We start from the raw sequence: 217521 nt of genomic DNA, 5'->3' as shown, positions 1-217521 counted from the left end.
TAATATCACAATTAATCAGAATTATCAAAACAAAAGTGAGAAAATTGAAGATTAATTTGATACCAAAACTGGCTAATACAATTAAGTTAATCAATGATGGTTAAGTAAAGAAAGAAAAGCAGAAAGAAGAAAAAAATTTCACCCAAAAAACGCGAAAAAAGTTGAATCCAAAATAATAGCAACATTTAACACCAACTAACAATAGCAACAGAACTGAACTGAAAGATTAACTTGAAATGATAACCTTGTACTTAAAGTTGATTATAATTATATAATTATGATTATTAACTTGATTACAAACTGTACATTGTTAATATTGAAGGTTAATTGGTTTTTGTGTTGAAAGCAAAAAGAGACAGAAAATGATAATTTTTGCTTCATTTTCTTCTGATTTTCTTTTCTATTTTAGTTCCTCTTCATTCCTCTTCAACAATAATGTTCATATTTAAATCTCAATTAATGATTAATTAATATAATCAAATATCTTAGCAACAATAAGATTATCACTGATCTAGATCACAATCAGTTTAATCAAAGATCCAACATTGTAAGTCAAGCAACATCCATTGTCTCAGCTTTCATTGCAAACTCATTGTTTGCTATTTTCAGTCTCACCTGACCGTTTCAGTTGTCAACAATTTGGAGATGCTCAATGGATCCAAATCTTATAAAACAAAGCTGAATGAAGAAAACTCAATGAAACTCGGTCAATTCCAGGAATCAATTCAAACATTGTCATCTTTTGGTTACCAAGAAAAAGAAGCTTAATCGATGGCAACAACTTTCATGGAAAATTTGGTAAAACAAAAGCATTTCTACTGATAATTGCAACTGAAAAATCTCCAAAATGTCATCTTTGAAACACCAAAATTAGAGAAACAATATTACCATTGATCTTGATTTAATTTAATTAAAGATACTAACCGGAATCAGTCATCAAGATGACTCTCTTGATATATCTTTTCATTGAGATAAAACTGGTTTTCCTGTTTATTGTGATGATTAAAGCTGATTAGCTTGAGTGAAACTGTTAATTGGATTCTTCCGGACGAATCAGATTCATGATGATAATGATTTGGGATTAGCGGAAAATTTAAACATTTGTTGGCCATTTAATATGTAAGCATAAATTTACCTTCAAAGTCAACTATTAACCCTCACCATTTCAAGGTAACAATTAAAACCTTTTTACGGTAAACAACATTAACATACTCATTATAAACATAATGATTAATCTGAATCATGTCTATATTTTCAGCATTTAATTTGACACAATTTAACGTTCCTTATCAACTTTCACTTGATCCGTTTCATACGTGCTTCCCAACCGACTAATATTGTCACTAATTGTCAACAATTTAATGACAATTAACATATTACATGTAACAGGTATTGTAAAATCATTTTAAATCTCTTTCCCGTTCATCAAAATTAATAGATGAAAAATGAAGTGAATTGAATTGATTTTACTTTCTCTTTACCTAATTCATTTCTGTTGAATTTGATTGTAAGTTAATTGTTTCCTCATCCAGAAAAAAAACAATCTTTCAATTTGGGTTAAGATGAGAAGAAGAAAAAAAACAGAAAATTCATTTTTCTGTTTAACCACATCATGCAATAATTACTGAATCATGATTGGAAATAATCAATAATTAAATAATAGCTTTATCATGATAACAGTGAAGGTTGATTATAATTGAGTAAGAAAGTAAAATCAGTATTCATTGAATATTTACAATTAACATTCAAAACTACTCACAACCTTAAAACTCTATTTCAGTATTTCAAGTGGTAACAATCAAGATTAACCTGTTGACCAAATAACCATAACCAGCAATTTGTATGGAAACCCAAAAAATTGACCAAAAGATGAATTGAAAACAACTCAATTTAAAGATGAGTTTGAGTTTGGTGTGAAACCAAATTAAATTGTAACGCTAATTGAACCAATTTTAACCAATATTATTCACTCTACTAATATTTCATTTTAATTAACATTTATCTCACATTTAATATTCACTAATTGTTCATCTGATTGTTTACTTTCACCATTTACCAGTTTTTGCCCAAAACCCAAAAGTTAATGTACACCAACAATCAATCATTTAACCAGTTCTTAAACTTGATCATCTTCTGGTGCTTTTTTTGGTTTCACATTTCACATTCTCATGTCATTTCAACAATTAACTTGATTATTTACTTCAATATATGTCAATTAATTGTCACAATCAGTTAATTTGATCCAATCGAACGATAAGAAAAGAGCTTCAACCAAGCAAACACAAAACAAGCAATTAATATTGCTGTTTAAACACACACACAAACCATCATTTTCAACACCAAAAACCATTCAATGTCTACCATCAAGACAAGGAAGAAGAAAAAATCGATTGTAAATGAAGACAAAATCATACAAATTTGATGGAATGTTGTTCATTTAAATGTAGCCATTACACAGCATCATTTAAATTCAGTTTATTGTCGAACTTGAACAATTCTTTCAATTTTTAATCGATTGCACCTTGATTATCTCACATTTTCTTGTGCTTTTTTTCTGGCTCACCGCTTTGCGCAAGTTAAATTGTAACATTTCAAGCCTCTTCTGATAATCATTATTTACTCGGGAGATTTGGTGAAAAAACTAAATAGTTGTAGCAACTTTAATTACAGTTGTGATTAACAGTTTTGAACAGTTTAATTTTGTTGCAAATTGACAAACACAGTCAACCTAAATGTAACCGTCAAATGAAAATAGAGAAAAAATTCATTCCATGAAAGAGGAAAACTTGATTGACAAGATTAACCTTCATCTTTGCGTACATTATCAGAGTAAACAATACAAATGGTTACAATTTAACTTGCATTTAATAAAATGTTCAAAAGTGTGTATCATTAAAACAATTATTTCCTTCTTTCAGGTTGAAACAATCAGCAAGAAAAAAAGCCAACTGGATCAGTGCATAATTAGTGGTCAAGTCATTGAAGAAGTGCCTCAAATTGATCAAGAAGTAGCCAAACAACAGACCAATAGACCTTCATCTTGCAAGACTAATTAATATCAAATGATATTAATAACAATTCATTAATCCATTCATCAGATGAGTCTATTGATTTTGGTTGCCCTTTAAGTCTACATTTTGACTTATTTTTCCCTCTCGTTCCAATCAATTTGTAATCAAGATTCACTTCCATTATTATTGTAATAACAATAATAATAATCTATTGATTTTCATCAAATGTAACATTAAGTTCAATAACCAATCAGCAGGTTAACAGGAAAAGGAAATGGACTTGATAAGCTAAGAGGAAAAGAGGAAAAAATATGTTCCTTTTTCCCTTTTTTTTCTTCTTCTTCATCAGGATCATCTCGACCATCATTAACTTGCTAGTTGAATTACCTTTGATCAATTAATGATAATAACTCGCACTTTCCAAGATATCAGTGAAAATCCTTTCAATTGAATATCAAATGTTACATTTTACCTTTCTTAACCAGTTTAACAAACACAATTAACCAACACTAATCAAGGTTAATCATCTTTAAAATTCAACATTTCATTGTTTCGCTCATTGCGTTTTCACACTTCAAGCTTTAAGAATGGAAGAAAATTTGACTTCTTTTCTCTTCATTTTCACTTGAATTTATTTTCCAATTTCTGGTTCATCTCTTGTTTCCGTTTTAATTATGTTTTACTAATCAAATGTCAATCAGTTATTGTCAGATTGGTTAATCAAATGATTACTTAGCCATTATCCGCAAAGCTGATCAAATGATTTCAATCTGGCTAACTGGAGACGAAAAAGCAGAACAGAAACTCATAACTGAGCAATTGAATAAAAATACCAACAAATGACATTTGATTGTCAACTGCAAAATTGCACAATTTGATAACAATATGCTAGTAATGACGATTCTGTTAAAATCAAAGTCTCAATAACGAGATATTTGATTACAAATTGGTTCTGTGAAAAAGGGCAGCAAAGAAGGGAAAAAATGTTAATTTTTGTTCTTTGCATTTAACCTTAAAAATATCAACATTTACTTTTTTTTCCTCTTCTCATAATCAACGCAAAATCTAACCCGAAAATAGTAGTTAAATGAAGACAACAATTACTAACATTTAGTCTTTTGTTTTGCTGATGAGAGTAAAAAATCTTTCCGGTTAACCTTTTCATCTTTACACCTTCTCTCGTCTTCCTGTCTTCAATGTTTTCCAAGCTTCTCACTCTCCTATCATCATCAACATGATCATCATTTTCGCCATTTTCATGTGTTATTCACAACTTATTTTTGTCTTCATACTCATCTTCATCTCTATCTTCCCTTACACACCCTCAGGGAATTGATCTTGCAAAATGCTGTCAGATGATGATGAAAAGGATGATAGAGAGAGAGAGAAACAAGTTGACCGAAGAGAGAAGATGAAAAACCATTTCAATTGTAATCATTGATGTTGACGTACCAAGAAGCAAAAAAAAGCAGCGACAATAATGTAAACCAATTGATTCCAATTAACTTTGTTTTTCCCATTTTTTGGCATTCCTCTCCCCATTCAGTTTAATCACTTTTTAGAGATGCTTTTCAAAGCCCCTCCAAAACTTGATTTAGCTTTAATCATATCATTAACTCACTCTTAGCATCATAATTTGATTTGCTATTCATGCTCAGTTTGTTAGTCTTCAATAGTACAATATAATTTTGACTTTACCATTTTGTATTCACACAAAATGCACACATTTGTTCAACCTCAATATTGAACAAAAAAGCGATTCCAAGCAAGAAAAAAGAGAGAGAGAGAGAATACAAAAAAAAGGTAAATTTAAACCCAAAAGAAGCATTTAATTTATTACATTAAATGATATCTTGATGGTTTCACATTCCTCTTTACAATATCATTGCTGATAAATTCAATTTCAAGTTATCCATAGTAACCCAATTGCCAGAAGTGTAAACCTTTGCTTACAAAAGTATGGCTTTGGACAATTGCAGTTTAAAATTAATAAATTGGCAACAATCTTGAACAATTTAAAAGCGCATGTAAAGTCAATCCATTTTCATCATCACCTGAACATTGATTTAAAGCCATTGACAGATGAACCTTTCAATCTTAGATTTTTATATTCCTCTGACTCTCGCCATTATTAAATTAACTTTCTCCAGGTAATTTTCATTCTTACCAGTTTTTTTGTTCATTCAAGGTAAATAACAATACATTTCTCATACAAAGGGGATCATTTTATTCCTCCTCTTCCCTCTTCATTTGCTCCTTCATCTTCCCAATTCATCTTGTGCTTGTTTTGCCTTCCTTTGTTTCCCCTTGTCGATCAATTTTGTCTTCTTCTCTCTTCTTTTTTTCATCTTCTTTCATCTTCTTACTGGTTCTTTTTAAACTCATTTTTTCTCCTCTTCTCTCTCTCTCTCTCTCTCTCTAGTTGTTTATGCACAAGAAAATGGCTTCCATTGATAACTGGCACGTTTAAATGTCCATTTAAGACGCATCTTAACCACGCATCGTCAACATCTCATCATTAGTCTCACTCTCTATCATCTTGAACTGGGCTTGGTCAATGAATCATTATTAACGTTAAATACTTAACCATCAAGTCAACAGGAAGCTTAATTTTAATAAATAATAACAATAATAACAGCGATCATGATAAACAATGGAATCAAGAGAAGAAGAAGAAAATCAGTTTTTCATCTTCATCCATTTTTATCTTACAGTCACTGACTCCAACTCAACCAAACCAACAAAGAAACACTCAGAAAAAAAACAAAGTCTCTTAAAACAACAAAATCATTCAACTTTCCCTTCAGCTTTACTCGTAACCAGATTAACATTATAGCTTTGTTGTTGTTATAATTGATATTACCATTAATATGATTATCATTCACAAATTAGGTCAATTCTGAGAAACAAAGTCCAACATCATTATCGTTATTGGTTTCATACAATTTGTTATTCATTAATATTTAGATTCACCAGTTGAAAACCAGTTTTTATATTTCAATTGAAACATGTTTTCGTTGCTTCTCATAATCTTTTCATTTTGTAACTTTTGTTTCCACCAATCATTGGGTTCCCTCATTGATTGCTTATTCATTGCTATTAACATGATAATCGTAATGTCAAACGATTAATAATTATCATCATTCAGCTAATAATTGATTTACTTTTTCTTCTCGTCTCTTAATTTCACAGGAATGACGGTGAAATTGAATGAAAGCCAAATTGCAGTTGATATACTTTACTGTAAATCACAATCTTTGGTGATAATCGTTAACCGAATAGATTTATTGTTCATTTTTTGATCAACTTGCACTCACATCTAATTAACCAAACTAAGATTTGGGTTGAAAAAGAGAGAGATTAAAAGCCTCAACAAATCGGATTTAATTTAATCCTTTCTCGTTGCTTTCAACAAGTTAATCCAATGTCTTATTAACATATTGTCTTGGATTGTCACGGGAAACAATATCAATCTCACTGAAAAAAAGTTTCCAATTTTGTCAGCTCACAATTAACTGATAAAACATCATTACCATGATAAAGATCATCTTAACATGTTGAAACCAGTTTTGGTTCATTTTTCCTGTCAAATTTGAAATTCCAAATGAACACAATTTTGTTCAAATGAAAGGTAAAGCTAATTATTTCAAACTCAATTTGACAAAAAACTAATTTCTGTCCCATTGAACCAACATCAATTTGACTAATTTCAACTCAACTGATTAACATTTTGTCCTGTTTGATTACAATTAATGAACAAAGGTTGAATAATACAATTAATTACAAAATGAAACGTTAATCTTGAAATTAAACATTACAATCATTTTGAGCAACATTAAGCCAAAAGTTTAGTCACTATTCAATGGAAACGTTAATTGTAAAAGCAAAATCTGCAAACAATTATGATTACAATCAATCTTTTAGTCTAATCAATTTCTTGCTCTTTCCCATCTTATTCATTTGATTGATAAAGCCTAGCAACTTGCTTTATTATTTGCTATTAATAGCAAGTTAATTTGAAGCTGTTGATTCACAATGAAACATTTTCCTTTCTTCCAATCAATTAACAGTGATTAATTATTTCTTAACTGTTAACTTAATTGTTTTCCAAATATCAAAGGGTTAATCTTAACACAAACATCAACTCTCTTGCAATCTGTTCATTGGAATGAAACTCACATAAAAAAGGGCAAACACACCTCATTGTTGTTCATTTAACATGGAAATGAAATGATGTAAAAAAAAGTTGCTCCTTTTCTGGTTTACTTTGATTGGAAAACCAGATTTTGTTGAACAATCATTTTCCCCTCATCATGATCACCAAGTGTCACATTGTTCATACTGAACACTTGAATCAAGATATACAAGTGATACTTCAACTTAAGCAACAATGAAATCATGTTGATCAATGTTGATAATTTGAAAGAGAAAATAAAGAACGGAAAAGTCCAGAAAATAACCTAAAAATTAGAGTTATTTTGGTCAACAAGTTGCGATAATTTTACAAGATTTTATGGTAAATGGTGACGATTCCAAGATGAGACAAGTGTGAAAGTTGATTAATTGTTGAGGAATTTGAAATTGGATTGAGCCATTCAAATCATCAAGTCATTAGGTTATTCAAGAGCAAGTGACGAAGTTATCAATTTTGATTTTTTGCACTTTAATCATATGTTTATTGGAGCAATTTAATGGAGGAGGAATTTTCCTCCAGCTGATGATGATGATCTCCGTGATGAACTCATTGTTACCATTGTAGCTTTTGATGACAAAAGATGAAATTCCTTTGAGCTATTCGGGTGACAAGAGTAAAAGGCCGAACCTGGGCTGGAGTCTTTATCGAAGTCATTGCTGATTCCAACCAATATTCAGCTAATTATGGATAATCTGTTATTGGACTTGCTCTTTTATCTGTTTCATCCGTTTTGATGGTATGTTTCAACTTCACTAATCCCTTAATAGTCTAATCTTAAGCTTTGGACATTTTAACCAGAAAATGAAAGGAAGACACACAACAGACGAAAATTTAATTTCTTTGAAATGTTAACCAGAAAACTATTGAAATCAATCGACAGGTATAAATATATTTTAAACTTGATCTAATGTTGAATAAGATTGAAAATCAAAATTCAATTGATTGTTGGTTTCATGAGCTTCTTACAATTTATTGAATAGATTTGCAGTTGAAAATTGCGCCAATCATTTTTTGGTTAAAATACCCAAATCTTTAGATATGGATTAGTGAGATATTGGTGAAGACCAAAATAACTTGGTTTAACCTTTTGATCTTTTCTGTTTATCTTTGACTTAAACTGTTACTCGTGTCTGTAAATCGATTTTGACCGAATTGAATTGAGTCCAACAAAGAAAACCCGATTTTATCTTTATCTTAACTAATGAGATCTCATCTTGAAACTAATCAATCTTGACTCTAAATTACTTATATCGTGTCAATACTAATTGATTTTAAAACTGAAATTAGTGTTGAGAAAAGCTTGAATGCAAAAATGAAACATTGTTGTTAATATTTCAAAAGAAAAATAACAAAATTCTTTTTTTCTTTTCAGATGAAACAATTGGTTGAAATAGCAACATGCCAATCTCTATCCAGATAAATGAAGGCAACTGAAATTGAATCTGGTTAATCACAGGATCAAAGCAACAATGAATATTGAAATTGCAAAATGAAAAGCTAAACCCAAAAACCTTTTTTTTTGTTCAAAATCTCAAATCTTTCAACCAAAAGCATTTCCATCTGAAATGATTAAACCTTTAAACCAGTTTAAAACTGATGAAATTATCACATAATTATCAAGTGCAAGTTGTGCGATGTCATCGTTAGTTGATTGATTAATAGGTGAATTGGTAAACAATTGAAGGTTTTCCTCGAAATTAATGTGAAATTAAATTTGATTGTACGACACAGAATCAAGAAGAAGAAGAGTAAAAATGATAAATGGTGAAAATGGGAAACATTAAAATGAAGATGATGATTGACGATGAAATGTCATCTAACTGTTATTCAGGAAAAATATGATGATGAGCAAGATTCAGGAAAAGATTGCAAGATAACTGGTGATCATGATCATGTATCGATCGTCTTCAATTTTAATCATTAACCAAGCAAAGGTAATAGACTTGCAGACTGAATAATTGTTTTCCTTGAACCATTTCATTAACTGATCAACTGCAAATGTAAAATAATTTCATTCCCCAATCAAAAGATATAAATATTTGATGAAAAGAAATTCAAAATTGAAAAGGTTTCCATTAATATCAGTTTTTAATTTTTCCTATTTACCTTTCAATCTCAATCTTAACTTGTTTTCTGGTCTTGCTTCTGTTAACCTTTTTTTGCCTCTTTTTTCCATGTAACCTTTTTGCTCTTTAATCATTTCAAATCAATCAAAGGTTGAAAAATTCATGGTAAAAGCTGCTCATTCTTGTGACATTCAAAAGGAGAAAGCATCATAATTCTGTGGGTTTTGAGATGAAACTTTTGCATCAACAGAGCAAAAAAACTGAGCAACTGAGAGTAACAATATTCATCCATTTTTTTCTCGTGCTTCTTGTTGCTGGCTCTTCTCTGTGCAAAAAGTTGTTCAAAAAGTTGACATTTTTAGCTTGATAAAGTTGAAGTTGAAAAGTGAAATGTAATCATAATAATAATGCTAAATATGATAATATTATTGGGGACATTTGACTCTATTGAATTGATTGATTTGAAATGGTTTGTTGATAACAGGATAAACAATCATTTGTAATAAGTAAACAGAAATCATTGAAACATGAATAATAACAATGAAATGCAACAACATGAGATGATGAAAATGATAAATGTTTCATTCAACTTTGGCGATTCACTTTTTTTTCTTCCCTCGATTTCTTTCCATTTTTATTTCCATTTTATTCAGAGTTGAACAAAAAAATGTTGCTTTTATTGTTTCACTTCATTTGTATTAATCATTCAATTCTTGTTTCATTGCAATATTAATTGACTACTGAATGATGTGAAAAGGGTAAAGTTGATTAAAATGTTGGTCAAGAGAAGAATCTTGATTGATTCATTTTCTTGACCTGCAGGGTAACAATGAGTAAAGAACTGCAAATGTTAGAGAAAAGTATCAACCATCAAAAATTGGAGTCGATTGAATACTGAAATTCTGTAAAGGTTCTAATTTCAATCATGGAATTGAGTCTGGAATTACATTGGTTTCCGAATTTCAAATGCTTTGCAATCGAGAGTCGGTCAATTCTAAAACTTGCTTTTGTCGATTTCGATTAGCATGAAATTTTGAAAATTTGACGATTGTAAGTTCTGATTGAGTGTTTATTTCAGTGTTGAACAACTTTACATTTCAATCCATAAAAGGTCGAGTTGCTAATAAAAAGAAACTTTGAACTGTTCAAACTGTAAGTGAAGACAAATCTTTAAGAATTTCAGTTACATTGCTTTTGCTCTTTCTGTCTGTTCGTCTAATCAAGTCTGGAATATCATGGAACCATTCAAATTGGAATAAATTAATCGATAAATTTGAAGATGGACTTGAAGCACGTTTCATTGCATTATCGTTTTATTCAAGTGATCGATATCTGTAAGTCCAATGCTTAGACATTTTTTGCATAAAGTTGAATTGGAAATTGAGAAAATCGAAAATGAAAATGAAAAGACGAATATTCAACTCTGACCTGGCATGTTGATATTTCACTGGACAATTAGCATGGAAAGGCCATCGACTTATCACTCAATATTACACAAAAAGATAGAGAAGATAAATGAAGTTGCTTTGATTGGAAATGTTCAATGAAAAAGACGAAATTTTTTCAGTTCTACTTTTACTTTTTCATCTCAAGTTTAGTCGACTGTTGACTGTAAACCAAATTTCATCGACTTAATGATTCAGATTGGGTTATTTATTGAGCAGAGTGGAAATATCTTTTTTCCTCGAAAAAAACCTTTCCCTGAAAATTTTGCTCAACACTTTTCAAAGAAACTCTGATTTTGCTGCAAGTTGATTCTCTCCATTCACTCGTTATTAACTTTAAAATATTGCTTTTCCCATTCAAATTCTGGTTCGCATAAAACTCAACCAATTTACAGATAAAATGAATTTCGGAAACTTTTTGTATTCTCGATTACTCTTTACTGACAACCTCAAAATTCACATGTTTTTACCTTGAAAAGTGAAACAATATCAACATTGATATCCAACTTGGTAGCCATTCAACTGACCCTTAATCACGTTTTTCAACTGATTTCAATCCATCCATTGATCGTCCCTTCCAACCTGAGTTGCCAAGTGTCACCTTAACACGAAAATTTTGGTTAATCTTGAATTTCCTTTTCAATCTTGATGCTGTTTACATGATAATAATTGTTCATCATTAGCCGTTGTTTCATTGTAACCAGTTGACAATTGCAGGATTGCAGTACAAGACAGTTAAGTGAGGAAAGGCAAAAATTGATTTCTTTATTGATTTGTTTGTGTTCATTGCAAGTCAACCTTGTCTTTCTTTTCTTTCTTTTTCCTCATTTTCTCCATCTTTTCTTGCTTTCAGTTCGCACTTTTTTGTCTTTATTGACTGAGCATTTTGTTAACATTAATCTGAATTGAACTTTTCTTTTGCTCTCTTTGCCTTCTTCCATGAAATTCAAAAGGTTCATCAACTAAGAATAGAAGTAGCGAGACATTTTTCTTTCCCTCTTCACTTGAAACTGACACATACACATTGAATCATTATCATGAAAATTATCAATAATCAGTGTTAATCTCTTTTACCTCTCATTCCAATCAATATTATCAACAGATTATTGGTGAACATTTTCATGATAAATATTTCATGGTTGGTATTTGCAAATTTTGAGCAAACTTGTTTTTTATTGCCAACAAGATGAAAATAAAGTCTAATTAATGATGTCAGTGTAAAGTTCAAAGGAAACTCATGAATAATCTTAACCTTTTCAAAATGAAATGTCATACTTTTGACATTCACTTTAATCAACTTTCCATTTCACCTTTTCCATGGTTTACTGTTGCATCGGGATAAACAATGTTTTTTGCGTTTTCATGTTTTTGGTCAACTTCAATGTTCAATTTGAACATGGAAATAGCAGTCAGAGTCATGTTTAAGTGTCGACTTTGGCACAGGATTGATTCAGCTGCGTTTTTACCTTTAATTTTGCATTTAATTTCCTTTTCTCTTTTGTATAAATTACTTACAGATAAGCGATTGTTTGTATTTAGTCAATTGTTTAAACAATTGTTCAGAAGTGATGAACATCAATTACTCGGAATAATGATTTATTGCAGATATCGATTCTGTTGACAGTCTCTCATTACATATCGATTGTCGCATCTAATCATGAAATTTTTTCTATTCAATTTGTTCAACTGGAAAACAGTCGACCATTTCAATGTAAATGTTTGAAGATCAAGGTAATCACAATATTTGTTGTTGCAAAAGACTTTTATTGATTCCAATTTTTGATCGACCATTAACTTGTTTAAGAATCACTTTGATTCATTTATCAATCATCGAAACGATTGTCTTTTGATCGAGTTAACTCAGTTTCCAATGGACAGCCAATTTCTTTCAGATCTACAGAAACATCGAACTGACCATCTTTCGATTTCTCGATAACTAAGGAACATCTTCGATTTGATTGAAATCTGTGCTTCTAATTATGTATGGTTGCAATATGGAGCAATTTGAACATTTGATTTTTCGATTGAAATCCGGATCGCACTTTAATTGTGATAAACATTGAATTTCGATGAATTTATCGACCAATTTAGTTCAAAGTTTCCTCAGATGAATATCCATGAAAATGTAAAGTTATCTGAATTATTTACAGAAAGTCATTTGCATTGTATTTACTCAAGTTCATAACAAAATACAAACTTTTATTTGTTCAATATTTGAATTTTAAGTTGAGCATTAATACAACATAATAAGTTGGTTGTTATCGAGTCAACGTTGAGACCATGAAAGAGCCAAATTGAATTTACTGGAATCAATGAAACTTGATAAAATTGATTTAAAACCAAAAGAAATGAAAATTGTTAGCAAATAAAAAAAAATCAAAAAGGTAAAGTTGAAAATGATGAGAAGAAAAATTGACGAGAAAAAAAGCAACAAAAAAAGTTTTCAATCAATGATGAGCTGAACTTTTTCATGGAAAAAAAGTGAATTAAATTTAAATCAGTTTTTGCCTAAACTCATAATAACATTGTGATTTATGATAAAAGAATCAACTTTTTAGCCCAAAAAAACACTTTCAACCAAAGCGATCATCAAGATTGAAAACAATGAAAGAAATGTTAATTTTGGTCAATCAACAATCGACTAACAATTGATGACATTGGATACTTAAAACGAGACAATTTATCGATTAAATTATCAAACCTTTTAAAATGAGTTTAATCAAATTGATTGGAACACATTGAAATGCCAATCAACTTATTTTTGGTTGTTCGAGGGAAAAGGCAAAATCTTTCTTCTCATCATCATAACCATGAAGTGTTTATTGAATAAAAATCAATAAATTTTTCATACAAATTCTAGACTTTTCTTGCACTTTTAATACATATTTATATATTTAAATATATCCAGGATAATAGCCTTTTATACATTGATATGAATCAAAATCAATGTAAACAAGTTGAACCCAAAAACCATTCATTGTTACAATTACATTGATTGACTTGAATAATTTTAACCATTTTTCCCTTTTCTGTCATTTCTAACCTTTAATGGTTAATCAACTTTAATTGTTTAATCTTATTCATATTCTGATTCTTCTGAACAGAGTTAATCAAATCTTGATTTTCTTTTTTACCAGCTTTTCTCCATTTCATTGCAACTTCAATTTTAAATTTACATTTGATTTAACCAGAAAAATTTCATTCCAACAAAATTATCGATTACTTTTCTCTCTCCTGTTTTTTCCCTTTCATTCAGTAACTTCATGTGAGTTTGTCTCATAATATGTTTTATATAACATTAGTTTTACTTTAGTTTTGTATTATCAAGGAAAATAACATTTCCAGTAAAGAAGAGGAAAAAAATAATGATTCAAGATTTGCTTTTTTTCGCTTCTTTTTTTCACTCTGAATTGTTCATTTTTTGTGATCCTTCAAAGTTCAATTTAATCCAGTTTAAAAATAGTTTGATAGTGAAACAATTTGATTGCAAAAATGAATTGATTAACTTTGCTCATTGAAATTTGCTCAATTGTTTTACTCGCAATCAATCAAGTGTCAAGTTTATTCAATAATGTGAAAGGAAAAGATTCTTAATTTAGTTTGTAAATGTTAATTGCAGCATTTACCTTACAATTGATGTTCAGAAAAATGATGTTTTACGATTTTTGGGTTGACAATTCATCAGACAATTTATCAGTTTCAATGTTGATCAAGCAAACGTTTGGTTTCGAATTTTGATTTAAATTTGAATTTCTCTTTTCAACTGGCGAAAGGTTATTCAGTTTCATGATACATGTTTGGATGAGAAGAAATTTTTTTTCAATTCTCATCGATCTCAAGACTAATCAACTTGAATTAGATAATAATCTTGAAATGCATCATTCAATCAACGATTGAGCGATGAACATGAAAAATTCATTGCAAGATAAACGTTTCTAACTTAAAGATGAATTGTCATGTTAATGAACTTTTGAAAGTTATCTCATTCAGCTATTCAACATCTGAGGGAAGCTTTCAATTTGCTAATTAAGCTGCTTCATGCTGCGGATGAATTTCTTTTTGTTTAGCATTCTTTTTGAAACTAAGTTTCCAGTTACACAAACTTCGAAATTTTCAAGTTGCTTTATTCGTCCAGATTCAACGTCTTGGAAGTTCACTGAAAAAGTCCAACAAATGAATTTTTCTGCTAATATTCAAGTTTTGTCAAAAATCAAAATCTCGGTTTTTGTCAATCCAAGTATTTGACTTTATATCCAGTTGTTCAAACTTAAGTTTTAAACTGAAATGAAAAATTTATGAAAACTTGAATTGAAGCTCCAAACCATTTTCACTTGACATTAGCTGATAACATCAAAAAACAACTAATTTAGCGTTTAATGTTTTCAATTTTAAAACAAACCTTTTTTGTCACAGTCTGTAACAAGATCGACCGCCAATTCAACAATGAACTTTGCATTTCGCTTCATCTCGACTTAAGCCTCACTTTCCAATTGTCAAGTTAATCGCGAGGTTGAACAAAAGATCTTCATCTAAGTCTATTTATCGAAATGCTCAAAATGCTTTGTCTATCACTTGGTCGAGATAAATTGAATGGCTTTACACAAGATAACTCGATAAAGCAAATCCTAATCCAAGTTGATCAAAACTTGAATCAGGTTTAAATATTTATGATCAGTCACCAAACCTGATCAAGTTTAATCTGATGAGCAAATAATCGAAATCGGTCCAACAATCCTGAATTTCAATAGAAAATAAAAAATTTCAATAAAACCCAAAATTTAAACTCAATTCAAATGATCAAGCTAAATTGTCACTCGACTTTTACCAAAAAGGCAAAAATTAAACAATTTTTATGATTATTTTTCGCAAATTTAACCAACTTCGAACATTTGACCTTTTCAGAAACAATTTCCTCGAACACAGAAAATACTGTAAAACCATTGATTTCTTGAACAATTTCCGTAAATTGTTCCATTGAATGACAATTAATTGATAATTTGATGAGCTGATATAGTTAATGTTTCAATGGGAAAATGTTTCAATGTTTGGTGAATATTATTGTCAAAGATTAACCTTGATATTGATTAGATAATGTTACCTCTTTCATTGATTGACAACAATTTGAATCAATCGATGAAACTAAACCTTATTAAACAACTTTTAGTTTCTCCTTCATTTGATTGTTGTTAAACAATCCAAATATTATTATTATTTTCAAATATAATAATTGAATTTGGGTCAATCTATTGATTGAATGAGCACAAAGTGTAGCAAGATTGCTGTTATTGAAAAGGTTACGTTAAGTAACCAGAAAAGTGAATCAAGTAAACAAAGTGATTCAAATTGCGCTTTCAATGGATTATAAGTAGATGAAGAAAGCATTTTTAATCAACTCCAGATTTTAATCACTAATCAGCTACAATTAGCATTCTCATTTCCGCAACTTTCCATTTATTTCAATACATTTAACAATTCCATCAATTGAATCACATTAAAGTGCACTTATTTGTAGGCGTTTCAATTTTTTTCAGTTCACTCAAGTTAATTGTTTCACATCGAGATACGATTGTTCAAGGTCATTTGATTAGTTAAATTATTTAAATTTTTATCAATTATTTTCACTTATTTTTAAATGTTTTCAAATGTTGGCTCATTTTGAATTTCATTCATTGCTTCAACTTTTCATCATTTTATGGATATTTTGTGATCCATTTTTTGGTTCAAAAACAATTCATGATTTGATTAATCTTGAAACTTTGAAAAATCAATCAATTTTCATTTGCCTTTTTAGGTCAACTTGAGCTTATTGACAAATTGTCAGTCATTTCATCATTTAAATCAAGTTCAAGTTTACCGCAATTATGATACTTGAAGTGAGGTCTGGTGAGGAAAATGATAACTAGTCAAGTGAGATACATTATTTGAAATGTTTTTTATTACGTTGGCTCAATATTTACAAAATGATTTGAAATGAACATTTAGTTGTTTCGAATAGATTTAAGAAAATTTGGTAAAAATTGTCGATATCAATCAATGATATTTAAAGAAGTCGGCTTTTGATGTGTTCTGAATGTTTCGTAGATGTGTAAAAATGTCAATAAATTGTTTCCTAATGTTTTTGTTGTAACCAACTGTAACCAAACCAACTTGAAAGATCACAGTTTATTATTGTTTTCAGTTCAATTGGATGGCCAACAACGAATTTTTTCATTTTTAAGTAAATATTTTACTCCTTTGACATACAAAGGATTAGTAGTGATGCAGTAAATTTTTCAGGTTATAGTTGCCGCCATAATGTAACCTGTTGCGGTGAATGATAGGAAAATATGGGCTTATTGGCAGCTGGAATTGATCGATTGAAGATCTTGGCTCAGCCCTATTTGAAAAGGCTTCCTTTCGATTTTAGTTTCGTAGTTTTTCGATCCATTCTCGCCTATTTGTTACCAAAAAATCTGCTACTACTGGATATAAAATCAGTAGGGCAACTATTTCGTACCATTTGCAAATTCCGAGAGATTGTGATTTATCTAGGTTGCGACAGAGTTTATCAGCAGCTTGATTGGGAATTAGCGATGAACTAGTAGCTTGTGGAGATAATTGTTGGTCCAAAAGCTCCAAATGAGGTAGGAATGGGTGTAGATGGGATGGAAACAGTTTGATGACATTGCCATTGACACGACTGATTACAATCCTTTTGAAACTGCCAATAATTTTACCGATAAACCAGTGTCCATTAGTTTGTGAAAGAATGTCACAAAATGTCAAGATGATGGGAAAAAACAGCAGGTTAAGTTTACCACAGTCTTCAACTAAACTGCTCCGTTGAATGCATTCATCGATATTAACAGATACAGGATTCTTTAGACAGTCTTTGATTAATGTCAGCACTTGGGTGTTGCGATATTTAGGCAGTAAGTAGGTTAATTTTTGAGTCTCAAAATCACTTAACGGCGATATTTTCCCACTGATAATATGATCTTGCAGCTGGCAGATGAAATCATTCAATGATGGACAGTCAGCTTCCTCAACGGTGTTGCTTTCTTTGGCATAAAAAATGAGCTTGATAATAATTTGTAGTCCTCTCAAAGCTTGTGGACAGGTATAGTTGGCCAAAAAGATGGATCCAATGTGACCAAAATTGGGCAATAACGAGTTACATAATGTCCTCCTTGGCAAGTGTCGTAAAGAGTCAACTTTACGCAGGTAACCTTCAAGAGAAAACTAAAGACATGGAAAATATTAAATGATTGTTGGATAATTGTAAACTGGACATTGGAAATTGTTATAATGCCATATCAACAGAGGCGAGAATAAAAAATTTACGTTATATCACATTGATAGTTACAAAAATATTCAAACATGGTGATAAAGATAAACACATGTAAAGATAGGAAAATAACATTGCTCAGGCTTACAACAGAGGGGACAGGTTTTAAAGGAAACAATGAACTCAACTTGCGCCTCATCTGGCGAGTTAACATATTACAACGAATAAGAAAAAGTAGGAATATATTAAACTTACCATGTAACGATCAAGCTCATCGTTTGACATTGTACCCGTAATAGACGCAAACAGAACCCAAATTCACTGAGGTGAATAAACAGTTTTTTCAATATCTTGGTTTGTTATCAGCTTCAACTCATAATAATAACAAATTGATGGATTGGAAAGATACTTTCATATTTTTTATCATCATACAACAAGTTAATCTAGTTTTGCTTCCTTGCAAATTTGACCTCAAGTGACTTGCTTTTAAGGTAAAGGGTCGCTAACAAGAAGGTAAATTTATCGGTGAGAAAATCAGTGAAAGTCAACTAACTGTAAGTTGTACTGGTTTAGATGAATTGAGATGAGTTTAACAAACAATTTAACACGAGGTTCATTGAAAAATATTTAGATTGTGATCAGATGAACGAAAAAGGAAAAGTGAAGGAGAAAAATGGTGGAAGTGTTCAAGTTTGGGGATAACCAGAATTTAGATAGTTCAGCATTTCACCTTAACTGAGCAAGTATGAACTAAACTCCATGAAATAAAAAGCTACTTAAAACTGTATAATAAGAAAATTTCACTAATCGAGTGAAATAATTAGATGAGCCATTAATCAATAAAGCTTGTCTCATACAGTTCGAAATGAACAAATTGCATTTCTTTTCGATATGCAATTCTAAACCTAAAGGGTTCTGAAAAAGAGTGGGAATGAATTGAACTGAATAATGGTTTTTAACAAGGATATTAAAGGAATGGAATTATAGAGTAAAATATTGAATTTTTGAATAATTTTATATTAAAAGAAGACTAAATTTCGTTGATTTCCGGCGATTCGCTGCTTTTGCTAGATTTACTAGACTTGGTTGGACGTGAGATGGCATGGTCAAGATATTTTAAGTTGTTTACTTATTTGTCTCAAGCTCGTTCTATTGAAAAGTTCATGCCCTATTGTAAAGCTGAATATGACTAATAAAAAAATATAGCTTCTTATCTGAAAGAATTGAAAAAATTCGGACAAAAATATCTGAAAAAGTTGCTAATTGCTGTGAACTTGATCTGATCGTCACCGTAGCTGTAAATTGCTATGCTTGAGGCAGACAAATGATTTTCTTCTCGATTACAGTTAATGAACATGGATCAATCTATGTGACTCAATAGATTAATCGTTTTCATCCATTATTTAAGAACAAGATTCATTCTCAAGAAATCATGGAAATTTTAGTTTTACTTTTACACCACCAGATGTAACCTCTTGACGTTAAATTCCCATAACCTTTACAATTTACAGTTGCAATGAAATGTATTTAATAGTTAAACTAATTTTAAAAGCAAAAATTAAATGAAATTGATAATCATTTTGCAACGATAAATATTTTAACCCAATCAACATCATCAAGTTTCTTATGGAACAAAATTTCCTCGACAGAACTCAAAATTTTATTGCATTTAGCAATTTACCTGCTCATCATTCCAAATCATTTTGAGAGTAATTAGCAAATTGTACAAATAACAAATTCATGAAATAAGTTTTGATTAAAATGATTGCAATTTCAATTCAGTTCATGCTCTTTGAGTATTCCTTCAAGGCAGCGCCATCTTTGTCTTGAAAATGTTTCAACATTTGAGAGGGAAAACAGTTTAGTCTTGTTGTAACTTTCAATGAGATCACATTGATTCAGAGCTGACAATATTAACTTGGATTAACTTGAATTATCTTGCATCAATTAAACTTGAAAAGTTAACTAAAAATGTTTAATCAACTTTTACTCAACTCATCAGTAAACTTGCCCTGTGAACCATTCAATGGATTTACTGTTTCCCTTCAACTTTAATCAAACTTCAATGACAATGTTTGATTAAACAATTTTTGCCTCATCAAAACAATTGAATAATTTCGTGTCTCGCAATCATCTTTCAGTGTTTGTGACCAACAACAAATTTTTCAATTTTGCTTTTCCATTTGTGTGCTTACTGAACGAGAAGAAGCAAAAAAGATATTTGTTTTGCTCTTGTTTACCCAAATCATGGATCCTAAAATTGTGATTGAAGGTGAACTCAAATTCAGAGGAACTCGAAAGGTAAATTGATTAAAATGTAAAAATTGTTTCGATTCTCAATTCTTCTTTTCTAACCCTAATCAGTGGAGACCTCGATGGGCCATTGTATCTCGACTGTCACCAGTTGCAGGTAAGTTGATTAACTGTTAAACCTTTATCAAGCGATAATTCAAATGTGAAAAAAGCAATTTTGAAATGAATGTCCAATTGAAAGGTTGAATGGATCCAGGATTAAAGTACAAACTGAATGGAGTATAAATTGCAATCTCATTTGTTTCATCCAATTGAGAATGATGATTGAAAAGATGAATCTTTTGTTGAGTAGAAATGGTTTTCATCTTTGTTTTGGCAAAAAAAAGATAAACACAATTTTGCTTGCCTCAAAAAACAAAACAAAATGTTGAGTTAACAAGAAGCAAACCCAGATGATGATGAGGATAACCTTTGTTCATCTAATAAGCTTTCAAATTTCAACTTACCTTTTAATCCTGATTGATTCAAAGCTTAAAACTAGAACATAAACAATTGTTCATCAGGAAAAACAGAGGAACAGACAATAAAAACAGAAACTCGAGTTTACTCTTCCTTTTCCTTCTTCACCCAACTTTGAATGGAAAAACAATTTTCACCTTTTCTCTTCCAATGATCATCTCAATGCGTGTTTAATCAGCCCAACCTTTCACCATTGACACGTGAAATGCTGGCGACAAGAGAAGTAAATTTTGTTGCATAAAAATCGAGTTCGACTCAATCATTGAATGTCAATCAATTGCTTGTAATAAGCAGCAACAGTTAACAAATAATCAACTTTAATCCCTATCAATGAACCTCACGGGAATTTGCATAATTTCATCTCTTCATTTTGTTCCCATCATTGTCCAAAATCGAGTAAAGTGAAAAGTTAATTTTCACTTTTTTTCGCTCCTTTTTTGTTGACAGACTTATCATGAACTTTGTCGCAATAATCAATGTAATAAAATTCATATTATTCAACATTTCTATCTAAATCATTTTCTCTTCCTTTTCGTCTTTCTATTCACATCCTTTCAATTTTACTTTTCCTCCTTTAAACCATCTTTATCATTCTCATCAACTTCATCGATTCTTTGCTCCGAAAATCATCTTTCATCCTTTGTCATCCTTTACATTTAACATACCAAAACTTACAAGATTCATTCGCCTTTCACCACTGACCTTGTTCATCTCATCATCTTCATCATCTTCATCATTCTCATCACTTGAGCAACATTTTTTACTCTCACTTTTTTGTCTCTCCTCTTCCAATGTTTTATTTTTATTAGTTTTCACTCTTTTCCCAACTCAATTCCGATTAACATACAAATTAATCTTTCATTTCATTCCAAGTCTTATTCAATTAACTATAATCTTTTCCCTCATCAATTCAACCGTTTTATTAAAAAACTTTTGATATTTAATAATGCAGCTCAAGGATCAAACTAACGATTGTTAATCAACTCATTAACTTTAAAAACCGCTCAAAACTCATTCCCTTAATGCAATCGATCAGACAGAAAATGCAAAAAAATATTTACAGCAATTCAAATTCACGATAATTCATCGCCTTATAAAAAATTTCAAATCAAAAGAAAAGTTTTTCCTCGCAATTTTAAAGCTCAAAAACTTTTCAGTTTCTCGAAAATTTCTCAAAACTTAAAATTTCCAAGATTAATGTAAACCCAAGAAATGACAAAAACCCAAATAATGTTCAAAGCTTGAAAAGTTTCCAAAGTCTCGTTATTATTGTGTGATAAAATGTTTATAACCAACTAATGAATGTAAATTGAGTGCAAATTGTCCGTCAATTAGAGCAATAAAAAGAGTGTTTCTTTGCCTGTGAAAAGATGGCCTTATAAGCAAATAAAATCAATGTTGATCAAGTTCATGTTGCGTCTCTTGTGACCAATTTGATGGTTCCTTTAAATGTAAATAGCAAATGTGAAAAGTGAATGTAAATGCAAGAGTGAAAAGCCTCTAAATGGAAAGGTGAACATTGAATACCTTATTTGCATCTATATCATGAAAAATGGCGACCGTCGAACGGAGGCAAAAAAAGAAGAAGAGAAAGCAAAAAAAAGGAAAAGAGATTTACAGTTATTTGCAAGTGATATAAATAATCGATATAATATATAATATTATGTACAAAGATTGTGATTTATTTTTTTCTCTACAAACATTTTCTTTCCTTTTTACTCTCTTTATCACAATATATATTATTATCATCATCACCAAGTATACATGTTGAGGGGAAAATATCGATGATATTTATTCATGCAAAGACCAAATAAACTCTCGTCTGACTCTGTCTTGGGAATATTTCCAGTCGCTTCGTTTTCCATCCTCGTAACATTATCATTATTACTTTTTCATTACAAATTTTCACTCCTCATCTTCAGTCTAATCGATGGATTAATTTTGAAACATTATTTACTCTTAACATTGTCGCATGTTTAAATGTTGATCAACTGTAATCACAGATACTTATGTTTATTTAATCTGAAAGGCTTTTGGTTTGGCACAAGCTTTGTCTTGCCTCACCTCATCATCATCATCATCATTTTTTCATCACTTTCAATGTTGACATCTTTAGCCTGCTATTCATTAAACTACATTTGTTTATATCAAGTTTAATGAGACAATTGAAACGCTCATTTTCATGGTCACTTGTGTTTATTGATCAACTTGATTTTGGAAAACCTCAAACTGAAGAAGCCCAAATTTTGTTTCTTTTCAACTTTTTCCTTTCTTCTTCTCCTGGCCCTTTATGGATCCCTTAAGGTCGATTGTTTATAACACGATCAAAATGGGTCACAGGGGTCAACTTTGATCATCCATCATGTAACTTACCCAACAAAACCTAGCTCATTAGCATTCACCTCGAGTCGGTAAATAACTTATAAACGTCAAAATGAAACAGAGATCATTTTTATACATTTAACAGGGAAACATTTTCTAATATCACTTTATCCAGTTAACATATTTATATTTATATCGTGGTTAATTTAGATGTTAGCGGTTGGTTAATGAACTTTAACCACAAAAGAGTCCTAAGTAGACAATTGTTTTTCAGATTCATTTTGTTACAATAATCAGGCGAAGCAACAATGATTAGAAGGTGAACATTAAAGAGCTTTAAATTGGCCAAGTTTGTCACTAATAATTCAAGGATTAAAAGTTGAACCTTGAAATGGCTAAGATTTCATGCCTTGTGTCAAGTCAGAAGGCCTAGGAAACAAGTTATGCCAGCAGTCGAGTGGCGATGCCCTTACACTTAACCTGTTAAGTCAGATTATTGTTTAGAGACAAGCCTTTTCTTGCAAGCCACTGAAACAACAAGTAACTATGAAACTTATGTGCGCTCCGAAGCCCAAAAGATAAAAGATTTAATGTTGATCTTTTGTCGAAATAAAAATTGAACTCATGATTGCATTGTTAGATCTTTGACCAGCAATTTGGGTTCTTTTGAGCTGAGCTTGGGAAATGATTAAGAAATTTAATGTTTAGGACCAAATAAACTTTAGATGATAAATTTCATCTTCAACTCGAACTTGATTTTTGCGACACCGCTCAATAGAATAATAAGAACAATTCTTTGTTTTGAATTTCAGTTTTCGTGAACAGAGAAAATCATTTTCCTTTTTCAGTTCATGATGAGATGTTGCAAAATGTTTTGATTCCGTTTCAATGTTACATTTCTCAATTAACCAGCTTGACACCAAGTTTATTGAACTTGCACTTGACATTCCCAGTTGAATGGAAAGACAATAGAGACAAAAGTCTCGTGTTGTCGTCTTTTAATGAATAGCTCAACCATTGTCAAAGATAATTTGATAATTTATTTCGATAAATATTAATACATCAATCGAATGTAATATTTATTAGAAAAGTCACGTGGCTTTCCTATTACATCTCATTTTATCACTTGAAAAGTTTATCATTCCCTGTTTGTTCGGTGAGAGCAAAAAATTGATAAATTTTCATCTGATGAAACAGAAACATTTGTATGTAAAAAAATTCCAGAAGCGTTGAGCAAAGAAAGAAAGAAAGTCTAAAAAATAAAACTTTTGGTCATCATTTTGTTTTCCTTTTGACTTGAAACTCAATTGGTCAATTTGTACAGTTTTGTCAATAGGATTAACCTGAGTGATAAAAGTACAGAAGAAAATGATGAAAATCAGAATGAGTTTACCTTTCGATTTTGCTTGTTGTCCCAGAAACAAAAAAGTGTACAAAGAAAGTATGATGAATGGAAGAGAGGAAAGAAGGAAAGAAAGAAAAGTTGGGAATAAAATTTTATTGAATAAAGAATAATGGTGAAAGATAAAGAGAAAAGCGAATTTATTTCCATCTTTTCCTACCTTTCTCAATCCCATGAAACTCAAACAGAAACAAAATCAAACAATAAAAAGGTAACTTAAAACATAAGTCCACTTGTGAAGCAAATCCCTTCCTTTGATAACAGGGAGTGATAAAGTAAACTCCCAGTTATTCCAACCTTTCATCTTTTCTCAAAGCTTTACAGCTTTTCTCGGATTCAAACTTAAACTTGACTGGAGCCACAAAGAAGAAAAGATTATCGCTATTAAAATGATTGTCCAGGGAATAGTTGGAATTAAAAGTTGAAATAATCTTGTTAAACGAATGTAAAAATAATGAAAACTGTAAATGACTTGACCAATGTGCTCAACTTTTCCATGTTATCAGTTCAACTCTATAATGTCAACTCATGTTTATGAGTTTAAATTTATGTTAATTGTGTCAAATGAACACAATTTTACAACTTTTTTTTGTTTCCTCTGCTTTGGAGTGACAAAAAGAGGAAAACCTTTGAAATTGATTCAACATTTTGAACAACTTTTAATCTGTTGATGAATCTGAAATAATCATTTATCTGAGTTGAATACAAATGATGATCAACATCAAATATGATTGTTATCATTACATTTCAACTCCCAAAGGTCAATAGTGCATGTCATGTTACATTTTTGTTCAGCTCAATGAAATTCCAAGAGAAGCAAAAAAAACAAGTTCTAAAGTCATAAACATTAACTCGCAACATGAAAAGGTTAACATTTCAAATGATTCAGTGATTATCAAAAGAACACCAAAAAAGTGATTCATATTTTCAGATAATTCATGCAACTCGGAACATTTGAAAGGCGAATTTTTCTCAATTTTAATATCGAACTTTTTTTCGAAAAAAAATCTGTTAAATTATTAAATTTCATTCCAATATTCAGATAACAATTGTTTCTCTGTTAATGATTCTCGATTCTTCATCTTTTCTGAACTTTTTAAATTTTCCATTCAATTCTTTTCCAACATTTTTCACAATCATTTTTCATTCTTTTCAAGATATCATTATTGCTTTTCCATGGCTTTAAGTTGATAATTTTTTTCATCGAAAATGAAAACTCGAGAGAATATAAATATTATTGAATTGAGCTGTTCAGCCATTCTTTTTGTGGCTCAACAAAAAGACAATAACTTTTCTCGCTTTACCATTGAAATAATAACTTTGCTTGGATCAGCAGATAATAACTGAACAATATTCCGGGAATGAACAGGGAAGAAGGTAGAAAAAAAACATTCTAATAATGATAATATTTCAAAAATTCTTTCCTCTTCTTACCTCAACTTGACATGCTTTTTTTACTCTACAAATATTGCTCTCATTTTCATATCCTTTCCAACATTCATCATCATTGCGATCGTCTTGAGAAGAGCAAAGAAAATGAAGAAGAAGAAAAAAAACTTGAAATTTATTCACTTTCATCTTTGCCAGTCAAATATCATTTTGTTTACCATTTTTAATTTAAACGCAACATTCAATAAACTAAACAAATAGTAATAAAAATGAGTTTAAAAGCAAATTAATTTCAATTTCAAGTCAAGTTTCATTGACAAAGAAAAGATTAAAAATTATTTGCAAGTTGAACAATGATCATTGAATCTAGTTTGATGGCTTTTCTGGTCACTTGTTTACTTGAGAAAAGTTAATTTATGCAGAATTGAGAATCGAAATTTTAGTTTAGATTCGAACTGGAAATAATGGTTGAATGGTGAATCCATCAACACTCAATTCATCACTTTTCATCTGTTTTTGCTTCCAACTGCAAATCTGTAAAAGCTTTGCCGTGTTTATCAAAGTGCATCCAATGAGTAAAGAGTTACAATTGGAAAATTATCATTATATTTACATTTTCTAGTTGCCAGCTTAACTTTATCCTCGTTTTTCAAATTAGTTTATCCTCTTTGCACAACTCATCATCTTCTTGAACATGAATCTCGAAGCTGTACCAAGATGATAACATTGTTTTTGGTGTCAAAGAGTTTTTTTTGTCAACTATTTTTTTCTTCTTTCATTTACTCATTCTTTCATGTTGATTCTTAACTGAATTGAGGTTTACTTAATTTGATAGAAGAAAAGATGGAAAAAAATCAGAATCAGTTTCAAAATGATTCATTAAAAGTGAATAATCTTTTCAAGCGTAACTTGTAACTTGAAGGAGATGAGACAAGTTGCACTGAATTTTGTTATCTTCATTTGACTTTTTTTTTCTTCTTGTTCAATCCAACTTTTCTCTTCTTTTTTTCATCACAGCCATCATCATCATCTTATTCTTGTTCATCTTCCTGTTCGTCTTCTTACCATTCTTAGTCGTTTCCTTTGATTCACTCAATTTGTTGTTACACAGAGATAATGGATAAGTGTTGAGAAATGTATTTTTTTGGCCTCAAAAAAGTGATCCTTTTGTGTTGATGTCAGTACAAAAGATTTACACTTTTTTCTTGCTAAGCTAAAATAAGGCAATAGAAGATGAAAGATAAAAGGGAGTTGAAGATGATGAGGAGAAGAGAAAGTTGGAAACATTGAAAAACTGTGCGTGTTGAAAAGAAAATGGCCGACATTTTGGGTTGATATTTGGTGTTCTTTGATGCGATTTAGGCTGTTATTTGTGAACAATAGTGAGTGTTATTAACCATCAGCATAATGCTTAGAAAGACTCGAAGAGGTTTGCAAGAGATGAAGAGATTAAAAGGGAAGAGCACGCGATAAAGTGCATTGTCATTAACATCAAATGCTATCAAAGGCTATCATTTGTCCCAATCATCATTAACATGGACAAGTGAGGCTGCAAGTGAGGGAACATGTTAAAAGGCAAAAGTCGCTAGCTTTTAGCTGGTCCTTTGCATGTAACAAGACGACAAAGTGCAACATGGAAAGATGGTAAAAATTAGTTGAACATGAATGTTGATTAAATGCAACTTTTCAATCAATTGCAATTCACTTTCTAGATGGATGAATCATGAATCAAAATTAGATTTAAACATTTAAGTAAATATTAATAGGAATCAAGATTTTAGGCGAATTAGTTTCATCAAAGTTGACTGATTACGCAGTTTGAGTAATCAATGACATTTAATGAGATAAAACATTTCTGTCAGTCGAAGAGGCTTGCGGCTCTTTTAACATCAAAAATGAAGAAGAAGAAGAAGATGATGATGATGAAGAGTAAGGTGGAGGCAAAGATGAAGGAGGAGATGAAACTCTGGGAGTTGAATATGTATTATAAATGAAGAATGAAAAGACTCCGAAAAAAAACATGATTCTACATTAAATGTAACCAAATTAGTTGTTACCATAGAAATTGAATGATATTGGAAATTAGGTATCGTCCCATTCCTAAGCTTTTAATCATCATCATCATTATTATCAGCATTACTGCCATTATTATCAGCATGGGTCCAATTTGATGATCAAGTTACTCATAATGATAATTGTCTGTTACCCACTATTGTTGTACTTTGTATGACCTTCGGTCGAGTTGTTGTCTGGCCAAGTCTCTCCTCATCTTCATTCAATCTTACAAGCTAATAGTCTTGCTTCACTTTAACCATTTAACCTTCAGGCTCAACTCATATTTCATTTAATTTACAGTTTTTTGCCTTTTCAATGTTTATTAACAATTTTGATTCCAATATTTTTTGCTTGCCAATTGAGTGAATCAATGTGCAACAGAAACTCGATTCATTATTTCATGTAATTTGGTCTAATTAAAAGCTTCTCTTGCAAGTTGATTTTTCTCTTTATTCTGGTTCTTCTGTTGGTTCATATTTTTCATCATGTTTCACCTAATTTTTAATTATTGCCATTAAAAAACATTGTTAACGATCATTAATATAAGAAACTTATGTTCATCTGGAAGAGTGAGGAAGGGAATAAAGGGTTGAACAAAAACTGAAATTAACTCCATATTAATGTCGCTAATAATAGTAGTAATTATTAACAGTCTATCATTGTGATATTTGTTACCAGTTACGTTTAACACAAAACTTTACCAAATGACAATTTGGCTTTGTTCAAAAGTTTACTTTTGTTTTACATGTAACTCAATCTTGAAAAGATCATCGATGCAACGGCACTGACCAAAAATCAATGTCTTTGGTTTTTCTAATGCTATCGAATTGTATGGACAATAATTTGATATTTCGCAAAGTTTTTCATGTTCTTTGACCATTGTAATGTGAACAGCTATAACAACTTGCAAAATATTCTAATATGATATTCTGAATAAAATGTAAAAGTGCTATCCAGTCTAAAATACAAGCTTCAAACTTTTATTAAAAAACCTGATTATTCCTTTCTCATTTTCCAAGCCTTTCTGATCGTATTGCATTGACTTTATCATGCAATAGCAACTCGATTTCAGTTTTCATGGATCCAAATATTTCTCCCACTAGAAATATTACTATTTCAAATTAGCTTAGATTATTGAGTTTTAATTGCAATGAGATTAACATGTAAATTGAACAGCATCTCTTTGCAAGATAATTTTTATCTTTTTCTGTTGGTTCGAGAGCTTTTCCATTAGTTGGACTTCGGTTCAACTGCAACTGAGAGTGTTTTCAGTCGACTCTGTTCAAATTGTCTTTTCTTGAAAACATCGATTCGTTTAATTGTTAACCAGCAAAAGATGGTAAAACTGAAGGAAAAAGATAATAATGAAAATAGGAAATCAAATATTCGCCAAATTTTGTTTGACCTAGATTCTTAGTGATAGATCATTCCGATCAATTAACTCGATTGGATGTGCTTCTCGATTCCTTTCGTAATGTTAATGTTGATAAATATTTCATCGGCGCAACACTTGAACATTCATGTTCTGTTGATTAGTTTGATTACTTGCTCGAACAGAACTTATATTTAGCGAGAAAAAATTTCATAATTGATAACAATTGAAATCAGAGATTAAATTACAATTGTAATCTAGTCACGTTGGCTACTCAACCATGATAAACCTGAACAGAACAAAATTCATGATAAAAATGGAAAAATGTAATTATAATAAATGTCCATGGAAAGGGAATAAACATGAAACGAAAAGTAAATTGTTATTGATATCGAATGCTGTCTCAATGAAATTTATTTGCATATCAAATATCAAAATGAAACTGAACAAAAAAAACGTTGAGTAAACAGAGAAGGTTGAACAAGAAAAAAGATGAATTTCATTACCTGAATCAATCAAAATTATTAATTTATTGGCTCATGGAAAATGGAATTCTGAAGAAAATTCAATCATTTTCTTCAATTGACTCATTTTCATGAGAACCAAGTTAATCACAATAATAATGTTAATAATTATTAATTGCATTACCTTAATGGGAATCAGGGGAGAAACAACAGGATCGAAGGAAAGAAAAAAGTTCATAATTCTGAAGTTCTACGTGAATCTTGATTTTCACCTCTTTCCTAAAGTAATAACAATGAGAATCTTGGATAAAGTGAATTTCATGAAGCATCAGATAACAATTTTCAGGCTCATCATAACCATTTACTGTTGAAGAACAGAGAATTGACTGAACAAGAAATCGTAACAATTAAGCCTTCAGTTAACAAGATTATTAGAAAAGTTGATGATGTTCAGGGTTCATCATGAAGTTGAATGAAATATTGTTTACATCTTCATGTTTCTCATCACTCCTCATCAACTTGAGCAACCTCTATACTTGATGAATTTAATCGTAAATTGATTTGCTGATGAACTTTAGAAAACTGGAAAATTGAACAACTTGGAAAAAGTTCATTTCGATGAACAATTTTCCCCTTTACTTTTTCACTTAATGCTCATCATTACAAATGCAGGGTAAATTCACTGAATAACTTGATCTTCACTTGAAACACTTTTTTTCTTGTTCCTTAACCTTCTCTGTAAATCACTTTTGTTCATTTTTTCAACACTTATTTAAATGTTTCAAATTGAATCATTTGTGAATCTCTTTCATCAAATTCTGGTTAAGTAGCCATGACAAGAATCAGTCTTTGGCCAAATGCACCAAATGTTTACTCTTTTAGCTTCTGTTTATCGTTGCTTGTTCCAACCTTTAATTAGCATTTTAATTAAGAAAAGCAAATGTTTCAGGTAAATATTTGTTGTTGAAGATAATCAGTTGTTTATCGTTTTCATGTTTTACAGGACAAATTATCATGTAATTGAAACATTTGTAAAGTTTTTTTTACAAATCATTTAACCATCAGAATCAGTCTCAACATTTGTGTAATTTTGTTTGTTATGAATAAAATTATTCATTTCATTTGACATTCAAATGAGAAAAAAGAGAATTACTTTTATTGTGCAATTTTTTGGACAGATTTTTGCATGATACAGTCTCATTGTAAACATGATACTCTACAGAGGAAAGAGTTGCATTGGGATAAAGTTTCAGTTAATCTTTTATCGAGTCATTTGTGCCTTTCAAAGAGTTTATATTTCCTGGTCAAAATTTGACTTGTGACAAGATGAATAAAGTATCAAGATAGACAATTCTCAATCGACATATCAGAAATAATATAAAATGACATTTATTTTTGCAAATCGAGGAAAGTTATTCAATCTCGATAAATGTTTAAATGCCTTCGATACATCTAGTTAATCAATTGAAAACCGACTAAAAGTTGAAAATTGACGACATAATATTGCAACAATGAACGAAAATTATTTTGCAAAATGAAATCATTAGAATGAAGTTCACTTAGAGTGACGGTATTTTCACAAGTTGAGCTGCTTCATTAGTTTCTTACAATAACAATGCAAAATTAAACTATCAAGCTCATTGCAAGGCTTATAAACAAAAATATTAGCTTCAGCTTCAGTGATTTTGCAAATATAAACAATTTTTCATCACAACAATAATGATCGAAAAATAACAAAAAAAAATTTTAATTGCAACCTTCTTATGTTAAAAATTTAAACGTAAGCTTCAAAGTATATAAAGTAGTCGGATCCGTAACTTTGGATAAGGATTGGCTCTGAAAACTGAGCTGATCGAACTGAACTTCAGTTACTGAAGTCAGAAACAAGTACTGCAAAATACCGAGACTGGTTGATGTTGGGTTTCCCTTAACTGGTGCGGACTTGTGTCTTGCTTGTGGATCACTTCAGCTAGACTAATTTGTGCAGCCTTTCGAAAGGGTAACCAGGACTGGAGTGTGTGTTGCAGGAGGCAATCCTTTAGGCCATCAAACAGCAGTTGCATCAGAACTGGCACAAACTCAGGCAATGTGACTGTCACCCAACATCTAACGTGACTTACGTCTTCGTTTCATTTCTCAAGTTTCGTCCAAGTTTCAGTTTCCAGCCAGGATTGCAAGTTCAGCAACTTTGCCTTTCAACAGTTGAATGTCCTATTTCACTCGACTTTATCTTTCCATTAACAGCTAAATGTACAAAAAGATTCATTCATTTCTTGTTAAATCCTAACAACCATTCCATCAATTTACACTCCCATTTGACTTGCAGTACACTTTACCAGTTAATCATTATTCACTTGGCTCATCATTAGCCATACTAATTATTTCACATGGAAATTAATAATTTTACTTTTTATTGATTAACCAAGTAGCAAAAGTGTTTCAATAACAATCGTATTGAAAAAGGCGCAAGGGAACAAGAATGATGATTAAAACTCAACATTGACATTTTTTTTTCTCCTTTTCCATCTTTTCCATGTTAACCATTTTTTCCCTCTGTTATTACAATCATTATCATCATTACTATGGGAACTTTTTTTTCCCTTCCTTCCATGATAACTAATAATACCATAGACAAAACCATTAACTGAAGAAACATGAAAACAGATTTTCAATGCTCTTAATCTGTCCTTTTTCCGTTCTCAGGTTTTTCTCCTCAATAAATGTACAACTTTATCTCTTCTTGTTCCTCAGATTATCTCGATTCTTGTTATCCTTTTCTGATCCCTTTCAATACATTCATCCACTTCTTCATGAAACTCCATCTTATCCGGTCAAGAATAAAGAAACTCTTAAGAGGATAACATTTTCTCATCTTCATTCCCTTAACCTTTCAATATTCATTTACTTTCTTCAATATTAATCAAGAGACTGGCAAAAGTTTATTTAGATATCAATTCTTGTCATATTAAGAAGAAATTAATTGAAACATTTTCATCCTTCTCATGTCACTTTCATGGCGAAAGAAGAAGAAGAAAAAAAATCTCTGATGGAACAAGAAAAATTTCCATTTTCTTATTCAACTTTAACTCGGCAAAGTTGAACAAAAAGTAAAACTCTTTTTTTTCCTCATCTTTTCAGTACCTTTGGGTATTAATCAATGAAAATCTTGAAGAAAAGCAGTTCATGAGTTACGACCTTGTTATGACCTGATGATGGATGAGTTGATCATCACTTGTTCACTTGAATCAATTTGAAAGTTAAATTTACTCAACATTTTCTGTAACATTCAATCTCGATTTATCTCGCACAAAAAACTCTCAACTCTTTGAACACTTTACAAGTAAAGTCACTTGATGAGCCTAATAATGAGAGTGTATCAACCTCTGAGAATCCAATAAACATTTATTCCTATTATTTTGTAAGAAAAGTAAAAGCTTTTCATGGAAACTCTTTTAACAGTTCATCATGAAAATGTGTTCAACTTGAATTTAAACTGATAACTCGTTGCATTACATTAGATCCCATGTATCATGTAACCGATTAACCTTGATATCATTTTTTCTTTTCTACATGAAATCTTTTTTTTCGATTCTTTTTTTGTTCCAAACTCGAAACTCAATCGATTAAATGAAGCATAAGATTAAAGGCAAAGTCAACATAATGTTATGCAAAAAGTTGATCACTGATGAGGCTTCAGGGAAGAAGGTTCAGGAAGTGGAATCATGTTGAAACATGGAAAATGGGGAAATTATCGAAACTCGAAAACAGAACTTTTCATGCAACTTTTTTTCCTCCAAAAATTCTCTTGCCTTTCAAATCAAAACCTATCAGAAACTAATTCAAAAGCTGATAAAAGGCGATTCCTTTGAGGGTCGACCTTTTGCTTTTCCCTTCAATTTTCAAATTTTGAATAAAATATCAAAGTCGAGAGAAATGAAAAGTTCAGAATAAAGGGAAAAAAGAGTGAATAAAGAGTTGGAAGAGTTGAGATAAAAGTTGGTGATCATTGGGAGTGAAAAGTAGAAAAAGTTGAAACTTATTTTCTTCTGAAAAACATTTCCATTAATATTTGAAAAGGTAAATATTGAATAATAAAGAGCAAATAATGAATAGGGAAAACATGGAAATCTTTCATTCTGATTCATTGATGAACAAAGATTGAAACATGAAAACTAATTCCCAATAAATTGACTCCTAGCAATTGAAGATAATGTTTTATCTCGAGAAATACAATTCCGTTGTAAATGGAAGACAAACTTTTCTCTACTTTCATGTAACTTGCATTGCTTATTAACAGTTGGTAGTTACCTCCTAACGAGAAGAGCGAAACTTCATCTCCAAAATAACAACCTCTTAGTTCAAAATCATCAACTTTTCCTTTCTTTTTCTTCATTCCATCATCATGTTCATCTTCTACTTACACAATATATACTTACTTTTCATCAGATAATTGATTCTCTCTTTCGCCAAGATTGTAAAACTTGTTCCCTTCAACATTATTCTGCTCTTCATTCCCTGAAACTTTCATCTTTTTTTACCCTTTTCTATCTCTTAACCTGATCAAAAGTTCTGATAAGTGTTCCAGATCACGTGGGTTAGGGAAGAGGAAGAAGAAGAAAAAGGAATCTAGAAAAGTGTTCCTTTTCTCTTGTTTTACATCTCTTAATGTCCATATTATCTGATACATTTTCATCATCAGATTGATTCAGTGAACATCAAAGACTCTATATTTTTTTACCATTTCATTAGTTGCAACTTGGACCAGAAGTTGAGACCAAAGTTTGGTCAACTGTAATCTTTATTTAGTTATTAGAGCGACAAAAGTTATTAGATTTAAACACTAAAAATTGCGGTTCAGGAATAGCAAGTTGATTTGATCAAACATTCAACTTGAACATTATTTTTGGGTTAAAGTTGAACGACTTGGCAATTGTTGGAATCATCTTCAGTTCATTATTAAATGAACTGATGAAACTTGCAGCTTAGCCAGTGACCGTTACTTTTATGATTAAAGTTGATTTGATTCTAATGGACATTAGTCCTGGATATGGGGAACAAGAGAGAACCGAAATTCGTTGTTGAAGAGCAAACAATTGAACCTTTAGAATTGTTAATTTTCTTATTTTCTATTATAATATTGTATTAGTTGTCAATTTAAAATGAAGTTTGAGTTTTGAAACTTTTAAGATACATTTAAAATAAAATGAATCAAAAATGCAATTCCCTGAAACATTTTGCATTCAGTCTTATTTCATATCACGAAAGTCATAATACATGCAAAGGAATATATTGTCATAAAATCCATTGCTCAGTAAAATAATCAATTTATGATTATTTAGTCTATTTTTGAGTTGATTTTAGGTGAAAATGGATATTTAAAGTTAACAAATGGTTACAATTCAACATTTAATTATTGAAGAGTAAGTAATCCGGAGTAAAATGTTTACGATTGAAGTACATTGAAAAGTCTTGCATAGGAAAAGTAACTGCATATGGAAATGCTGTACAGTGCAAATAAAGGATAAACAAAATTTGAAATTCATTGAAACACATTTACATTGAGACGAGTTGCCAAGAAAGATGTTTAAGAAGTTACAAAAGCATTTGAAGAGAAATAAGATTTGAAGGAAAGATACTGTCCATTGAACAGCCTTTGAACAAACATTGTCATTGTATCAAAGGTCCAATATTAATCGTGAACAACATCAAAGCTGATAAATTTTCCAAAATGAACTAAAACAAGAAGAAGTAAAGTTTAAAGTTTGACCAAAACAATTAGGAAGAAGCTTAAGATTTTACCCTTATGAAGAAGCTTTTGTCGAGAGTGCAAAAGTCACCGATTTTAATGCCATTGTATGGCCCAGCAACTCGATCCATCAGTTCCAAAACCTGCGCAAAAAGCAAACTCATGTTATTACTGTAGTTCAATATTTCAAAGTTGCTTTACCTTGCTTGCTGTGGGCACTGAAAGTCTACTCTTGCAGGAAAGTTGATGCAGTTTGATTGTCAACTCATTAAGCTAATGAAAGAAAAACAAATGAATGTTTAACCAAATACAATCGCTATTTACCTTTGAGATGAAATTGCCAAAAACAAATCCAAAAACGCCAATAGCCAGTAGAATCGTGAACCCTAGGATTGCAAGTAAATTGGCGAAAAATTCACTGTAAACTCTAACAATGAGGCCAAGGAAAATGTAGATATCGCCAGCAAAAGAAAAGACGAAAAAGTAACACAAAAATAGATAACGCAACTGACGAGCGGCCACCTCATAATCGTTGAGTCGACGAATGGTTATCAGACAAAATGTTCTTATATCCTTGTCTATCAATATTACGTGATGTGAACGATTGACTGCAAAGTTGACCAAGTCAAGTAAATGGTGTAACCGAAACAGATGAAATGAAAGTGAACATATAAGATACCAACTCTGGCCAATGGCAGAGTTGAAAAGAATCGAAATGGCAAAGATGGTTGAGATGGACCAAAGAATACCGAAAAAGGCCAACTCGGGAATCTTATAAGTCCAAGAGTTGGATAGTAAAAGAGTGAAAAATATAAATGCCATGAATAGAGGAACAAACATCATAAAATAATAGACAATGAAAGAGATTGAATAAACGAGGAAGCGAAACCTCTTGACATTAATCTTATCCAGTTGCAAGTCATTTGGTTTAAAACTGTTTCGGCAAACGCTCCATACGGTCAGTATGTGGAACTTCCCTTTGGCTTCAAAGGCTAAAGCCCACTCTCGGAACGTGATCATAATGATGAAAGCTGCTGTTGCCACAATCAGTAAAATTTGATGATCTTTGCTTCGAAACAGTGGATCGCCGAGATAAAAGGAAACAGAATCACTTGGATTGAAAATGAGCACAGTAAATCTTACAATGTTGATGAGTGAAAGCGACCATATTATCATGTCCATCCGATTGAATCGACGATATCCGTATGCATTGAAGTTGGCAGAGTTGCTCTTATTGAGACCGGTGCGAACAACTTGAAATAGGATTGTCAACCTTTCCGTTCGACGCACTAGTCGAGAAACGGTTGAATCAGAGTTTGGATCAAGAATTGTGAACAAATAACTGAACAATGTTTCAACCATTTTGAAAAAGTACCTTTCACGTAATGAACTCATTGTTTGCTTTATTTCCATTTTGACAGGATGAAGAAAAATTATTTATTGAGTTTCAGATATTTCCATTTATTAAATAAGTCATTCTAATGTTTAGTATTATTACTAAAAAGGATTTGCTCAAAGAGTTGAATCATTTTCAATTTGTGATTGATGAATGTGATTTAAAAATTCAACATTATTATTGATTCCATTAATGATTATTAACGTTTATCATGCAAAGTTCTCGATGCTTCTCAAGAGTTTAATTGTCGTAAGTCCTTGAATAACATTGAACAAATTGCAGTCAGTAGCCCTGGTCGTTAACTCAATGTCTTGACTTGAAACAAAACTGCAATCATTACAAAACCCTTGTAAAATATTGTTACAGAGTACAATTAAACCCAAAATTGTTTTCAATTGCTTTAATAATTTCCAAATATTTTCATGGAAAATGAATAAAATCCAAAAATAAATGCTTCCATTGAAGAGATCAATGAAAATTGTTTTCCTCATTGCATACATTTCCATGACAGAACTAAAGAGCGCTTTGATCTTGAGACATTTAATGACAGTTTGTTTACTTGACTCTGATCTCAATGACAAAACTGAATGAATCGAAGTCTATTTCTGGTAAACTTTTGTTTTGAGATTCATCAAACAATCGGTTTTGCAATGAAATTGCATTATCCAGGTAAATCTGTTTTCAGTCAAGCTGCCAATTGAAACATTAACATGCATCGAATAACATCTCCATTTCCATGGCAAGTAACTTTTGACCGAGAAAATTGTGCCCAAAGAATTCAAGGAATTTAGTTTCTGTTCCTCGTTCCCGACCCATTTACTACTCTCCGCTGTTGATTGAATTATTGCACACACGTTGTTAACTCACCATGATGAATGAGTTTCCAACCTCTGTTTCTCCTCTCCTTTCCTGACCTCAATATTCAATGTTTAGATTGTCTTCATCTCTCATCATCATAACAGTGAAACAGTAAAGCAACAAAGTTATCAATAACAAGTCACAAATTGTATAACACGAGATTTAAAGTTGGATAACTTTGGTCTTTTGTCTTTGCCACTTTTGTCCCGTTTTAATATCACTTTGAAACCATATTTTTACATTTTCACGGAGAAAAGACAGGAAAAAGGAAATGAAAATTGTTTTAAAGTAAAACTCTCATGTATTATTAGGCAAAATCATTTTCATTATTTCCATCTTTTTCAGTGTTCCAACTGTGAACAATAAAGAACAGACAATTGCAAATGGTTTTACAGGGAGAGAGAGAAAAGATAATGGTTTCAACAAAAAAGTGAAATGATAATGTTGAAAATGAAGTTTAAGTTTTGCTTCATTTTGTACTTTCCTCTCTCCTCGACTTTCATAATTCACAAATGCTGTCACAAACAGTAAAGCAAATATCATCAATTGCTGCAAGTTGTATACATATTGGATATTCACAGGGAATGTGGAAAGAATGACTTTTTCATCGATAATGGGTTAAGGGGAGAGAAAAAAGTGAAAACGGAATTTCACTTGAATAACCTTAGAATTAGTTTGAACCAGAGTTTACTCTTTGCCTATTTGAATAGCCTTTTCTTGTTAACTAGCAACTTGCTCCTCATGGTGATGCTTTCAACTGATCTTGTCTCAATCAGATTATTATTTTGATTGATGTGGCTTGGATTCAACCAAGCAAACCACACATAAAAGTCACCATAAAGATGATACCATGATAGTTAACCGATAATCATTGCAGGCAAAAAAGAGAAAAATGATGAAGAGAAAAAAAATGTTGGAATATTCCGTTTTTCTTTCTTCTTCTGTTGTTTGACTCTTTTTATCTACCATTCAGAGTAAATATGATAATAACAGTTGCATGGGAATGAAATTGATAGTAACCTTTGATGGTGAACAAAAGGAGCGAAGGAAAATCAAGTAAAACTGACAAAATGAGTTGCAATTGTGTGTTCCTTGTCATTCAAGTTGCACTTTCTTATCACAGGTATCATGTCTTTCCATGTTATTCATTTATTCTCATCTACAGTCGCATATAACTGCATCATCATAATCAATAACAACTGATTAGAACTTTTATTCTAATGGAAATGTAATGTTAAACAGAAAAGGATATTTTCCTTTCAACTTACCATTGGGATGCACTCCAAGGTACAAAGTTTACCTCACAATTCAATTTCAAATTTTGAGGTAAATTTGAAACAAAAGTGGTCAGTTCAAGATAACAAGTCTTGTATGCTTCAAACATTAGCTTTGGTATGAGAAAATATTTCAATGTTTCAAAAGAAGGAAAAAAGTTGCAGAATATTTTGTTTGAAAAACTTCAAAAACAGAAGTTTTCCTTTTCTTGTTTCTTTGGTTCTCAATTTGTAATCACATTCAACATGGCGAGTTTCATTGCTAAATGTTTTCACTGACTAAATGTTCAGATGATGGATTCATCAGATTATTTTGCATTATTATTGTGAAAACGAAGTAAATAAATTGAAACAATAAGTTTAAAAATTGAATATTTTTATTGGTTTCATTTGATTCCAATTGTTACTCAGAGATGTAATGGCAATAGAAACAGTTTAACAAAACTGTTTGATAATGATATCGACGACGAAAGAATATTTAATTGGAAAGAAAATTAATGGTTACAATTAAGGATCGATATCACATCAATTAAATAGCTCAATTCGAAATTCGAAAAGTTTAATATTCGCTAATAAAGCACGCTTAAGAAATTCAGTTTGTTTCCTTCCGTTGCTGATTCATTCCAACAATATGTTTCTCCTGTTGAGTCAACCATTGTCCTCTGAATACTCAGACTCGATGAAAAGAGTTGCAACCAATTATCCGATAAAGATAGATGTTCAAACAATAGATTTGAATGTCGACTGAAAAGTTAAAATGAAGGAAATTTCGAAGACAAAATTGAGGCTAAATGGCAACTAATATTTGACTTGTTTGATTTGTTATTTGAATGAATCGAAGCTCATCGTTTCAGCTTTTGTATCGATGATAATGTTGACAAAATAATTGATAATTCAGTTCAGAAGCATGAAAACTTTGAACCTATTTTAATCTCATTGACGGTTAAACAATTTTAATGGGAAAATGCGATGAAAGCTAATTAATCACTTTAAATTCAATAAATTTGCTAATCATTCCTGAACAATAGGAAACCCAAGGCACTTTGACTTGTAAATGAAACAGTTGATTCATAAAAATTGCATCTAAATTGATTAGCTAAATAATTTACATGAAAATACCTGAGCTTAATTAGAAGTCTCAATAAGCTTTTAAACGGGAAAAGCGAAAGATGATAATGATGATAAATGGAAAGAGAGCAAAGAATTAATTGTTGATTGATAAAATTAATTTACTTTCATTTAATCTCCAAGGATGATTTTCCCTCACTTTCCCTGGTGACTCTGAAAAGGTAAGAAATTTTCAAGTTACCTTTTCAATTTTGGAAAGGTTCGAGAAAAGTTGATCATCAAGAGACAATGAGAGTTTAATGTAAAAAAATATCCAAAGATTAGTTGATTAATTTGGTAGGAAAGTAAACAATTTCAATGAACAATCACGATTAGCATGTGTAAACAGGGAAAATGAAGGGTTAAAGAAATTGATTCATTTACTTTTACCAAGTAAACATGAGCAAACAGGATAAATCATCATCTCATTATGAGCTTAATTAAGGTGAATTTCATCTTAAAACTCATTGTCATGCCAATCTGTTTATGATTTAAAAGAGAAAAGAAAAAAATATCAAATTTTGTGTCTTTTCAGTTTCATTATTATCTTGAAACTCTTTATCATTTTGTTCACTTTATGAACATTTATAATCACTATCATCATTAACAGGCAAAAAACTTGTGTTTATGTCATTCCTTTATTAGTATCATTATTGTTATCCTTTCACTCCCAGTCAACATTATTCTGGGTTCAATGTTGAGAGAAAAGAAAATGTTGAACAATTTTAAATCGATTCTTGGATTGACCATTGAATCAATTTTGACTCAATTTTTTAGCATTTTTGTTGATTCGTTCATGAGATTTGGCATCATTTAACAATTCATTTTGAAAACTCGAATCATTTGATAAATTGCTTTTATTAACATAATAAGTCCATCATGGTTGATGTTGAGCTTCGGCCAGTGATCATCACCATCGTCATGAGATACTTTGACAAAAGTCTTTCATCCAAATCGCTTATCATCATCATCATTCTCCTTGGTAACATTTTAATAATACAAAAGAGTGAATCATTCTTTTGGTGAAAATATCTCAGAGGAAAGTTCAGTCAAGTGGTTTTATCCATTTTCTTGTGCTTCTCATGATACCGCAAGTCAAAAGCATTTCAATCAACTTTGCATACCTTTTGTTTCGAGTCAACCTTTTTTTTCTGCCTTCTTTAGCATTGCACACTTTGATGAATACATTATTCAACATTCTTGTTAGCTTGTTGAGTATTTAATTGGTTCATCGTCAGTAATCAATTAGTTTGTCAACAATTTGCAAAATATTTTCGCCATTTTTAACATTTCTTTTTCCTCTATCAAGTCATTAGCAACTTTTATTCACTGACAAAACTCGTTAAATGTAAATCTTAATTTTGCGTGATTAAATTACACTAAAGTGTCCATTTAGTTGACAATCTGGATTCATCAATTTTAATTGGTACAATTGCAATTGTAATGTCATGAATCATTGTTAAAATAAATAGAAACTGTTGGTTTACTTTTTGTTCATTTTTCATGAAAATGGTTAGTAATAGCGTGCTCAATGGTTTTGGGAATTTTGTGGTTAATTTTGATTCTATTTCATTCATTTTGCACACTTAAATTGATATTAATTATTATGGAAGAGATTGTTTCTTTACAAAGTGGATTCAAGTCGCTTTCAAACTCCAAATAGCAGACTTTTTTCATCATAGCTCAAGTTACTCATGCTTGTGGTCAGGGAGATACTGGTGATACTGGTTCTGATAAACCGAGTTTATTTGCACTAACTCCAAGAGCTAAATAGATTCCGTATATCTGAAATAACTTAAATCCTTAAAGAACACTAATGAGAAAGTCACACAGATGTTTTAATCACGGAGGTCAAATTTATTAATGAAATCGAATTAGAGATAGATATTTTTATAAAACTAAATTACTTAGATGTAAATGATTCTAATTAGTATCATTTACTGACGGAATGTCTGAATCAGTGTAATATTGAATGGGTACGGTTCTAGCAGTGAGCCCCGACACATATGCAAATCGCGTTTGAAATTTCGCCACGTTGTTCTTTAATTAAGGTCCTCTCGTTATAAGCGAGTAGTCCGCTTGTTTTCTCGCGAAAAATAAAACTTCACTTGGTATCTCTGTAAAAAATCGAACAAACAAATTAATGAAAAATCAAAAATGAAAATGCTGCATGTGCCTCCAGGATAGAGGAAAATTGAATTGAATTATCTACAAACTATGTAAATCCATTTAATTCACGTTTTATTCAATATCACAATAAACAAGTATGCAAGCTTGCTTATATCCGAAAAATATGCTTCTGAGAATCAGCGGGCCTTTTTAAAAGTTTAAAGGTCATTCCAGGTCATTCGTTTATTTAACCTAAATGACTTCTTAAGGTAATTTCGAATAGCCCAAACTTTATTCGCTATAATTTCATTCCTGCGAAATACCAAAAGCAACTGATATGAACCAAGCATTTTCCGTCAGAAGTACTGATTTGGAAGAAATTTTTGTAGCTTCTCAGAGAAGGTTGCTGATTTTTTAGGCAAACTTTTTTCAAAGTGAAAAAGTGTTGGCTATTTGAAAATGACCTTCAGTAGTCGTTTGGAGGTTAAATAAACGAACGACCTTAAATGACCTTGAAAATTGTAATTCAATTCTCAAAAGCATACCGTTCAAATTTCCGAAAGCTAACATGTTTAATTCTTTAAATATTGGATTAAACGTTGAATGAATGAGGCTGAATTGCTCTGAATAATTTCATTTCCTATCAAAATAGACAATCAATTCATGCAAAAACACGCCAACATACTTCCCTTGTAAGATCGGAATCGGCTTTCATACTATTGTTGTGAAAGGCTAGACTTTTGTTTATTAGTGCAAATCTCGATGCAGTTATTCTTAGTATAAATCAAATGAAACTTGGCTAACCAAGAAGGTTCACAGAATGAGGTTAGTCTATTCTTGGATTTAGCATGAACGTTTTCCCAAAAGTTGACTCAATCCTGAAAGTAAAACACAAAATGTTCAATTGATTGTATCAATGATTTCATCAGGAACTTATCAAAATGACAAACAATAATAAACTTATGATCTTTGTGAATCTATTTCAAAGTATAGTAACTTTGCTTTAGAAGAAATCTTTTTGACTAAAGATAAAAACTAAAACTAAAGATGTACAATCGTTTTAGGTAAGGTGTTTTTGATGATAATGATGTAACCATCATGATCAAAATCATTATAATAATCATGAAACAATTCAAATATCCTTCATCATACTTTTCCTTGATACTCTTGGAACTAAAAAAATGTTAAAAGTAAAGATTTATGTTCAACATTTGTGAATATGTTTAAAGCGATTTCATTCTTGATTTAACTTGATTCATTGTTTCTTTTCATTCCTTCTTTCAAAACCTTTCATCATGATAATGATGAGTAAACTAAAGGAACACATGAAATCTTTTTACCAACATGGAGACTCGAAAAGCTTGAACAAGAACAAAATTGCAGATTCTAGTTTCCATGATTACTACTTTACCTCTCATCAGGGTCACTTTGACAATGATCATTATCATGAAAAACTCTCAACTTTTGAACAGCCCAAAGTTACAATTGAAACAGCAAGAAAACGTTGCCTCAGAATCGATATCTTGTTAAATGAGAATGATGACAATAAGACGATGCTTCTCATGATGATAATGATTCTTGGTTCAGAGCAAAGAAAAGGAAAAAATCTTCAAATCGAAACTTGTGATTTGTCCGATTCTCAAACTTTACAACTCTTTCCACAGAAAATCATGAAATTTTTCTGAAAAGAAAACTGAAACTCGAAATGAATGAATCCACGAATCAGTTGAATAACATAAAATCTAAACAATTAAGTTTACTTTTCAAGTTTCATCTTTGAAGTCAAACATCAATAAAAGCAACTTATTTCCTAAGCAAAGAATGATAACTGCAACAATGAAAAAGTAGAGAAAAGTTCTGAAATGGAAAATGTTGAATGAGAAAATGAAAAGTGACAAAAATTGGAGTCGATATAAATACTATTTGATATCATTACTTTCAACTTTTGATGCAATAAATAGCATTACTATCGATAACATTTGGTGAAAATTTTGTAATAATTTCAATTTGTTGCCAACAAGAGAAAGGTTTCAATGAAAATCAAAACTTTAATCTTCATTTTCAGTGGTTTTTCGCCTATTTATTCATGACAACCTTTACATTTAAATTGGATAACCTTTTCTTTCCTTCGCCATCTGATTATATTAAAAAGAATTGAAAAAATTTCTTCTTCACCAACTCTTCTGCAAACCTTTCATTGAATATCCATTTTTTGTCGTGAATAACTTTCAACATCTTTTTACCTTCAAACGTACAAATATTGATTCACCAATGAAACATTGTAATCATTCCTAAACATCTCCATTTAAATATTCAAATTCTTGGTGAAAAGCTCATAACCAGAATGTGTGTCGAGCTGACAAGCCAAATGTTGAACATTTTTCTCCATTTTTTTACACTTTTCCTTGTTCTCTGTTTTGGGTTAACAAATGGCTAAACAAAGGAAATGTTGTCATCATTTTTGGCGACTCAATATGTCTTTGTTTTTACCTTCAACATTGCCAATATTGACAGGCACATGAGACTGAATATGGAATAAGAAGAAAAGAGTAAAAAAGTTTTACCATATTATTCCCTGTCAATGCATCAACAACAAGTACAACTGTCAATTATCAAGTGTTTGTTAACCAATCCCATGAATATTCAATCATTTTTTTCTCTCTTCATTTTTTGTCTTCTCTTCCAAGTTGAAATAATGACAATAAACTGATAATATCATTGCATTTGCAAAGTAAATTCAGTGTTTGTTATCAAGCCCGAGAAATGCTGACTCCAATGCGACTGGGAGTTGTAAGATAACAGATTAACGTTGAATATATGGAAAGGTATTCAGAACTATTTTCATATTTCCTTTGATATTGATATTTTTCTTTGTCTTTTCACTCAACATTTATCTCACATTTCCAATCTATTTTTTTGTCTCTTTTACCTTTTCCTTGTGTTTACCAATAAATACAACATTCAACCTGAAAACCTATCAATCAGAATGTTCAACATTTATCTCTTCAAATTTTTATTGTAAAATAATTTTCTTTTGTCTGAAAAAAATGATGTTATTAATGTGCTTGATAACTTGTTTTTTTTGTTTTTTTCACATTTCTTTCAATGGCAAAAAAAGTTGTTTACTGTCAAAGACTATTCTTTATCATGCTTTTTGTGCTTCTCAAAGGATTGAATGGGAAATTGGAATCGGAAATCCGTCTCTATTATTCAGATTTATCGCTCAATTTTCGACTCTTTTTTCCAACGTTTATTGTAATTGTGTTAAACATTTTTGTTGCATCTAAATTCAGTTCATGATCATTTAATGAGTTGAACCTTTGCTTGACTCATTAAGCGACAAATTTAAGTTAATATTTCAAGCTAAAAATTACTTTACCAAATTAGTATTCATTGAAAATCTTATAAAAAGTTATTAATATCAAATAAATTAGAGAAAAGGAAAATTTGTTTCAACACAAAAAACGCATTAAAGCCTGGAAACGAGTCGAGTGAATATAATAGTCTCTCAGCTTTTAGACTCAATCAGAGTTATCTTTAGATTGGAATCGTTAATGCTTCAATTCAGAAAGGAATGCATGGAATCGAAGAAACAAATGTTCGAGCTTTTCATCTTCGCTTTGTTATTAAAAGTTATCATAAGCTTCTTAATCAAAACCATTTCTATTTCACTGTTATGAGTTTTGTGTCTAACTCGAATCAAATTTCATGGCTAAACAAATGCAAACAAACTCAAAATGAAAAAATCTCGCGATTTTGCAAGTTCATCATTTCTCGATAAACAATTTATTGAGTTTTATGCAAATTTTCAATTTCGATGCAGGACTTGATCTCAGTTAAAAGATTGATCACGCAAGATTAGATCACTCTGGAGGAAATTATTCATCGATGAGCGGTTCTTTTGTGTGGCTCGGCTTTTCTAAGCAAATAAAAAATTTTCAGTTTCGCATGATTATGATTTGCTGAGGACGCAAAAATATTTGGATTAGTAAAAGGAAAATACGAATTGTTCCAATTAATCAAAATCTCAGACAGTCTTGGAGTCAATGAAAGTTTAATTTTCTTAAATAGATTGCCAATTTTGGGTGGAAACTCGAGTCAACAAGATGTCGTGATATTTAGCACACAAAGTTGAAAGCGATTCATTGGAAAAATGATTAGAAAAAGTAAATGAAATGAGAATGAATCTCTGAATTCAGATTCATCAAGAAACTGGACAAAAAATCATTGAATCGCTATTTATCTATTTGTGTATCCGTCTTTATCCATACAAATTGTTGATTCAAACAATCCTCTTGAGAAGGAGAAACTTTTTTATTTACATTGAAGTGAATTAATCAGAGATGAGTTACAATTGATTCAATCTGAGCCACTCGAGACTATCATTGATACAATTTCACTGAAATCCATTGAGCAAACGATACTTGACAATATTAAACAATAATTATTAGTGAATGAAATTAATATCAAACTTGAATGCATTTCAATCAACAATTATTGAATAATGAGAAATGTCAATAAGCAATGCAAAGAAAAGACACTTTTTAGATTAACATTTTACAGAAAAAATATCAACTTTAATGACATCATTTTCATTATTGATGTTCAATTATTGTAACCAATTTTGATTCAAGAAAATGTTGAAAAAATGAAATGCTCAAGGCAACTGATGGTCATTACACCTGCAAAAGTGGCAATGCTTGTTAGACAAGAAAATGTTTTTACGAGAAAAAATGAAGTGAATATCAATTTTATTTGGCAGCACATTTTTCATTAAAACTCATCATTCATTGACAATGTTCAATTTGCTGAGTTTCTGTTCAATTTGATTGAAAAATGAGCTGAAATCGCATCAGTGAAATAAAAGGAAAAACAGATTCAATTGAATGTTGAAAGTGAAAATGAGTTAACTCGATGAACAAAGTGTTCAATTTAACCTTTTTTTTCGAGCTTCTTTTATCAAATTTCATTTCCAAATTTCATCGAATTTCATCTGAAAATTTTCACTCTCACAGAATCCAATGAATCATTTAATTGTTCATCATTTTAGTTGATCAATTGAAGACTCTGAATTATCTGGAGAAAAGAAGGAAAACAATGAAACTGGAATCAAAGTTGAAACACACAATTAGAATGGAAAAGAAAATGTTTCTTGATTCAATTTTTTTCTTCTTTTTCCTTTCAATGATTTGATAGAGAAAATGCTCTGAAAGAACATGATATAAACACTGATAATAATCATGTTTATCTTGGATGATAAAAGCCCTGAAACTTGATGAATATCCAAGTTTATCTGGAAATGTAAAGTTACCTGGAAAAAAAGAATGATTTCTTTTGGTAACTTTTATCAACTCAAACTTACCTTTTTCATTTGTAAATATGTTTCTCCTTTTTTCTTACTTTTCCCTGTTATCCAGTTGATGATGAGCATTATGATAATAATGATAACCCTGAGGATATCTGTTCCAACCAATAGAACTCGTATTATCATGGAATCCCTTGAGGTTCCATCTAATATTGTCAAACTTTTCATTTCATAATACTTTTTATATGCTGATTCAATTCATTTTTACCTTTTCTTTCATCTTCTGTTCATCTCTACCATCATCTTATCATGTCTCGATCAACTTTTACTTTTTTTATCTCTCATAAATTCTGTAGCTTATTGAACAAAACATTTACTTTGGTTTTTCATCCCTTTTCATTCTGTCAATCTTGTTGCTTGTTAGTCGATGGCTTAGAAGTCTATGGTGTAATACTCGAATCAGGAAGAAAACTTTAAGGCACTTTTGATGCACAACTTGCTGTATGCAAAATACTTGCACAGAAGGGACAAACAAATGTAAAACACAAGAATTATTTTTACTTGTTTCATCGGAACTCGAGAGAGCTTCAAGAGCATTTAAAAAGCTGTGCAAATCCTAGTCGGCCATTCTAGTAGTATACAATAATCAGGACTCGCACCAACATAGAGCCACTTCAGTTTGTCGTTTTAGCGGAGTATTGCATAGTGGTGGTGATAACCCTGGTTTCAATGGAAAAATATAGATATTCAAAGATGACATTAACTGGCTGTTACCAATGATATAAACACATGATGAGGTGCATATTTTTGATTTTGCTTTTAACCTAATAAAGTTTTTCACATGAAATTGAAAGTATTAAATTACAAGGGCAATGACTTGCAAGGATGCAACAACTTAATTAGTAATATTAAACTCATGTTTACATCTTAACAATGTTATTAACGCTACTCATGATTTACCGAGATAATGGAATCTCAGTATCACGATGAATAACTTATCGTATTCCGCATTTATAATAATTTTCATAATTTCCTGGTGTCTAATCGGTAATCAGAAGTTGTTTTCCATGCTACATCCATAGTAATATAAATCAAATGCAAATTATTTCTGTCATTTTATGCTTTATAAATAACTCTGGTCAAAGATATTGATGTAATCGACTCAAGAAAGGATTATAAAGCTGAAAAGCATTGGTCTGTGATAAAATTAGAAATTTTTTAGCTTGAAAACCAATTTGTTATCCTCTCAACTGGACAGTTATAAATGTAAAATTGAAGAGAAATGTTGCTTTAAGATGATCATTTTAGTGGCCTTTACTTTTAAACGAGCAGTTAAGTCGTTCATCATTCAAGGCCAATTTGATGCAAACCATAATTGACGACTTCACACTTTTTTACGTTTCAAATAAAATCTTTAACCATTGAAAAGTAGCGCATTTACAAAGTAAACTTGTTCATTAATACAATCCATAAATCTTTTCATTGAAATAGTCTTTCCATTCCTTCAACTCTTAAACTCGTAACCAACATCAACACCAAATCTCAACCCTAAATCACTGTCTAACTTAGCAACAAGCCAATAACAAATGAACCAGAAAACGGACCAGAAACTGGGATACCTGAAATTACCTTTTTACAGATAATAAAACATTAAATTGGAATTGATCTTTTCTGTTCCCATCTCATTTGATATTCACAAATGTACCAGAGTCTAATCATCACCGAGAACCACCCAATTTTTGTAATAAAAACTTGGATCCACCTTTTTCATCTCACATAATGAATCAATTTAATGAATGAAAAAGGCAAGGACAGGAACCAAGAGCAAGAATGGATAAACAAGTTATTGATTAAGTTTCATGTTAAACTTGATTAAAACAAATGCAAACAAATTGACTGTTAATTAAATGTTACCTTTGCTTTGAAAAGGTTGAGAGGAAAATTTAATTTCTCAAAAGACTAATAGACATGATTCATTATTTGCTGTAATCAGTTGAATTAATCAAGAACACATTTCACCATGAAAAGTTGGCAATTGGTCGTCAAAGAATCTGAAACGACCAGAAGTTGCAAACAGAAAACAGGATTAAACTCATTTCTTGATTGCAACCAAATCATTACCCAAAACCTAATTTCATGGTAACTCTATTGTCCTTCCTGGCCTTCATCTGCTTCTTCCTCTGTTGGTTAACTTTCGTTCCAAGGGATTGCTTCTTAATTGCTTCAAATGATCCGTATCCTCTTATGAGATATATTACTCTATCTTTAATCAATCTGCTTCATCTTCACCATCATCTTCATCGCCATGTTTATTCTGCCTTCTAAATGGTTTCCATCAAACTCTCTGCTCATCATCTTCATCTTCATTTCTTTTCTTCTTTTCCTTCTTTTCGCAGTTTTCATCTTTTCTTGTTAACCATCTTCCTCCTGTCTTAAGATTACCCATTGATGTGGAATGTGTCAACTAGTATTTTGCCAATTTCAGTCTTTTTGCGTTCTCTTTGCTTCTTCCAAGAAAATGATTGAACATGATGATGATAACTAAAGGAATGACCAGAAAGTACAATAGTGAGAAAAGTCAAGTACTTTAATCCTCTGTAAATTGCTGTGAAATATCTTTTAATAGTCTTTTTGAGGTAAACAAGCAAAAAAAAGTCAAAAGGTAAAATGATGAAGGTGAAGATAAGAGAGTTGGGAAAAAGGGCGGAAAAAGTACAAGAAATTGGTCATTTTGGTGGAAAAGTCTAGATTCAATTGTGATTCTTGAGTAAAGATAAAAACAATTTCCAATAAACACAATCAACAATTGATTAAACTTTTGAAATAAACCAATAATCACTTTGTATCAAGTTGAGCAAAATGTCCGTTTCATATTGCAATTATTGAAGTAAATTTTCTTGTCAAAATAACCTTATGCTCCTTCAATCATTTTGTCACTTTGCGGCTGATTAATTAGTGATTATTAAACCTAAATTCATTATTTAGTATCATATATTAATTGAAAATATCATGTAATCCAGTTTCCTTAGTTTCTGTTTTTAAACTTATCTTGTGTCTGACAAGTCAACTAACTGACTCGAGGTGAAGTCAAGATCAAGTTGACTTTCAGAGTCAAACATTGAAGGCAAAAACATCTTAATCAGGTTTTGTTGCAATAATAATGAAAAACCAAAGATGGACTTGAGTTGAATCTCTGATCTTTTAACATTTTGTATCCTTGATTAAATTGATTTAACTTTTACCAATAGCAAAGTCGTATTTTGAACATTCAATTTGAACTTGAGTAAAATAAGTTAAAATTTATTCCTAATTTCAGACAATTCATTGCACTGTAAAGGACAAAAGAAGCTAGACAATGATGATGAGTAAATATTCAGAAGATGTATTTGATTGGTTCCTCCTTTTATTGTCTAAATTATCATAAATAGACGAGGGAAGATGCTTTTGTCCCAAATAAAAGAAGAACAAGAAAATGATGAAAAATTATGTCATTTTGCTTCTTACCATTGAAGGTCAATCATCCACCTACCGAACTTCCCGACTAATCATCATCATCATCATCATAATCATTTCTCCTTTTACATCGCTATCATGAGTAAAAAAAGATGTACATCATTAGCATCTAAACTTCATCTTTATCATTCCATTCAACCTCATCCTTTTTCCTTCATCTTCATCCCTTCACATCCTTTCAAGTTTAACCAGTAATGAGCATGTCGGCCTCATCATTGTTACCGTTTTCTTGAACAAGATGATCAAACTGATTGAAAATGGTAATAATGATTAGAGTTACAATGGCAAGTCCAGTAAAGATAATGAAAGAAAGGCCAGAAAAGATGATGTTCATCTTTTTGTATCAATCAAGTTGAATGAAGTTAATCTGGACAAGCAGAAGAGAAGGAAAAAAGTCAAATATGGATTGATCAAAATAATCATAATAATGATGATGATGATGATGCTCGCCATCATTCAGTTTATCTTTAAATGATATTCCTTTGGGTTCCATTATTTCTTAATAACTGTTCTAAAAGTCGACATTCTAATATCATTTCACATGATGTTCGTCATCATCCTGTGTCTACCAGAAAATGATGTCAACTATCATGAAATTAGATGAAACCTGTTTAACCAAATGAAACAATGTTGGCAATTTATTCCATTCATTCATCATTACAAATTATTAATATTTTTATTAAATTGTTCATTCCAATCAATACAACTTTGCATAGCAAAAAAAAGATTAACTTGCAAATTGGAAAAGGAAATGTTGATTGTGATACAAATGTGATGACAATTTGCATACTTGAGTATTCATTTTAACCTTGTTTCCATTTTAATCGATAACATTCACTTGTTCAATTGGAGAAAAAATTTCATTTTTTATTGTTCAATATTATAATTTTGATTGAATTTTAACTTTTCTGTTGCATTGTTTTCCAGATTGCCTTCACTTGCAGGTTTATCGAGATGAAAAGGAAAGGATTAAAAGTGGATTAACTAAGGCTTCATTGTCACTCGAAAAGTACATTGGCCTGGAAACTGGGTTTACCTTTGATAAGGAGAGCAATACTTTGGCCTTAATTTGTCAAGATATGGTTCTGTTGTTGGCATTTAATTCAAGGGAAACTTTACTCCATTGGCAGACAACAATAAGATCTCACCTTCCTCAAGGTATTTATTCAATTAATTACACCTTTCTCCTCTCTATCAACACATCTAACCAAACCAACCATTTGAGAATCCAAATAACGTTAAATCAACTTGCCCAACAGTAATAATTGCAATACAGCTTGTAATCATCATTCAATTGAAATACCCTCAAGTAATTTTCATTTAATTCTCATCCAAATAAAACTGATACCATGACAAATGAACTACAAGTCAACATGAGCTTCTGTTTAATCCCAGTATTGAATTGTCAACCTAACAATTGAATTGATCTAGTGAATATTTCGACTTCTAAAGGGTGTATTGTTTAAGAGTGAAATTATGGGAGCAAAAAGAGTAAAATTTATTTACCTGATTGTGGCGATTATGATGATAAAGACGTTGATATTCAATGGACAGTAAGAATCTGAATTTTCTGATGAATGAAATTGTTTTGGCGCTTGAACATCGAAGTTGAGAGCCGTGTTTATCATTATGACCTTTAAGAATCTGTTCAACTGTCTTTTCAAATGAAAATGCTATTTCAATTCAAGATTTAACCGGAAATTTACATCAATCATATTAAAAGTTGAGAAAAAATGTTTCAAACACAATTTCGAATTTCGAATTCTTTCTCAACGAAATTGAATGCTTTTTTTCTTCTATGCATTCGATGTGTTTGGATAATCCAATGGACGAATTGATCGGTAAGACAATTAGATAAAAGTGTAATCATTGTGAGTTTAAATTGTGATAATCTTTGTCTTTACGGTCGATTTATTAAAAAAGCTTTCTTTCTACTTCAAAGGAAAGCAAATTTAAATAAAATTCTTTTCCACTGAATACATTAGCATTTGCGAAATATCAATCTATTATTTTGATATCAATCTAATATTTTGATCACCTGCCCAAGACCTCGTCAATGTATACTCATGATAATTTCAAAGCAAATACAATAAAATTTAGCACGAGCTAACATTCAAATAACCTTTGCTTTTCCAGCTAACAAAGATGAGTAAGATGAGAAAATAAAGTAAAGAGTAGGAGCCGATTTGATGATTCGCAGATGACTTACATTGTATCATAATTTTAAAATTTTACGATGTTTATTAAGTTCCTCAAGTGAATGTCTATTGTCATCATGATATTTATTCAGATGTAATTGAATGAGTGAAATTGTATAATTAAGCAAGTAAAAGTCGAGTATAAAAACGTTTTATTCCAAAGAAATGATATCAATTCAAGTTTAAAGCTTGTCGAGTTTTTCATTGTATTTTACAGTTTCCTTAAAACTAAAATTTAAGTTCAAATGCAATAACAAAAATTGTGTCTCTCTTCCTCGTTACTCTATTTGCTTGCATTGGTCTAAACATGGTCCAAGCACTAGGTATGTAAACCGTGCAGATTTTGATTAAAAAAGATTTGCTTTGAAGTTTCAAGTTTATAAAATTCTCATTCGTTATTGCATGCAGGGAAAGACGAGATTGTAGTCATAGTCAAATCTCATAGATTTGGGGCCGGTGGTGACGAAACTACATAAGATATCGGTTAGCAAATCCAATACATGGGTCATCACAATAGGATTTTTTATCAAAATCCAAAAAATCTAAAAAACCTTTCTATGGGGATCCAATGTTAAATTAAATATTTATTAACCTAGAATAATTAAACAATGGTTATGATTAGAATTTTTATCAGTGATTATATTGAATTCAAGCTTTAGATGAATGTGGATTTTGCTTGATCAACAATTAAATTTTAAAATAAAAAAATAAAAAAATGATGATTTAAACAAATCAAAATTTAAGTATGTTAATTAATGTTTTTAAACATGTAATTTGGTGCAAATAAAAAAGCTAATATTCAATAAATATATCACAAAAATCGAAACAATCGAACGAATTTAATTGCTTAAAATCAATACATTCTAAGAGCATCAAAACATTCTTGGTTGCCTACTAACCTGTGTGGATAAATTATGGGACTTTTTTTAATGTATCTGTATGGGTTAAAGTCCCATAATTTATCCACACAGGTTAGTTGAATAAAGGAGTTGATTCATGATTTTTTGCACAAACTTACCTTTGTGGCAGTTACATAAATCATCCTATTCTTTAATTCACCAAAAATGATGAGCAAAATTTCCTCTGGCAGCGCATCGAAAAACATTGTAAAAAATAAACTTGAGAAGTAATAATTAAAAATTCACAAGCAAATCACGATCAAACTAAGACTTCGAGATTCGAACCATGAGCTGCATCAGATTGAAAAACTGAGTCAGTTATTTGACTTCTAACTGAAATTTGAAGGTCAATTGATTCAGATTGGATTCAGATTTTCAGATTTGTTATTGTACCTGCTCATAGCTCATGCCTGCCAAGGATATGAGTGTTTCCATTACCGTTCACCGTGGTACACGTCCATAACATAGTTCTTTCAAATCAGCAGCCAGTTTTATTTCAATTTTTCTGATTCCAAAGCTTTTATTTCTAATTCTGTGTTCAAGTGCGCAAATTCGTTCTTTAAATGTCTAAACGAAAAAGAACAGACAATGAACTTTACGCTATGCTCTTCAGTGGCCCAGCTTCCGGTGTTACAAAATGGCGAGTCGTTGAGCTGTCTACAATCACTGCGCAGGATTCACATACTTTTGAACTATTCACAAGAGTTACAGTTGATGGTATGAATGAAAATGTTAAATCTTCGAAGCGTTATCCTTTCTATCTCTACAATATCGATGTTGAAGAAGAGCGATTGTTTCAAAAAAAAAGCAAGAGAAATGCCTGCTGATTTGAAAGAACTATGTTACTCTGGCAAGGATATTTTGAGCGAATAATTGGTCATGAAATGGCAAGATACACATCCAATTGCACCCGAGTTGAAGATTTTGCTTCAGCAATATGAAACAAGATTGGCAGACAAAATGTCTACAGCGAACTCACCAGACCACTCAAAAACGTCATCTGTACATGAAAAAGAAAAAGGCGGTGAGCTTGACAAAACTATTGATGACGATAAGCTCAACTTCTTGTACGCAACGCCTTCAACTTATCCTGAAAAAGATGCACCTTGGCCTCTTCTTTGGCAGTTTGCAATTGATTTTATGAATGATTAGATCGAAAAACGAGAAGCTCAAGCGTTTTCTGTTGAAAAAAATTTTGATGATTTGGATCTCATCGGCGCCATGTGTCGCATGGAAACACACACAAAAAAATGAATGTGATTATTGTTCTGATTTCCAAATCATTGATCAACATGGCAAGTATAATGATCTGATTACTTTAAATAATGCTGTGGTACGAGAGATGGCAAAATGTCCAAAAGATGATGCCCGGAATTACACTTGCACTCTTTGTACTGATGCAAAAAAATGCAGCAAGGAACTGCTCGATGTCAAAATGAGAAGACACATCGCGGATGATGTCTTAAAGGTTACGTTTCACTGCGTAAAATGTAATTCAGTGTTCAAAGGAAAACAACCGACCAACGTGCACGCTGAATCATGCATTTATCGAAAGAGAATCCACAATTTGCAGATCATTGGCGCTATTATCCTGCTCTAGGTACAGCAAAAAAATCAATTTATGAACAGCCAAAACCTAAAGCTGTTCCTAACCAAATCGCAGCGAAATTTTGTGATCTTGTCACGCTTGCTTACGATCCTCTCAAACAAGAAAAACTCATCACAAAATTCGCAACATGCAATGATTTCATGCGTGCTCTCCTCGAAACTGGAAAAAATTCAGACCAGTCTTCCGCGCATCTATTTTGGAACTATTTTACTGAACAGATAATACCAACTATTTATTCAAATGAAATCTACAAGTTTAACGAATCTGGCGATTATTTCGGCATTTATTTGTGTAACACAGCCCACAAACACCCGATCGACGACAAAAAATCTATTCGATTCCGTATTTATAAGAGAAGACCAGGGACCAGCTCAAAATTTGTTTCGTACCATAAGATCGCGACTGTGCGAGCTAGAATAATTGCTGATAAAATTCTGACTTGCGATTATGATGGCTGTCCATGCAAGGGCGAGTTTGAAGTTTCAGATGCCAATAATCTCATGGGACACATTCTTGTCAATAATTACTTGATTGTTTGCCAAGGTTGCTGTTTCGGATTCGCAGATTGGAAATTGTTCATGAATCATTTTAAGAAAGATTGTTTCGTTGAACGACCACAGAGAGGTGACCTGAAGTAAGACAAAGCTCGGAGAATTATACAATTTTTAATCATACAATCATCTGCGTAAAAATCAGCAATTTGATTAAGAAAATTTAAAAAAAAACCGTAATCACGTGTACCATCACCATTTCCATCACGGTAATCAAATGGTTTTGAGAAATAAATTTTACCTTTCCAACCGTTTGATCAGATCAGACAATGTTCTTGAGCGCAGATTCTGATTGTATTCAATGTAAAGCAGCTAATAGTTTGGAGATTCTGTATATCAACCGTTCGTCCTAACTGGTTTGGCCTCAAAAGGTCTTTAAAGTTTTTTCGATCGTTTATCAATATCTCCCAATTCACATGTCTCGTCAAACATCTTTTTGGACAATATACATGCATATTCATATAAAGTTTCATGCTAATCGGTTAGGTAATCTCTAAGAGGTTCACTCTTATTTTTGATACTTTTATTTACAAATTTTCATCCCAAGATGAGTCTGTAAATATTTGTCAATGTAATAATTATATAATAATATTGTTGGTGTGTTTTGCATTTCATCAGGTCTAATGTTTACATTCATGATTCCGAGATAGTTTACTAAACATGAGAGGGGAAAAAATGTTCATCAAACATTAATCATGTAATAACATTATTTGGTTACATTTGTTGAATCATTATTTCCATTGATTGTATTGCAATGAAATGACCAAACAAACAAAAATACTATTACAAGTATTATAAATATGAAAAAAAGAGGTTGATATAAAGAGAAAAATGAAAAAAACAAAAAGTCATGAACCATGAAACCATTGAGGGTAATAAGTTAACCTTAACCATAAGGCTGACCAAGAAGGCAATTGGGTTAGCCAGAGTTAGAGTCGGATGCTTTTCTCAGCCCATCATCAGTTGACAAGGTTCAATGAGTATAAAGAAGTGGCTTCCTAACTAGACAAGAAAGAGAAAGAGAAAGAGAGGAAACATGGTTGACATGAATCTGACAGGGAACAAATAGTTTTGTTTCAAGAAGAAGAACTCTATTTTTTCCTTTTACCCTGTTTACCCTGTAATGGTCATCAGTCGAGTTGAAGCTTTATTCAACTTTTACTTTTCTTTCCCTTTGTTTACAACAATACCTAAAGTTATCCATCAATTTCCTGTTTCCTTGAATTTCATCTCTTTATCAATTTACTTTCAGAATAATTCATTCCAACTCTTTCCTTCTTCTCTCATTTATACCCTTAGAACATCAATATCCAGTTGAAATTGTTTCATTTCCAGCCAAAAGTAGACTAACTGTTGGACCAAGTCGTCTTCACATTCGCGATGGGTGCTTTGCTCTTGTCTCTGGTAATCCGCCAAGATTGGCTGGACTCTGGTCACTGCCCGATCTCAGACGATATGGAGTACTTAATGGCAAATTTTGCTTTGAAGGTGGTTCATCTTGTGGTAAAGGTAAGAATAAATAATGAAAAACGTTGATCGAGTGATTGAACTTTTTGAAAAATTCTGAGCAAAGTAGAACCGTTCGAAGCTTTCGATTAAACATTTTGTTTGTCATCTTTACTGGATGTTTAGTTGTACCGAAACAAATGAAACATTTTGTTGCATTTTTGATTGATAGTTTTACAAGTGTAAAACAGTTGATTCTTATTGATCAATATCATTATTACATGTATAATTTGTTTCACTCCTTTTCTTTATTCCAGTTCAATATTTCATGATATCATGAATTTGCTTTTGCCAAACTTTTTTGCTTTCAATACACAAAAATATTGCTCAATGAATTGATTGTTAATCAATACAATTTTTGGTGTTGCATGGCGAAAAATAAATAAATTTTTTCTTCTTTCTTATTCGTTTCCAATGATATTAATCACATTAAGTAAATAAAAACAACACAACAACATTGAAATAGATTTGATTATTGAAGTAACAAGTCAGACTACATTTAGCTGTATCAATTGTCATACTAATGGTGATAAATTAAGTTAACTTTGATTTCATTATATTCCTAATCTTTTCCCCTGTAATTTAATTACTTTCTCAATCAAAGGAGAGAAATGTTTCCACTCATGTTGATTAAGATTCATTGGCAATACAAACATGAAATGTTTTTAATATTACAATTTTGACCTTTTCTTTTCTTCCTTTTACTGACCATTCAGGTGAAGGTCTTCATGTACTTTCAACGATGAAAACTGGTGAACTAATGAAGGCATTTCAATTGGCATCAATTGGTAATCTTCAACCGAAACGCAAATTATCCATTAAACAAGATAAATGTAAGTCAACTAATACCTTAAAAGACAGTTTATTCAATGAAAAGGGCTGTTAATCCAGTTTGGGTTAATCTTCAACTCAAGACTTGTTCGGATTGACTTTCAATGAAACAATTGGATTGAACATAATGTCAACCAAACGTCTGTTGGGATCAACTTTAGTCATTGTTATAACATCACTTTGAATCTGATCAACTAATCATGTTGAATGATTGGTTAACTAACACAATTTTTGAGTCTAACCTTTGGTATTGATACCTGATTCAGTCAACTTTGACTTTCACTTGAATAGCTTCGGCTTCTGAAAATGAACCTGAATCTGGTTCTTTAGTTTTTTCTGGTTTCTACATTATTTCAGAATCTCTTGAAATCTCAGGCCATTGATTGTCAAAATCAGATTGTTTATTAGTGAGAAAAGCAATATTTTATTAAAACACAATTAAATATGAAATAAATATGAATAAGTCATTAAGTAATTTTATGAAAATGTTTTCACTTTTAAAAGTATTTTGCTTTGATCGACCGTCAGTCAATATTTTCAGATTCACTGACTTTAATACATTTGTTACAACATGACAATCAAAATTGATCAGACAGACAGTTTGATCAATACAAATCAATTTAATTTCAAGCTTTTAGCTCTTGATTTCATTTGCAAATGAGACTAGTTTTGACCGAATCTTTATTCAAATGAGTAAACAATTTAATGTAACAAATGATTTCTGATTTTAATAACCATTCCGTGAAAATAAATAATATCATCAGAGACAAGGTTTGAAAATTGATAGAAGAAAATTTTAAACTTTATTTCGTTTTGGAATCAAATTTATCCAAATTTGACTGGGATTGATAATTTTGTTTGCATAAAATTTATCATAAATGCTTGGCTTGAGCACAACCAGAATAAAATTGCCATTATTGTCAATACAAGTTTATTAGAATCAAATCAATTTCAATAAAAGTAGTGACTGTCATTGTCATTGAGATAGTAATCAGCTTTTCCTAACAAAAAACGAGACCAAATGTGACAAATGAGGAAGACTATGACTTGTTAGTAAAAAATCAATTGATTTTTTTATTCCAATGCAGCTTAGTGAAGATTCAATCAACTTGATTACCAGCCTTTTTTATTCATGAAGGTACCATAACTCAATTTCAAACAATAATTCAATTTTTTCTCACAACTTTTTTGCTTCTCAGGCAATAACCTTTCAGATAGGATATCATTTTGCTCATCAAGCTCACATTCAAGTGGAACCAGTTCAATCTCTAGTGGCAATGGAAGTTATCAAAGTTCTCTCGAGTATTCAACACCTCGAAGTGCTCATCATCTTCACCTTACCCATCACCACCATCATCATCATCATGGCAGCATAGGCAACGAAAGAGTACCAAGTGGATGTTGCAGTTCAGCTGCAGGTTCAACCGAGCTTTGGTATGACAAGTTGAAGATGTTGCGTTCAGCCAACTCGGGTCTATTGGCACTTCAGGATGGCAGCTCAATATGCTCTTGCCTCTCAGAGTGCAACCTATTGACTCCAACCAGTGATAATATTGGCTCAAAGTCAACACTCAATGGACACCTTCTGTATCCCTCCGAGTTTGACGCTGAATCAACCAGCAGCTCAACCAATACACTTAAACAGACAACCTTTAACTCGTCCCGTCAAGCAGAGTCAAACTCGGTCGATCCAAAGCTACTTCAAAAGCTAATCACTGGCCACTATCAAATACCCAAACACTTCTTAACCCAATGCCAGGTAAACATTAACCCAATCTAACCAGAAAACATTGTTTTTCTTAAAAATAAATTTTCCATCTTTAACAGGGAATCAAAAATGATGTTGATGACAAGATGATACTCAACAATCTAGAAATGTATGATGTTCCGAGAAAATTTCAACAGGTAAGAGTTATTTTTAATCAAATTTGGGTGAAATATTTCAAATTGTTGAATAGTTTTCCATTGGAAGATGTTGGTTAAGGATAAAGATTGTCAGGAAATTGGTAACTACAAAAGGACTGAATGAGGAGAAAGGCAATAAGAATAATTTCCGTTTTTTTCACAATTTTCATCCTGAAGAAGCTAATTTTGTGATCTTGAATTGAATTACAATGGCTTTTGAGCCTGATAATTTGAACCACAAAATGGGTAAATCAGTCATTGCCGATTAGACTGTAGTTCAATTATGACTCTTTCAATGTTAAACTATTGAGAAAATTTAATCAACATGATTCAATACGAGTTTACCCTGGATTGGTAAAGAAGGTTGAACAATGGGAAAAGCTTGTCGATTGTTTGCTTCAATTGAAAATTAGTTGTGTTAAGGAAGAAAAGCTTACAAAAGGAGAAAACAATTTTGATAAATTTTCATTGAACATTGAAGAGAAGAGCAAAAAATATATCATTTCCCTGAAATGTTAAAATGGAATGAAATGTAAAAGTAAAAGTGAGGATGAAAAAAAAGATGAGTTTGAGAGGAAGAAAACAAAAGATTATTGAAGATGACATTGAAAATGGCATTGAATGAAAAGATGAAAAGTGAAATGTTTGCAGGGAAATGGGAAAAGTTGGTGAAGACAAAAAATGTTCATCTTGATCATGTTTCGTGTTGTAAATTGAATGAGAAATGAAAATTTTTGTGTGAATCCAGAGATTCTTTTCTCGTATTTTCCTCATTGGGTTGATGATATTATTAAAGATGGTAAAAGAGAAACGGAAAAGATAGAATTAGTTTCCTTTCAAATGAGCCAAGATGATTGTCATCGCTAAGTGATGAGGATAAAAGGCACAAACAAGAGTAAAGTGAAGGGAAAAAATGGTTTTTAAGTGTCAGTGAAATGCACTTTGAAACACTTTGCGATTATGAAATGATACACTAAAGATGAGGATGAAGATGAAGATGATGAGCATCTTTTTGAAATGTAAAGTTTTTTTCACTGTTAGATGTTCAAGTGATTAACAGGGAAACAAAGTAAGCCTTTGCCTTTAGGCTTATTGAATGTACCATCAATGGATTGAAATTGCCATTTGTGTAAATCTAATTCTCAATGATAATTTCACCTTTTCCCTCAATGATTATCATCATGATTTTGTGTTCATTAAGGTTATTGATTAAAGATTAACTTGTGATTATGAAAAAGTTAATTTCATTTTTAATCATTTCTCAAATTGACATTAGTTTCATCTTTTCCAGCTTTTCATTGTAATCATTTTTGTGTCTCTTTTCAGATTCATTTTAATGGTTCCAGTAATACAGTTAATGATAATGGTAAATTATCTCAACCAAATTGTGACCAAAATTTAAATACTCTCAATGGATTGGAAAAGGGTTTAAAGGATAAAGGATTAAGGAAAGAAGAGATAAATTCATTGGATAAATCAACCTGTTCAGGCCGGTGTAATAATGGACTCAATTGTGATTCAACTAATCAAAAAGATTCAATAAGCTTTGGTAGTGATTTATGTAAAGAATGTAATTTTCTGGTTAACCCGATTGTCGAGTCAAATAAGGCAACTCAATTGAATGGAAGCTGCAAAGGCGTCAATGAAGAGCAAAAGGTTGAACTGAAGCAACAATTAAACGAATCACAAGTTAATTCTAATTCCAATTGTTCTCATTCAATCAATAAATCAATTTTAAATGATGATAAATTGGTAGACAAGGAAAGAGTTAACTGTTCGCACAAAAGTGACAATTTAACTGATAATCTGATCAACAATAATTATGTAAACATTGATTTTGTCCGATCATTGCAATATTACCAGAATGTTGGCCTTTTAAAGAAACAACTGGTTAATCTGGTTAATCCAAAGCCAGCCGTTTCTTTACCTGATGAACCAGATAAATCACAGAGATTGATAGACTCGGAGGATCCTTTGGTAGGTGAAGTTAATTACAATTTAATGGTTAACAAATCATCGGGTAATAATAAGGATAAAGACGATGATTATCTTGAGATGGTTCCATTGATTGGTGAAAGTGAACTTAATGAATGTGAGGAGCAAATTTATCTAGTAAACCAGAAACAATTGAATGATAATTTACTCTCCCTTTTAACCATCCTTAATTCAAGCAAGAAAATTAATGATACCAATCAAAGTATTTGTGCCTCATCATCATCACCCTCACCCTCAACCTCATCTTCATCAACCAACGGTAATCGCAATGAAGCAAATAAATTAGTTAATCCATTGTCAAGATCGTTAAGTGATTTTACACGAAAATTAAAATTGTTGCACGAAAAGTCAACCCAAGGCAAGGATAAAGGTTCACCCAAAGAGCCACCTTACAAGGATCAAACATCAACCTCATGTCCACCCTCACCAGTCAAACTATCGGTTAACCTGGACCTTTCACTACCAGTACCTCCACCTCCACCGCCTCCACCCTTGTCTTATCTGTATGCTTGTCGATTGAACCGTTCAATGGAATCTCTGATTTATCCATTTACTCATCAATCATCATTACCTTATCAGCACAACACTGGACACCAGTTTTATCCCTCTGATGGTGATCACTTTGACTCTATTGATCATCACCATTGCCAGTGTAATTATGATCATTTAACTTCATCAGATGAAGATATTTACCATGCAAGTCAAATAAGGGTAACATCTAATAGTCCATTTACCTGTAGACCGATGAGCCCTTCTGAAATTAAACGATCAATCAGTTTACCTAATGGAGGTTCATCTGTTCATCGGTCCAATAAATTAAATTGCTATCCAATTGTGATAAATAATGGTCAACCTTTACCTGACCAGTGTAACCAGGATAACTCACAATCAAATTGCCACAGTGAAAATGTGAACACTGTTAACCTTTTAAAGTTGAACCATTCCAATGGAATCAATTCAAGTTGTTTAAATGATTTAAACAAATCAACCAATGTTGATCATGTCAACAGTTTGGGTAAAAGTGTGCAAGGTAAATCATCAACAGCAATCACAGTTAAACCCAGATCATCAAATGAATATGTTACACTTGATGTTGACAGGAAAAGTTGATGTTCAATTGGATAACCCAAAATTTTTACACCTTTAATTCAATTCTATCCTCTTCTCTCTCTCTACTCAGCTCAATGTTTTCAATTTGTTTCATCACAATTGACACTTTAAATGTTTCCATGTTTCAATCAATTTCAAGATTAACTCACATATCCTATTGAATTGTAAATTGTAAATCATTTAAAAATTGTAAAACGACACAAAAATTTGTAAAAAACAACATATGCAATAAATAAAATGGTTAACCCATAAAAGACGAAAAATCTGGTTCAAATATTGAATCTCCATTTGGATTACGATTGATTGATTCCAATTCCTTTTTAGATGATAATCAAGTGTTAATAGGTGATAATTAGGGGATTGAATCAATTGTCCAACAATGAAACAATTGCTTTTATGGTTTGATACTAATGGATAAAATAGTGGCTTAAATCAGGCTAATGGGAACAACATTTACAGTGATTTAGTGATTTTTGCAGGGAATCCTTTTCTGCTTCTTGTTTCTTGCTCATCTTTCTGGTCTTTGCTTGCCATTTGGACATAGTCAGGGATGAGAGGAAAGGCTCAAGATGATAATGCTATTTAATTGAGAGACAGAAATTGCCTTTTTCTTTGTTCATCTTTCAGGGTTCAATCTTTCATCAGCATTAAATAACCATTCTTTTTTGTTCATCTTTCCTTTGCTTGATATACAGTTTAAATTGAACAATCAGCCCAATTGTTGCGATAACTTCAACTGTTTCAATGTTTTAATTAAATTCAACTATCCAATGGTGGAGAAGTTCCAACAATCAATGATTTTGTTGTCAACCAATGATCAGTAATATAATTGATTGTTCAACATGGGAAACGTTATTCCTTTTGTTTTCTTTTCTTCGCAAAATTGATTCTCTTTGTTTTTCCAAAATTGGGACGTTCTTATATCATCATTGATTCCCATAGTTAGTTGAAAATGCAGGGAAATACATCAGCATTTAACGGTTCATATTGATGATCATCTTTGATAATGTACAATCCTTGATGAGACCAAAACACCACCTTGACTTTGATAATAATAGTCCATTTGTTTGTTTCACTTTTTACACTCTTTTTTTGATAATAGCTTCTTAGCTCTTTTATTTCTGTATCAGCTTCAATCTTGTATCTTTTAGTGAAAGATTGTTGAAAGAACATCAATTTGATTTCATCTTCTTCATCTTGTACATAAAAAAAGATGACTGAGATTGGTACGTTTAAATGCTTTCAACTGGAAGATTTATTGAAGCAAACAGATGATGAAACGGAAGAGACCAAAAAATCACTGTAGACGACAGATGAAGACAGGAATAGCGGGTTAAGAGAGTAAAGAGAGGGAGACTGGGGAGAAGGAAGAAAAAGAAGAAAGCAAAGAGAGAAATCGAAGAGCTGATGATAATGATGACTTGGATAATCACAGAAGCAGAAATGAAAATAGTGCTTTGGTCAGCTTTTTCATTTTCAGTCTCCATTTCTTGTTTGCTCATCTTTCATTTGTTGGTCCTTGTTTGGGTACTTTTGTTGTATCACTTTGAACACTTTACTGGATCATCTATCAAACTTTTGTTTTTCAACTGAATTATCCAACTTGAAGAGGTAAATAAAACCTAATGATAATATTTTTCATTAACAACAGCCAAAAGTGTTATTGTGTCCATCTAATGATTCCTTGATAACCAATGATCCATGGCTTGATTCAATGTTGAACTTTAATTTGACTTGGAAATTTTGATTGTTTAATGTCGAGTATTCATGTGGCACCATCTTGTTGGCTAAAAGTAAACCATTTCTCTCCGACTCTATAAAATAAATTGTCTTGATTAAAGCATTAATTGATCAAACATTTTGATTCCTTTGAGAAAAAAAATTTAATTCCAGTTTTGGTAATTTCATCTGGTGAGTATTTTTCCTTTACATCAAAGATTTTGTTTGACAATGGACACAAAAAAGAAGGATCAGAGGATAATTAACATAATTGATTAATTGATTTTCTTTAAAATAAAAAAAATGGATTATTAAATGATTATCATGAGATGGCTTGAGAATTGTTTCTTCTTCTTGAAATTAGTAAACTAATTTTGTCCTTTGAGCTTCTTGGCTGTCTTTGGGTCAATATCACCGTAATATTTTTCACTGTAAAGAGAAAGAAATTTCAATTGTTAAAACCATCTTTTGTTAAATTTATCATGTCAATGCTTACCATCCTTGAACGTTTTCAGGTTCATCACATTGAAGTGTATCAGTATTGAAAACGGTTCCGAATGAGCAACCATAAGCACGAGCAACACCATCAATGCAAACGTAAAATTTGCGACAGTCGGTTGGATGAGGATGGCGAGTATAATGTCCAGGTTGGTCACTTTCACCGCCTTCTGCGCAAACGAAACCATCAGTTAAAGCTGAAAGTAGAAAATAAAAAATTCATGAGAAAAATGATCAAAATTACAAAATTATTGCGAAGTGTTGAAGCTTTTCATGATTTTAGTATGAAAATTGTTGATGCCACACAATTGTTTGGAAATGATTAAAATGGAAAGTTGATGAGGTTAACAAACTTCCATTAATAAGAAATTAAAACTGGTGATTTAGATGAAAGTCAATTAAGCCTTTCTAATTGTAATAAAATTTATCAGGTTTATTAAACTATCTGTAAATGCTAAATTTAGTAAATAATAGCAGCTTCAGATTACAAGTTTAAATTAAAATTACGGTCAGGTGTTGATTGATGTAAGTTGGTAATAAAAATGCAGATAATTGGACAATTTGGCTATTATATTATGATTTAATGAACTGCTACAAAATATTGAAATTAAAATGCGATAACATTTTACGAAAGTTAATAGTATATTCATTAGAAAGATGGTAATCTATAACAATTTCTAGGTAACAAACCCAATTCAAACAAACATCTCAATTTCCTGTCATCTACTTGATGAATTAATTTGAATCAAACTGCTGTTTGAAGATTCATTAGTCAGACTTCAAGGCAAATTGACTAATAATGAGCAATGACTTGTTAAGAAGTGTCGCAGCAGTAACTCAACTCTTTAAATTTAATTGCATCAATACATGAAAAACTCAATGCATTAACACGATAAAAATAATACTTGATTAGGAAATTGACTTTACTTCAAGTATGTTCACTCAGAGTAATGATCATAAAATGAGAGTAACAATAAAATTATGAAATTCAAATTATCATTAAATTGAAATGATTCAAATGAAATCAGAATAAATGAGCCAAGTGTGAGTAATTTACATGTTAATAACAATCAGAGAAACATTGAATTGGCTGTTGTAAAAGATTACTTCAAGGCTCTCGTCATCATTATCATCATCGCCTTAGTCACAATGAAAATAATCATCATCTGTTAGGGATAGTTTCATCAATTGAACTTGAGTGAGCAGATGAGAGAATAAATTAATGAATGGAATGGAAAAGGTTCTGTTGATTCAGATTAATAATAATCAAGAGGAAAAAAAGAAAAATTTATATTTATAAAAACTTGAGTTCGTACTTATTAATAGAATAGTGTATATTTTGTTACCTTTTGGTCAAAAAATTGATTGCTAAGCTAAATTTAGTGATTAAACCTCAACTTAAGATACAACACACACTTGAAGTTTCTTAACTTGATCTTTAAGATGTTCTTGTTGCTGATGTTGATGTGGTTTGGTTGTTTTCTGGTGATAAAAAGAAGATTTTTATTTATTTATTTATTTTCATTTTCTCAGCACAACTCAATTCTCTCTTAGTTCATTTGCCTCAACAAATTAACCGTTATTGAGGTCAAATTTGATTGATAGAGCTCATAATAATAGTTGGGTGGAGGTGGGAGGATGATGATAATGATTGTGAGATGTAAAGGAGAGAAAAAAATTAAGAAATGATAAAGTATAAATGAAACGAGATGTGATGAGGTGGGCAAACGATACAAGTGAAAATTGATGAAAAACAAGAAAATGAAAGCCAAGAGCACATTTTTATCTTCTTTTTTTACCATCTAATTTATCAATTAATAGAAAATGAAATTAATGAGTAAAAATGTTCAAAATTTTTAATTGTACTTACTTGCTTTATCACATCGATTAACTAAATCGGCCCAAACACAAACACGCTGTTCATCATCGTATGCCAATCCGGGTGGACAGTCATACCTATTGGCTTCACCATTCCAACATGAGTAAAATACTTTGCAGTTGGTTGAATGAGGGAAGATACCATATAATCGTGGACAATTGGGTGTACTTATGGGTGGTTCTGAATTGGATGAGATTAAAAATTAAAAATTAAATTAAATCAAACCAAATCACTAATTGAAAAACATTGTAACCTAAAGATGCCATTTCAAAAAATAAAAACAGAAAAATTAACGGTCATTTTACCGGTTCAAGGGTTACAATTGGTTACATTTTCCCTCTCTTTCACAGAAGGGGAAATCCTTTGTTTTAATTTGTAAATTTTACAAAAGATGGCGATGGCCAATAATTTTCTGGTTTCTTTGTTTACAATTTATATTCACAATTTGTATTTGAATATTTTGTGCATCAATTAACTTCACCAATTAGTCTTATTTTTCATTTCTTGTGTTGTTGAACCAGTCAAGGCAAGTGGACCTGTCAAATATTCAAACAATGCTATTCTGATATGCTTTACCAGTGAATCAAAACAATCTCCGAGAGAAACAATCAGAAATTAAAATCGCTGTAATTGGAAATCTCTGTTTCAAAATGGTCCAATCTATCAAGAATAATGATAGTCTATTATTAAATCACATGAAACTAGGAAGCTTTGGCTTAATATCCTGACTTTACCGAACCTCCAAGACTTAAGACCCGGAATTAAAAACACAACAAAATGAGAAATGATTAAATCTAAATCAATATAAAAGATGAAAGTCTTTTCCACCCATCGAATCCATTTAATATCTTGATTCAATTTTTGATTGTTTGGATTCTTTTGCTCATATAATCTTCATATTGAAAATTTCCGTTGGTATATAATACCGGCTATAAGGTGAATTAAGAAATTAAGTTAAAAGTGAAACTTGAAAATGTTTGCCAACTTAATTGTGATTAATTGCATGTTTAAGCGTAAATTGATCAATAATTTTTGTCTGTTTGTTTTTACAAACTAATTACATGTTTCAATTTTCCTAATTTAACCAGTGTTTGGGTTCAAAGCTTTCCAAATACCAGAAAATTATTCGGGTTTGTTTAGAAGCAAAAATAGGTTTTTGTTGTTACTGTTATTGTGGATGATCTAAAGACCATCCTAAACCATAAATTGAATAATAAACTAACTAAATTACATCTTAGTGTGTCTAATTGTTATCTCATTATGTATTATAGTTTGGTGAATCGAGAAATTGTTAAATTTCCACTTTTTTATTTGCATATTAGGCAACTGTTTGGGTTAAGCTGGCATCAACTCCATCAAGCTGTAAATATGTATAAGAGTAGACCGTTAAACATAATTATCATTAGCTTTGATTGTAATATATTTTTTCAAGCTTTTGTAAAATGCTTAACTCTACAAGTTATCGATATTAAAATTTTATCCATCCAATTGGAACTGAATAAATTAGCGTCTAAACTAAGCTTGTATCATCAGCATTCTCATGTTGTTACAAAATTTTACTGTTGTCACTGATTACCATCATCACATTTCAAGTCAGTTAATTGCTCTGTGACGAAGGCACAGTCCGTATAAATGGTTGATAAAATGGTAATTAAATGCCTGTTGACATTCAAATTGTAGGCATAAATAAACCGATTAGACAATTAATGTTGAATATAATTCGCACCATGAATATTTCAGTGATACTGGAGTGATTATTGTGATTAAAACTATATTAGAGTTGAAAAGTGCATCAAGTGTAAGTGTATCTGTTGGTGTTTAAAGACTCAGTTGGATGAAGATGAGCAAACCTTTGATTGCAATCAATTGCAAGTAGAGCATGATTTTGACGGTTTTCATTTTAACGATTTCATATTGTTTGATGTTTGCTGTCATCTTAATGATAAAAGGCTGGCAAAATAAAGCATGATTGAGATGAAAGCGAGATTATTTGGTAAATAATTTGTTAAACATATAATGTTAGTTTCAATTGACAGACCATCCAGAAACAACAATCAAGACTGTCTAACAAAACCATGAGCAAGACAATCTAAATGTATTAATATGCATCAGGTAAATCATTTGGTCCATCATTAAAAGTATTAATCATTTTAAGGTTAATAATTTGTATTACCTAATCTCTCAGGGTAGGCTTGGATGTAGTCTATTCGCGTTCAATTATACAAACAATCAACGGAATTTCATTTCACTTGCTTTGTATTGAGCTCAATTTAAATGTTCAAATATTACTCATGATTAAGGCGATCATCAGCTTAAACAGTTTTGCATCGCAGGTGTGGTACTAATCGTTGTCAGCGAAAGTATGAAACGTCTAAGGTGTAATGTCTATACGCCAACGTGAATCGAATTTTGTTGATTGCTGTTGATGATGATGTCAATAAAAGGAGTGAAGGAGAGGAAAAAAATCTTATCTAAAAGTCAACAACACCTTCCAATAACAAAGATTGTGATTTTTTTGAAACTTCAAGATATTAATTGTGAAACCAAAAAACCATTTAACCCTTAACCATTACTTCCAACTTTGACTGTATTGATTGATAACTGTTAAACATCATCATCATGGGGAGAAGCTTTGTTCAGCAGGCAAATTAGATAACAAAAGCACCAAATATTGACAATATTAGGTCAAAATATCAGGGCAACACCAACAAGAAATGAAAAGGATAGACACGGCTGTAAGCTAGTAACCTTACGTTAGCTGGAAATGTTTTCCTGTTAAAAGATAGCGTCTCAAGGGTTGAATGGATAACGAGAATGGCTTTAGATTGGAAACAATGGATTGGATTGAATAAAAATCAAAAAAGTAAACTAACCCATGTCTGTACGTTGACCACAGTCAACAGAGAATGGATAGGCACAGTTTTCCCTCATGTAATCAGCATCATCAAAAACTAAACCATTTCCACAGGTTTTCAAGGTAGCGGTACCATTTTCACAGGCATAATATTTATCACAGCTTTTGGAGTGTGGAAAGAATCCAGTCTTTTCAGGGCAGACAAAGTTGACCGCTGGAATGGGTCGTGGTGGAGCGGGTACATTGGCTGGAGCTGAGTTTTGTTCCCTCGGTGTTGAAGCTGGAGCAGCCGGTGGTGAGAAGGGTTGAAAATTTTGTGAACCAGGTGATCCATTATTACCGGGAAAGTTAAACTGAGGTCCTTGGCGTTGGCATTGGAAACCTAATGTTTTGGAGCAAAATTTGAATTAATAACGAGTGTTAACCATTTTCATGGAAATAATCATTCTCCTCAATCGTTACATTCAACTATTTATATATTACACCTGGAATTATTTCAACTAAAGCTAAACAATCTAATTTCACCTAAAATACTCCAATCTTACAATTTCTTTCAATTATATTTCCAATATTTCAACCAGCAGTTTGAGTAACATTTGGTAGTTGCTAAAAAGCAAACCAATGGTTAGTTTGAAATTTAATTGTCAAGGAACATAAATCTAAATTAAAAAGCTCAATCACTTTTACTATCAAACATGAATAAACAAGGACTGATTGCTTCTCAATGTTAACATCATAGCGATAAAAGCATTAAGCTAAAAGGTTCCAATGTGTGATTGAATGAACAAAAATGGTAAATTACCTGATATTGTTACTAAAAGGGTGAAAACAAATGTAAATAACATGGTGGTTGTTGTCCAGTAAAAAGGTGGAATATTTGATGAAAAAAGATACCAAAAACAGGGCTTGAGTTGAGTTTGAAGATTTCACTAAAAGAAAAAGAGAAACACAGAAAACACAAAAATTAAAAATCAACAATCAACAAACGTATGTAACGCACAAGAGAAAGAAAAAAAGATCAAAAAATGCAATCGGTAAATATAATAACATTTACCTTGACGTTAAGATGGGTTAATGTTACTAAGCTCATATCATCTAACAATGTGATTTCAATTGAAGGTATAACATATTAATATAAAGCAAAAGTCGACATTCAACCGGCAAACCAGGCGTTTTATCCGTTCTGATAAACGCTGAAACTTTGAAGACCCACCTTCATGACCTAAAACAGGCGATCCTCCAAATCGGTATAAACTCTAACAACATCATCAAACACTAAACCCATCTTGTCTCTTCCCTAAAATCAATCCTTTAATTATTATCAACATTAACATTTTCATCATCGTCTTCATCATCGTCATCATCATTTTTAATCTTCATGTTCATCTTGATCATCTTCATGTTCATCAATTTTGATTAGTCTTTTGAAGCTTCACTTATCGGGTTTGCCACTTTGAACTGAAGCTAACTTTTTTTCCAATCTTCACTCAATATCATTCTCATCCTGATCATGATCACCTTTTTTTCACTCCTCGTCATCAGATTCATCTTCTTGTTATCCAATTTCATCCTTATTATTTTGGTACCAATAAATCGATCGAGACAAACATTATTATTAGATTAGATTGGATTCTAATTGAATGGACTTGTCCGATTATCCTTTTTTTGTTGTTGCTTTCGTTGTTGCCGTGTTCAACACTTTCTTTCATTACAATTCTGTTTCCATCAACAGCAATTTGTAATTTACTTTCCAGCTATTATTAGCTATTATTGTCATTATTTATTTTCATCTATTTATCCTCTTCAAACTTGGTTAACCCAGAAAACCAGCAAAAAAAGAGACGAATTGTAATAAGTAAAATATTCATCAATTTTTTCTTCTTCTGCCCATTTGTTCAATAACCCGAAATACAACTTTAAATTGTGTTATTTAGCAATGGCAACACTTGACTTGAATATTATCAATAATTGTGTCTAATTGTGATAACATTTGAATTGCTTTCAAGCTAATTGGCATTTCAAGACGACAATGAAACAGTTTAAACTGTCTCATCAATTGTCATTGTTTCCTTATGAATGAATCAGCCAAAAGAGGTTGACTTTTTTCTTGCTTGCTTGTATTACAATTGGTTTTGTTTTACTTTCTCAATTGGTCCAATTAAAGTAATTAATTGCTGGACAAGAATAAACGAAATCATGATTAGCTTTTTTAAGAATTTACCAATAATCTTTTTCTTTTCAATTCAATTTACAAAGAGAAGAAGAAGGAGGAAGAAGGAGAGGAAAAAGTTAAAGAAATTGGTAAAATGGGATGAAAAGTAGTTGATTGCGGAAAGGGAAATGATGGTTAGGATGAATGGTGAAAGAAGAGAGATGAGAATGGCGATTGTAGAAAAAATAGAACAATGATGAGATGAATTAAGAGGTAGTTGAAATGAAATATTCAATTGGAGTTTAAGGAAAAATGTCAAGTTGTAACGGTTTCTCGGTAAAGCGTTTCATGTTTTTTCAGATTTTTGTATCTCCTACGATTTTTGCCTCTAAATAAATTATTCATTTCAGGGTTAATCTTTGGTTAAGATAAATTAATGTAAATTATGGAAACGACAAGGAGAGAGTTTTCAGGGTTGATAAGTTGATTGATGAGCACGCATAAAGATGACACATTTTTCATGTTTTCCTCCATTTCAGTCCTCGTGCTTTGAATATGGCCAATATCGGTATTCATCCTAAGCCAGATCTTTGAACCTTGATCATCATCATCACCATCATCATTATTGGTTTGATAGGTTGAGGAGGAAAAGAAGGGAGGGAAAAGGGAAGAATGCAAGGAAATGATAAGACGAATGATAAGTTAACTGCTACGCAGTGTTTACAACCAGACATGAAGGAATATATGGAAAAGGCGGAAAATAAATGGATAATAAGAAGAACGGGTTCAAGGAAAAGGATTCTTGTTTTGTGTGTTATCCGTTCATTTGGCAACGTTCACATGCACTGGTCAAAGTTGGTTATCCTAATTAATGTCTCAATCAATCTGATTATCATATTGTTTCATTACTCCGGCTTTTTTTGTTGACATCGCTTTAACTCTTCTCTCTCCTTGTCCTGGACTTGGTTGGTTGCCTTGCTTGTCTTTTGTTGAAGTCTACAAATTGAGTTGAGTTGATGTAAAAAGTGTTGCTTTGTGTTATTGGTGTTGCTTCTTTTTTCAATATTATTATTAAAAAAATTTTTGAAGGGGAAACTGGATATAGTACTGGTAATAATGGTTTAGCATATATAATAATATAATAAACAATTAGTGATCTAAATTTGTTGTTAAGTAGGAAACTTAGTTTCCTTTTTGTCTTCTCATATCAAGTCTAATCAAATTATTTATATTAATGGCATTTTGTACAATGAGCAATGCTGTGAGGATAAGGTTGGGAGAGATGTGGAGAGGAAAAAGGATGATGATTGAAGGAGGCGAAAGATTTCTTGGAAGGTTAGGGTTAACATCAAAATTGTAGAAGGAATGGAATTACAATTATAAATAAAAATAAAATTAAATATGACTAGTTTTTGGTTGATTTTTCTTTTCTTTGTAGCTGTGTTGCTTCAATTTTTCTCTTTCTTGGTAGATTTGTTTACTTGCATCTTCATCGAGCTTGTTGTTGTTTCAGTATGTGTGAGATGAGCCAAGTAGAAGATAATGGTTAATTCCATATCAAACAATAAATCATTCTTTATGGATTCATCTTTGCACTTTTGGTAATCTGCTCTTGTCTGTAAACAAACTGGAAAATTGTGTTCAACATTTTTTTGTATTCCTGCTTTGTTTTATGCTATTGTTGTCAATAACTTGTCACAATTTTCACCAGAATTCGTGTTTGCTTTAAAACTGTACAATTATTCCTTTGGATTGCATTTTTTTTCACCTTCCATTGGTTGCATCCGGAAGTACTTTATAACTGTGCTATAAATTTAATGAATAAAACCATAATACATCATTGACGGGTTGTGACCTTGGTTTGTTTCTTCAACTTCACTTTTGAAGAGAAGTTAAATTTAGTTCTTTCTTTATCCATCGATAAAAATGTTCGATGTCTTGATGTCTTCTTTTTTTCCCCGTATTCCAATCAAATTTCCAGATTAGAATTGTGATGTAACAAGTTGATAGAGCAGCTCACATATTAACAGATTCATAAAATGATCATGAAATAGGAATGATAGGCACTAGGTTTGCGTTGTACCATAGAAGAGGAAGAAATGGAGATGAAGAAGGAAATGTAGAGTTTCATTGTCAAGTAAGCAATTCGAAAGGAGAAATTTTGAAAATGATGATCTGAACATCGAATTTGCTTTCTCTTCTATCGCACAAGGACGTTCTGAGGGAGAGAAGAGTGAATCTTCTTGAAGTAGAGATGCCCGATAAGACACCAAAAAAGAGAGATATTCAAATATAAACAGGTATGTATAAATATTCTTAGTGGAACGAAACCACCCACAATAAGAAACAATGGCGAGTAGAAAGGTTTGACACCTTAAACAAAAATAAGATGAAACCCGTCAATTTTGATGTGTCCTTTGATGATGTTTAAGTGTTTTGCTTTGATGGTTTTGCTTTGGAGCTTAAATTCAGATGTGTCCATGTGCCAGTTAAAGTATCAACTTGAAAACTGGAGAAAAAAAACGACCATTTTTCTCTTTCCATTTGACACATCCTTATCAACTTGAACTGACCCAGCGATTAAATTTACACGCAAATGATAAAATTTAATTCTCTTATAACATCCTTGTGCTATAGCTTTGTCTTTACTTCTTCAGCTAATCCTCCCCATTTCAATTTGTAGGTTCCTGTCCTCCATTTAATCTCTGGATCCCATAGAGCTTTGAGGAATACAATTACGGCTGTAAACTCTCTAAAACACCATGCAATCACAAATTCTGTTTTAGCAAACGGTAATGATCCATTTTGGATGATACATAGTAGCGCATAGTCAAGTAGAAACCACAGAAGAGCATGGAAAAGGTAAACCACAAACGGGTCAAATTGGAAGAGAAAATTTAATGACCAGGAAGCCAAGATGCCCAAGAAAACACATTCGGATATTGGCTCTAAAATGATGGTACTAGGAACCATGGCAAATCTTAATTTAGCCCACCTTGAAATTCTATTTTGAAAAGATTGAACTGCTAATGGTGCTGCATTTTGCCAGGCTGGTTGTGAGCTTATCCTTAGCTTCCATCCTCTATCGACCAGAGATTTGGCAAAAAAGAAATCTTCGGCCAGGTATCGTGCAAATGCTTCCAAACCTCCAGCTTCATCGAGAAGGTGTTTTCGCATTAAGGCAGACATTCCTGTGCAACAATTTACTCCTACTAAATCAGCTGATAGATAAATTCGTGCATGGGCTGTGCCAAAGTACACTTTTTCTAGAGTTGCCGCAAAACCTTTTCTATCACATGTAAATGGCATTTGATGAACTAGAGCCACATCTTCTTTCATTGAAGTAACCATATCAAGTAAAGTATCTTCTTTCACTATGGAGAAAAAAACAAGAAAATGATGCATAAAAATGAATTTTGTTGGAAAATCAAAGTGGCAAATGATTTATCATTGCCAAGTAATAATTGATTATGGCATAGAGTTGAATAAATCTGTGCATTAGAGTTGGTGTACACAAAGACTCCTGGCATGGTTTACTATTTTAACTGAACCAAAAGTTGAAACAAATTCTGAATAACTGCTGTCTGCCAAATTCATCAGACAAATCAAGGTATTGAGGGACATATATGAGGTTGAACAAACGATGACTTATTATGACTGAAACTTTAGAGGCAAATTTAAACTGATTTATGAAAAATTCTAATTTGATTTTGAAACACAATTTATTAATGCACAGAGTTGTCCAAATTTGGGAGAAGGAGGAAGAAAACAAAGGTAAATAATGGCACATACTTCTTATTCCACTATCTGAAATGAGTATTAGATCGTATTTAGCTGCATCATATCCTGGTTTCATGTTGTTTATTTTAGGATTGATGCCGATTTTGCTTCCACCAATGAATATCTTGGCATCTACATTAGGATATTTATCAATTAAACGTTTAACGAACATAATTGAGGCATCATTGTCATCGTGAATACAAAATAGTAATTCGAACTGTTGTGAACATGAAAATAAAGAAATGTCAAATTAGATTATCATTATTGATTAGATATATTTTGATGAGCTTACCTGAGGATAGTTCATGAGAAAAAAACTTTCCAAATTAATAAATAAATTTGAGTCGATACCCACAAGAGGCTTTATAATGGATACCCCAGGCAGTGGAGTTTCTGCAGGTACATTTATTTTTTTGTGGAGCTTCATTTTTCTGCAAAGTGAAAAAAAAGGTATCAATCAGATTGATCTTGAAAAATACACAGTTCTGCTAAGATTTCCCCATAGAACTAGGTTAATATCATCAAGTATCATCAGTATCATTAGCAAATTTGATCGATAAAATTGAATAGGGAAAAAAAAGAGTCAAAGGAGAGGTAGAGGAGAATAAAAGGAGAAATAGAAGTGAAAAACAGAAGCTGAATAGATGAAAATTACATGGTCAGAAATGTGAACAAGGTCTCATTAAGTTGAATGATTAAGCAAAGAAAAGTCAGGAGTGAAAAAAAAATCAGACAATCTACTCTGAATGTAAACTGAACACTTGAAGGACCGGTTGTTTAGAGGTTATGGGTGAAAGTGAAAGTAAGCGGAAAGCATGAGGTAAAGGCAAACATTGCTATACAAGAGTATTGAAACATGTTAACCACTACAATAATATTAACAGTTGTAAATCAATAATTTTTGACACAATAATCGTAATCCTTACCCATTAAAAATAGCCAGAAAATGTACCAGCCAGATGAATATCCAACCAGAGAAGAAAAAAATAGCAAATCCATATAAAGTATATATAAGAAGACCCATTCTTTGGTGTCTATCACAGACAGCTTAATAGCCGTTGATTTGGAATGGTGACTATGTTGATCAACAACAAAACTATGATGATTATGTTGATGATTATAATGATTATGATGCTGGTATTGACACAATTAACAATTATAAAAAAATTCACATAAACAGTAAAGCTAATTTTTTTCATCTGGTGGATAAAATTGGAAACATAAAGTTAGGCGAGGCTTTAAGCATACGCAGTGTAGACAGACAGCAGATATGAGTAGAGACAGATTTTCATTTGACTTTCTATTTTGCCTTTCTTTCCTTTCCTTTAATTTGATTTGTTTTGGCCAAAAATTGAGTGACAAAATTACCTTTTAGTTGATCATATTTAATCAATTTGTCGGTCAAAAGCGAAACCAAACAACTCAAGTTACGGTCAACCAATATGGTTGCGACTAACCCAAAATAATTGCCTGACTTTAAATACATTTTCAGTGCAATTCACAGAAAACTAACAATGACTTCCATTTATATAATGATATCAATAGTGATTCTAATTGTGATTTTAATAGCGATATTAACGTAATGACAATCTAAATGTTTAAAGTTCGAAGTATCTAAACTCATTGACCATTATCTGACTAAATGTAACTCAAGTTGTGATTCAAGCTTATTGTGAGATTATTAAAATGATCATAAAGGAATAGACAAAAGTAATTAAGACTAACCAAGCATACCTTTGATAGAGTGAAAACAATTAACAATAAGAATCAAAGTGACAAAAATGGATGTTTCTTTGATCAATTTAAAGGTAAAAATTGAATGGATTAATAATATTAATGTGATAATTTTGATATTACTTTTGATTTAACTCTGAATTCATCAAAATCTTACGATTAACTTGTTTCTTTGAGTTAATACACATTTATAATGCTCATGGTTATGGATAAAAATAATCATTCAAGATAATCTAAACATCAGTTTTCAATATGATTAGTAAATTGTTTTCCGCCATTATATTCATTTGTGTCTTGATAACAAATGGAAGGTTCAACAATCGATATTAATAATCTTCTCATTTCACTGATTATCAATTATGTTGCTCATTTTGAAGCTTTTTTTTCAACCAGAATCTGGTTTCACTGCATAATCTGGTGCTTCTCTTTTTTTTGGGTTAATTCAAAGCTGAACAAACATATGATCAAAGCGTGTTCAAATTGTATGAAAATATTGCGCGCACAGGAAAAAAAAGGATCAGCCTTTAATGATGAGAAAACTGATTTATTACTGAACAAGGAGAAGAAGAATTTTCATGTTTCCAGATAACTTGAATGACCTTGCAAAGGAACCAATGGGTTAGTTGAAATAATGAATGTTAGCCAATGAAGCACCAACTTCAAGGTAAATTGGAGAAGAAGAGAAGAAGAAAACTTGATTTCTTGTTTTAAGAATCAATGTAAAGACTAACATTGGATGTAACAATTGGCGTATTTATCACTCAGTAGCAGAATGATTTCTTGATTGTGTTGTTGATCAAGTTTAACACAAAAATAAACTTCAACATTTTACCAATTATCAATATTATTTCGAGTTTACCACTTCTGGTTATTACCATTGAATCCACTAGGATTTGCTTGTTTACAATATCTGTTAATAAAGATTATTTGTAAACACCAATTTTTCCCAATTAATTATGATCAGCTAATTTTTCACTGCGTCTTCATATCAAAGCTTGGATTGCTTTTGTATCATCCATTATTTTACAATCTTTATCACAATTAGAGGTTTAAACTATTCCAAGAACCGAAATTGCTTAAGCAGGTTGACACAGTGATTTTTGTGACTAACGAATGTAATCTAGAATAATCATGATTCAGATTCTAACCAAACAGATTGTCTCAGATAAATGCGCCAGTCATAATAAAAATATTGTTTTCAATGTATTGTAGCTTTGAGTATCGAGTTAAGGGTTGACACCTTATTTTGCAGAGGCGTAGTAAAAATGAAGTCCATTAGTACAATTAAAAATATTTCAAGATCAATATTTTCAAAATCGCTTTCTGTTCAGATATAGTTACAAATTTTTTCCTGGTTTTCTGGTGCAGAAGTGGTCAGGGTAAAGTTAATAAAAGCGGAGGTTTTTCATAGTCAATGGTAAATGGAAGTACCAATAAGATCGAACTTTATTTTGTTCAGTTTTCTATTGTATTTTTTTCTTATCTCTGCAAACTAAATATGCTTGAGATGGTGACATCTAAAAATTAACTTATTAATAAGTGTGAACCTTTTTTTGATTTTTTCCTCATTTGTTTGTTGAACCAGTTTCTGGTTTATCTTTCGGCTAGTTCAGGTTTTATTGAACTTGCCGAGATTCTTTCATTTTAAACATTTGTCCACAAAATATTTACTTTCTGTTAAAATTAGCAACTCTGTCTATGTTGGATGTTCAGGGCCATTCTTTTTTCTGTTTCTTTCATTCTGAATATTGAAATAAAGGATGATTTTGAAGATTCAGAAGACTGAGAGTTGATCCGATCAATTTAATTTTGAATAAACATTTTGCTGATTTGAATCAATTATTTGCGCTCTAATTTAAAATATTTAGATTTGTAGATATGATTTAAAGATGATTATATCAGATGATTTTGAGGTATAATAATTTGTTGGTTCAGAATTTGATGAAAAATCCGAGAAAAATTCAAATTGGTTAACTCTGTTTACGCATTCGAATTAAGGAATTACATTACTTTCTTAGCCAATTCTGTAATGTGTTCACGAGCAATGACCATTCTTTGAATTTCTCCAGTTTCTTCGTAAATTTGTAATATTTTTGCATCTCTCATCAATTTTTCAACAGGATATTCAGCATTGAAACCAGCGCCACCAAAAACTTGAACCGCTTCGGTTGCTGATCGATTAGCAATGTATAAAGTCGAACTATGAAATTTTTGCGGGAAGATTGTGTCCAAACTAAACGGGTTCTAAAGAAAATTTTTACATAGAATTAAAGCCCTGATTGAACTTCAATGACGAAAAATAGTCAGAGCTTTCTCGGAATTCAGGTTGCTGAGAAATTAGCGTTTAAACAGGGTGGGGGGGAAAATGCAGAATCCGTATCTTTTACTATTGACTTTGGGGGAAAAACTTTTTTGTATTCAGATTGATGGTTTATTGTTGGGTTAGGAGTATATGTAAAACTGTCTTTCGAGCAAAGAGTAAGTTAAATATCTGGTGCTTGAACTGTAAAACTCTCAAAATGAACGAAAATTTTTAGTTTTTCTCATTGGCAATGATTTCGTATAAAGCATTCAAGTCTTTAAATGTGGATTGAATTTATTGTATTCAGTGAAAAAAAATTTACGATCAGCCATGATCGGGGGCTCAGCTTGTTACAATAATGTAACATTCAAAGAGATAAAGACTTTTTCAGTGAGTGAAAAATACTGTTGGTCGGTGCATTTACAAATAAATGGAATAAAAATCCACCGAATAAGCAGTAAAAAATTTGTCCAGTTAGATGGTAAATCTGTGGGAACGAGAAAAAAAGAAGCAAATTAGTGGATAAAACTCATCAAATTCAATTATATAATTACCAGTCCACTTTGTGTTAATATTGGATATCGTAGCGAGTTAATGCCCACAATCAATACGGGAATATGAATCCAGTAAGTTGATCGCAAAATGGTCGACAAGACGTGATAAAATTTCCCTCTTCCAGGACTAATTGAGATACTTTCAATATTTCCTATGGTATTGTTGTCCTCGTCACTCTCATCTATTTTAACTTTTTTGGCTTTTGAGCAGCACCTTTTAGCTTCCTCGCCATTGAGAAGCAAAACGATGGAATAAAATATGATAACCAAAACTCGTTGAAGTGCTGCATAAATAGCATCAGTAAATCGAGTCTGGTTAAAGTTGACCGCAAAAAAATATATCATTGGACAGATCGACAGAATACCAGCAAAAATGACAAGATTGCGAGACACAATTCTCAAAAAGTGTACCTTAAACAGAAGTAAATACGAATATAAGAAATTGGACAACTTTTCGAATCATCATGAAATTAACTCACCTTATTTATAATATCATCATAATTGTTCATAATCAGATAAACGGACAAAATTGTTGGCATGTAAATCCAAAGATGCATAAAGCCTGTCGCGTAAACGCCAAAACCGTATCTCATTGCTTCCCTATTTAATCAACAAAATAACGTTTAAATGATCATAACAATTCGAGATCAATTTATATCTCTATCTTACTCATAATCGTCTACTCGAATACCAGCGTGAATTTTGTGTTGATTTATGTAAAAATGTGAAGCGACGAAAAGTAAAGAAGCACCCAATAAAATGATGTTCAGGTATAAAGCAATTTTTGGACGACGTTTGTAGAGGTAGATGAGTGTTACAAGTAAGATCAAGTAGTAAGATTCAACATTGACTGTCCAGAAATGCACCAAACACTAGAAAATAATGATAATTGAAACGAAAATTAAAAAATTGATTTCACATATTCATCTAATATCAGGTACTTACATAGTCATCTGGGCCGTCAAGCCAATGGTTGTGTTGAAAGATGACTTTGAAGAACGACTTTTCACAAGCCTTTGCTGAGTTTTTTATTACACCAGAAGGTCCAGAAATGAATAACGGCAACACTATCTGAATGAACATTGTAATTGCCATCAAAAATGATAATCTGTAAGGGTCAAAGCGTATTATAAGCATCGCAACTGATGGAAAGCTCAAGGTAAAACATACGAAATCCATTTGAACACAATATTGATCAGTAACCGAGTGAATGATGTTCCTGGTCCAATATTTTTCCATAGATCCAAAGCTCGAGCGGTCCCTCTAATATTATAAAGATTGAATCAAATTTCAACTATGGCTTTGATCAAAATGCTGAAACTTACCCATAAACGAATATTCCTTCATTGATCCATTCAGCGTTTGTGTATTGCAGTATTTTCCTGTCTTGATGAAGTGCTACTTGGCTAGAAACCGCTGGTGGTTCAAAATGTAAATTAAAGTGAATTAGAGCTGATCATTGTCTGTATTGCTGAGTATTACACAAAGTTTTACCTATGAAAGGGAAGGTTTTTGAAAAAAATGGCCATGCTATCACATGTTCAAGCAAAACTATTGAGTGCATTAAAATAGCAAATTTAACGAGAAACAACATGCGACCCGACGACCAATTTGGCTCGGCAATTTGACGATAACTAGAGATGATTGAGAAGTGTTTAAACCATTGAAATTTTGTTGGCGATTCAGAAGCACTTAATGTTGATTGTCTATCCAAATATGTTGAGTAAAACACGGTGAGAACAAGAATAGCCAAGATGAATCTGAAAGATAAAGAAATGAATCAATAACCATAGTACAAATGCTAATTGAATCTTAACTTACAGGCAAATCTTTTGAAGTGTTGAGGCTTGGACTAACCTCTGGATGAAATGTGTTTTAACTTCACAATTTCTGATAGTAACTAGATCCCATGAATATGATTTTAAAGCTAAATTAAACGGCAATTTAGTATAAAATTATATAAAGAAATGGTTAATAAAGAAATTAATTGTAATTTCATCTTACCTTCTTTTAAAGTAATGGTTAGATCGTCATTTGAACATGTTGATGGTATACAGAAACCAATTTGGATATCAAAACCAAATTTTGAATAAAGTAATTTATCTTGAGTGTATATTTTGGTTTGTGAATTTTGTTCATTATTTGGTAGTAAAGATACGAAACAATATTTTGATGCTTCTTTCAGTCCACTTGGTCCAGTCCAATCAAGAGTTAAACACTTATCATAATTACCAGGATCAACGCTACCCAAACCAATGAAATCAGCTGGGACACGTCCTGATGCATCAGATACTGGAAATGAAATATAAAATTAGACCTAAATTAGAGCTAAAATTAATTTGTACTCACATTTAAATGCCCAATCTTGTCCTTGTTTAATCGATTCAATGACATGGTATAAACTAGATTTACATGGCGAAGAAACATTTTGCTGTTTAAAATCACTTGACCCAATGTAAGTCCACACAATGTTTGAAAATCCAGTTTGTACTAGAAAAGATTGTTTGGCAAAGAAATCAGATGATGATGTCACATTTGAATAAACTATTTTACTGTTAATCAATAATATGATAATATTAAGATAATTTATGAATAACATTTTGAATTAATGTGAATCATGAAAAGTTGAGTTTAAATGATTAGATTGACTCAGTCGACCAACACATTTCAGGAAAACAATAGCACAAATTTTTTAAGGAACATATGAAGCAATAAATGTTGACAGTCAGAATCTATTGTCATAATGAGTTTTTAACGATTCTAGTTGCGTTGGCGTTAGCTGGTGAAAGGTAAGTCCGAAAGCAAGACTTTTCAAGGTAATGCACAATTCAAAATGAACATACCGCAATATTCATTATCAGCATCATTAATCTAAAGGTGATCTTAAATATGAAAAATAAACAAGGAACCAAAAAATGAGAAATTATTACATTTAATGCATAAAATTGTCGACATGTTTGTCTTATCATAATCTCATGATCATCATGATTTATTGTCATTTTTTGCAGCTTTTACCTTACCAATAAACCTCTGGTTAATGTTTTCATCAGCGAGATATACTCTGCGGTTTTCATTGATAATGATATTGTAATTTAGCAATAGATTGCCCATAAAAACCATATTCATTAACCTGGAAATAAGAAGGACCATTTTAAATATTTTTCATTCTCTCTTCCACAATTTGATTCAACTTACAGGTTTAATTGACAGTATCTAGCAGAATCCATTCAAATTATTGATCCGAATAACCACTTATCGTGTACAAATCCTCAATTTTCATAAAGATTAAGAGCCGGCTTGTATCTGTTAATAAAGACTATTTGTAAACACCAATTTTTCTCAATTAATTATCATCAGCTAATTTTTCACTGCGTCTTCATATCAAAGCTTGCATTGTTTATGTATCATCCATTATTTTACAATCTTTATCACAATTAGAGGTTTAAACTATTCCAAGAACCGAAATTGCTAAAGCAAGTTGACTCAGTAATTTTTGTGACTAACAAGGTCATTTTGAGGTCATTTTGCAAGAGTTTAATCATTTTCATATTGGCTGATGTTGATTACGAGTTAGTATCTTACACCGTTGGAAAGATAAATGAATTTTTCTTGAAAACCGATTGATCAACATAAAAATGTGTAAACACTCATATCTTTTGACCAGCATAAGTTATGAACATACAACAAGCATGGACCAATCTCAAAATTTTGTCACTCTCAGAAAATGACCTCAAAATATCAGTTAGAGGTCGAATACGCAATGACCTTGAATGCCCTTGACCAAGGATTTAGATTCATCGGAGTTTTAAACAATTGCAGTTTTGTGATTAAAAATCATCAGTTAGATGATTTTGTGATGACAAAATATGTAAACATATATATATTTTTCAGTGTAATATCTGTTCATCACACTAATTCTTGAGCAAACAAAAAATTAGCTTGCAGCTTTGCATCAAGATTATCACTCTGTAATAGCTCCAAATCTAGATTTTCACTTTAACTCAAACTCATTTTGATTTGTTTCTTCATTTGTTTCTCATCATCTGCATTCAGTCCTACTTTTCATCAGTTATCGTCTTGCCCCATCTCTTCATCATATTAATTGTTTAATTTGTAAGTATTCATACTTTTGTTATTCAAAAGTTTTTCATTTCATCAGTTTTTTCATTATCAATTGTTCGATTTTTTAAATATATTAGTATTTTGTTTTTCCTCATTGTTTAATGTCTTTTAGTGTCTGTAATTACAATTCATATCATCCACTAATGTGTAATGATAATTGATCGAATCTTATCATTTACACTCTATCGATCTCTCTTTATTGCGTATAAAAATTGGTAAAATTAATGCTGATCAAGTTAATATTGATGGAGGGTATAATGTTATGTGATTATGCTGATGATGATGAAGTAAAATAAATTAAAAGTGTCAAAAAACGATGGTTTCTCTGCACAAATTAAACAATATACCGAAAGCTGAAAGGAACCGTATGTACAATCAGCTTAATAAAATGCTATTAAAAGAAGAAGATTTAACTGTACATAAAAGACTCAGTTTAAATCGCTCAATTTACAAACTCGCTTACTCAATTGTCATATTTCAAGGTCAAGGTCATTCAAGGTCATTGAGTTATTCGACCTCTAACTGATATTTGGAGGTCATTTTGCAAGAGTTTAATCATTATCTCCTCTCTACTTATCTCCATCAAAGGTCGCTATATTTTCTTGGAGTCTATACAAATTGTACTGAAAAATAAATAAAAAACATGTTAAAACTGAGGAAATGATAAACTAAAGATTTTAGCATTTTAGATTTTTAATATGATGATGAGTTGATGGGATAACGCGAATGTTAATTATGAAATTAATGATAACTGATGCAAAGTTGGACTGGATGTAAATGATGAAAAAAATGAAAAGTTAAAATTGAAAATGATGATAATTGAAGAAAGTTTAAAGTTAAAATGGATGTCGGAGGGTCAGAAGGCGAAAACAAACAAAGTTATCTAGCTCATTTATAGATCCAAAAAACATCAAATGATGAGCAAACAATCACATGGAAGTTTTTTTATAACATTTAAACACAAGAAACAAAAAAAATTGAACCTTACTTTCACATGATGCAAAAACCGTTGATTAATGATGAGTTTGGGTTCAAATTAAAAAGTAAACGAAGACTTTTTTCTCAGGTTCTCCTAATTAAAAAAACTAAGGAAAAAAAGAAAGAAAGAAGAACTAATAGAATAACAATTTCTGCAGAACAAGAACAAAAAAAGAGCACTACAAATCGAAACAAATAAACATCTATCGAAACGCAACACTAAAACTGAGAACAATTTTGGCGTAATTTTATAGGGTTTGACTTGCATCTCTTTGGTGTTAATGGTTTACTTTAGGCACTCATTTAAAATTTTATTGCGTCACCTTTGTTCTGTTCCTAGGTTGTTCCTATTTCAAAAAATCTGAACAGAACACAAAGAACAATTGTTCCTGGCGCTGGTGCACAAGAACAACATACAAAAATAGCATCAATAAAGTCGCTTTTTAACAATTAAAAAATTGTATTGAGAGAAGCCTCTTCTGCTTTACTTTTTGGGTCAAATTACCCTTTCTTATCATTGACCAGATTTACACTAGGCATTTAAGACACATTTTAATGCCTTATTCCATTATTAAATTATTAAATTATTATATTAAATTAGCATTACAAAAGGTCAAATTGAGCAAAAATTTGGGTTGATTTGAAAAATTTTAACCAATTAATCCAATAAATAGAAACTTTTGGCAAAAGTTTTTTTCCAGACTCAAGCAAAAACTCAGATTATTCAGCAGAAAAGGACTATTTTCATGCATCAAATGAAAAATATTAACTTTTAAACTTGTATCTAATCTAATTTTCTGAAAATTAGATTAAATAATTTAATCATATTGCAATTAAACTTCGAAAATGCGGACTCTATTAACAGGTCGCCCTTGTATCTTAGTAAAACTGTAAATGTGCAACTGATGACAAGTTCAAGACAATAGTTTTGGATGCATTCCGATTTACTAAATGATGATTCGTTACTACCATTGGCGACATCATCTAATTAATGTTGGAGGCATTCAATAAGTAACAAGTAATAGTAAAGAAGTAGAACTTTGAACAACAAAGAATAGAATCAGTCATTTACCATATCAAGACGGTATCAGGTCAATGTGAATCATCCAACAAAAGTATACAAAAAATCTTGAGTATGTTTGTTACTTTAGACGCCAATAAAATATGGAAGATTTTCGATGGGAGGTTATTACGAACTGAATGGTGAATATCTCAAAATACAAACAAATGTTCTTTTCATAATTGAAATTTGGTTAGATACAAGTTGACCGTTTTCGTCAATGAGAAGGCACTACAGATGGCTAAACCTTAATGGGTATAAACTTGCACTGTTGTTTGTTGACTAGCAATTACTCTTTTATTGATTTTTTCCTCATTTGTTTGTTGAACCAGTTTCTGGTTTTTCTTTCGGCTAGTTCAGGTTTTATTGAACTTGCCGAGATTTCTTTCATTTTAAACATTTGTCCACAAAATATTTACTTTCTGTTAAAATTAGCAACTCTGTCTATGTTAGATGTTCAGGGTCATTCTTTTTTCTGTTCCTTTCATTCTGAATTTTGAAATAAAGGATGATTTTGAAGATTCAGAAGACTGAGAGTTGGTCCGATCAGTTTAATTTAAATCAGAATAAACATTTTGCTGATTTGAATCAATTATTTGCGCTCTAATTTAAAATATTTAGATTTAGATATGATTTAAAGATGATTATATCAGATGATTTTGAGGTATAATAATTTGTTGGTTCAGAATTTGATGAAAATCAGAGAAAAATTCAAATTGGTTAACACTGTTTACACATTCGAATTAAGGAATTACATTCCTTTCTTAGCCAATTCTGTAATGTGTTCACGAGCAATGACCATTCTTTGAATTTCTCCGGTTCCTTCGTAAATTTGTAAAATTTTTGCATCTCTCATCAATTTTTCAACAGGATATTCAGCATTGAAACCAGCGCCACCAAAAACTTGAACCGCTTCAGTTGCTGATCGATTAGCAATGTCACCAGAGTAGCATTTAGCTATTGAGGCCATCAACGTGTTTCTCTTTCCATTATCATGAAGCCATGCAGCCTTAAGATAAGCCAGTTTGGCAGTTTCAACTCCAATCATCATATCAGCCAATTTAAATTGGATTGCCTGGTAATTGGCGATAGGCTAGACAAACAGTAAGAAAAGCAGGAAAATTGTTAGAATATTATGATTTGTTATTAATTTGAAAATTGTCATGACATAAATAAATTTAAATCTAGTTATTTACTTTCAATCCTAATAAACAAAACTGATTTCACCAATCTAATTTCCAGTATTCAAAAGCAATTCATCAAGATAGATCAATAGTGATAGACTATTTTTTCATTCATGTCTGAACAAGATCTAAATAAATTGGTTAAATAAGTATAACATAAGTACAAAAGATAAAATGGCCTGTAAATACATAATTTCTATGAGCTAGATAATAGACTTGCAACTTCCAAGTACAAAGTCCTTAAATAAAAGATAAAATCTCTCATTGAATAGATTTGTGTGCTTAACCTGACTTTGAACTTTGAGTGTTGCAATGCGATTCTGTTGAAACACTGTTTATCACAAAAAATTTTCTGACAAGTTTCCTTTCCATGCCCTAAAAGTCCAAACTCTTAACCCAAAAGTCAAAGTTTTTGAAATAATTCCTTCGAGCAAATAAGCATACAGAAGTAATAAATAAATTAGGAATACCCTATAGATTAATAATCTGCAAAGAACGAGATAAAAATCTGAAGAAACCAGGTATTACTACAAGTACAAAGTTCGTAAATAAAAGATAAAATCTCTCATTGAATAGATTTGTGCGCTTCCCCTGAGTAAATTATGAAAACTGAAAACTTTATAAAACTAATACCAAATAATTCTCTGTAAAAACCAATAAAAATAGTAAATAGGTTAAAAGTTTTATGACAATTTTTACGAATTTTCAATTTGACTTTTCTGAATTAACGAAAAATCTTTCATTTACCTGTCCAAACGCTTTCCTTTCCAATGCATATTTGCTTGCTTCATCAAGGCATCTTCGAGCTAACCCAACACCCATAGCAGCAACAGCTGGACGAGTAAAGTCAAAAGCTGACATGGCAACCAAGAAACCTTTACCTTCAGGTCCAACCATATTTTGTTTGGGAACTTTGACATTCTCGAAGATTATGCCTCTTGTATCTGAACAACGTTGACCCATATTCCATTCCTTACGTCCGGGTGTAACTCCTGGTGTATCTCTGTCAACAACAAAACCAGTAAAGGCCTCGCTAGTTTTAGCCTTAGGATCTGGGTTCGTTCTGGTTAGCACAAAGAACCACTTAGCAGTACCTCCGTTGGTGATCCACATCTTTTGTCCATTAATGATCCAATCTCCGTCCTCATTTTTTACAGCTTTAGTCTTCAATCCTGAAACATCAGATCCAGTTCCGGGTTCTGTTACACCATATGCACCCATAACTGGCTCTGAAGCAATCCATCCTAAGTACTTTTGCTTCAACTCTTCTGATCCATATAAAAGGATAGGTGCACCAGCAAGGGCATTGCTACCCAAAACTGTTGAAATTCCTGTACAACCATAGGAAATTTCTTCTCCAATCAATAAACTGTCAGTTAGAGAGAGACCTGGTCCACCATATTTTGTTGGCACAAAAAAGTTCATTAATCCTAAGGAATGGGCTTTTTTGATGATATCCCAAGGATATTCACCAGTTTTATCGTAGTAGGCAGCTTTAGGTATAATTTCATCACGAGTAAACTTTGATGATAATTCAATAAAACTTTTACTTTCCTCTGAAGGCTCAAAATTAAAACCTGTTGATTCATTCCTTGACGTAAACTTATTTCCGTTCAAATTTGATGTTAATAAAGGTCTAGTAGAGGACATAGACCGACCAACGGCAGCTCTTGCAAAAACAACTAGATTAACCATGTTGGAATGAAATGATATATTATGCAAAAACGGTATAAAATTAACTCTTATTAATTGATAATTTTTCTAAGTTCCTGCTTCATTAAACGCACTTATATTGGTGTCAAATGAAAAAAACTGAAATGGTAAACAAACAACAGCACCATCTATGATTATAGACTGAAACAATTGTGTTTCTCAATAAACTGTGACGATGTAATGATTAAAATGAAATAACACTAATAATAATAATAAACCATTTAACAACACGAAATAATGTATCCATTAGCGGTCCACCATTAGCTTTTACCTCGGACCTTTTCATATTAATAAACTGTCACCCGAAAAGCCCTTTGACAGAGCGTAAAGGTCTAAAAGAGTGACATTGAAATGTAAACTATTAGATCACTATCAAAGTTGTCTTCAAAGTGTTAAAGAAAGCTGTTAAAAGAACTTGAATCAATCATCATTTCTACTATAAAAGGCTAATTCTATTTCTGAGTCTTGTAAGGTTATTGGGAGATATGTATCAGTATGTCTACCTTCATCGTCTTTCATCTCAAGATTATCAGTCATGATTGTTAATTTGATCCGCGAAACATTGCTTATCATCGATCATAATGTAGTAATTTCATCTGCTGTTCCAATGTTCCATCTATTAAACTAATCTAATTTATAAAAATCATTTTTATTGTTTTTTATCCAGGATTATGACGCTTTGGTTGTGAGATCGTAAACTAAGGTGACAAAGTTATTGATGCTGGTGGAAAGTTGAAAGTCATCAGTCGTGCTTAGACTCATGTCTCAGGCTCGACCCATAGTCGCTGCCTTTTCAAAACTAAAATCTGGTGTTTGGAAAAAGAATCTTTCAAAGGAAACGAAGTCATGAACAAAACTTTAGCCAAACTTGGCTCGGGTGATCGGCCGCGAAGTCACATGCCGTATGCAAGCTTTCAACATGTGAAAAAATGGTTATAGTCCTTTCGTTTCTCCTGAAGTTGCTCGATTATTTGCTGTCAAATATATGGCACTGGAGGGATTAAATTCTGGACAAGTAGCAGGAGCAGCTCTTAACGTTTATGAAGAGGAACCATGTAAATTCACTGAGCTTCTGGAACATCCTAAGGTTGTCTGTACTCCTCATCTTGGTGAAAAACTATAGAGGCACGATTCAAAATGACAGAAGAAATTAGTCTTCGATTTTTTACTTCCATGGACGGAGGCTCACTATTGTTCCCGGTGCCGTTAATGATGATGAAGTACTTTTAAATATTCTTTCTTGTGCTCTTGAATAATCTGTATTCATGTTCATTTGCTCATACTCATTTTTGTGTCATATTAGTTAAATAGTATACACTAATGAAATAGTCGATAAATAAACGATCAATAAGAAAACGTTCATCTCTTTTTTTGAAGGACTTTCTGTCAAAGAGTTAAACTGTTTGATTGTCTGTCAAAAAAATAATAAACAGACAATCAAACAGCACCATCTATGATTTTAAACTGAAATAAAAAAAAATCTCGCAAGAGAGATTAATAAAATTAATGTTGTTTACATTTGAAAAAACTGTCATCTCTTAAATATAAATTGTTATAACTTTTTTTCATTTGTTTTGATAATCGACAATTTGCTCAATCATCAATACGATGGAGACTAAAGCTCTAGGTAAGACCATTCTTAATATGTCTTCTCTCATTTGTTATTGTTTTACACTCCCATTTAATCAATTTGTTTTCTTTTTTTCAGAAAATGTCACTAATGAAAATGAACCTTATGTCGGTTTATCGGCACGAGAAGAAGCCGATTTAGAGCGTTTGTTGTCCGATAAAGGATTAACAATTGAGAACGCTAAAGCTCTGACAGAACAGTTATCAAAAGAAGTCTCTTCTCTTGATTATGTCAATATTCAAGACGTTATGGCTTCTGAGAAGCGTGTGGAAGCAGTTATTGAAGATCTTCAGTCAGCAATCGACGAAACAAAAACGTTGGAAGAAAAATTAGACCACTATCAAAGCTACCTTCGGAATGTCAGAGATATTGTGCTTCAAGTCCAGGAAAAAGAGACTCTGTATCAGATTGAAAATGAAAATAGGAGAAAGCTGCTTGGAGAACTTGAATCACTCATTTCATCTTTACAATTTCCAGCTGATCAAGAAGTGTATTTGCAAAAAGGTGACATATCAACCGAGAAAGGTATTCGGATCGCCTTAGCAGCGGCAAATACTTTATCTGATTGCCTGAATGCCAATATACATCCAGCCTTACAGTATTTAAATGCTGTAAAAGAGCAGCAAAACAAACTTGGAGTTGTGCAATCTAAATTTGCAAATCGACTTTCATCCCATATCAATAACGTTTATCATCACGCCCTCAAAGAGTATGAAAATAACTCATTAAATGATATAAATCCAAGAGATTTATTATTACCTTCGCATCAAACAATACACAATATTTTACTTCCCTTCAGTCCTCTTTCCAAGTGGCTAAAAGTTAATTGCTACCTAATCCACAAAGATTTGGGGGAAGCCTACATGAATGCTGTCAGCAGGATATATCAGAAAGAAATACTTATGTATTTTGAAGCAGTAAGGGAAAAATTGACCGGAGGACGAAGCACATTATCAAGTAATGATTCAAATGAAGGAAAGAGGAAACATTTCAATGTTGTTGGATTTGATAATACCAGGTTAAGTTCGAGTTATGGTGCTACAAATTTACAAGACATGACAGATTCCATTTCAAGAAGTTCAGAGCTCAGTTTCACCGAATGGGAAGAATTTGATTCGTGTTTTGAGAAGATGTTGAATGCAATTGACCCTTTTTGTCTTGCCGAACAACAATTTTGTATAACATTTTTTGATATTGATTCGCATGTACCATTTACAGGACATCATCGACGCAATTCATCCTGGTCTTCTCAGAGTCATTCAATTTCTGTCAGTCCATCACCATCAAATCCTAGTCAAAGCAGTGGGGAAATTATTGAACCTAAAAAGTCAGAGACACTTAGGCTGCTTATGGCTGGAATATTTTCAATTTTAGAAAGTGAATTTTTGAAGTTTGTGTCATTTTACGACAGACAAGATGGCCTTTATTCAATGTATCTTTTAGCTCGATTAACCCAACATGTTCTTTCAACTCAAGATACGGGAAGTTTTTTGGCTAAAACTTATGGGACAATATTAATCCAGGTGAAGCGTAATTTCGATAAGTTTATGCAGGCCCAGAAATCTGCAATCGAAGATGCCAAAGTTCCGAAAAAGGCCAAATGTGGTGTTTTAACTTTTATCAGAGGCTTTGAGCAATTTGCTAAGCAAGCTGAATCAGTATTCAAAGGTGTCTCTGCTCGACGAACTGACATTGATCGCTGGTATGTTACATTGATTCGAACAATGTTTGACGCTATCGACAAACTTTCCATTGATCACCATAAAACACCAAGTGAAATAATTCGACTAGAAAATTATCATTATTTACACAACGTGCTCTGCACCTTAAAGATACAATGTTTAGAGGGCGAAAAAAAGGAAGCTAAACAAAGATACAATGAAGCTTTGAAGGACTACGTTTCTAGATATTTTGGTCGTCCCTTGGAAAAGTTGAACACGTTTTTTGAAGGTGTCCAGATGAAAGTTAATCAAGGTGTTAAAGCCGAAGAGGTTGGCTACCAATTAGCCTATAGTAAACAGGAGCTGCGAAAAGTCATCAAAGATTGTAGTTTGAAAGAAGTACGAAAAGGTTTGGAAGAAATGTATAAAAAAGTAGAAAAGCACGTTTGCGAACCAGATTCCACCTTGATTCAAGTTATTTGGCGATCTATGCAGGAAGAATTCATTTCTCAGTACAAATCTTTACAAGAAATGATTGAAAAATGTTATCCCGATGCTAACATAACACTTTCCTTCACAATTGAAGACATTTTGCAAGTTTTTTCAGATATTGCCCAGTCACACTAATGTAATAAAATAAATTAAACTGATTAAATAAAATTTTAAAATTTGATAAATTGTTTACAGATGAAAAAATTGTTGTTTTTATTTATTCATCAGCAAAAATTTGAATTGAATAGAGCGCTCTTCAGAAAGTATTGATATCAGAGTGTATCGGATCTCTTTTGATTTAAATCCCTCACTTGTTCGCCATTACAATACAGTTTTTGTTCAATATAATTTCAATTGTGTTATTCCGTTTAATTAATTGATTAAATCGTCTTTGTATTCGACAATCATGGCCTCCAATTCACAAGCTTTGACTGTTTATCGTGAACTAGTAGCTGAATTCAACCGAAAACCACCCAAACTTGATAATTGTCTTAAACTTCTTGACAAACTAAAGATCTTATTGACTCAATTGTCATTTCTACCCACCAACAATCAAGTCAACAAGCAAGATTTGATTATTAGCCGAGACTGTTTGGAGATGGGTGCACAGATCAGTGTGGCTTGTAGAGACATAGTAGCATTCGAGCGATATCTATCGCAATTGAAATACTACTATTTTGATTTCTGGTAAGTGTTATTGTTAAATTGTCATTTCTCACTATTGAGTTGATTTCTCATTTATTTTCTTATTACAGTGATGAGCTACCAGAATCTGCTTACAAATACCAACTGCTTGGATTAAATTTATTGTGTCTTTTATCTCAAAACCGGGTTGCCGAGTTCCATACAGTAAGCTGATCACTTCAAGATTGCTCAGCAATCATTGTTATAATATTTTACTAATAATTTTTTGCTTTTCTTTTTCTTTTTTAAAGGAGCTTGAACTGCTTCCAGCTCATGAAATTCAAAACAACATCTACATCAAACACCCAGTCAACTTGGAGCAATGGTTGATGGAAGGTTGTTATAACAAAGTTTTCTTATCAAAGGAGAATGTACCAGCTGAAAGTTATGGCCATTTTGTGGACATTTTACTTGACACCGTGCGTGAAGAGATAGCTAATTGCTTAGAAAAAGCTTATGGAGCAATCAGCATTCATGAAACTAATCGCATACTCTTCCTGAATAACATCAGCGATTTGAAGCAATTCGCATTTAAAAGAAACTGGAAGATAGATGACAAAATGCTCATTTTTGATGCTGCCAAGGAAAGCAAGCCTGTATTTTCATCTGAAATTCCTTGTGAACAATTAGCCTGTAAAGCACTAGAATATGCAAGGGAACTTGAAATGATCGTTTAAATTTTCTAGTGTACGAAGTTGGCGATTTAAAAAATAAAAATTGATTACAATAAGATCATGATTGTTTTAGTAATAAAAGATTATGCGCAATTTTCTTACTTTGTTTTAATTTATTTATTAATGATCGCTGATTTAATTGCTTTTAAATCTTCTAAATCGACTATTTATTTGACATAGCGCCATTCAGAAAATAAAATAGCCAGGTTGAAGTGCAATTTTAATATTCTTTGTGCTGTAACCTTTCACTGTTTGAAACCTAATAGTTTCGTAAAATCATGAACATTAGCTCTTAGATCTTCTATTGTTTCTTAATTACCATTTGTCTAAGGAATTCGAGTAAAAAATGGCCAAATCTTTCCTTTACAGCATGAGGTCGGAAGACAAAACCCGATGTGAATGGTTGCATTGTAACGCAATGAAAACCAATGTGGGTAAAGAGTTTGGTTGATTGGTAAAACTGATGCTGAGCAATAATGAGTTTCTTGAATCGTTAAGCATTGACTATAGCCTTCGAAATCCGAGTATGATGATTCAAAAAACTTTGAAGGTATTAATCGAGTCGTGATTAATATTGAAAACAAACAATAGATCAAGTTAAAGATAAAACACAAATAATTCAAGTACAGAATAGTAATATTTCGAAATGGCATAATTTGTAGCGATCGATAGTCAAAGTATGGCTGTTGAAACTGAGGCCAAGTATTTATTAAAGATCATATTGATACTATTATAATCATATTTAAGTCTCAATTTAAGTCCGATGTAATTGAAGATGAAGTCAAAATTAGGTACCGAACATTAGATCCATTGTAAAAGGTCCTAAGAAGTACTTGGAATGAACATAAAGGAAATTTTGGCATGGCGAATGGACTTTTAAGGCACTTAAGATCTTTGCTGAACTGATGCCGAAACTTTCTCAAAGGTCTTTAAGCTATTATTAATAATTTTATTTAGGTCTCAATACATTATTAAGTTAAAACATTGGGTTTTGTTACTAAAAAGACACAAATAGCAACAATTGTTGCTTTTATGCACAAATTGAAACAAGTTGACAAAACACTAATGGTGAAATGGGCAAAAACGGGCAATGATTAACTTTTTGCAAATTTGAACTCTGTTAGCTTGCAGGGAATTAAAAACTGAATCCATTAGTTCGGTTCTGAAGCTTCTCCGATCTATATTCTTCGAGAAAATCGGGTTCAAAGTTGAAATTTCGATCGCTTTTTGTACAATAATGGAAGCAGATTTTTTCATGAAACTTCATTGTGCAGATGTTATTTTTGATAATGAATCAAAAAATGAACTTATTTTGAGAAATAAAATATCTCATTTTCTTTGAAACAGATAAGTTCGATTTTCACTAAAACTGAACTTTTTTTGTGACCGTTTAAGTTAGAGATCTGAAACTTGTGATTCATTTATAAAAATCAGTTAGACACACCATGGACTGAGCGATTTTTTCAATTTATCAATAGTTCTCTCGATTTCGGCCATAAATCGGAAAACTTTGATCCTCGATATTTCGAGAATGGTGACACCTACAATCATCATCTCTTGCCCAAACGATACGTTTTATAATGGACTAAAACATATTAAACTATTGTATTATTCAAGGTCTGTCCAAAAAAGTTATAGCATTTTATTGCATATGTTGTCAAATTGAAAATTCATTCGTAAAGTTAAATGGTTACTCAAACACAAATCTAGTTTGTTGAAAGGATATTTATTATTCAAAATTTTCAGTCACATTACATTATTGTTCATTATAAAATGTATTGTTTGTGCAAGAAATGATGATTGTGGGTGCCATCATTCTCGAAATATCGAGGTCCAAATTTTTCCAGTCAATGACCAAAATCGAGAGAACTCGATCGGAGATCGGAGAAGTTTTTTCACCGTTCTAATGGATTCAGTTTTTAATTCCCTACAAGCTGACAAAGTTTAAATTCACAATAAGTCAATTATTACACATTTTTGCGGATTTTTGTTTCAGCGTTTTGTCAATTTGTGCATAAAAGCAACAATTGTTGCTATTTGTGTCTTTTTGCTGCTTTTATGCACAAACTGACAAAACGTTGAAACAAAAATGGGCAAAAACGGGTAATTATTATTAATACTAATTTCTTGCAAGTTTGCATTCTGTAAATTTGGAGAGAATTAAAAACTGAATCTATTAGAACGGTTAAACAAATTCTCAGATCTATATTCTTCGAGAAAATAGGGTTCGAAGTTGAAACTTTGATCGCTTTTTGTACAATAACGGAAGCAGATTTCTTGATGAAACGTCATTGTGCAGATGTTATTTTTAATGGTGAACCAAAAAATGAGTCTATTTTGAGAAATAAAATATCAGATTTTCTTTAAAACAGATAAGTTCGATTTTCACTTAAAACGAACTTTTTTTGTGACCGTGTAATTTAGAGATCTGAAACTTATGATTCATCCATAAAAATGAGTTGGTCAAACGATGGACTGAACAATTCTTTCAATTTATCAATAGTTCTCTCGATTTTGGTCATTGACTGGAAAACTTTGGACCTCGATATTTCGAGAATGGTGACACCCACAATCATCATTTCTTGCTCAAACAATACATTTTATCATGAACAATAATGTAATGTGACTGAAAATTTTGAATAATAAATATCCTTTCAACAAACTAGATTTGTGTTTGAGTAACCATTTAACTTTACGAATGAATTTTCAATTTGATTACACATGCAATAAAATGCTAAAACTTTTTTGGACAGATCTTGAATAATACAATAGTTTGATATGTTTTAGTCCATTATAAAATCGAATATTTTGCTGTAAGAATTGTGATTCTGAGATTATGGATCAAATGAGTTTCTGATCTCAAGGTTTATCCATGTAGTCCTTTTTAAATTGAAATTTTCTCAACGAAAAAATTCATTGCAGTATCATCTTTAGAGCTTCATTAATTATTGTTTTGAGTTTATCTTGATCGTTAGGTGATTAGTCTAGTCATTTTTGGTAGCATTTGACTCATGTTTTCGGGGGATCAATGCTTGGTGAACTTGCCTATTTATCTGCAATCGAGTTCAATCAGTACGAATTGGGTGTGTTTTCAGTGAAATCGGTGTACTACCGATTCTTTTTGTAGGAGGTGATCAAAGGAATTATCTTAGCAAATTAATGAATCATCGATTAAAAAGGTCTAAGGGTCAAAAGGCTTTTCAAATATAAATGAACATTGGAATTAGATAATTGATAATTAAAAGATTCTATATTTAACTCTAACATAAGTTGTTATATTTACAATTAGTTCAGTTGATTCAACCGTCTAATGTTCAGAATGATTGAGATAAAAATGAAGATGTTTAGGAAACAATACAAAGCAATTTATTTTCACATGACTTTGACCGTTTTCATTGTTATCAATTCTTACTCTGGGAAAGATGACTGTTTCAAATAAAATAGTCAACTGATGCACATTTCACAGCTTTTATTCAACACCCTTTAAGTTATTAAAGTCAATTTATCATGATTAAATCGCTTCGGGGTTCACCCAATTGTAATCTCACAGATCTTGTAAAATATATAAATAAATATCTCATCAATGAATTGGTTTAACTGCCATTTAAAGCTTATGTATGTTTAACACGTTAACTACAACTTTTACCTCATAAATTATCAAACTTAAAGTTCCTTAATTGCTTTTTCATTCATGATTTGTTAACCTTGACCCAAAGTTAACTTGAATTTTTATCTGCTTCCTTTTCAAGGTTCAACGCACTTGTGTTTACTTGAATTTTGTGAAATATCGACTGTAATAACTGTTTCCAGTAATAAACAACCTCGTAAAAAATAAGTCCATTAAACAACAATTAACAATAAACATCGGAAGCTTGGCGATTCAGCAGTTTTTCCCATTGAGTTTCCCTTTGAAAGCTAATTGTTTTCATCTAGGTGAGTCTAGATATTTGATTCATTTGACATTTTCAGCCTTGAATTGATTTATTTGTTGATCAACTCTTTGAAATGCCTTTGCATTATAATGAACAGAGGTTTATAATGAATTATTTATTCGACTGGAAAAATTGATCTGGAAAAACAACTATTATGAAGGAAAGATCATGAGATATCATGTGGATAGTGATGACGATGATGAAGAAGAATTAAGAAGAAAAATGGAAGAAAAAATGGGAGATGAACTTTGTTAGTAACCCACCTGTATACATTGATGTAACAGTCATTTGTGGATGTGAGTTGGTTTGACTTGTTTGGAGATTAGTGTTAACCCATCTTTCTCTTCCTGGATTTTTGTGCATTTTAATTATTTTGTTTTAATTTTTTGTGTTTTAAATCAATTTTATCATCGTATTGTGTTTTCATTTTTGTTTTAAATTAGATTTCATCTTTATAATAAGATCAAAATGTCTTCCCTTTTAACAAAATTTGCTCCTCTTCGGTCATCTGGTTTGCTTAGCCTTTCTCGCCCTTTGTTGTTTACCTCAAAGCTTCATGCTCAAGCAAGCAAATTTGATGACAAACGTGAGTCACAAGGACTTTGTTTTGAACATTCTGAAGAATCTAAGAGTTACATTGAACTTGCTTCTAAATTTGTGAGGGATGAGATTATACCCAAAGCTGGACATTATGATAAAACTGGTGAATATCCATGGGATGTTATTAAGAAAGCTCATTCACTTGGTTTGCTCAACCTATTTGTGCCAGCTCAATATGGCGGACCTGGACTTTCACTGGTGGATAATTTGCTAATAAGTGAAGAGATTGCTTATGGTTGTACAGGTATTGGAACTGCATTTATTACCAATGCTCTGGCTGGGTCACCTATTTTATTTCATGGATCTGAAATGTTGAAAAATAAATACCTTGGATGGCTTACATCTGAACCCATTATGGCTTCCTATTGTGTCACTGAACCAGGAACTGGTTCTGATGTATCTGGTTTAAAAACAAAAGCTGTCAAGGTTGATGAGAAAAATTGGGCTATTAATGGGCAAAAAATGTGGATAACTAATGCTGGAATGGCCTCTTTTTATTTTGTTTTGACCCGAACAAATCCTGACCCAAATGCTAAGCAAAGTGAAGCTTTTACTGGATTTGTTGTCGACAGGAATACACCTGGAATTACTGTTGGCCGTAAAGAGGAAAACATGGGCCAGAGGTGTTCAGATACCAGAGGGTTAACCTTTGAAAATGTTATTGTACCATCAGAAAATATGGTTGGACCTGAAGGTAAAGGTTTCATTGTAGCCATGTCAGCGTTTGACTTTACTCGACCTGCTGTTGCTGCTGCGGCTGTTGGTTTAGCAAGAAGATGTCTCGATGAAGCGTCTAAATACGCATTGGAAAGGAAAGCGTTTGGTCAGGTAAATTCATAATTACTGTTAATATTAGAGAATGTTTTGATTATATTACTAACAATTTAATCGTGGATAAAATTCAAACCAGGCTAATTTATTTTTTGTTTTTTGATTTTTTTTCTTGCAGCCTATTGCAAACTATCAAGCAATACAATTTAAATTGGCTGAAATGATGATTGGAGTTGAAACTGCTCGATTAGCTTATCTTAAAGCCGGCTGGCTTCATGATCGAGGTGAAAAAAATACACTTATGGCTTCAATTGCTAAATGTTATGCTGCTTCAATAGCCAATCGATCAGCAACTGAAGCTGTCCAAGTTTTCGGTGGAGCCGGATTTAATTGTGACTATCCCGTTGAAAAGCTTTACCGAGATGCCAAAATATTGCAAATCTATGAAGGAACTGAAGAGATCCAAAAAATTGTGATTGCCAGGGAACACATTAAACATATGAAAACATTAGCACATTAAGCATCACCTTCATGATTACCGATCAATCATTATATCAATCATCATCTGGAAAACTATTTAATACAATGTATTATATTTATGTTAATTATTTTCATGTATATTTTATGAATGAATCAATTTTACATTATTTTATCCCTATTCACATGTTAAATTTTTTCACGCAATGCTCTTGATTTGAGTCCGAACTGATCTGATTTCTTAAAAGACAAAGAAAAGAACGTTCAATTTCTAAGAATGAGTGTTCATTTTTAAAACTCAAGCTGAATTCCCATGTCAGACAATTTCATTCATCATCTCTCATCTCAAACGAATAACAAACTTAATTAACTTGAATGAGAAAGCAAGGTTACACATCATCATAATCATCAAAACAAGATATTATCATAACAGGATATTATTCAATGATAAACTGATTAAAATGAACTAAAGTTAGAAAATAATCAATGAAAGGTAATTATTTCAAATCAATGCAATTTTTTAAATTATTTTATTATTCATTGATAAAGATGAAAATTGAGTTATTTTTTTTTGTTTTGTGAGCTTTTGTGAAAATGGCGAATCACTGATCAAGAAATATACATGGTTATCAGGATACCAAATCTTAATGTGCATTGAATAATGAATTGAGTATTTTTTTCCTCTTGGCCTTCAGAGTATATTATCAAATTGAATCATCTGGAGGATGCTTTCTCCTTTCTTTCTCATCGCTTCCTCAATAACGAAATCCATTCTTATAACTTTTATTTTATTTTGACGAGATCCGAATGACATTAAGCGATCAAAAGACGATTCGAGTGGGTACCCGGAAAAAGTACGTTTATCTGGACGATGACTTGGTCCTGTAATGAAAAGAGACGCTGGAATCCATTTGAATTTGCCATTGGCATTTAATAATTTTCGGTTCGTTGGTATCAAATCATGAAGGCTTTTGCTTGCAAGAGTATCCATCTAAATTAGTTGTAAAAGGTGAGATGAGAAAGGTTGATTAGAACTTGAAGATTACAAATTATATTCAAAGATTTACCCAAATTTTAGTTGTATCACTTTCCAATACGAGTTTATGTAGAAATTCTGTTAATGAGTTGTAATCCCACAGTTCGATAATACCATCAGGATAGACACAAGTATTTAAGTATTCACGAAGCTCACGAGTTATCAAGGATGAATCCATAAATAGACTGTTAAAGTGGAAAGGTTAATATTTGACTGAAATTGTTTCTTATAGGTATTTAACAATGAACTTACTATATGGTCTTCATTGAGATAATGGCACAACCTTGGAAGGCAACGTCTTGTCCATTGACTTGAGATTGAATTTTTAACAGAAAACAAACTTCTTCTGAGTAAGGTATTACCATGTAATCAGCCTTTTCTTTCCTCATTTTGTCTCGAAATTTTTTTATCGTTATTTTAAAGCTTTCAACAGACTCGCAAGGATCAGGTGTTATTGGATTCATTGGCGGTAATGGTCTATTAGTCCAAATGAGATCAACAGGATTAGGTGAAACAGGGATCAATTTATTATCTTTAGGTTGTAAAAAATCGATGAGAAATTCCCAAATTGTATGAGAAGTTATCTTAGGATCAAATCCAACCCTAACTCCTTTTGGCAACATGGTAAAGGAACGATAATACGACTTGAGTAAGATAGGACTTACGTCGGATACAATAAAAGTCCAGTCAGGATAGAGTTGACTCATTACTTGATCATAAAAGTCAGGATCACAAATGAAGAAAGCATTTTCCATAGTTACAATGGCAAGTCCATGTGAACCAGAGAAACCAGTCAAAAATTGTATGTACCTATCTCTATCGGCAATATTTTTAGGAGTTATCCAATCATCACAATAGATCACAAATGCGTCCAATGGTCCATCATTATAAGATGACATAAAATCACGGATTTTAGTCAATTTGTCAGTCATATTTCATAAATGGATAAATCAATTTAAATCTATTTGAAATATAAAAATAAACAGTTTAAAGGTAACACTTTTCAATTGACAAACTACAATTGTATTCAAGTTGAACGCATACCGGCATGGATTGTTTCATTATTTCACTCTAGACAGTAATATGGGTATCGAATATCGGACTCGATATGAAGAGCGGCACATTCAAGCTTGAACCCAAAAAGTATGACTGACAGACTTTTTAAGGCGAAAAGGTTCGTTTACGTTTGCTATACAAACTGGTTTAATTTAATTGATTCTATTCTCTCAATTTAAGGCTCTAAAATTTGATTCCTTAAATTGTCCATTTAACCTTCCTTCACTATTGCCATTACTCCTTGGATTATTTTATCATAATTTTTGGCGGTTGTGTTTAGTGCTATTTGAATTTGCTAAAATTAAAATATTTTTTTGATTCTCCTTGCTTCTCATTTTTGCCTCAGTATTATCTGTTTTTCACCATCTTTCATCGTAATAAATAAAGTTTGGTAGTTTGATGATGATGGTGATGTCATTGAAATCAAATTCATGTTCGCATTGAAAAAATTTGTTGTCAAAATCAAAGCTTCGTCATTTCCAGTCGAGGTGAATATAAAAATAAACCAATGTTAAACCATTGTTGTTTACTATTTCTTGATTACGTCTTTTCTGTAAAATGCGAACATATTAAATGTACCAAAATATGAAAATATGATTGTCAATGGGCTATCAAAAATTTCTTCGATTGAAGTAACTCATCTGCATTGATCTAAATTTGGTAACAATGAATTCCTCATGAAAGCCAATTGCGGTAAAAATTAGTGATAACACATGGATGACTCTTAACAATGAATAAACACTAAATAAAATGACTCTTTTACTGTTTCTGTCTTTTCACACAGATTTTGGTGATTTGAAAAGGTTTTGTTTTTTCTGACGTTACTTCTATTCTTCCAGGAAAAACTGTAATAATATTAACCAGAACAATTGATGGACAAAATGTAAATCAATTGATTATCGTTAGACAAAACTAATTCAAGAAATCGAAAAAAATTACTTTACTGGCGCCATCTATGGTTCTGACTATGAACGATTTATTTCAGAAAATCAGAAAAAAGTGTTTAAATATTCTCTAATGAATGGAATTGGAATTATTTTAAATTGTTTTTGTCTAATATTTTGGGCACAATATATCTGACCAAAAATGATCTGAAATTGAGTGAAGTTTACAGAAAAATCTGAAATGTTCGAGACTGATAAGAGGGTTGAATTAGCAACATTGAATTGAAAAATAAACATTGTTTGGTGGGAATGATATAACAATTTGTTAAACACCAGAAAAGATAGGAAATAAATGGAGTAAATTTATGAAAATCAAGAGTTTTTTGGTGAACGAATAAAAAAAGAGAAAAAGAAAGAGAAGAAATTGATGTAAAAAATGTGCGCAAAATCGGGCAACAAAAATGGACCAAAAAAGCTAGAAAAACATGAAGACGATGATGATGATAATGATGATTTTGGGTGAAGATGAAATTGGGAGTTAAAAAGTAACTTGGAGTTAAAAGAAAGACAGAGTCAAAGTGAGTAAAGGATTGAAAAGAGAAGGATGATAAGTGAGTCTTGTTTCACTCTCTTTCTGTTTGAGAAAAGGTTCAGGCTTTTGTTCATTTCATTCACATTTTGGAAATGTCATGGATGCAGAGAATGGTGATGAAATTATCTAGAAATAAGAAGATTGGAGAGAGAGAGAGAAAAGAAAGAGATGATGAGAGGAAGAAAGAGAGAGAGAGAGAGAGAGTTGAAATAACGAGTAAAAAAAGATGAAGACTATTTATTATCTGTTGAAGTGAAACATCAAATTCAAGTGAAAAGACAATGAATGTTTCTTGGTTCACCTAAACATCAAAAGGTTTACAATGGATGCAAAATTAAATTTGATTATTTAACGTTATTATTCAATAGTTATTATACCAATGTTACCATGATGATGAACCTCAACAAATTATTGCCAATTGTTCAATTTAATAACATGTAAAGTGAGCTTGGAGATAAGCTAAAACAAGTTGATCAGTTTACAAAACTGTTGTTACTTTTTTCTTGTTGTGTCTTCTGTTTTACATTCTCGTTACTTGGTTCCTTGTTCATGCTAACAGTTAACATGTTTTTGTTGGGTTAAAAATATTGATTATCATTATTATGACAACATTGTTTCCATCAGTGTCACTGTTTAATTGTGAATTTGTGCAACTGTTAACAGCCTTTGGTCGCTTTGTTGATTATTGTGTTTATCCTTTTGTTTCACTTTCAACGGTTTTTTTCCAATTTACTATGTAACATTGTTACTCATCTGTTAACTGTTTTGTGCCAAACGCCATACTTTCCATTGTTTCTCTCCTTCTTTCTTTTGTTTCTACTTTTATTAACCAACTAATTCTTGATCTTAAAAATTTAACAATTTGTGATTCTATCGATAGTTTTAATTAAAATAGTATCAATAATTTAATAATTGAAATAATATTGTTTCTGTGCCAACAACAATGCTTAATCTAATTTGTTTCTTGTTACCAAGCAGAAGATGACTTATATTGGCAAAATGGATCAAGTGTTGATTAAAATGTCTCGTATAAAGTCACTTCTAATGAAGCCCCCAGCCATTTTTACTGAAAATAGCAATCATCAACGCCATCATCATCATCGCCCAGCTCGTCGACCAACATTCAGCTATTGGTTGCTTTTATTAATCACAAAGTATCTTGTAACCTTTGCTTTTGCATCAACTTCATTCTCGTGGTCAATGGAAGAGGATCGTCGGTTTTACATTCCAAACAATTACCATCCGTACCGAAATATTAGATCACATGGACCATCACCATCAAACTATCAAACTCAATTTGTTTCGGTGAAAGATGATGAAGAAGAAGATAGTGTCGATGCAAGGATGAGAAGCAAAGAAGCTCAAAAGACCAATTTTATCAATCCAAATAGTATGAGAACTCGAGGTCCACCAAAGCAACCAATGACACCCGAAGATATGATTCAATACATAGATCGAGTTACACGTGGTGAATTTTGCCTTCAATCACCTAACCATGGATCTGATGAATTAATCAGACGATCAAATTCACCCTCACTATCAATCTCCACACTAATGAGCCAAGACGATCGACACCAGTTGACCAATAATAACTTTAACAATCCATCATCATCACTGCTTTATAATAATTTACTAATGTCCAGTCAACAAGCTTCATCGCCCTCTTCCTCTGGAACCCTGGCAACACCTCATCATCATCACCCTTTCTATGCTTCCTCACCCTCTCGTGATATACCACCTCAATCGTTACGCTTAAAGTACAACCAGACTGCGGCTCGAGTTGACCTTTTAAATGCAATACTCATTGACTACAAGCCCAATGAAGATGGTTATCGATTTTTAAAGAAATCTTTTCATGAAATGATTAACCTTGATAAAGATATTATCCATGCTCGTATCATTTGGCTAAGTGAGAGTAACACCACCGCCACCAATAACAATAATCCAAGAAGTAATAACAATAGTGAAGGACGGTTGAATGGGCAGTTTCAGGAATCCAATTTTAGACCCTTAAATACAGAGAATACAATCAATTACATTAAACCAGTTTATTATTATACGGCTAAACGTAAACGAACCTTTTTCACCTTAAATATTAATCGAACCATTTCACCGTATGAACCCTGGTTTGATTTTGAATTTAAATCAGCCAACCAAGAACGTCTCTTTGACCATCTACTGGTCCAGCAATACATTCCTCGATCTCAATTATCATCATTTTTATCCTTGGATTCACCAACAAGTGTCCAACAAAATCCAACACCAACAGCAAACAACAACATGAACCAAACCGGCGCCCTGGTCAACCCTAATAACAAAAATAGCAATAAAAAGGAACATATTACCAACAATAATGAACTTAATAATGATAATAAAAATACCAACAATAATGAAAATAGTAATAAGGAGAGAAACAATAACAACAATAACAATAATAATAAATTTAACAATAAGTGTCCTAAATTTACAAGCTGGACAAATGCATATTATTCCTGTGATTACCAGATTTGGCTATTTTCATATACATCGTTAATCATCTTTGAGTCAATTGATTCTTGTATCCTTCGAGGTATCATCTCGGTTGATATTGATATTGGTAAAATTGATATCAATCAATGTGACCATGCATCGATTGAGACCACAATTCCGCTTCTTGGAACTCACAAATGTCATCGACCAAGCAGCAAGGTGAGCCTTTCCCATAGACACCTTGCAATACAATAAAATAACAATTTCATCAACTTCAATCCCAAGCCAATCAACAATCAAACCAATTCCATTTTCAGTCGATATTTTACTCAACTCATGACAAGTAAACTGGTTATAGTTGATTGTTATTAAGCTCTTTATATTATCAAATTTAATTTAACCTAATCCATTACATACATTATTTCACTTCAATTTAGGCATTTTCGCTTTCTCTCAATCCATTGAAATAATGATGAAACTAGAAAATGATATTGATCACTGAACCATTATTAATAGTTACCTTTAGGCTCATTTTTTACTATCAAATTAATGTCATCACTGAATAATGATTGCTATATTGAATATTATCAAATGTTAACTATTTATGGTTAACATTTTCAGTTGCTTTGTTGTTATACATTTTTTTTTCTTTCATCAATTTTTCATTTCCATCCTTTCAGCTCTTGATTATTCCTTTGTTTGATGAAACAATTTTGCCTCATGATTATCCTCTTGTCAATAATATAATATTAATTGTTTACCATTTTTAAGTACAATCATTGGCTGTTGAAAACTTAATCATTGTCTGATTGTTGAATTGACTGAATCAGTCAATACAAGGTAATGACATTAAACCTGCAACCAAAGCAAAAAGGCAAAACCTAAAATGGTTTGTCAAAATGAAAACTCAAATGAAAATAAATTGCTCCAAGAATCGTCTGTAAACTTGAATTCACTCAATTCAATGATTAACGACAATTTATCAAGTAAATGGTTCCCATAAATCCGCCTTAAAATGTGTCCAAGCAAATAAAAATGACCAACTCTAATCCAGAGGTTTATCCAGTCCAGACTTTAGTCAACCTTTCAACTTAGCAAAAAAAATTGACCCCAAATCAGCTTGATTGTTCAATTGTTTAACTTGATTTAACACTAAAAGCTTGACTATCGGACAAAATTTGACAACACAAATGATTCTTGAATGATTACAATTTCACTCAATCTCATTCATTTCAAATCTTTTTTACCCAATTTCTGGTTGATTGTCACTTTCATTTTTCCTTAGATGCTTATTGAATGATAACCCAAAAACAAGTCACCGACAGTCAAAATATTGATATAACAAGTAAATAACAATAAAAGTAAACATTTTAATATATTGAATGAATCAGATTGATGGGTTGACATTTGCATTAGTTAGACATTATCATTGAATTCATTGAAATCCATGTTTACATTGAATTATAACCATTTCTTGATGTTAATATTTACGTTCATTTGACTTTCATTTGACAGTCAATTATAAATGAACTGATTGACAACAACACGTCTCTTACTCGAATATCAAATTCACCGAGAAATCAATTTTGATAAGCAAATTAATTACTTGTTATTAATTAAAAAAAAACAAGTCAATGCTGTTAATTACCAAAAAACCAAACCCATTAATATAAAGCTTACAATTTGCTTTTTCCTAATTCCTTTGCTCATTATTGATGATTTAATGATATTGGCTACAGATTTACATTGAAACAATCAAAGGAAAAATTAAATTCATTCCTTTATTTTGTTCATTAAAAAAGGTAAATGCAATATTGATATTATAATCAATAGCAAGCAAACAATATTAAACCATTCATTATCTTCATTGTTTAATATAATGAATGGTAAATGTTGAGTTTACCTTCACAAATTATCTGTTAATTTATTTGCTTCTTTACAATTGAAACTCACATCTCAATGAAATATTCAAAGGGTTTATTTCCCATTAAACAGGAAGATAAAAAAAAGAGTAAATTCAATTTTTCTACTTTTCTCATTGAAATAATATACATTTAGCTTCTTTTCATGGCAAAATCCTAATCGATGTTTTTTTCAATTTTCATCTCATTCCTCTGAGTGTGCTCGGCATCATTTTCATTTCCGTTTCTTTCATCTTCCTCTTGATCATCTTCATCATTTTCCTTGTTTTTCTTTTCTCCATTTCTCAAGATGAGTTTCACCAAATTCAGTTTATCAATGTTGTTCCAACAAAAGTTGAAATAAATGTTGAACAAAAATGAATTTTAGTTATTAAAAGACATTTCAAGTTAAATTCAATTTCACACTTAAGATTGTTTTTCATTTAATTTCATTTAACTTCAATCAAAACCTTGGACCTTTGGACATCATTTTATTGACTTTTGTCTTTTCCTTTTCTTCTTGTTTCACCAAAAATTCATAAGCTTGGTAAAACAAGATTTTTATCATGATTACATGAGAAAATGCATGTTTTTGTTTCCATGATAAAAACATTGACTGTGATCAAACAGTTGTAAGAAACGAGAGAAAAATCGAGACATTTTTTGATACTTTTATTGTTGTTTTGTTTGGAAATTTTGGGCAGAGAGAAAAAGAAGAAAATGTTGAGAACAAATTCTGGTTGCTGAGTGGAACAACAATTAGATTATTATTGATGCTGTCAACAAAAAGACAAACACAACTGGAATACCTTTTCATCCTTTTCCTCTCTGTAACATCTTCATCTCCATCCTTCCGCTAAATCATCATTTCTTATCATTATTATCAGTCAGGGAAAAACATTCAAATATAATAAGTTCAATATGTTATGAGATTATCATTAGTTTCACATTTGATTGTTGTCTTACAAGCTCAAGATTATCAACATTGTCACAGTCAATCACAGTCAATATCCAGTTAATCAGGGAACACACAAAAGTCTATCCAATTGTTTAACCCAAAAACCAGTTGCAAGTTTTTTCAACTGTAAACCAGAAAAAAAGAGAAACCAGAAAATGTTTAAAATCTAGAAATGTTGTCATCTTTACTTGTTATCAATTGTTGCCAGTTCACTGTTAATGTGAATGTGCAAGTTAATCAAATTAAATTATCAACTAAACGATTGTAGCTTTAAAGCTTTGCATTATAATTGCGATCGTTGCTAATGAAGCAAAATAAGACTGAATTTTATCCAATGTTTTTCGGTAATTAAGTTGAGACAAAGTTTAGTTGAAAATAGACGTTAAATCTGTATTGGTTGTTGGACAAGCTGACTACACTTTGAAACCTTCAAACAATTTAATTAAATGTCATCAATTGACAATAAAGGGAAGAGTAAAAAAAGGCTTTTGACAACAACTCTGTTCTCGACTTGATTATCAAAGTGAACATTGAGATGATTTAAAAAGATTTTTTCAGAACTCGATCTTTTTCTTCTTCTTCTTCTCTCTCTCTCTGTTTTTTCCTCCCTGTTTTACCATTCTTGCTTGTTGCTGTAAAACATTTCAACAACATGACAATAGCATGCTTTTTGAATCTCTTCAATTGTGATTTGGTTGAAATAACATATCCTGAGCATACCCTGAATTCATTATCCGTTGCATGTATTGACGTATGAATGGGAAGAAAAGAGGAAGAAGAAAATGAAATCAAGTGAAAAACTTTCTCTTTTTTCTCTCATTTTCTTCAATCGCTCACAAAAGTGAATAATTAAAACTGTAGTTTACTCCAATTGACAGATAATTAGATTCATTCAACCTTCTTTTTCCGCTAAAAACTCACAGTAAACTGGTTAAGTCTCCTTTATCAGTATGGCAACTTGGAAGCTGCTTGGTTTAATCGGAAAATGTGTAAAAATTTGAAACAGAATTGAGTGAAATGAACAAATTTTAATTTATCAAATTTTTCTTTTCATTTGTCGAGTATTTTGTATACTAATTGCAATGGTCATTATTGGAATAGAAACTATCTTTTGAAACATGATTTAGTGAAACTCCATTTTTCAACATCAAAAGCATTCTTTGAAAATGAATGTTGCAAAAGCACGCAATCATGTTTTGTTAAAATTACTGAAATTTATTGAACTACAGAAATGACTGGGAATGCAATTTGTTTTATTCAACAAGATCGAGTGATTCGCAGTCTTTTTGCTTATTCAGCGAATCAAGATCTTCCCATTTTATAGTCAATTTTTATTGAATATCAGCTATTGAAAGTTTCTGATATTAAATTTAGTCGAGCTGGATGGATATAATGATAATAAAAGTATATGAAAAGCTAAAGAGATTTTTTATAAAATTGTTTATTATTTTCTTTATGTAAAAACGATCATTTTAATGAGATGAAAATGGATTGAGATACTCTATCGATACTTGAATATTAGATGATATTAACGAATATATTTTCAGTAAAATATTTGTTTCGCTAGTTGAAGTGTGTCTCACATCTTCAATTGTTCATTTTCTGTCTACGATATTATTGTCATTCACTCATAAACTCAGAACCAAAATTTGAATCCATTAGATACTTTCTCTTCCATCATGAGTTTAGGATTCGTGGAAAATCATTGACTAAAAGTGGCCAGAAACAAAGTTCTTTAATAAAAATTCTATCCATCCATCTTACAGAGTTGAGAGGGACTAGAGAGGCCAAAAGACGAATCGAGCAGCTGAAAAAGGGCTTAAAAGAACCTCAATAATTGATTAGTCGAAGAAAATGAGAATAAAAAATGAGCCTGAAATCAAACCGATGAGCATATTGAGCAAACAAATGGAAGTCGCTATGGATCTCAAAAATCAAGACTCATGTGATTATTTCATGAAAGGCAAATCAAAATCTGAATCTGAGTAACAACATTTAGCTTGGGTGACAAAAGAGACAAGAAAATCTCTAATTGATGCACAGAAAACAGAAATCGTTCATTTTCACACTTCTGTTTAAAAAGACTGGTTGGACAAGTTGATCTAAACCCGCACTTTTCAGCACTTCTAGTGTTCGTAATGATTGAACCTTAATTTGTTTTCCTGGAATAGAAATGGAATAATGGAATTTCCTACGATTCAGCTTCCAATCCACAGTGATTGGAGTGAATAGAGAAAAATATTCTACTTTATTCGAACCTACTTTCGTTACCTGGATTATCACCTTATCATTTACCCATGAACATATTGTATTATATTGAAGGTGCATTTTAAATTAGTTTGGTCCAAATCTCCACTGACTTTCAATCAGTCCAAGAAAATTGGAGTGAAAATTTATCCAAACTTTTTAATGCACTTTTTCGTATTATTATAACCTTTAAATCAATAATATTTTTCTGTATTGATTCATTAATAGGGTTTTATATCATGTAACAATATTGAACTTACATAAGCCTTTGTTTGGTTCAACTTTGTATTACATGCAATAATATCAAACTGTTTTCCCTCCATTTTTTTGCTTGAGTCTACATTTTGAAATTGATTTTAACTTTGAATTAATAATTTGTTTTCAAAGTTTCACTCGTTTCTTTACACCTTACCATTGAAACTATTCAAGTTCAAACAGTGAACCAGAATCGATATTTTTTCATTTTATAACGAAGAAAAGATTTTTCCAAGAAAACGAAAAAATAATGTAAATTTATTTTCTTTCTGTTGATAGAGTCAAGTTGAAGTCATTTTCCTTCACTATTATGATACTTATTAGCATGATTGTCAAAACTTTAGCCTTTTGTTTTCTTGGAATCGATGAAAAAAATCGCAAAGTTCTGCGGAATTAGAAACTTTTTGAATGTAAAACCATCAATCGGAATAATATTACCAGCAATTGAAGAAGAATGATAATAAGAAAATTGTATAACTGAGATTTTTTTGTTTCTTTGATTGAATGCAGCAAAAAAACGAGTCAAATGATGGTAAACCCATTGATCAAATTTCCTCATGAGAATTGGAAACCATTGATTCATCATCATGTGTTAAAAGAAAAAAGAACGAGAATTGAAAAAATAAGTTCTTGAATGATGATGATGATGAAGGATGAAAGAAATGCTTAAGTAACTTTCATTTTTGTGCCAATATTGATCATGAGTTTGGCCAACAAACAGAAACAAAAAAAAAAGTTTCCATGAAATGAACAATCAATGGAAATCTTTTCTCACCTTTTCCAACCTTCATGACATGTCAACATTTATCGAACTCTATTCAGATATTGAAACAATTAGCAAAATGAAATTATAAACTAACATTGAGAAGTGAAAATTTATTCAAATTGAAACATCGATTTGCCAAAACAATTTGACTTTAAAATTTCCTTCAAAGAACTTCAGAATTTATCGAACTTTTGTCTCCCTTCGAATTTCCATTATTTTTATTCCATGAAATTGTCACAATTAACTCGTTAATCAAATTGCTCAACAACCTTTTCGCCTGACAGACGAACATTTTATCGAGAAAATTTGCTTTTGTCTTTTTTCGTTTTACTTTTTTCTTTTCCTTTTCATTGCTTACTTTTTTTTCGGTTCATTTTTTGTTCGTTTCATTTTCATATCCATCATTCATCTTATTCAATATGCACAGTTATTCAGCTCATGATAAAACTGTTGATGAGGATAATAATAATAAAAATGATAATAAAGAGAGAAAAGGTTGAGAGGAAAGAAAAAGTTGCGCAGATTCTGAACATTGATGGTAGCCAAGGTTCATGTTCATTGTTGATCATCATGAAGCTTCCCTGGAATTGATCAAAGTTACAGACTTTCTTCTTTCTCCTGACCTGATATAATGATTACATGAATAAGGGAAACAGTCAAGATATATGTGTATTGTAACAGGAAAAAAAAGGTCACAAAAAAGAGCAGAAATAAACTAAGATAATTATCATCTGAAGAATCGATCACAACTCTTACGTTGAAATTTTTCCCTTCTTCTTCTTCTTTTCATGTTGTTGGCCGTTTTTCCATCAAAAATTATTTCAATTCTTGATTCCCTTTCTATCCTGGTTTTATCATTCAAAAAAAAGGTTAATATTGTCGCTGTTTTTTCCCATTCCCTTGCCTTCTCTGCTAAATGTATCAATTTCAATGGGCAGAGTGAAGTTGACATTTATTTGATTAAATAATCAATTTCAACTTGACCAGTCAAAGTAATCATTTCATCTTTTCTGTCTTTCCTCCTTCATACTGCCAATGAAAATATCAAACATGATAAGTTTACTTTTTACCAGAATATTAATACACAATATTCAATATTTGCTCAAAGATAATCAAATAATGAGTGAAAATGTCAAACAATCAAACAATCAAATGAACTGTTGAACCTTTCAGCGTTAAAACTAACATTCTTTATCTCCTAATTGTTTCAAGAATTGCACTTCAATCCAATATTTACCCTGAATCTTGAGATGAATTAGGTTTGAAGTTCATCAAAAGGATGAATTTCAAAAATCTAAAAATCTCACAATTTTTACAAACAAAATGATGAACATGCTTCAACATTCAAACATTGACAGTTCGATATTTTCCTGTTGAAATGATCCAGTTGCTATCTTTTCAGGATTCCCTTAAAATCAAGATTATAACAGCAATAATAAGAAAATGAAAATGGAAATGAAAGGAATGAAAATCGTTCTTCATGTAAACCGATGTAAACAGTATAATTGTAACTCAAACATTGACTCATCCAGAATATATTCATCTGTCTATTATCTGTCCTGACCTTATCCATTCATCATTAGTTATTGCGTGCTTTCATGTTTCCTTTGAAAAATGTGACTGAGCTTTTCAGATAGTTTCAGTGATCAGTTTTATTTGCATTAAAAAGTCTTTTCAATTCACAGATTAAGCTTTATTCATCATTTATCAAAGATATAAATGATTATTGAAGATTTAAATGGAAACAATTCAACCTTTCAAGTTGATCTAAATGAGTTGCTCGAGATTCCAATTGCAAGTTTCCCTGAAAAGGTTTGGGAAAATTTGAGTAATGGTTAGTCAAGTAAACAATAGATTGAAATGGCAACGTGAACTGGGAAGAGATAAATTAAGTTATTAGTAACATTCAGTCTGATACAATTTAATTGGACTCACTTTTCATCCTCAATTGGCCATGATTGGTATTGAACCTTTTTATCATCATTATCCTCTTGATTTCCTTTTATTTGTAAATCTTTAACTCATTTCACCATTTACCTAGACAAAAATGGGTTCCAGTGAAAGGTAATGAAACCAATTGAGGTCATTAGAAGTACCTTTTTCAGTCTAATGTTGATTCCCTTTTTTGGAAGCGTATTTTTTGCAGATTATCAGGAATGATGCATGATGAGTTTCAAAGTGGATAAAACATTAACATGATTCTTCCAGTGAATCTTACCAAATGAAAAGAAAAGCTGAATCTAATCTTTTATCACATTTTTATGTTTCCCTGTAAAAACAGTATAAAGGTGCAAGAAGTAAAAAAAAAGATCAGAGCAAAAGCAAAATCACTTTAACCAGGAAAAAAACCTTTTCTGTATTACATTACATTGACCAAGCCATCTTTTTAGCCATTTCAGTAGGAAAAGTGTTCCCATCAATTTTGATCCTGACCCTTTGGATCATCAACAATCACAATTATTCCTATTCTCATAAATAGTTGAATAAAGGCCCTCAAGATTGTTCAGACAAGAAGAAGAAAAAAAGTGAACGAAAAAAAGGTAAATTCAATAACCCAGGGAAAAACTGAGTTTACCTTCAAAGATATCAACAGATAACATGTTTTCCCTTAAAATCCTTGAGTCAATAACATTCATCCTTATCATCTTCCCTTTCCTAAACTCAAGAGATGCTCTTGAGTCATCAAAAAATATTCACAAGAATCACTTTCATCTTACAATCTTCATCCATTTCCTAAGCTTTCATCTTAACCTGAAAATGAAAATTGGTTGATACCTGTTTTCATCGCAATCAAATCATTTCTATCTTGTAATAATTTCTTTCCCTTCCCTGTTGTTTCCCTGTAAAAAGCAGGAAACTAAACTCTTGATTGTTTCTTGTCTTAACCATCATTTAAAGCAACAATTAAGAAGCATTTTTTGTACTTGATCAACTTTACCCTTAACATCGGCTTAACAGTGAAAAAAAATCTGTCACAAGCAGAGTAAATTTTCTTGAGCGTTCCATCATGTTGAGATTATTCAGACAAAATTTGATTCTCTTTTTTTCTCCTCGCTGACAAAAAATAGCCTAAAGAAGCCAAAATGAAAAACTCTTTAATCTCGATTGTTTGAAACTTTCAAGAGTCTTATCATTTTTAAAACAGTAACATCAACATTTTGCTTCAATAAGCTTAATGCCAGCGCATTCAAAGTGTTCAGCTTTGGTGTTACATTTCATGTTGAATCATTTCCCTTTTTTTCATGTAAAATTACAGTTTCTCAACAGAAGCAAAAAAACCTACAAAATGATGAAGGAAAAACAAATGATAAGTGAACCATGGAAATACCATGATTTTTACCTTGAAAAAAGTAGAGTTCTTGTTTGCACCCAATCCTGGAATGATGAGCAATGAATTTTGCTGATGAAAAGTGAAACAACAATGAAAAAAGATTATGATGATAAACATGAGGGTGAAGTGAAGAAGAAGCAACATTAAACTGACATTTGTTTTAAGAAGCAAAAAGTGGGTTAAATGTGAAACCCAGAAAGAAGCAAATGATGAACAGTGAAAAGAAATGGAATGAAAAAGATTATCATTGTTGATTGTTTTTTATTTTCATGTCAATATTGAGCAAATGTACAATGAACAATCATGTAGTTCAACAGATTCAATGTTAATTACTTGAAAAATGTTGAAAGAAAAAACGTTTCTTCCCCAAATTATTGAAATTTTTTTTCAACTCAACTCATTGTTCCAGTCTTGCTCATTAACATTGGACAAAATGTTGTCCAATTTTGCTTGCCTTTTGTTTTCTCATAATTTTCATTCCCTGAGTTTATCTGTTATCTGGTAAACACTTGAATCTTTACGGAATTTTCAAAATGACCTTTTTGTTCATTCAGTTATGAGAGTTGAAAAGTGTAAAGATGAAAATGTTTCACGTTTTGAGTAACGAGACTGACATTTTTGTCTAAACATCTGTAAATTTGAAACTGAATTTGAAGCTTTGGAATGAATTTTTCTGGCCAATTCTTTTATTCTTGTCCAATTTTTGCATCTTTACTAATCGATAGTACAAGAGCACCAAAAGTTAATTAGAAAGTAAAATTAGGAAATGAATTTTTTTCTTGCTCATAAATTTGCTTCCATTTTCTTTCATGATAATTCATCTTCTTTTCTTCTTCTTGTTCTTTATTCAGATTAGCTTTGCGCTCTTTAACTCTATTCAGTTTATCATTTTTCAGGTCGCTGAACAATTAACTTCTTTTCCTGTGTGTTCATCTTGTTTTTCCTATTAATTTAGGCAAAAATTCATTTCATCCAAATCTGTGGCTTTTATCAATCAAGAAGCATTTGATCATTTTGCTGTTTTAAATTCAAACCAAATGTTTTGATATTTGACAAAATTACAATTATAGTTGAAGGGAAAAGGTTGAAAATTTGATAAGCAAACAAATCGCAATTTAATCTGAAGTTATGGCGAAAAGTCAGGGAATTAAATGTTACAGATTTTCGTTTGGAACACAAAGGTTGAGGAAATATTGATTAACTTTTCCTTGATTCTCATTAAGGAATTGAAAGGCTTTTGTCATCATTGATCGGCCAATTGTGATTGTCTTTTTGTCTCATATTAATTATATAAAACGTTGCAAGTTTATCATGAAAATGTTAAAGGTGCATCTGTTCATGTTGAATATTTTATCCGTTTCAACATTGAATTGTTAATGGAAATGAAAATTGTGTCTCTCAGTGATGATTTTGATGAGGAAGGAGGAGAAGGCAAAGGATGAGGAAAGATGGTTGCAAGGCAAGAGGATGAAAACTGTGGATGTGGTTTAATCGTTATTCAAGCTTAACAGTCAACTTCTTGATTACAGTTGACTGAACAAATCAAAGTCTTTTTATTTCTAGGAAACATCTTTACACTAGACTGAAACTTGAAGATTCATTCATGTAAACACACTTACTTATCTCAATGGTTAATCCGATTGCTTTCATTTTTAACATCATCTTCATCATCATCTTGATCACCATAATCACTTTCTCATAACTCCTACTCAAATAACCCAACATTCATTGTTTAACATTCTTTATCATGTAAATCAATAATTGACATCAGACTCAAGACAAAACTGGCATCCATTGTTTACCAGTCAACCCAATTATAATAATCTTTACATTTTAAAATTTTTCATGGTTAACCCAGTTTCACCAGATTTTGTTTACCAAACGTATCATCGGTTTAATTTGGTTATTTTCAGGTTTTTGTTTTAGTGCGAGTCAATGGCTATGAAACCCTTGAAATTTACAAAAACCTAAAAATGCTTTTTCTGGTCAATCCGAGCATTCCGAGTTGCTTCAAATGTAAATTGATTTTTCATCAAACCTTCATCTCATGTCAAATGATTCAGTCTTCAAGATAATCAAGAATGCTTTGAGTCATTTCCACTAATAAAAAGGTTTTCATGTCAATTGAACGATACAGTTGAAGTTATTATGAATGTTGTTCTGAATCTATCGAGAAAAGTCAACTTCTTTTAATATTTATTTTCATTCTACTGTTAGCTTTGTTTGTCTGTTGTTATTTTTCAGAATATTTTCAAATAATAATTTAGGTAAAGGTAAATATTGATTGTAAATTGAATCGCATTTTATGCTAAAAGTGAAGTTATAACATGCAAATATCTTATTATTGGTTATGATTGGATTTAATTTTGTTTCTCCAAATTTTCTCCAAATCAGTTTCAGACACAAATAACTATCTTTATATTAGATTTGAATTGATCTCTTTAAGCTGTTCGCGATTTTATTCAAATATGACTTTTAAAGCTAACCTTTTATACCCAAATGCACCAGAAATGCTTTACACTCCAATCGAAACCTAACATTTCAATTTGAATACAAATAAGAGTCAGTTTAAAATGAAAATTTACATTTACATTCGTTCCAATGACCTTTTCAGATCAGTTAAGCAAACTGTAATTAAATACAACCATTGCAAGTATTCAACTTCAGTAGTGAATCTTATTTAAAAATACTTAACTATGATTAAACCAAAGTAAACCCAAACCCAAATTAACCCAAATATTGAAATAATTTTCCAAGTCTTATCATTAAATGATCGTTGAAAAGTGATTTATACATTTGATTAAATCAATGGTTAGTTGTCAATGGGTTTGAAAGAGTGAAAAATGCTTTGATATTTGCAAATATGGTTAATAGTTAATGCAATCCCAATTACCTTGTTGATGAATCTCATGAGTAAACCTTAAATTAGCTTATTTCTTTATCCATTTTATTTCTTATCCTTTCTCTTCATCTTCATCTAATACTCTTCCTCTCTTTGACCTTTCCCTACCTTATTATTATCCTCATCTTCATCCTCATCTAAATGCCACTTGAAGCTTCATCTTAATGATTTTGGTTGTTGAGCAAAAGCAACGATCCATTTCCTTGTCAGCTTACTTTTTTCATCCTTCATTCCCAGTAATTCAAGTTGAACAGTGTAAACTGATTTTTACTTGATTATTCATAAGCATTACATGAAAAGAAGTGCAAACCTTTTTAATAACCATTGAATCATTTAACTAATCAAATGTCAACTGACTATTAAGTCAACAGTCCAGTTCGACTCTGAAAACATCTTTTGTCTCTAAAGGTTTCTCATGATATTCAAGATTATTGTATATTCCAGTTTCCATGTCAAAACTCATTTCAAATCTCATTTTGATTTCATTTTAAAACTCTAATAACCATTGACAGGATAGAGAAGAAAATATAATACAAAATGAAATTATGATGGTTGTGATGATGATTTAAAAGCAGAATCAAATATGTAATCAACAGGAAGAAAAATTTTTCTTCATGATTGATAAAAAAAGGCAACTCAAGAAAAGGAGCAAAAATTGTATCAACATCTTTGTATTACCAATGAATCAGGGAAAGAAATCGATTTCTTTTTCCTCTTCTTTTCCTTCTTCATTTTTCATCTTCAGTCCTTTCCTTTTCCATGATAGTCTTTGCAAAGTAAAATATCGAGAAAAATAAAAGCTTCAAAATTGTTGAAAAGTGAACATTTTCAACATTAAAATTTGTTACATTTCCTAATTCTATTGATTCTAACGAAAAGTGATGCTAAACATTGAAACTTTTCATATTGAGTTCAATTTTTCGCCTCCAAAATTTAGGTCATTTTCATTTTTCAAATCATCATGGAATAGCTTTTGGAATAGTTCTTGAAATGTTTTCAAATCTTTACAAATGATGCATTTTGTTGATTTTAGAAATAGAAATTTTCTGTTTGGAAATCATTTTTCAAAATGAAATTCTAAACATTTCAATTCTAATTCAAAATTTCGTTGAAAAGGTCAAATATTTTCTCGAAAACATTACCTTCAAAACAAAGCGTTTGATGTTAAATGCTTGGCAAAATAGTCTTTACTACATTAGAAGCGACTGTAAATTATCAACTCTGATCGCATTAGAAATGAACGAATTTTTCCACCAAGAAAATGATAAATTACATGCAAACTATGGAATGAAGAGTTTTCTGAAATTTTCTAAAAATGTCATCGAATTCTGTTTGAATTATTCATAAAAGAATCACCTTCTTCCCTGAATTTGTTTTGAGAGAATAATAATTTTCTTTCTTTGTTTTCTCAAACCTAATATTCGAGTTTTTGAATTCTTTACAAACCCAATCTTTATCGAGTTTTTTCATCTTCCAAAACCACGAAAAAGTCACTTGAACAAAATTCTGAAAACTTGAATATTCACAAAATTCCCAACTACAAATCTCTTTTAATAATTCAAAAATCCCAGTCAATTCCGAGGATCACTCCCAGAGGAGTTTATGGATAAAAATTTTCCAAATCAAAAATTTGAAGGATTTTCCAACAGAAAATTTTCGTCTAATTATAAGATGATATTCTCGATGTTCTTCATAATAAACACTGAAACATTTTGACAATTGATTGACCATTGACTGTACTAATCTAATAGACTCAATGGTCATCAATCTATTTGAATGGTTGAGCTTCAATTTTTCAATTCATTGTGAATTAAGGTCAATGATAAACATGAAAACAAACACGAAATGTTGATGAAAGACATTTCAATGCATTTATATTTGCTATTTAAATTACAATTGTTACAATTTGAATGAAACCAGCAAAGCAAAATTGATGTAAACAGAAGCAAAGCAAAAACAAAACGAAACTCCCAGTGAATTAAAATAAGTTAATATGGAAGGGAAGAAACAAGAAGAAACATTGAATTATATAAATGCATAAATAGCTTAGTTTTCACGTATTAATATTAATGTCTTTTTTTTCATTTACCTGAGAAATTTGAACCTTTTTTTAGATTCTCTTTTGCTCGTTTCCACAATTTAATTACTAAATATGTTAATTGTTTCATTTTTTGGCTCAAATGAGAAAAGGTTTAATCAAAAATTTGCACTTTACAATCAATAAATCAATATTGTAATAGCAAATGGTAATGTTATTAGAGTCGAGAGGATGAAAGATGTGATGAGATTACAGTTAATCTTCATGTTTCTTCATTGTAATCCTCTGAACGAAGTACTCGGCTTTAGGTTGAACGAGCATGAGCATGATAATGATGACAATAATGATGGCAATTCAGTGAATAATTTGCTTCTTATTTCAACGAAGGTTGGTAGTGAGAAAAAAAGAAGCGACGAAACATTCATTATTTCATAATAATCGTATAATAATGAATGTTTGAATTGTAAATGTTTTCAGCAAAAGGTTGCAAGGGAAAGTTATCAAATGAAATGTTAATGATAATAGTGTTTATGTTGATTATATTGTAAAGGTGAATCAACTAAGAAGATTGCAATCAAATAATATGTTTTACTTGGAAATGAAACATTTCAAATGTTTTACATTTACATTTGATGTTTTGTTTCTTGTCAGACTTGAAATTGGGGTTGAAAAAATTTTGGGTAAAATGTTCATATCATTTGTAATGATAAATGTATCATTTCATTTGATGGCTGTTTTCACATCAAAATTACTGCTCTATTAAACTGTTTAAGTATTATTATTAGAATAATTGCTGTTCGCAACTTGATGTAATGATTGTTGCACGATTAAGTTTTTATTGAGACTTAAATTATCGTTTGGGTTTGAGATTTTTGGCATTTGTTTCACTCCAAGGATTGGTAACTATGTATTGAAAATTTGGATAAAAATCGATAGAAGTAAAAAGCTTCAATTTTATTGGAAAATTTTGAATTTAGTTCTGGTTATTACAATGGATCAATCACGAAAAAGTGACCTTTTTTGTTGTCTTTTTGTGTATTAAGGTTAGTCTCTTGACTCGGTAATTGATTGATTCAACTTTTTGGTTTTTAGGGTAAATCAAGATGATTGAAGTTGATGAATAGATTGGCTTAAAGATCAATTTTGGGTTTCTGGGATTTTAGTTTGGGTTGAGTTTCAATTTTGTTTTGATACAATTTTTAATTTTTGTCTCGTGTTTTCTGGTTTCTTTATTCAGTGTACCTTTCAATCTGGCCATGGATGGAGTAAAGGAGGTTATGAATGTCGATGTCGTGATGGATATTATCCAACTTCGGCTTCATTTACTAAGGACCAGAAAAGTCGATCTTTCAATGGGACAGAAGTTGAAAAGGCATGGACTGATAAGATCAATGTTCAAGGGTAAGTTGACTGTTCTTAGCTTCAACTAGACGGACAATCCGATTTGCCGGTTTGAATTATTGTGCATTTGCAAGACATTTCATTTAAACCCAGATTTCAACGTTAACCAAAATCAAACCCAAATAAATCTTCAACTCTGAATAGCCGTAGTTATTTAACATTAATTTCACGTTTAAAGTAAATCAAAATATTTATTTATGTTTGTTAATCTGGTCTTTTTGGACATCTATTGCTGCAAATGATCACATCTTCATTATAATACGTTCATTTTCAAAGATCATTTGTAATGCATTTCACCAAGTTTTCTTGCATTTCAATTTCAATGAATTTTTCGGTGAATGCATTTGTTATATTGATTGAAGAACGAAATTGAATGTTTTAAAATTCTACTTAATATGAACTTTCGCCCATTCATGGTCTTATAATGTTTAATTTTGCATATTAGCTTTAGAAATATTGACTTTTAGTGACGACAAGACATTAAATTGAGACACAGCAACAAAGTCCAACAAATTGACTTTAATTGGATAGAGTGCCTTTAAGACCTAAAATTGCGACTTATTATTTAGAATTTATTCAACATTGCTAACAATTTAAGCATTATTTCAACGAAAAGTGAACTTTCTTTATTAGCAATTTATACGATGAAATATTCCAGACTTGAGATTGAGACAGTTGATTTGTTGATGAATTTTCCAACTTGTAAGTAATCGTTTACAAATAAACAATTTATGAGCTTCACTTTAACCAAGAATAATTTTTTAAACTTTACTAAATTCGTTGTCAAAATATTATTAATAATGTATGATGTTGAAAGCAACAATGAATCAAGGTTGTGAGTTTTCATGAGACTTTTCAAACAAAACTTGCCTTTCATTTTGGTATATCAAATAACCATGAAGTGTGCCTGTAAAAAGCAACCTTATTTTTCCCTTTTCAACCTTAAATTGAGGATCATTCAGTAAATGACCAATTTTTTTCGTCTCTTTGTTTCTTACAGAAGTGTTCAATATGATATGATTTATGTTTGCCAAAAGTGTCAAGATGGATGTGAAACTTGTACAGATGGTTCAGCCTGTCTATCAACCTACAATTGGGCTTTCCGTATATCGCTATTGACTGTTTCAATAATTTGTATATTTCTTACTGGACTATTAGCATGTTATATCTATAAATATCGTAAACTGAAGGTCTTCAAAGTTGCCAGTCCAATATTTTTATGCATCACTCTACTTGGCTGTGCCTTTATGTATTTTGAGGTAAGTAACTTCACCTTCTTGTATATTAATAATGATCAAATAATTACTCTTATCAATATTATTCATAAAAATGGCCATTCCAACAAGCCATTGCCACCATTATATCAACCAGATTTAATGTTGTTTGCGTTTCTTTCACATCATAATGTTTAATATTCATAAATCATACAGTAAAAGGTTTAGTTAATGGTTAGCTATCATTTGAAAATTTCATGTAAATTTGATCGATCACTGAGTAAACCTTTTGATTCCATTATTTTTAAATTTCATTTCTTTCGTTTTCTAAATCATTTAATCCAACATTGGGTTTTCAGACTGAAACAAAATTGTTACCTTTTCAAGCCACTGTTTAGTTTGATGGATTTGTCAGGGAAAAGATGAAAATTTAGGTTAAAAAATAAAAAAGTCAAAGGTTTAAGGGTAGTCATGAGTATTTTGAATGGCTGATGGCAAATTTTGGAAAAGTAAATTTGAGAAAAGAAGAAAAATGATTGAATTTTGTCAGAATAAACCTTGAAGCTATTTCATGAAATAAAAGTCACATTAATTGATCAACAGTCGATATCACTTTGTAGCTGCATAATTTTTGCTCATCAATTGATTACTTTGTTCAATTTATTTCATCTGGAAATTACAATTTAAACTCAATCTCACTTCAATAATCATGTTCTGAATGACTCTCGACTGTTTATTCTGAAGCAGAAAATAAGAGTAAAATTTTGAGAAAAGGATTCCAATCAGATAAAGTTTTGAATAAGATAAATGAAGATAAAGTCAACTTATCCAGAGTCTTGCATAGGAAAATTACATTGAAAGATTGTGATGTTATCCTTTAAACGAATCCTATTATTATCAAATCAAGAATCAAATTATTTCCATGATGTGTCTTGAGATTTTATATTATCATCTTTACAGACTGACCAAAATTGGTTTATTAAATGTATTTCAAGTTGAAAATTTGAGTGGATCAAAAAATGTAACCTTTTCTGTTTTCTGTCTATTTTCATGCAAACCTGAATTGGTGGATAAGATGGCAGCAATTTTTCCAGTTTTAACGACGTTTGCTTGCATTGTGACCAAATGTACTCGTCATATGGGCTTTTGTATAACCTATTCGGCTTTACTGTTGAAAACTTGGAGAGTCTCATTGACATATCGAGTTAAATCGGCACATAAGTTGAAGTTGACTGACAAACAATTGCTTCAATGGTTGTTTCCAATTCTCATGATTATGGCCATTTACCTGGGCACTTGGACAATATCAGCGCCTCCTCAGCCCATCTACATAACCGACTGGCATGGGCTCAAGTTTAAAATTTGTGACTACAATTGGTGGGATCACAGTTTGGTTATAATGGAGTTTTGCTTTCTACTTTGGGGAATCAAAGTTTGCTATAATGTACGAAATGCGGAATCTTTTTTCAATGAAGCCAAATACATTACTTGGGCCATTTATAATATAGCAATTGTGAACATCCTAATGATAGCAATCCAGTAAGCATTTTTACCATAAAATAATCATTACAAATCTAGATTTATATCGGTAATAGTAATTGAACAATCATGATAAACATGAGTCTTTTTATTTTTGTCTTCTGTTACAATTTGACAAGTTTTTTTTGCTCCTCTTTTCCCTTTTTCTGGTAACTATCAAATTGGTCAATTGGGAAATGAAAATGATTTTGTAATTTATCCTTTTGGGTAAAATTGGGTTAAATGATTGAACCTGTTTAAATTGATGCCCAATGCGGACGGGAATATTGTTAAATTATCATTATTAGCATTACTGTTATCATCATTATCGTGTTAAAAGATCATTTAATGTTGACTTTCTTTTTGTCCCGGTAATGTGAATTATAATTGAATCCTGTGATACAATTATCATGGAAGACTGGGTTGACTTGGTAAAAGTAAATGTTGTTGTTCTTGTTTACATCATTTCTTGACTTCACCATTGTTTTCATGGTTATTCAGAGTCTATTTATTGTTCATAATTGTTTGTTTCATTCAACATCAATAGGAATTGTGATCAACAGGCAATCATCAATTGGTTAGCCTCTTTTTTATTGACTCAACCCAATCAAGTCAATAATTTTGCATGAAAACATGCAAGAATTGATCTCAACTGGTTACAGATGACTGATTATTTTATCATCCATTCACAGTTTCCGATTTCACTTTATATTGTCTATCATGATTCATGATGTTGGCCTTTTTTTGTGTTCATCATTAATGATAAATAATAGTAATAGTAAGAAGCTATAAAAAAAGAGATTCCTTATTACATGATTTACTCGTTTTGGGTTCAATCAAACTGTGATTTTGAAGAGAGTTACTTTAAATACGGTTTCTTGATTACCATTTTATGATGATTGATTAATTAATTGGTTTTCCTTTTTTCCTTCACTTACAGTTTACTAATTTTACCCAAAGCTGGACCCGATGGTAAATACTTTTTTGGTTTTGTCAGAACCCAATTGAGTACAACCACAACTGTTATGCTCATTTTTGGACCCAAATTTTACCGAGTAATCAAAGGACAAGGTGACTCTTGGGACAATAGAGTTCGAGCCAGAGGAATCAATGCTTCCTTTTCGTTGAATGGAGTTGGCCTGGTTCATGAAGAGACGACTGATTTATATCAAGAGAATGAAGAATTGAAAGAGGAAATTCACAAACTGGCAACTCAAATTGAATTGATGAAGTTGATGCAAATGGAAATCAATAATCGCCATTTAAAACCTAAACACACCTCATCTGGACACCACATTTTACCCACTGTGACCATCACTGCGAACCCAGCTTCAGCTGGAAGTGTAACTCAATCACCGATAGTCAAAGCGGTTTATTCACGGTTTGATACCAATGATGCGCCTTCACCAAGAATCTCACCAGCTGCTGAATTGGCCAGTGAACGGGTTTAACAGCTTCAAATTATAGTCACTGCTTCAATAATCATTTCAAGGATCATGATTGGAATACAATTTGATGTTGAACAAACCTGACTCTAAATGAAAATTAATGGATAATTGACTCTCAAGTCGACTCAAAATTGTCTCAAATTTGTAACTAAACACGACCAAAGATACAATCAACTGCCAACTTTAATCTTGTAAATCTTATTGTTGTTGTTGTAATTATTCAATTACAATGTTATGTTGAGTTTAATCGTCATTGATTACTTTGTTAAATTTATATTTTTGACCGTCCAAACTTGCCCTTTCATCTTTACATCTTCATCAATATTGTCATGAAAACAATGAACATAATTTGCAAACTCATCACTTAATCACGTTAAACGTCTTCATCTTCACTCAATTTCAACGATGAATCAATTTTCAACAAACAAAAATGCATCCAACAAAATGTTACACATTAACAGCATTGCAATTGATTTAGTCAACTTGTTAATTGAAATCTATTTATTTTCAGCTCAATTTCCAATTGTCTTGATAAAATGATGATCATGATATCTAACCCTTCTACTTTGATCTCTTCTCCTACAAAAATCCTTTTTATTTGATTCTCTCTTCTTATATTTCCCGTAATTTAATTACAACTCCAATGATCTCCAATGATCATCAAAACCAACTTGAATCAAGTTTAGTCAAAAATTGATCCACTTCTCTCTCTCTCTCTCTTCAATCTTTTCAATCACAATTATTGCCACTGCCACAATTGTAATTTAGGATTGTGATTTTGTTTTAATTTAAAGCAAAGTCAAACCATTTTTTCCCACTTCTTCATCTTCCTCTTCAGTTCATTCAAATTTCATACAATTGACTGTCAACAAATGTTACAATTAGCTTTGCAATTCTTGATTTCTGGTTGCAATCTAATGATTAAAATATGATGCTTACAATAACATGTAAAATAATAGCAAGCAAAATATTGCCAATTGTACCAACAGCAACTTTAAGCGTCAACCACTAGAAAAGTTACCTAAATTAAAATTAAAATTGCCATAAACAATTAACTCGTCAAGTTTCATTAACATTGTTATAACAAGAAGCTCGTTATCCAACATGAAGTACACTTGAATCCAATAATACTTGGTTACCACAATAAATACACTTTAAACAATGTTGCTCGCAGGCAAATGATGAACACTTATGCACAGTTTGCGTAAATCCGGGTTCTTCACTAAATCTCAATTGATTTCTTCATCTGGTTATTGATCACGATATTATTTAGACTCAAAATTTCACCTTTGATTAACAGCTCTTTCATTGAAGTTTCACTTTTGTGTATGAAAGTGATTAATCTCCTACTTTTATTCAGTAATTTTATTGACGGTTTGGGTTAAATAATGGAACCTTTGTTTAACTTATACTTGAATTCAATTTTGGTTGGCCGTTTACATGTTTCTATTGTTGGATTTATTAATCGATCAACTTTGATGTGTTTAGCCAGGTTGATTTGGAAGACATTAATTGTAAATGAAATGATTTAATGTTGTTATGGATAAAGCAAAAACAGATAAAATAAGAACCTAAATAAGAGTTGAAAGATACTAACACTTTTAGTTGACACACTGACGTAATTGTTGAAAGATTATAAATTGTCATTTGAGAAAGAGTTTCTTTACAGAGACTCCATCTTGCTTGGATTTTTCCCTCTCTTTTTGTTTTTATTCAACGTTTGCTCGTTTAATAGCCATTTTTATCCAGTTTATTTTTTCAACCTAATTTAGTTATTTCATTATTTTATTGATACGTTTTATTTTATTATTGTACTTCAATACATGGTAACATGAAGGACCTAACTAACTGTGAAAGTGACCTGAACAGCAAAAAACCAGGAATTGGAGCTGGATCGCTGTCTATTTTACCTGCTTATTTTGAATTATCTGTTTTTTGGTGACTTCGTGATCAAGCAACCCAATGAGATTTTCCTGTTTAATCAATGTCAATCCTGGGGCGAATTGGTTCCATTTATCGACATCGTCGTCTAATCTTAAGTATGACGATTCGTACTATGATGGCGTTTTTCTGTGCCTACCAGTTGCGCTCAATAACGGAAACTTATATACGTGGAGAAACAATATCCAAAGTTAATCTTTCTTTTCCTGAATTTCTGACCCTTCCGAGTGTTACATTGTGTTTTGATTTTATTGATACTCTCAATGTTACTCGTTTGTCAGGTGATTACCCTTACATTCTTAAAACTTTACAAAGTCGAGATCTCATTGATGATTATGTCACTCGTCATTCCCATCTTCCAGAGCTATACTACCTTCTGGGTAATCATAGCTTAGCCTCGATGAAAGGCTATATGAATGATAATATTGATTTTTTGTTGGCTAAAATAACACCCACCCAATTAGAACCTGATGATGGTTTAAAGGTAAATTGTAATGTTACACGCTACCTGATTGAACCCAATTTCTGTCATACAATAACCTGTTATCATGTTGATAGTGATGAACCAGCTAAATATCCTCGAAGTACGATATTTGAGCCTCGTTATGGTGGAAGAATGTTGATAATTGAATTAGAAAGCTGGGTTGGAAATCTGACAAAATCCATGTCGATACACTTTACTGTTCAATCATCATTACTCTATAGTACCCGAACTTCAAGCTATCTAATTGACCTGACACATCCACCAACCACATTCACTGTTTCATATTCGATGATTCGCAATGATTTAGATTCTATTGCATCTGAAACAAAATGTCTGCCCTCTGGTTCATTTAGAGAAGGGACTGGTAATAGGAATCAACGATTTTATTGGTGTATCAATGAATTGATTCGTTCTTCATTTGGATGCTCAAGTTACGGGTCAGCTCAAGATTTTGATGATCCAAATATGTTTCACCTTAAACTTGGTTATCATCAATACTATCGCGAATTCTTATCCTCAAACTTAACCCAACGAGATATCGATCGAGCAAAAATCAAAAAGATTAGACAACAATGTATTAGTCAACTTAAAGCTCCTAACTGCATTGATGAAATTTATTCACCAATCGGCGATTCGTTCAGTGTGAAGGATAAATCTGATTATACCATTATAGTTGATGCGCCGTCAGTTCCTTTTGAGAATAATGAATTTTCCCTTGAAATTGCTCTTCTTGATTACCTTATTTATATAAGTTCATCCCTCAACTTTTGGTTTGGTATTTCAATTATATCAGTTGTTGATCATTTTATCACAACTTTATTCGAATGGATTGATTCAAAGAAATTGAAAAGTAAAGAAACAAAACCGCCATCTCCGAGTCCACAATTTAAAGCAAAGATTGTCGTTCAACCAATTCGTTCACGAGTTTTAACCAAATTCAATTCTCTCAATAGAGAAAGGTTTTCTCATTACTATTCCAGATACCACAGCATTAATCAGCAGTAAGCGCTGACTCGTTCTTTGCACAAAATTGTAATGTTTATCTAGACTCCAACATTAAGCTTGTATAAACTGCTGCTTTGCTTCATCTGAATCCATTCAAAGTCAAGCTATTGAATTAACAAAAAATCTAATTAGCATGCAAAATCAATAAACTGCTTGGCATTCAATTTATAAGTTAAATTGGAATCTAATTTTTTTGAATAAAATTACTAAAATTCTGATGAAAAATTTCATATTCTGTTATTTATTAGCAATATTTACAAAATTGCCGAGATTTGCAATTGATGGATAAAATTTTCTTTTAAATTGCTATAAATTAAATTAACGTCTTAAGATTAGTCGTCTAGCCTCAGGTCTTAAAAGACCTTTGCTTTATTTTCAAACCTGGTTGAAGCTTTTCCGTTTCCTCCTTTTCAGGTGACAAGGTTTACATTTGCTCGAAACCAGAAGGCTTAATGTTTTCCTTTGTGTTGTGTTTTATTTTCCCTCTCTTTGTTACCTATGTCATTCTGATATTTTTTATTCTTCAGTTCACAAATTATATTCTATTAATGATGAAGTTATCTCTTTCTAAACTGTTTAAAAAGCGTACATGGTTGCGTTCAAAACAAAAAGAAGCTAAAGTTACTTCTAAAACCAGTGGAAGTGATAAGACAAACAAAGGTAAACATTGGACCTTAAATTATTCTATCCTTGACCATCTTTAATTTCTTAGTGATTTTTTTTCGTTATTTAACCAATTTTGATTGAATTCGTGTTTCTTGATGTTATTTGTTTAGTGACAATCAAAGTCCGGTTTACTGATGGCGATTATAGTGAGATTACAGCTGACACAACAAATTATCAGACTATGTTTGACCAGGTAAGGTGAAAATGGCTTTGTAAATTTGTGCTGTGTGAAATTCCCTAAATTCATCTTTTTTAATTTCTTTCATCTGAATTTTATTGCACCAACAGCTGTCGAAATTAACCGGTTTTGGCCTTGAGGACACTTATGGGTGTCGTTTCAATACTTTTGAAAGGTAAGATATTTTCTCACTCAGTACACTAATACACAGGCAGTCAATACATCAATGCTTATCTAATATATCTATCTTGTCTTTTTAGTCACAAATATAATGGATGTCTATATTTGTTCAACAATCGCTTCGTTAAAAACAACGGCCATGAAATGTGGACCGGTTTCGAGGATAAACAGCTGGGTAAATATGTGAACTTACAGGATGGTACTCAATTTACGTTGGGAGTTTATTACGATCTTCATGATCGAGTTATTATAAAATATCATCTTGTCGATGAAACTATCCCCGATGGAAATGATCTGATCAAAAAGAAATACTTTACGCACAAACATTTACTCCAAGTGAAGGAAATGATAAAAAATGATTCGTCAAGTGAATACATAAAGAATTGTCAAAACAGGGCTGTTTTGTACCTTGACTCACCCATGAGATACAATTGACAACGCTCTTTTATCAACTTGAATCTAGTCAATTATACTCATTTTTTCGACAAGAATTTTTGTTTCTTTTGTTGCCGAAGAATTAAAACCAATTGATAATCTTTACATCAAAGCTTTGCTCTTCCATGAGATTATTGGTGTTGATACAAATACAGCTGTTAATCCAGCCAATCTGCAAAAATATGGAACTGCTCCCGGATATTTTCAAAAGGCTTATTTCTTCATTTTTCGGTTTCATCTCTGGTTTTAAGCTCAAGCTTAACAAATACTCTATTGGATTTATTTAACTCGTGATCTCTTTGTCTTCATCAAATTAATTTTCATAATACTATTTGGAGCTTCTCTCGATTAAAACGCTCATTGTGTGATCAATTTACGAATGCGAAGATATTCATTTACGCTCCTAAAGTAACTCAAATGTAAAATTGAAAAGGAAATTCTTTTATTTTTCTGATTTGCTGCAGGATTCTTGATCTACCGTGATTTTAATGAAGCACTTAAAATAGAAGGAAAGTAAAGACTAAATATTCACTACATGAACTTGTCAACTTACAAGAGTTTTGAGGAACAGAATATTTTTAATTAAGCTTTGCTTGTGCCAAATTGAGTAAATAATTGTCTAAGTTTTCCAGGGTCGAACTCGATATCTATAGATCAATGTAATTCAGTGAAATACACTAATTAAATAAAGTAAATGCACACATTTATTTCATATATTAATCTAGTCGCATTAACTTTTTATTCAATTTGCTCTTATTGTTACAAAAAATAATTTCCAAAAATGTACATCAAGACATACAAATTCATTAAATTAAATTTATTTTTAAAAATATGAATCAATAGACTAAATTCCAGACGAAAATCCTGGATTAATCAAACTTTTTATTATATAACTGCGTGATTCGCCAACCATTCTCGAGAAAAATAAAATTATCAAGTTTCCATCCTTTACCAATAGCATCGGTTAACATCTTTTCAAACTTTTGATTTACAATTTTTTCACTTTCCCTGACAATAGTAATCCTCGAAATGTTTTCACTGAAATTGAATAACTTTTCAGCTTGTGATTTGTATTTAAATAAATAAAACAAAATAAGATTGGCATGAAAATATGCTTTCAATTTGTTTCTAACTGAATCTTGGTTTTCAATAAAAGATATCAAAATGCTATTAGAACGCTTGAAATCAAATGATAGAATGTAGTCTTTTGTTGAATGATATTCGAGAAAATCAGTCAAATTTCCATCTGAGATATAATGTTCACTTAATGGGACACCAGACTTTATTTGATCTTGGAAGTCGTGAGTTGACCAAAACAAAATACTTTCTTTTTGATTAATTTCATCAATTGCACCAACTTTCTCCTTAAAAATATATTCCTCGATAAAAGACGTGAATCTTGCTGGATTGAAAACTTCCATATTTACAGATCTTACAGCACGATAGTTACAATAAATATGTGTCATTGTTAAGATCACAAATAAAGTCCAGACAATTCTACACCAAAGAAAGGGCGAAAGTTTAGTATACAGTAAATTTGATTTACAATGGAAGTTTTTTGGCAACTACTTACAGATCAGAGCTAGCTATTAAAGGCACTATCGCTAGACTTGTTAATAAGGCAGCTAGGTTGACTAGAGTTTCTTGACTGGCATCTTTTGCTGATACGTCAGCTAAATTGTTATTACGTGCTTGGTGTTGGGTTAAAGCAGCACGGGTTGCACCTCCGATAGTTCCAACTAGTGATTTTAAGAAACCAGATGAACACTGTAATATGAGTAGGTAACCAGGAAAAAACGGACAAATCATATCAAGACCAATCGCGATATCATTAATAATGTCTGCAAAGAGACGCCATTTTTTGCAATCCACGTCAAGATTAGATCCTTTGAAATAAGTAAATACGATTCTACCAACCATTCCAGTTCCATCTTTAGAATATAAAAATAAATCATTGATTAATCTAATGACTGATGATCAAACTTGATGAATAAATAGAGATTACCTTTTAAAAGCCAGGTGAGTGTTGCACTCATGACCGATGCTGATTTATCTCCAACTCCCATCCCTTTGAGTACATTATGAGTAGCTAGTGTCCCAGTTATACTACTTCCGTAAGCCTGTAAGCTATCCCAAATTTGATAGGATAAATAGTCAGCACAAACACTATCTGGATAACCTCTGGGTAAGAAAATTTCCTATTGAAAGAACAAACAAAAATTGTTTTACATGATTGAGACATTCAAACAAAAACAAAACAAAGTTAACTTACAGCAAAAGCTTGATTTAATGAAGACCATTTAGATATTTTGGTTTCATTCCGGACTTCAATCTGGGTTTGACCATCTTTGCTATCTCTAATTAATTGGATAACTCCTTTGCTCGAATTCTTTTCTTGAGCTAACAGTGACATGATTTAAGAACAAATGTAAACAAACGATGAAATAGTAGTGATGAGTAACTGCGCCAGGTAACAGATGATGAGTTCATTCAGGTTTTAGCAATCAGGTGGAATTTGGTTGTAATGTAAAGCAAAGCGATGTTTGGAGGGATAGCGTTAATTGTAGATACTAGTTAGATTTTTCTTCGATTATTGATTCTGACTTTTGAAGCCTAATTCGCGAAGAAAACCATCACAACAATCGGATCTGAAATTCCACGTTCGACAACAATCTTTCATGTCATCTATAGCATAGGCACAGGCTTCTTCATTAAAATTATTTGATTTCAAACAAGTCTGTATCAAGCAGGCATATTTTTTACATGGATCTTTTGAACTACGATTGTTAACCATGTTTTAAAAGTCGTATTACAAATGTTCAGTATTTACAAATTATTTACAGCTGAAACTACATACGCCATTGACTCAAAATTGAGATAATGTACAGTGGAAATAGCTTATTCTTACTATTTTCACTAAATTTTCACCAACATGCTTATTAGTTAAAAGTAGTTTTTTCATTTTTTATTTAAATCTCAATAGATTGGCACCATCAGTGGGCATTATTTGTCAATTATTATTACAATATGCAATTATTGAGATCATACAATGTGTACATAATTAGTATTTTTGCATAAAAAGCATTTGCTGTTGACCAAAATTATTGACTAAATTTGCGATTAAACTTTGAAAATGGTTTGTTGGGCAAAATCCAATAGAATATCAAAATTTCACAAATTTTACTCATTTTAAAGTGATAATAAACTCTATAAAAGAAAAATGATCACAAAATATTTGAGCACTCGATTCGTAATATTGTATTACTTGTGAGTTGACTGGTTGAAATGATGATTTTCATCTGAGTTTCCTTTGATGTCTTGTATGAGAATAAAGATATGAATGGTTGAAGTCAAAAAAATTTGAAAAGCTTGCGAAGACGACTTTTCTCATCAAACAAACTGCGGATTATCATTATTTGTCCAAAACCGACAGCGATCATCAGAAATGTAGATAAAAGTGAAAATCGATTGATATACTTTAAGTTATTATCTACTAAAACACGATCTCTCCGTTCAATTGCTCTTTTCTCATCCTGATTGTGGACAACTCTGATTAAATCGTCTCTCACTTTATTGATAGATGCCTGTAAATGAATAAAAAACAAAGCATATAAATATTACCATGTAAAAAGAATGATAGTAAATATTAAATCTTCAATGAAAAAATATTACCTTGATTGATTCAATAGTATCCAGGGCTTGTGCCTCAGCTGGAAATGTGATCATACTTTGAATGTTTCCCCATCGGTCATCATCCTCTTGAGAATATAAATAAACTTCGACATTGACCAATTTAGTGGCACTTGATCGTCGATTATCAAAACAAATGGTATAAACTCCTTGTTGAACCGTTACAACATGATTACCTTCTTGTCTATCCCTTTCTTCAGCTATTGTTCGTCCTTGAGGGTCTTTCATAAAAAAATCAATCACCAAATCAGAAGCTGCATTAGGAGAGTACATCCACAGGAATCGCCTGCTTATCTCAACCACTTGGTATGAGACATCAAGGTTGTGATCTTTAGCAGCATCCTGGTAGAAACAGTCAACCTTTCCAGGTTCAATAGCAACTCGAAAATCAAGATCTTCCATTTCACCAGTGACTGGATTGTAATTAGGCAAATTACCAAGCATATCTGTTGGCGGAGTAACTGACCAGGCCGATGAGATCCATAGACATAAAATCAGCAAAACAAGCATTCTGGTTGGTAATGTAGGTAGAAAAAATGATGACTAAATATAAACAAAAAGCATAAACTAAAAAATTATTTTATTCCTGGTTAGTAAGCCAATTTTCAAATACAGTGTTGTTTTTTCACTGTTGATAAACAATGCTATTTACCACTCTTATCCCATGTTAGTAAAAGGGAACAAAAGAGGAATTCAAAAATTGCGCATAACAATTTTGCGAGAAAAGAGTGAGTAGAGCGTAGTAGTGTTTTGGTAAACAATGTTTGCTTTTAGATACTACAAATCGCCAGTTTGATTTTGCTGTTAAATCTAATCACTTTCGAATAATTATCCCTTTTCATCTGTGCTGGTGGTTGTTTTTCATTGTCGCCACAAAAATGAGCTTACCAGGCTCAACGAGTATGTCTTTTGAAGAGAAACAAGCAGCCATTGAACAATTTTGTAATTTCACAGGTAAATTCGTTTTATTTTGATTTTAAGATTTGATTTTATTACCATTCTTGTAGCCATTGTTTTTTATGCTTACTATATTACTTATTTTTTTCTTAAACTAGGTGAGGCAGAAAATCGTGCAAAGGTTACTTTAGAGGCATGTAATTGGAACGTCGAACTAGCTGTTAACATGCATGTTGATGGTATTGACAATAGTGAACCAGTTGATGTTACTCCAACAACAGAATCTTCGAATGACGCCATTACCGGCAGCTCTAGTGGAAGAATCATTGACCTTACCAGATTTATCGACTCTTCTTTGGGTGCATCTTCTACATCTACCTCATCAAATGCTATTGGAACTAGTGAAATATCAACTGCTTCAACTTCGTTATCAAATGATGAGTTGAGTAATTTGTTAAATTCTTCTATCACCAACATCGAAATTATTGTGCTACCTTCGTTGTTGTTTTTCAAAATTAGGACAAACCAGTGACCAATGTTTTTCTAATTTTCTTTTACTTATAGAGAACAGTGTAACACTGCTAAACAATCAACAATCGCAGATGAATCCAGCAATCATCGAACTCTAAATGATACTCAAAAAGTGTTTGAAAATTCACGAAATTCACAGAGTGAAGCAAGTAAGTTTATCTTTCAATATTATCATTTCAATTGGCAAATTTACAATTTTTATTCATCTTCTCCTTGGTCTTATATTTATCTTTATTTTACCCAGGGCGTACAAATGATGTTGAAAGTTCTTCTAATCCAAACCAAAGTAAAAGACGTTCACTCGAAGACCTTATGCGCCCTCCATTAAATTCAATGTCTAGAGAAGCTGTGGATCAGGTACAATATTTTTTCTTGAAAATTACTGAACAAAATTTTTTCTCAATCTGTAAACTAATCGTTTTTAATTTCATCATTTTGCATCTTAGCTTGAGTTCGATGACAATATACAAGCCCGTGGATCCAAACGTACTGTGAGCACTTCATCGTTACCCTCAGCCAGCAATTCTGCGAATATTTCAACCTCTCCACCGCGATTCATGGCTTTGGAAGAGATCATGAAAGCTGCAAATGAAGTTTACAATATGTGTCTTGCCCACGAGATTGCCATGGATAAAGAATTCAAGCTGGAAAAAACTGAAACCCCACCAAATTCCCTTCACAAAAGGGTCGATGATATGATGAAAAAAGTGTTCTGGGAACTTTTACAGAATGAGTTAGACGAATCACCACCAAATTACAAAAGAGCTTTGATGTTATTAGGTGAAATCAAAGAGAGTTTGATGTCCTTCCTTTTGCCCCAACATACACGACTAAAGCAGGAAATAGAGGAAATTCTTGACCTCGATTTGGTAAAACAACAGGCCGAAAATGGTGCCCTAGATTTTCAGCGTTATGCTCATTATATTCTTTCCGTAATGGCCAGATTATGTGCGCCCATTAGAGATGAAAAAATTCGCCAGCTAACACAGACAAGAGAAGTTGTACCACTTTTCAGGTATAACACAGTTCAAAATAATACCTTTCTATCAAAACTTTCCCTCCCTTTCACTTTCTTTCTTTTTTATACTACTCATTCCTTTTTTGCTACTCTTCATCATCTTCTGCTCTATTCAATAGTTCCATCAGTTCTTTCTCCTTCCTCCTCCTCCTCCTTCCCGTACACCATCATCTGAATGTAAACATTAAAAAGTAATTTTCCTGATACTTTCACTTTTTAATCACTTTCTCTCTCAACCTTTTTTACTTGTTTTCTTTCCTCATTTCACCCATTTCATTCATTTCTTTGTTTTTATTGTCTTTCCATCCACCAAAATCCCGGAATCATTTTTTTTTGTTTAACAAGGTTTCAACTATTCTCATTTATTTTAACTTTCGGTCAAAATTGCTTGTACATTTATCCCAATAGATATAACATAATTAGAAATGCATGTCTACAACCTCTTAATGACTATCTATTATTAGCTTCATTCCTTAGTTTGTTTTTATTTGACCTAGTTCTTAGCTGAGTATAGAAAAAAGATCTTTAACTAACTTATCCTTTCTTAGTATTCCTCATAAGAACTTGTATTAAATTATCTTTAAATTAACTCAACTCTATTTTTCTTTCTTCCTCAGAGGTATCATGGAACTACTTGGTGAAATGAGACTAGATATGGCTAATTTCTTGGTACAACAAATTCGGCCTCAAATCTTACAACAATCAGTTACTTATGAAAGAAAAAAGTTCACCGAGTTCTTGGAGAATCAAGCAAGTAAGTCATCCTGACTTATCTCCTCCTTCAAGCATGAAAATAGACTTTCATCATAAAATTTTCATGTAAATTTTAGACACATTTGTTTACTGTGCAAAGTGTCAACAGATGAGAAACAAAACAAAAAGTGAACCAGACGTAAACAGCCAATTCATTATTCTTTTTACTTCCAAATCATTTGAATAGTTTGAGGTAGAATAATTGCCTCAATTTTGCCCAGCCATCAAAAGAGTAAAAAAATTCAAACCTGTTCTTTCCATCATTTAACTTGCGAACTCTTAATAATTGACTGGTTACATCCTAATTTTTGGTCATTAGGAGGAGTTTACATTTACTTAAATTTAATTGTTATCTATCTCAGCCACTCTCAATTGTTAATTATATGCAAATCCAGAATCGATGCATAAATTTAAGAATAAGGCACAGTTTATGTCTATTTGTTATTTGCATTAATCATTAAATCACTTTTTTCTTTTCTTTATTTCATAGAATTGGGCAAATCCGATGGCCTGGAATATACAAAGAAATGGTTAAAACGAAATTACGAGGAACATGATTTTTCTGGAGAAAGCACAAAAGAAATTATTAATAAGGTATTAACTTCATCATATGTTCAACTGTTGGTTTGGGATGAAAGTTTGCAAGAAATGTTTCCGGAAACCCTGTTGTTGGATGAAAAGAGGATAATTGCACTCAGAGATTTCCTTAACCTGAACATTTATGTTGGAAGCGCACTTTTGGTTACAGTCGCTGCATTCCCGTCAGTTCAAAGTCTATCTGACCTTAAAGAGTTGATCCGAGATCATCTATTAGTAATATTAGATGAAAAGGACGATAAATTATCAGACTTGGAAACAAGATTAGAAGGCGCTGCTCTTCAAATTATCACTGATCTCAAGAAATACACTGATGATCATGTCTTTCCCGAGATTGATTCAGTAAAAGAGGCTTCTTTGAAAGCTCAAATTGTCGATCTAAAAAATGAAAATAATCGGATCCGTCAAATTGTCCAAAGAAGAATACTTGAGTTTGTTGAATCCGTTTTCACTTCCAATACGGCATCGCCCGTACAGATGCCAAAAGGATTAACGGCACTTCAAAGAAGTTTATCTTCCATTGCGGGTCAATTTATGCGTATAGCATCACACAATCGTGCTGTATATGGAAGTTATTATGCTAACATAATTACTGATCTGGTTAACAACAAGCTTTAAAAGGAAACAACAATTATTAATCCCTTTTATGGATAGTTGATCCGAAGTATTGTGATTAAGCTTAAAACAAAGTCAAAACAGACCCATAAAGGTCAATCAAGTGAGCAAATTAATGTAAATTTGTGATGAGGATAAACAGGCTGATATTAAATTTGCAATTTTTCTTCTCTATCGCAACATCTAAACCAACTACTCTTATCAGGATATCATCTATTTTTCACGCTAAACAAACATGGAAATTTCATTCTTCTCTGAATTAGTATTATCATGATGCCAACACAAAGAAGAAACCAGATGAAATTTTCAATCTATTATTTACTCCAAAATTTAACATATTGTTCAAGTAAAAATATATCAATACTTGTTCTGTATATTTATATAGACATGCCTAAAAGAATATGCTTGAATGTGTATAACACCTGTAAATTACAAGAAATTCAAGAGTGATTATGTAAATTGTGATCCTTGGCCCTTACAATCGTGATCCTGATAATTAAAAAGTAAGGCTGACGATCAAACGACACTTGAAGAAAACAAGGAAGTAACAAAAACAACTCGAACAGTGATGATGACCAAGTCAAACTTTCGATACCAGAGAAAGTACCAAATTATTCAAATCATATTTAAAGCTAGATTTTCATTATGTTATCCGGAAACCCTATTAATTGAATTTAATCACCCTTACAGCATATGATTTCATATGAATTGTTTTTTTTCTGTTTTATTGTATTTTTCTATTCTCACTTGTACCCTCTTCACTATCATGTACATATTGGGTTAAGGAGAGGCAAAAAATCATCTAGGTTATTGTAATAATAAATCACGACTTATGCTATCCATCAATTGTATTACATTGCACAAAATTTCTGCTATCAGATACAACATCTCGATATCCACAAATTGTTTCACGGACATTACAAAGGATAATGCTCTACGTATTTCGTGAGCACATTTACAATATAATTGTTGACTTGTTCACCAGCATCAATACCATAAATATAATCAAAATGGTTCCATCTTTTATCACTGACAATGTAATCGTGGAAAATTTTACCTGTGAAATGAAATAAAATAATTGATTGATTTACATAGATTTTTTCTTTCATTTCTACTTACTTTTTAATTTTTTCCTTAACTGCTGAACATCGTCTGGGGACGCAATACGATCATTAAGTCCACTTATAAGTATAATTTTGTCCAAATCAATGTTTGAATAAGGATATTTTGGAGGCGTCTCATATCCGTATAGATCGTTGTTGGTGTCTTCATCATGATCAAAAAGACGCCAAATGTTAGATTGTTTAGCTTGAAATAAATGCTCAACTGTTTTCATAGAAACATAATCAATGTTATTGAAATAGACGCCTAGCCGACTCTCGTCTATTTTGTCAGGGTTCATGCCACCTATCATGTCAAATACAGCTGTGCAGATAACTCTTAAAGATGGATTTTCACAAAAGGACGTGAAAATGTTTTTAATGGTTCGATCAATTTTAGGGGGAAATTTTCCGTCATAAAGTCCAACTATATCAAGGGCAAGTGAGCTGTCTAAAAGTTTACCAAAAGGACCTTTCACATTACCAAAATAGCCGATTGGACCTAAAGCGATGAACATATCGATGTAATAAGAGTAATGAGGAGCGAATGAAAGCAGCGCAAGCACTTGTGTTGTACCAAATGAATGCCCAATAACAGTTATTTTTTCTGAAAATTGAAGATACAAATAAATTATTAGTTTCAATTCAAGTCCAAACTCTAAAAATTTAGACGTTTGTAACTTACTGTCCGTTAAGTAACGAATGTAGTCGATAACAGCAGATGTGTCTTGCATGGCCATGTCATCTATAGTAAAGTCCCAAAATTCATCATCTAGATGAAAGGATAATTTGTTTGAAACATGATTAGTATTGCAATGTATCTTTATTAAAACATGTCTTACCTTCTGGATCCAGTGTTGTATGATTTTGTGAATAACTGTTGCCTCGATTATTGGCAAGCCAAACATCATATCCTGAATTGGACAAAAGAAAGGCCAGACTGTTACCTTTCATCTCAGATTTTTGTTCATGAACCCATGGAATTATTTTTTCATCAAACGAGTTCAACATCCAGACGGAAGAAGTAGCAAATAGGCCATGTTGAAGAAGGACTGGATGTAAATTGTCAGCTCCTAAGGCGTGCTCTGCATAAGGATTGATGATACGAAATAGATGTAAAATGTATCCATCTTTGGTTGTAACATAATGATCTTCATAAGAGAAACCTCTTGATAAAATAAATTCTTGAGTAGTTCGATTAGCATCAGGATCATCTGACCAGTTTGAGTCGTTTGACGGTTTCATTGGTGGAGTTACTGTCTTAAAAGATGACAATGTAGAAGCCAAATTATTTAAAGTATTTAGGGACGAAGACAATTGTGAGAGTGGATCAACTTGTTGACTTTGGTGGTGTCCAAATGCATTAGCTAATAGATCAGTCACCAAATCAGCATTGTCTGATTCTAACACTTCTGTATATAACCTATTGAGTATTTCATTAGTCAATGGAAGAGTGCTGTTTGAAGATCGAGGTTTACAGTCAATTTCAATCCACAAGAACACGATTAATATCAATTTGACGAAATACATTATAACACAAAAAAAACCAAAATGACTGATCTGGTTAAACCTAAAAACTCTGGTTAACACATAAGTCTAACCAGAAAGCCTTTCAAAACCTTTAGCCAGATGAGTAAATAGATTTGCAAGTGTTAATTGACTTGTCATGGGTTCATTTTTACCTTGGCTTCTCATTTTAATCAGTCTTAATAGCAAAGCTTGAATTGAATCAACAGAGCCATTTTTTATTTACCATAGCATTGTAAATTCAAAAATAATAATTTCTATTGTAATTATCAATCAAAACCAGGCAAGTCGTCTTTGAGTTTCCATCTCATGAAATCTAAAATTAAATATCTAATAGATTACGAATAGCTGCAGTCAAGTGAAGCGGCAAGATTCAACTCATCAAAACTGAATCGAGCAGTTCAACTCTTATTAATCTTCCTCCTAGGTTAACACTTTGAGCTCACAATTTACCCAATCGTTTGATAATCAATCTTCATATTTTGCCCAACATACCCAAGTAATTTAGACAATGTTACAAGACTTTTAACACATCGATCATGTTTTGAGTCAGTTATCAAACATATTACAGTTTAATTTTCAAATAATTTACAACTCAGGCCCAGTGATTTTGGTTGAACATAGCTAATCAACTAATCAGAGCATTTAGATTTTCACAAATATATTTGCAAATGGCAACCTCATTGAACTTGTTGGTCAACATGTTATGAGTTTTACTTGAAATGTGAAAAGATTGAACAATATGATTGGTTTGGTTAAAATGATGATTTTTATCAACCAAGTTATAGTGAGTTTACAATTGAAAAAAAGGGCAAATGATAATAACAATTAATTGTAGGTTAGGTTAAACTGGCACACCTAAAATAATCAACAATCTATTAAAATCTAGCAAAATATGTTATAATGATTTACAATAGTTTAGTGGGAACAAATTAATGTTTCCCTGTATAATCATTGTAAACATGATTGTTAATGAAAATGGTTTTAATTTTTTGAAACAATCTTGAACACATCAAAATGTGATTTAAGGAAACTAATGAAATCTATTTAATCAACCTGCAAATTAACCCTGCAAATAATCAACAAAGCCAGACAAAGAGTGCGATTAACAGCAAACAAAATTAATCTTAATCACATTCACATCAACAAACTCAGTTTACATGAACAAAACTACTTGCATTTGATCCTGAAGTAAACCTAAATGTCAATTTGTTTGCTAATTACTTTTAATTGTATTTACTATTAAGGTTAAATCAAGTGTTGATTAACCTTCCAAAGCGTTAGAAGCAGCAGAAATGTACATTTGTTTGTTAATTTACAGTTTCGTGTTGGTTAAATGTCTTTACATTGCATTGACGATACATTAGGTTTGTAACAATTAATACAGTAGTGACTTTCAATTGAATATTTATGAGTAAACTGCTTGGTTAATCAATAAATGGCTATTAATTGTTGTATTTTAAAATGAAAATTGCATTCTCAAGACAGACTTTCAATAGACTTTCAAATTAATGGCGTTTAATTTTAATTTGAAAGCTTACAATTTACCAATCATTGTTGGATATGATTTAAGAGTGTTTTGAAAAAAAGATGAATCAATAGTAAAGGTGTTCAAAAGTGTAAAGAGGTGAACAGGTAAAACAATGAGGAAAACATTTGAAAAATGAATGAATTTCCAGGTGCAATTGTTGACTCATTGAATGATGGTGTTGTTGATGAGATTTGGTGATGATCCTAATCATGATTGTAAATGTTGGATGAAGTGATGAAGACGTTTGTGGGATGCTGATTATGGTTAGTGTGATTTGGGTTACTCTGGTTGACAGTTTAAGCTAAAATGGATGAGAGTGAAACATTAACATTTTGGGTGTTCTTCAACTGTTGATTAAATCACAAAATTAACATAATACGATTAACATTGACTTGTCAAAATATATTAACCATAATTTTGTTTGCATTTTGATTCAGAAGATGAAAACGGTTACAATTGTTTATTAATTGTTGTATAATAAAAGGCCTTAGCCAGACTAATTCAAACAGATTGAGTAGGTTTCTTTTTCATGAAATCTGGTTATCTTTATGATAAACAAGCAACAATTCATCCTCATTGTCATCATCATTATCATCACTTACTTTGATAATACAATTAATTGCTGTCAGGTTAACTGTTAACAATTAACCTTTCGCTCTAAATCGCCTTTCTCAGCCTTAATTTAATCATCAACATCATTGTTAACTACAACTGTCACACACACAAACCTTACCACAGCTGACTTGAATACTCACATTGCTTTGACTTTTCACAGTTGAATTCAAGTTAATAGCAATCAAATTTATTATCAAATTTCCAATTAGACCAACAATTAGAGTGACTGTTGGATCAACAATTAGATCAACAATTAGACCAACTGTTAAAATTGCAGTTAAAAATGTAAAGTAAATTCAAAGTAACTTACTGCTAAAACCCGTAAAAGGCAGAAGATTGGGTTGAAGATTCAATTTCTGGTAAAGCTACCCAGTTAATCACAATTTGGCTTGAAGGCTAAAACTTTTTGAATTAAATGGCCGACTCCATTTGATCAGTGAATTAATTGTTGCTGGCTAATGGTTGAATGAACAAGTAAACTGATATCTGGTAAATTAACAGTTAAAATAATGATTAACCTAAACTTGATCCTGTCACCCATTTTTGTGTTTTGTTTACATCCCTATAAGATACCAGTTTGAGAATAGATTTACCAAATTTACTTGATCTTCTCTTCATTATTAATAGTTTACTCTCAATGATTAATTTATATTAATCAGTTAACCGAATAAAAAACAAATAAATTGTACCTTTTCAAGGGTAAATCAAGGCGTAATCAGGCAATAAGTTGATTTATAATTTGTATTTCTCTTCATCTTTTAAAATAATCGTAACAATCAAGTTGAATGGCGAGTGAATACATATGAGAAGATGAACAGTAAGTGTATCTTGTTGTTACCCACTTACTTAATTGTTTTCAATATACAACATTAACATATTAAACCATCTTCTTAATCGCTGTATTAACTCTATTATTATTATCATTATCACTTGCACTCTTCATTTGACCTCAATTGATTGACCGTACTTTAAATTGCTCCCAATTGATAATCATTTTTGACCATTACACGGTATCAATTGGTTTTTCATTTTCAATGAAAATTTGAAAACAAAAAAGACTGTCTTTCCAATTTTGTATTATTACCTGGATTAAAGTGATTGTTAAGGTAAAGCAAATATATTAATAAATGATCAACCCGAATCAACAGTTGATTTACATTTTTCAAATCAGTTTAGGATCAAATAGTAAAAGTTGAAATCAATTTCTTGATTACAATCATGTTTCCATTCAAGTATAATCAAGATTTTTCAATACAAACTATTTCCTATCATTAAGTTATTTTGCATATTTTCGTTTAATGAAACCAAAACCAGGAACTTGATTTGATTAATTAGCCAATTGGGTTGAAAAAAGTTATTACCAGATCATCTGCTATTATTAAGATGACAATCTAGTCAAAGTAGACAATATCACTTGTGATTAATTGAAATCTGTTATTGACTTGGAAAGACCATTAAGTGTCACTATTAATACCATTGGTAGACTTTGGTAGCAATTTAAGGTTGTCTTAATAACAATTGACATAATTCAATGAAATATAGATTGGTGAGTTGCTGTATTTGATTAGCATTAGTCAGATTTAACGGTTACCTTTAAACGTTGAAATTGTCTTCACTTTTCAATGTCTTTTTTCAACAGCTCTAATTGATGTTATCAGGTTTCTTGATAATTGAAGTAAATATAAAGATATGTTTATTGAATTGATCAAGTCAAAATGTGACAGATAATCATTTTGAATGACAAACCACAAAATGAAACAAATATTCATTGAGCAGTCAGTAATGGCGTTTAACTGCAGTAACATGATATCTTGGATTACACATTATTAGGATTACCAGCAACTCATTAAAGATTGAGATTTCAATCAGTCTAATACTGAGTGGATTAAACTGCAAGCTTTGTTGAACAGGAGAAAGCTGTTTCATCAAAGTAATCAGTTGATAGTCTGGTATTCTTGAAAAATAATCAATTATCTCGGTTAGAAAATTTTACTGTTGACTCGGAAATTGTTGAGAGATCGGTTATCCATTTCACTGTTTACTAATGCCAATGATTAAGTTTAAAGGTTGGTTAACATCCAATTGAGTTGATTTGCATCGAACGGTTTAAATCTTTTTGTGTATCCCAGAATTTTATCACATTTTGAATTTTCCTTTCATGGGATTCAAATTCCTTAATTGTTATCATTATCCGTTTTACACCACCCAATATTTTTTGCATCTTGCAATGTTAGTATCGTTTGATAATAATAGTAATTTTTATTACTATTACAACTATTAAATCTATCTTTCAGTAGCCATTCCAATTATCAGCGATCCATTCAGCAAAAGCCAGCAAAATCAAGGTTATTTTATTACATTTGGCCACTTGAATGTATCTTTACCAAGAGTTACATTCACATCCACACCTAACCCACACACAAAATGGCGCTAGAGCAGACCAAGTTGATTACATTGATCCTTATATCACGAAGTAACCTTGCATCGGAAATTCTTGATTATTATTTATTAATTTACTTTGAATCTATCAATCAATTCAATTTAAATCTCTTTGAACATTTTCCATGTTTTTCGTATTTCCCAATTTCTCTCATTGAAGGTTCCAGTAGAATGGGTCAGCAGATGGTTCCATGGCTTTTCCCGTTGATTCCAATGTGAGTTTCAAGTTGCAACCAGTTGATTATCAGGAGTGAATTCAACAGTAATATCTCATTTTAACCATTTCACCAAATGTGAATGATGATGATGGTGAATAAATCATGTAGTGAATAGAGTAATGGTGAAATGGACCATTGGTTTGTTGATAAACGGTTGATTGGACGATTAATCAAGTTCACATTGGAAACAAAGATTTATTCCGTTCTTTTTTTGTACCAATAATTTGTTTCTCCTTTTTAAAGCCTTTGATCTATTTTAAATAACGTGGTTTCCCTTCATTGATTTGTAGATGAAAAAAAGTTTCTGAAGCGCATCAGATTGACCCAGAAGCTAAGTAACAAAAAGATGTTAGAAAACCTTGAAACTTGTTTTAATCATTATCGATTTAAAGTCTAGTCGCGTTTCATCTCTCCTGAGTTTTATAGCATTATCACCAACATGAAATCCTTTTACACCTTCTTTACTTTGAGTTTGAAGCAGTTGCTGATGATGATGTTCATTATTCTTTTCCCATTCTTCTTCCCCTTCGGAATCTTCTCAAATAGATGAATCAGATAATTAGACTTGTATAGAGAAGGCCATTTTTGTTCTGAATCGGTAGCCTGTGTCCATTTTTATCAAATTATTTGGAATCGGGATGAGGCCGCTTTCTTCTTTTCCTTTTTCATTGCTTTTCATTTCCTTTCTTGTTATCCTTTTGTCAAAGTAGATCTGGTGATGATGATGATGATAATGATAATAATAACGATCCAGCTATAAAGTAAAATGAAAAGCGAGAAAGAAATTAGAAGATGCAACAAAAAGATGTAACTCAATAAAGATTCATTCTTATTTACTAAAATTAACTGATCATGATGATACCAATCAGTTTAATGGTTATTCATTCATTAAGGGTACCATATTCGAGACTTGGTCACATCTGTAATCGTCTATTGTTGTATCTATTATATTGTTGACCCATTCTAATATCGTTACCATTCTAGTGTCATATTCATCATTGTTGTTGACCAATTGCTGTTGATAATGGTGGTGGTGGTGGCGATGACTTTATGGATTTGGTCATGCTTTTCATCTTAAAATAACTCAACATGATTTATTTGGACGAAAAGGATTTCTCACTAAAATTTTTCTTCTTTTCTCAAAGTTATCAAATGAACTGATACAACTTGGTTTAGCTTGAAAATAACAACAGCAATAATCATGATTATGACTATCATGATGATCTTCGCTCCTTTCCTAATGATGATGGTGATTCTTGAGTTAACTTTGGTAATCTGAGTATCAAATTGACCTTGAGCATATATCGGTCAGTATATTTAACAGGCAGGATCACCATTGAGTGAGATGCAAGTGTCCGTGTAGGTTGAAGATGGTTGTCTTTTCATCCTATTGAAAGACTAAAGAGAGTGAAAAAAGAAGAAAATATGCTTTAAAAGCAGTGAAAATGAAAGATAAGTTATAAATTACCTTTTACACTTTTGATACACAAACAAAGCAAAATTTGGGTACCATTAATGTGCCAAAAAGTAAAGACTTTAGGTTAAAGGTGATGCGTGTTTGTGAATATAATCTTCAACTTAATCTCGGTCCTGTTTTGCTGCCTGCTTGTTTGTTGATCAATCAACGTTTTGTTTCCCCTTAAAATGGTTAATTTATGCTAAACGGCTAAAGTTAAAATTAACAATAAAATGCAAGCTTGAGTCTAAAAGATCAAAGGTGAAGGCCAAATTGCTAACACAACCGGCAAACTAACCGTTGTTAATTTCTGGTTACCTTCTGATTCTCATATGGTAAGCAACTGGTTATTTTTCTGGTCATCTTCCGCAAATCTTCTGGTTATCTGGTAATCTTCTGGTAATCTTCTAGTAATCTACTGGTTACCTTCTGAAAATCTTTAAACAGTCTTCTGGTAATCTTCTGGTAACCAATTATCGTGTTTCGTCAAAACAAAACAAATGCTTATATAAAAAAAGGGAGCGAGAGAAAAAGAAACAGTAACAAAGTGGTTATCAAGACTGGGCTATAATAACAAGTAAGAAATAACTGAAAAAAATGAAGAGAAAAAGTTACCTGGATGGTTATGATGATGTTGATGATGACTTGTTTCGAGACTAGATGTTAAACCGGTTTGTTGTTGGTTGTAACTACGATTCTTTGCGAGGGTTGACCTCTCTCTCTCTTTTTGGCTTTCCTCCTGGTTCTTACTCTCCTTTCTCGCAGTGTCTTTCTATCTACCTTTCTACAATAACCACAACATTTAGTGTTGTGGTTGCTGCTGCTCATCACCATCGCCACCATCAGAGGTAATAGAGAGATAAACATTCTTTCTGTTTGATTTCGTTCTAAGTGTTGATTCTAACATAATTTTTAAAACCTTTCTCCAATTTACAGCTTTCCATGTCACTTTGTGTTATTCCTAGTTGTGTAAAGTCCTTTTTGGTATCTTCTTTGATGATTGTTCAAAAAATTTGCTTTTAATGATCCTGTTTGGTTGCTATTTATCATCCTTTCTCGCCACTTTGGATTAATTCTTTCATCTAACCAGCTAACCATGTTACCATTATCCTGGTATTGACTTGCTGTTGATGGAAATATATTTAATAACCAATGATTCCGCTGGATAATATTGCTCCAAGTAGCCACCATCCTTGGTCATCTCATCTGTTGTTCAACCATCTATTGCTGTTCAGCTGAAAGGGAAACAAAAGAGAAACATTTAAGCAACAAAGTTCTTCCATAATCATCGTAAACATCAAAACTCATCATCGACATCTTCAACATCGTTTTCCTATCTACCTTGAGAGTTAGTGAAAAGAAACACTGGGGAAAGAAAGAGAGGGAGAGATAAAGAGAGAGGAGAGTGAGTAAGGAATAGAAAAGAGAAAAAAAAAGTCAAGCAAAAAAGACCATGAATATGCTGAAGTGTTTTTAGTGGGTGCGGGTTACTGCTTCATGTTACAGTTAAAAACACCAATATTTAAAACATCTTTTTAATATCGATGCGATTAAATAATCTATTGTAAAGTGTTACCTTCAACTTCAACGTAATTGACAATTATCAAAGCTAAAGAAAATTTAAAAGACAACAACTTACCTTTTTATTTTCATCTGTTTTACCTCACTCCAGTAAAACGTTGTAAAGTGTCTTTATATATATTTTTTTGTTGCCTTCCAATTTGTGAATGTGTGATCAACTTTAATATCATCATCAATTTAACCATATTAGTAGCACAACAACTCAAGTTAAAAATCAACGTAACCATGTAATTGTTGCTGTTGCCATTATTGAAATATAAGAAGAACAAGAGAAGGAAAAGTTTATTTCTTTTACGTATACATATTGGTTTTTGCAATCCAATGGAAATATAAAAGAAAGGAATTAACTATTAATGTTTAACCGTCAACTCATTAATTTTTTACACTAACTCTAAAGTTAATGGATGTTATCAAAGGCAGACTTCTTGACCATACGTAGCTGTGTTGACCGTTGCTGTTACCACACTGTTGCCCACCTGATGAGTCTGTTGCTGTTGTTTATTTTTGGATTACCTTTGGAGAAATTTTTTTAGTTGTTTTGTTTTATTTTTACATATTTTTGTCTACTTCTGTTGTTATTTACAATCCTTTACCATTACTCAATCTGTACACTGGTAATATTTTTTGTTTTGTTTTCCTGGTACATAAATTTGGATTTATTTTGGCAAAGAAGGACTTCTACCAATATTTAGAGAAGGCAATTATAGGATTTCAACAATGCTTCGATTTTTATCCAAACGTTTTGGAAGAAGTTTTCGTCGTCGATCTAAATCAGCTCAAATTGGAACAGCCACACCTAATACTGATGAAAATGATCAACCAACAATTACCATTAATCCAGCAGGTTTTACCGGAAATTTTAGTCAAAAAAATTATATTCATTGCAAGATAATACTTTTAGATGGTAACAATTTAACTGCGTATGTTCACAAGAAGGCCAAAGGAGACGAGCTATTCAATGGTGTTACCGATCATCTTGATTTAAAAACGGAATTTGATTATTTTGGTTTACAATATACAGATACAACATCGGTTCAACATTGGCTTGATCTTACCAAATTGGTTAAAAAACAAGTTACCATTGGACCTCCTTATACCCTTCACATGAGAGTTAAATTCTATTCATCTGACCCAAATGGATTAAAGGATGAATATGTTCGTTACCTGTTTTTCCTGCAGCTCAAACAAGACCTAGTAACAGGAAAATTACCTTGTGATAAACCAACCACGGCTAAATTAGCAGCTCTAGCCTTACAGTCAGAGTTTGGGGAATATGAACCTGATTGTCATGATATTGGTTTTGTCTCAGAATTTCGTTTTGTTCCCGAGCAAGATGAAAGTTTAGAAGAGATGATTTTGGAAGAATGGAAGCAACTCAGACCTAAACCGGTAAGGATTCACTTAATAGTGTTGAATGTCGCCTCTCTCTCCCTTTACTGATCTGTTAGCATGAGTTCAAGAAAAAAAACCTCGACTGTAATGATGTTAACTGACAAAAATTTGTCAACTTAATTGACTCATGTTTCATTACTAAACAACCGTCAATTTTACCGTCACCATCACAATCTTATCACCATTAAGTTGAATCTTATTCAAACATCTTATAACAATTCAATTTCCCTTTTGCACCTTATTATTTTATTAGCAAAGGCTGCAAAATAGTGTGTTTCCAATGAGGCCAAACAATTTACTTTGTCGGTTTTCAATTGGATAATACAGTTTTTTTTCTTCGTTTGATTGTGTTCATGATGGTATTGATTGAAATATTTCTTATTAACTTTATTATCATTATCTTTTACCTGTTAATATTTCCCTTTGCTTTTTATTTTCTTCATTTTCATTCATGATTCTCTCTTTGATCAGTCCGAGTTTTATTTTCAGAAAATAATAAAAGGCTTAAAATCTGTTTAATTGGTTTCAACAGAGGAATGAAACAGAAGAAAGAAGAAGAAGGAGAAGAAAGCGATTTAGAAGAGGATTCAGTGGAAGATTCAGAAGACTTGAAAAGAGGAAAGACCAATGAAGAAAGAAACTGTTTACCTGAGGAAAAGTTGAAAATGTTGATTGCCTGTTGAGTTGATGATCAACTCATGTTAATATTAACCCTCCCCTAAAAATGATCCTCATCATTATCAGTGAAAGTTTCAAAATGTTGACTTCTCTTCAGATAAATTTTCCTCAGCTATTAACCCTTACTTAAGATGAAAAAGAGTAGATAGAATCATGTTTTCTTCCACCCAACAACAAACAACAACTTTCTCCAATGATATTAATCAGTTTTGATTGTTAACAAGAAACCTAAAAGCGACACAAATCCAATGCTTATTGAACCAAAAACCAACTTTCACCTTGATCAACAGAATCCTCATGAGAAGAGTAATTTCATGTTGGATAGTTTTTTCAGATGACATTTTTTTTCATTTCATTTTTGTTCACCAGCTTTTTATACATCTTTTCATATATTGTATTTATATTGTTTAGTTGAGTCGTTTTTGTCATTCACAGTTGCAATTATTATCATTATGACTATTTATGTTGTTGTTATTATTTTCATTTCTCATTATTAGCAGAACTATTATTATGTTGATTATTTGAAGTCGCAAGTCTCATTGTTAACAATCAATATATTAAGAGTCTCTCATTGCTCCTGATAATTGTCATGTCAAGGTTTCTTTCGATTTCACTTACCTGTTGAGTTTATATAAGAGATACAATAGTTTTCCATCTACATAGAGTTTAATGAGTCCTGTAACATTTCGATTCACTTGAGTAATTTTTTATTCAAAAAATTACCTTTTCTACCTATTCCCTCTTCCTCTCCCACTTTCCCCGTCTCTGCAGCCTCTATTAAATAAACTTGCCCTAAATCTCAAGTCACATTGTCATCATTATAGTGGGCTTGAATGATAAAAACATTGAGATACTTTTAGCAAATCTTAATTTACCAAACAATCTTGTTAGATCCGTAAGATTGATATTATTCAATTGAAACTTTGGACTCAGAGACTTACAAGATGAAGCTTCATCTTTGGCTTCTCTTCCCTTGACTTTTCATGGCGTCCTTCAGACATTTTTATTTCTTACCTCACTCTTTGTAATCAAACAATCTTTTCCTCTCCATCTTCGCTCAATTACTCCTGCAATCTAATCCTTTCAATCAATGCATTTCAAATTGATCAGGAATTTTGCTTCTCAATGATGAAAATTTGTCTCCAGCAGAGAGAGAGAGAGAGAGTATCCATTTTGATAATATTTCAAACTGTCCGATGGTAAAATGAAAATTGAATGATAATTGATTTCATTCACATCTATCACTTTCAATGCTCATATGTTTCAGGATTGCTTTCTCCATTGTTATGAACTTAGCTTTAATGAACATAATTAGACTTGGTTTTCATTGTCAAGATTGTCATTGTTATCATCATTGTTATCATTATTGTTGGTACATTAATCTTCAACTGTCACTTCATTTAACCTAAATAATTAATTAGAGGCAATTTTTACTTTCCTTTTTATAATTATTTCATTACATCATTTTAATCAGGTTTGATCCTTGATTTTTGACAAAAAAAATTACATTTGGTTGATGAGAAAATCAATTTCAAACAGAAGTCGAATTACGAATACTCAACCTCATTGAAGGGCTTTCAGTGTTTAACATGTCATGTTTAGTTGAATTAATCACTACTGATGCTGGTTTATTTAACCAGATTAAGTCATTTCCATCACCATTAATTTAACCGACATTTTTGTCATGTTCAGGGAAAATTTTCAAATAAAATAAATGAAAAAAGCGCTAATTAACCTAAGAAATTTTATCTCTACGAGATGGCGTTATTTTTAATTTTAGCTCAATTAACATCTAAACATTGAAAATTAAAAACAACCAAATTTAAGTCAATTTATTTTCTCATGTTTATTATTAATATCATCAAATCAACTTTAGCCATCAAAATAACCATCACTTGATTACCTGAGTCGTTTGAAGTTAGTTTGTTTATTTTTTCAATAACAAGGCAAAATAATTGATGATTGGTTTAACATTTCAGATTTTTGAATTTGAAATTCAAATCAAATGTGATTGAGGAAAATTATTGAAAGATATTTGCTTTCCATGATTCAATTGTTGAATCATTCAATTTGATGGCTGAGAAACAGCTTTGTTTCAATTTTATTGAAAGTTGGGAATAACTCAAGGTTGAGGTTAAAGGTAAACAAATCTCAGCATTTCTCATTCAAGTTTAGTGAAAGTTGAAAATAAGTAACGTCGGCAATGATCAGTTATTATCATAACCAGTGAATGTTTTTCGTTGAAAAATGAGTTCGATTTGAGCGAATAAACGAAGCACTTTGACAGTGATGTAAATTACAACCTAACAACATTTCAATTGAACCAAAAGTGATGTTGATAATGGAGACTGTTTTGATGATTGTTTTGGTAATGAAAAAGGATAAGATGAGACTAATGATGTTGATGAATCTTTTGGTTTTGTTGTCCGTCTATTATTAATTTTGCTTGATTCAATTTCATATTTAACTCTTTAAAAGATTGTTAAACTTGAATTGCCGCATCATTTACAATCTTCCGAGGTTCCAATTTTAATACAATTATTATTTGAGAGAGAAAGCGTTTAATAGCTTTATCTTGGACATCATTACAGATGTAATCAAGACAGTCTACATCTTATAAAGTAGACCTGGGCAAAGGTGAATTCAATTATAATTTTTGATCGTGAAATGATTCAGAAGATGAAAGTTGAAGAAATTTTGACCCCAAATCAAGTGGATTCTAGTGATAATGATTATTGTTGTTGCCTAGACTACTTTATTCCTTGTTTGGATCATTAAATAGCTATTATAGTTTATTTGATCATTTTACGATTTGGTTTAACAACACTTACAATTATCGTTACCATAAAGATGACATTCATCAATAGGATAAGCCAATAAACAATTTGACTTAACCTGATGATCATAGCTCAATGCTACGCACAATTTATCACTAGATTAAAGGTTTGATTTGATTTAACTTGTCCATTAATTTGTAAGGAATATAACAATTCATTGTGATTTAGTTGTTTGACAAATATTTGCTGTTTAATCATTTCCAAAAAGGTTCAATGATTTGAATCTTCACATTGATGGAATGGATAGCATCAAGAAATGTTACAATTGATATTGATGAGGTTAACGTAATAAGGTTTATTTGATCTTGCACATTAATCGGCTAATTAACATGATTTATGGAAGTTAAAATTTATAATAAGTAAAATGACATATTAAACATGATCATCGATACTAGTAACAATAGACTAAATTATTCAGAGTTTGACTTGAAAGCATTTTTTATTCAGAATAATTTGCATTTCACTTGAATCTTGTGAACAGTTTCTGAGTTTTTATGAGATCGTCATCGCTTGTCTAACAGCGAAAATTTGAGCAACAAAATTCCCATCATCCTATTTTTGAGTGTTACTTTAGTCATCGAATTGCCTGTCATCCTGAAAATGTGAAAGTAGAAGAAGAATAATCTTTTTTCTTATGTTTCGTCTTGAAGGTTCAGTTCCTTCTTCCATCAATTTCTACTTCTTTCAAACAATGAGTATTCCAGTTTATCTCAAGACCTTTTCCGCTTAAACTAACTGAGCAACAATACGAAAAAAAACATCTAAAACATCTCTTTGTAGCAAAAGTTAATGTAACTTACAAAACTTGTAAGACATTAATTGTTTATGTTTTCAAGTTTCATTGTTCCCATCTTCAGAGAGCTAAAATGCTCAGTTTCAATCAATCTCAATTCCATGATTACAATCATTTTCAGTAATAACTTGATAACTAGGTAAAGCTAGTAGTAGTAGTACAGATACACAAGATAACTCATACACAAGATAACTCACTTTTAATCGATATTTAATTAATAAAATTGACCATTAAATTAAGTTCAATGTCCATGTTAATTAATGCGGAACTATTTTTGAACTTTATGAAACCATTATCTAAGTTCAAGTTTAAGGTTAATTGTTTGTAATTATTTTATGCTTTGTTGATTCAATAATGATACTTTTGAACTAACTAAAGTCAAGCTAATTGTTTTACGTTATTCTTGGCTGAACAAATGTAACAATATTACTGATGTAATCAACGAACTGAATAATGATACTTAGTTCAATGTGAAATAATTATCTTTGCTACTCACCGTTGCACAAATGTATCAATTTTACTAGATCAACGAACTGAATAATGACATTTTACAGTAGCAGGTATGATCAGTTATTTCGAAGCGGAACAAATAATTCCGGAAGCGTATAGTTTGACTTGACTAAAATTACAATCCTTTTCCACTATAAAAAGACAATTAAGATTTGTTTTTTTGTCATTCGTACCCAATATTTCAAAGATGATGTTTGGGAACGATGAAGAAGAGTTACCTGCTTTAGAATTGATACTTGACATATCACAAGTTTACCCTCGAAGTGAAATGAATACTATCCCCGTTGCAACCATTTCAGATGGTCGAAACAATTTTGAATCCACACCACTCATAGCAACAATCCGCCCTCGAGTTACTTCAGCAAGGATGATTTTCAATCAAAGATCTCCTTCTGGATGTTTTGCACGACATGTCGATGCTGAGTATCCAGATTATATCACACTTGCAAGCAGATTGTCAACGTACGGCGATTGGATAAATACAAATATATCCTCGACTGCATTAGCTGAAGCTGGTTTTTACTACACTAAGAAATTAGACATTGTTGCATGTTTCCATTGTGGTGTACATATATGTGACTGGCTTTCTGCTGAAAATCCTTGGGTTTCGCATGCAAAGTTTTCTCCTTGGTGCACATTCATTTACATTAGATGTGGGAAAAGTTTCATTGATTCATGTCTTAAAAATGAACCGATACAAACACAAGATTCATCACTAGTTGAGCCAACAGAAAGTCGCTATACATGTAAGGTTTGCCTGGAAAAAGAAATTGGCGCCTGTTTTTACCCTTGCGATCATTGTGTCACTTGTATCAAATGTGCACCAGGTATCGCTAGTTGTCCTATCTGTCGTGCAGAAATAAAAGGGGTTTTTAGACTGAAACTCATTGAATAAGTTGCATTCATCATGCAGTACCTGCAAGAAAACGTTTATATTGCTAACATTGTAACATCCTTTACTTTAAACTCTAAACTTTCTCGAGAACTAATTAAACAAAATTTTCCCTTTATCAAGTACACAAAATCTTTTTCGGGAGGTATAATGAAATATCCCGACGGTTGTCTCTTGATTTTCGATTCGGGAAAGATAAACATTACCGGAGTACAAAATATTTCAACATCATTTTTACTTATTGATCGTTTTTGCTCCAAATACCCCGCTGAGGTTCGTGTTACAGCATACAGAATCGTAAACATTACTGCCACCTCAATGATTGTTGGAGACTTTGATTATCAAAAATTAATACTTCATCCTGGAGCCACTTATGAACCTGAACTTTTTCCAGGCATAAACCTTAAACTTGATAACTCAAACGTTACTTTCATCATTTTTAGATCAGGAAAAGTTATAATAACAGGTTTGAAAAATTATGAATCGGTGTATCATTACTGTGATGAATTTGACTATAACATAAGACTGAAGCCAATATAAAGATAATGATTTTCATGCATTTATCAAAATTGCAACAATGGATATGTCTCCAGCTGATTATCATCGAATGTGGTACAAAAAAGTACTCTTTTCTGTACAATTAATCGTATTAATTGCAATGCTTATAACAGCAATTACTAATATTGTGCTTAAAACTGGTAATTTACCACTTTGGACGGCTGTACTCGGATCCTCCCTCGGTTATTTGCTTCCGAATCCAAAATTGGGATCTTTCAAATCGGAAAATGTAATACAAACACCCTCTAATCCCTCATCAGTTGTAACCTGAAAATTTCAATATAAACCAATAAAAATAATTTTTTTTTCAATAAAAATGTCTGTCTCTGTTTATTTGAAACATCCTTTTACAATGCTAATAGCAGGACCAACTGGTTCTGGTAAAACTTATTTCATTAGAGACATGATCAACAAAGCGGCATATATTTGTGATCCACCTCCAAAGTCTATCACTTATCTTTATGGAGAGTATCAAAAAATGTTCAATTCAATGAATGAAGTGAAATTCATTGAAGGACTACAAGAAGAAATAGTTAATGAACTCGGTAATGATGAGCCACAGTGGTTAGTTATAGACGATTTAATGCTAGAGGCAGTTAATCAAACTTTTGTTAGTAACTTGTTTACCAAAGGGTCACATCATAGAAATATTTCTGTAATTTTAATTACTCAAAACTTTTTCATGAAAGGAAAAGAGAGTCGAAATATAAGTCTCAATAGTCAATATGTTGTATGTTTTAAAAACCCGCGTGATAAATCTATGATTACAAACATAGGACGTCAAATGTTTCCGACAAAAATAAAGAAATTTCAGGCCGCCTATGAAGATGCGACTCAGGGGCCATATTCTTATCTTTTTATTGATCTTAAACCTGATACAGCTGAAAAGATAAGGTTATTAACGAATGTTTTCAATGAACATGATAAACCCATGTATACGTATGTGATATAAATTATATAAAGGTTAAATAATTTTTGTATACAACATAAATGTCGATTGAAGGTGTTAAAAAGTGTCTTCCGACATTAAAAAAACTTGCTAAAGCCAAGACAAGGAAGCAAAGAGAAAAACTTTTAGCTAAAGCAAAATCTTGCATATTTTATTCTATCTCTGAAATAAGTAAAAACACACTCAACGGAAATATACCAGTTCAAGACTCATCAAAGGCAAAACTTGCCCCCTACAAGCTTGAACTTAGAAAACTCTCAAGAAAAAGTATTCCCCTGAAAGCTAGAAAAGAAATAATTTTACAAAGCGGTGGTGCTTTCTTACCTGCACTACTTTGGCCAGCAATATCTTATCTAGGTGGAAAGTTGGCAGATAAATTTATACAATGAATGTAATGAATAAAATGGTATTAATTCCAGAAAAAGAATATCATCTTCTCAAAAGTGACCTTAAAAATGATGATAATGTGACCCCTGTTGCTGAACAGGCAAGAGTTGAGAAAATTGAAAAGAATAAAACTGATCCTGAAATTAAATTAAATGAATATAAAGAAAGCTTTAGAAAAGCGGTCCAAAAATATGAAAAGAAATTATCTAAAAGACCTAAAAAGGATAACAAAGTTGTGAAATGTCAGACACTCAATTGGACCAACGTGAAGAACTTTTGAAACGGCTTTATTATGACTTGGATAGTCACGGTAGTTTCGGAGGTGCTAAAAGACTTTATAGAGTTGCGAAGGAGCATGACCCATCGATTGAATACAATGATGTAAAACAATGGTTGATGAAGCAAGAAACGTATACAAACTTTCGGGTACGACGGAAAAACTTTCAAAGGCTAGCTGTATTGGTTGATAGAATCGATGAGCAATGGCAAGCAGATCTTATGGACATGTCCTATTGGTCAGGGCAAAACGATGGAGTCAATCATTTACTTGTTGTGATTGATATACTGAGTAGATTTGCATGGATACAACCGTGTAGAGATAAAGCAGCACCCACAATCATAAATGCTTTTTCTGAAATTTTTTCTTCAGGAAGAAAGCCTGAAAAACTACAAACGGACCAAGGACGAGAATTCAACAATAACAGGTTTAAATTTTTTTGCACATCTCAGGGTGTGCATTATTTCACGACAACTGACGCATCAATAAAATGTGCTTTAGCTGAACGTTTAATACGAACATTACGTTCTCGTATATACCGTTTCATTTACCATAAACATACACATCGATACATTGATGACTTACAAAACATTGTTAATAATTACAACAACTCTTACCACAGAACTATTAAGACAACTCCAAACTCTGTAACACAAGATAATCAACAATATATCGTGCAAACTATTCAGAGATCAATAAAAAATGAAGAGAATAAAAAGAAAACTTTCAATGAAAATGACTTTGTTAAAATTCCATTAAATACTGGCAATTTCGAAAAAGATGCAGTACAGAAATGGACTGATGAAGTGTTCAAAGTTTCAGGGGTTAAAGAAACGCCTCAAAAATTCATCTATAAATTGAAAGATCTACAAGGTGAAAATATATCATCAATTTTTTATCCTGAAGAATTACAAAAGGTTGATTTTGACCCTAATAAATTGCGCAGAGTTGAAAAGATAATCAGGAGAGTTTATGACAGATCACGAAGACAATATAAGTACTTAGTCAAGTGGGAAGGCTGGCCAAGGAAATTCAATAGTTGGATATCCGATATCACTCTTGCAAATGACAGCAATTAACTTTACAATTGACCTAGTGTCAAATGGGTCTACAGACATCTTTCCAGAAAATACATTATCAAAATTTCAAAATCAAATTGATCCTGCATTGGAACTTGATGGTGATTGGGAAGTTGCACTAACAGAAATTTATTTTCCCATCAAATTTGCTATTGATATATCAGAGAAAATGCAAGTTAATTTTAACATTTTGTATACAGCATTCACCTTTTATCCAAATATCGACTTGCGAGTGATATACCCTCCTGAACAAAAGTGGAGGAAATATGACACTTTGGGTGGTGATTATGAGTCATCTGTTGATATTTTTCCAGATGACTCTGTTAATGCGATAATAGATAAACTCAACACTTCAATGATGGCAAATTTGAAAAGTATCGCTCCTACACTTGTTTTCGATTCCTATCCTAAATTTGTTTGCGAAAATGGGAAAACAATCTTCTATCCTGGTCTTCTCACTACAAAAAAAGATAAAGCTACCCCGCTTAATGTTCGTTTAAATGGTCCTGTTGATGAGATAAAAGCAAAATACAAAAAAGATTATAACATTGATTTAGAAGAGATAGGCACGCTGTCAAATGCACCGGTCCCGAAGCCTTTAAGACATTATTACAAAAACATATTTATTGATGGAATGCACACTTATAGTGCTGCAGATGGAGAAGAAACTGAGAAATACAAAGAAATTGCATCTACTGTTTTTGTTCCGCAATTTTCAGACGGGAAATTAATGGAATATTTAGGCTTCTCTCCATCAGCGGATGCTTTAATCGATAATATTGATCATTTCAAACAGGAAGTTGTAGTAACAACACCTCTTTATCATAAAAATAATGTCAATCTGATGTACGTATATACTGATATCATACGAGATCATGCGGTTGGAGGAACTAAAGCGCCTGTATTGAGAGCAGTACCACTGACGACTGGTATTTATCAAGGAATCGGTTATTGTACATTTGAGCATCGAATATATTATCCAGTGCGGAAAAACCATATCGAAAATATTGCGATTTTTTGCTTGGATGATACTGGAGAGCAGATTAAATTTGCAAACATTGGAAGAGTTTTTGTAAGCTTAGATTTTCGTAAAAAGAATTAATATAAAGAAAACAATGTATTTAAATGGTGAATTGAATAAAATGATTCAAAGAAAAACTTACTGTCCTAAAGATAGTGATTTCAATGACTATTTTGCACATCAAGTCGGTTCTGGATTCGGTGACATTAGAATAGTCAGAGGTCCTAGGTATCAAAGAGGGTATGGCTTCGGTAGCTTCTTCTCTCGCTTAGCTATGCCTGTTATAAGGTATTTAGGCAAAGAAGCTCTGAATAAAGGAGTCAGTATCGGTAAGCGTGTAGTTCAAGACCCTCAAATTCAACAAGCTTTCAAAGATAGTGTTAAAGATTTGGCAAATAAAGGACTAGCTAAAATTAAGGAAAAGGTTGTAACACAAGAAGGAAGTGGACGAAAAAGATTATATAAAAGGAGGCAAAAGTCTAAACCTCAAAAATCTTTGCGTAAAGTGAAGAAGCACACTCTGAAAAGAGTGAGCAAAAAGAAAGGAATCAAAAAGAGGAGAGTAATAAGAAAACAACGAGATATTTTCAAATAATGGAGTATATACATGCATCTTCGTCTCCAGCTACTATTGCTGAGCTTGATTTATTTCAATTTCCCCCAACACAGACTGTCATTGAAAGTATCTATGACACAGAATACAGACCGATAGGATCGATTGCGAAAGCTAATGTATTTGAATTCATAGTGCCAGCTTCGGAACACTACACTGACCTCTCTGCAACGTATTTGTATGCAAAAATGAAGATTGACGTACCCACAGGAAAAAGTGTTACACCCACAAACAATTTTGCTGCCTCACTATTTGAGCAACTTGATGTTTATTTTGGGAGTGTAAACGTCACACCTGGAAATAGTTTATACCACTATCAGTCATACATTGATGACATATTTTTCAAGTATAAATCACCCCTTGATGATTGTCAAATGATTAATGATACGGAATCTGCAAGATCTGATAGAATCAAAGATAAAAAAGAGTTTGACATTATAATACCTATTCACGCTCCAATGTTTCAACAAGAAAAATTTTTGATTGATAATGTGCCCATCTCGTTACGATTCAAATGTGCACCGCAGACTTTTGGATTGAACAGCGCAACAGAAGTAACTCCGCTGAGTGTAGAGTTTACACAGCTTTCTCTTTTCATAAGGCGAGTTAAATTGTATGCTCCAGTACAAATGGCAATCACTTCACAATTGGAAAAGAGTCCGGCAAAGTATTACTTTCAAAGGAATGAAGTCAAATCATTTCATCTACCAAAAGACTTTGCTGCAAATAGCATTGACAATGTATACAATGGACAGTTACCACGCAAAATTATTGTTGGTTTTGTTTCTGATGATGCATTTAATGCGAAATTGACAAAAGACTCATTCAATTTTGAACATAAAAATCTGCAAAGCGCTACGATTGTCGTAAATGGAACTAAAATACCGAGTACACCTTATCAGCCTGATTTCAAAAATAAATTATTCATGAGAGAATACTTTAATGTTTTCCGCTCCATGAATCAAGATAATGGAATACCTAAAATCAATCTAAAATATCAAAATTATTCTGATAAATATCCACTTCTTGTTTTTGATTTAACCGATGATGGTACTCTCGCAAGTGATTCAGGTGTATTATCTATGATCAAGAGAGGCAATGTTCGTATGGATATTCAATTTTCTTCTGCTCTTAGTGAAGGGATGCATATGCTGGTGTTTGCTATATATGATAGCGTTCTACAAATTGATGCAGCACGTAATATTGTCACGGACTACTGATGGCTTTAACAACATTAGATATACAAAACCAACTCGTAAAATACAAAAATTTCAAAGGAGTATACGCAATTGATAAACTTCCACTTACTTTGTTTCCAAAACCTTTCGGAATCGTAATCAATCTCGATCCAAGCTGGAAATCTGGCTCACATTGGACAGCAGTATTTATACCAATATACGGCAGTGGAATTTATTTCGATTCTTATGGGCAGCAACCTCCTGAAATGATAAAAACCTATTTGGAAAGAAACTGTAAACGTTATGATTATATCTATAATGTAGATGTATTTCAAGGAGACTTGTCGATCAAATGTGGTTATTTTTGTATCTCTTTCTTGAAAAGTTGCTTTACTGGTTCTTACTTACCTTTTTTGAAATGTGAACAAAAACACAATGAAAATATAATAAACAAAATTTATTAAAATAAGATTTAAAATTAAATGTAATTAAATGAATAAATCAAAGAATGAAATTACAAAACGTTGGAAATAGTATCTGCAATATCATCAATTTCCATTTCATCCCATGCTTTAAAAACATCTTCCCATGAATCCCCCTCTATCACCGGTATAGGTTTATTGCACAGGTCCATTTTTTTCAAAGCAGGATCCTCAAATTTTATTGCCTCGGGTTTTCCCTCATTACACCATTGCTCCAACTCTTCCATATTGATTTCGGTTTCTGGCTGTTCTGATTCTTTTTTTGTTTCACCCCATTTTATGCTTTTAATCCATAATTCGATCAGCATTCTCGTCGTCAATTCGAAAACGAATGGCTTTCTAGTTGCCACCAGAGGGATTCGGCTTCTCTTTGCCTTTTTTTGATTGATTTTCATCATTCGCTGTTTCATGTTATACTTTGCCATCTGTAAAAGAAAGAAAAGAGAAACATTAATAAAATGCAAAAAAGAAAATGATTTAGGGATGTGTGGAAGAGATGGGTATAATGGACATGCAAATTATTGTAAAAGACTTTTAATTAAAATAAAAAGTTAGTAGAGATTACATTAAATAGAAAATACAAATACAGAAAAAATGTATTGGTTTAATCATGAGATAAACTTGTTTCGTGTCAAGAGATACTCCACAACAGTTTCAATCGTCTGCTCAGTAGTTAATTGCATGGGTAGTGTTTCTCCTCTCGCTTCTTTAGATAATCTGGCTTGTTCCAAGAAATAGTGCATAAAGTGCTCGTTTTTTCGTTTCTTTCTACCAAGACCGCTACTACATGGCTGTTCTTCTCTCGTCCTGTTATAAATTTGATTCTTTTTCTCATAATTTTTCCAATTTTCCAACCAAATACACACGTTTGATATTTCTCTTCTCAGCTTTGCGTGCAAGAAAATAACCTCCCTATTACCAATATCAGCAGCTACTCTTTTGAAATAAGCTTTTGTTTTTTCTGACCATCGCTCATCATGATGCAATTCCAGAAATAAACTTTTCATTTGTTTCAATTTTTGTCCTTCAATGAAAGTAAGCTGTATCCATTCCTTTGCCAAAGTCAAGAACAATTTATCAAACTCAATTTTCGTAGCTTGAATTTTGAAGAAAAGTGAAATTTCTTTGCTACTTGGAGCCATGATTTGCTGCAACATGATAAAAAACAAAAGATTTTGATTAAATTACAGAATGAAACAAAAACTGGAAGTTGCGCAGTGATTTAGGAAAGGTGGGTTTGGGTTTGATGTTAAGTTTAATAATTTAATTACCTTTTGTATATTCTTATTTTACAATTCTATAATGCCCGTATGCTAAAGTGCTAACTGCATCGTCCAAAATGTATCTCTTGTCATCAAGTGGAGAAAAAGATAGTTTATTTATCTCTACTGAAGAAATAGCATGATGTTTACTCTGTAACCTAAAGTTTTTATGCTTCAATAACACATTTTCGAAAAGACAAGCCTTATAATCCTCTATTGAAATCCCACTTTTAACAATTGCTTTTTGCACTCCCTTAGCAGTCATTTTTTTATTTGTACCATATTTGATAGCATAAAGTTTAGCTTTTATTGCAACTACTTCATCAATTATTTGCCCATTCATTTCATCTTTCAAATATCCTAGTTTCTTTTTATTTTCAATGCTGTACAAAAAGTGTGCTTGCGGATAATCAGAAAAATCCATAAGGTAATTGAATTCTTGCAAGTCATTGTATAAATCTTTTGTTTGTATTTTATAAATAAAACTGTCGGTGTCAGTGTAGATGAGAGACAATCTAGATCCATATTTAGGTTTGAAATGATCATAATGTAGTCTGTACATGTGTAACTTTGATAGTTCCAAGACTGTAAACCCTAAATAAATCGGTTTGTCGAGAATAACTTCAAACTTTCTCAACTTGATTATTGCAAGATCATTGTCTAGAATGTAAAATTGTTCAAACATTGGCTGCCTGATTTGCTGTAATGCTTGTTTTCCATTCGTAGCAATTATGACTTTACTATGTTTTCTTTTATCTTCTATGCTTTTTCCATACAATGAATTTACCATTAGTTTCCAAAAATCTTTAACGAATGATGATGTAGCTTTTTTTCTATTTTCTGTGCACATTTCAATATATGGTTTGAGCCAAGCTTCTTGCTCAAAACTAATAATGCGATGAATCTTTTTCAAAACTAGACCTTTCTCAATGTAGAAACGAAGATTTTTCTCATGCAGAACATAATTTTCTTTGTTCATCAAATTCGGAACAAGTTTCTTAGTTTTGTAACGCTTAATGCCTGCAGCTTCTAAAAAGCTCACAATTTCTTTTTGATAACCACTCAACTGTTCATATTCAACAGTTATCCTTTCAGGTGCCAAAGGATAATCATTATGAAGATCATGTAAACATGACGGATAGTCAAGATCAACCTCTAGAATGTAACCAGTTTTTCGGTCAGAATCAGAATGCAAAATTTCCTCAATTACACTTTGAAACATGTAAGGAGGAACCCATTCAAATTTTCGACAAGGCAGAACATCACTAAGAGCATATCCGTAGAGATTGTTAACGTCAAGATATGTTAAAAAAGAGCTTGGTTGATTAGGATCGAATTTCTCTGATAGTTCATTATTAGCGCATGCGTAACGGCACATAGAGCAAGATATTCCTCCCCTTATTTCCTCCTCAATCATTAAAACCATGTCAATATCAGTCAATAGATCCAACACAACACCAGTAAACTTCAAGGAGGCATCCCATGTTAGTCCCGGGGTTGAGAAATAGTGACAAGGATCTAATCCAAACTGTTTCAAACTAGTCGCACGAAAGTTTTGAAAAATAGCTGCAAGAAGTAAAACATCAACTTTAAGATAAATATCATGAAAGTCCCCAAGATTTTTACAATTAAAATGCTCCCATATATCGAGCAATCTATCGTGCAATTGTTTATCAATTGTTTTTAGTGACAGATGCGAAAAAAATTTATCAATAGATGGTAAACTTTCTTCTTCAAATCTTTCCCAAGAGTCCATGTATTCATAAGGCAGTGATCCCTTATTCAGAATATATGGTAAATCATCCTCGGAAAAGGTTTGACACAAAAATTTCTTCTTTTCTTCAGTTGATAAATTATTTGCTAATGTGTCCAAACTAGATAGCAAAAAAGCATAACTGTCCAAGAAGATGAAATCATCCATTATTATTGCAATATACTTTTCAGTATTTTGCGGTATTACATTTATTTTATGAATTTTATCTGTTTTTAGACCTCTGATTAGTAAATGAGCATCATAACCTTTCAGATTATGAAATATGATTGGAAGCCTATGAGGTAAACGCATTTTGAGATTGCATCGATTGTGCGCAGCTCCTCGGAATTTCCCAGTCAAGTGACAATGATCGATAACTTTATCATCTTGCAGCTGCTTGTTGCAAACATAACATTGAGTCGATGCTTCAAAAACATGTCTTTCAAAATTACTCAGCTGTGCTGGTTTTTTGTGCTGTTCAAGATGGTTGCGAAGGAAATCTTTCAACGTCAAAAGTGTGTCAATAAATATTTGACTTGCATTCAAGCCGCGATAAAATTTTTGAAATAAGATTTTATCATTCCAGTCAATTGCAACTAATCCAAACGAACATGCTTCATGTTTTTGATATTCAAACGTATTTTTAGTTAAAGCTTTGTTAGTTTTTACCAACAGAGCTTCAAAATCAGCATAGACAATATAAGGATAACTAATCGTTTTTTGTATCTGTCTAAATTTACATTTAGTTGGAATGTTTTCCTGACCAGGGAGAACGACACTTTGTGCAGTTTTATTGTAACAGACAAGTTCATGTTTAGATAGCGCTGTTTGATTTCTAAAACCTGAACAGCAATTATAACAGAAATAACGCTCCCAGGATCGACTGCTTTTGATGAATGCATTGAAATTTGTAATGCAATAATAATGTTCGTTGAATAAGAAAAGATTTGCATGCTTCAACTGACGTTCCTTAGCAACCATTAGCGGAACAACTTTCTTTTTTTCATCAGGTGTTAATGTATAAACATTCACAGAAACATTATTTCGTTTAGTAAAGCGTTTAACCTGTGAAAGCGTTGTCATACCATCTACTTGACTAAAGTCATATTGCTTTTCAAAAACTTTGTAATGCCCTATTCTTTCTTTATTCATTTTTTGAGGGTGTAAAGCCATAAGGATAGACCATTTGAAACAATCTTTTCTACATTTTGGAGATAATAAACTTTTCTTTTTGTTGAAATCAGATGGTAATTTTGTTGAATCACAGCCTCCACTATGTTCTTTCAGTTTTCCAACACGAATCTCAAGAACCTTCACACTCTGAAGCACCCATCCACTTCCACGTTGTGTGAATTGATCGATAGCCAACTCAATCTGTTCGATCCAGTTTTTAACAATAGTTTCAATATGATGCAGGTTTGTTAGGCTTAACATCTCAGCAACTTTATAAATTTCTGTTGTATCCGTTCCTCCTTCAGTTTTCTGTTTGATAAATTTAAGTAGAAGACATGCTTGCACTTTTACAGATCCAATTTTTTCAATGATATATTTAAGCAAAGATTGGATATTTTCCTTTTCAACAGCTAGTAGATGTTCAATTGATTTCCAACCATCAGCTTTTATGTACACAGCTAAAGCATTTCTATAGCTTCTTTTGTGCAATTTGAATGTTGCAAAATCTCCAATATCCTCACTCTGTTTTTGTCTACATTGATTAAGATGATTTAAGAAAGTTAAAGAAGAAAAGCTACTTTTACATTTCTTACAGACAACTTTTTTACACTTTGTTTTATGCAGAAGAAAAGATTTGTATTTCAAGAAACTTTGCTTACATGTTGAGCACGAAAACATTCTGAATAATGAAACTAAAGTCAAATGCTTTTTGCTTTAAATAAGTTTGAAACGGAATTTTTGGGAGAGCTCTCTTTTTATTAAATTTTTACCCGAATAAATGACAACCAAAATAAAAGATAATATAGATTAAGTGGAAATAATTAGAAAGTTTTTTCATAATAATTGGATAATACTTGTTAAGTGTAAAGTAAAATACTGAATGGCTCAATCATAAATAGATTGACACATTGCTGCAGCAATACCATCAACAACAGAATGAGAGTTCAGTTTGATAATTTCCTCGTCTGTTAGAACAAGTTTTGATTCTTTCGATTCGGTTTTCAATTCCAGTGCAAAAGATTTGCCATCAGCAGCTACTTCACCAAGCAGAGTGCGTCCAGGAAAAATGGAAAACTGGAAACCATTATCAGTCTGCTTCAAATAATGATGAAATCTCTCCTTAAGCTTCTCATACTCCTTATACTTGAGAAACAAACCGTATCGTGTTGGAATGTAGATTTTTTTACCTTGCCACTGTCCTTCCTTCTTACGACGAATGTCAACAAACGTTGTTCCTTGTGCAGACCGTGATTTGTGAACAGTAACCCACAAGGTTTGACTGATCTCAACATTGAGTAGTTGCTCAAATTCTTCGGTGAATTTTTTACGGTGTCCAGGTTTTTTAAGACTGTTTGAAACTTGTTGAGAGGCATTGGAACTTTCGTCGTTGGAACTCATGATAAAACCTTAACTGTTGAATGAGAAGAAACTGAATGAAGAAAAAATGAAGTGCTGCTGAACTTTTATACTTAAATCCCAGTCGATCCGAAGCCACTCCTACCACGCTCACCAACATTGATTAACTGCTCCACTTCAACCAAATCAGGAACTTCTGCTCTCTCGACAATCATTTGCGCTATACGCATCCCTTTTGTGATTGTGAAATCCTCATCAGACCAATTATGAAGTATTACCCTTATTTCCCCTGTATAATCAGGGTCAATAACACCACCGTGAACAACAATTCCTTTCGAAGCGAGACCTGAACGTGAGGCTAGTCTAACATAACAACCAGCAGGAGGTTGAACCTTGATTCCTGTTTTCACAATAGTTATTTTTCTTGATGGTAGAACCAAATTTTCATAGGACTGTAAATCATATCCAACTGAGTCGATTGTGCCTCTAGATGGAGTAGAGACATCTGGGTAACACTTACTGTAGAACATACTCATTTTGAATGATAACTTGCGTGAAAATCTCGTCTTTTTATGCTAAAATTCTGCAATTAGTCAGCAAAATTTTCTAAAATCGGAAGGTATGTCCACGTGAATACCTCCGCCCTACAAAGAGTTATTAGAGCGAGTTCATCATAAGCATTTATCGCAACAACACTATTACCAAAGTTGTGTAATATGATGATGAATTCATCATCGAAGGTATTTTTAATCACTGGAGCGATAACAAAAACACTACGGTTCAACAAATTGGGACTTGCAGAGCACTGTACGAATGTACTTTGAGGAGGTTTCAATCTGATTCCTGTTTTAATTATAGCTGATTCGTTTGGAGATAATTTAACGTCAGCGGTGGAATAAATAATATATCCTAATTTATCTTTTGCTTGTGCAATTATTGAAGGAGTTGAAGAACACTTACAGTATATAAACGACATTAGTTGCAAGTGTTTTTTTGCAAGTGTTCACTTAAAAACTTATGCTCACCATTAAATACTCAGCCCGACCAATTCAGGGCGTAAGTCACGGATCAAGTAATTCACTAAGTCAATGATCACGTGATCATCTGAAAGGTGGGCATATGTGATAAGGTGACACTTTAATTCATTTAAACTTTCATACTCGAGTGAGTTTTGGTCTAAATGCATCACGAAATAATCTGAAACGTAACCTGACCTTTGTGACTCAGTTTGAAGCAAGTAACCAGATTGACAACTTCAATGTTCTCTTGCAAGAATCTCATTATAAATAAAATTTTTAATCAATAAGTCTAAATACCGCTGCTACGAAAGAACGGCACATAGGACAAGTAGCGACACCTGGCTTCATTTTTAGCATGAAAAGGAACAGTTCGTTATATACTCATAAGCAAGGGGAAAGAATGAAAATGACAATGACCTTTTTGACCTTGAAAAATGAAAAGATAATTTAAAGTTGATAATTTATTATCAAAGAAGTATACCTCTATCTATTACTGTTTTCAAGTTATAAACCTAAAAAAATCAAGTTTAGCATAGTAAAATTTGTCGCAAAGGTATAATTTTTGAACGATAAGTGATATAAAAAATTAATGAATATAAAAGTTGTGTATTTTAATGAGACAAATCGAATGCAGTTTTTTGCGACAGAATCGGTTGAGGAATAAAGAAGTTATGGGAAATGCGAAAAGTCTATGGTAAAATGTCAATTTTCACATAGAAGGAGTGGTTTTTTCGCAGTTTTGTCAATGGCCAACTTATTCAGACCGAAGGTCTGAGAAAGTTGGTCTACCCAAAATAGGCCAAAATAGTCAGAAATACTTTTTACAGAAGTCATTTATCTTTGTCCATTGAGTTTCTATGCTTTTTTATTCACTTTGTTCATGTTTCAAATGCATGATAATTTTGAGTTGATAATTTATTATCAAAGAAGTATGAGTCTATCTATTACTGTTTTCAAGTTATAAACCTAAGACAAATCAAGGTTAGCATATAAAATTTGTCGCAAAGGTATAATTTTTGAACGATAAGTGATATAAAAAATTAATGAATATAAAAGTTGTGTATTTTAATGAGACAAATCGAATGCAGTTTTTTGCGACAAAATCGGTCGAGGAATAAAAAAGTTATGGGAAATTTAAAAAGTCTATGGTAAAATGTCAATTTTCACATAGAAGGAGTGGTTTTTTCGCCGTTTTGTCAATGGCCAACTTATTCAGACCGAAGGTCTGAGAAAGTTGGCCTACCCAAAATAGGCCGAAATAGTCAGAAATACTTTTTACAGAAGTCATTTATCTTTGTCCATTGAGTTTCTATGCTTTTTTATTCACTTTGTTCATGTTTCAAATGCATATACTAATTGCAAACAATTAACCGCAAACTTGATAATTGTTTCATAAAGTTCAAAAATAGTTCCGCATTAATTACCATGGGCATTGAACTTAATCAATAATTTAATGGTCAGTTTTATTAATTAAATATCGATTAAAAGTGAGTTATCTTGTGTATGAGTTATCTTGTGTATCTGTACTACTACTAAGCTTTAATGTGAAATAAGCAAGTAATGAAGGCAGCTTCGCGATTTTGTGATCTGTGTTTTCATATTCACCATTTTCACTCGGAAAAAATTCATTTGCGTTTGAGGAGATTCGTGATAAAAAAGCTAATCGATCGTTTCTTTTTGAATAGTTTTTTCTTCAGATTAACTTTTGAGTTTCATGTCTATCCATTTGATTTATCAACTGTAGCACATGTAAAACAGATATTTATGTCAAGTAAATTTTTTACTATTTTTTTTATATTTTTCATTCAGAAAATTTCGAATCAAATATTTAAAATTTCAAGTTACCTGTTTTTTTTATTCTGACTCTCTTTCTCTCTTTAATGATTGACTTGAGTTGATTGTTTGACTGGATACAATCAAATCTATAATAGTTAACCAAAGTTGATTGTTAATCAAATACATACATTATCTTGTATTTCATTTTTACCTTTCTTCCTTTTCCTCCTCCCTTCACTTTTATTTGTTTGCATTAAATGTTAATACTTTTTATTTCATTTTTTTATTATTTATTATTTATTAATCATTAATCATTTTACGTATTTTTTGCTTTCCTTTTTCCTCTTATCATCGATAACCTTAGGTTGGCGGAACATTAATTTCAGATAAAGTTTCTATGACTTCAACTGCTTCAATGAATCCGGCAACAGCCGAAAATGCATTCCTTAATAAGGCAAAATGGCTGGAAATGTATGGAGTTGACATGCACACAGTTTTAGGCAAAGACGGCAATGAATATTTTCTTGGTCTAACACCAACCGGAATCCTGGTTTTTGCCGGTACCTCAAAGATTGGTCTCTTTTTCTGGCCCAAAATAATTAAACTTGACTTTAAGGGAACCAAATTAACACTGGTTGTGGTTGAAGATGATGAATCTGGCCGTGAACAGGAGCATACATTTGTTTTCCGAATGCCTACAGTTAAATCATGTAAACATCTGTGGAAATGTTGTGTTGAACATCACGCTTTCTTCCGTCTTAAATCGAGCCAAACAGGGGCACCAGTTAAACAGAAGCAAGGTTTCATGAGAATGGGAAGTCGCTTTCGTTTCTCTGGTCGAACTGAATTTCAAACTACCCTGCAAGGAGCAATAGTCAAGGAACCTGAGCGAAGGTTTGAAAGAAGACCCTCTCAACGGTATACTAGTCGACGAAGGGTAACTAATCATTCAACAAGAACAACATCGACAACACCGATAACAACCAACAATGATACCGGTAATTTTAGTCGAAGTGTAACAATTAAACGTAATTCTGGTCAAAGTGAGGTTAAATCATCACTATCTTCATCACTTTCTTCATCAGCTGCTGTTGTACCTTCATTATCAACAACAGAATCTTCATCAACCTCGGTTTCATCGACTCTTACCGCATCTACTGTACCTATTGATACAAAAATGAATGGTAAAAAGGTTAAAAGTAAAGAGGAGATTGGCTCATCGATTGGAGCCACTTTTGAGGAAGGTGATGTTAAATTTGGTGTTAATGGTTTAACAAGTCATTCGTCAACCTCACTTCTTTCAACATCGTCAGTTTCCTCAGTCTCTGTATCCAGTCCGTCTAGCAAGTTCAAATCATCATCTAAAAAATTACCCGGTGCAACCTCACAATCAAATAAATCATCAGCTGAATGCATTTCAATTGTTAATGGTACCAATAAAACACTGTCTTCTACATCAAATGAAGAAGATGTTGTTACCGTTGATAGTATCAAAGATAAAACTGGTTCAATAACAAATGTGCCAAAAGACAGTAAAAAAGCAAAATTGCCGAAAGAAAGTGACCCAAAACATTCTACACTGACAAATTTACCCACAAGAACAAAATCATCCCTGTCATCATCTTCATCTGCATCAACTTCATCGTCATCTCCTCTTCCACCCTCATCAACAACAGTTTGTGATACATGTCAATCAACTAATGATAGCGAATTAAATCAATCACCAGCTCCTGATAATAATCAATCTCATATTGAGAATGATACAAATTTTACAGAAAATGTTGGTAGCAAAAAGACTAATAATGCTAATAACATTACTAATCAAAGTAAAATTACACTTGGTAAATATGATGAAAAGGGCAAAGCAATGGTTGATGCTTGTAATAATATAGATGTAAATGAAGGCGATCCAACGACAGATATATTAACTGAAACATCATTTGCAACCTCAACACCAGTCACCAAATCAATCAAGATACCAAAATCATCGTCACTCAATGCAACCGATGAAGAATCCATTTCAAAGAAGGAGAAACGCAAAAATTATAATCTTCCAAGACGATCAAATACAACTGTATCAAGCAGAAATACAATCACTACGGAGCTTTAGAATCAATGTTAACATCTAATGTAAACTCTAATTAATTTAAAAGATTACTGTTTCTACGGGCATTTCCATATTAATAAAATAATTTTCAAATTCAGTTTTCTTTTCTTCTAGTCTATTTTCAGGGTAAAGCTAATACTTTTTGGTAAATTCATTTTTCACTTTAAATTGTTTTCCAAGTTATTGCCAATTTTCAAGCAATCATACCAGAAAGCTGTTTACAACCGTTTCGGATTGAATTATGAAAATATCATTAACATATTAGGTTTGGCTTTATTGTAAAGTACCCAATAAATTGTTAAAATTTTGATTATCCAAGCCAATCAAATGTAATAACAGCTTTTTCCTCGCCCATACTTTTGATAAATATGGTTCCATTGGAATTTTAACACTTAAATAACCACTCTAATCATATTAAGAGTTTATATTGTTTCTTAATTTTCCCTTCAGCTTTTATCATTGTATTTTTGTTCATCTTATTGGAGCATTTCAACCTTTCAGGACAAAAGACGTCGATAAAATACAAGTATCCAATAAACGCAATTAAATGTTAAAAATAGAATAGGAAATAAAATCTTCATCATATTATCCATATTGTCAGCCTGATTGAAGAGTGTTTCATCTTTAACTGAATACAAAATGAAGGAAAATTGCTGTATGACGGTTCTTTGTCGAGATAAAGGAGCCTTCGTCCTCGTTGAAGCATTATGGTTTAAACGTTTATCAGATTTTTTGGATTGCTCTTTCTTAATCTCATCTCGTTCAGTTACATAGCAGCAGTAGGACATTACACAAATGGTAGAGAAATCAAAAATAAGTGTGCCCAACATCCAAATGTCACTTGCCTGAATAATGGAGGAAAACGTCGCAATTAAATTCATCCAGAGAACACTTATGGATTTGGCTATTACTATTACTTACATTGATGTATGAGACAGGAGGAAGTTGACCCTTGACGCCACTGTAAAGGGTAATCAAGGCAAAGAAAGGTGTTGCAGTGAATAAGAATCGATTGGGTCCATTTTCAACCGATATAAAAAAGGAGAAATAAGCTGAAGCCACAATCAAAATGGATGGGATAACTGCCTGATATATGAAATAAGTTATCTTCCGTTTAAAAATCAATCGAATGGTTAACCAAGTTCGATCTTCTGTTTTGTGACAAAGATCAAAAATGGGTTTAAAAGATGCATTAGACAATAATCATTGGATTTTACTCATTCTCTTCATTTCTTTGTATTACTGATGTTATTAATAGATGTACTTACTGTCATCAAAAGCAACACTCTGATACTCTTCTGTTGTAAAAGAAATTTCATAATGATTTTGATCGATATTTTGTAAACTGTAGTCCAAACCAGGCGAGTCCCATTGAAATTTGAGTACTTTGTCTGACCAAAAATCTGTAAAACATGAGTTGGAAGAAGCCAATCAGTTTATGGTCAAAGGGATTTTTTGAAACTTACATCCAGTAAAAGTGAGTGAACAATTTTGAATATCATTTGGGTATTCTCTGAAATCCATTTTACAAGCAACTTTTGTAAACAACCGGCGGGTAAACTTGATTGAACAACCTGGTTGATCTGTTTCATTGTAAATGGTTACAAATCCTTCATTATTTGTAGATCTAGTATTCAAAGTTGATTTAACCTCCATCAAGTAAGTCTGAGGTAGCCATAGCCGAGAAAGCACCATTGCATCAGTGATTGATTCACTTCCATCTTGTAAAAGCACATCAGAAGAGCCAACAAAACTTCTATGGATATCCTTGTATTGTTTACAAATTGAATCATTCAATCTCCAGCGTTGAAACAGTAAAAAATCAAGTTCAAACTCTGATTGGAACAAATTTAAAGATGATAATGAATTCACCGACACTTGATTGTAAATTATTAATGGATTCCGACTTGATTCATCTATAAAAATGATAAAAATAACAACATTTCGAGGTAAGGCAATCAATGTTATTGAAGATAATAGCGAGAGAACGAAATATAAACACAAACCTTTCGTGATAGACAACTCGGAATTCAATGAAGCTGATGTTATTGATGAACTGTCAAATAGACAAATTAACACTGTGACCAGATTCAATAGGTTGACCATTTCAAATGTTGAAGCTCATTATTATGATCACTATTCAGATGAGCCAATCATTGTAAAAGTAAAATGCTAATACTTAAAGCATAGTTTAAGGTGACATCTGATACCTTAACAATGATAACCGTAATTAACCATTGATGCTTACTTTGAACAATAAATTTCTCGTGAGCCTGTAATTTTAGTTATCAAAGTTTGTTTAATTGTGTCTCCATAAAGATGATTAAGAAGCAAAAACCTTGATACAAAAAATCTCCAAGATTGAGAGGCACTCGTCTTATTGGTTTGAAATTAATAAATTAATAACAGTTGAATATATTTGAGAAAAGGTTGAATTTAGATTTGAAAATCAAATTGAATTGATTTCCATTTGTTTCTAAATCATTTTTTACCATTCACTTTAGGCCTTTGGTGATCAATACAAAATTTAAATGTTGTTTGTTAAATTATTGCTTGAAGATGCTGTTATTTACATTGTTGGTAATCTTTAGCGCCGGAAACCGAAACTCAAGTTTAATTGACTGATTATGATTTATAACTTACGTGTGAGATATTATTGTTTACTCTGGGAATCGTCTCATTTAAATTATAAACATTCCGTTTGATCGTGATCATTGTAGCAATCAATTTCAGTCCTGTGTATTCCGATAGCCTAAGAAAACAGGTGGAAATAATTGAAGATGTACTTGAGCCAGTTTATTCAACCATGAAACATTGAACTTCTGTACCTTCAATCCAATGGCTGATGGAAAGATATATTTGACTTGTAATAGTTAATTGTGACTAAGAAAATGACTGATTGTACATTATAATTGTGAATCATCAACAAGTCTAAATTTTCATTCCAAATATCAAACCCACAATGCATATTTATTCATATCTCTTACTAATTGTGGTAATTCAGATTCTCGTGTTTAACATTTATCTTTATTTTTCTAATTAGGTGATATAGAAGAGTTAATGACATAAATTACAGAGCTACATCAATTTATTTGATAATGTTGTACCGCCTATTAGAGGGACTTTTTAAAATTAACCTATTAAAAGTAATTAACCAGTCTCGTTATACGAACGTGCTTCTGATTTCAGTTTGGCTTTTTTCCATGATTAGCTCAATCAAGGAATTTATTTGAGTTACAAAATTTTTTTAATATCTCTATAAATTTATGGAAAAATTTATTCATTTCTTTAATTTATTTTATAGATTTGCACAAGTTTTGATTGAGTTTACAAGATTAAATGTAATATTTTGCTCTTCCCTGGTAGATTTTGAATATGGCGCCTCGAAAATTGGTGAGCCAGTTGTGCTTATTTTAAGCGGCTTTATGTTTACAGAACATTGTTTGGTTTTGTTTTTTTCATTTTATGCATCTGATTGTCATGATTAACTGATTTTCCATAGTTTATTAATTCTTATTTATTTGATATGTTTGAATAATGAACCGTAAAGTTTCAAAGGAAGGTAAAAAATTGTTAAGCAACACCATCCAATCCGTTGAATATGGTAACAGAATGAAGGAGGAGAAAGATATGTGGGATCGACATTTAGAATCAAAAAAGAGTAGCCATCGTCATCGCCCGTACAGCAATTCAAAATCCCGTAAATCACATCATCACAGTGACAGATATCATCATTCGAGTCGTCATCATTCTAGAAGTCATTCACATGATCGTAGGAAAGATGATGAAAGGAGAAAGACCAAGGAAAGACCTGAGTCAACTGGAGAATCAGCTTATTACTCAAAGAAATCAACTGAATCGGTGCCATCTGATGTAAATAGAAGAAGCCATGCTGAAAAGGAACCAGAGGATAAAAAGAAAAAGATTTATGTTCTAGATGTTGAAATGAGTGACGATGAAGAGAGAAGTGAACGAGATGATCAAAGTCGCACTGCTTCTCATCCTAGTAATGATGCAACAACTGATGAAGGTGTTGATGATATTGTCAGTCCATCAAGAACAAGTGAAGAAGAAGATAACGAATCAATTAAAGGTACCGAAGACGACGCTGATTCTTCAAGTAACGAGTCTAAAGATGAAATTAAATCTACACCAGAACCAAGCGAGGAAAGTTTCCAAAAAGAAGTAGACATTAGTAAAGAAGAGGAAGAAGTAAAAGAACCAAAAGAAGAATTACCTCCTTATTACCCAGCTATTCAGGGCTGTCGTAGTGTCGATGAATTTGAGCGTCTTAACAAAATTGAAGAGGGAACTTACGGTGTTGTATACCGAGCAGAAGAGAAACGAACTGGAGCCATCGTTGCTCTCAAAAGAGTTAAAATGGAAAAAGAGAAAGAAGGTTTTCCAATCACTTCCCTTAGAGAAATCAGTACTTTGTTGAAAGCTCAGCACCCAAATATCGTTGCTGTCAAAGAAATTGTTGTTGGAAGCAATATCGACAGTATATTTATCGTTATGGAATACGTTGAACATGACCTGAAAAGTCTAATGTCAACAATGAAGCGACATTTTACTTTAGGTGAGGTTAAAACACTTATGTTACAATTGTTAAGTGCTGTTGCACATTTACATGATAATTGGATTTTACACAGAGATTTGAAAACTTCTAATCTTTTATTTAGCCACAAAGGAATTTTAAAGGTATTTTTCAACTTGTTTCCCAACTGAACTGCAGAATTAATCATTGTTTTTTATTTATTTTCTCGAATAGGTTGGTGATTTTGGTTTAGCTCGTGAATATGGATCTCCTCTCAAGCCATATACACCCATTGTTGTTACTCTCTGGTATCGATCTCCGGAATTACTTTTAAAGACTAAAGAATATTCTTGTCCCATTGACTTATGGTCGGTTGGGTGTATTTTTGGGGAACTCTTAACTATGAAGCCATTATTCCAAGGCAGCACTGACATAGATCAACTTAACATCATATTTGAATGTTTGGGAACACCGAATGAAAAAATTTGGCCCGGATACTCGGAATTGCCTTTACTATCAAAAGTCTCATTTCAAGAATATCCTTATAATAATTTAGTTAAAAAGAAGTTATCAAAAGTAAATCTGAGTTCAAAAGGCCTCGATTTAATCAACCGATTTTTAGCGTACTGTCCCGAAAGGCGTATTACTGCCGAAGAAGCGTTAAAACATGAATTTTTCACCGAAGCACCTAAACCAATTGATCCTTCAATGTTTCCAACATGGCCTGCAAAAAGTGAACAAGGTCTGAATAAAACACAAAAGTCTAAAAGTCCAAAACCACCTTCAGGAGGTAAACTTTTTTCAAAACAGTTGGCAGCTGATGACGATGAAAAGTTCGTTGGGGCATCAACATCAACTTCAGGATTCCACATGAACGTATCTTCGTCCAGTAAACCATCAAGCATTGGTTTCAGCTTGAAATATTAAAATAATTAATCATTAGAATAATTGTGTAATTTAATGAAATGCAAATGTATGTATTTTTCAATTTGTAATAACTCTGCTCTTTACCAATTGACTTTCTTAAAAGCTAAAGTGTCTTGGAATTAGATAAACTAAATCCGAATGTAAATTATTGTTCCGAATGTTTAATTATTGATTATTCAATCATGTCATACGTGTAAATTTAACTCAAGAATAGAGGCACAACTATTATGTTTTATTTTCAAAGAGCTAATCAAAATTGATTATTGACAATAATTGACTCAAATAATAATTAGCTCAAATAAAATTTCACTCATTCATGCTGTACATCAAAAGTATCACAATTTAATTAACTAATTTATAAGTTATAAAGGATCAATGTAATTAATTCATGCAAAAACAAACCAGGGTAAAAACAGGATTAATTATGACGGTCGAATGTTGGTTGATGAAAAGATAACCGTTTGTGTTTCAGAATCTAGGTGAGTATTTGATTTGCAAATGAATGGAAACAATTATTTTCCTATTATTAAGGTCAGTTAAGCACAATCATTGTCTGATGCAACAAAAGGGATAAAATTTTGAGACCAGAACTTACAATTGATCTATAGATAAAAGATAACATGATTAGCTAATTGGAATCAGTAAACATAACAAAATCATTATTTTTAGGTGTTAATGTTTAAAATTACCTTGAACACCAACCAATTTTTAAGGTCTAATTGTATATCTCTTGTCATATGTCAAATTATACAAACATTGATTGAGTAAATAATTTGAAGGAAAAAAATAAATTGATCACAGACAAACAATTATAAATTTACTTCCTTCTTCCATGTTACCTCGTTTCCTAATTCAGTTTTTACATTAAATTAAAGTTAGCAGATTGTAAATCTAAACAATCCCTGGTAATTTATGTTCAATTCCTGTGAATTTAGCCAATTCCATACATAATCCCATTAGTCAAAGGAATAAATCAGTCTTTTTGATGATCTTGTTAATTTTGCTCTACTTTAAATAATCAGTGAAATGCAATAATTGAAGTAAAGTTTCATTGAAATCATTAATTGTTTTTCTGACCAACAATCGAATCCTTTCAGTTTTAATTGTCAACCTTTGTTAATCAAATGGATTGGATGTTAATTGTCAATAATCGTCTGTTAAATGTGAATCACAAGCGTTTGAAGAAAAAATTCACCAAAAGTGAATATTAATGTCCACCAATGGTTCACAAACAATGGAAGAAGCCGATTGTCGAATTTGTCTTCAACCAGATAACTTGAGGAATCTGATTATTCCATGTGAATGTAAAGGAAGCCAAAAGTATGCCCACAAAATTTGCCTCAAACAATGGATGGATATCAAACATTCGGATCGGTGCAGCGTATGTAAGGAACCATATTCGGGTGTCTTCTTCCATCGTAAACCAGATCACTTTTTCCACTATTTAATTGACAATGAAGGCGCTCTAATTGGAATTGTTATCGGCTCTTGTTTATTCATCTTTTTCTCGTATTTGCTGTTGCTTGGATTCCTTCAGTATTTCACCTCATTTAACCAAGTTTCCCAGGGTTTGAGAGGGATCCTCATTTTTTGGACCTCATTTTATAGCATATTTTTTGGTCTCATCTTGATTGGTGCTTTAATTGCTCTCCGAAATGGTTATCATGCTTGGTCTTCAACGCATTTTGTTATGGAGGTCATTCAAGATGATGACAGTTCTCCGCAAATACCTAACATCTCTACAGCTAAAGCTTGAGACAATTTAAAAAACGAGAAACTTTTATTTTTGTAATTTAGCTTTTTTTTTGTCTTTCACTCGCTTCATGCTTGTAATTAACAAAATTATAATTGATTAGAAGTAAAAAAATTTTGATTCAAGTGAGTAATTGAGAAAAATTTATTAATTGCTCAGTAGATCACAATTTATTGTTTTTTTTGTGGTTATCTAATAATAGAAAGAAAAACAAAGCTCAAAATGTTGATTTGTTTTTTTGTTTAACAAAGGACAGGCTAGATTTGTAACACAATTACTCATTAAATTGAGCAGATTTTCATTTGGATTAGCGCCATCTTAGAAATAAATTCATTTAAAATGAGTAACTACAGTGATTTATGGATGGATAATCAACTGATAAAATCAACTCTCAAAAACATTTTCTTTTATTTTCCTTTTTTTTGATTAGGCACTGAAAAATCACCTTCTAGATAATTTGATTTTGTGGTGGGGAGGGAGTGAAAGTGCTTGAAAGAAGATAGAAAGGGAAGGGAAAGATTGACAGTATTGCCGATGAGCAAATGTGATTGAGAAAGTGTAAATAAATTGATTTCGTCCTTTTCCAGTTTAAACAATTGATCAGTAAAGGCATCATCACCAATATCATTTTTACATAATCTTTAAGATTCTATCAGGTGACATTTCATCATTGATGAAAGTAGGTAAAATTAAAAATAAAAAATATTGCTCAGGAGATATAAAAGACAAAAAAGAATTGAGAAGAAGAAAGTGAGATACTAAGCAGAGAGGGAAAAATAGAGAGAGAGAGATAGAGAAATATTTTTGCGTGCATGATAATACAATCTTCTCATTAAAATTAAAAAAATACCTCCAATGCATTTACATATTCTCAAATTGGTCAACTCGTCTTTTGGTATTGCCTTTGCGAATTTCTCTAAGAGTTTTGTATTTGTCGCGACCTTGCCTTACGTTCTCTTGGTGAAGGATATCATTTTTACTAACTTTCGTGTCATCTTTAGCTGCAGCCAGATCTTTGCTTAGCATCTAAAAGGTGGGTAGAAAGAGAAAGATTAAGTAAAATGAAAGATGATGGGGAAAAGAAAGAAATAGAAACAAAGAGAAGAGCGTTTAAAATTTATAATAGTAAGAGGTAAATAGAAAAGAGCAAGTAAAGAAAAAGAATAAGATGAATAATTGTTTTTCACGAAACTAACCTTCAATTGCTCTTGTAAATCTTTTTTCTTCGAGACTGCTGTCTCTCTTTCCTCTTCAGGATGAACATCGTCTCCACCCATTTGAATTTCAAGATCAGCACCTAGAAACAAGTAACAAGAAAAAGTGAGGGAGTAGAAAATAAAAGAGAATAGGAATAAAGAATTATTAGTTTCATTGCATGTTTATTTTTAAGTTGATTAAGATAAGATTGCTTACCGATTTCACCGTTAGGAAGCTCATCATTTTCTTCATTATCATCCTCTCTGAGGTTAAGGTGTTGAGGTGTGGTTGATGCAGCGATAATGGCAGCAGTGGCCTCTTCTTGAACGCGCCGGGCAGCTTCAACTTCCTCTTGTAATCTTCTAGTTTCAGCATCTTTTTGTTGAACTTCAGTTTGCATTCTTTGGACTTCTTCTTGTTTAGTTCTGATTGCATCTTCTAACCTAGTTCTCTCTTCATGTTCCATTTCTTTGGATTGTTCTAATTGTTTCATCATTTCTTCCAGTTCATTTTGTTTCTTTTCAAGTTCTTCTTTAGCACTTTGCATCAATTTCAATTGTTCTTCCAATTTTTTAATAGTCTCTTGAGCCTCCATTAGTTCTTTCTGTCTCTTTTCCATTTCTTCTTGCATCCTTTGTAATCTTTCGGCATACTCTTGTTGCTTCTTTTCGGCAGCTTCTCGAAGTTCAATTTCTTTCTTCAACTTTTCTCTTTCTTGTTGCCTAGTTGCTTTCTCTTCTTTAGCTTGAGCTTTCATTTGTTGAATTTCAATTGAATCAGGCTTTCGTCTTCTCATATAGAGCTCGTGATTACCCATACAAAGGGCAAGGATTCGCTTATTTATACGCAAACGAGGAGCAATGAATACAAAGTCAGGCGCCTTTTTATCTATGGGTTTGATGGTGAATCGTTTGTCATTGAAAGATATGTTTCGTATTTCACACCAGGGAAAACCAATTTTAGGAGTTAGTTTATCTTCTTTCTCATAAATATTTAAACCGAGTGCATCAACGCCCAGCCACAGGTCTGTTCCTTTTTTGTTTTTTATTTCAAAATAATTGACTCCGTACATTTCCAGATCTTGAGCTATCTTCAAGTATTCCATCATAGCATCTTCTCTTGGCATTCCTTTATGTTCTGCCCACCAACTGGTTATTCTTTCTTCCCATTGTTCCCTGGTTAACTTGTGTTGATCCATTACACGTTGAGGCAAAAGTCGTTCATTTGATAACGAAACGGGTGGCATATTATCTGGATTATAGTCACCAAATTTGGCTTGCACAGCATATGAGGCAAGAAGAACAGAGGTTTCAGGTGGACAGTAAATTTCATCACAAAGTATTGCATTTTTTACTTGCAGGTAGAAAAGTTTCTGTTTATATAAAAAAAGAAAAATAAATAGATCATTAGTAAATAGGAACGAAACAAACCGCAACTACAAATATCAAAGTCAATCATTGCCAGGCATCGATGAACAACCATGATGATTAGATGAAAACTCGGATCAAGTTAAATTGGCCAAGGTAGCAAAGGAGACTAAATAGTGATGAATGATGAAACCTGAAAGAAGTAGATAATTTATTGATATACTTCCTTTTAGATCGATTGATTCGTCTCTTCAAAGTCTCTCAATGACAAGGAAATTAAGATTTGCAAAATTTTGATTTCTAATCATTTCTAATGGAAATGGTAATAAAAGTTTTACAGTACAAGAGATACTCAAAACAAAATGCACATTTGCATGCAAATGGTGTGAAAGGATAAAATAAAAATTGTAATCAATTAATTCTCTATTGACTTTTGATTAAAAATGAAATTGAGATCAAATATTTTTCATTTGAAATAGGATATAAGCTGATTACTATGATTTTCAAAGAGAAATTGGAAAGATAGAAACTAGAATCAATAGATTTTTGCTCTTTCATTTGATGCAAATGTTCTCCTCCCTTTTTAAATGTTTCTCCTACATTTTCAGTTATATATTTTTTTCTCTCCTGTCTATTAGTCTGTCTGTCTCTCACATTTCCAGACAAACACAAACACATTGCTCTCTAACATTTTTTAGTAACTCTTGATAAGGAAAATGATAGACAAAAAATGATACGATAGTGAAAAGAAGGTGATCTCAAATATCATAGATAATCAATGCTGGAGGTTAAAGAGGATAGACAAACTGAAACATTTTCAGAGAACAAAAAAAAGGTTCAATAATTATTCTGGTTTGAGTTGTATGAGAATTATTGCCTAATAGCTATTCTCCTGAATTTCACTTGTTCAATTTCTCTTCATCTTGCTCTTTCACTCTTTTTCATCAAATTTTCTCTTCCTCCTTGATTATCACAGTCAAACCTCAAAAAAACCGATAGCTTAGTCATTCATCATCATGTGATTGAATTGAGCTGCGCTGTGTTGTATGTTTGATGATCTTCATTATCGTTAAATTAATCTTTTAAGTTTGTTGTGATTGCTGCTACTCTCAGAAAAGTATTGTGGCGTTAAGTTGATGATGAAGATTTAAAGTGGTGAAAGTTATTGATGAATAATCGATGGTGGCAATGATGACAGTGACAATGGTTAAAGTTATGTATTGGTGCGAGTTGGAAAGAGAATAAAATTTAGCATCAACCAACCAGGGTGATATCTTGAATGATCTCCTCTGATACTTCCTCGGGAAAAAATTTGGCACGGAATTTAAACTGCAAAGGACTTTCTTTCTTTACATCTTGACTCAATACTTTTTTGTTCAACTTCAACCATGTTGTGTAACCTTTACTATCAACATATTGTAAGGCAAAGAACCAAACTTCACGTAAACCGATTGTTTTGACAACCTGTCCAAGAGGAAGAAAGAGTGAGAGGGAAAGGAGAGAAAGAGACAGAGGGATGGAGAAGAAACAGAGAAAGGAGAAAGAGAAAAGAGAAAAGAGAGAAGAAAAAAAATAGGAAGAAAGAGAAAGGAAACGAGAAAAAACAAAAGAAGAGAAAGAAAGGAGAGAAAAAAGGGAAAAACAGTCAATTAATTAATCTGTACTTACAGTAATGATAATGTATTCATAAATCCATAAATGTGTATTACAATACTTTCAACAGTCATTTTTCAATGAAAACTATACTTTTCATGTAAAAAAGACTGAAGACACACACATACACACACGAAAATTTGATAACATTAATATTTTTGGCAATAAATAATAAACGCATGCCGATGGGTGAGGTTTAAATTTGATTAAATCAAGTAACATACTTGGTCATAAAGTTGTTTACCAGTTGTATTGGGCTGAATGGTGAATTCCAATTCAGCGTCCATAGTGGTAACGCGTACACTTATTGGTTTAGGCATTTTTGATTGGATGGCTGGTTAATCACACATAAATTTGATTGGAATAGTAATTAAAATAAAAAAAAGGAAAGAAATGAAGAGAAAAAAACAAAAATTTTGAATTAACTGAATAAAATCGGAATGCAAATATAAGTCGGTTTCAACTAAAATGACACTGGAAAGAGTGAGACTAGTTGATGAAGAGGCCAATATGGCAGACAGGTTACATTTGCGCAATAACTTTTTGACTGCAGCGTCCTCTATTAGATGTCACAAAAGTACCTGAGTTTTAACGATATTCAAATCTATTTATTGATTAGTGACAATTAAAGACTGTTGAACCAATTAACATTAATTAGAGGGAAATGATTTCACTCTCATTCTTGCAGTCCAACAAGAAATTGGTTTAATCAAGTCGTTTCCACAAACTTATTAAGTACTTCTTTGAATATGTTTTTTAGCGCGAGAAGCAACGGAAAAAATGCCCCCAATGACCATTTTTCAAGTTTGTTGATTTCACTTTTATTTTATTGTGATTATGTGGATGGTAAACATCAAAGGTTAGTAGTTAATGGACTTACAATGATATCATCAACATCTCACCTTAATTGGATTTATTGTCTGTTTTATCTGAATGAGCCTTGAAGAAGAAAATGATGACTGTTACCTTTACCTTACTGTTGTTTAGTATCGATAGCCTTACTCACCAACTTCAACATCAACAAGGTTATAGTTAACCATTTTTTTTTAATTCATTTGTTTCTCTTCTTTTTATTAAACATATTATATCATGTTAATAACTATCATGCATGTATAATTTAATATTCATCTTCTTCTGTAAATCATTCAAATACATTAATGACAATAATGATAATGATTACCATTAACCATAAAATATACTTTCGTCTTTTTTTACAATAAATAGATAAACAGCTGTTCAATTATAATGTTCAATCAGTGATTTTTTTCTGTTTTTTTTTATTTCTTCGTATTCACAGGCAAGAACCAGAAAGGCTCCTAGTCAACATGGAATCAACGTATTCATCTAAATTGTAGGATGGTTAATTGATTTGAATGAAATGTTGAATTTTCGCTAATAAAACGTCGTTGAATTACATCACAAATTACGCAAATTACCTACAAAGCAAGAAGTCATCATATGGATTTGGCCTTAACAAATGACGAATAAAAGATGCTGATTAATTTGATTACAAATCGGTATTACAGTGACACGCACAAAGCTTGTTACTGTAGCACAAAATGTTCATTTTGGTTTCCAAAATTGATTTCAAAATCAATGAATCAACAACTTCCATTAGTCTTCATCTCAAATCATAGTCATACTCATAAATAGGTTATCATGATTTAAAGATAAGGCGCAAATCATTGACAGCAACACTTTCTTCAATAAATCTGCAATCACAATAAACTCTGTGATAATTAATATAATCAAGTGCAATGAAAAAACCAGAAAATAACCAACTACCAGATTATTTAAACATAATGCCAGAAAGGTTGAACCGTCCAAGCTGACTTGTTAACCAAAATATGATGAACCAGTAAACCAAAATGATTAATATGAATCAAATTAAACCAACTAGAATCGTGTTATTTCAACATTGCCGGTGATTTATGTTTATCGACGCAAATTTATAACCAACATGGTGAAAGCCAGGGAACCAACTATTAAAATATGAAAGAGAAGCTGAACATTTAAAGCTAAATTCAACACTAATTGATTTTAATGTATTATTTAAACGGAAGGTCAAACAAAGCTAAATGACAACAGATAATTTAGATTTATATGACAATTTAAAAAGGCAAGTTGAACAGCAATTAGACTCACGTTTAAACTCTCATCAAAACAAAATGCATTAATCATCAGCAACTTAAACTTGAAGTGCTAATTAACCAATAATCTTACTCGATACAATAATAAGCTCATCAAATCTACTTTTTTTTACCTGAAATTATTTCTCCAGTCAAAGTCAATATTGGGTTACAACTAAAGATGGAAACTGCCGGTAAAAAAATATTTAAACTTGTAACCATATCATAGCCATTATGATGACAATTGATAGTAATCAAAACTTCCTGTAACACATTTCAACAAATGTTTTTGTTTACAAGCACAAATGTAATTAACATTGATCAGAGCAATTATTTCCTCGATAGAGATTACAGATTTCAGTTTGGGTTAACATTAACCAGAGTCATTTCTAGGTGAGAGGTGACGACCAAAATAATCTCTAGCCATTTAGGCAACACAAGACGTTAATGAACAAAAACAATAGGCACTAAAAGTCATTAAATGCGTCTAAAAACACCCAATAAAAGACAAAAATAAATCTCTCTGGCGGGGAATCGAACCCCGGTCTCTCACGTGACAGGCGAGGATACTAACCACTATACTACCAGAGATGATCACATGAAGGAAATGTATTTTGTTAGATTATATAGTTAATTAGTGAATTTGAAGATTTTTCACTTCTTTTTGTATGGAATGGATCAAAGGCCTATTTTGATTTTTGATTTTTCTCGCCATTAATTTATTAACTTGAACTTGTTACACTGGAATATTGAATGCGATGAAATACTCCATATTGATTTACATGGCGTAAAACCTGATATTTTAATGTGAAGGTTATTTCGTCTCAAGCAGTTTTTGCCTAAGAGTGAAATTGTCTAAAATATAGCAATAAGCAAAGGAGTTGACTGTATTTTTATTAATTTTTTTCAGCTTTGTACAAATACTTGAGTATAGTTGTGAGGTGATTTTTTTTTCAGTATTACCTCGAAAGAGGAAAATTCAGTTGATTGTAAATTTGATTACTTATTATTTTCTAAATTAGTTTTTTCTATGATAAATTTCTCGATTTTTAAGCTCCAATGTTGATTCAGTTGATTTAAGATGGTTGTGAAAAGTGAATTTGAATGATTATTTATCGGAGCGTAGTGAAACGAAGTGAAGATTTTTACTCAGATATGCCATTTTGAAAATCCACTTTTTGTTTTGCTGTTAACACGATATCTCATGAACGAAAGCTCGTAACAACTTCATACTTTCTGTAATGACTGTTAATAACGAGTCGCTGGCTGTATCAACTTTTCAAGGTCATCGGAGGTCATTTTTCGGGAATTTGACCTTTGACCTACTGAGGTCATTTGAAGATGAAAAATGTTTTTTTGCATATAGATCATCACTGACACGAAGAACCATCTATGTAGTAGTTTTAGTTGTCGATTTATTAATTTCAACTGAAAATAAAGTCAGATCATCCAAGATTTGCGGATCCAAAAATTAAGCTTTATAATTGGAGATTCGAAATTCGCGCTTTTCAGAGGCCGGAAGTGGATATAGCCAAAGCGACATCTAGATTTAAATGTATAACCATAGACCAGTCACTTTGTGCGAAAATCTATTACGAATTTTTATCACTTATATTTTCTGATCTATTAGGAATTATTTTATTGTGTTTACACCTTCAAATTCAGCGTTAAAAGACGGTTAAGACAATAGTAAAAACATCTCCAAAAGGTAAGAGAAAGTTATTTTTTTAAGTGTCCATGGATGTCTCCCATAGGCCCCATGTTAACCAAAAAAAATATTTTAATCACTTATATTTTCTGATCAATTAGGAATTATTTTATTGTGTTTACACCTTCAAATTCAGCGTTAAAAGACGGTTAAGACAATAGTAAAAACATCTCCAAAAGGTAAGAGAAAGTTATTTTTTTAAGTGTCCATGGATGTCTCCCATAGGCCCCATGTTAACCAAAAAAAATATTTTAATCACTTATATTTTCTGATCAATTAGGAATTATTTTATTGTGTTTACACCTTCAAATTCAGCGTTAAAAGACGGTTAAGACAATAGTAAAAACATCTCCAAAAGGTAAGAGAAAGTTATTTTTTTAAGTGTCCATGGATGTCTCCCATAGGCCCCATGTTAACCAAAAAAAATATTTTAATCACTTATATTTTCTGACAAATAGGAATTATTTTATTGTGTTTACACCTTCAAATTCAGCGTTAAAAGACGGTTAAGACAATAGTAAAAACATCTCCAAAAGGTAAGAGAAAGTTATTTTTTTAAGTGTCCATGGATGTCTCCCATAGGCCCCATGTTAACCAAAAAAAATATTTTAATCACTTATATTTTCTGATCTATTAGGAATTATTTTATTGTATTTACACCTTCAAATTCAGCTTTAAAAGACGGTTAAGACAATAGTAAAAACATCTCCAAAAGGTAAGAGAAAGTTATTTTTTTAAGTGTACATGGATGTCTCCCATAGGCCCCATGTTAACCAAAAAAAATATTTTAATCACTTATATTTTCTGATCAATTAGGAATTATTTTATTGTGTTTACACCTTCAAATTCAGCGTTAAAAGACGGTTAAGACAATAGTAAAAACATCTCCAAAAGGTAAGAGAAAGTTATTTTTTTAAGTGTCCATGGATGTCTCCCATAGGCCCCATGTTAACCAAAAAAAATATTTTAATCACTTATATTTTCTGATCAATTAGGAATTATTTTATTGTGTTTACACCTTCAAATTCAGCGTTAAAAGACGGTTAAGACAATAGTAAAAACATCTCCAAAAGGTAAGAGAAAGTTATTTTTTTAAGTGTCCATGGATGTCTCCCATAGGCCCCATGTTAACCAAAAAAAATATTTTAATCACTTATATTTTCTGATCTATTAGGAATTATTTTATTGTATTTACACCTTCAAATTCAGCTTTAAAAGACGGTTAAGACAATAGTAAAAACATCTCCAAAAGGTAAGAGAAAGTTATTTTTTTAAGTGTACATGGATGTCTCCCATAGGCCCCATGTTAACCAAAAAAAATATTTTAATCACTTATATTTTCTGATCTATTAGGAATTATTTTATTGTATTTACACCTTCAAATTCAGCTTTAAAAGACGGTTAAGACAATAGTAAAAACATCTCCAAAAGGTAAGCGAAAGTTATTTTTTTAAGTGTACATGGATGTCTCCCATAGGCCCCATGTTAACCAAAAAAAATATTTTAATCACTTATATTTTCTGATCTATTAGGAATTATTTTATTGTATTTACACCTTCAAATTCAGCTTTAAAAGACGGTTAAGACAATAGTAAAAACATCTCCAAAAGGTAAGAGAAAGTTATTTTTTTAAGTGTACATGGATGTCTCCCATAGGCCCCATGTTAACCAAAAAAAATATTTTAATCACTTATATTTTCTGATCTATTAGGAATTATTTTATTGTATTTACACCTTCAAATTCAGCTTTAAAAGACGGTTAAGACAATAGTAAAAACATCTCCAAAAGGTAAGCGAAAGTTATTTTTTTAAGTGTACATGGATGTCTCCCATAGGCCCCATGTTAACCAAAAAAAATATTTTAATCACTTATATTTTCTGATCTATTAGGAATTATTTTAATGTATTTACACCTTCAAATTCAGCTTTAAAAGACGGTTAAGACAATAGTAAAAACATCTCCAAAAGGTAAGAGAAAGTTATTTTTTTAAGTGTACATGGATGTCTCCCATAGGCCCCATGTTAACCAAAAAAAATATTTTAATCACTTATATTTTCTGATCTATTAGGAATTATTTTATTGTATTTACACCTTCAAATTCAGCTTTAAAAGACGGTTAAGACAATAGTAAAAACATCTCCAAAAGGTAAGAGAAAGTTATTTTTTTAAGTGTACATGGATGTCTCCCATAGGCCCCATGTTAACCAAAAAAAATATTTTAATCACTTATATTTTCTGATCTATTAGGAATTATTTTATTGTATTTACACCTTCAAATTCAGCTTTAAAAGACGGTTAAGACAATAGTAAAAACATCTCCAAAAGGTAAGAGAAAGTTATTTTTTTAAGTGTACATGGATGTCTCCCATAGGCCCCATGTTAACCAAAAAAAATATTTTAATCACTTATATTTTCTGATCTATTAGGAATTATTTTATTGTATTTACACCTTCAAATTCAGCTTTAAAAGACGGTTAAGACAATAGTAAAAACATCTCCAAAAGGTAAGAGAAAGTTATTTTTTTAAGTGTACATGGATGTCTCCCATAGGCCCCATGTTAACCAAAAAAAATATTTTAATCACTTATATTTTCTGATCTATTAGGAATTATTTTATTGTATTTACACCTTCAAATTCAGCTTTAAAAGACGGTTAAGACAATAGTAAAAACATCTCCAAAAGGTAAGAGAAAGTTATTTTTTTAAGTGTACATGGATGTCTCCCATAGGCCCCATGTTAACTTATATTTTCTGATCTATTAGGAGTTAGGAAAATCAATTTCAATGAAATATTCAGAAGCCTTCATTTAAATTTTCAAGTGCCAAATTAAGTCATTTTATGATACACATTAGACACAGAATAATTATGCATATAAATCAGGTTCTTTTAGATAAGCAAATTAGCGTTAGTTGAAATAAACTAAATAGAGAGATGCCAATACTTGTTTTAAAATTAATAATGTGTTTTAAATGTACTATACAAATCATTCGAAAAATATATTTGCTACTAATCATTGTTTTCTTTACAGGTAGGATGGCGGTTGTTGAACCAGGGACAAGGCGAGCCTATGTCGTTCCCTGGAGTATGAGTATGAATGAGCATTTCAGGTTACGGCCTGCCAGAATCCGGATTGAGCTAGCTCTCCGACTTGAGTAGAGAAAGGTGTATGGTGTAGGGGAACCTAACGTCAATTTTAGGAAAATTAAGAGGTTATTTAGTTAATTGACGTTAGCTTAAGCTTGTCTGAAATTTGAGAGTTGAAGTGAATTGAACTAGGGAGAATTGTGCAAAATCCCTGGTCTTTCACTGTGTGCTTTGGTTGCAGTTCTTTGTTAATCGATTCATCATCTTAATTTTGAACAATGTCATTAATGTTTTTATTTTTTACTCAACAGATTTTTAAACTCTTCTGACATTGCATTTAACTTGCAGCTATAAATAAAATAAGTATGTATTCTACAAAAGTTAATTGTTGATCAATCATTTATTTTTTCTGATTTAATAGACTCAAAACTATCGTAATTATCAACATATTCCAGCTCCAATATATAACGCAATTGCACAGTTTTCATTCATTGTTTTTTTCTTTTCGTTATTTTAGGCATCCAACTTTCATTCAATTAACAATGCGTTTGAAACGTCAGAGTGTTAACACACGTTCAAATGTTCAAAAAATCGCAATGAGGAGAATTCGTGCTACTCGGATATCAAACAGTCAAACGGCCGGACCTTCTACTGCAGGCCCATCTGTAATTGGTACTGGTTCATCATCAAGAGATTCTTCTCCTGAGAATTTTGCCATTCCGCGTGTCGATTACGGGGATTATCATCGGCCTCTTTTCTTATTTAATTGTGATTCGTCGGACTCAAGTGTTACAAGTGAGATCCAAGTCAATGAAATGCAGCAAAATATAGAAATAGAACATTCTTCCTCTGATGAAACAATCATTTATAAACCTCCTTCATCTATAAATTGGAACTATTTAGTGAACTATACATCTAAACGTTTCGTTTATCCTGACATACCATACAATATGACACCAGCTAATCAGTGTTACCCAGCAGCATGGCTAAGAAAAGCTGTGAAGTTTGATCGTATTATTGAAAAAAATGACTGGAATTTTTGTGAGCACTGTAAAAGGAGGTTTCTCAATTTAACAATTACATCTGTTAGTGTTCATGGACTGGATTCGCAAAATTGGTGCAATAAGTGCGTCAAAAATCCTGATCTTTATACGGATGCTAATTTTATGGACCCTCGAGAGCAGCCTGAAGTACTCAAAAATTTAACGATGGTTGAAGAGATGTTGATAGCGAAAGTTCATCCCGTTGTTCGTCTTTATAAAATCAGAGGCCAACAATTTGGATACAGTGGTCATGTTGTCAATTTTGAGCAAGACATAACTAATCTACATACAAAACTACCAGTCAACCCAAAAGACCTACGTGGAATCATAATTGTAAATCGAGATACACCAGATGGAATAGCTTCATTTCAAGTTCGTTCATCAAAAGTAAGAGAAGCTCTTTGTTGGCTAAAGAGAAATCACATGTACTACCATGACATCGAAATAGATGATGAACAACTATCCCAGCTTCCGGAAAATGGCAACATAATGCAACTTTTGCCGAATTTAAATCGAGATTCTCGCCAGGATGGGTCGCAATCAGATGAAATGCAGTTGATGCAAGAATCTAATTTTCCTCACATACCACAAATGAATCAAGAAAGTAAAGTTCGAGATGCAACTGATAGTATTGATTGGCCACATATTCGTCCTGACCCGATAAGTGAGTTCAGAACAGAGGGCTACATTACACAAGCTTTCCCCACCTTATTTCCATATGGTAGAGCAGATTTTAAGCAGAGCAGGAATGTAAAGTCGTTAAGTTTTGTGGAGTACTTCAAGTTTTTAATGCAGTACAAAGACGGTAGATTCGCCAAAGATTCGAGATTCAGGTTCTTCGCTTTCAATTCAATTATGAGATGGCAAGCTATAAATCAAGGAAATCTCTATGTGAAAAGAAATAAATTCGGTAACTTGGATGCTGAAGCTGTTTTGGAAAAAGTTAAAGAGGATTCACACCTTGCAGACTCAATTATGTTTTACGCTGGAAAACTACGTTCATCTAAAAGCTATTGGTTTCAAAGATCTGGCGAACTTCATGATATGGTAGAGCAACTGTCTACTCCACATATCTTTTTTACTCTGTCAGCAGCAGATTATCACTGGCCTGATTTATACAAAATTCTAGATCCCACGAATAATATTGACACATCAATTGAAGCGAATCGTCGGAGACTTATGCATGATAATCCGCTAATTACGGCTTGGTTTTTTCAAAAGAGAGCTGAAACATTTATTCGTGAGGTTTTGTTACCCTGTTATAACGTAGATGATTATTGGTATAGATATGAGTGGCAATGGCGAGGAAGTCCACACATTCATGGAGTTTTGTGGCTGAAGGATGGTCCTAAGTTAGAAAATCTTGACGATGTTACAGACGAACAACTTTCCTACTTGACAAATTTTTGCGCGAGATTATCAAGAGCATGGAATCCCGATATAACACATGCCCCAAGTGACATACATCCGTCTAGGAAACGATTTACAGAGATTTTGGAAGATCCAGAGGATCTTACAACAATTCTTAACCGCTTACAGAGACACACTCGTCACGGTACACATTGTTTGCGTAAAAAAAGAGGAACCAACGTTGAAGCTTGCCGTTTCGGGTTTCCGCATGAGCTATCTGATGTAGATGTTATTGCTAAAGACAGAAACTGGAAATTCGAGCCAAAAAGAAATGACGAAAACATGGCCAAGTACAATCCATTTGTTACTCAGACGTGGCGTGGAAACACTGATTTTACTCCTATACTTTCAAAAGAAGCTGTTTTGTTATATATTGTGAAGTATGCAGCGAAAGCTGAAACTGAATCAAGTGATTATAGAGAATTATTGAAGCACATGGCTGAAAGTAGTGATCCAAACTCTCCAGCTGCTACACTCGTTAGAAAACTTTTGGTTAGCTCTACAGCTGAACGTGATTTTTCTGCCCAAGAAATATCACATCTAATGATGGGATGGCCGTTATTTCATTCTTCACGGTCTTTTGTTACGTTGGTGATAAAAGATGAAAACTGGAGAAAGCTCGATTGTTCGACGGATTGTGAAGACCCTGCCATCATTGAACGCTATAAGAAGAGAAACAGGGAACTTGAAAATGTAACTCTTTTCGAATTCGCACAGAATTACCGCTATTCACAAAAAAAAATATTGCGACGCCGAGTCCCTGCTATAGTAAGACATTATCCGAAATTTAAGCTGACTGATAATCCTTCAGAAAATGAAAGATACTTCAAAATTAAAGCTGTTCTACATACACCTTGGAGACAAAGTATGGATGAAATAATTAGGCCATTCTTATCAACAAACTTCCCATGGACAACAGCTTATAATAATATCCGTGATGCGATAGGAGAGCCGCGATTTGTGTTAGATGTAGAAGACTCTTTCGAAGATGACCCTGAACTAGATGAGTTTCATTTACACCTTGAACCGGGAATGGCGATTTCAAGAGCTGTTCCTCAAAATAATGAAATTCAGAACCTTGGCAGAAGAGAAATAGATGTTGCTCATGAATGGGAAGCTGATTCAGTATCTGAAGAAGAAAAAAAAGCTCTAACCGATTGGATGACGATACAGAAACAAAGCTTCAATGTTGCAACGAATGCAACTGGTCGTGTAGCATACAACCTTTCTGATGATCAACAGAGAGTCATGGACATAGCCATGCTACAGATAATCCTTCTTACACAATCGAAAGATCCAGAAATAAAAAGAGTTATGGTACAAGGTAAAGCAGGAAGTGGTAAAAGTTATTTAATAAGTGCTCTTACACAAGAATTCAGAGAAAATTTTGGTTCGGACTCTGTTATGCTTTTGGCGCCTACTGGTGCTGCTGCTATTAATATTTCTGGTAAAACAGTGCATTCTGGTCTTATGATATCACCACAGAATTTCAAGCTTCTCACTGACGAAAAATTGCGCACATTTCAGTTGAAGATGTCTATGGTCAAATTGATCATTGTAGATGAAATGTCCATGATAGGACTACGTATGTTGTGGCAGATTTCAAGAAGACTGCAAGAAGCTGCAGGAAATGCTGATGATTTCTTTGGTGGTTACTTGATTTATTTCTTCGGTGATATACAACAACTGCCGCCGGTTAAAAACAATGCTCTTTATAGTCATTCAAATTCAACCAATGCAAATAAAGGTAGAATTGTTTTGGACAGTTTTCAAAGATTTTTGATGTTAACATCAAATCACAGACAGGCTGGTCAAGAGCAAGCACAGTTTAGAAGAATATTGGATGGAATTGCTAATGGATATCTGACTGACCACCAGTTCGAAATACTTAATTCAAGACGTAGTGGTATACTTTCAAGACGTGAGCTTGCGAAATTTGCAAGTGCAATACGCTTATTACCTAAGAATAAAATGGCTGATGAGTACAATGAAAATCTTCTGAGAAGTAGTGGCTATCCAGTTGCACTCATTCCTGCAGTTAATAGTAGCAAACTAGCATCAAAACAAAAATCAGATAAAGCACAGGCCTTGGAACAAATCTTGAAATTAACCAAAGGTTGTCGTGTCATGTTACGAAGCAATTTATGGACTGAAGTTGGACTTGTTAATGGGGCTCTTGGTACATTGCGAGCCATTGTTTATGAGCATAATAAACGACCTCCAAGTGTTCCAGTTGCCCTTATGATTGAGTTTGATAATTATAAGGGCCCTACATACGATGGTCGTGGTATTCCAATAACAACAATAACAAGACACTGGAAAACAGAAGGAAAACCGCAATGGCGTCGACAGTTTCCAATAAATGTCGCACACGCAATCACTATTCACAAATCTCAAGGATTAACACTTTCTCAAGCGGTTGTTCATATTGGAGATACTGAATCCGACATAGGTTCATCATACGTTGCATTCAGCAGAGTCAAAAATCTGCAAAGTTTAATAATTGATCAAGTTATTTCTAAAGATCGGATAAATAACCTTTCTAATAGCCCTCAACTCGCACAAAGAAAAATATTTTTACGCAGATTTTTGTAACTTCAACTTAAATTCAAGTATATATGCCAATATTGCCATTAATAATGCTATTAAGCTCAGCTTTTTCATTCATTGTATTAGTATTTTTCATGTGACCATATTTTGTTTCAGTAATTAAACGTTTACAATTGATTAAACTTTTCTTCACTTCTTTTTATTTATATTTTTTAACATCAATTCCTACTAATATTTCTCTTGATTATTCAATGAATTGTAATAACTTTTGTCATTTTTTCTTTTCCTTTAGGTGCTATTTCAGATTTTCTATTTTTCTATTTTCTTGAACATAGTAAAGATCAACCAATTTAAATTGTGATTGCTCAAAAAGCAAATCTCGCTAACGCTCCGATTTTGGCGAGCGATCGTCTGACCTAGTAATAAGATATTTTCATAACATTGCCTTCAATAGCTAGCTTTTCACCATTGTTGATTGTCAATTAAATTGAGGTAGTTGTTTCTTTGTTATTTACCTCTTATTGTAGTTTTATTTTTGGGCTAATTATCCGTGGTATCTGTTAATTAAAGGGTGTTGCGGTTAATAAGGTCCAAGCAATCACTTACGTTAATAAAGATTGTTGAAGACGCCGAAACAAAAACAATACAATAATAATGAAATACACAATATTTTATCATCATATGAACTTTATCGTCTTCATGCTCATCTTTATCTCTTTTTCAACCTTTAGGTGAATGATTGCTTGACCCCAAGATCCTTTAGTACAGCAATTTTTGTTTCTGTGTTCATTTGATTTTTACACCATGAGCTGGAAATCCGTTTCGAATGGATATTCATCAATTGGAACAATTTAAATGGTTTTCCAGATTTATTTCCCTATTTAAATTTATCTGTTTTATGAGTTAACTTTTGATTGTTTATTTTCTCATCTAAATTGATTGATTTGACTTGATTTTTGAACTTGAATAGACTTGAATTGGTTTAGTTTGTCTTGCCGGGTGAAAGTTGTCATTTCCCTTAGAGCTGTGAGTATTTCATCTTAATTATGAAAGTGTTGAATATGATTGCTGTTGATGTTTACTGCGTTTGATAAGACAATTTGTTTCTTGTTTTGCTTTAGGTAACGATGAAATGATGACCATGTTAATGGAAAAGTATCTTTCTGGAAGTGAAGGTTTCTTTTTCTACAGACTTCAAGACAATAAATTTGCTGTTCATTCGATTATTTCTTGTTAAGATTTCCTTTCCTTTCTTGTTGACTTTCTCCTTCCATGATATTCTTGCCGAGAATTTCGATAATTTTCCTTTTCTAAATTGAAAATTTGATTCAATTGTAGTTTACTGACAATGCTAAAAGGGAAGAGAAGAAATCAAAAATAGAAAAGTTTGAAACGGAAATGAGAGAGTTAGACGATAGAGTTGTTGGTTGAGATGAGAGGCCTGAGAATGAGGTTAATAGTAATTGTTGAAGATAATAAACCATGATCATGATTGGAAACCAGTCTTTGGATTCATTCTGACCTTGAAAACAATGCAACGAATTGATAAATTGACTTTTTTTTCAGTCAAACCAAGTCTCTATATAAAAAAACAAATAAATATAAAAATTATAACAAATAAAGGCAAAATAAAACGGTATAAATGCGATTAGCGTAGTTACCATTATTGTTTTGCTGTTATGTTTTGGATCATCTTTTCATTAATTTTTCGCTTCTCGGGGAAACAAAGTGTGAAGCAATTAAGTCCCGATCAAATATATGATTGGCAATGAGCTTGAGATGATGTTCCTGAACAACTGAAGGTTTAAATTTGAAATTTAGCTGTAGAAAAAAATGATAAGCGGAAAGAAAAAGTTATCAATTTTTAGAGCTATTTGTTTAGCTGTTTAGTTGGCTTACCTTCTGCTCTTTACATCTAATCAGGTAAATCATTTTGGAAGAATCAGTACAATAGTTAACTAAACTCTATTATAATCAACTGGTCCAACGAAAAAAAATGGAAAGCTGGAAAAGGAAAGAGAGACAAAAATAGATTAATTGTTTGTATCAAATATTTCAGAGGTTATTTGAGTTGATCTAGTAAACTAATAGCAATACCTTGTAAACATCTCAACTTGTTGGGTTTGTATTCCTAACACATATGAAGCTTGATAATTGAATAACTATTTGTTCCAGATGAAATCAAATGAATCAGTTCATTAATTTTTCAATTGTTCCATTAAAATTAACATTGTTCTTCTCTCCAGTCAACATTTCAGCTATTAAGAGTAATTTGCACTTGACGGACGTTATTACCAAAAAACACAAGATATTACATCTCAATTGTGTTGGATTTTTTGTTTGATTTCTTGGTGACTTTCTTCAGTATTTTATAATTACATTGTATATTGACAAGGAGATAATTTAACATCTCTCATGCAATATTTAATTATCGTTATAATTAACTGTGAGAGGTAAATACTCCGATAATAGAAATCTTTCTCCATTATCAAGGCGTCTTCAGTAATGTTGAAAATATATGTGTTGGTTGACTGTGAGATTGAATGAAAGTCAAGAAAAAGATAGCGACAGGTAGTAATAACTGCATAACTGAGGAATAAAATGACAGGTTCAATATCCATTTTAATCCCTCTAAGACTGGGTTATTCATAGGTTTTCGATAATTGTCATTAGGCCAGCGTGCAATAAGGGAATAAGATGATAACCTTGAAGTAAAACTTCCTTATCGGCCATGAAACCCGTTACTTCGAAGAATGAAGAGAAACTTTGCCCTTCAAAGCTTAATGAAGATGAATCTAAATGTCTTCACTTTTTCTTCAGCTTGCATTTTTCCATTCACGCTACCAATAAAACGGTTATCTTTACATGTTGATACTTGAATGTTACCTTTGGGGATGTTAGTTATAAGGGTGTGTCCCGTTAAAACTTCCGGTATGACTGAAAGAGAAGAAAGTGAGAACAGAAATATAGTTAATGAATGATTGAGAAGGATCAGATTGACAAAACAGGACAATAATCGCTGTTTGCATCATTGAAAAATGATGAAGCCAAAATGTAGCGTCAATCAATATAAAAAAGTAGGTTTAAGAGTGAGTTAGAAGTGAAAGAGAAGAAGAAGACAAACCTAACTGTTGTGGAAAAAAAGAAAGCCTCTTTCTTTAACCTTTCTCAAACGTATTACTAGATATTATACAGTTGATTGGTTAAATAATAACAGGTTAAACGGTAAATCAGACCTTAATAGAAGGTTAAAAATGTCTTCTATATTCAATATTGTTTCAGTTTCTTTGCTTGAGTTAAAGGTTAAGCCAGAAAAGGTTCCATCTTTTGTTTTTCCTTATTTTCCTACAATCTTGTACTACTTCTTCTGAATCAAAGTAGTGGTGAGATACAGTTGTGATGATGGTAGCAGTGGTTTTGGTAGTGGTGGTGATGATGACGACGACGACGATGTTGTTGTTGTTGATGATGATGATGATGATGATGGATAAACAAAAAAAGTAAAGATCAGATATATTGAATAAGGTTCTCTTTCAAGGTAATTGTGTATTGTTGTGTATCCCGAAAACAGTTTTTCCCAATCATCATGGTAGTCATCTAGTGAATCAAGAGGAAAGAGGGAGAAAAAGAGAGGAGGAAAGAAAAAAAAGAAACAGTAAAGAAAGTCTCGCTTCGTACTGTGTCTACCACACGCAAATGGAACACACATTCAGTTTTCAAATGATTATACCTCATTGTCTGGTTACTTGGTTTACCTGAACAAATGAACCGTGATCAGCAACGTTACCCTCTCAGTTGTTGAAAAAAATGAAAGCAGCCATAACCAAAAACAAGAAAATTAAAACATTAAAACCAAACAATTTTAACTTTGAATCATCGAAACGGTTAACCGTTAAAAAACTTAAAATTGAGCTTACTATTGACATCTGGTGGATAGTAATTAAACTCATGATATTGTTTACTTTTTTACTCTTATTCATCAATCTTTTTATAAATGTTTCAAAATTAATTAAAAATCTTTAAAATGTATCATTTTCTTTAGAATCCTTATTTTTCCGGTTTCCAAAATATTACTTCAACCGATCATTTACTAGTTGTTTCTCGTTGTTCTGATAAATTGTTTTTGAATCATGATCTAAATATAATCTGGTCTTTATCCATCAAAAAGTGATTTGAATATTTCTCAAGCCAATTGCTGTTATATTTTAAAAAACCTTTGGAAATCAAATTCGTCCCAATTTAATCACTTCTGTTTTCAATTACAATTTCATATTGGAAAAGTGGCCGCTTCTGTATGTATGTAATTAGGCATCAAATCGTAGCTATACTTGATATTCAATTGTTAACACTTGTTATACTTCAAAAGCTAACCCGATTAGGTTACTAGGAGAAAGCAATTTAACGTTGTTGGACGATAAGTGGATGGAATTTGTGTTTATTTATCGAGAAGTCACAGTTAAAAGTCAACACACAAAGGGTCCTCCTTGAAACCATCCACAACCGAAAGATAGGGTACTTTTTTCCACATCACACATCGATTCACACCATTCCACACCAAACAGTAGAAACATAGAAAATGAAAACATTAAATAATTAAACAATGATAAAAATAGAATAATTTACGCATTATCTAGCGGGCAAGTTTAATAACTCATTTTGACCAGTCCAAAGTTCTCACTAAATCATTGAGTCGGTACTAGTGACGAACGGTGTGGATTGATGTGGACTCAAGTAGGACCCACATTCAAACAAGTATTTTACTGTTTCTATAGAGATGATGGACAGTTAACTGATAAAATTTATCTATCTTTCAGGCAAATTCAACAATTTATGCTGAAAATTGGATACAGGATGGGATCAAAGTATTGTATAAAAACAATTGCCATCAAATGGTAAAATAAACCAATGACCCAAACATACAGTTTACATTGCTAATCATAAAACAAAGTAGGGAAAAGGTGAAAACGTAAATATTGATTTCAAGCGAGAAAGGAGCAAAAAAAGGAAAAGTGGAAACAATTAGCTAATAAAGTTGTCAAAATTTAGCCTGAAAAAAGGATGTAAACTATCAAAAAAGTGAACAATCTATATAAAGACATAATTGACATTCAGCAATTTTAATTTATGTAAGAAAAGACCTAAATCAAGGCGATTCATTGAGGAATCAAGAAATGCGAAAGTAAACAATAGGAAAATTTTCCCCAATTTGGGTAACAATAAGACCAATAAGATGATCAAAGTAAGTGATATTCACCCATCATTGTGGACAATTTTTACCTTCCAATTATCTACCATCAATTGACTTTCTCTTTTTTTCTGTTAATATCTTTCAACAGATGGATCAGGATTATGCAGTCAAAAATTCATGCTCAGTGGGCATTCATCATGCTGAAATATTTTCTGGTCCAATGAGAAGCAGGAAGAAAAGGCCGATTCAAATGGAAATTTAAATTCAAGAAAAAAAGCCAAAAAAAGGAAAATGATTTCAAATGAAAGTTGCTCTGAAAAGTGGAGGCAAAACCAACAACAGGCAAATGATGATGGCGCTGATGATGATTAAGATGAAGATGAAAAAGAAGGAGCCAGCAAAGGAAGAGAAAGAAGGAGGAAAAATGAGTGGCCTGATGATGTTAACCCCGTAACAAACTGGCCGATTATCACGACCCGTTATTCTGGTTGTGATGTTAATATGTTGGATGAATATTTTGTTAGCCACCATTTAACCCGGCAAACGATTTCTTAAACCCCTTTTACCTTCCCATTCACTTTGCCCTTTACTCTATATATTATTCCATTCCCACTAAGCCTGGTGTGTAAAACTGCATGTTATCATCATTTCTCATCCTCATCAACTTGTTCATTCAACAATTTCATCTTACCATCAACTCATCTTGATCATTCCAATTCGACCGATCCTTTTTCAAGCAAAAACATTTACATTCAAACCATTCAAGGGCATTTTATCTGCATCATTCCAGTTAACTTTCAACTCAACCATTCCGTTTAATTCAACTCAAGCTCTGGATTTAATTTGCCTCTGGGTTTATCATCTTCCACTTGCCGCAAAGCCATCTTACTAACCTGAAGAGCTAAAAGCATATTAAATGTATCAACATCATCTGCCTCATCAACAAGAGTAACAAATTTCATCAGTGCTTTCAATTGACCTTAAAACTGTTATTTTTTAATATTAACTTATTTTTGTGTTCAAATTATTTCGCCATTTCGTTCATTAACCCACTCTGGCCATTATTTTATAACCACAATTTACTGACAACACAATTAGACATGTTGTACAATTGCCTTAACATTGGATTATCATCAGCTTTACCCTAAACCAAAATTAAATGGAATCTCATGGAAAGTGTGGATTGAATCAAATCAATTCTGTAAAGACAAATGAGATAAATTGTGATTTGCTTTGGAATTGAAATCTTTAAAGTTGATTATTGTAAATCTTTTTTTTAATGCTTTTTTATGAGTTTTTTGCCTTTAATAGTTTGTGTCTGTTGATGTTAATGGTTAACTTGGTTAGCATTGTGATCAATTCACGATCAACCTAAAAAAGCAATTGTGATTACTCCATAATTGACAAAATTCGTGAAAATACAGTTCCTCAATTTGTCCATATCAACATCATTAGATGATCAGTCATAGCCACCTCTAACCATCATCTTTATCATCTCTCTTCATCGCCATCCATCTCAATAATTCACCATTTAATTGTTATTTAAAATAAGATATCAAAATGTTTGCCAAAGCAAGTGTTGCCCTTTTCCCAGCGCTTATCCCACTCTTATCATTCTGGATTGCCAGGAGAAGTGATCAAGTATTCCGAGTAACTCGAGACTCATGGGAGAAGGAATATGATTATATAATTGGTGAGTAAATCACATTAATCAACAATTTACATGACTTTGAAATCGATTCTCAATTCTCTGTAATTTTTTCAATAATTGAAAGTTAGAGGCTTTGAGGCTTCAAGTGTTTGTTTGTGCTTTTTTAACGTTGATTGTAGTCCATTGTTTTTTTTCATTTGATGGTCAATCAACTTGATTCAGATGATTATTTTGTTGATCTAGAAATAAATACTGAATTGAGAAAGAAAAAGTGATTAAATTTGACAGTTGATCCATGATTAGTAGTGTTGTTTCAATTGCTCCTTTATTTTAACCAAAAGACAAACAAACAATCAGTCTTTGATTTACTCATTGGTTGACTTAATATTCACACACAATCAAATGTCCACTATTTTGATTGGCATGTGATTCAAAACATTTGTTATTTTTACCACAATTTTAACTGATTAAGGTTCAATCAGGTCAACCTTTTTCCGTTTCACTTAATCTATTGCACTTGAACTGTGAAAATATTAATAACAATCAAACCCAGCAAACAAAAGGTAAAAGTGATTAATGAATCAAACAAATTAAACCCCCAAAAAATAACCAACAATGTCAAATCAAATCAAAAATAAACCACCAAAAAAATAACAGTTGGTCAAGCATCTAAATTGTATCTAAATAGCTTCTAAATAGCTTCCAATCAAAATTTTCAATTCAATCCTTTTAATAACACTCAATGTACTTTTCACAGTCCATCAAATTGACCAAACACAGCAAATTGAAATCAACTCGTTCAATAACTAATGCTTTGTTGATTAGTCAATGTTTACAGTTGATCAATTGTTTATTTTTGATTCATTGATATGTATATTGATTCGGAAAGATCAACAGTTAAAAGCAAATCAAGTGAAGATTCAACTGAATCTCAACAGGCGATCAATATTGAATTCAATTGTGAGGTTTATTTGGTTCGGATATGCTTTTTCATATTATCATATTGAATACATTATTCAATATTTAGCAACAATCAACATCAGCGGAGGTCCAAATCAATTGATTATTAGCTATATTTACCCAAATCTAATTTTCAACATTTACTAAAATCTTTACAATTGTAATAAAGCTTCCTTAAATCATTGTGAAAGTAAACAGTCTTTGATGATTAAAATTTTTATGCTCATTTCAATTTGTAAACAATAGCTTTGATAATCAACTTTCACTTTTTTCTGATATTTGATTGTTGACATTCAATTCGGAACTCTTTTAGTTGATTGTTGTATTAATTGCCATTCTCATAACGATCTATTTCATTAAAATATTGTTAACAATGTTAGACTTCAATTGTTCAATCAATTCTCACCTTTTAAATCGCAATTTATATTTTATTATATTGCTATTACTCTTCAATTGTTACGTTTATTGATCTATTCCAATCTTTATTCAACTCGTTTAAACATTTCTTCTGGTTTTATTATTCAATGAAAAGTATTTCAAATCAAACAAATGTATAACAATCTGTAAATTGCTATTTTTAATCACAAATCTTTTTTCCCTTTTAAATCTATGATTAGCCTTGTTTTAATCATAAATATCTTATTAAATTACTACAAATATCGTCTTCAGTCACTTGATATGTTATTTTTATTTACTCTAATCCTTATTGTTGTCTTGATTAAATATTAAATATTAATTGTTCTATTCACACTTGCGGAATTAATTTTTGATTTAATATATGACTCTTATTATCAAGTTTAACGGAAAATTATTCTCAACAAGTTCTGTTATTTTAAGCTATTTTGTTCTGCAATTTAAATCAACAATTTTATATAAATTGTTGCTTTTGAGTATCAAAAACCGGACCAAAGTCAAATGTTTATGTAATTTTTATGCAAAGATCATTATCAGATTACTTTTACTGGTAATTAAGGATCAGATACTAAAAAGATATTTAGCTTTGAATTAAACTTAAGATCATAAGATAATCTCAAATTTATCAACCGAGTGAATTGCTTTAATTTTTTAATTGTATTACATTCTGTTTTTGCATTCTTGTTAATTATGCCAAGAAAATGTTTACCAGCGAAAGTACATCTAAAATCTTATTCTGTGGTGTAAGTCGCAACATGTGATTGTGAAGCGCGCCTTTTGTTTCTTTGTCCAGCAAGTGTCTAATAATTTTCTTATGATTTTTGTTTTGCTTATTAGTTGGCGCTGGATCAGCTGGATCAGTGCTGGCAAATCGTCTTTCAGAGGATCCGAGAGTTAAGGTGTTGCTTCTCGAAGCTGGTGGGAGTGAAAACATAATCAGTGATATACCAATTGCTTACCAGATGCTTCAACATACACCTATGGATTGGAGCTACTTAACAGAGCCTCAAGAGTCTTCTTGCTTCGGCCTTAAAGATAAGAGAAGTCGTTGGCCTCGAGGTCGAGTATTAGGTGGTTCAAGTGTAATTAATGTAATGCTGTATGTTCGTGGTAACCGACTTGATTACGAGCAATGGGTTAGGAATGGCGCAGTAGGCTGGAGCTGGGAAGAAGTATTTCCATATTTTCTGAAAGCCGAAGACAATAGAGATGCAAATATAGCTTACAATGGTAATTTCATGTTCAACAGATTGTAATTGTTGGAATTTTTAACTAACTACTAATTTATATTGTCTTATTATTGTCGTTGTTATATTTAGATTGTTACATTGTTATAGCTAACATTTGAACTGAGTTTTTAATGATGATATCCTACAGCCTCGACCATTGCCTGTCTTGATGATCGGAACTTAAATTGCTAGAAGCAGTTATTACTCAATTATTTTACCTTGATTTAGTTTGCCCTTTTCAATTGGTTCATAATCAGTTATGTTGTAATAATGGTCATGAAAGTAAAACAAAAAGCGTAAAATAGTATTATAACTGTTTTATGTTGTTTTACATTTTTTTGTTGATTGAATGATTCTCTTTTAATCTCTCATTCACTAATGATGAGCCTTTTCATCATTATGATGTAAGTTAACATTCCAAATGTATATATTGAGGTCAAATCAATTTAATTTGATTTCACTAATCAGTCTAAAATCTAAGGTCAATATCCAATCATCAAGTTAATATAATATTTATATCAAAAATCCATTTCACCTTTTCACTCAAGTCAACACGTTTATTGAGTGTTATAATACATTTATAATTATAACTTACACTTGAACTTTCTCAAAATATTTAATTAATCAACCATTCAATCTAACCTAACAATCTTGACAACCGCTTGTTTTATTAACATCTTTTGTTATTTTAAACTCATTGTCTACACAATTTGATTACTAATTTTTATTGCTTAATTTCAGGTTATCATGGCCGAGGTGGACCATTGACAGTTCAATCAAGTCCCTATCTAAGTCCATTAGGCGCTGCTTGGCCCGCAGCTGGACACATTTTGGGTTACAAGTTTGTCGATGTTAACGGACCTTCCCAAACAGGTAAAGCCGTTAGTGGATCATGAAAACCAAGTTTCAGATTATTAATCCAACCACAGAAGAGTTCATTGTGAGACTAATCATCATTAGCTTGAAAAAGACCAGCAAAAATATTAGGTTGCTAATGTAGGCCTCAGTTCGGATGGATAGAGCGACCGAATCAGGGAAATACAGCAAAAAGTCTTTATTTCTGGAAAAAAGAAAAGAATCGAAAAATTGGAATTTTCGAGCTGAAAACTGAACCATTAATGAAAGTTCAGGGTTTGTTGAACAAATCATTGTAACCACTTTGTATGTGAATCAAAGCTTAACTTTGGATCAACAATTTATTCCTATATCTTCTTTCCAATTAGATTTTCAGAGTTTGAAATGAAATTGACTTGACATTTTGATCTAAGGTTGAAGGGTGAACAATCAATGTTATCATTTTTTAATGAAATTTCAAGCTAATCGTATAATCTTGATTAAGTTGTTGGATTATAATTTTATGGATTCAACCTTTTCATTTTTTCAACAGTTGATTGAACTTGAAATTATAATCACGCTTAAGAAATGACTTTCTGTCGGTTATTAAATCAATTCAATGGTCACTGATTAATCACAATCATACTTACTATTTACTTAATGAACCAGTGAAAAAGAGATTAACTTTCCTATCAAAATTGATTTTATGTGCAATTTAAAATTTTACAGTTATTATTAGTTTTACCTTTTAATTGTTACCATTGAATCTTTCAATTTGATAGAAATGTTTGCTTCTATTAGTAACTACATTGAATTTAGATCAAAAGCTATTAATAAATTTAGAACCAATTGTTCAAATGAAAATGCTCATCAGATCCAATAAAACATAATCAATTTGATATAACTATTAGTCCAAATGACAACAAAAATAGTGATTCAATTTGTTACTAGATTTTCAATTTTCAGTGAAAGCTGTACTTTAAAATAGCTAAATCAATTTAGTTATTGCAACTCAAACAATCAAGTAATTGTCTCGATCAAACTGACGAAAAACAATTTGAAAGTTGATTGAAAATACATTTGAATCTAAATGGTCAACAATGAGCTTTATTCAACTTTCAATTTAGATACAGAAAAGTGAAATTTTTCAATTAACTTTTGAGTCAACTCAATCAGAATCAAACTGATTTTGGTTTAATCATAGATTCAAATGACTAAATTGAATCTGCAAGCTGAGCAAAAATAAATTCAATTTATCGCAACTTGAATTTATAAATTGAAATTTTTCATTTAAAATGTGAGATTTAATAAAAGCTCATGTCAATCAAATGAAAGCAATAAACATCAACAACCAAAATAATAACCATCAAAATGATCATATATTTACAATGCTTAATTAGCATCAAAAATGATATAACAAACAAATATATCAACACTAATATTGATTGTAATTGCTATTATTAAATGTTATAAATCAATTTCATTTCAATCACCAAATCCATTATAAATTCAGCTTTTTTCACATTTGATTTGATTACAATTGAATAAGACATCAGAAACGTGTTAAAATTAGTATAATCAGTGATACAATAATACAACCATCATATACTTTGATTTGGTTCATATTTTTTTGTTCAATCAATACAATTAACATTGCAGTTTTGGGCTTATTTTAAATCTTTATTATTGGATATCAAAAATGGCCCCAAAAAATGTAATAAATTATCATTTAGCTTCTAATTATTACATCTTCAAGTCCATCAATCAGTTGGTAACAAATTCAGTTCCTCTTATTGTTATTATTATTGACCAATCAACAGCATTTTGATACAAAATATCAAACTTAATTGTGATGATTGAAAAAGTAACAATCAAATTGAAAGTATTATAAAATGCCATTTTCACTGAACTTTTATTTTTTCAGTTTAGATCTTGTTTTTAAATGTAAATTGGTTCTTCAGAGCAATTGATTGACAAAATTAGTTTTAGTGTTTAAGTAAACAGAAGAACATGTTTAACTGATTGTTATTTTTATAATTTAACCATAAATTGAATGTTTAATTCTTTTGTTGATCAATGATAGGCAATTGTTGTTCATGATATAAAATTTGTGTTGCCGATAAGTTAACAATCGGTAAATTATTGACATAAATGTACATTTTATGGTTCAATTGTGAATAATATTGGTTAACGATTAACCTTTGATGAGAAGCTCTTCATACTTAAATTGAAATAACTACACTACTATTGTAATGCTGAATTTGAATGTAACAAAAGCTGGAAGCTAATTGTGATTGTATTCCTGTACAGATTAGAGACTATTTTTATGATAATCTTAAATTTCATTAGACTCAATAAATAACATGAGGGTGAATGGATTATCAATTGTAATAGACAATTTAACTTCAATCATTGAAATTTCCTTTGATCATTGAATCAAAATTGTATCATCAAAAAAGCTTTCATTGTCAAGCGATGACTTATATCATATTGAAATTTAAGTATCTTGGTTTTCATCAACATTGTTAAACTTACTTAAATTGCTTATATTTAATTGTATTTATATTTTATGCTTTTTTCAAAGGTTTTACAATACCTCAAGGCACCATAAGGAGAGGCGCTCGATGTAGTACCGCTAAGGCCTATTTACTTCCTGCCAAAAATCGTCCGAATCTCCATGTGATTGCATTTGCTTATGTTACAAGAGTGAGAATCCAAACTTGCAACTAGATGGTTCCAATCAACAGTTGTCTAATTTAAGTTTTGATTTTTTTCAGATAATTTTCAATGAAATTAAACGAGCAGTTGCTGTCCAATTTGATCGATTTTCACTCTCCTATTTGGTTTACGCTCGACGAGAAATAATCGTTTCTGGTGGATCAATTAACTCACCTCAATTGTTGATGATCTCTGGAATTGGTCCAGCTCAACATCTGAAAGATCACGGAGTATGTAATAACAAAGTTACTATTTTAACTAACCAATTATTTCCTCAATTTACCAGCTTCAATAGCTGTTAGATATTAATAGGTTCAATTTTGATTCTATTATGATTGATGTTTCAAATTAACTAACTGTTGTTTCCCTGTATCATTCATTTAGATACCAATAATTGCAGACTTACCTGTTGGTGAGAATCTTCAAGATCATATTTATCCTGGTGGAATGACTTTCTCTATTAACGCTAAAGTCAGCTTATCTCAAGATCGCGTTTTCAATGCAGCCAATTTGGGAAAATATTTTACTAAAGGAACAGGCCCATTAACATCACTTGGTGGGGTTGAGGGATTAGCTTTCATAAAGACTGGACGTGCTAATCAATCTATTGATTGGCCTGACATTGAGATGCACTTTGTTACTGGAAATGTTGTTGCCGATGGTGGCAAAGGTTTAATTGGATTGACAGGATTAAGTCCAGATATTTGGAATCGAGTGTTCCTTCCATATTCACCATTAGATACTTTCACAATTGACCCAGTCTTATTGAGGCCCAAAAGTCGTGGATATATTCGTCTAAGATCGGCCAATCCCTATGATCATCCAATCATTGATCCAAAATATTTGTCCGATCCTGATGATGTTTTAACAATTGTTGAAGCCATGAAGATAGCTTTAGCCATCGGTTTATCGCCACCAATGAAAGCTTTTGGTGCTAAGTTGATTGAAACTGTTTTCCCTGGTTGTGAGTATTACGTTTACCTGTCCGATGAATATTTAGCTTGTGTGGCTCGAGTTTTTACCTCAACAATCTATCATCCAGTCGGAACATGTAAAATGGGTTCACCCTGGGATCCAACAGCCGTTGTTGATTCAGAGTTGAAAGTAATGGGTGGTGTAACTGGTTTAAGAGTCATCGATGCCTCAGTTATGCCAACAATTATCTCTGGAAATACAAATGCTCCAACAATTATGATTGCCGAACGAGGAGCCGATTTAATTAAAGGACAATTGTTACCTCCCTTACCGAGTCCAATTATACCTCAATATCCGATTTTGGGTCGCTAATTGATTACTACTATTTTCCTAATTTAATTTTATTTTAATCTGCTTACCAAATTGGATTAGAAGCGTAAATGCCAACATTTTTAGTGTTGAACACTGAAAATTGAATCATCTTCATAATCACTGTCATCCACATCTTCATCATCATCTTCACTCGTTTTTTGTTTAATCACCTCCATTAAGATGCAATCTAATTGTTCTTTGAATTGTTTTGGTCTTTTGTTTTATTCACTTTTTCTTGTTTTCCTTTGGTTGACTTTTGATTACCATTATTTTATTGCTGTTTTGTTTTGAAATGTGCGTTTTTACCTGGTGCCATTTAAAGTACAATTATGACCTGATTTCATAAAGATTAACGCTTTTTTTACTCTTTATTTTAGCTTTTAGTATTTAAAACATTAAAAGATTTAACTAGTCAGTGACAAAGTTTTAAGCAAAGGGAATTCAGGTTGACCCATGTTTACAATTAGATTGCATATTTGTTCATTTGTTTAGGGTCCAGAATGTGTTAACATCATTATAGTATGAGATTAAAAAATAATCATTTTGTTTGACAAGTTAATTTGATGACATAAATAATCTTATACTGTAAACAACTGAATAAACATTTGAACATTATTGAATAATATTTTTCCAATTGTTTCAAACAAATTCATTTATAAATATCATAAATTAACATCTTTCTATGATTAACAAGTCCAGTCTGGTATCATTCAAATGAGAGAATGTCCAAAATATCTAGAGTTTGACTATTGTTGTGATACTGTCAATAAAGTACAAAACCATTCGTGACGTGAATGTGAAAAGTCGCTTAATTAGTCTTCTCTTTCGATGTAGAATCAAAAGAGTCTTCATCTGTAGATTGATTCTCTAATGATTTAATATTGTTGTCAGGTAGTTCAGGTATTCCATTGTGACGGTAAATTGCAAGTAAATGAAGGAATGGAAACTCGAAAATCATGGCTGAAAAAATGCTTAGCGCAAAAGATGCAAACAAAGTAGCAATTATCAAAATAGCCTGCAAAATAAGTGAAAAAATATTTAAATCAGATGAATCAGCAATCAATTAGCTTAGTTGGTTATATCTTACATATGAAAGTGTATCAGCATAAACTGGAGATCGGTAATAACCAAGAATGTAATAGATGATGAAAATATGCCAGTAGAACGCTTGGTAAGCCAATTTAGCGAAAATTCTGAATCCAGACCATGATAGAGATACTGTGATTCCATTTGAATTACCGGAGGCGGCGTGAAATATTAAATAAGATACACAGATAGACCATAAGGGACGATGGAGTGAGCCATAAATTACTTTTTCCAGTTTGGATTCATCTTCATCAGCATAGTATTTACGGGAAGATATAATGACAAGTGACATTCCAGAGAAAGAAATCAAAAGCAACGAATTGCTAACACTCTAGAAAACAAGAGAAAAATGTCGATAAATAATTAGGCGTTTTAATTGTTAAAACAATTGTGTAAATCTCACCTTGGATAGATTCACATTGCGATATTTTGCCCAAACTTCATGAAGAAATATACCAATACAATAGGCGCTGATTCGTGTCCAAGGTTTGACATAAATAACTTGAAAATATTCATCCTCGCAGAGTCGGTCAAATAATAAAACTGGCGGATAATTGTAAGTATAAGTCAGCCAAGCTGTGGTTAGTATCGAAGCCATCATGATGCATCCGTTCAAACACCAGCCAATCATTGGTTTTCTGGTTAGGATATGAAGAAAGTGTCAGTAAGTTGTTTAAAATTGATGAGAATGGTTAACATTTAAATTTTGTAAATGATTTATATCTTACCCGCCATTTATTAAGGCCAAAGTGAGAGATGAGGCGATAAAAAACTGGAAATCGGCAGCTAGAAACCATGTTGCAACTAAACCCTAATTAATGTGATAAGTAAATGAATAATAACTTGTGATTTTGTTTAAATTTAACTTGAAAGACTGTTATTGATGACTTTAAGTCATTACTGATAGATAAATCTTACTGTAATGGGATTAACAGCAACACCGAATAGGTTAATCGTGTATGTCAATGACTTCCACATATCTCGATAGATGCTAGTGTGAAGACTTTGCACTAAAAAGTCCCAATGAGGACCATCACCAAGACGTCGAGCCATTATATAAACCATTATCATCCAGACAAGAGTTGGTGTCAACCTGAATTTGATCAAAAGGATAATTAGTCAAGGTTTTCAATTGTGACTGTATAATTACCTGAAATATCTTAAAACACACGAATGGATGAGTTCACGGGAAAATGCTGAAATTCGCGTCCATAAATCATCTGAGCTTGGACTAGCACTGATTCGACGGACACTTGAATGAGCAATCAGAAATCCACTGAAAATAAGAGTAGAATAAAATAATAACAGAATTTTTGAGTTATGAATTTTACGAAGTAGCTCAATATATGATGGTTACCTCAGTACAAAAAATGTATCAGTCCAAATTGATCCATTGCCGATTATTTGAAACCATCGTGAGGCAACAAATGTGTCAAAATTTTCCCTATTCACTTGTAAATTTCGAGGTACAAACGAAAAATTTCAATCATTATTATAACATTTTAATAAATAAGAGCATTGTTTACTCTTTTTGTGTTTACATACGATTACTAACCTGAATTGAATACAGCAGCAACCATGCAAACATGACCCAATATAACTATTATTATGGATAATGTTCGCCATCCATTGAGACAGCTGATTTCATATTTAGAGGATTTGTTGGATAAAACAATGCTGAAATTGCGACGGAGTGAGAAACAGTATACCGATGAAGCAATTAAGTTACCCAAGGTACCATTGTAGTTGCACTTTGCTTCAATTATTTTTTCGTAAGGCATCAGGTAAAAATCGCTCAATGTTGAAGCAATTACTATAAGTCCTAATAGAGTGAAACAAACTCTTTGAGCCGGATTGAAAAGGAAACCAAGAGTAGAGAAAAAAATAACAGTCAATTTGGTTTAATTTAAATATTGATTTATGATAGTGTAATATTTGAAGTATAAGCTTACATGATGAATTTTTCAGACCAATCGAATGGTAAATCATAATAGGATTCAATTTTGACTGCTTCAACCACTTTAAGAGAAGAATCTGTAAAAAACAAATCAAATTAGCAACGATATTTATTGGATCCTGGATCACTCAAAATTTAATTATAACAATTCTTCTGTAATTACTAAATTGAATCAAATTATCTTTCCACCTTGCTTTCCATTATGAAATAATATGAACTTAAATGTGAACGAATCTTATTTCACTGAAATGTTTGAACTAAGCTGGTTTGTTTACCAACTGCTAGCTTAAAGTAACGATGATTTTGGTGGATGTTATGAAAATTAAACAATAAGCATCAAATATTACTGATTCATCAATTATCATTCAATCTCTGAATAATTTAATTCTTACTTCCGATCAAAATGGTACTGATATCCTGTTCATTACATGTTGATGGAGCACAAATTTCGACAACTCTTTGGTCCCATAGACTTGTTGTAATACGACTTCCATTGTACTATCAATGAACAAACGAAACAATGATTAAAGACATAAATATTTGTAAACAACGGAAAATTAAGAAATAACAATAGAAATAGAAAAAGATACTTACCTTTATTCCTGTACAAGAGACGATATTACGCCAAAATGTTCCGGTGAAATTTATCCCATACTTATCCGGATTTACATTTAAACATTGATCATAAGCTCCCCAATAAAATGTATTTCCAGACAATACTCCAGATGAAGGTTGACCACATGAATCAAGCACTAAAAATATAATAAACATAACGAACAGTTCATCATAAAAAATGTAATCATTTTTAGTAAAAAAGTGAATTAAAGATGCAATGAGTTCGTTATGACATTGTAAGTAAAGATGACACCACTATTAGGTGCATTTTCAGAAACTTTTGATCTCATTTCAACTAATCAATGACAAATCTTTAATCAAAATATTAGCTATTCTTTCGGCTGGGCTAAGGATAAACATGGCAAGTGGGAGGCTGTGAAAAACTTACATTGATAAGCCCATACTGATTGAGATTTATAAGCTTTGTAAAAATTGTTTAATGTTTTTCGGCACGGAGTTGATATATCAATTGACTGAATAGATTTTAAATGATCTTCATTGCGCGGATAAAATGTGTAAGGTGTTGTGTAATTAGGTGCAAGGGTTGAAGTAAATAAAGGGTGAGATGAGCAAACTGAGGGACTCCAAGGCTTTCCAATTTTACCGTAAACTAAGCACAAATTAGGTAGCAAGATTGTCACAACTGTAATCCATAGATTGCTTGGCGATAATAACATCTTAACGCACTTTCACCTTGAGATCAACGATGTGAAAAGACTATAAGTTGAAATTAACATGAAAGTTCATGCAGCTTGGGTATAATTCAAATGGCTGTTTCGACCGATTCAAGTTCAAATAGAGAAGTGTCCGATCAAAGGCTTACAAGACAACAATCTTTGGGTTTGCAAGATTTTCTAAACATAATAAGATTCGACCAAAACAAGCCTAACTAAATGGCCTCTAATTCAATCTGATTGATGAATCTTCTGTAAATGGACTTGATTTTTCTTGGCACACAACAAAAACAAGAAGATTAGGAATGATAAAATTAGATAGAATCATGAACAACAATTACCTAATGATTATGGACATGTATAAAATCATTTTGAATCCAATTTTCCTGGAAGCAATGATTCTCAAATAACAGAAGTATACTTTCAATTCGCAATAAATCTTTTCTCATCAGCCAACTGGATGACAGCCATTTTTTCATACCCATAGCCATTGAGCCAATTTTAATTCCAATTCTGAGCAATTCCAATTGGACATCATTCCAAAACAATCGATCATTTGTCCAAAAATGGATAAAAAACACATTTTCAGCTGGATAAAGTTTAACTTACTAAGCTTGTAGACACATTGAGAATTTAATTTTCAAAGGAACATAAAATTAGAAATTAAAGAATTAGAATATAAGATCGACGATTATTTGTCTAATAACAGATGATTAAAATAAAAAGAATCAGCTAAATGTTAAAATTAAAAATCTTTCGTCAACTTTTACAATCCTTGAAACAGATTGCTCAAGGTTCATTTATTAATAGTGACTTTTATACTCAATAGATGACACTTTTATCATTTTGATTTTGAATGAA

The 217521-nt window shown here is 31.8% G+C and overlaps 24 protein-coding genes, 5 long non-coding RNA genes, 1 other non-coding gene and 1 pseudogene across 39 annotated transcripts; 14 read left to right on the top strand and 17 right to left on the bottom strand.

Moving 5' to 3' along the window:
* The first annotated feature begins 3671 nt into the window (after positions 1 to 3671).
* On the top strand, positions 3672 to 6154 carry LOC149094013 (uncharacterized). Its single transcript, XR_016198377.1, has 2 exons — positions 3672 to 5199; positions 5434 to 6154. It is a non-coding gene; the product is annotated as an uncharacterized LOC149094013 (long non-coding RNA).
* A 10476-nt stretch (positions 6155 to 16630) lies between these two features.
* On the bottom strand, positions 16631 to 20866 carry LOC107370695 (uncharacterized). Its single transcript, XM_015938662.3, has 2 exons — positions 18240 to 20866; positions 16631 to 17938 (listed from the first exon to the last, which is right to left on the bottom strand). The coding sequence occupies exons 1-2, from the start codon at positions 18267 to 18269 to the stop codon at positions 17120 to 17122; spliced, it is 849 nt and encodes a 282-aa protein (XP_015794148.2). The 5' UTR covers positions 18270 to 20866; the 3' UTR covers positions 16631 to 17119.
* Positions 19859 to 63935, top strand: LOC107366864 (uncharacterized). Its single transcript, XM_015934508.3, has 8 exons — positions 19859 to 20285; positions 20349 to 20394; positions 51996 to 52226; positions 57625 to 57834; positions 58548 to 58664; positions 59862 to 60421; positions 60490 to 60567; positions 61894 to 63935. Exons 1-8 carry the CDS (start codon positions 20232 to 20234, stop codon positions 63670 to 63672), a joined length of 3075 nt encoding a protein of 1024 aa, XP_015789994.1. The 5' UTR covers positions 19859 to 20231; the 3' UTR covers positions 63673 to 63935.
* On the bottom strand, positions 34984 to 37003 carry LOC149094012 (uncharacterized). Its single transcript, XM_089268396.1, has 4 exons — positions 35831 to 37003; positions 35708 to 35779; positions 35560 to 35649; positions 34984 to 35493 (listed from the first exon to the last, which is right to left on the bottom strand). Exons 1-4 carry the CDS (start codon positions 36917 to 36919, stop codon positions 35428 to 35430), a joined length of 1317 nt encoding a protein of 438 aa, XP_089124522.1. The 5' UTR covers positions 36920 to 37003; the 3' UTR covers positions 34984 to 35427.
* Positions 63936 to 65536: 1601 nt separating the features above from the next.
* LOC107366853 (protein obstructor-E) lies at positions 65537 to 71718 on the bottom strand. The gene is made up of 6 exons (XM_015934495.3): positions 71677 to 71718; positions 71425 to 71551; positions 70642 to 71004; positions 67760 to 67948; positions 65888 to 66086; positions 65537 to 65820 (listed from the first exon to the last, which is right to left on the bottom strand). Exons 2-6 carry the CDS (start codon positions 71465 to 71467, stop codon positions 65760 to 65762), a joined length of 855 nt encoding a protein of 284 aa, XP_015789981.1. The 5' UTR covers positions 71468 to 71551; positions 71677 to 71718; the 3' UTR covers positions 65537 to 65759.
* On the bottom strand, positions 69738 to 70081 carry LOC149094011 (uncharacterized). The gene is made up of 2 exons (XR_016199129.1): positions 69942 to 70081; positions 69738 to 69857 (listed from the first exon to the last, which is right to left on the bottom strand). It is a non-coding gene; the product is annotated as an uncharacterized LOC149094011 (long non-coding RNA).
* Positions 71719 to 72822: 1104 nt separating the features above from the next.
* GlcT (ceramide glucosyltransferase) lies at positions 72823 to 77755 on the bottom strand. Its single transcript, XM_015934453.3, has 4 exons — positions 77481 to 77755; positions 76847 to 76985; positions 76567 to 76771; positions 72823 to 76148 (listed from the first exon to the last, which is right to left on the bottom strand). Exons 1-4 carry the CDS (start codon positions 77576 to 77578, stop codon positions 75406 to 75408), a joined length of 1185 nt encoding a protein of 394 aa, XP_015789939.1. The 5' UTR covers positions 77579 to 77755; the 3' UTR covers positions 72823 to 75405.
* Positions 77756 to 80071: 2316 nt separating this feature from the next.
* Positions 80072 to 84087, bottom strand: LOC107370595 (uncharacterized). Its single transcript, XM_015938569.3, has 11 exons — positions 83494 to 84087; positions 83149 to 83436; positions 82966 to 83071; positions 82639 to 82904; positions 82470 to 82560; positions 82315 to 82407; positions 82090 to 82252; positions 81814 to 82016; positions 81624 to 81744; positions 81145 to 81555; positions 80072 to 81077 (listed from the first exon to the last, which is right to left on the bottom strand). Exons 1-11 carry the CDS (start codon positions 83741 to 83743, stop codon positions 80958 to 80960), a joined length of 2112 nt encoding a protein of 703 aa, XP_015794055.3. The 5' UTR covers positions 83744 to 84087; the 3' UTR covers positions 80072 to 80957.
* A 3748-nt stretch (positions 84088 to 87835) lies between these two features.
* Positions 87836 to 90240, bottom strand: LOC107366832 (medium-chain specific acyl-CoA dehydrogenase, mitochondrial-like). The gene is made up of 2 exons (XM_015934474.3): positions 89236 to 90240; positions 87836 to 88397 (listed from the first exon to the last, which is right to left on the bottom strand). The coding sequence occupies exons 1-2, from the start codon at positions 90181 to 90183 to the stop codon at positions 88056 to 88058; spliced, it is 1290 nt and encodes a 429-aa protein (XP_015789960.1). The 5' UTR covers positions 90184 to 90240; the 3' UTR covers positions 87836 to 88055.
* A 496-nt stretch (positions 90241 to 90736) lies between these two features.
* On the top strand, positions 90737 to 91557 carry LOC149094010 (D-3-phosphoglycerate dehydrogenase-like; annotated as a pseudogene).
* Positions 91558 to 91726: 169 nt separating this feature from the next.
* Sec3 (exocyst complex component Sec3) lies at positions 91727 to 94187 on the top strand. Its single transcript, XM_015934478.3, has 2 exons — positions 91727 to 91828; positions 91910 to 94187. Exons 1-2 carry the CDS (start codon positions 91810 to 91812, stop codon positions 94117 to 94119), a joined length of 2229 nt encoding a protein of 742 aa, XP_015789964.1. The 5' UTR covers positions 91727 to 91809; the 3' UTR covers positions 94120 to 94187.
* Positions 94188 to 94294: 107 nt separating this feature from the next.
* Positions 94295 to 95435, top strand: LOC107366838 (26S proteasome non-ATPase regulatory subunit 8). Its single transcript, XM_015934479.3, has 3 exons — positions 94295 to 94671; positions 94740 to 94833; positions 94920 to 95435. The coding sequence occupies exons 1-3, from the start codon at positions 94391 to 94393 to the stop codon at positions 95343 to 95345; spliced, it is 801 nt and encodes a 266-aa protein (XP_015789965.1). The 5' UTR covers positions 94295 to 94390; the 3' UTR covers positions 95346 to 95435.
* Positions 95436 to 98964: 3529 nt separating this feature from the next.
* Positions 98965 to 101297, top strand: LOC107366852 (medium-chain specific acyl-CoA dehydrogenase, mitochondrial). Of its 2 annotated transcripts, XM_015934494.3 has the most exons (3): positions 98965 to 99275; positions 99718 to 100702; positions 100824 to 101297. In XM_015934494.3, exons 2-3 carry the CDS (start codon positions 99743 to 99745, stop codon positions 101163 to 101165), a joined length of 1302 nt encoding a protein of 433 aa, XP_015789980.1. In that variant the 5' UTR covers positions 98965 to 99275; positions 99718 to 99742; the 3' UTR covers positions 101166 to 101297. The 2 variants fall into 2 exon arrangements, with proteins under 2 accessions (XP_015789980.1, XP_025017552.1); XM_025161784.2 differs by lacking the exon at positions 98965 to 99275 and having other exon boundaries at positions 99571 to 100702.
* A 336-nt stretch (positions 101298 to 101633) lies between these two features.
* LOC107366874 (uncharacterized) lies at positions 101634 to 103203 on the bottom strand. The gene is made up of 3 exons (XM_015934518.3): positions 102411 to 103203; positions 102190 to 102343; positions 101634 to 102113 (listed from the first exon to the last, which is right to left on the bottom strand). The coding sequence occupies exons 1-3, from the start codon at positions 103088 to 103090 to the stop codon at positions 101814 to 101816; spliced, it is 1134 nt and encodes a 377-aa protein (XP_015790004.1). The 5' UTR covers positions 103091 to 103203; the 3' UTR covers positions 101634 to 101813.
* A 1557-nt stretch (positions 103204 to 104760) lies between these two features.
* On the top strand, positions 104761 to 128193 carry LOC107366723 (uncharacterized). Its single transcript, XM_089268236.1, has 5 exons — positions 104761 to 107378; positions 122795 to 122958; positions 123959 to 124217; positions 125248 to 125711; positions 126631 to 128193. The coding sequence occupies exons 1-5, from the start codon at positions 105672 to 105674 to the stop codon at positions 127139 to 127141; spliced, it is 3105 nt and encodes a 1034-aa protein (XP_089124362.1). The 5' UTR covers positions 104761 to 105671; the 3' UTR covers positions 127142 to 128193.
* Positions 128194 to 131019: 2826 nt separating this feature from the next.
* Positions 131020 to 132399, top strand: LOC107366725 (uncharacterized). The gene is made up of 4 exons (XM_015934348.3): positions 131020 to 131228; positions 131345 to 131427; positions 131523 to 131587; positions 131673 to 132399. Exons 1-4 carry the CDS (start codon positions 131021 to 131023, stop codon positions 132025 to 132027), a joined length of 711 nt encoding a protein of 236 aa, XP_015789834.1. The 5' UTR covers position 131020; the 3' UTR covers positions 132028 to 132399.
* A 424-nt stretch (positions 132400 to 132823) lies between these two features.
* LOC107366722 (RUS family member 1) lies at positions 132824 to 134902 on the bottom strand. Its single transcript, XM_015934345.3, has 4 exons — positions 134300 to 134902; positions 134033 to 134225; positions 133601 to 133958; positions 132824 to 133524 (listed from the first exon to the last, which is right to left on the bottom strand). The coding sequence occupies exons 1-4, from the start codon at positions 134438 to 134440 to the stop codon at positions 132897 to 132899; spliced, it is 1320 nt and encodes a 439-aa protein (XP_015789831.2). The 5' UTR covers positions 134441 to 134902; the 3' UTR covers positions 132824 to 132896.
* A 68-nt stretch (positions 134903 to 134970) lies between these two features.
* LOC107366724 (transmembrane emp24 domain-containing protein 1) lies at positions 134971 to 136350 on the bottom strand. The gene is made up of 2 exons (XM_015934347.3): positions 135700 to 136350; positions 134971 to 135611 (listed from the first exon to the last, which is right to left on the bottom strand). Exons 1-2 carry the CDS (start codon positions 136225 to 136227, stop codon positions 135378 to 135380), a joined length of 762 nt encoding a protein of 253 aa, XP_015789833.1. The 5' UTR covers positions 136228 to 136350; the 3' UTR covers positions 134971 to 135377.
* Positions 136351 to 136515: 165 nt separating this feature from the next.
* Positions 136516 to 141218, top strand: LOC107366720 (T-complex protein 11-like protein 1). Its single transcript, XM_015934343.3, has 7 exons — positions 136516 to 136671; positions 136773 to 137055; positions 137179 to 137294; positions 137390 to 137502; positions 137592 to 138160; positions 138781 to 138917; positions 139407 to 141218. The coding sequence occupies exons 1-7, from the start codon at positions 136596 to 136598 to the stop codon at positions 140129 to 140131; spliced, it is 2019 nt and encodes a 672-aa protein (XP_015789829.1). The 5' UTR covers positions 136516 to 136595; the 3' UTR covers positions 140132 to 141218.
* LOC107366721 (lipase member K-like) lies at positions 140360 to 145469 on the bottom strand. 3 transcript variants are annotated; one of them, XM_025161798.2, is made up of 6 exons: positions 145212 to 145345; positions 145042 to 145127; positions 142071 to 142488; positions 141914 to 142000; positions 141248 to 141835; positions 140360 to 141185 (listed from the first exon to the last, which is right to left on the bottom strand). In XM_025161798.2, the coding sequence occupies exons 3-6, from the start codon at positions 142471 to 142473 to the stop codon at positions 141046 to 141048; spliced, it is 1218 nt and encodes a 405-aa protein (XP_025017566.2). In that variant the 5' UTR covers positions 142474 to 142488; positions 145042 to 145127; positions 145212 to 145345; the 3' UTR covers positions 140360 to 141045. The 3 variants fall into 3 exon arrangements, with proteins under 3 accessions (XP_025017566.2, XP_025017565.2, XP_015789830.2); XM_025161797.2 differs by lacking the exon at positions 145042 to 145127 and having other exon boundaries at positions 145212 to 145469; XM_015934344.3 differs by lacking the exons at positions 145042 to 145127; positions 145212 to 145345 and having other exon boundaries at positions 142071 to 142863.
* A 159-nt stretch (positions 145470 to 145628) lies between these two features.
* On the bottom strand, positions 145629 to 149771 carry LOC107366823 (uncharacterized). 4 transcript variants are annotated; one of them, XR_003083164.2, is made up of 5 exons: positions 149630 to 149771; positions 149313 to 149517; positions 149027 to 149224; positions 148396 to 148945; positions 145629 to 148312 (listed from the first exon to the last, which is right to left on the bottom strand). It is a non-coding gene; the product is annotated as an uncharacterized LOC107366823 (long non-coding RNA). The 4 variants fall into 4 exon arrangements; XR_001569757.3 differs by having other exon boundaries at positions 146000 to 148312; positions 148535 to 148945; positions 149333 to 149517; XR_016199127.1 differs by having other exon boundaries at positions 146572 to 148312; positions 148457 to 148945; positions 149333 to 149517.
* On the top strand, positions 149720 to 174784 carry LOC107366822 (uncharacterized). Its single transcript, XM_089268237.1, has 3 exons — positions 149720 to 149862; positions 149951 to 151984; positions 172945 to 174784. Exons 2-3 carry the CDS (start codon positions 151313 to 151315, stop codon positions 174688 to 174690), a joined length of 2418 nt encoding a protein of 805 aa, XP_089124363.1. The 5' UTR covers positions 149720 to 149862; positions 149951 to 151312; the 3' UTR covers positions 174691 to 174784.
* Positions 174785 to 174940: 156 nt separating this feature from the next.
* LOC107368665 (serotonin-gated chloride channel mod-1) lies at positions 174941 to 176974 on the bottom strand. The gene is made up of 5 exons (XM_015936534.3): positions 176694 to 176974; positions 176154 to 176603; positions 175956 to 176090; positions 175609 to 175838; positions 174941 to 175532 (listed from the first exon to the last, which is right to left on the bottom strand). Exons 1-5 carry the CDS (start codon positions 176791 to 176793, stop codon positions 175185 to 175187), a joined length of 1263 nt encoding a protein of 420 aa, XP_015792020.1. The 5' UTR covers positions 176794 to 176974; the 3' UTR covers positions 174941 to 175184.
* Positions 176975 to 178120: 1146 nt separating this feature from the next.
* Positions 178121 to 180475, top strand: LOC107368891 (cyclin-dependent kinase 11B). Its single transcript, XM_015936779.3, has 2 exons — positions 178121 to 179388; positions 179459 to 180475. Exons 1-2 carry the CDS (start codon positions 178225 to 178227, stop codon positions 180149 to 180151), a joined length of 1857 nt encoding a protein of 618 aa, XP_015792265.1. The 5' UTR covers positions 178121 to 178224; the 3' UTR covers positions 180152 to 180475.
* A 1559-nt stretch (positions 180476 to 182034) lies between these two features.
* On the bottom strand, positions 182035 to 186597 carry Moe (moesin). The gene is made up of 5 exons (XM_015930259.3): positions 186346 to 186597; positions 185732 to 185932; positions 183318 to 184473; positions 183101 to 183201; positions 182035 to 182930 (listed from the first exon to the last, which is right to left on the bottom strand). Exons 1-5 carry the CDS (start codon positions 186439 to 186441, stop codon positions 182766 to 182768), a joined length of 1719 nt encoding a protein of 572 aa, XP_015785745.2. The 5' UTR covers positions 186442 to 186597; the 3' UTR covers positions 182035 to 182765.
* A 91-nt stretch (positions 186598 to 186688) lies between these two features.
* On the top strand, positions 186689 to 188013 carry LOC112538694 (uncharacterized). Its single transcript, XR_003081995.2, has 2 exons — positions 186689 to 186980; positions 187419 to 188013. It is a non-coding gene; the product is annotated as an uncharacterized LOC112538694 (long non-coding RNA).
* Positions 188014 to 188769: 756 nt separating this feature from the next.
* On the bottom strand, positions 188770 to 188841 carry TRNAD-GUC (transfer RNA aspartic acid (anticodon GUC)). Its single transcript has one exon. It is a non-coding gene; the product is annotated as a tRNA-Asp (tRNA).
* Positions 188842 to 193586: 4745 nt separating this feature from the next.
* Positions 193587 to 198092, top strand: LOC107366600 (uncharacterized). Its single transcript, XM_015934220.1, has one exon. The coding sequence runs from the start codon at positions 193587 to 193589 to the stop codon at positions 198090 to 198092; it is 4506 nt and encodes a 1501-aa protein (XP_015789706.1).
* Positions 198093 to 198546: 454 nt separating this feature from the next.
* LOC107363096 (uncharacterized) lies at positions 198547 to 201958 on the bottom strand. Of its 2 annotated transcripts, none has more exons than XR_003081982.2 (7): positions 201778 to 201958; positions 201172 to 201644; positions 200145 to 200984; positions 199947 to 200051; positions 199709 to 199868; positions 199570 to 199626; positions 198547 to 199398 (listed from the first exon to the last, which is right to left on the bottom strand). It is a non-coding gene; the product is annotated as an uncharacterized LOC107363096 (long non-coding RNA). The 2 variants fall into 2 exon arrangements; XR_016199339.1 differs by having other exon boundaries at positions 198703 to 199398; positions 201803 to 201943.
* A 40-nt stretch (positions 201959 to 201998) lies between these two features.
* LOC107363045 (glucose dehydrogenase [FAD, quinone]-like) lies at positions 201999 to 212953 on the top strand. Of its 3 annotated transcripts, XM_015930215.3 has the most exons (9): positions 201999 to 202343; positions 202414 to 202559; positions 202862 to 203286; positions 203384 to 204928; positions 207098 to 207490; positions 208231 to 208362; positions 210908 to 211029; positions 211101 to 211271; positions 211426 to 212953. In XM_015930215.3, exons 4-9 carry the CDS (start codon positions 204796 to 204798, stop codon positions 212326 to 212328), a joined length of 1854 nt encoding a protein of 617 aa, XP_015785701.1. In that variant the 5' UTR covers positions 201999 to 202343; positions 202414 to 202559; positions 202862 to 203286; positions 203384 to 204795; the 3' UTR covers positions 212329 to 212953. The 3 variants fall into 3 exon arrangements, with proteins under 3 accessions (XP_015785701.1, XP_015785716.1, XP_015785738.1); XM_015930230.3 differs by lacking the exon at positions 202414 to 202559; XM_015930252.3 differs by lacking the exons at positions 201999 to 202343; positions 202414 to 202559; positions 202862 to 203286; positions 203384 to 204928 and adding an exon at positions 206762 to 207003.
* LOC107363037 (O-acyltransferase like protein) lies at positions 212678 to 216996 on the bottom strand. The gene is made up of 12 exons (XM_015930207.3): positions 216375 to 216996; positions 215966 to 216123; positions 215764 to 215869; positions 215367 to 215448; positions 214970 to 215256; positions 214772 to 214865; positions 214565 to 214690; positions 214333 to 214507; positions 214143 to 214225; positions 213818 to 214052; positions 213416 to 213745; positions 212678 to 213343 (listed from the first exon to the last, which is right to left on the bottom strand). Exons 1-12 carry the CDS (start codon positions 216661 to 216663, stop codon positions 213137 to 213139), a joined length of 2172 nt encoding a protein of 723 aa, XP_015785693.1. The 5' UTR covers positions 216664 to 216996; the 3' UTR covers positions 212678 to 213136.
* Between the last annotated feature and the right edge of the window lie 525 nt (positions 216997 to 217521).

Source organism: Tetranychus urticae, chromosome 2 (genome assembly GCF_039701765.1).
Source record: "Tetranychus urticae isolate SD_2017Ah chromosome 2, NJAU_TeUrti_SD_1.0, whole genome shotgun sequence".
Classification (NCBI taxonomy): Eukaryota; Metazoa; Arthropoda; class Arachnida; order Trombidiformes; family Tetranychidae; genus Tetranychus; species Tetranychus urticae.
This window is presented reverse-complemented; position numbering and strand designations above follow the sequence as displayed.

What these genes read in the sequence shown, in the direction of transcription:
- LOC107370695 (XM_015938662.3), bottom strand. Translation starts at nt 18,269, where the DNA reads ATGTCAAACGATGAGCTTGATCGTTACATG. An exon ending in ATGAGCTTGATCGTTACATG is followed by an intron (nt 17,939 to 18,239) that starts GTAAGTTTAATA and finishes CCATGTCTTTAG; the next exon opens with TTTTCTCTTGAAGGTTACCT.
- LOC107366864 (XM_015934508.3), top strand. Translation starts at nt 20,232, where the DNA reads ATGGATCCTAAAATTGTGATTGAAGGTGAACTCAAATTCAGAGGAACT. An exon ending in AATTCAGAGGAACTCGAAAG is followed by an intron (nt 20,286 to 20,348) that starts GTAAATTGATTA and finishes AACCCTAATCAG; the next exon opens with TGGAGACCTCGATGGGCCAT. An exon ending in ATCCATTAAACAAGATAAAT is followed by an intron (nt 58,665 to 59,861) that starts GTAAGTCAACTA and finishes TTTGCTTCTCAG; the next exon opens with GCAATAACCTTTCAGATAGG.
- LOC149094012 (XM_089268396.1), bottom strand. Translation starts at nt 36,919, where the DNA reads ATGGAAATAAAGCAAACAATGAGTTCATTACGTGAAAGGTACTTTTTC. An exon ending in TTGGCAATTTCATCTCAAAG is followed by an intron (nt 35,780 to 35,830) that starts GTAAATAGCGAT and finishes TTCTTTCATTAG; the next exon opens with CTTAATGAGTTGACAATCAA. An exon ending in CAGTGCCCACAGCAAGCAAG is followed by an intron (nt 35,650 to 35,707) that starts GTAAAGCAACTT and finishes CTTTTTGCGCAG; the next exon opens with GTTTTGGAACTGATGGATCG.
- LOC107366853 (XM_015934495.3), bottom strand. Translation starts at nt 71,467, where the DNA reads ATGTTATTTACATTTGTTTTCACCCTTTTAGTAACAATATCAG. An exon ending in TGGTCAACGTACAGACATGG is followed by an intron (nt 67,949 to 70,641) that starts GTTAGTTTACTT and finishes CATCCAATTCAG; the next exon opens with AACCACCCATAAGTACACCC. An exon ending in TAATCGATGTGATAAAGCAA is followed by an intron (nt 66,087 to 67,759) that starts GTAAGTACAATT and finishes TTCTACTTTCAG; the next exon opens with CTTTAACTGATGGTTTCGTT.
- GlcT (XM_015934453.3), bottom strand. Translation starts at nt 77,578, where the DNA reads ATGGGTCTTCTTATATATACTTTATATGGATTTGCTATTTTTTTCTTC. An exon ending in TTCTCATGAACTATCCTCAG is followed by an intron (nt 76,772 to 76,846) that starts GTAAGCTCATCA and finishes TGTTCACAACAG; the next exon opens with TTCGAATTACTATTTTGTAT. An exon ending in TTCAGATAGTGGAATAAGAA is followed by an intron (nt 76,149 to 76,566) that starts GTATGTGCCATT and finishes TTTTCTCCATAG; the next exon opens with TGAAAGAAGATACTTTACTT.
- LOC107370595 (XM_015938569.3), bottom strand. Translation starts at nt 83,743, where the DNA reads ATGTTATTCATAAATTATCTTAATATTATCATATTATTGATTAACAGT. An exon ending in AAAAACCTTCCCTTTCATAG is followed by an intron (nt 82,561 to 82,638) that starts GTAAAACTTTGT and finishes TTGAACCACCAG; the next exon opens with CGGTTTCTAGCCAAGTAGCA. An exon ending in ATTGTGTTCAAATGGATTTC is followed by an intron (nt 82,253 to 82,314) that starts GTATGTTTTACC and finishes TGACCCTTACAG; the next exon opens with ATTATCATTTTTGATGGCAA.
- LOC107366832 (XM_015934474.3), bottom strand. Translation starts at nt 90,183, where the DNA reads ATGGTTAATCTAGTTGTTTTTGCAAGAGCTGCCGTTGGTCGGTCTATG. An exon ending in AAAGGAAAGCGTTTGGACAG is followed by an intron (nt 88,398 to 89,235) that starts GTAAATGAAAGA and finishes CTGTTTGTCTAG; the next exon opens with CCTATCGCCAATTACCAGGC.
- LOC107366838 (XM_015934479.3), top strand. Translation starts at nt 94,391, where the DNA reads ATGGCCTCCAATTCACAAGCTTTGACTGTTTATCGTGAACTAGTAGCT. An exon ending in TACTACTATTTTGATTTCTG is followed by an intron (nt 94,672 to 94,739) that starts GTAAGTGTTATT and finishes TTCTTATTACAG; the next exon opens with TGATGAGCTACCAGAATCTG. An exon ending in GGGTTGCCGAGTTCCATACA is followed by an intron (nt 94,834 to 94,919) that starts GTAAGCTGATCA and finishes TCTTTTTTAAAG; the next exon opens with GAGCTTGAACTGCTTCCAGC.
- LOC107366852 (XM_015934494.3), top strand. Translation starts at nt 99,743, where the DNA reads ATGTCTTCCCTTTTAACAAAATTTGCTCCTCTTCGGTCATCTGGTTTG. An exon ending in AAAGGAAAGCGTTTGGTCAG is followed by an intron (nt 100,703 to 100,823) that starts GTAAATTCATAA and finishes TTTTTCTTGCAG; the next exon opens with CCTATTGCAAACTATCAAGC.
- LOC107366874 (XM_015934518.3), bottom strand. Translation starts at nt 103,090, where the DNA reads ATGACTGACAAATTGACTAAAATCCGTGATTTTATGTCATCTTATAAT. An exon ending in ATCTCAATGAAGACCATATA is followed by an intron (nt 102,344 to 102,410) that starts GTAAGTTCATTG and finishes CCACTTTAACAG; the next exon opens with TCTATTTATGGATTCATCCT. An exon ending in GTGATACAACTAAAATTTGG is followed by an intron (nt 102,114 to 102,189) that starts GTAAATCTTTGA and finishes CAACTAATTTAG; the next exon opens with ATGGATACTCTTGCAAGCAA.
- LOC107366723 (XM_089268236.1), top strand. Translation starts at nt 105,672, where the DNA reads ATGACTTATATTGGCAAAATGGATCAAGTGTTGATTAAAATGTCTCGT. An exon ending in GTCATCGACCAAGCAGCAAG is followed by an intron (nt 107,379 to 122,794) that starts GTGAGCCTTTCC and finishes TTCTTTATTCAG; the next exon opens with TGTACCTTTCAATCTGGCCA. An exon ending in GTGCCTTTATGTATTTTGAG is followed by an intron (nt 124,218 to 125,247) that starts GTAAGTAACTTC and finishes TTGGTGGATAAG; the next exon opens with ATGGCAGCAATTTTTCCAGT.
- LOC107366725 (XM_015934348.3), top strand. Translation starts at nt 131,021, where the DNA reads ATGTTTTCCTTTGTGTTGTGTTTTATTTTCCCTCTCTTTGTTACCTAT. An exon ending in AAGTGATAAGACAAACAAAG is followed by an intron (nt 131,229 to 131,344) that starts GTAAACATTGGA and finishes TTATTTGTTTAG; the next exon opens with TGACAATCAAAGTCCGGTTT. An exon ending in ATCAGACTATGTTTGACCAG is followed by an intron (nt 131,428 to 131,522) that starts GTAAGGTGAAAA and finishes TTGCACCAACAG; the next exon opens with CTGTCGAAATTAACCGGTTT.
- LOC107366722 (XM_015934345.3), bottom strand. Translation starts at nt 134,440, where the DNA reads ATGTCACTGTTAGCTCAAGAAAAGAATTCGAGCAAAGGAGTTATCCAA. An exon ending in CATTAAATCAAGCTTTTGCT is followed by an intron (nt 134,226 to 134,299) that starts GTAAGTTAACTT and finishes TTCTTTCAATAG; the next exon opens with GAAATTTTCTTACCCAGAGG. An exon ending in TTAATAGCTAGCTCTGATCT is followed by an intron (nt 133,525 to 133,600) that starts GTAAGTAGTTGC and finishes TCTTTGGTGTAG; the next exon opens with AATTGTCTGGACTTTATTTG.
- LOC107366724 (XM_015934347.3), bottom strand. Translation starts at nt 136,227, where the DNA reads ATGCTTGTTTTGCTGATTTTATGTCTATGGATCTCATCGGCCTGGTCA. An exon ending in ATACTATTGAATCAATCAAG is followed by an intron (nt 135,612 to 135,699) that starts GTAATATTTTTT and finishes ATTCATTTACAG; the next exon opens with GCATCTATCAATAAAGTGAG.
- LOC107366720 (XM_015934343.3), top strand. Translation starts at nt 136,596, where the DNA reads ATGAGCTTACCAGGCTCAACGAGTATGTCTTTTGAAGAGAAACAAGCA. An exon ending in ACTTCGTTATCAAATGATGA is followed by an intron (nt 137,056 to 137,178) that starts GTTGAGTAATTT and finishes TTTTACTTATAG; the next exon opens with AGAACAGTGTAACACTGCTA. An exon ending in AAATTCACAGAGTGAAGCAA is followed by an intron (nt 137,295 to 137,389) that starts GTAAGTTTATCT and finishes TATTTTACCCAG; the next exon opens with GGCGTACAAATGATGTTGAA.
- LOC107366721 (XM_015934344.3), bottom strand. Translation starts at nt 142,758, where the DNA reads ATGTATTTCGTCAAATTGATATTAATCGTGTTCTTGTGGATTGAAATT. An exon ending in TACAACACTGGATCCAGAAG is followed by an intron (nt 142,001 to 142,070) that starts GTAAGACATGTT and finishes CCTTTCATCTAG; the next exon opens with ATGATGAATTTTGGGACTTT. An exon ending in CATTCGTTACTTAACGGACA is followed by an intron (nt 141,836 to 141,913) that starts GTAAGTTACAAA and finishes TTCAATTTTCAG; the next exon opens with AAAAAATAACTGTTATTGGG.
- LOC107366822 (XM_089268237.1), top strand. Translation starts at nt 151,313, where the DNA reads ATGCTTCGATTTTTATCCAAACGTTTTGGAAGAAGTTTTCGTCGTCGA. An exon ending in AGCAACTCAGACCTAAACCG is followed by an intron (nt 151,985 to 172,944) that starts GTAAGGATTCAC and finishes CGATAACCTTAG; the next exon opens with GTTGGCGGAACATTAATTTC.
- LOC107368665 (XM_015936534.3), bottom strand. Translation starts at nt 176,793, where the DNA reads ATGGTCAACCTATTGAATCTGGTCACAGTGTTAATTTGTCTATTTGAC. An exon ending in CGAGTTGTCTATCACGAAAG is followed by an intron (nt 176,604 to 176,693) that starts GTTTGTGTTTAT and finishes TCATTTTTATAG; the next exon opens with ATGAATCAAGTCGGAATCCA. An exon ending in CTCCTGTCTCATACATCAAT is followed by an intron (nt 175,533 to 175,608) that starts GTAAGTAATAGT and finishes TCCATTATTCAG; the next exon opens with GCAAGTGACATTTGGATGTT.
- LOC107368891 (XM_015936779.3), top strand. Translation starts at nt 178,225, where the DNA reads ATGAACCGTAAAGTTTCAAAGGAAGGTAAAAAATTGTTAAGCAACACC. An exon ending in GCCACAAAGGAATTTTAAAG is followed by an intron (nt 179,389 to 179,458) that starts GTATTTTTCAAC and finishes TTTCTCGAATAG; the next exon opens with GTTGGTGATTTTGGTTTAGC.
- Moe (XM_015930259.3), bottom strand. Translation starts at nt 186,441, where the DNA reads ATGCCTAAACCAATAAGTGTACGCGTTACCACTATGGACGCTGAATTG. An exon ending in GTAAACAACTTTATGACCAA is followed by an intron (nt 185,933 to 186,345) that starts GTATGTTACTTG and finishes CCTCTTGGACAG; the next exon opens with GTTGTCAAAACAATCGGTTT. An exon ending in GCTTCCTAACGGTGAAATCG is followed by an intron (nt 183,202 to 183,317) that starts GTAAGCAATCTT and finishes ACTTGTTTCTAG; the next exon opens with GTGCTGATCTTGAAATTCAA.
- LOC107366600 (XM_015934220.1), top strand. Translation starts at nt 193,587, where the DNA reads ATGCGTTTGAAACGTCAGAGTGTTAACACACGTTCAAATGTTCAAAAA.
- LOC107363045 (XM_015930230.3), top strand. Translation starts at nt 204,796, where the DNA reads ATGTTTGCCAAAGCAAGTGTTGCCCTTTTCCCAGCGCTTATCCCACTC. An exon ending in TGCAAATATAGCTTACAATG is followed by an intron (nt 207,491 to 208,230) that starts GTAATTTCATGT and finishes GCTTAATTTCAG; the next exon opens with GTTATCATGGCCGAGGTGGA. An exon ending in AACATCTGAAAGATCACGGA is followed by an intron (nt 211,272 to 211,425) that starts GTATGTAATAAC and finishes TCATTCATTTAG; the next exon opens with ATACCAATAATTGCAGACTT.
- LOC107363037 (XM_015930207.3), bottom strand. Translation starts at nt 216,663, where the DNA reads ATGTTATTATCGCCAAGCAATCTATGGATTACAGTTGTGACAATCTTG. An exon ending in CAGTACCATTTTGATCGGAA is followed by an intron (nt 215,449 to 215,763) that starts GTAAGAATTAAA and finishes TGTTTTTTACAG; the next exon opens with ATTCTTCTCTTAAAGTGGTT. An exon ending in TGTGTTTTAAGATATTTCAG is followed by an intron (nt 214,508 to 214,564) that starts GTAATTATACAG and finishes GATCAAATTCAG; the next exon opens with GTTGACACCAACTCTTGTCT.